This window comes from Meles meles, unplaced genomic scaffold, assembly GCF_922984935.1.
Source record: "Meles meles unplaced genomic scaffold, mMelMel3.1 paternal haplotype, whole genome shotgun sequence".
NCBI lineage: Eukaryota > Metazoa > Chordata > Mammalia > Carnivora > Mustelidae > Meles > Meles meles.
The window spans coordinates 102,570-390,927 of record NW_025721147.1 but is presented as its reverse complement, the minus strand read 5'-3'; the positions used below and the strand labels follow the sequence as shown (position 1 = coordinate 390,927).

General features: G+C 40.4%; 2 pseudogenes; both read right to left on the bottom strand.

Moving 5' to 3' along the window:
* Window positions 1–83,543: 83,543 nt before the first annotated feature.
* On the bottom strand, window positions 83,544–202,268 carry LOC123936044 (annotated as a pseudogene).
* Window positions 202,269–285,297: 83,029 nt separating this feature from the next.
* LOC123936045 lies at window positions 285,298–287,406 on the bottom strand (annotated as a pseudogene).
* Between the last annotated feature and the right edge of the window lie 952 nt (window positions 287,407–288,358).

Sequence of the window (288,358 nt, the reverse complement as noted above, 5' to 3'; positions counted from 1 at the left end):
TGTCATCATTTACATAGTGACTGCCATTACAGAAGATCTGTAGTTTAATTGCTCAGATTTGAAGTTCTGCCCTTTATTAGTATAATTTATGATATCTCAGTTTTATGTCTTCTCCAACATTCAGAGCATTGCGCAGGATATTCTATCAAAGGTAATTGTAGGGCAATGATCAATGTGCTTGGAAAGGAAGTTTATTAGTTGTTTAATCAGAGTCACTGATTCATTTCATAGAGCAGGACCAGTCACCCTCTTGGTCTGCTTTTTGGCTGATTGATAGTATTGTAATGGTAACTCTAATCTTTGGAGTCCTAATGAACTCTGTCGACAATGGAGTATCAAAAAGCATTATATCACTTGGTAATTCAGCTTTATATCCGATAGACCTGTTTGGAATAGATCTCTCAAATCTGAAAACAATTATATTCAAAGATAAGAATGAGAATTATTAATATATGAAGGTGCTGGAAAAAATAAGATCAAAATAGTTACTGCATTTTATGAAATAGAAACAGAATAGAAATTTTATACCTCTGGGGCTTTCTGCCTGGAGAAATATAATGGCACAAAACCGTTTTAACATCCATTTCCTGCTTTACATATGATTAAGTTTGTGTCTGACAGTATATTGACTTCAAGTCATGTTCTCTTACTTTATGAGTATGAGTCTAACAGAGGTTGTGATGGGAATTTTTTTTTCTTTTCTACAAGGTGATTTGGTAGATATAAATTTGTCTACTGCCTTGAGACAGAATTGATTTATAGATGGCCCTTGTTACTTAAAGATAGGTGGTTTGGAAAGAAGGCCATTGAAAGTCAATCTATGTAGAAAGGGAGCAGAATTTCCTAAGAGGGTGGGGGGGAAGCTTGATTGGGACTTCATTTCGATAAAACGAACATTTATGTTATTAGTTTTATCTAATAGATGACAGAATCTAGGTTAAAACATCAGTTAATAAATTGAATCTCAAAAAGAGTGAACCAAATGCTGAATCTTGCTGGGGGACATACATTTTATGACATTCTATGATAAAATGATGTGATATTCTACATTTCATGTTTAACTTTTCTAGTAGTTTTAAAAGATTTTTTGAAAGAATATTCAAATGCTTCATTCATTTTCTCAAGACACTCCTTTGATACTGAAATCATTCTCTTATGAGACGCCCACCTAGTTGTCATTCTTGTCAATTTTCTTTTCTTCCACAGTGAGTGGGTCTAGCTCTTGTTAGATCTTCATCTGTCAGTGCTTTGTATATGATTGGGGGAAGTTTCAGAGCCTCCTGTCATCCTTCTTCTTTGCCAAGATTATGCCTTCTCTCTGCAGTCTGCGTTTTTCCAGTATTGACATTCAACATTTAGTTGACAAGATGAATGCGGTAGACTCTGGTGTTAAGCAGGGAGTGCTGACAGTGGGGTCAGATAATTAGTGACTAGTTTCCTATTATAGTGATTTTTTGCCTCCTCATAGCTGCAAAGAATCAGTAATGAATCCTTCCATAACATATTAAGAGAACTTAACATAAAAAAGATTTAACCTTTCAAATAATCCAGATGTGATTTAGCAATAGTATTTTCATTGGGTCTTTTTCAGAGGTGGGTCTTTGTTCTATGTTGCAGTGCTTCATAAATCATTTTAATGTTTGAAGACACACTGGAAATTAGAAAATGAGCCATAAAATAAATCCACACGCTCCTGACTGTCTTTTCTGGGCGTTGTCATTTTCTGAAAGCATACTTGGACACCTAACTAGTGTCCACCTATGGAAATTCATCATATTCCACATTAAATTAAATTACATTCAATTCTGTAATGGCATTTTGAATTTACTAGTCTTTCATGTATGCTGACTATATAATTCACACCTGATTATACCTCCAATTCATAGATCCAAAATTATTCAGCTTCTTAACAAATTAGATTCTGAATTGTCACCATTTTCTGGCTGGATCTTGACAATGAGACACCCACAGTGGGAAGAGGAGCCATTGGTGAGGAGTGTTGCCAACATGGACTGCCTCTGGGTCCTGGCTTTAGTGACTGAAGTCATGGTTTGCTCCATCCATTTCAGACTGATCTTTTCACCGTATCGGAAGGTGATACTGAAATGGTGTGCTTTGTAAGTCTGACAAAGAAAATCCCTAAAGAATGATTGAAACCTGAAACCACAACATGGAATGAACAATATAGTTAATGATAAACAAATAATCATACACACACAGCTATCTCTAAGAGTGTTAATTCAGGCCAGCTCTCATTTTGTTGCTACTCTGCTACTGCAGTGATCACACTGCATTTAATTTTATGCTTTCATATCTGTTTCTTCCACTAGTATTATCGGGAACAAGGGTCATGTCCCAAGCCTTTGCACCTGCTTTGACCAAGGTGAAGGAGGAGGGATCAGATAGGTTTCCACAGACTGGACTAGAAAGAGAAGCTTTTGGAAGGAGAGTAGATTCCCACCCATGGTGCAGTTATTAATAGGAGGTTACTTCTCCCCTTGAACGGCCACTCAGCCTTCCTTTCCTGATTTAATAAAATTGGTCAGGATTAGAACCATCCATGGAATGTCCTTGCTGGGGATTTGCTATATTTAGTTCTATATATATAATTCATCACAGGTGTGATTTAACATGATAAATGTTGCTTCTTAAAGGGAAATGCATGTTAAAAAGGATAAATCATCTAGATGAAAAAAGTACATTATTTTGGTTATTTATTTTTTAAGGGATTGCTGAGACAGCAAAAGTCTGAATCATATGGGTAAACACATTATTTAAAAATATCTGTATTGGGGCGCCTGGGTGGCTCAGTGGGTTAAAGCCTCTGTCTTCAACTCAGGTCATGTTCTCAGGGTTGTGGGATTGAGCCCCCATTGGGCTCTGCTCAGCAGGGAGCCTGCTTCCCCCCCCCGCTGTTTGCCTCTCTGCCAGCTTGTGATCTCTCTCTGTCTGTGTCAAATAAATAAGTAAAATCTTTTAAAAAAAATCTGTATTGAATATGTACATATATATTACATTATGGGTAATAGCTTTAGGATAGTTCAAAATTAATGATTTATACAAGCCCTCTTACTTTTTAAAAATAACTCTTTATACGTTGCCTCTCAAATGTTCGTTTATGTCTCTATGATATATCACTGTACTGTTAAAATAGCTTATTTTCATGGGCAATATTTTTTTCACAGACACATGAAGTTCCATCTTTGTAAAAGTATTTCTATAGGTTTTTTTTTCCCCATAGTGAAATAATCTGCCTCCTTCAACATCTACTTGGTGACCCATGAAAGACTGTACAAAACTGATTGAACCAAACATCTTTCCCTTTCTTTTATCTTCCTTCCTCCTGTCCTCCCTCCATCTTTCGTTCCTTCTTCCTTCCTTCCTTCCTCCTTTTTTCCCTCCCTCCCTCCTTTTCTCCCTCCCGTCTCCCTCTCTCCCTCTCTCCCTCTTGATTCCTAAAACTTTACAGAGAAGCCAACTTGCTAGAGATTTATACCAGGAAAAAATGTTTAACACATTGTTTGGCATGTTGTAGAAATGTTAAAACCCTGACTTTAGTATTCATCTAGAGAAAAGTGTTTGTCATACATGATTATTCAATGACTAAATATCGAATGGCCAAAGGACAGATTTCTAGATTTAAAAATTAGCATCAATTTTCAAAATGAAGATAAAACACTAACTAGGTTATGTAACATTATTTAGGTGTAAGTGAATGTTCACCAGTGATGAAATATACCAGAGGTGACCATGTGGTATATTTGCGACCATGGTAACACAATCAATGCCTATCTGCCCTGGGACTAGGAAGCAGTCAGCACTACCTCAGGCAGAGACCTGTGCTCACCTCTATCTCCCTGTCAGCAGGGTTGCCATAGGATGCACTTGAGCACCTGGATTCAGGTACTCAAAGCCTCCAAGGCAATTTTACTTAGAGTGTTCCACATGCATCAGCATTTACTGGAATGACGTGGGACCTACCCCAGCTTTACTCAATTTCAGTCTCCAAAGGTAGGACCAGGGAACCTGGGAATTTCAAGAAGCATATCAGGTGTGTCTCCCAAACTATAAACATTGAGAACCATTGCCCTAGAAGCTTTGCTGTCTTCTGATGATCTGCCTGGCTTGTTTTACTGCTTTGACATTTTTTATATTCTAGTTCACTTGCCTGATGTTGTCATTTTGATAGACTTTAGTGCTCCTGACTCTTACCTAGTAATCTGATGTTCATAGCCATACTTAATTTCAATTTCTTCAGTGAATTTTGTAGCTTGACTTCTTTATTTCTAACCCCAGAAACTCTCCTGGGATTTCTAGGTAAATGAAAAAAAAACTGCATGAAATTTCAAAATATCACAAATTTAATTTACTTTAAAGATAAAGTTGTGAGGTTTTTGTTTTGTTTTCTTTTGTTTTAGCTCAGTGAAAGGTAGATTTATCATGTAAGCAAGGGGAAAATAAGCACAACATTATTTCAAAAGAGACCCTTATTAAGTGTCTACTTGTATTTGGGATGGATTTGAAGTGAGAGGCATATCATGACTATACAGAAGACTGTATATACACTTGGTCAAATTTTTAATATTTCTAACATTGTTTGTCTCTGTAGTTAAGAGATTCTTACTGATTTCTAGTTGCCATTATCCTAGTAATAATGCACAGATTCATGGTAAATCATGGGTGCAGTGGTTCTTCTTTACCATTTACGACTTATACACATGGTATAAAGAGAAATGCTATAGGCCATTCATTTAGAAGGAGTTTTTTTAGACAAATGTGTATGTTCAACACAGATTCCATTAAGTGCGTAAGCAATCCTCTGGGAATTATTTAATGGACATTTCATGTGATAATAGTAGATTACTATTATCTAATACTATTACTATTCTACTTTGGTAGAAGATGGTAAAGGTACCTACTGTACTGATTCTTAAAGGTTGCTCTTAAATATTAAAGACATATCATTATAGTGATAGAAATATCTTGGTAGGATTTAGTAAAATATAATAGGAGTGATGTTACGTTTATATTGTGAGATATACTTTAAAAGATAACAAGATTGTTGGGCTTGATGTCATTACCCCCACAAAGTTTCATTAATAGATTATTAAACGGATGCTTTGGGCTGTTTTTGAAAAGAAGTGTTTTACCTCACAGAGGTCAATTAATATTATTCTGGTTTTTGATCAGGAGCTAGGAGCTAATGGGAACTTATGGTAATGACTTAAACATAATGTAGTTTTTAAAGATTTTTAAAAATTTTTATTTATTTGAAAGAGAAAGAGAGCACAAGTGGAGGGACAGGGACAGGGACAGGGAGAGGCAGGCTCCAGGGAGCCTGACTCAGGGCTCCATTCCAGGACCTTGGGATCATGACCTGAGGCTGAAAACAGACAGTTAACTAACTGAGCCACCCAGGTGCCCCCAAACATAATGTATTTGTAATATTAGTAAGGGGTTTGAGAGTTTGCTGTGATACCAATCTAGATGAAATCAAAAGTCGAACTATTTAAGCATACAGTAGAGGAAAATGATCCAGAGTCATTGTTGACTAATGGAGCACTTGGAATTAGTTGTAAGATGGGATTGCCATAAATGTATTAATACAATCTTATAGAATCAAGATATATATATTGTAGGGGTCTGGAGAAATACTGTAATCACTATGTTATGATTTATTTGCCAGCTTGCATCTGGGTGGTAGTGTTCACTTCTAGAGATGTTCCATATTGAGGGAGACCCTCACAAACTGGAGAAGGTTCATAAGAGATATTCAGGTATCTTGCAGATCTTTCCATAGTTTGGCTATTGTGGACATTACTGCTATAGACATTTGGGTGCATGTACCCCTTCAGATTACTACATTTGTATCGTTAGAGTAAATAGCCAGGATTGAGAGTGCTGGGTTGTAGGGTAGCTCTATTTTAAACCTTTTGAGGAACCTCTATACTGTTTTCCAGAGTGGCTGCACCAACTTGCATTCCCACCAACACTGTAGGAGGGTTCCCCTTTCTCCACATCCTCGCCAACATCTATTGTTTCCTGACTTGTTAATTTTAGCCATTCTCATTGGTATGGGGTGGTATCTTACTGTGGTTTTGATTTGTATATCCCTGATGCCGAGTGATGTTGAGTTCTTTTTCATGTGTCTGATGGCCATCTGGATGTCGTCTTTGCAGAAATGTCTGTTCACGTCTTCTGCCCATTTCTTAATTGGATTATTTGTTCTTCGGGTGTTGAGTTTGGTAAGTTCTTTATAGATTTTAGGTACTAGTCCTTTATCAGATATGTCATTTTCATATCTGAAAACCAGAAGTTGTCTTCTGGTTTTGTTGACTGTTTCCTTTGCTGTGCAAAAGCTTTTGATCTTGATGAAATCCCAATAGTTCATTTTTGCTCTCACTTGCCTTGCCTTTGGTGATGTTTCTAGGAAGAAGTTGCTGTGGCTGAGGTTGAAGAGATTTTGCTGCCTGTGTTCTTCTCAAGGATTTTGATGGATTTCTCTCTCACATTGAGGTAGTCCATCCATTTTGAGTCTATTTTTGTGTGTGGTATAAGGAAATGGTCCAGCTTCGTTCCTCTGCATGTGGCTGCCCAATTTCCCCAACGCCATTTGTTGAAGAGACTGTTTTTCTTTTTTTTCCCATTAGACGTTGTTTCCTGCCTTGTCAAAGATTAGTTGACCATAGAGTTGAGGATCCATTTCTGAGCTCTCTATTCTGTTCCATTGACCTATGTGTCTGTTTTTCTGCCAGTCCCATACTGTCATGATGATTGTAGGTTTGTAATGGAGCTTGAAGTCTGGAATTGTGATTCTGCCAACTTTAGTTTTCTTTTCAACCTTCCTCTGGTTATTTGGGGTCTTTTCTGGTTCCATATAAATTTTAAGATTATTTATTCCATTTCTTTGAAAAAAATTGATGGTATTTTGATAGAAATTGCATTAAATGTGTAGATTACTTTAGGTAGCATAGACATGTTCACAATATTGTTTTTCCAATCCATGAGCATGGAACACTTTTCCATTTCTTTGTGTCTTCCTCAGTTTCTTTCATGAATACATTATAGTTTTCTGAGTACAGATTCTTTGCCTCTTTGGTCAGGTTTATTCCTAGGTGTCTTATGGTTTTGGGTGGAATTGTAAATGGGATTGACTCTTTAATTTCTCTTTCTTCTGTCCTGTTGTTGGTTTATAGAAATGCAACTGATGTCTGTGCACTGATTTTATATTCTAACACTTTACTGAATTTCTGTATGAGTTCTACCAGTTTTGGAGTGCAGTCTTTTGGATTTTCCACATAAAGTATTGCATCGACAAAGAGCGAGAGTTTGACTTCTTCTTTGCCAATTTGGATGCCTTTAATTTCTTTTTCTTGTCTGATTATTGAGGCTAGTACTTCTGGTATTCTGTTTAATAGCAGTGGTTATAGTGGACATCCCTGCTGTGTTCTTGACCTTAGGGAAAAAGTTCTGTTTTTCCCCATTGAGAATGGATATTTGCTGTGAGTTTTTCATAGATGGCTTTGATGATACTGGGGTATGTACCCTCTATCCCTACGCTGTGAAGAGTTTTGATCAAGAAAGGATGCTGGACTTTGTCAAATGCTTTTTCAGCATCTATTAAGAGTATCATATGGTTCTTGTTCTTTCTTTTATTAATGTACTGTATCGCATTGATTGATTTGCAGATGTTGAACCAACCTTGCAGCCGAAGCATAAATCCCACTTGGTTGTGGTGAATAATCTTTTTAATGTACTGTTGGATCCTATTGGCTAGTATGTTGATCAAGGATATTGGTCTGTAATTCTTTTTGATGGGGTCTCTGCCTGGTTTTGGGATCAAGGTAATGGTGGTCTCATAAAAGGAGTTTGGAAGTTTTCCTTCCATTTCTATTTTTTGGAACAGTTTCAGGAGAATAGGTGTTAATTCGTCTTTAAATGCTTGGTAGAATTCCCCTTGGAAGACATCTGGCCCTGGGCTCTTGTTTGTTGGGAGATTTTTTTTTAATGTCTGTTTCAATCTCCTTACTGGTTATGGGTCTGTTCAAGTTTTTTGTTTCTTCCTGGTTTTGTTCTGGTAGTTTATATGTCTCTAGGAATATATCCATTTCTTCCAGATTGTCAAATTTGCTGGTGTGTAGTTGCTCATAATATGTTCTTTATAATTGTTTGTATTTCTTTGGTGTTAGTTGTGATTTCTCCTCTTTCATTCATGTTTTTATTTATTTGGTCCTTTCACTTTTCTTTTTGATAAGTCTGGCCAGGAGTTTATCAATCTTATTAGTTCTTTCAAAGAACCAGCTCCTAGTTTTGTTGATTTGTTCTGCTGTTTTTTTTGGTTTCTATTTCATAGATTTCTGCTCTGATCTTTATGATTTCTCTTCTCCTGCTGGGTTTAGGCTTTCTTTGCTATTCATTCTCCAGCTCCTTTAGGTGTAGGTTTAGGTTGTGTACTTTGAGACCTTTCTTGTTTCTTGAGAAGGGTTGTCTTGCTATATACTTTCCTATCAGGACTCCCTTTGTTGTTTCCCAAAGATTTAGAACATTGTGTTTTCATTTTCATTTGTTTCCATGATTTTTTTTTAAATTCTTTATTTTCTTGGTTGACCCATTCATTCTTTAGCAGTATGCTCTTTAGCCTCTATGTATTTGAGTTTTTCCCAACTTTCCTCTTGTGATTGAGTTCTAGTTTCAAAGCATTGTTTTCTGAAAATATGTGGGGAATGATCCCAATCTTTTGGTACCAGATGAGACCTGATTTGTGATCCAGGATGTGATCTATTCTGGAGAATGTTCCATGTGCACTAGAGAAGTATGTGTAATCTGTTATTCTAGGATGAATACCCTGAATATATCTGTGATGTCCATCTGTCCAGTGTGTCATTTAAAGCCTTCATTTCCTTGTTGATCTTTTTCCTTAGATGATCTGTCCATTTCAGTGAGGGGGTTGTTAAAGTCCCCTACTATTATTATTAGTATTATTATCAATGTGTTTCTTTGATTTTGTTATTAATTGGTTTATATAATTGGCTGCTCCCATGTTAGGGGCATAGATATTTAAAATTGTTAGATCTTCTTGTTGGACAGACCTTGTTAATATGATATAGTATCCTTCCTCATCTCTTACTGTAGTCTTTGGCTTAAAATCTAAATTATCTGATCATCTTTGGCTTAAAATCTAAATTATCTGATGTAGGGATTGCTACGCCAGCTTTCTTTTGATGTACATTAACGTGGTAACTTGTTTTCCACCCCCTGACTTGAAATCTGTAGGTGTCTTTAGGTCTCAAATGAGTTTCTTGCAGACAGCATATTGATGGGTCTTTTCTTTCTTGTTCTTTTTTATTTTTTTTATTTTTTTTAAAGATTTTATTTATTTATTTGACAGAGAGAGATCACAAGTAGATAGAGAGGCAGGCAGAGAGAGAGAGGGAAGCAGGCTCCCTGCTGAGCAGAGAGCCCGATGCAGGACTCAATCCCAGGACCCTGAGATCATGACCTGAGCCAAAGGCAGCGGCTTAGCCCACTGAGCCACCCAGGCGCCCCTCTTTTTTATTTTTTAATCCATTCTGATACCCTGTGTCTTTTGACTGGGGCATTTAGCCTACTTACATTCAGAGTAACTATTGAAAGCTACACATTTAGTGCCCTACTATTGCCTGTAGGTTACTTTATGTTGTCTTTGTTCCTTTCTGGTCGTTACTTTTAGGCTCTCTCTTTGATTAGAGGACCCCTTTCAATATTTCCTGTAGGGCTGGTTTGGTGTTTGCAAATTCTTTTAGTCTTTGTTCTGGAAGCTTTTTATCTCTCCTACTATTTTCAGTGACAGCCTAGCTGGATATAGTATTCTTGGTTGCATATTTTCCTCATTATATTGCTCTGATTATATCATGACAGTCCTTTTGGCCTGCCTGATCTCTGTAGATAGGTCTGCTTCCAATCTAATATTTTTACTGTTGTAGTTTACAGACCTCTTGTCCCAGGCTGCTTTCAGGATTTTCTCTTTGTCACTGGGAAATGTAAGTTTTACTATTAGATGACAGGGTGTGGGCCTATTTTTATTGATTTTTAAAATTTTTTAAATTTATTTTTATTTTTTTATAAACATATAATATATTTTTATCCCCAGGGGTACAGGTCTGTGACTCACCAGGTTTACACACTTCACAGCACTCACCATAGCACATACCCTCCCCAATGTCCATAACCCCACCCCCCTCCCGACTCCCCTCCCCCCTATTTTTATTGTTTTTGAGGGGGGTTCTCTGTGCCTCCTGGATTTTGGTGCTTGTTCCCTTTGCCCAATTAGGGAAATTCTCTGCTATAATTTGTTCCAAAATACCTTCTGCCTCTCTCTTTATTTCTTCTTCTGGGATCCCAATTATCCTAATATTATTTCATCTTATGGGATCATTTATCTCTCAAATTCTGCCCTTGTGGTTCAGTAGTTGTTTGTCTTTTTCTCAGCTTCTTTATTCTCCATCATTTGGTCTTCTAAATCACTAATTCTCTCTTCTGCCTCATTTATCCTAGAAGTAAGAGCCTCCATTTTTTTATTACACCTCATTAATACCTGTTTCGATTTCAACTTAGATTTTGATTCTTGTATTCCTCCAGAAAGGGATTTTATTTCTCCAGAAAGGGATTCTCTAGGGTCTTCCATGCTTTTTTTCAAGTCAAGCTAGCACCTTGATAATCATCATTCTGAACTGTAGCTCTGAGATATTACTAATGTTTGTATCGATTAGATCCCTAGGCACCGGTACTGCCTCTTGTTCTTTTGTGTGTGTGTGTGTGTGTTGAGTTTTTCCACCTTGTCATTTTATCCAGATAAAAAAGATGAATGAGAGAACAAAGGGTGGCAATGATCCCAGAAAATTATATACTAACCATGTCAGAAGAGACCCAAAACTGGGAGGAAAACAAAGGAGGAAAAAAGGAAAAAAGAAAAAAGATACATATATTAGACTGGTGAAAAGAACAGGCAAAATAAGGGTAAATATGATGAAGGGATGGAATATGACTATAAAGCTGAAAATTTAAAAAAGATTCTAGGGGCGCCTGGGTGGCTCAGTGGGTTAAAGCCTCTGCCTTCGGCTCAGGTCATGATCCCGGGGTCCTGGGATTGAGCCCCACATCAGGCTCTGCTCTGCGGGGAGCCTGCTTCCTCCTCTCTCTCTGCCTGCCTCTCTGCCTAGTTGTGATTTCTCTCTGTCAAATAAATAAAATATTAAAAAGATTCTAAAAAAGGAAATGATATGTTCTTTGAAAAAGGAGATAAAAAAGAGGAAAGAATGTGATCAGGCTGGAGACTAGAACAAAGACATGTACTAGATTTAGGGTATATTTTGATCTATTAGAAGAATCTGTGTCCCAAAATTTTAAGGAAAAAAACCCTGTATGTATACAGAAAATAAAGTTAAATACAATGAAGAGATAGAATATAAGTATAACAATGAAAAATTTAAAAGATTTTTAAAAAGGTATTGATAAGATAAAATAGTTTTAAAAAAGTTAAAATAAGGTGGAGGAGAAATTTTTACAAATAGAATAAGAAAAAACCAAAATTTTAAAAATTCACTTTCAAAGACTAAAGAATCATGGGAAAAAGTCATGAATTCTATGTGTTGCTTTCCCCTAGCTCTGGAGTTCTGCAGTTCTCATTGAGTAGGGAACTTGTTCTTGGCTAGATGTTCTTGTTAATCTACTGGGAGAGGGGCCTGTTGCTGTAATTCTCATATATCCTTGCCTGAGGTGGAACTGCACCACCCTTGCCAGGGGCCAGGCTAAGTAATCTGCCCGTGTTTGCTTTCAGGAGCTTTTGTTCCCTGAACACTTTCTGTATAGCTTTGGAGGACCAGAATGAAGATGGTGGCCTCTCAGTCTCTGGCCCTGGAGGAGCTGAGCGCTTGGGGGCCCCACTGCTCAGTGCACCCTCAGAGAAAGGCAGTTAATCCCTCTGCCTCACTGGTCTCCGGCTGCACTCCAAGCTCACCCATCCTGTGACTGAGTTTTTCTATCTCTGGAGAATGGTCCCATTTGGAGTCTCCAAACCCAGTTGATTCTGGCACTGTGCTCCTACGCAGCTCCTCTTGGAGGAGGAAGAGCGGTTCTCCCCTGATCTGCCCATTGTGGGGTTTCTGCTGGGAGAGTAGTGGCCCAACTATGCCTCAGATCATGGTTTAAGGTAACCCTGAGCTTAGTTCTCCCTCCTTGACTCTGTCTCTGCAGCCGGCTTTCCCTGCTCTATACCTGGGAGCTTTGCCACACTCAGACACCCCTGGTCTTTTCTTGACCCCGTGGATCCTGAGACCATACTATCCCCATGAGTGATCTCTCCACCCCCCACTGCCCCCCTTAGCCTCTACGATGACATCCCTCAGTGGAGTAGACTTCTAAAAGTTCCTTTTTTGTGCTCCACTGCTCCCTCTCTTGCTGGGTGCTGGCCCTTCCCCCCCCCCAGTCTGTCTTCCCATATGTATACCTCGGATTCACTTCTCTGCATGTTCTACCTTTTGGAAAGTGGTCTATTTTCTCTTCTTAGAATTACTGGTCGTCTTCTCCTTGATCTCCAGTTGAATTTGTAGGTATTCAGAATTGTTTGATAACTATCTAGCTGAATTCCTGAGACCTGATCCTGATGATATTTAAGTCTTTTACTCCTCCCCCATCTTGCTCCTCCCTTGCAGCTCCCATTTGATTAGATAAAAACTTAGCTTCTTTGCTTTACTTTTTTGGGCTACCATGAGAAATAATGTAACGTGACGTATTTTGTACGTTTCGTAAAATTGTTATCAATAAAACCGCTTTCATAACATTGTATAGGTCCTTGTGCAAGAATCAATGTGATGTTTCCTTATTTCCATTTTTAATAGTATTCTATCGTAATTTTTTTCTGAGGTAGGGATAGTACTTAAGTAAGAAATCATTGCCACTGAAATTGGGATTTATATTCGAATTTGATGACAGTTTTTACTTAATTATCACATGAGGAAGGATATGAAATTGTATAAATTTTTGATAGATCTCTAGTTATATGTCCACCTTTATGATGAAAGATGAGAAAAAGGGAAATGTCTTAAATCTAAAATATTTTGTAATGGATGGTCACCAGAGGGGAGGTGAGTCCGGGGGAAGGGTGAAAGAGGTGAGGGGGATTAAGAATACACTTATGGTGGGGCAACTGGGTGGCTCAGTGGTTTAAAGCCTCTGCCTGTGGCTCAGGTCATGATCCCAGGATCCTGGGATTGAGCCCCGCATCGGGCTCTCTGCTCTGTGGGGGGCCTGTTTCCTCCTCTCTCTCTGCCTGCCTCTCTGCAGGCAGTGACTTCTCTCTGTTCAATAATAAAATAAAATATTAAAAAAAAAGAATACACTTATCGTGATGGGCACTGAAAAAGGTATGGACTTGCTGAGTCACTATATTATACACCTGAATCTAGTATAACACTGTATGGTAACTCTCCTGGAATTAAAATTAAATTTTTTTTTTAAAATTTAAGTTAAATATAATAACAAAAAATAAAATAGGTATGTAGGTATGCCTGGGTGTCTCACTCATTTAAGCACCTGCCTTTGGCTCAGGTCAAGATCCCGGGGTCCTGGGATTGAGCCTGCTTCTCCCTCTGCCTGTTGCTCCCGCTGTTTGTGCTATCTCTGTCTCTCTCTCTCTCTGACAAATAAATAAAATCTTTAAAAAAATAAAGTTAGTAAAAAATAAAAATAAATAAAATGTGTTTGTAATGCAGATACTCGCACATCACATTCTCCTAGCTTGCCATTTGGGAAATTTCTTACTGACATGTATGAGTTATCATTGTAATTTAAATTTTTATAATCAGAGAAACTGTATCAATGATTATTGTGGAAATATGAAATTTACAATTCGTGGTCTGATTTTTAAATATCAGAAACAAAAATAAAAGCATTGAGTTGAAAAAGAATCAGAAATTTATCCCTAGATTTAAAGAGACCAGACATATTGAAAACAGAGCATGCTTATCAGCTATCTACTGAAAACTTTTTTGGTCTAACTCAGTGCATTAGTTGTGATAGTTTAGGTTGTAGAAACAAATACACTGCCACTTTTATAATGGCTCAAACGAGAGACTTTTGATCAGCTCACACAACAGTCCAATGCTTGTGCTCTGCTACACTGGGCAGCTTTCCTCTGTTGATGATTCAGGCTCTTTCCATCTGTGGCTCCTCTCAGTGGTTAGTTCTTGTGTGAAGACTTAGTTTTGTCACTAGTCATCTGAGCTTAGCATGCACTCAGTGAAGGCTTATTTAAGGAACAAGTGTGCCTATGCTAACTTTTACCTTGGGTTATAGCTGTATGGAAGGTTGCTCTCTTTAAGTAGATTTTTTTTTCCTTTAATTTCTTCTTTTTTCTTTTCTCCATCCAAAGAGTGGATAAATAAGTTGAGACCCATTAATAATGTAGAGAATTTAATGTACTTTGTGATATATCCATGGAGCTCGTTTCCCATACCAGGGGAAGAGAGGAGGGGGAGAGGGAGAGGAGTGTTAGAGACATGAATTTTGTGCATCAGTTTGAAATCATCTCCTTGTAAAAGAGCATAGGTAACATGTATCATCCATGCTTATATATGCCTACATGTGTAAGAAAGCTAAAAGAAGACCCAGAGTCTCCTAACCACAGTTGTATCTGCTGAGACTGATGAGGAGGAGTCTGGGAGGAAAAGAGACCTCCATCCAGTGTATAAATATTTATGGTGTTTAAACTTTTATCTTGTCTGTATATTGTATCTTGAAATAAAAACAGACTTTTAATGAGAAAAAGAATTACACACAAAAGTTTCTGTTAAGTAATCAGACATTATCTCTCTCTCTCTTTTTCTTTTTTTTAACCTAGGGATCCAAGATCACTGACACCTGCACTGAGATGCTAATGTGCGGCATCTTGCTGAAAATTTCTTCTGGAAATATTCAAGAACAGGTGTTTTTTCTTTTTGATAATCTTCTGGTGTATTGCAAAAGGAAACACCGGTAAGGTGATAAACAGGTAGTACTTCAGAAATAACTTATTAACCTTGGAAAATATTTTTTAAGAAAAAAGAAATTGTCAGTCTCACAGTTTCAACCTTTTCCTCTGTGCTCTCAGAAACTCAGGATCTCCTCAGTAAAATTCACATACTCTTAGCCCGTTTTCTGATTCTTCTCGTTACCTTCTTGTAAAACCTGACTGAAATGTGACTGTCGTTCAATAACACTACCTTCCCAGGAAGCTTCTGGAGGAAAAAAATTTTTTCTGTTGCTAACCCACATGCCTCAGGCTCTGTAGGAAACGTGAATATGTCTTCCGTGTTTCCCAGTCATTTCCTCCCCTTCCTTGGAAATATTTTCCTTGACTGCCCCATCTAGTATAGCCTCCCGGGAATTTTATATCGATACCTAGAAAATTCTTGCTAATATTTTCTTCATTATTTATTTGTTGCCACCTTTGCTGGATTAGACTGTAAAGTCCATGAGAATACTGGTCTTGCTACTTATTCTGTGCTATTTCCCCAGAGACTGGACCTGCCATGTACCATGCAATAGACACTCAAGAGGTATTTGTTGAATAAGTGAATAAATGAATGAATAAGTGAATGAATGAAACCCAAGCAAGTTCCTGGTATAGCTTAGTTATCATTAGTTTAAGTAATTTAATGTAGCAGAGTATGTTATGTATGTATGTTACTTGTTTTGTGTTAATGATGTATGTTACTTGTTTTAAAGTAGGGATATAATTTTTTCTTCAGGAGGTACTTAATTTATAGGATGTTTCCTTGAACTTCTGGTGAAACGTTTTACAGATTGTTTAAGCAAAATAATAAAGCTGAACTTAATTGGGAAATTTCCTGAGCCTTTATATACTTCTTCCTAACTGTATCTAAGATACATTATTTTCAGTGAAAAGGTACTAAAAGGCTTCCTGAAATTTAAAGGTGAAACAGATGGGTTGAGGATGCTGGGTTTGCATGAGTGTTTATTCTAGGTTCAGAAATGAGGACAATGTAACCAAAGATTTTTGGTAACATGAGAATGAGAAACTCAAAAACTGAGTGATTTCTGAGGCAAGATTAAGGGAACGTCATTCTTCATCTCTTGAAATGGGATTTCCTAAGTCAGTGAACAAGATGTCAAGAGCAATTTCTCTGTGTTGGCAGCTATGTTGATGACATGGGAGTTCTGCCTCTTGGTTTATATTATCAGAATGCCCTAGCAGGAGACATTAGTGCAAAAATACAGTGATGCTGAGAAAGCATAGAACTACCCATGTGTCTTGCTGAAAGGGAACAGGTTAGGGTTAAAGTCAAAAGATAGTTATGGGGTGCCTGGATGGTGCAGTTGGTTAAGTGTCTAACTCTTTGTTTTGACTCAGGTTATGATCTCAGGTTTGTGAGATTGAGCCCCACATCAGGCTCTGCATCAAATGGTGTCAGCTTGAGTTTCTCTCTCTCTTTCTCTCTCTCTCTCACTCTGCCTTTTCCCAATCTCACACATGCTCTCTCTCTTTAAAATAAAGAAATAATAAATCTTTCAAAAAAACATAGTTGTTGTTAATCCCTGCCTTAATGAGCTTTTTTTTAAAAAAAGATGCTTTTTACCACATATGAAAATGAATTGTCTATTTTTTTTTTACTATGCTCTTCTAAATTCTTTGTATTTTGCAGCAAGATTGGGACTCATGGAAATACGTTTCAGGAAGATGTAGAAAAGGTTGTTAATTTTACTTGTATATAACTCATTAAAAAATTATAACGTGCTTCAAGTTGTTTACGTACAATTGTTTTTATCCAGCTTTATTGAGGACTAGTTGACAAATAACATTGTAATATATTTTAATTGTACAACATGATGATTTGATATACCTAATGAAAGGATTTTGCCTATGAAGTCAATTAACACATCCATCTAGGTGCAGTTATTAAAGGCATCCATTTGAGAATGAGTTTTTTTAAATTACAATTGATCTCATACTTATTAATATACATGCCTGCCTTCAAGTGCAAAGCTTTTGCAAGATTAGCCATGTACAATGATGATATCATTTATGGTCTTATGACTTTCTTGTTAAATTGGTAAACAACAGAAAAGATTTTGTAAAATTAAAATCCTGAAGGGTTTTTTTTAAAGATTTATTTATTTATTTTGAGAGAGAGAGAGAAGTGTGAGCAGCAGGAGGGGCAAAGGGAGAGGGAGAGAAGCAGACTCTCCCCATTGAAGTGCAGAGCCTGACATGGGGCTTAGTCCCAGGACCCTGAGATCTTGATCTGAGCCAACATCAAGAGCTGGATGCTTAACTGACTGAACCATCCAGGTGCCCCTAAAATCCTAGTTTTTGAGCAAATATCCTTAATGGGTATATAATATGGACAAAATGCATAGTGACTAGAAATGGAAATACTGCATAAAAATGATTGTCTATTCACTTCCTGAATTGAAGTAGTAAGAAGATACCATCTAGTCCCTTCATTTTAGGATACTTCATCCCCTTAACCAAGTACTATTGAAGCTCTAAAGATTGTTTAGTGAGTATGAGTAAACTGAAACTTTTCCAACTTTCCACAGTATTTTAACTGCAAAACCTGGGGACTTGATGAATTGAATTCTAGATTTACATTCACAAAAGACAAGAGTGTGATTAGGAATCTCAGCTCTGGAATTTACTAATGCTATTAATCTCAGGAGAAACTATTTTAAAAAAATGTGTTGTGTAATAGTTAATACATAAAGCATGATATGGCTTAGTTTGGCTTGTTAATGAGCTCTTTAAGTATGATAATGTATTTTGTTTTCTGAAATTTATATTTTGTATACAATATAGTTTGTAAATTATTTATCCATATGTATAGGATTAGTTTATTCATTTAACTGTTGCATAATATTCCATTGTTTGAAGATTATCACAATTAAATTGATAACAACTTAGTTATTCACTCTCCTATCAGTGGACTTTAGGTTTTTATTTGTTTGTTTTAGTTTTTCTGCCATTATGAACATTCCTGCAACGTGTATCTGATGACCACTAAAACAATTAATTAGAAGGGAAATCAGAAAATTGGGATATCACATATTCTACATTAAAACAGAGCAAAATTATTTTCAAAGCAGAAGATTTTCAGTTGATATACTTTAACAGAACCACCTTCTGAAGGAACTGAAGATCTCTCTTTTAAGCCAAGTGTTAACAATATTGATCAGACACTTAGTGGGATTTCATACTGAGTGTTACTATCTACAGGTCAAGAGAAATTTAAAAGCCTATACAGAACTCACAAGATCACAAAGTAAATTAATGCTTTGGAAAATAGGACCCAGTGATAGGTTCCACACTGTGGTTCTTTGCCTGTGAATAAAACTGTTATCTTTGCCTGTGAATAAAACTTAAAAAAAAAAATGATTGAAGTATGATGTATCAACTTAAAAGTAACTCTCTTTTGCAGGAGACTACAATAATATGTCCTACCTGGGAGAATATGCAGTTACCTACATACTAAACTTCTTGGCATTCTTCTCTATCCTGGCTTTCTATGATGCCAACTTGCATACTATACGGCCTGAATCCGTAATTGGTAGCATTTATTTAGGGTTATTAGCAAAGGACATTTAGAGGTGACTTTCATAATGAGCATAGGAGTGCATGAAGGTGAAGGCCTGGGGCTGACAAACCCTAATCAGGTTAACTAATCTATTTAATTAGTTTCTTTTAGTAGGGATGAAGAACTACTAAGTTCTGATGAGGCTTTAGACAGATAAGCTAGGAATATAGATTCTCTTTCAAGGAAGGAACTGGGACTGGGACAGCACCTTGTGGCCCCTCCCTGAACCTACTCCTCCTGCTTCAGGGCTGATATCTAACTGCAGGGGTGGGGAGGAGAGGGACACTGAAGTTGGTGAATATTTATGCCTTCACTTTTGCCAGATGTGTCTGTATAACAAATGGAACAAATGAATAATTATTTCAGTATATTAAATTATTAGGCAGACTTTTGTCAATGAGTCAAATGGAGTAGTTCAAGTTAATTGAAATCTTATGAGTGACTAGGTATTCTTGAATCCTCCTGAAACATTTCTTAGAATCTTTCCTCTTTAATTAAAAAAACCTGCTTTTAAAATAATCTCTCCTGAATGTTCAGTGATTCAACTATAAACACATTTAGCCACATAATTCATTATTATGAATATTCATATATAAAGCTGGATATTTTAACTGTGTGTTACAAACATTTTAAGATTAAAGACCAGTCTTAGACACACTATACCAAAGTTTGGAATGTTTTAGACTATTTTAAAAATAAATTAGACCCTTATAAAGCATTATTCATGTATTAAGAGACTTATTCAACAAGTATATAGGTCTCATATCAGAGAAATAATATAGGAAAATTATTTTCAGCCCTGTAACACTGAACTTAAGAATTTCCAGCACAGTTTCTTTGCAGAGGGATCATAAGTACTAACTGAATTTTATCCAAATTTGAAAAAATGGAAATTACCAGCTAGTTACTGAAAAGTGAGAATTGAAAGTGAAAGAAATAAAAGGAAATTTTTTCAATTTATTTATTTTTTTTGGCATAACAGTATTCATTGTTTTTGCACAACACCCAGTGCTCCGTGCAATACATGCCCTCCCTATTACCCATCACCTGTTCCCCCAACCTCCCACCCCTGACTCTTCAAAACCCTCAGGTTGTTTTTCAGAGTCCATAGTCTCTTATGGTTCGCCTCCCCTTCCAATTTTTTTTTTTATAAACATATAATGTATTTTTATGTACAGGTCTGTGAATCGCCAGGTTTACACACTTCACAGCACTCATGATAGCACATACCCTCCACAATGTCCATAACCCCCTCCCCCTCTCCCAACCCCACCTCCCCCCAGCAACCCCCAGTTTGTTTTGTGAGATTAAGAGTCATTTATGGTTTGTCTCCCTCCCAATCCCATCTTGTTTCATTTATTCTTCTCCTATCCCCCTAACTCCCCATGTTGCATCTCCATGTCCTCATATCAGGGAGATCATATGATAGTTGTCTTTCTCCGATTGACTTATTTCACTAAGCATGATACTCTCTAGTTCCATCCATGTCGTCGCAAATGGCAAGATTTCATTTCTTCTGATGGCTGCATAGTATTCCATTGTGTATATATACCACCTCTTCTTTATCCATTCATCTGTTGATGGACATCTAGGTTCTTTCCAGAGTTTGGCTATTGTAGACATTGCTGCTATAAACATTTGGGTACACGTGCCCCTTCGGATCACTGCGTTTGTATCTTTAGGGTAAATACCCAGTGGTGCAATTGCTGGGTCATAGGGTAGGTCTATTTTCCACACTTTGAGGAACCTCCATGCTGTTTTCCAGAGTGGTTGTACCAGCTTGCATTCCCACCAACAGTGTAGGAGGGTTCCCCTTTCTCCACTTCCTCGCCAGCATCTGTCATTTCCTGACTTGTTAATTTTAGCCATTCTGACTGGTGTGAGGTGATATCTCATTGTGGTTTTGATTTGTATTTCCCTGATGCTGAGTGACGTGGAGCACTTTTTCATGTATCTGTTGGCCATCTGGATGTCTTCTTTGCAGAAATGTCTGTTCATGTCCTCTGCCCATTTCTTGATTGGATTATTTGTTCTTTGGGTGTTGAGTTTGCTAAGTTCCTTATAGATTTTGGATACTAGCCCTTTATCTGATGTGTCGTTTGCAAATATCTTCTCCCATTCCCTTCTTCCCTTGCCTTTGCCGATGTTCCTAGGAAGATGTTGCTGCAGCTGAGGTCGAAGAGGTTGCTGCCTGCGTTTCTCCTCAAGGATTTTGATGGATTCCTTTCTCACATTGAGGTCCTTCATCCATTTTGAGTCTATTTTCGTGTATGGTGTAAGAAAGTGGTCCAATTTCATTTTTCTGCATGTGGCTGTCCAATTTTCCCAGCACCATTTATTGAAGAGTTTGTCTTTTTTCCATTGGACATTCTTTCCTGCTCTGTCGAAGATTAGTTGACCATAGAGTTGAGGGTCTATTTCTGGCCTCTCTATTCTGTTCCATTGATCTATGTGTCTGTTTTTTTTCAAAGAAATGGAACAAATAATCCTAAAATTTATATGGAACCAGAAAAGACCTCGAATAGCCAAAGGAATATTGAAAAAGAAAGCCAAAGTTGGTGGCATCACAATTCCGGACTTCAAGCTCTATTACAAAGCTGTCATCATCAAGACAGCATGGTACTGGCACAAAAAAGGAAATTTTAAAATAACCAACTTTTAATGTGCTACAGACTTTGATTTGGTACATTTTATGTTTTAAGTTGAGCAAAAGCACCTATTTACCCACCCAACTATATGTTTTTCTTAGTCCGAAGCTTCCATATGTTCACAAAAGCTAGAACATAAGCCTCATTTGGGAGGACTCAAGTGAAAAACACCAAGAGTCTCACAGTTGATATCATTGATGGCATTGGTGTCTTTTTCGTTTTTTTTTCTATGGCCAGTTTACATCACATTACTTCAACGCTGTTTTTTATTAAGTTTGTAACAATGTTTTTGTGATTTCATTCCATTGCAAGATGGCTGAAGAAGAGCAGGGCATCTACAGACGGACATCGGTACCTTTTTCATGGCTGGATCAATACGGAGGTGATGGAAGTGGAGAATGTGGATGATGGCACGGGTAGGTAATTTGTTTTTTAGAAGAAAAGATCCAACGGTAAACCCCTTCATAAGACAGACTTTTCATCTGAATAATTCATCTGTGGTGCATTTAGAGCTTAGAAGTATTTTGTTGCGTAGAACCGTTGGAGGAGAAAGGCAAGATAAAGGAGAAGACTATTGGCAAAGTAGAAAATTATATTTGGCTGAAACACAGTAGCATTCAACACAGAGATACAAAGAAATAGCTGAGTAGGAGTGATGTACACAGTCACAGTTCCTGGTATCACCAGCATGAGTGCGGAAAATAAGGGATTCATTTATTTTCTTCAAGTTACACTATGTTTTATATGTATATATGTGATATTTTTCCATATAATATGCTCACTGTAGAATATAGAAAACTCAAATTTGTTTTAACTATAAAGCCAGTATGCATATAAACATGTCTATTTGCTTGTAGAGGAAGGGTGTTTTGTGTATTTTAAGTGTACATTTTAAGTACTTTATTACTTAAAGATAGTGCATTTTTCACACTGCAGATTTGAAGGTACAGGCTTTGAAAAGTAAAGTTACCAAATCATGGTTAGTCACAAACATTAAATAAAATGAGGTTAAATAACTTATTTTCTATTTGCAAAAATAAATGGGTCATATTAAGTAATATGACAATATACTAGTCTATAATATGAATGGTTAGTAAATTGGATCATATTTTCTCCCCAGTGATTTTAATTAGAATTTCGAAGAAATTCTAGAAGAAAAGTCAAGATGAAATCAAATATATTAGTTGTTGCTAAGTGACTTTAATTCCCATATGGAGAAGTGCCTTAATAGTACCCCATTTAAACATGGGATGAGGCACAGGTCAGCTCCCCGCTACCACATACCTTTGTTGCCATCTCTAAGTCCCAGAGGGGAGAAGAATGTTTATCGTCTGTAGGCGCACAAATTTTCAGATGCTCACCTGTGTGCTGTTTCTCTGTCCCATTGTTAGCAGCCTAAACCGTGGTCTAGAACATAAATAGTGAAGCATGATTGCTGCAGGTAAGGGGAAAAGAGGTGCAATGAGCAGAACTCAGGTGTACTCTCTTGGGAAACAAGTCATCTTGTGGCGAGGTTTTTCATGGGCTAAGGGAGGGATGGAGGTGTGGAAATGTCTGACCACCTGCACAGCTGAAAATCCCTTTCTGTGCTATAGGCATCGATACAGTTGCAAATACTCACAGGCTAGCATGTGGGACCTAGTAGGCTACCTTTCCATGTCGGGATGTGCATGATATTTTTTTTATAAGGTGACATTTTAATTCATTTTAATGCTCTGAGAGGACACTAGTGACATTTAGCAATGTTGTCTGTCTACAGGTGAACAGCTGTCTTGCTTCAGTAACCTGACTCCTCAAGAGAATATCCAAAGCCCCTGTTGTTCTTGAGGTGGGGAGAAGTAAGGCAGAGGAAGGCATACTCAGACCTCCACTCTGTTCCTTCTTGGCCCTGTCTCCCCCTGGTGGAACCAACTGTCCCCTGTTGCTTTAGCCTTCTCTTTGTTTTCTCCCCTTTTGATACCTTTCGGAGAGCACACAGCTCCTGGGTCTTCCTTCTCTTCCCCCATATGGTGTGATCATGCCCATTTGTACTATTTTCATTGGTAATCTAAGTGAATTTTGGTAAATTTTGATGAATTTGACAATGATTCCTATGTTTTGGGAAATGGGGGCACTAAATTAATCTTAAGAGGCTAGGGCCTTTGGAGGCATTTGCAGAGAATACCATTTGCAGCTTATCTGTGTCTGATGTAGGGGAGTGAGAGCCTACGTGGGGTGATGGGGCTTTAACACAAATGGACTTTGGATTCAATCCCAAGAAAACGTTCTTTCAGTGCTGGTAGGATTGTGTACCTTCAGGACTTTGGTTCCTGGGGGATAGGGATGTTAGGGAAACAATCCTTCATACCCCGGTAGATATGATTTAGTGGGAAAGAGAGGACATTTCAGAATATTTAGTCATAAATTGTCTGATGACACCTCTTGGCATAAACTTCCAAGACTCATGTTTCGTTGAAATATAATGAAGAATTTAATTACACTTTGTAGTACATAGTTAAGGCCTTAATTTGCCCTTAAACATATATACGCAGCATGTTGCAGGAATGTGACTACAAATACTTGTTACAAGTTAAAGAAACTTTAGGCTGCAGCTGGATACCTCCCATTTGCTTCCTGCAAAGAAAATTTAGTTTTCTATTAAGTGTGACTACTAGGTCCTTAGGATAAGTATATATCCTCAGCCAGGACTTGGAATTCAAAAATAGAATTTCTGAAGATGAAGAGGATCTTGAATATCAACAAATATACCTTGTTAACATTTCAGATGATGGAAATGAAGCCACATTGAAGTCACGTCCAAGTTTACCTAGCTCATTATTATGAAACTGGGACTGGAGTGAGGTTTCCTTGGTGACCATAGCCATGCCTTGAGCCATGGAGCAGAGGTTCCATATGGATTTTAAATCTAGAAGGACCAACTGGAGAGCAGTGAAGAAGTAAGGCATCAGTGTAAAGATGAACTTTTGTTCTTTGTTTCTTCTAAGAAATGATCTGTGTGCTATACCAGCTTTTTCCTTTTTTGTTTTCTTGGTCACTTCCATCACAAAATCTCCATTTCTTTTGATGAGCTCAGGTTTTAAGTGTTCTTACTTTAAACTCTATGAATGGGAGCTCGGATGTTGATAGGTCTCTGCAGAGCTAACCAATGTCCATATGCCAAGTCCCTCCCAACCTTGGACCCTGGATAAGTTATATGAGGGATGGCAGACACTGTCAGGCTCATCTGCTCATTGCCAAAACCCAAAACAAACAATGACTATACCATGTTGTGCTGTAAATAATACAAATTGATTAATCAAGATATATTTTTAAGCATGCTTAAAACTTTTTTTTCCATTTTATTTTTTCAATGTAACAGTATTCATTGTTTTTGCACAACACCCAGTGCTCCATGCAAAACGTGCCCTCCCTATTACCCACCACCTGTTCCCCCAGCTCCCACCCCTGACCCTTCAAAACCCTCAGGTTGTTTTTCAGAGTCCATAGTCTCTTATGGTTTGCCTCCCCTTCCAAATTTTTTTTTTAATAAACATATAATGTATTTTTATCCCCAGGAGTACAGGTCTGTGAATCGCCAGGTTTACACACTTCACAGCACTCACGATAGCACATAGGTCTCAAGTAGGCAGAGAGGAAGCAGGCTCCCTGCTGAGCAGAGAGCCCAACGCGGGGCTCAATCCCAGGACCCTGGGATCGTGACCTGAGCTGAATGCAGAGGCTTTAACCCACTGAGCCACCCAGACACCCCCATGCTTAAAACTTTTGATGAAAAATTTAAACGTTCCCCCGTCTATTTCAATATGTTATAAAAATACTAGGTATTTTTGCATAGTCTAGGTATAAGTAAAATACTTTTCTAAGTAAAGGACTCCATCAGACACTGATCACATTGATTTAGCTCAAAACTTGCAGAAGAAATAATTGCATTTGGAATGAGACTAAGCTTTTAGCCAGTGTATAGCTATTTAAATCTTTTGAAAAATAAACTTGATTATACTTTTACTTACAATGTTTTATAAATTGAATTACAGCAGTTATATCTTAGAATACAAAAAATTAATGCAATAATGATATGACATGTAGAAATGTGAAAATTTGTTTGTTTTAATATATCCATGTTGTCCATTACTGCTTATGTTGAAGGAAGATGGTAGCCATTGAGTTTGTCTCCAAATTTCTATCCCATCTTTCTCAAGACCCAACTCTCATTTTGGTTAATTCTAATTTAATTATTCTTTGAACATTTTTTCTGAGATATTAGTTTGAACATGATGCATAAAAAGTATCCAACTTAAGACCTAAGTAGGAAAGCTGTTGAACTTTCTGCAGTTAACTTCCTTGGTAATTTTCATAGTATATGCTTAGAAATTCATTCAGGAAAGTAACAATAGGTCACTTATATTCTCTCTTAAGACCTAATTTATTTGTGTAGTTGGATAGAGGGCAAAATGGTGACCTTTAGAAAATGTGATCTGTAGTGCAGTTAGGCAAACCACAAATTTCAATAGAGTGGTCAAATTTGCATTGAATCAGATGGAAATTTTTTATTCTTTAAGGTGTTCTTTAGTGTGAATTGTTTTTTTAAGGAAATATTTCAGCTGTCATTCCCAATACAAATATTTTAGACCATTTAAAGATATTAAACACATTGTTTTTTAAATTAAATTTTGCTTATTAGAGAAAATTTGGAAATAACAGAGAAATAAATTAAAAATACTAGATAATTTCATCACCTAAAAAGAAGTAAATGAGAATTTTAAAATATTTCCATTTTCTTTTTATGCATAGATTTTTTAAATGCTTAAAAACATGAACCTCTATAGTTTTGTATCCTCTTTTCAGTTAAGTAGAATCATTTTTTGAATTGTAGTCATCTTAATCTTCATGTCTTATTATCCACATCACATATATTTATTGTTACTTAATCATCAACAAAATAGACAAACCATAATTACTTTAACAACCATACTACTGTAGTATAAGCGCTATTGAATACTTTCTTAATAAAAAAAGTAACATAACTTTACAATGTTGAAAAGACTACCAAAATATATATATATTAATTCCTTCCTGATACACTTAAATTTTCAATGTTATTAATTTAAGTTTTTTTTTTTTTTTTTTTTTTTTTTTTTTTTTTTAATTTATTTGACAGAGAGAGATCACAAGTAGACAGAGAGGCAGGCAGAGAGAGAGGGAAGCAGGCTCCCCGCCGAGCAGAGAGCCCGATGCGGGACCCGATCCCAGGACCCTGGGACCATGACCCGAGCCGAAGGCAGCGGCCCAACCCACTGAGCCACCCAGGCGCCCCTCAATGTTATTAATTTAAAGGAGTGTTCTTGGGAATTGAAAAAATGTCAGTGGAGTGACTTCTAGTTTTAAAAGGAAAAAATCTGTTACAACCTTTAAAAAAATTTTTTTTTGCCATAAATAATGTCAAATGATTTTGGATGCCAGAAAATCTTCTTATGTTATTTGATAGAATCAAAGATTTATTCCAAAAAGTAATTTTTTCAGCATTAATTACTCATACTGTGAGTAAATTGTGACTTTTAAAATTTCTCTTGGAAATTTATGGATTCACACCATTGATCATCAGGATAAGGGTTAAATACAATGTGTAGATATCAGTTTCTTGATGTTTTGAATAATATTTTTTGGCAGTTTCTTCTATTTCCTAGCTTGAGTATACAGTACTTGGCTAGCTTCCATCTCATTAAAACTCACACTATTGAAAAAATACCAGTATTTCCACTGAGAGTTATAGTAGTATCAGTTTTAGAAAAACCTCATCTCATTATGTAAAACTTTGCTGAATTAAGAGTGAGGAATTTGAAAACTGTATAGCTTCAAAGTAATTAGTGAGTTGTTCAGGGCTGCCCCTTGGATTTTTTTCTTTTTGGAAAAAAACATCGGTGCCTGGAGACTGTTCAGTTGGATATTCTACACGTAATGAATGACGATTTTAATTTCATTCCTTTTTAACACTTCCTGTGGAATTATATTTTAGATCCATTGAAGTTTACAAATTCCTGCATATGGCATTAATAAATCATTCTTTCATTAAAAAATATTTTAAAATTTCTACTAAGGAAAAGCACTGTTGGGCTTTTCCATGTTTTGTTTGTTTGTTTTAGGATTTCATTTATTAAAGAGAGAGGGATAGAGAGAGCATGGAGGAGAGGGGCAGAGGGAGACACAGACTCCCTACTGAGCGGGGAGCCTGCCATGGGCTAATGGGGCTGGATCCCAGGACTTGGATCATGACCTGAGCTGAAGGCAGATGCTTAACCAATTGAGCCACCCACACACCCCTTCCATTCTTTGTACTGTTACTATTACTGTTCTTAATAAATAAGTTGAATTCAAATTTATTTTTTAGAATGAAGTTATTAAAAAAATGTGCTGTGATTAAAATTATGAAGCCATTTTTATATCACTAATTCTTATTTGAAATAAGTGGTAATTTGGTAATAGATATCATTGTGATATTTATACATTTTGAGGCCTGTTGTATGTATATATACATTCATGTTTGCACATATGTTTAAAATTATTTATGATTTTTAAAATTAGTGATAGAAGGTGGCTAGCACATAAACTTTGAAAAGGAACCATTATCCTTTCAATTTATTTATTTAGAAAGATTTTATCTATTTATTTGAGAGAGAGAGAGAGAGAGACAGAGAGGCAAGGGAGAGAAAATGAACAGGTGAGTGGCAAAGGGAGAAGCTGACTCCCTGCTGTGCAGGGAGCCTGATGTGGGCTTGATCCCAGAATCCCGGGATCATGACCTGAGCCGAAGGCAGACAGTTAACCAATTGAGCCCCCCAGGCATCCCCTGTCTTTCCAATTTAAATTATTAGGTGATATAACCTTTTCTTTCAAAATATATTGGTGCAGCAATTAACCCATTACTTGACTTGGCAGATTAACAGTCAGTTAAGAGTCTTGCTTTCTGTTCATGAAGGAATGGCCACATGCAATCTCATACTGACTTGTCTAGTTCTTTTTTTTTTTAAAGATGTTATTTATTTATTTGACAGAGAGAGATCACAAGTAGGTAGAGAGGTAGGCAATGAGAGAGAGAGAGGGAAGCAGGCTCCCTGCAGAGCAGAGAGACTGATGCAGGTCTCAATCCCAGGACCCTGAGATCACGACCTGAACCGAAGGCAGTTTGTTAACCCACTGCTACCCAGGCACCCTGACTTGTCTAGTTCTAAGTTTAATCATTTATTTTCCAAGGGAAGTCTGAATGCACAGGTTGTAATGGTTAGGCAAGGCTTCATGAAGGATCTGGGTACATTGTAAAGGGACGAAAGAGTTGCTTGAGGCAGAGAGCAGAGCTGGGTAGCTTGATGGGAGCGTCAGCCTGCAGAACAGGTAAGTATTCACAGGACAAGGAGGGAAAACCACAAAGGGTGGCAGGGCCACAGAAGAACGCAGTGGAAAATGGCATGGTTCGATAGGGTGGGGTCAGTTTAAGGAGAAGCACAAAAGCAAGCTTCCATGTTTTCACTTGGTTCAGTGGTGAGCTACCAGAGGCTTTTGAAGTAAGGAATGGCCTGATGAAATATTGAAGGAAGAGTCATCAGGGTGTGGAGAGAGCAAGGCCAGGATCAAAGAATGCAGGGAGGAAGGGAAGGAAGGAAGACCCAGCTTACAGGGGTGACTGGCCCAGGACTTCAGTATGCAGGGTCAAGAGCATCAGCCTCGCACATGAACTTGTGTTCCTCGGTTATTTTATGGGAAGAATACATTACGTTCATTTTAAAGTAAGTCCAATGTTTTATCACTGTAGGTTGCGTGTGGTTCTTGTGGTTTTCTTTACCTGGAGTATGATTAAAAGAGGAGTAGCACTAGTGGGACTGTGGGATCTTTTAAGCGGCAGTGCTGGCTTCACTCAGCTAATCTTGGTCTGATTGTGGGAGGGGGATCCCGAGTCTGAAAAAATGATGCTCTTTGTGATACTGGCCCTGTAAGGTGACACATTTGTGGAGGAGGGTGTGTAGACATGTACAATTTGATCTTTTTTCCCCACCAATTTATCAGGATTTCTCACTTAGTGATTCTTTGTAGGAAGGAACAAGGCATTAAAGCCATTGATACCTATCTGACATGTATTACTAGATGCTGCTACTTTGTATAGGATACGAATATGAATTAAATTATGTAAGGGTAAGAAGGAAAAGGTAAAAATCCCTTTTCAAAACAGACTGTTATTTCCTGATGGGGAAAATCTTCGAATAGTTTGATTCCCTATTTTATCAGAAATTGTTATTATTAATGGGATTATGGCATATGTGTATATGTGTGTGTGTATGTATAATAGACTAACATCTAATATAAGTCTATTCTGACTCGTAGATAATTTGGAATTTTTAAAAACCCTGAACTATACAGAATCATTTGAAAATGTGTTTTTGGAATAGTTAATCTGATCAAAGATACTGTATAGTGATGTGGGAGCTAAAAAGATAATGGGGACAAGATTTTGGGAGAATGAGTGCCAACCATGCCTGCTTCTACTTAGAACTCACCTAATAAAATGGGCCATTTGAGAAAACCTAAAGAAACAAAAAATAGCACAGTGTGACAAAATCATTTCTCTAAACCACCCTTAACATTTTGTGGCTCATCTCCTATCTACCCACCATTACTGTTTAGTGACTCTCCAGGAGATGAATGAAAATTGTCACTTTAAATTGGTGCAGGTGCTGACTCGGGTCATTGTCATATGTTTTTTCATTCTGGATCTTTGCTTTGCAGGCTGTCATGCCAGTAAAGGCTGGATACAAGTAACATCACTATTCTCTACCTGTTGTTGTTATTAGGCAGAAAACTGCCATAGAGGGTTTCCTGTTGACATTTTCAAATCCAGCATGACAGTGTAGCCAAAATTACGGTGAGAACTAGTAAAAGACAATGTGATGCCAAAACAATGAACACTGTTATGCTGTAAATAAACAAATAAAAATAAATATATATATAAAAAAAGACAATGTGAATTCATACTCAAATTTTTTTATTGTTTCTATTCATGCCAGTTATATGGAATGATGTGGTTTTACAGAGTGTGTATTTTTCAACCGTGAGCAATGATAATGGATTGGCATTTGTATCTTTCCATTTATTGAAGACTAGGTAAATGTACTCTTGGTATGTTCCCTTCATTTGTTCTGATTCTTACTGTAGGGTTCATTAAACAGCTGAGAATCGTTCTGTGGCGGTATTGTTTGCTTTTGAAACCTAGAAGAATATTTCAAAGGAATATTAAAAAGACAAAATGAATGTGACACTTTGGATATTTGATTATTGAGATGAAAATTCTTTTAAAAGTTCTTTTATTACTTTAGGGACTTTAACAACATTTTTGGACATAGAGGAAAGGAATGTTAATTAGTTCATATGTTCTATTTCATGTAATATGATAATACTATGAGTTAGAATGTTCCATTCCTGAGTACTGACTGCATTTACTATAGAAACACGTAATTTTTTGGTTTCTATGTTCTTCATTTACACATATAAAGCAAAGATACTTTTAAGAATTCAGTGATCCGGGGTGCCTGGGTGGCTCAGTGGATTAAGCCGCTGCCTTCAGCTCGGGTCATGATCTCAGGGTCCTGGGATCGAGCCCCGCATCGGGCTCTCTGCTCTGCAGGGAGACTGCTTCCTCCTCTCTCTCTGCCTGCCTCTCTGCCTACTTGTTATCTCTCTCTCTGTGTCAAATAAATAAATAAAATCTTAAAAAAAAAAGAATTCAGTGATCCTGGAACTGTTATGAATTGAATGGTTACATTGATATAATATTATATTTGTTGTTCAACTTTACCCATTAATTTCCAGCTGACTTCCATAGCAGTAGACACATTGTTGTCAATGGATAGAAGATACATAACACAACGAAAACTAAATGGTTTGTGTGTATGGCAAAAACACCCGAGGAGAAACATGAATGGTTTGAAGCTATTTTGAAAGAAAGAGAACAGCAAAAAGGTGGGTGTATGAATCGGGCACTATTATACTTTATGAAGATTCTAACTTAGCAAGAAGGCAGATAATGGGCAGAAGTTACGAGAAAGGCAAAAGGCATATGATGTTCACTTAGATTTCCCATGTGATGTAAGACTCCTGATAAAATACTATTTTAAAAGATTTTATTTATTTAACACAGCAAAAAAGAGAGAGAGCACAAGCAGCAGGTACAGCAGGCAGAGGGAAGAAGAACGGCAGGGAGAGGGAGAGAAGCAGGCTTCCCACTGAGCAGGGATCCCGATGCGGGACTCGATCCCAGGATCCTGGGATCATGACCTGAGCCAAAGGCAAATGCTTAACCGACTGAGCCACCCAAGCACCCCTAAAATATATTTTGAATACTTCTAATATTCTTATTAAAAGAAAAGAAAAACATTGAATAGTTAGTAAAATAATATATTGTGGCCAGCAGTGTCTTTTAAATAGTATCTTAGTCTGTCGAGGCCACTATAACAAAATACCACAGACCGGATTGCTTATAAACAACAGAAATTTGTAGCTCACTCTTCTGGAGGCCAGGAGTCCCAGATTCAGTGAGGGGTGACAGCAATTTCCCAGTTCATAGATGGCCATTTTCTCACTGTGTCCTCATACGGTAGAGGGGCAAGAGAGCTCTCTGTGTGTTATTTATAAGGCTATTAATCCCAGTCCCATTCATGAGGACTCTAGCCTCATGACCTAATCACCTCCTACATGCCTTACCTCCTAATACCATCATGTTGAGTGTTAGGTTTCAACATATAAATCTGGGAGGCATGCAAACGTTCAGTCTACACAAATATTTCATTTGCTTTAGAATTGTTCAGTTTTCTTTGCACCTTATTCTTGCTATTTTGAAAACATCATTATGGAGTTTTCCTGTAAGACACAGATTTCAGTAGTACAATGCAGTGCTGTAGGGCCTTCAACAGTTATCTCTTTAACAGTACATTGAAAATTTCTAGACCAAATATGTTAGTATCCTAATGATAGAATAAAGTACTCTGGATATACATTAACATTTTTAAATTGTTACGATGCCATTGAATATAATGCAACCCAATAAGGAGTGTGTTCATATGAGGAGAAGCAAAAATTGCTTCACACTTTTAGCAAGATTTGCAAAAGGTATTTGATCTGGCAATATTCAGTTATGTGAAGTTTATCTGCAATTAAGTACATTTCTGCAATTCAGCTAGAAAACAGAAATGCTTGTGTTACTACTAATTTCTTTACCAAATAACTGATAAGATAAAAAGCAGTGTCTATTCCTTTTCCCCAGAGATTTAGGAGCAAAATATCTCATTGCTGATGAAATTTTAGGACCCAAACAACCCTTTCTTCCACCTTCAGAAGTTTTCCCTTGAAGAACATACAAAGCTTCTACTTCTATTAAAATATTCATAGTACACACTTGTTTGAGAATTTCCAAAGCATTTCAGATACTTAACTCCCTTAAGTGATCTGGGATGGAGACCCTGTGAGAAAAATTTAAAACAAAGATTATGAATACATAGCTGATTCTTTAAGTTTTGTTGAATCTAGCAATCAATTCAAATAGCATACCAAATCATTTCAAAGGTAAAATAAATGTTTCATCAAGTTGAACCTTTATTTTTTCAGAATAACTATGCATATAGATAAATCTGAAGTGAAAAAGGAAGGAGAGAAAGAAGGAAGGGAAAAATGAAGAAAGCAAAGCAAGCAGACAAGCATGTTCTGTTAATTTGTTTATGTTAACAGGCTCTATTCTTAATAAAAATTATTCTTTTACTGACAAATGGTAATTCCTCCTCCATTGTAAAAAATAAAAATTCTAGTAAAAAATTTTGTAGTTAGAAGACTGAAAATAAAAATCACAGAAATGTTGTGATTTATGTAGGTCCCATGATAAAGCCACCCATTAACTTCCTTTTGACCCGTTCTCTTTCCTTCGCCTGTGCTCCAAATTCAGGTATTTTTGTAAGGTTTTATTTATTTATGTATGTGTGAGAGAGAGAAAACTAATGCACATGAGGAGGGGCAGAGAGGGAGAGAGAGAAGCAGACTCCCTGCTAAGCAGGGAGCTCGATTCAGGACTCCATCCCAGGACCCTGAGATCATGACCTGAGCCGAAGGCAGGCACTTAACCGACTGAGCTACCCAAGTGCCCTGTGGTAGAGAGCTCTGTATCTGCAACCCCCTGCCCATGCTTGATGTGCAATAAATTTTGGTTTCACGCAGGCAAGAGTGAGTGAGGAGACTTTTTTAGTTACCTCTCCTTGGTTTCCTTTTCGATAGGTTTAAAATTAGGAATGGAGCAAGACACCTGGGTAATGATCTTGGAACAGGGTGAGAAACTCTACAAGATGATGTGCAAACAAGGAAATCTGACCAAAGACAGAAAAAGAAAACTGACCACATTCCCTAAATGCTTCCTTGGAAGGTAAGGTCCATAGTCTGGGTGCATGGATTTCTTTCATATTTTCACTATGTCATGTATCAACTACCATTCTTTCAATGATTTGTTTTTTTTTTTAAATATTCCTCTGGGCATTTTTGAATATCTTTTTACTGTCAACATTTCCTGGATGATAGTGAGGTGAAGGAATCGATCTAGAGCCCGAAATCATGGAAAATTTTAGACATCTATCCGTCCATCCCTGATGTCAACAATTTCAGATGTGTGGTGTTCTGAGGGTGAAGCAGACACTGGGGTCAGGCAGGGCTGGCAGGCAGTAGGTTCACTGAAGGGGGACGAAGTCTAGCAAAGATGTGAGTACAGGGCCTACAAGTCAGAGAACCAAAGAATGTGTAAGACACAGAGTCCAAACCCGAGATTCATCAGCACTTTGGACATCTGGGCTCAGGTTGAAGGACCATCGATGAGGAATCTGAAAAAGAGAGTCCTGCAAGGGGCCTGGTGCAGAGCAACAGGCAGAGAGGTTGCCTGGGTTTTGAGCATAGACCCACTGTCAGTCCTCCGGGGTCTGTGGGCAGCAGCACGTGGAAGTCCCTGCCGGGTGAAGGGTGCAGGACCAAAGGGAAGGGCAGCTGCCTTAAGCCATGCCCCGTGTTGGCTGTTTCCATATATTTCTAATCCTCAGATGCATACTCTGCATTTATAATCTTTATATTTTTTAAAGATTCAGAAACCAGCTCTCAGGGAGTTTACCAGGCCCGCCTTCATACAACCAGTGAATGCCAATGTCAACTCTGTAGAAGCAGACTGGAGTGGTAGTTCAAAGCCCACACTTCGCAGTCAGACTGTCTCCATGCAAATCTGGTCCTACCTCTGGCTAGTTGAGTGATGTGGGAAGTTTAAATGTCTTTTTCCTCTCTAAACATGATGATCATAGTGCTTACCTGTAATGCCTACCAGCATGTCTTCTCGATAAGTTATGCAGATACCATAAAATAACCATAGGCCACACCGGCTGCCAACCTAGTTAGAAAAATATAAGCCAGGAAACCCTGGCCTGCAGGGCAGCATGGGGTCCCTCCTTCAGAGGCTGGGGTCCTCACAGCAGAGCACTCAGCTGCCAGCAAGCTGCTGTTGCTGTCCTTTGTAGGCCCTCAGCCGACAGCTCTTGTAGGAGAGAGTGGAGGGGAGCCCACCTTGGCTTAGAAACCCCATGTTGCAAAGAAGACCCAATTTCTTAGAACCACCTCTGGGGCATAACTTCCGGGGTTGTCAGAGGAATATGCCTGTTTATAGGAGTCACTTCAAGCTATAGCTTCTCACCAAGAATGTATTCATATTCCATATAGCCATCAGGAGTCATTTTGGCCATGATCAATGCTGCCTGGTAACCCAGCAGATGCCCTGCCTCCATCAGGTTCCAGGGAAACAGAGCTCCAAGGCTGACCCAGGGTCAAGTTTTCCTAATTAAAGGAGCCGGAGTCTTGTTAACTAAAGAGTTAACACGTGGGTGGAGTGTGGAGAGGGTGGCTGGGTGATGGACATTGGGGAGGGTTTGTGCTATAATGAGCGCTGTGAAATGTGTAAGCCTGATGATTCACAGACTTGTACCCCTGGGGCAAATAATACATTATATGGTAATAAAAATAATAATAATACTTAAAAAAAAGAGTTAACATGATCTTACATGGCCAAAGTGCTAGTTAGTTACAATGATATGTGAGCGTTCTCCACAGTGCCTGATACACAGGAGAGACAGTAAATTGTAGTTTGTTCATTGTGGCTTTTTCCATAACAGCACACTAGCTTAGTTACTAGTTACTAATTATAGACCAAGTTTGAGATTGTTTTTGACTGGATCAGGATCCTTTCGCAGAGTGTTGATGGGATCTTGTGATTTCTGTAGGTCCCATGATAAAGCCAGCCAGTAACTTCCTTTCTTACCCATTCTCTTTCCTTCCCCTATGCTCCTAATTAGTAGCAGTACTTACAGTGTGTTCTTTTCCTCATTTTAATTTGGCATATTCCGGAATCTGCTGACATCAGAACAGAGAATGATGCTTTCGCTACATACCAACTAGCTCAACCCATTTGTCAACCACTGACGTTTCATAAGTGCTCAAAATGTGCCATTACACTGTGCTGAGCTCCTGACATACATCAGCGCATTTAATCCTGTGACAGCACTGTGGAGTTGATACACTTTTTTTTTTTCCCCAAGATTTTACTTAATTATTTGCGTGAGAGAGAAAGAGAGAGAGAAAAAGAGAGAGGGGAGCAGAGGGAAAGGGACAAGCAGACTCCATGCTGAGTGCAGAGCCTGATTTGGTGCTTGATCTCAGGACCCTGAGATCATGACCTGAGCCAAAGGGAGATGCTTAACTGACAGAGCTACTCAACATCACTGGAATTGGTATTATTATTTTTGTGCTATTGAAGAAAAAACTGAAGTTTTACTTCTTTTTAAAATTTTCTTTCTTTTGGATGGCTTTAACAACTTCTTCTGCCTTAAAATGTACTTTGTAGACTAAATATCCATTTTTAGAATTCCATGCCCCTCGGTTATTTGACTTTAGCCATAGTTGTTGCTTTTTGTTTTGAAATAAATGGAAAAGTAATTTCCTGACACCTTCTATAGCTTGGCTTCTCTAACCTCTGTGTAAAGTTGAAACCATTCTAAAATGTATCCATTACTTTATGTAAAAGTTCAAATGTTATATTTTTATAACATGAACACAATAAAATATTTTATTATAAAATGTTTCTCTATTTAGTGTTCTCTTACTGATACCACATGGCCCAAAAAAAACAGTACCAAGCTGGTGCTCTCCTGTGTTATAAAATATCATCCTACTTACCTGTGATGTGGGGCTCCTCTTCCCACCCCAAAATGGTAAAAGATGTGGTTTGTTCATCCTCCTTGGCCTTTCACAGCCACAGCAGATGGTGGTAGACAGTTCTGATGGGTGGTTTTGTGCTGGAATATTCCTTTTGGATGGAAGTTTATTCTTTTTTTAAGAGTTTATTTATTTATTTGAGAGAGAAGGAAAATCAGAGAGAGAGAGCCCAACAGGCGGGAGGGTCAAAGGGAGAAACAGATGTCTCAGTGAGCAGGGAACCCAATGTGGGGCTAGATTCCCAGACTCCAGGAACATGACCTGAGCCAAAGGCAGATGCTTAAGCGACTAAGCCACCCAGGTCCCTCCACCCACACTCCCCAGATGACATTTAAATACAAGGATGAATTTATTAAAAACCTTATTTATGTATGTAGGTATGTGTATATGTATTTTTAAAGGTTTTATTTATTATCTGAGAGGAGAGGGAGAGAGAGCGCACAAGCATTGGGAGGGGCAGAGGGAGAGGGAGCAGCAGACTCCCTGCCGAGCAGAGAGCTGGAGGTGTGACTGATCCCAGGACCCCCAGATCATGACCTGAGCCAAAATAACCAACTGAGCCACACATGTGCCCCACTAAATAACTTCAAAACTTGAAAACAGTATAGTAAAACTGTTGGTGTGTACTAATTTTATATTGCTGCAGAATAAATAACAATACTCCTAGTGCCTTGAAAGAATACCTATTCATTAGCTCATAATTCTATACGTCAGAAAGAAGTTGAGGGGAGCAATGCTGGGCTGTCTGCTTAGGGTCTCACAAGGTCAAAATCAAGGCAAAATCAACGGCTGAGGGACGCCTGGGTGGCTCAGTTGGTTGGACCACTGCCTTTGGCTCAGGTCATGATCCCGGAGTGCCGGGATCGAGTCCCGCATCGGGCTCCCAGCTCCGCAGGGAGTCTGTTTCTCTCTCTGATCTTCTTGTCGTTCATGCTCTCTCTCACTGTCTCTCGCAAATAAATAAAATATTTAAAAAAAAATCAACGGCTGAGATGCGGCTGGACCTTATCTTAAGGGTCTGAGGAAAAATTCACTTGCAAGCACATTCAGGTTGTTGACAGAATTCAGTCCCCCGTGATTGTAAGAATAAGTCCTACTTCTGTGCTGACTGTTGGCCAGGACCACTCGCAGAAGCTGCCCGTGTTCCTTGGTACACGGCCCCTCTATCTTCTAAGGCAGCAGTGGCTCACCGGATCTTTCTTGTGCTTTTAATTTTTCTCTTACTCTTATGCCACCAGCCTGAGAAAACTTTCTGCTTCAAAGTGCTCAACTGACTGGGTCAAGCTCACTTGAATAATTTACATATTTTGAGGTCAGCTGACTTGGAATTTTACTTTCCTATACAAAATCCATTCATACCACTACCTAGATTAGGATTTGGTTACAAAACCAAGGGATGGGATTCTTGATAGTGGGGTAAGAGAACATGTTTAGAATTCCATCTACCATATGGGGTGTGCAGTTTTTTTGGGTTTGCCTTCTTAGAGTTCAAACACACTGGTTTTCTGTGCCTGGAAAGCCATATTCCAGTCTATCTCTTATATTAAGTTATTATTATTGTGTCTATTTTGTCTGTTTGGTATCTTTAGGATCTTGTTGTATTCTCTTTACAGTTAAAACTACTCTAAAAATTTCCCTTGGTGTTTATCAGAGGTCCCAGTAAGTTGAATAGGTATTATATAATAGGGTTTAGGTAAGCATGAATGAATGGACATGGCTTGTCTAGGATAGAGTAAAATTTAAATAATTTGGGGCTTTGCATATGTGAAAAAATGCAAGCTTAAATGCACTGCAAATATTTCTTTATATCTGAGGCTCCTTCCAAGGTCGCTTGATGAAAGCATGGTAGAAATAGACTTCTTGGGGAGGCAGGGGTGGGAAAACTCTTTAACTAATTCACTGGATTTCTATTGCAGTGAATTTGTGTTATGGCTCTTGGAAATTGGAGAGATTCACAGGCCTGAGGAAGGTGTACATTTAGGACAATCATTATTAGAAAATGGAATCATCCACCATGGTAATTATTTTGTTAATTACTAAGTTATTCTCTTTGGCCACCAGTTGGAAGCATCTTGATTCCGTTAATCAATCTGGCTTATAGTGAATATCTACATTATAGGATTCTTATGTATTTTTAACATTTCAAGTACCTAATATATATAGAACTGCAGTTCTGGGAATTTTGTGGAGTATGGGTTTATGGTGATATATTTGCTAATTTTAATGTGAATGGCTATGAAACAGGCAAAAATTAGAAATACAGGTAAGTATTTACCTGGGATAGTGGAGGAAGACATGGCAAGTTCTAATTGGAGTATTTGGGGCTGCATTATGAGGGAAAGGGCCTCATGTAAGGCATTGTAGAATGAGTAGAACTCTGACAGGGCAGAAGGGAAGAAAGACGTCCTTCCCTGAGGCATGGAAGTGGGATTGCTCATGGTGGCCTCTTAGGAATTAGCACAGACTCTCACGAGGCAAGACAGTCTACTTCACAGATGAATATACTGGAGAGGAAGGGTTGTGTGGGAGAGGTGGGCACATCTGATCCCACAAGATCTTAACTCTCTGGCTGTAATATGTTTGGTTTATTCTGAAGGAGATGAGGAGATGATGGACACTTTTAAGTAGAAAAGTGGCCAGAACATGGCTTTCAGAATGCTTAGGTGCAACAATGTGGAATGTGGAGTGGAGACATTGGAGACACTGTGGGGGAGCCCCATCCATCAGGCAGCCCCTGCCTTTCCCTGTAGTAGGAGGATGAAGGCTGTGTTCTAGGGCGTGATGACAGTGGCCCACCTGGGAGACTTTGGTGAAGCTGAAGCAGCCTGTTTGAAAACTGTTGGATATGGGAGATGAGGAGTGAAGAGCAAGATCAGGTTACTGTGAGATTTCTGTCTGGTTGACAGGGATGACTCTTCAGGAGAAGGAGCAGGGTGGGAGAGGATAAAGCGTTTTTGTCAGGATCATTATAAGACATCCACAGGGAAACACCCAGCAAGAGGTTGAAAATGTATGTGTAAAGCTCAGTGTATACAATCATGGGAATCATTTCAAGAGGGCACCAGTTTCCTGAGAAGATCAATAACAAAGAAGAATGCAGTGATAATGGGACTGAGAAGTAAAGCTTGAAGAATTTCTAATGCAAAATGTGGGAGAGCAGAAAAAGAGGGAATTATGAATAAATATAGGTATTTGGCTAAGCTACTTCAAGTTCTTTTTTTTTTTTTTCTTCAGTTAGAGTGGGATGAAACTGAACTAGATTCTCCCAGTTTTTCCTCACCATCCTGGTTTCCCTGTGAATTCTTCCACCAAAATAGATCACTAAGCAGACCACTTCTGTCACTTCCAAGATCCCCACCTTCTTCCCAGTTACAACTTCTCCTTCCTTGCTCCTGCTTCTGTCCACCATCCCTATGACACAGCCTCCAGGAAATAGCTGGAGACCTTTTAAAACAAATGTAAGATCAAAGCATTCTTCTGCTTATAATCATCTACTGGCATCCCATTACACTCAAAGAAAAGTCTGGAATCTCTTCCTTACTATGGTCCAGATCTCTTACCATGGCCCACAAGGCCCCACATAATAGGGCCCCTGACTTCCTCTCTGAGTTGGCAAATAATGTTGTACCAAGCTCATTACACTGTGGCCCCTGTGGTTTTCTGTCTCTTCCTTAAACACTCTGGGATGACTCTGCATTTAGGATCTTTGCTCTTGCAATTCTCATTCAACTATTATTTATTAATTCCTAGTATATACCAGGGACCTTTCTAGGTGCTGGAGGGACAGCAGTGAATGAAATGACAAGAGTTGCAGTATTCATGATTCATGTCTTCAGTGACACTCTTTTAGACTCTCGTCCTGTTACCATAAACTGTGTTTTTAATTTTTGAAATTTTCTTCATGAACTTATCACTCTCTAAAATTATCATGCTATTTTATTTATTATTTCTCTCTTTACCTCCCACATTGATTCTGGTTGCCCATCAAAATAGAAGTAATGTAGGAACAGGATACCTGGAGTGCCCATCACATGTAGGTGCTCGATAAATATTTGCTCAGTGAATGAATAAAGGAGTAATTATATTGTTAGTAAATAGATGATAATAGTGATAAATTATAGGTGATTTTGTTCTTGATTCTTTAGCACTGTGAAAACACACCACATAGCATCTAGTGTGCTAAAACACATCATCCAAAAACTTGTAAGTAAAAATGAAAAATGTTGAGTTGGATAACTTTCCTCTTGGATGCTTCTCTTTCCTTTCTTCTAACCCCAAGCCCAAATGTATATGTGAGTCAAGAAGGGAATATGTTGTGTTTTGTCCTGCAGTCTACTGAAGCTCAAGTAGGTGGACTATCGAGAGATTTTACATACAATCATAGACCTTCAGAAATCAAGTGATTCCTTTCTCATTTAGACTACATACTTCCAGGAACTATGTCTTACTAGTAGAGCAAAGAAGGGAAAACCTATTTATGAACTATTCGTTTATTCCTTTCCTTACTGACTCTTTCCTTCATTCTGTGTGTAAAATATTATGCTACCTAGCATAAAATTATCATGTTATGGCCTTTATTTCTTATGGCCTAATAGTTTAAACCTATCTTTTTACCTTATTCATCAATCAATCCAGGTGTTGACATATTTCCTTTCATAAAGGTAGAAATCCACCAGGATGGGACAATTAACTTTTTTCTGAGAACACTGAGAAGGAAAACTGTATTGGTTAGCAATAATGCTCTAACAAATTTAAACCTCAGTACAGTGGCTCCCATTCTAGAAGTGACTTTTTCTCTCAGGTAAAACCAGTCACTGCTGGAGGATGTTGCAGGCACCAGGGTTTTTGTCCTGGAAGACAGGCTCACCCTCCTTCAGTGCAGGGTTCTTAACCGTCATTTGAAGGAGTGGTGGAGTTTTTGGATTGCTTGTTTTAAATGGGCCTGTACACTCCACGTTTTGTCTTACTTTTGTGTGCATGTCCTTAGATGCAACTCAGTTCCATGACCACTCCTTATTGCAAGAGAAACTTAGAAAGTAATGTAGGTTCATGCTCAGGGGAAATAAAAGCTAACCAATCTGGTAAACAGTGATCCAATGCCTGCCACTGAGGTATAGCTCTCAGGTCAATATAAAATCTAGGGAATTATATTAAAGCCAGAGTAATCATTACATAAAATTGACGATGTTATATACTGATATCAGCATATAAGAGTTATAAAAATGACCTGTCACTCCACCATTGAACTGCTTTTTACCTTTATCAAAAACCCATTGGACATATTGGTGTCGGTCTATTTCTGGGTCCTTGGTTCTGTTTTACTTACTATCTTTATTGTGTTCCATTTGTCTATCCCTTCACCAACACCACACAATTTTGATTACTGTAGCTATAAATTTTGTAATTGGGTAGAAGGATTCTTTTGGATTTCTTCTTTAGTTTTATTTTCTCTTCTTTTCTAGGTTCTGAAGCTGAGAGCTTATTATTTGGAGGCTCCTTTTGTTTTTAGACAGGGAGAGAGAGAGAGAGAGAGACAGGGAAGGGATGTAGAGAGAGAGAGAGATTATTAAGCAGCCTCCATGCCCAGCACCAGCACAATGCAGGTTCAGTCTCAGAACACCGAGTTTGATCATGACCTGAGTCTAAATCGAGAGTTGGACTGACTGAGCCACCCAGATGCTGCTGCTCCTTTCTAATGTGTGCACTGAGTGCTCTAAATTTTGCTATCCATTGATTTCGCCATGTCCCACAAATTTTAATATGTTGTATTTTCCTTTTCCTTCAGTTCAGTGCATGGAGATTGGATCTTTGATCTTTGATCATATAGAATGTTCCTTTCTAAGTGTTTGGATATTTGTTATCTTTGGCCTTTGGATAACAAGTGTGATTTTTAAATTTTTTTTTAATTTTTAAAATTTTAATTCTGATAGATTGATCTATCGGGTTGTATTTGTTTCAGGTGTACAATATAGCGATTCACCTCCCCTAAACCAACTCCTGTCAGCTCCTGTTGCCAGGCGCTGAGTTGTGTTGGAGACTCAGGTGCACCTCCCCCACCCCTCCTACCTTCAGCTCCTGTTGTCAGGTACTGGTTTGCATTGGAGACGGAACCCTCGCAGGGGTTCCAAGCAGGTCCCAGTGGCCCAGAAGACACTGGTGACCGGAGACAAAGCCACAAGGCTCTTTGGAGCCAGTTGGTGGCCATGCAAATGTCTTCCCACACAGTTCTGGAACCGCTGTGGGCTGTCCTGAAGCAGCTGTGGGCTGCTGGGTTGGTGATATATGAAGGTTTGCCACACGAGCCATGAGTCTCTGGGTTTCCCTGGCAGATCCTGGTGTGCACTGCAGTGGTGGTGTTCATAGTACAGAGTGGACACAGCTTAAGAAAAAGAAAGGGGCATCATGTCCAAAATGACGAAGTCTCTGGAAAAGGCATGGAGAAGACCGAACCGGATGCACAAGCCCGTGGGGTCGTCGCATCAACTGAGCAGAAGGCCGATCCTCTCCCATTACAGCTTCTTGCTCTGGCTGCCCTGAATCAAGATGCCGGGTATTGGTCAGTGGAAAACACTATGCAACTGCTGAAGGGAGTTCGGGAAAGGCTGTTGAAGAGCCCTCACCAGCTGACTGATGCAAATCCCATCTGTGAAGCGGCACAGGAAGATGGAGAACCCCTGGTGCGGAAAATACCAAAAGGCTTCAAGGACAGCCCTGACCTGCAGGCAAGTGCAGACCCACTGGTGGAGGCCATTGGCAGCTGTGGACAGAGAGTGCAGGAAGAGGCAGGGAAGGCAGGCAGGCAACAGCTTCCTGATGGAAGAGTGCGGCAGCAAGCCACCGGTGAGGGCTAGTGCCAACACCAGACGCTGAGCCAGATCCTCCTGAAGGGGTGCATGTGATAGAGCTGCTTCAAGATCATCTGGAAGGTGGGGGCTCAAGGAGGCAAGTGGAGATTGGCTCCTCCTCCCCTGACCACGTGCCCTGAGGTGGGAGCCCCGTAAACCAAGGAAAGCCGTCCAGGGCACTGAAGAAGGCATATCAGAGGAATGAAGAGCTCCCTAGAAACCAAACAATCCACCAAGCTGCGCAAGTATCTTTTAACCTTCCAAACCCCTTGTGGAAAGTGAGATTCACAAGTTGTGCCTGAAGATCGAGGCAGAGACGAAGCTGTGTGAGGAGGACCTCAGACACCAGGAGAGGAAGACGATGGAGGGGAAGTCACACTGCCTGCAAGTGAAGAAGGAACTTGCCAAGGTGTGCAGGAGGGCGGATGCTGCCCACTGGCCCTTGGGCCTCTACAGGGACATGGCCACTGACCTGCACCGAGAATGGCAGAAAATCTCCTCCTTGCACGACCGGCAGCGCCTCCTGGTGGAGAACAGAAGCGAGGAGGGCCAGAAGGCTGTTGTGTGGGCAGAGAGGGAGTTCCAGAGGCTTCAGGCCCAAAACCATTGCCTCAGGCAGGAGCTGGCCAAGTCTGGGCCCAAGGTCCAGCCTGTCTCCGGGGGGCCTCCTGCTCCTGCTCCTGCTGTTCCGGGCACAGCCTCCAAATACCCTCAAGGGCCAATGGCTCCCCTGAAACCCCAGAAGCCCAAGAGGGGAGCAAGGGTGCACTGGCCAGACTCCCAAGTTCTCAGGTCCCCTGCAGGTCTGATTCCCTTGGCCAGCAGCCACCCGCCACTCACAACCAGAGCACGAAAGCTCCTGTGCTTACCCCTTAAGCCATACCCATCGCTCCTTTGATTTGAGAACCACCCCATTCTTCAGCTGATGCTACATATTCCCTATAGCCGTATGAGTGCGAGAGAATAGTTGTCAATGTTAAGCATAAAACAAATAAAAATGAAAATACCAAATTGCTGATACTACTGCTCCTGAGAATTGATTTTATTGAGGGGTTCTATGCCAAGCAAGGAAGGGTTTGAAGTGTCTTTTATCGATCACTTAATCGTCCCAATAACCCAGCGTGTCATGTATGCCTGAGGTTCGGAGAGGGGAAACAACTCGCCCCAAGATCCCACCGCTAGGGAATTTCAGAGCTCCCGTTCCAAACCAGGGTTGTCGAATTATCAGCTGCTGTGCCAATAACTTCTCCTACTACGACTACTACTTCTTCTTCTTCTTTTGAGAGCCAGAAAGGGAGAAGGCACACACACATACATGCAAGCGGGGGAGGGGCAGAGAGAGAGAGATTCCTAGACAGGCTTCCCACTCAAGTGCAGAACCGGACACTGGGCTGGATTTCACAGATCACGGGATCACGACCGGAACCGAAATCAGGAGTCAGACGCTGAACTGACGGAGCCACAGAGGCACCCTTGTGCAAGGAACTTCTAGGCAAGCTGCTGTAAGGATCCCAGAAGGGCTTGATCAACTGTTCTCCTAGTTCACGTCCTAGTAAGGGTGCAAAGATTATAGTGGTAGCTAGCTGAGTTCAAGTCCCACCAAAGTACGGAGGACAGCCTTTAAGGGCCTCCCAACGATTCCCCACTTGGGTACACATCGTTTTGTGTTCCATTCTCTACCTCTTGATTCCAGTCAGGAACTACGGACTCACTTCTAAAGGACAGAATATGGCCAAAGTGATAGGATGTCACTTCGGAGGTTCGTTTACAAAGAGACTGGTCTCCTCTTGGGCTTGCCCGCCCGCCTGCCCGTCCGCGCGCCCTCCCTCATCTGTTCTCAGGGAAGCGGGCTGCTCCTTGTTGGCTGTATTATGGAGAGGCCCATGTGGCAAGGAATGACTATTTCTTGCTTCCAGCAATGGAGGACCTCTGGCTGCTCACAGCCACCTGAGTGAGCTCAAAAGCAGATTTTTCCCGCAACAAGCCCGGAGATGCCTGAAGATCCAGATGACATCTTGACTGCAGCCTTGTGAGAGATCCTGAGCCACAGGGACCTGGCTAGTTGCACCTGGATGGCTGGCCCACAGAAACCATATCGGGTTATCAATGTTGTTTTAGGCCCTTTGTTTTGGGGAAAACATTCAAGAAAGACAGAAGTGGGAAGGCAAATGTTGGGCTTCTGACCCACCCCCCTCTCCTGGGGTTGAAATTCCAGGGAACCCAAGAGATGGTAGAAACGACTGAGAGATGAGGGTAAACAGTGGAGGACAGAGGACCTCGATGCTGTTTGCCATGTATCTCTCTGAGAGGACATCCCCTCACTTGATCCTCCCGTGCCGTTATGTGGCAAAGGCAGGAGGAGACAACTGGCAGTGTGGTCTGCGTCGGCTGAGAGCACTAGACCCAGCCCCGTAGAGCCTCCTAGAAGGCAGAGTAAGAGCCCAGAAGTTCCCTGGTGCCCCTAGAGAAGGCACAGAAATTAGATGAGTTGAAAGCCTGGGACCTGGTCCTTGGACTTCCGGGCGAGAGGGGAGATGGCCTGTGGAAGGGACACTGCGTGGACCCCCTCCCGTCTGCTTTGGGAGACTGGGGTTGAATAAGAGAATGAATTAGTGTAGAAGAGATGGTGTTCTAAGGCTTGGCAGGTTTCAACTTCTTGAAATGGTTGACATTCCTTTTCTCCTTGTCCCCAGGACCACCATGAATGGGAAGGGGCCTTCAAAGAAGCAAGATGAGACCATCTCTTACAAGCCTGTCCAGTGTCAATATCCAACCACTGCAGTCACTTCTACCCCCTTGGCAGGCCCAGTGCTTCCCTAAGGACACAGATCCATTCACGTACAGGTGTTTGAGCAAACGTAAGTTTGGATTTCTCTCAGAGAAATGCCAAGAATGCAATGACTGGGTCATATGGTGGTTGCAAGTCTAGTTTTCACAGAAACTGTGTGGAAGTGTTGAGGCACTATATTGTGCACCCGAAATGCATATTCCACTGTGTGTTCACTGGAATTGAAATCGAGGCTTTGAAAAGGAAAAGGAACTGTGTGAACTGTTTTCAAGAGTTAGCTCTATCATCTTCCATGCCCAACAGCGATGCAGGCGGGATCCAGTCATTCCACATCCTGCCTTGCATTTGGCAGTGGGGTGTCTCTCTCCCTCTCCGGTGCATTTTCTTTGAATCATTGTCAGAGGTGTGCAGTGAGAGCTCATGGGAGTTTGAATTGGAATTGCTCCAGTGGCAACTTTTTATGTGATTTCCATCTGTATACTCTTTGGTAAAGTGTTCAGGTCTTTTCCCATTTTTTTTTTTTTCTCTGACTGGATGGCTTGGTTATTTGGGGGTCAACTTTTGAGTTTCTCTACTTGAGACAGGAGTCCTTTATCAGGTCTGTGGTTTGCACCTATTTTCTCTCAGTTTGTAGCTTGTCTTTTGGGTCTTCTTCACAAGGTCTTTCACACAGGACAGACTTACAATTCTGATTGTTGGATCATGTCCAATGAATCAACTTTTCCTTTATGGAAAAAGATTTGATGTCCAGTCGGAGGATTCTTTCCCTAGCTTTCCGTTCCTGAAATTTTTCCCATTTTTTTCCCTCTAAGATTTATCATTTTATGTGTAAGGCGATGATTACTCTTGAGTTCATTAAATTTTTTTTTTTTCTTTTGGAGAGAGTGAGCATGGGCATGAGCGGAACGTGGGGTGGAGGGAGAAGTTTAAAGAGCAAACTTAAGCAGACTCCCCAGTGAGTTTGGAGCCCGACTTTGTCCCGGGACCCTGAGAGCATGACAAGAGTGGAAATCAAGAGCTGGCTGCCTCACCGGCTGAGTCACCCAGGCGCCTGAGTTAAGTTTTGTACAGGGTATGAGACTTCGATTGTGGTCCTCGTCCTCCTTGTCCTCCACCTGCTCCTCCCCTCTCCCCCTCTCCTTCTTTGTCTATGGAAGTCCACTTGTTCTAACTCCAGTTATTCAAAACGCGGTCACTCCTCCATTGAACTGCTTTTTACCTTTGTCAAAACCCCATTGGACATATTGGTGTCGGTCTCCTTCTGGGTCCTTGATCCTGTTCCACTTACCTATCCTTATTCTGTTCCACTTGTTTATCCATCACCGACACCACACACTTTTGATTACTGTAGCTATAGATCTTGAAATTGGGTAGAAGGATTCTTTTGGTTTTCTTCTTTAGTTTTATTTTCTCTTCTTTTTTTGGTTCTGAAGCTGAGAGCTTATGGTTTTAAATCTCCTTTTCATTTTCGAGGATGGGAGGGGGAGAGAGAGAGAGAGGTAAGGGGTGCAGAGAGAGAGATTATTAAGCCCTCTATGCCTAGCACCAGCACAATACAGGGTCATTCTCACAACCCCGAGTTTGATCATGACCCGAGTCAAAATCAAAAGTTTGACTAACTGACTGAGCCACCCAGATGCTCCTCCTCCTTTCTACTATGCATTGATTGTTAGTTCCATTATTAAGCGAAACGCGACTGAGGCCAAGTGAAATTTATGTAAAGCTGTATTTTATGATAAGTATTCGAAATCAAATTGATTGGCCAGGGGAACGAGACTGAAATAAAGTTAAAGTTATGCAGAGCTCTGTTCTATGCCAAGCATTAGATGTCAGACTGACCGGCCAGGGCTGTCTCTGAGGAGAACGACCACCCCTAGCTTACAGGCTCAAGAATCGACTGACTGACTGGGGTCAGGGCCGCCTCTGAAGAGAGCGACTCCTCCCAATCTTACAGGCTACCTTTTATTGGGTGAAACTGCAACCCGTATCTTGGTATCTCAACCCCCTGGGTTTGTGTGTGTCTTGTTGATTGGCTAGTTTCATCCGGTCTGGTGACATGTTATTCAAGATTACCCCATACCAGGAACTGTTACAAACAGTTCATTTTGGGAATTCTTTGTCAACTAACATATTCAGTGTAAATAGTAAGATCATCGTCCTTCCCAAGATGGAGTCATTTTGGTTTGGGCAAGACCTTCTCACTGTTACAAACAGTACTTCGTACTGATGAGATGTCTCCATCTGGCCTGACTCGTCCTTGTATTCTGGGCTCTGTTATCGGGAACTAGCTGACTACATTTTACTGGTTTCTCGGACTTGTTTCTAAGTAAGTTTGTCTGGGCGGGGAGAGTCAATTTAAGTTTACTGCACAAACAACAAAGTGGCTCTTTGCCCAAGATGGAGTCCCTCTGGCTAAATAGGTCCTTCATTCCCCCCTTTTCTTTGGAGATTAGTCAAATCCTTGACTTTTAAGCTTGTTTTTGTTTTAGGGTAGCCAGGAGTGCCTGAGGGATGTTACATAAGTCACCGAGGTGGCGGGGGGGGGGGGGGGGGTGTAAGGTGTCAGCTTTTGTTTTGTCCTCAGCCAGTTTTCTGCTCCCTCGTTATTTTCTCCTGAACAACGTTGCCCTTACATCTCTAAGGTAGTTGAAGGTGGAAGGTCTCATCTTCTGCAACTTCTTCCTGCTGAATAGGGGCGTAGAGTTGTCCCTCCCTATTCGGGTCCACACTGATCAGTTGAGGAATGTAGGGGAGTTACGAAAGACGGAGGCAGCTGAATCCAGCGCTGACAGTGAAGAAGTCACTGTGCCTGGTAAGGATCATCTGTAACAATATTCTGATTACAGAGGATTACTGGCAAGTGGGAGAAAACTTGTCAAGAGATGAGGGCAGGTCCTGGTGTGCACTGCAGTGGTGTCGTTCAGAGTAAAGAGTGGACTCAGCTTAAGAAGAAGAAAAGGGGCACTGTGTCCAGAATGAAGTATCTAGAAAAGTCATGCAGAAGACCGAACTGGACGCCAAGCCTGTGGAACCGTCGCATCATCTAAGCAGAAGGCCAGTCCTCTCCCGTTATAGATTCTTGCTCTGGCTGCCCTGAATCAAGATGTCGGGGCGTTTTCCATGGAAAACGCTACACAACTGCTGAAGGGAGTTCGGGAAAGGCTGTTGAAGAGCCCTCACCAGCTGACTGATGAAAATCCCATCTGTGGAGCGGCCCAGGAAGATGGAGAACCCCTGGCGAGGAAAATACCAGAAGGCTTCAAGGACAGCCCTGATCTGCAGGCAAGAGCAGACCCGCTGGTGGAGGCCATTGGCAGCTGTGGACAGAGAGTGCAGGAAGAGGCAGGGCAGGCAGGCAGGCCAGAGCTTCCTGATGGAGGAGTGCGGTGGCAGGCCACCGGTGAGGGCCAAAGCCAACACCACACCCTCAGCCAGATCCTCCTGAAGGGGATGCACCTGCTAGAGCTTCTTTGGATTCTTCTGGAAGGTGGGGGCTCATGGAGGCAGGTGGAGACTGGCCCCTACTCCACTGACCATGTGCCCTCAGGTGGGAGCCCCGTGAACCAAGGAAAGCTGTCCAGGGCAGTGAAGAAGGCACGTCAGAGGAATGAAGAGCTCCCAAGAAACCGAACAATCCACCAAGCTGCGCAAGTATCTTTTCACCTTCCAAACCCCCTCCTGGAAAGTGAGATTCAGAAGTTGCGCCTGAAGCTCGAGGCAGAGCCTAAGCTGTGCGAAGAGCACCTCAGACATCTGGAAAGGAAGTTGATAGAGGAGAAGGCATGCTTCCTGCAAGTGAAGAAGGAACTTGCCAAGGTGCGCAGGAGGGCGGATGCTGCCCACTGGCCCTTGGGCCTCTACAGGGACATGGCCACTGACCTGCACCGAGAATGGCAGAAAATCTCCTCCTTGCATGACCGGCAGCGCCTCCTGGTGGAGAACAGAAGCGAGGAGGGCCAGAAGGCTGTTGTGTGGGCAGAGAGGGAGTTCCAGAGGCTTCAGGCCCAAAACCATTGCCTCAGGCAGGAGCTGGCCAAGTCTGGGCCCAAGGTCCAGCCTGTCTCCGGGGGGCCTCCTGCTCCTGCTCCTGCTGTTCCGGGCACAGCCTCCAAATACCCTCAAGGGCCAATGGCTCCCCTGAAACCCCAGAAGCCCAAGAGGGGAGCAAGGGTGCACTGGCCAGACTCCCAAGTTCTCAGGTCCCCTGCAGGTCTGATTCCCTTGGCCAGCAGCCACCCGCCACTCACAACCAGAGCACGAAAGCTCCTGTGCTTACCCCTTAAGCCATACCCATCGCTCCTTTGATTTGAGAACCACCCCATTCTTCAGCTGATGCTACATATTCCCTATAGCCGTATGAGTGCGAGAGAATAGTTGTCAATGTTAAGCATAAAACAAATAAAAATGAAAATACCAAATTGCTGATACTACTGCTCCTGAGAATTGATTTTATTGAGGGGTTCTATGCCAAGCAAGGAAGGGTTTGAAGTGTCTTTTATCGATCACTTAATCGTCCCAATAACCCAGCGTGTCATGTACGCCTGAGGTTCGGAGAGGGGAAACAACTCGCCCCAAGATCCCACCGCTAGGGAATTTCAGAGCTCCCGTTCCAAACCAGGGTTGTCGAATTATCAGCTGCTGTGCCAATAACTTCTCCTACTACGACTACTACTTCTTCTTCTTCTTTTGAGAGCCAGAAAGGGAGAAGGCACACACACATACATGCAAGCGGGGGAGGGGCAGAGAGAGAGAGATTCCTAGACAGGCTCCCCACTCAAGTGCAGAACCGGACACTGGGCTGGATTTCACAGATCACGGGATCACGACCGGAACCGAAATCAGGAGTCAGACGCTGAACTGACGGAGCCACAGAGGCACCCTTGTGCAAGGAACTTCTAGGCAAGCTGCTGTAAGGATCCCAGAAGGGCTTGATCAACTGTTCTCCTAGTTCACGTCCTAGTAAGGGTGCAAAGATTATAGTGGTAGCTAGCTGAGTTCAAGTCCCACCAAAGTATGGAGGACAGCCTTTAAGGGCCTCCCAACGATTCCCCACTTGGGTACACATCGTTTTGTGTTCCATTCTCTACCTCTTGATTCCAGTCAGGAACTACGGACTCACTTCTAAAGGACAGAATATGGCCAAAGTGATAGGATGTCACTTCGGAGGTTCGTTTACAAAGAGACTGGTCTCCTCTTGGGCTTGCCCGCCCGCCTGCCCGTCCACGCGCCCTCCCTCATCTGTTCCCAGGGAAGCGGGCTGCTCCTTGTTGGCTGTATTATGGAGAGGCCCATGTGGCAAGGAATGACTATTTCTTGCTTCCAGCAATGGAGGACCTCTGGCTGCTCACAGCCACCTGAGTGAGCACAAAAGCAGATTTTTCCCGCAACAAGCCTGGAGATGCCTGAAGATCCAGATGACATCTTGACTGCAGCCTTGTGAGAGATCCTGAGCCACAGGGACCTGGCTAGTTGCACCTGGATGGCTGGCCCACAGAAACCATATCGGGTTATCAATGTTGTTTTAGGCCCTTTGTTTTGGGGAAAACATTCAAGAAAGACAGAAGTGGGAAGGCAAATGTTGGGCTTCTGACCCACCCCCCTCTCCTGGGGTTGAAATTCCGGGGAACCCAAGAGATGGTAGAAACGACTGAGAGATGAGGGTAAACAGTGGAGGGCAGAGGACCTCGATGCTGTTTGCCATGTATCTCTCTGAGAGGACATCCCCTCACTTGATCCTCCCGTGCCGTTATGTGGCAAAGGCAGGAGGAGACAACTGGCAGTGTGGTCTGCGTCGGCTGAGAGCACTAGACCCAGCCCCGTAGAGCCTCCTAGAAGGCAGAGTAAGAGCCCAGAAGTTCCCTGGTGCCCCTAGAGAAGGCACAGAAATTAGATGAGTTGAAAGCCTGGGACCTGGTCCTTGGACTTCTGGGCGAGAGGGGAGATGGCCTGTGGAAGGGACACTGCGTGGACCCCCTCCCGTCTGCTTTGGGAGACTGGGGTTGAATAAGAGAATGAATTAGTGTAGAAGAGATGGTGTTCTAAGGCTTGGCAGGTTTCAACTTCTTGAAATGGTTGACATTCCTTTTCTCCTTGTCCCCAGGACCACCATGAATGGGAAGGGGCCTTCAAAGAAGCAAGATGAGACCATCTCTTACAAGCCTGTCCAGTGTCAATATCCAACCACTGCAGTCACTTCTACCCCCTTGGCAGGCCCAGTGCTTCCCTAAGGACACAGATCCATTCACGTACAGGTGTTTGAGCAAACGTAAGTTTGGATTTCTCTCAGAGAAATGCCAAGAATGCAATGACTGGGTCATATGGTGGTTGCAAGTCTAGTTTTCACAGAAACTGTGTGGAAGTGTTGAGGCACTATATTGTGCACCCGAAATGCATATTCCACTGTGTGTTCACTGGAATTGAAATCGAGGCTTTGAAAAGGAAAAGGAACTGTGTGAACTGTTTTCAAGAGTTAGCTCTATCATCTTCCATGCCCAACAGCGATGCAGGCGGGATCCAGTCATTCCACATCCTGCCTTGCATTTGGCAGTGGGGTGTCTCTCTCCCTCTCCAGTGCATTTTCTTTGAATCATTGTCAGAGGTGTGCAGTGAGAGCTCATGGGAGTTTGAATTGGAATTGCTCCAGTGGCAACTTTTTATGTGATTTCCATCTGTATACTCTTTGGTAAAGTGTTCAGGTCTTTTCCCATTTTTTTTTTTTCTCTGACTGGATGGCTTGGTTATTTGGGGGTCAACTTTTGAGTTTCTCTACTTGAGACAGGAGTCCTTTATCAGGTCTGTGGTTTGCACCTATTTTCTCTCAGTTTGTAGCTTGTCTTTTGGGTCTTCTTCACAAGGTCTTTCACACAGGACAGACTTACAATTCTGATTGTTGGATCATGTCCAATGAATCAACTTTTCCTTTATGGAAAAAGATTTGATGTCCAGTCGGAGGATTCTTTCCCTAGCTTTCCGTTCCTGAAATTTTTCCCATTTTTTTCCCTCTAAGATTTATCATTTTACGTGTAAGGCGATGATTACTCTTGAGTTCATTAATTTTTTTTTTTTTTTCTTTTGGAGAGAGTGAGCATGGGCATGAGCGGAACGTGGGGTGGAGGGAGAAGTTTAAAGAGCAAACTTAAGCAGACTCCCCAGTGAGTTTGGAGCCCGACTTTGTCCCGGGACCCTGAGAGCATGACAAGAGTGGAAATCAAGAGCTGGCTGCCTCACCGGCTGAGTCACCCAGGCGCCTGAGTTAAGTTTTGTACAGGGTATGAGACTTCGACTGTGGTCCTCGTCCTCCTTGTCCTCCACCTGCTCCTCCCCTCTCCCCCTCTCTCTTCTTCTTTGTCTATGGAAGTCCACTTGTTCTAACTCCAGTTATTCAAAACGCGGTCACTCCTCCATTGAACTGCTTTTTACCTTTGTCAAAACCCCATTGGACATATTGGTGTCGGTCTCCTTCTGGGTCCTTGATCCTGTTCCACTTACCTATCCTTATTCTGTTCCACTTGTTTATCCATCACCGACACCACACACTTTTGATTACTGTAGCTATAGATCTTGAAATTGGGTAGAAGGATTCTTTTGGTTTTCTTCTTTAGTTTTATTTTCTCTTCTTTTTTTGGTTCTGAAGCTGAGAGCTTATGGTTTTAAATCTCCTTTTCATTTTCGAGGATGGGAGGGGGAGAGAGAGAGAGAGGTAAGGGGTGCAGAGAGAGAGATTATTAAGCCCTCTATGCCTAGCACCAGCACAATACAGGGTCATTCTCACAACCCCGAGTTTGATCATGACCCGAGTCAAAATCAAAAGTTTGACTAACTGACTGAGCCACCCAGATGCTCCTCCTCCTTTCTACTATGCATTGATTGTTAGTTCCATTATTAAGCGAAACGCGACTGAGGCCAAGTGAAATTTATGTAAAGCTGTATTTTATGATAAGTATTCGAAATCAAATTGATTGGCCAGGGGAACGAGACTGAAATAAAGTTAAAGTTATGCAGAGCTCTGTTCTATGCCAAGCATTAGATGTCAGACTGACCGGCCAGGGCTGTCTCTGAGGAGAACGACCACCCCTAGCTTACAGGCTCAAGAATCGACTGACTGACTGGGGTCAGGGCCGCCTCTGAAGAGAGCGACTCCTCCCAATCTTACAGGCTACCTTTTATTGGGTGAAACTGCAACCCGTATCTTGGTATCTCAACCCCCTGGGTTTGTGTGTGTCTTGTTGATTGGCTAGTTTCATCCGGTCTGGTGACATGTTATTCAAGATTACCCCATACCAGGAACTGTTACAAACAGTTCATTTTGGGAATTCTTTGTCAACTAACATATTCAGTGTAAATAGTAAGATCATCGTCCTTCCCAAGATGGAGTCATTTTGGTTTGGGCAAGACCTTCTCACTGTTACAAACAGTACTTCGTACTGATGAGATGTCTCCATCTGGCCTGACTCGTCCTTGTATTCTGGGCTCTGTTATCGGGAACTAGCTGACTACATTTTACTGGTTTCTCGGACTTGTTTCTAAGTAAGTTTGTCTGGGCGGGGAGAGTCAATTTAAGTTTACTGCACAAACAACAAAGTGGCTCTTTGCCCAAGATGGAGTCCCTCTGGCTAAATAGGTCCTTCATTCCCCCCTTTTCTTTGGAGATTAGTCAAATCCTTGACTTTTAAGCTTGTTTTTGTTTTAGGGTAGCCAGGAGTGCCTGAGGGATGTTACATAAGTCACCGAGGTGGCGGGGGGGGGGGGGGGGGTGTAAGGTGTCAGCTTTTGTTTTGTCCTCAGCCAGTTTTCTGCTCCCTCGTTATTTTCTCCTGAACAACGTTGCCCTTACATCTCTAAGGTAGTTGAAGGTGGAAGGTCTCATCTTCTGCAACTTCTTCCTGCTGAATAGGGGCGTAGAGTTGTCCCTCCCTATTCGGGTCCACACTGATCAGTTGAGGAATGTAGGGGAGTTACGAAAGACGGAGGCAGCTGAATCCAGCGCTGACAGTGAAGAAGTCACTGTGCCTGGTAAGGATCATCTGTAACAATATTCTGATTACAGAGGATTACTGGCAAGTGGGAGAAAACTTGTCAAGAGATGAGGGCAGGTCCTGGTGTGCACTGCAGTGGTGTCGTTCAGAGTAAAGAGTGGACTCAGCTTAAGAAGAAGAAAAGGGGCACTGTGTCCAGAATGAAGTATCTAGAAAAGTCATGCAGAAGACCGAACTGGACGCCAAGCCTGTGGAACCGTCGCATCATCTAAGCAGAAGGCCAGTCCTCTCCCGTTATAGATTCTTGCTCTGGCTGCCCTGAATCAAGATGTCGGGGCGTTTTCCATGGAAAACGCTACACAACTGCTGAAGGGAGTTCGGGAAAGGCTGTTGAAGAGCCCTCACCAGCTGACTGATGAAAATCCCATCTGTGGAGCGGCCCAGGAAGATGGAGAACCCCTGGCGAGGAAAATACCAGAAGGCTTCAAGGACAGCCCTGATCTGCAGGCAAGAGCAGACCCGCTGGTGGAGGCCATTGGCAGCTGTGGACAGAGAGTGCAGGAAGAGGCAGGGCAGGCAGGCAGGCCAGAGCTTCCTGATGGAGGAGTGCGGTGGCAGGCCACCGGTGAGGGCCAAAGCCAACACCACACCCTCAGCCAGATCCTCCTGAAGGGGATGCACCTGCTAGAGCTTCTTTGGATTCTTCTGGAAGGTGGGGGCTCATGGAGGCAGGTGGAGACTGGCCCCTACTCCACTGACCATGTGCCCTCAGGTGGGAGCCCCGTGAACCAAGGAAAGCTGTCCAGGGCAGTGAAGAAGGCACGTCAGAGGAATGAAGAGCTCCCAAGAAACCGAACAATCCACCAAGCTGCGCAAGTATCTTTTCACCTTCCAAACCCCCTCCTGGAAAGTGAGATTCAGAAGTTGCGCCTGAAGCTCGAGGCAGAGCCTAAGCTGTGCGAAGAGCACCTCAGACATCTGGAAAGGAAGTTGATAGAGGAGAAGGCATGCTTCCTGCAAGTGAAGAAGGAACTTGCCAAGGTGCGCAGGAGGGCGGATGCTGCCCACTGGCCCTTGGGCCTCTACAGGGACATGGCCACTGACCTGCACCGAGAATGGCAGAAAATCTCCTCCTTGCATGACCGGCAGCGCCTCCTGGTGGAGAACAGAAGCGAGGAGGGCCAGAAGGCTGTTGTGTGGGCAGAGAGGGAGTTCCAGAGGCTTCAGGCCCAAAACCATTGCCTCAGGCAGGAGCTGGCCAAGTCTGGGCCCAAGGTCCAGCCTGTCTCCGGGGGGCCTCCTGCTCCTGCTCCTGCTGTTCCGGGCACAGCCTCCAAATACCCTCAAGGGCCAATGGCTCCCCTGAAACCCCAGAAGCCCAAGAGGGGAGCAAGGGTGCACTGGCCAGACTCCCAAGTTCTCAGGTCCCCTGCAGGTCTGATTCCCTTGGCCAGCAGCCACCCGCCACTCACAACCAGAGCACGAAAGCTCCTGTGCTTACCCCTTAAGCCATACCCATCGCTCCTTTGATTTGAGAACCACCCCATTCTTCAGCTGATGCTACATATTCCCTATAGCCGTATGAGTGCGAGAGAATAGTTGTCAATGTTAAGCATAAAACAAATAAAAATGAAAATACCAAATTGCTGATACTACTGCTCCTGAGAATTGATTTTATTGAGGGGTTCTATGCCAAGCAAGGAAGGGTTTGAAGTGTCTTTTATCGATCACTTAATCGTCCCAATAACCCAGCGTGTCATGTACGCCTGAGGTTCGGAGAGGGGAAACAACTCGCCCCAAGATCCCACCGCTAGGGAATTTCAGAGCTCCCGTTCCAAACCAGGGTTGTCGAATTATCAGCTGCTGTGCCAATAACTTCTCCTACTACGACTACTACTTCTTCTTCTTCTTTTGAGAGCCAGAAAGGGAGAAGGCACACACACATACATGCAAGCGGGGGAGGGGCAGAGAGAGAGAGATTCCTAGACAGGCTCCCCACTCAAGTGCAGAACCGGACACTGGGCTGGATTTCACAGATCACGGGATCACGACCGGAACCGAAATCAGGAGTCAGACGCTGAACTGACGGAGCCACAGAGGCACCCTTGTGCAAGGAACTTCTAGGCAAGCTGCTGTAAGGATCCCAGAAGGGCTTGATCAACTGTTCTCCTAGTTCACGTCCTAGTAAGGGTGCAAAGATTATAGTGGTAGCTAGCTGAGTTCAAGTCCCACCAAAGTATGGAGGACAGCCTTTAAGGGCCTCCCAACGATTCCCCACTTGGGTACACATCGTTTTGTGTTCCATTCTCTACCTCTTGATTCCAGTCAGGAACTACGGACTCACTTCTAAAGGACAGAATATGGCCAAAGTGATAGGATGTCACTTCGGAGGTTCGTTTACAAAGAGACTGGTCTCCTCTTGGGCTTGCCCGCCCGCCTGCCCGTCCGCGCGCCCTCCCTCATCTGTTCCCAGGGAAGCGGGCTGCTCCTTGTTGGCTGTATTATGGAGAGGCCCATGTGGCAAGGAATGACTATTTCTTGCTTCCAGCAATGGAGGACCTCTGGCTGCTCACAGCCACCTGAGTGAGCACAAAAGCAGATTTTTCCCGCAACAAGCCTGGAGATGCCTGAAGATCCAGATGACATCTTGACTGCAGCCTTGTGAGAGATCCTGAGCCACAGGGACCTGGCTAGTTGCACCTGGATGGCTGGCCCACAGAAACCATATCGGGTTATCAATGTTGTTTTAGGCCCTTTGTTTTGGGGAAAACATTCAAGAAAGACAGAAGTGGGAAGGCAAATGTTGGGCTTCTGACCCACCCCCCTCTCCTGGGGTTGAAATTCCGGGGAACCCAAGAGATGGTAGAAACGACTGAGAGATGAGGGTAAACAGTGGAGGGCAGAGGACCTCGATGCTGTTTGCCATGTATCTCTCTGAGAGGACATCCCCTCACTTGATCCTCCCGTGCCGTTATGTGGCAAAGGCAGGAGGAGACAACTGGCAGTGTGGTCTGCGTCGGCTGAGAGCACTAGACCCAGCCCCGTAGAGCCTCCTAGAAGGCAGAGTAAGAGCCCAGAAGTTCCCTGGTGCCCCTAGAGAAGGCACAGAAATTAGATGAGTTGAAAGCCTGGGACCTGGTCCTTGGACTTCTGGGCGAGAGGGGAGATGGCCTGTGGAAGGGACACTGCGTGGACCCCCTCCCGTCTGCTTTGGGAGACTGGGGTTGAATAAGAGAATGAATTAGTGTAGAAGAGATGGTGTTCTAAGGCTTGGCAGGTTTCAACTTCTTGAAATGGTTGACATTCCTTTTCTCCTTGTCCCCAGGACCACCATGAATGGGAAGGGGCCTTCAAAGAAGCAAGATGAGACCATCTCTTACAAGCCTGTCCAGTGTCAATATCCAACCACTGCAGTCACTTCTACCCCCTTGGCAGGCCCAGTGCTTCCCTAAGGACACAGATCCATTCACGTACAGGTGTTTGAGCAAACGTAAGTTTGGATTTCTCTCAGAGAAATGCCAAGAATGCAATGACTGGGTCATATGGTGGTTGCAAGTCTAGTTTTCACAGAAACTGTGTGGAAGTGTTGAGGCACTATATTGTGCACCCGAAATGCATATTCCACTGTGTGTTCACTGGAATTGAAATCGAGGCTTTGAAAAGGAAAAGGAACTGTGTGAACTGTTTTCAAGAGTTAGCTCTATCATCTTCCATGCCCAACAGCGATGCAGGCGGGATCCAGTCATTCCACATCCTGCCTTGCATTTGGCAGTGGGGTGTCTCTCTCCCTCTCCGGTGCATTTTCTTTGAATCATTGTCAGAGGTGTGCAGTGAGAGCTCATGGGAGTTTGAATTGGAATTGCTCCAGTGGCAACTTTTTATGTGATTTCCATCTGTATACTCTTTGGTAAAGTGTTCAGGTCTTTTCCCATTTTTTTTTTTTCTCTGACTGGATGGCTTGGTTATTTGGGGGTCAACTTTTGAGTTTCTCTACTTGAGACAGGAGTCCTTTATCAGGTCTGTGGTTTGCACCTATTTTCTCTCAGTTTGTAGCTTGTCTTTTGGGTCTTCTTCACAAGGTCTTTCACACAGGACAGACTTACAATTCTGATTGTTGGATCATGTCCAATGAATCAACTTTTCCTTTATGGAAAAAGATTTGATGTCCAGTCGGAGGATTCTTTCCCTAGCTTTCCGTTCCTGAAATTTTTCCCATTTTTTTCCCTCTAAGATTTATCATTTTACGTGTAAGGCGATGATTACTCTTGAGTTCATTAATTTTTTTTTTTTTCTTTTGGAGAGAGTGAGCATGGGCATGAGCGGAACGTGGGGTGGAGGGAGAAGTTTAAAGAGCAAACTTAAGCAGACTCCCCAGTGAGTTTGGAGCCCGACTTTGTCCCGGGACCCTGAGAGCATGACAAGAGTGGAAATCAAGAGCTGGCTGCCTCACCGGCTGAGTCACCCAGGCGCCTGAGTTAAGTTTTGTACAGGGTATGAGACTTCGACTGTGGTCCTCGTCCTCCTTGTCCTCCACCTGCTCCTCCCCTCTCCCCCTCTCTCTTCTTCTTTGTCTATGGAAGTCCACTTGTTCTAACTCCAGTTATTCAAAACGCGGTCACTCCTCCATTGAACTGCTTTTTACCTTTGTCAAAACCCCATTGGACATATTGGTGTCGGTCTCCTTCTGGGTCCTTGATCCTGTTCCACTTACCTATCCTTATTCTGTTCCACTTGTTTATCCATCACCGACACCACACACTTTTGATTACTGTAGCTATAGATCTTGAAATTGGGTAGAAGGATTCTTTTGGTTTTCTTCTTTAGTTTTATTTTCTCTTCTTTTTTTGGTTCTGAAGCTGAGAGCTTATGGTTTTAAATCTCCTTTTCATTTTCGAGGATGGGAGGGGGAGAGAGAGAGAGAGGTAAGGGGTGCAGAGAGAGAGATTATTAAGCCCTCTATGCCTAGCACCAGCACAATACAGGGTCATTCTCACAACCCCGAGTTTGATCATGACCCGAGTCAAAATCAAAAGTTTGACTAACTGACTGAGCCACCCAGATGCTCCTCCTCCTTTCTACTATGCATTGATTGTTAGTTCCATTATTAAGCGAAACGCGACTGAGGCCAAGTGAAATTTATGTAAAGCTGTATTTTATGATAAGTATTCGAAATCAAATTGATTGGCCAGGGGAACGAGACTGAAATAAAGTTATGCAGAGCTCTGTTCTATGCCAAGCATTAGATGTCAGACTGACCGGCCAGGGCTGTCTCTGAGGAGAACGACCACCCCTAGCTTACAGGCTCAAGAATCGACTGACTGACTGGGGTCAGGGCCGCCTCTGAAGAGAGCGACTCCTCCCAATCTTACAGGCTACCTTTTATTGGGTGAAACTGCAACCCGTATCTTGGTATCTCAACCCCCTGGGTTTGTGTGTGTCTTGTTGATTGGCTAGTTTCATCCGGTCTGGTGACATGTTATTCAAGATTACCCCATACCAGGAACTGTTACAAACAGTTCTTTTTGGGAATTCTTTGTCAACTAACATATTCAGTGTAAATAGTAAGATCATCGTCCTTCCCAAGATGGAGTCATTTTGGTTTGGGCAAGACCTTCTCACTGTTACAAACAGTACTTCGTACTGATGAGATGTCTCCATCTGGCCTGACTCGTCCTTGTATTCTGGGCTCTGTTATCGGGAACTAGCTGACTACATTTTACTGGTTTCTCGGACTTGTTTCTAAGTAAGTTTGTCTGGGCGGGGAGAGTCAATTTAAGTTTACTGCACAAACAACAAAGTGGCTCTTTGCCCAAGATGGAGTCCCTCTGGCTAAATAGGTCCTTCATTCCCCCCTTTTCTTTGGAGATTAGTCAAATCCTTGACTTTTAAGCTTGTTTTTGTTTTAGGGTAGCCAGGAGTGCCTGAGGGATGTTACATAAGTCACCGAGGTGGCGGGGGGGGGGGGGGGGGGTGTGTAAGGTGTCAGCTTTTGTTTTGTCCTCAGCCAGTTTTCTGCTCCCTCGTTATTTTCTCCTGAACAACGTTGCCCTTACATCTCTAAGGTAGTTGAAGGTGGAAGGTCTCATCTTCTGCAACTTCTTCCTGCTGAATAGGGGCGTAGAGTTGTCCCTCCCTATTCGGGTCCACACTGATCAGTTGAGGAATGTAGGGGAGTTACGAAAGACGGAGGCAGCTGAATCCAGCGCTGACAGTGAAGAAGTCACTGTGCCTGGTAAGGATCATCTGTAACAATATTCTGATTACAGAGGATTACTGGCAAGTGGGAGAAAACTTGTCAAGAGATGAGGGCAGGTCCTGGTGTGCACTGCAGTGGTGTCGTTCAGAGTAAAGAGTGGACTCAGCTTAAGAAGAAGAAAAGGGGCACTGTGTCCAGAATGAAGTATCTAGAAAAGTCATGCAGAAGACCGAACTGGACGCCAAGCCTGTGGAACCGTCGCATCATCTAAGCAGAAGGCCAGTCCTCTCCCGTTATAGATTCTTGCTCTGGCTGCCCTGAATCAAGATGTCGGGGCGTTTTCCATGGAAAACGCTACACAACTGCTGAAGGGAGTTCGGGAAAGGCTGTTGAAGAGCCCTCACCAGCTGACTGATGAAAATCCCATCTGTGGAGCGGCCCAGGAAGATGGAGAACCCCTGGCGAGGAAAATACCAGAAGGCTTCAAGGACAGCCCTGATCTGCAGGCAAGAGCAGACCCGCTGGTGGAGGCCATTGGCAGCTGTGGACAGAGAGTGCAGGAAGAGGCAGGGCAGGCAGGCAGGCCAGAGCTTCCTGATGGAGGAGTGCGGTGGCAGGCCACCGGTGAGGGCCAAAGCCAACACCACACCCTCAGCCAGATCCTCCTGAAGGGGATGCACCTGCTAGAGCTTCTTTGGATTCTTCTGGAAGGTGGGGGCTCATGGAGGCAGGTGGAGACTGGCCCCTACTCCACTGACCATGTGCCCTCAGGTGGGAGCCCCGTGAACCAAGGAAAGCTGTCCAGGGCAGTGAAGAAGGCACGTCAGAGGAATGAAGAGCTCCCAAGAAACCGAACAATCCACCAAGCTGCGCAAGTATCTTTTCACCTTCCAAACCCCCTCCTGGAAAGTGAGATTCAGAAGTTGCGCCTGAAGCTCGAGGCAGAGCCTAAGCTGTGCGAAGAGCACCTCAGACATCTGGAAAGGAAGTTGATAGAGGAGAAGGCATGCTTCCTGCAAGTGAAGAAGGAACTTGCCAAGGTGCGCAGGAGGGCGGATGCTGCCCACTGGCCCTTGGGCCTCTACAGGGACATGGCCACTGACCTGCACCGAGAATGGCAGAAAATCTCCTCCTTGCATGACCGGCAGCGCCTCCTGGTGGAGAACAGAAGCGAGGAGGGCCAGAAGGCTGTTGTGTGGGCAGAGAGGGAGTTCCAGAGGCTTCAGGCCCAAAACCATTGCCTCAGGCAGGAGCTGGCCAAGTCTGGGCCCAAGGTCCAGCCTGTCTCCGGGGGGCCTCCTGCTCCTGCTCCTGCTGTTCCGGGCACAGCCTCCAAATACCCTCAAGGGCCAATGGCTCCCCTGAAACCCCAGAAGCCCAAGAGGGGAGCAAGGGTGCACTGGCCAGACTCCCAAGTTCTCAGGTCCCCTGCAGGTCTGATTCCCTTGGCCAGCAGCCACCCGCCACTCACAACCAGAGCACGAAAGCTCCTGTGCTTACCCCTTAAGCCATACCCATCGCTCCTTTGATTTGAGAACCACCCCATTCTTCAGCTGATGCTACATATTCCCTATAGCCGTATGAGTGCGAGAGAATAGTTGTCAATGTTAAGCATAAAACAAATAAAAATGAAAATACCAAATTGCTGATACTACTGCTCCTGAGAATTGATTTTATTGAGGGGTTCTATGCCAAGCAAGGAAGGGTTTGAAGTGTCTTTTATCGATCACTTAATCGTCCCAATAACCCAGCGTGTCATGTACGCCTGAGGTTCGGAGAGGGGAAACAACTCGCCCCAAGATCCCACCGCTAGGGAATTTCAGAGCTCCCGTTCCAAACCAGGGTTGTCGAATTATCAGCTGCTGTGCCAATAACTTCTCCTACTACGACTACTACTTCTTCTTCTTCTTTTGAGAGCCAGAAAGGGAGAAGGCACACACACATACATGCAAGCGGGGGAGGGGCAGAGAGAGAGAGATTCCTAGACAGGCTCCCCACTCAAGTGCAGAACCGGACACTGGGCTGGATTTCACAGATCACGGGATCACGACCGGAACCGAAATCAGGAGTCAGACGCTGAACTGACGGAGCCACAGAGGCACCCTTGTGCAAGGAACTTCTAGGCAAGCTGCTGTAAGGATCCCAGAAGGGCTTGATCAACTGTTCTCCTAGTTCACGTCCTAGTAAGGGTGCAAAGATTATAGTGGTAGCTAGCTGAGTTCAAGTCCCACCAAAGTACGGAGGACAGCCTTTAAGGGCCTCCCAACGATTCCCCACTTGGGTACACATCGTTTTGTGTTCCATTCTCTACCTCTTGATTCCAGTCAGGAACTACGGACTCACTTCTAAAGGACAGAATATGGCCAAAGTGATAGGATGTCACTTCGGAGGTTCGTTTACAAAGAGACTGGTCTCCTCTTGGGCTTGCCCGCCCGCCTGCCCGTCCGCGCGCCCTCCCTCATCTGTTCCCAGGGAAGCGGGCTGCTCCTTGTTGGCTGTATTATGGAGAGGCCCATGTGGCAAGGAATGACTATTTCTTGCTTCCAGCAATGGAGGACCTCTGGCTGCTCACAGCCACCTGAGTGAGCTCAAAAGCAGATTTTTCCCGCAACAAGCCCGGAGATGCCTGAAGATCCAGATGACATCTTGACTGCAGCCTTGTGAGAGATCCTGAGCCACAGGGACCTGGCTAGTTGCACCTGGATGGCTGGCCCACAGAAACCATATCGGGTTATCAATGTTGTTTTAGGCCCTTTGTTTTGGGGAAAACATTCAAGAAAGACAGAAGTGGGAAGGCAAATGTTGGGCTTCTGACCCACCCCCCTCTCCTGGGGTTGAAATTCCAGGGAACCCAAGAGATGGTAGAAACGACTGAGAGATGAGGGTAAACAGTGGAGGACAGAGGACCTCGATGCTGTTTGCCATGTATCTCTCTGAGAGGACATCCCCTCACTTGATCCTCCCGTGCCGTTATGTGGCAAAGGCAGGAGGAGACAACTGGCAGTGTGGTCTGCGTCGGCTGAGAGCACTAGACCCAGCCCCGTAGAGCCTCCTAGAAGGCAGAGTAAGAGCCCAGAAGTTCCCTGGTGCCCCTAGAGAAGGCACAGAAATTAGATGAGTTGAAAGCCTGGGACCTGGTCCTTGGACTTCTGGGCGAGAGGGGAGATGGCCTGTGGAAGGGACACTGCGTGGACCCCCTCCCGTCTGCTTTGGGAGACTGGGGTTGAATAAGAGAATGAATTAGTGTAGAAGAGATGGTGTTCTAAGGCTTGGCAGGTTTCAACTTCTTGAAATGGTTGACATTCCTTTTCTCCTTGTCCCCAGGACCACCATGAATGGGAAGGGGCCTTCAAAGAAGCAAGATGAGACCATCTCTTACAAGCCTGTCCAGTGTCAATATCCAACCACTGCAGTCACTTCTACCCCCTTGGCAGGCCCAGTGCTTCCCTAAGGACACAGATCCATTCACGTACAGGTGTTTGAGCAAACGTAAGTTTGGATTTCTCTCAGAGAAATGCCAAGAATGCAATGACTGGGTCATATGGTGGTTGCAAGTCTAGTTTTCACAGAAACTGTGTGGAAGTGTTGAGGCACTATATTGTGCACCCGAAATGCATATTCCACTGTGTGTTCACTGGAATTGAAATCGAGGCTTTGAAAAGGAAAAGGAACTGTGTGAACTGTTTTCAAGAGTTAGCTCTATCATCTTCCATGCCCAACAGCGATGCAGGCGGGATCCAGTCATTCCACATCCTGCCTTGCATTTGGCAGTGGGGTGTCTCTCTCCCTCTCCGGTGCATTTTCTTTGAATCATTGTCAGAGGTGTGCAGTGAGAGCTCATGGGAGTTTGAATTGGAATTGCTCCAATGGCAACTTTTTATGTGATTTCCATCTGTATACTCTTTGGTAAAGTGTTCAGGTCTTTTCCCATTTTTTTTTTTTTTCTCTGACTGGATGGCTTGGTTATTTGGGGGTCAACTTTTGAGTTTCTCTACTTGAGACAGGAGTCCTTTATCAGGTCTGTGGTTTGCACCTATTTTCTCTCAGTTTGTAGCTTGTCTTTTGGGTCTTCTTCACAAGGTCTTTCACACAGGACAGACTTACAATTCTGATTGTTGGATCATGTCCAATGAATCAACTTTTCCTTTATGGAAAAAGATTTGATGTCCAGTCGGAGGATTCTTTCCCTAGCTTTCCGTTCCTGAAATTTTTCCCATTTTTTTCCCTCTAAGATTTATCATTTTACGTGTAAGGCGATGATTACTCTTGAGTTCATTAAATTTTTTTTTTTCTTTTGGAGAGAGTGAGCATGGGCATGAGCGGAACGTGGGGTGGAGGGAGAAGTTTAAAGAGCAAACTTAAGCAGACTCCCCAGTGAGTTTGGAGCCCGACTTTGTCCCGGGACCCTGAGAGCATGACAAGAGTGGAAATCAAGAGCTGGCTGCCTCACCGGCTGAGTCACCCAGGCGCCTGAGTTAAGTTTTGTACAGGGTATGAGACTTCGATTGTGGTCCTCGTCCTCCTTGTCCTCCACCTGCTCCTCCCCTCTCCCCCTCTCTCTTCTTCTTTGTCTATGGAAGTCCACTTGTTCTAACTCCAGTTATTCAAAACGAGGTCACTCCTCCATTGAACTGCTTTTTACCTTTGTCAAAACCCCATTGGACATATTGGTGTCGGTCTCCTTCTGGGTCCTTGATCCTGTTCCACTTACCTATCCTTATTCTGTTCCACTTGTTTATCCATCACCGACACCACACACTTTTGATTACTGTAGCTATAGATCTTGAAATTGGGTAGAAGGATTCTTTTGGTTTTCTTCTTTAGTTTTATTTTCTCTTCTTTTTTTGGTTCTGAAGCTGAGAGCTTATGGTTTTAAATCTCCTTTTCATTTTCGAGGATGGGAGGGGGGGAGAGAGAGAGAGGTAAGGGGTGCAGAGAGAGAGATTATTAAGCCCTCTATGCCTAGCACCAGCACAATACAGGGCCATTCTCACAACCCCGAGTTTGATCATGACCCGAGTCAAAATCAAAAGTTTGACTAACTGACTGAGCCACCCAGATGCTCCTCCTCCTTTCTACTATGCATTGATTGTTAGTTCCATTATTAAGCGAAACGCGACTGAGGCCAAGTGAAATTTATGTAAAGCTGTATTTTATGATAAGTATTCGAAATCAAATTGATTGGCCAGGGGAACGAGACTGAAATAAAGTTAAAGTTATGCAGAGCTCTGTTCTATGCCAAGCATTAGATGTCAGACTGACCGGCCAGGGCTGTCTCTGAGGAGAACGACCACCCCTAGCTTACAGGCTCAAGAATCGACTGACTGACTGGGGTCAGGGCCGCCTCTGAAGAGAGCGACTCCTCCCAATCTTACAGGCTACCTTTTATTGGGTGAAACTGCAACCCGTATCTTGGTATCTCAACCCCCTGGGTTTGTGTGTGTCTTGTTGATTGGCTAGTTTCATCCGGTCTGGTGACATGTTATTCAAGATTACCCCATACCAGGAACTGTTACAAACAGTTCTTTTTGGGAATTCTTTGTCAACTAACATATTCAGTGTAAATAGTAAGATCATCGTCCTTCCCAAGATGGAGTCATTTTGGTTTGGGCAAGACCTTCTCACTGTTACAAACAGTACTTCGTACTGATGAGATGTCTCCATCTGGCCTGACTCGTCCTTGTATTCTGGGCTCTGTTATCGGGAACTAGCTGACTACATTTTACTGGTTTCTCGGACTTGTTTCTAAGTAAGTTTGTCTGGGCGGGGAGAGTCAATTTAAGTTTACTGCACAAACAACAAAGTGGCTCTTTGCCCAAGATGGAGTCCCTCTGGCTAAATAGGTCCTTCATTCCCCCCTTTTCTTTGGAGATTAGTCAAATCCTTGACTTTTAAGCTTGTTTTTGTTTTAGGGTAGCCAGGAGTGCCTGAGGGATGTTACATAAGTCACCGAGGTGGCGGGGGGGGGGGGGGGTGTAAGGTGTCAGCTTTTGTTTTGTCCTCAGCCAGTTTTCTGCTCCCTCGTTATTTTCTCCTGAACAACGTTGCCCTTACATCTCTAAGGTAGTTGAAGGTGGAAGGTCTCATCTTCTGCAACTTCTTCCTGCTGAATAGGGGCGTAGAGTTGTCCCTCCCTATTCGGGTCCACACTGATCAGTTGAGGAATGTAGGGGAGTTACGAAAGACGGAGGCAGCTGAATCCAGCGCTGACAGTGAAGAAGTCACTGTGCCTGGTAAGGATCATCTGTAACAATATTCTGATTACAGAGGATTACTGGCAAGTGGGAGAAAACTTGTCAAGAGATGAGGGCAGGTCCTGGTGTGCACTGCAGTGGTGTCGTTCAGAGTAAAGAGTGGACTCAGCTTAAGAAGAAGAAAAGGGGCACTGTGTCCAGAATGAAGTATCTAGAAAAGTCATGCAGAAGACCGAACTGGACGCCAAGCCTGTGGAACCGTCGCATCATCTAAGCAGAAGGCCAGTCCTCTCCCGTTATAGATTCTTGCTCTGGCTGCCCTGAATCAAGATGTCGGGGCGTTTTCCATGGAAAACGCTACACAACTGCTGAAGGGAGTTCGGGAAAGGCTGTTGAAGAGCCCTCACCAGCTGACTGATGAAAATCCCATCTGTGGAGCGGCCCAGGAAGATGGAGAACCCCTGGCGAGGAAAATACCAGAAGGCTTCAAGGACAGCCCTGATCTGCAGGCAAGAGCAGACCCGCTGGTGGAGGCCATTGGCAGCTGTGGACAGAGAGTGCAGGAAGAGGCAGGGCAGGCAGGCAGGCCAGAGCTTCCTGATGGAGGAGTGCGGTGGCAGGCCACCGGTGAGGGCCAAAGCCAACACCACACCCTCAGCCAGATCCTCCTGAAGGGGATGCACCTGCTAGAGCTTCTTTGGATTCTTCTGGAAGGTGGGGGCTCATGGAGGCAGGTGGAGACTGGCCCCTACTCCACTGACCATGTGCCCTCAGGTGGGAGCCCCGTGAACCAAGGAAAGCTGTCCAGGGCAGTGAAGAAGGCACGTCAGAGGAATGAAGAGCTCCCAAGAAACCGAACAATCCACCAAGCTGCGCAAGTATCTTTTCACCTTCCAAACCCCCTCCTGGAAAGTGAGATTCAGAAGTTGCGCCTGAAGCTCGAGGCAGAGCCTAAGCTGTGCGAAGAGCACCTCAGACATCTGGAAAGGAAGTTGATAGAGGAGAAGGCATGCTTCCTGCAAGTGAAGAAGGAACTTGCCAAGGTGCGCAGGAGGGCGGATGCTGCCCACTGGCCCTTGGGCCTCTACAGGGACATGGCCACTGACCTGCACCGAGAATGGCAGAAAATCTCCTCCTTGCATGACCGGCAGCGCCTCCTGGTGGAGAACAGAAGCGAGGAGGGCCAGAAGGCTGTTGTGTGGGCAGAGAGGGAGTTCCAGAGGCTTCAGGCCCAAAACCATTGCCTCAGGCAGGAGCTGGCCAAGTCTGGGCCCAAGGTCCAGCCTGTCTCCGGGGGGCCTCCTGCTCCTGCTCCTGCTGTTCCGGGCACAGCCTCCAAATACCCTCAAGGGCCAATGGCTCCCCTGAAACCCCAGAAGCCCAAGAGGGGAGCAAGGGTGCACTGGCCAGACTCCCAAGTTCTCAGGTCCCCTGCAGGTCTGATTCCCTTGGCCAGCAGCCACCCGCCACTCACAACCAGAGCACGAAAGCTCCTGTGCTTACCCCTTAAGCCATACCCATCGCTCCTTTGATTTGAGAACCACCCCATTCTTCAGCTGATGCTACATATTCCCTATAGCCGTATGAGTGCGAGAGAATAGTTGTCAATGTTAAGCATAAAACAAATAAAAATGAAAATACCAAATTGCTGATACTACTGCTCCTGAGAATTGATTTTATTGAGGGGTTCTATGCCAAGCAAGGAAGGGTTTGAAGTGTCTTTTATCGATCACTTAATCGTCCCAATAACCCAGCGTGTCATGTACGCCTGAGGTTCGGAGAGGGGAAACAACTCGCCCCAAGATCCCACCGCTAGGGAATTTCAGAGCTCCCGTTCCAAACCAGGGTTGTCGAATTATCAGCTGCTGTGCCAATAACTTCTCCTACTACGACTACTACTTCTTCTTCTTCTTTTGAGAGCCAGAAAGGGAGAAGGCACACACACATACATGCAAGCGGGGGAGGGGCAGAGAGAGAGAGATTCCTAGACAGGCTCCCCACTCAAGTGCAGAACCGGACACTGGGCTGGATTTCACAGATCACGGGATCACGACCGGAACCGAAATCAGGAGTCAGACGCTGAACTGACGGAGCCACAGAGGCACCCTTGTGCAAGGAACTTCTAGGCAAGCTGCTGTAAGGATCCCAGAAGGGCTTGATCAACTGTTCTCCTAGTTCACGTCCTAGTAAGGGTGCAAAGATTATAGTGGTAGCTAGCTGAGTTCAAGTCCCACCAAAGTACGGAGGACAGCCTTTAAGGGCCTCCCAACGATTCCCCACTTGGGTACACATCGTTTTGTGTTCCATTCTCTACCTCTTGATTCCAGTCAGGAACTACGGACTCACTTCTAAAGGACAGAATATGGCCAAAGTGATAGGATGTCACTTCGGAGGTTCGTTTACAAAGAGACTGGTCTCCCCTTGGGCTTGCCCGCCCGCCTGCCCGTCCGCGCGCCCTCCCTCATCTGTTCTCAGGGAAGCGGGCTGCTCCTTGTTGGCTGTATTATGGAGAGGCCCATGTGGCAAGGAATGACTATTTCTTGCTTCCAGCAATGGAGGACCTCTGGCTGCTCACAGCCACCTGAGTGAGCTCAAAAGCAGATTTTTCCCGCAACAAGCCCGGAGATGCCTGAAGATCCAGATGACATCTTGACTGCAGCCTTGTGAGAGATCCTGAGCCACAGGGACCTGGCTAGTTGCACCTGGATGGCTGGCCCACAGAAACCATATCGGGTTATCAATGTTGTTTTAGGCCCTTTGTTTTGGGGAAAACATTCAAGAAAGACAGAAGTGGGAAGGCAAATGTTGGGCTTCTGACCCACCCCCCTCTCCTGGGGTTGAAATTCCAGGGAACCCAAGAGATGGTAGAAACGACTGAGAGATGAGGGTAAACAGTGGAGGACAGAGGACCTCGATGCTGTTTGCCATGTATCTCTCTGAGAGGACATCCCCTCACTTGATCCTCCCGTGCCGTTATGTGGCAAAGGCAGGAGGAGACAACTGGCAGTGTGGTCTGCGTCGGCTGAGAGCACTAGACCCAGCCCCGTAGAGCCTCCTAGAAGGCAGAGTAAGAGCCCAGAAGTTCCCTGGTGCCCCTAGAGAAGGCACAGAAATTAGATGAGTTGAAAGCCTGGGACCTGGTCCTTGGACTTCTGGGCGAGAGGGGAGATGGCCTGTGGAAGGGACACTGCGTGGACCCCCTCCCGTCTGCTTTGGGAGACTGGGGTTGAATAAGAGAATGAATTAGTGTAGAAGAGATGGTGTTCTAAGGCTTGGCAGGTTTCAACTTCTTGAAATGGTTGACATTCCTTTTCTCCTTGTCCCCAGGACCACCATGAATGGGAAGGGGCCTTCAAAGAAGCAAGATGAGACCATCTCTTACAAGCCTGTCCAGTGTCAATATCCAACCACTGCAGTCACTTCTACCCCCTTGGCAGGCCCAGTGCTTCCCTAAGGACACAGATCCATTCACGTACAGGTGTTTGAGCAAACGTAAGTTTGGATTTCTCTCAGAGAAATGCCAAGAATGCAATGACTGGGTCATATGGTGGTTGCAAGTCTAGTTTTCACAGAAACTGTGTGGAAGTGTTGAGGCACTATATTGTGCACCCGAAATGCATATTCCACTGTGTGTTCACTGGAATTGAAATCGAGGCTTTGAAAAGGAAAAGGAACTGTGTGAACTGTTTTCAAGAGTTAGCTCTATCATCTTCCATGCCCAACAGCGATGCAGGCGGGATCCAGTCATTCCACATCCTGCCTTGCATTTGGCAGTGGGGTGTCTCTCTCCCTCTCCGGTGCATTTTCTTTGAATCATTGTCAGAGGTGTGCAGTGAGAGCTCATGGGAGTTTGAATTGGAATTGCTCCAGTGGCAACTTTTTATGTGATTTCCATCTGTATACTCTTTGGTAAAGTGTTCAGGTCTTTTCCCATTTTTTTTTTTTCTCTGACTGGATGGCTTGGTTATTTGGGGGTCAACTTTTGAGTTTCTCTACTTGAGACAGGAGTCCTTTATCAGGTCTGTGGTTTGCACCTATTTTCTCTCAGTTTGTAGCTTGTCTTTTGGGTCTTCTTCACAAGGTCTTTCACACAGGACAGACTTACAATTCTGATTGTTGGATCATGTCCAATGAATCAACTTTTCCTTTATGGAAAAAGATTTGATGTCCAGTCGGAGGATTCTTTCCCTAGCTTTCCGTTCCTGAAATTTTTCCCATTTTTTTCCCTCTAAGATTTATCATTTTACGTGTAAGGCGATGATTACTCTTGAGTTCATTAAATTTTTTTTTTTTCTTTTGGAGAGAGTGAGCATGGGCATGAGCGGAACGTGGGGTGGAGGGAGAAGTTTAAAGAGCAAACTTAAGCAGACTCCCCAGTGAGTTTGGAGCCCGACTTTGTCCCGGGACCCTGAGAGCATGACAAGAGTGGAAATCAAGAGCTGGCTGCCTCACCGGCTGAGTCACCCAGGCGCCTGAGTTAAGTTTTGTACAGGGTATGAGACTTCGATTGTGGTCCTCATCCTCCTTGTCCTCCACCTGCTCCTCCCCTCTCCCCCTCTCTCTTCTTCTTTGTCTATGGAAGTCCACTTGTTCTAACTCCAGTTATTCAAAACGCGGTCACTCCTCCATTGAACTGCTTTTTACCTTTGTCAAAACCCCATTGGACATATTGGTGTCGGTCTCCTTCTGGGTCCTTGATCCTGTTCCACTTACCTATCCTTATTCTGTTCCACTTGTTTATCCATCACCGACACCACACACTTTTGATTACTGTAGCTATAGATCTTGAAATTGGGTAGAAGGATTCTTTTGGTTTTCTTCTTTAGTTTTATTTTCTCTTCTTTTTTTGGTTCTGAAGCTGAGAGCTTATGGTTTTAAATCTCCTTTTCATTTTCGAGGATGGGAGGGGGGGAGAGAGAGAGAGAGGTAAGGGGTGCAGAGAGAGAGATTATTAAGCCCTCTATGCCTAGCACCAGCACAATACAGGGTCATTCTCACAACCCCGAGTTTGATCATGACCCGAGTCAAAATCAAAAGTTTGACTAACTGACTGAGCCACCCAGATGCTCCTCCTCCTTTCTACTATGCATTGATTGTTAGTTCCATTATTAAGCGAAACGCGACTGAGGCAAAGTGAAATTTATGTAAAGCTGTATTTTATGATAAGTATTCGAAATCAAATTGATTGGCCAGGGGAACGAGACTGAAATAAAGTTAAAGTTATGCAGAGCTCTGTTCTATGCCAAGCATTAGATGTCAGACTGACCGGCCAGGGCTGTCTCTGAGGAGAGCGACCACCCCTAGCTTACAGGCTCAAGAATCGACTGACTGACTGGGGTCAGGGCCGCCTCTGAAGAGAGCGACTCCTCCCAATCTTACAGGCTACCTTTTATTGGGTGAAACTGCAACCCGTATCTTGGTATCTCAACCCCCTGGGTTTGTGTGTGTCTTGTTGATTGGCTAGTTTCATCCGGTCTGGTGACATGTTATTCAAGATTACCCCATACCAGGAACTGTTACAAACAGTTCTTTTTGGGAATTCTTTGTCAACTAACATATTCAGTGTAAATAGTAAGATCATCGTCCTTCCCAAGATGGAGTCATTTTGGTTTGGGCAAGACCTTCTCACTGTTACAAACAGTACTTCGTACTGATGAGATGTCTCCATCTGGCCTGACTCGTCCTTGTATTCTGGGCTCTGTTATCGGGAACTAGCTGACTACATTTTACTGGTTTCTCGGACTTGTTTCTAAGTAAGTTTGTCTGGGCGGGGAGAGTCAATTTAAGTTTACTGCACAAACAACAAAGTGGCTCTTTGCCCAAGATGGAGTCCCTCTGGCTAAATAGGTCCTTCATTCCCCCCTTTTCTTTGGAGATTAGTCAAATCCTTGACTTTTAAGCTTGTTTTTGTTTTAGGGTAGCCAGGAGTGCCTGAGGGATGTTACATAAGTCACCGAGGTGGCGGGGGGGGGGGGGGGGGGGGTGTAAGGTGTCAGCTTTTGTTTTGTCCTCAGCCAGTTTTCTGCTCCCTCGTTATTTTCTCCTGAACAACGTTGCCCTTACATCTCTAAGGTAGTTGAAGGTGGAAGGTCTCATCTTCTGCAACTTCTTCCTGCTGAATAGGGGCGTAGAGTTGTCCCTCCCTATTCGGGTCCACACTGATCAGTTGAGGAATGTAGGGGAGTTACGAAAGACGGAGGCAGCTGAATCCAGCGCTGACAGTGAAGAAGTCACTGTGCCTGGTAAGGATCATCTGTAACAATATTCTGATTACAGAGGATTACTGGCAAGTGGGAGAAAACTTGTCAAGAGATGAGGGCAGGTCCTGGTGTGCACTGCAGTGGTGTCGTTCAGAGTAAAGAGTGGACTCAGCTTAAGAAGAAGAAAAGGGGCACTGTGTCCAGAATGAAGTATCTAGAAAAGTCATGCAGAAGACCGAACTGGACGCCAAGCCTGTGGAACCGTCGCATCATCTAAGCAGAAGGCCAGTCCTCTCCCGTTATAGATTCTTGCTCTGGCTGCCCTGAATCAAGATGTCGGGGCGTTTTCCATGGAAAACGCTACACAACTGCTGAAGGGAGTTCGGGAAAGGCTGTTGAAGAGCCCTCACCAGCTGACTGATGAAAATCCCATCTGTGGAGCGGCCCAGGAAGATGGAGAACCCCTGGCGAGGAAAATACCAGAAGGCTTCAAGGACAGCCCTGATCTGCAGGCAAGAGCAGACCCGCTGGTGGAGGCCATTGGCAGCTGTGGACAGAGAGTGCAGGAAGAGGCAGGGCAGGCAGGCAGGCCAGAGCTTCCTGATGGAGGAGTGCGGTGGCAGGCCACCGGTGAGGGCCAAAGCCAACACCACACCCTCAGCCAGATCCTCCTGAAGGGGATGCACCTGCTAGAGCTTCTTTGGATTCTTCTGGAAGGTGGGGGCTCATGGAGGCAGGTGGAGACTGGCCCCTACTCCACTGACCATGTGCCCTCAGGTGGGAGCCCCGTGAACCAAGGAAAGCTGTCCAGGGCAGTGAAGAAGGCACGTCAGAGGAATGAAGAGCTCCCAAGAAACCGAACAATCCACCAAGCTGCGCAAGTATCTTTTCACCTTCCAAACCCCCTCCTGGAAAGTGAGATTCAGAAGTTGCGCCTGAAGCTCGAGGCAGAGCCTAAGCTGTGCGAAGAGCACCTCAGACATCTGGAAAGGAAGTTGATAGAGGAGAAGGCATGCTTCCTGCAAGTGAAGAAGGAACTTGCCAAGGTGCGCAGGAGGGCGGATGCTGCCCACTGGCCCTTGGGCCTCTACAGGGACATGGCCACTGACCTGCACCGAGAATGGCAGAAAATCTCCTCCTTGCATGACCGGCAGCGCCTCCTGGTGGAGAACAGAAGCGAGGAGGGCCAGAAGGCTGTTGTGTGGGCAGAGAGGGAGTTCCAGAGGCTTCAGGCCCAAAACCATTGCCTCAGGCAGGAGCTGGCCAAGTCTGGGCCCAAGGTCCAGCCTGTCTCCGGGGGGCCTCCTGCTCCTGCTCCTGCTGTTCCGGGCACAGCCTCCAAATACCCTCAAGGGCCAATGGCTCCCCTGAAACCCCAGAAGCCCAAGAGGGGAGCAAGGGTGCACTGGCCAGACTCCCAAGTTCTCAGGTCCCCTGCAGGTCTGATTCCCTTGGCCAGCAGCCACCCGCCACTCACAACCAGAGCACGAAAGCTCCTGTGCTTACCCCTTAAGCCATACCCATCGCTCCTTTGATTTGAGAACCACCCCATTCTTCAGCTGATGCTACATATTCCCTATAGCCGTATGAGTGCGAGAGAATAGTTGTCAATGTTAAGCATAAAACAAATAAAAATGAAAATACCAAATTGCTGATACTACTGCTCCTGAGAATTGATTTTATTGAGGGGTTCTATGCCAAGCAAGGAAGGGTTTGAAGTGTCTTTTATCGATCACTTAATCGTCCCAATAACCCAGCGTGTCATGTACGCCTGAGGTTCGGAGAGGGGAAACAACTCGCCCCAAGATCCCACCGCTAGGGAATTTCAGAGCTCCCGTTCCAAACCAGGGTTGTCGAATTATCAGCTGCTGTGCCAATAACTTCTCCTACTACGACTACTACTTCTTCTTCTTCTTTTGAGAGCCAGAAAGGGAGAAGGCACACACACATACATGCAAGCGGGGGAGGGGCAGAGAGAGAGAGATTCCTAGACAGGCTCCCCACTCAAGTGCAGAACCGGACACTGGGCTGGATTTCACAGATCACGGGATCACGACCGGAACCGAAATCAGGAGTCAGACGCTGAACTGACGGAGCCACAGAGGCACCCTTGTGCAAGGAACTTCTAGGCAAGCTGCTGTAAGGATCCCAGAAGGGCTTGATCAACTGTTCTCCTAGTTCACGTCCTAGTAAGGGTGCAAAGATTATAGTGGTAGCTAGCTGAGTTCAAGTCCCACCAAAGTACGGAGGACAGCCTTTAAGGGCCTCCCAACGATTCCCCACTTGGGTACACATCGTTTTGTGTTCCATTCTCTACCTCTTGATTCCAGTCAGGAACTACGGACTCACTTCTAAAGGACAGAATATGGCCAAAGTGATAGGATGTCACTTCGGAGGTTCGTTTACAAAGAGACTGGTCTCCCCTTGGGCTTGCCCGCCCGCCTGCCCGTCCGCGCGCCCTCCCTCATCTGTTCTCAGGGAAGCGGGCTGCTCCTTGTTGGCTGTATTATGGAGAGGCCCATGTGGCAAGGAATGACTATTTCTTGCTTCCAGCAATGGAGGACCTCTGGCTGCTCACAGCCACCTGAGTGAGCTCAAAAGCAGATTTTTCCCGCAACAAGCCCGGAGATGCCTGAAGATCCAGATGACATCTTGACTGCAGCCTTGTGAGAGATCCTGAGCCACAGGGACCTGGCTAGTTGCACCTGGATGGCTGGCCCACAGAAACCATATCGGGTTATCAATGTTGTTTTAGGCCCTTTGTTTTGGGGAAAACATTCAAGAAAGACAGAAGTGGGAAGGCAAATGTTGGGCTTCTGACCCACCCCCCTCTCCTGGGGTTGAAATTCCAGGGAACCCAAGAGATGGTAGAAACGACTGAGAGATGAGGGTAAACAGTGGAGGACAGAGGACCTCGATGCTGTTTGCCATGTATCTCTCTGAGAGGACATCCCCTCACTTGATCCTCCCGTGCCGTTATGTGGCAAAGGCAGGAGGAGACAACTGGCAGTGTGGTCTGCGTCGGCTGAGAGCACTAGACCCAGCCCCGTAGAGCCTCCTAGAAGGCAGAGTAAGAGCCCAGAAGTTCCCTGGTGCCCCTAGAGAAGGCACAGAAATTAGATGAGTTGAAAGCCTGGGACCTGGTCCTTGGACTTCTGGGCGAGAGGGGAGATGGCCTGTGGAAGGGACACTGCGTGGACCCCCTCCCGTCTGCTTTGGGAGACTGGGGTTGAATAAGAGAATGAATTAGTGTAGAAGAGATGGTGTTCTAAGGCTTGGCAGGTTTCAACTTCTTGAAATGGTTGACATTCCTTTTCTCCTTGTCCCCAGGACCACCATGAATGGGAAGGGGCCTTCAAAGAAGCAAGATGAGACCATCTCTTACAAGCCTGTCCAGTGTCAATATCCAACCACTGCAGTCACTTCTACCCCCTTGGCAGGCCCAGTGCTTCCCTAAGGACACAGATCCATTCACGTACAGGTGTTTGAGCAAACGTAAGTTTGGATTTCTCTCAGAGAAATGCCAAGAATGCAATGACTGGGTCATATGGTGGTTGCAAGTCTAGTTTTCACAGAAACTGTGTGGAAGTGTTGAGGCACTATATTGTGCACCCGAAATGCATATTCCACTGTGTGTTCACTGGAATTGAAATCGAGGCTTTGAAAAGGAAAAGGAACTGTGTGAACTGTTTTCAAGAGTTAGCTCTATCATCTTCCATGCCCAACAGCGATGCAGGCGGGATCCAGTCATTCCACATCCTGCCTTGCATTTGGCAGTGGGGTGTCTCTCTCCCTCTCCGGTGCATTTTCTTTGAATCATTGTCAGAGGTGTGCAGTGAGAGCTCATGGGAGTTTGAATTGGAATTGCTCCAGTGGCAACTTTTTATGTGATTTCCATCTGTATACTCTTTGGTAAAGTGTTCAGGTCTTTTCCCATTTTTTTTTTTTCTCTGACTGGATGGCTTGGTTATTTGGGGGTCAACTTTTGAGTTTCTCTACTTGAGACAGGAGTCCTTTATCAGGTCTGTGGTTTGCACCTATTTTCTCTCAGTTTGTAGCTTGTCTTTTGGGTCTTCTTCACAAGGTCTTTCACACAGGACAGACTTACAATTCTGATTGTTGGATCATGTCCAATGAATCAACTTTTCCTTTATGGAAAAAGATTTGATGTCCAGTCGGAGGATTCTTTCCCTAGCTTTCCGTTCCTGAAATTTTTCCCATTTTTTTCCCTCTAAGATTTATCATTTTACGTGTAAGGCGATGATTACTCTTGAGTTCATTAATTTTTTTTTTTTCTTTTGGAGAGAGTGAGCATGGGCATGAGCGGAACGTGGGGTGGAGGGAGAAGTTTAAAGAGCAAACTTAAGCAGACTCCCCAGTGAGTTTGGAGCCCGACTTTGTCCCGGGACCCTGAGAGCATGACAAGAGTGGAAATCAAGAGCTGGCTGCCTCACCGGCTGAGTCACCCAGGCGCCTGAGTTAAGTTTTGTACAGGGTATGAGACTTCGATTGTGGTCCTCATCCTCCTTGTCCTCCACCTGCTCCTCCCCTCTCCCCCTCTCTCTTCTTCTTTGTCTATGGAAGTCCACTTGTTCTAACTCCAGTTATTCAAAACGCGGTCACTCCTCCATTGAACTGCTTTTTACCTTTGTCAAAACCCCATTGGACATATTGGTGTCGGTCTCCTTCTGGGTCCTTGATCCTGTTCCACTTACCTATCCTTATTCTGTTCCACTTGTTTATCCATCACCGACACCACACACTTTTGATTACTGTAGCTATAGATCTTGAAATTGGGTAGAAGGATTCTTTTGGTTTTCTTCTTTAGTTTTATTTTCTCTTCTTTTTTTGGTTCTGAAGCTGAGAGCTTATGGTTTTAAATCTCCTTTTCATTTTCGAGGATGGGAGGGGGGGAGAGAGAGAGAGAGGTAAGGGGTGCAGAGAGAGAGATTATTAAGCCCTCTATGCCTAGCACCAGCACAATACAGGGTCATTCTCACAACCCCGAGTTTGATCATGACCCGAGTCAAAATCAAAAGTTTGACTAACTGACTGAGCCACCCAGATGCTCCTCCTCCTTTCTACTATGCATTGATTGTTAGTTCCATTATTAAGCGAAACGCGACTGAGGCAAAGTGAAATTTATGTAAAGCTGTATTTTATGATAAGTATTCGAAATCAAATTGATTGGCCAGGGGAACGAGACTGAAATAAAGTTAAAGTTATGCAGAGCTCTGTTCTATGCCAAGCATTAGATGTCAGACTGACCGGCCAGGGCTGTCTCTGAGGAGAGCGACCACCCCTAGCTTACAGGCTCAAGAATCGACTGACTGACTGGGGTCAGGGCCGCCTCTGAAGAGAGCGACTCCTCCCAATCTTACAGGCTACCTTTTATTGGGTGAAACTGCAACCCGTATCTTGGTATCTCAACCCCCTGGGTTTGTGTGTGTCTTGTTGATTGGCTAGTTTCATCCGGTCTGGTGACATGTTATTCAAGATTACCCCATACCAGGAACTGTTACAAACAGTTCTTTTTGGGAATTCTTTGTCAACTAACATATTCAGTGTAAATAGTAAGATCATCGTCCTTCCCAAGATGGAGTCATTTTGGTTTGGGCAAGACCTTCTCACTGTTACAAACAGTACTTCGTACTGATGAGATGTCTCCATCTGGCCTGACTCGTCCTTGTATTCTGGGCTCTGTTATCGGGAACTAGCTGACTACATTTTACTGGTTTCTCGGACTTGTTTCTAAGTAAGTTTGTCTGGGCGGGGAGAGTCAATTTAAGTTTACTGCACAAACAACAAAGTGGCTCTTTGCCCAAGATGGAGTCCCTCTGGCTAAATAGGTCCTTCATTCCCCCCTTTTCTTTGGAGATTAGTCAAATCCTTGACTTTTAAGCTTGTTTTTGTTTTAGGGTAGCCAGGAGTGCCTGAGGGATGTTACATAAGTCACCGAGGTGGCGGGGGGGGGGGGGGGGGGTGTAAGGTGTCAGCTTTTGTTTTGTCCTCAGCCAGTTTTCTGCTCCCTCGTTATTTTCTCCTGAACAACGTTGCCCTTACATCTCTAAGGTAGTTGAAGGTGGAAGGTCTCATCTTCTGCAACTTCTTCCTGCTGAATAGGGGCGTAGAGTTGTCCCTCCCTATTCGGGTCCACACTGATCAGTTGAGGAATGTAGGGGAGTTATGAAAGACGGAGGCAGCTGAATCCAGCGCTGACAGTGAAGAAGTCACTGTGCCTGGTAAGGATCATCTGTAACAATATTCTGATTACAGAGGATTACTGGCAAGTGGGAGAAAACTTGTCAAGAGATGAGGGCAGGTCCTGGTGTGCACTGCAGTGGTGTCGTTCAGAGTAAAGAGTGGACTCTGCTTAAGAAGAAGAAAAGGGGCACTGTGTCCAGAATGAAGTATCTAGAAAACTCAAGCAGAAGGCCGAACTGGACGCCAAGCCTGTGGAACCGTCGCATCATCTGAGCAGAAGGCCAGTCCTCTCCCGTTATAGATTCTTGCTCTGGCTGCCCTGAATCAAATTGCTGGGTATTGGTGCGTGGAAAACACTACGCAACTGCTGAAGGGAGTTCGGGAAAGGCTGTTGAAGAGCCCTCACCAGCTGACTGATGCAAATCCCATCTGTGGAGCGGCCCAGGAAGATGGAGAACCCCTGGTGTGGAAAATACCAGAAGTCTTCAAGGACAACCCTGATCTGCAGGCAAGTGCGGATCCGCTGGTGGAGGCCATTGGCCACTATGGACAAAGAGTGCAGGAAGAGGCAGGGAAGGCAGGCAGGCCACAGCTTCCTGATGGAGGAGTGTGGTGGCAGGCCACTGGTGAGGGCCAGTGCCAACAACAGACGCTGAGCCAGATCCTCCTGAAGGGGTGCATGCGCTAGAGCTGCTTAGGGATCATCTGGAAGGTGGGGCTCAAGGAGGCTGGTGGAGACTGGCTCCTCCTCCCCGGACCACGTTGCCCTGAGGCGGGAGCCTGTGAAGGACACTTGTGAAGGACACACGTGAAGGAACCCGTCCAGGGCACTGAAGAATGCAGGTCAGAGGAATGAAGAGCTCCCAAGAAACCGAACAATCCACCAAGCTGCCCAAGTATCTTTTCATCTTCCAAACCCCGTCTTGGAAAGTGAGATTCAGAAGTTGCGCCTGAAGCTCGAGGCAGTGCCTAAGCTGTGCAAAGAGCACCTCAGACACCTGGAGCGGAGGTTGATGGAGGAGAAGCCACGCTTCCTGCAAGTGAAGAAGGAACTTGCCAAGGTGCACAGGAGGGCGGATGCTGCCCACTGGCCCTTGGGCCTCTATAGGAACATGGCCACTGACCTGCACTGAGAATGGCGGAAAATCTCCTCTTTGCATGAGCAGGAGCGCCTCCTGGTGGATAACAGAAGCGAGGAGGGCCAGAATGCTGTTGTGTGGGCAGAGAGGGAGTTCCAGAGGCTCCAGGCCCAAAACCGTTGCCTCAGGCAGGAGCTGGCCAACTCTGGGCCCAAGGTCCAGCCTGTCACCGGAAGGCCTCCTGCTCCTGCTCTTGCTGTTCCGGGCACAGCCTCCAAATACCCTCAAGGGCCAAAGGCTCCCCTGAAACCCCAGAAGCCCAAGAGGGGAGCAAGGGTGCACTGGCCAGACTCCCAAGTTCTCGGGTCCCCTGCAGGTCTGATTCCCTTGTCCAGCAGCCACCAACACTCACAACCAGAGCACGAACGTTCCTGTGCTTACCCCTTAAGCCATACCCATTGCTGCTTTGACTTGGTATCCACCCCATTTTTTAGCTGATGCTCCATATTTCCTAGAGCCTTATGAGTGTGAGAGAATATTTTTCAGTGTTAAGCATAACACAAATAAAAATAAAAATATCAAATTGCTGAGACTACTGCTACTGAGAATGGATTTTATTAAGGGATTCTATGCCAAGCAATGAAGGGTTTTAAGTGTATATTACTTATCACTTAATTGTGCCAATAATTCAGTTTGTCCTCTGTTACTGAGGATCAGGTAGGGTAAACAACTCGCCCCAAGGTCACACAGCTAGTGAATTTCAGAGCTCCCATTCCAAACCAGGGTTGTCTAATTATCAACTGCTGTGCAAATAGCTTCTACTACTAATACTTCTTCTTTTTTTGAGAGACAGAAAGGGAGAAGGCACACACACATGCAAGCGGGGGAGGGTCAGAGAGAGAGATTCCTGGACAAGCTTCCCAATCAAGTACAGAACCGGACGATGGCCTGGATTTCACAGATCACATGATCACGATCTGAACCGAAACCAAGAGTCAGACCCTGAACCGACGGAGTCACAGAGGCACCTTTGTGCAAGGAACATCTATGCAAGGTGCTGCAAGGGTCCTAGAAGGGCTGAATAAAATTTCCTCCTAGTTCACGTCCTAGTATATATGCAAAGATTATAGTGTTGACTAGCTGAGGTAAAGTCCCACCAAAGAATGGAGGCCAGTCTTTAAGGGTCCCCAATGATTCCTATCATTGGTACACATCGTTTTGTGTTCCATACTCTACCTCTTGAATCTAGTCAGGAACTACTATCTCACTTCTCCAGGACAGAATATGGCAAAAGTGATAGGGTGTCACTTCGGAGGTTAGTTTACAAAGAGACAGGTCTCCTCTTGGGCTTGCTGTCTCTCCCTCCCTCTCTCCCTTTCTCCCTCCCCCCCTCATCTGTTCCCAGGGAAGCCGGCTGCTCCTTTTTGGCTGTGTAATGGAGAGGCCCATATGGCAAGGAATGAATATTTCTTGCTTACAGCAATGGAGGACTCTGGATGCTAACAGCCACCTGAGTGAGCTCAAAAGCAGATTTTCCCCCAACAAGCCTGGAGAGTACTGAAGATCCCGATGACATCTTGATTGCAGCCTTGTGAGGAGAGATCCTAAGCCACAGGTACCTGGCTATTTGCACCTGGATGGCTGCCCACAGAAACCATTCGTTATCAATGTTGTTTTAGGCCCTTTGGTTTGGGGAAAACATTCAAGAAAGACAGAAATGTGAAGCCAAATGTTTGACTTCTGACCCACCCCCTCTCCTGGGGTTGAAATTCCAGGGATATCAAAAGAGATGGGAGAAACAACTGAGAGATGAGGGTAAACAATGGAAGACAGAGGACCTCTATTCTGTTTGCCATGTATCTCTCTGAGAGGACATCCCCTCACCTGATCCTCCCATGCCGATATGTGGCAAATGCAGGAGGAGACAACTGGCAGTGAGGTACAAGCCGGCTGAGAGCACTAGACCCAGCCCCGCAGAACCTCCTAGAAGGCAGAGAAAGAGCCCAGAAGTTCCCTGGTGCTCCTAGAGAAAGCACAGAAATGAGATGAGTTGAAAGCCTGGGACCTGGTCCTTGGACTTCTGGGCGAGAGGGGAGATGGCCTGTGGAAGGGATACTGCCTGGAACCCCTTTTGGACCAGACGCCTCCTGTCTGCTTTGGGAGACTGGGGTTGAATAAGAGAATGAATTAGTGTAGAAGAGATGGTGTTCTAAGGCTTGGCAGGTTTCAACTTCTTGAAATCATTGACATTCCTTTTCTCCTTGTCCTCAGGACCACCATGAATGGGAAGGGGCCTTTAAAGAAGCAAGATGAGACCATCTCTTACAAGCCTGTCAAGTGTCAATATCCAACCACTCCAGTCACTTCTACCCTGTTGGCAGCCCCACTGCTTCCATAAGTTCACAGATACAAGTGACCTCTAAGGTTTCTTTTCCCAGTTTCTGGTTGCTGCCCTGTCTCAGACGTGAAATTTAAGCGATTAAGTGGAGCATCATTTGAGAGCCTGAAATAGCGAGAGTGACAGGGTGTGGAAAGAGTAGCAGAGACATGGAAATGGCTAGTGTCATGTGCATGCTTGAAGATGGCCTGGTGAGCGTGGAATGAGACCTTTCTCATCTTGGGTGAAATGGACCGTAATCTTAATTGATGCTTCTTTTTCTTGCTCTAAAGTCAACATCCCTTGATTGGCAGTCATTATATATGCCTCATCATTTTCCATGTTTATACTGTGTTATTCTATTTCTTGGAAACTTAGCTTGGGTATAGGGCTGCTATATATGGCTGTACAGATTGTGCATTGTAAAAGTCCAGGTGGTACCATTTATTTCCTATGAGATGATTGGACAAGTCTTCTCCCAGAAATCTTTCCACATCATTATTACTCGATTCTCAATATTGCCATTCATTAACTAATATTTGTAGATTGGTTAAATGCCTGGTATTGTTGTAGCTTCTGAGGATTTAACAATGAACAGGATAGTCTCTGCCCTTGGCATTGGTACAGAAAGAGACAGACAACCACATGAACCAGTAAAGTAAGTTTAGGTGTTGTAAAGAAGTTGCACATGTGAGGGTGAGGTAAAATGTTTGCGACATACATTCCAAATCTTTTAACATAAGACTACAGTTTATTAATGATGGATGTTCTATACTTATCCATTTTTCTTCCTTTTCTTTTTGAAACTTAAGAAAGCAGACAATATGTTGTATGTATAACAAGTTATTTAACACACGGTAATAGAGTAAATTTCTTTTTCTTAAAGATTTTATTTATTTTGGAGAAAGAGTGCTTGCATGAGCAGGAAGAGGGGCAGAGGGGAAGGACAGAGGGAGAGGGACAAGTAGACTCCATACAGAGCACAGAGTCTGACACAGCACTTGATTTCATGACCCTGATATCAGAACTGAGCTGAAATCAGGAGTTTCATGCTCAACTGAGCATCACCCAGATGCTCCTAGAATTGATTTCTTATTAGATTTTGCATTTGTCCTACCAGGATGGAATTTTATTTTAAGAGAATATGAATTCCTTAATGCACTGAGTGGGAATGATTTAAAAATTATTACATCGTATTTATAAAATTGAAGATATGTATGTGGGTATGGTAGTGGCAGGAGGCAGACTTTGCAAATTTAGTACATTTTTGACACTTATGAGGTATATTTTCCTAAGAGTCAAAATCACAAACCTCAGCAGGGATCCTAATTTTCCCACAAAAGGCAGTGAAATAGAACTAAAATATTTAAAGATCTTTTGTGTTCTTTTTTTTTTTTATTTGACACAGAGAGAGAGAGAGATCACAAGTAGAGCAGCAGACAGAGAGAGAGGGGGAAGCAGGCTCCCTGTGGAGCAGAGAGCCCGATGCGGGACTCGATCCCAACACCCTGAGACCATGACCCGAGCCGAAGGCAGCGGCTTAACCCACTGAGCCACCCAGGCGCCCAAAGATCTTTTGTGTTCTTAATGGTTCCCTATAAAGGACTAAAGAAATTTGTAGGGTTATTTTCTGGCTTTGAAACTTCATATCCTTAGACTTCTTTACTTTCAGAACCAGTACTAGTGGCTGATTTTAAGAATCTTCAAAAAAATACAAATAAGTTTAAAAATAACCATGGAAATCATTGCATTCTGGATGATGAATGGAAAATGTCAAAACACATTAAGATGTTGGTCCATGAGGTTAGCTCCATTGACCAATGCTTGGAATAGGGACCCACTTGATACACTAGACTTATAATTTAAATGAAACCACTGATAAGAAATCACAATGAATCTTCAACCATTAGAATTACTGAAAAACAGTAAAACTGAGAACGTAAAATCCATAGAGGCAAAGGGGCTTTGGTATTATATTACAGATCTATAGCAGGAAAGTAAAATGCAATTGTTTGCTCACCCCTTTATTGTTATAGCATATATGAGATCATTGTGATAAGTGGTACAGATTTTTCCAAGTTGGATAATGTATGAGAAGCTGCTCTGGAGCACCTAAATTAGATGTTTAGCCTTTTTCCATAAATCAGCTGTCTGGTTGGTTCCTAATTTGTCCACAAATTCATAAATGCTCTGAAACTCTAATCCTTTCTTTTAATGAGGATTGGTAACTCCAACCTCTGAGGACAGAGGCAAGGATAAACTGAGCCAGAGTAATGAGGGATCTTCAGAACCATGAAGTAACCTACCAAAATCAAGATGTTATCATTCAATCAGGTATTGCTGGCTTTAAGTTCCTAGTTTTGCTTCTTGAGCAGAATAAAAACACATGGGAAGCAACAGTTAGTTGAAATGGACATTGTATAAAGGATTTAACTTACTTCTTTTACAAACCACTGGCAAAAAACAGGACCAATCCATTCTCTTGCATGAATACCACAGTCTATCCAGACAGCTCTTTTGTAAATTTGTGATCTTCTGCCCAGCTGAAAACAAGAGCATTCATAGTAACCAACTCAGGCTTTTATTTTTAAAGTCATTGATCAGCATAATTTAATAAGATTTCAGTGCAGTTCTTCACTATAGTTTGAGTCATTAGATAGCCCACAAAAAAGATACAGAAATTTCCTATCTATTTCTGAAGCCCAGGCCTATTTATGCAGAAATAATAAATTTATTGCCTTAATTACGAATCTTACAGGAAAATAGACAAAAAAGGGCAATCCCTTAAATAAGTTTGTTTCTCTTTCTCTTTTTAAAAGATTTTATTTATTTATAGCAAGAGCACGTGTGTGAGCAGGAAGAGGGGCTGAGGGAGAGGGAGAGAGAGAGAGAATCCCAGGCAGATTCCACACTGAGCACAGAGCCCGATTTACGGCTTGATCTCATAACCCCAAGACCATGACCTAAGCTGAAATCAAGAGCTGGATGCTTAACCGGTTGAGCTACCAAGGTGCCCCAAGTTTGCTTCTCCTTCAATATCGTATGTGATTGTTAAGTAAAAAAGCTAAATTCCTCTTCCTCCTAACCCCCTCCTCCAAGAGAATCAGAATCACAAAGATTCTTAAATTATTTCTTAAAGCAATAATTATATTTTTAAAAATTTTTTAAAGGATTTTATTTATTTGATAAAGGCAGAAAGAGTGCAGGAGCAGGGAGAGGAGTAGAGTGAGAAGCAGACTCCCTAATGAGCACAATGCAGGGCTTGATCTCAGGACCCTGGAATCATGACCAGAGCTGAAAGCAGACACTTAACTGACTGAGCCACCGGGCACCCCAGCAATAATTAAGTTTTATTGCTGTACAAAGTCAAATTTTATTACAACACAAATTGGGAAAGCAAAGCAAATTGATTTATAAAATCAAGTGACAGAGTTTTCTTTATAATCTCATTATATCAATATTACTTAAATGTGGTTTTTAACTCAATAACAAATAGGTAGCTATTAAACATTATATGCATAGGGGACCTAGTTTTCATTCATTACTTCACTCAAGTAATACTTCAGGAAATCCTTTTTTTTTAATAAGATTTTTTTAAATTTATTTATTTGACAGACAGAGATCACAAGTAGGCAGAGAAGCAGGCAGAGAGAGAGGAGGAAGCGGGCTCCCCGCTGAACAGAGAGCCCGATGCGGGGCTCGATCCCACGACCCTGGGATCATGACCTGAGTTGAAGGCAGAGGCTTTAACCCACTGAGCCACCCAGGCGCCCCAGGAAATCCTTTTTTGATACTGTGCTTGACACTGGAGATTCAAAGAGTTTATATGCTAATAGGGAGGGCAGACATGGGAACAATCAATCATTGTGATATGGACATGCATATGTTGCTTAGGGAGCATAGGGTGTAATGTCCAATTTTCCCAGAGAATAAAATAAGGCTTTTCAGGGGAGGAACACTTGAATAGTTGGGTAAGACCTGAAGCTTGCCCAGCAGACAAGTTGGAAGAAGGGATCTCAAGCTTGGAAGAGAATCTGGGCACATCCTCTTTGAAGAACTGTTTTTGGGGTATGAAGAAGAAATGGCAGATGAAACGGGACACAGAGGCAGAGAACACGTGAAATCCCTGGATCTTATGTAAAAGAGAGAAGGTTTCATCGTGTATTTCATGGAAGAGGGGTATGTCTGTGAGAGAGAGAGACAAAGGCACGGGTGGACACAAGGCCATGCTGACAGTAGTGGCGGATTAGAGTATGAGAGGGGCAAGGACAGGAACTTGAAAGGAACTCCGTACCGAATGCTTTATTGCAATAGTCCATGGAGAAGAGATCCAGAGATAAGTTAGGGCGAGAGTAGAGAAGACAAGAGAAGGAACTGGAGCAGATCCAAAAGATATTTAGAAGAGAGAATTGTCAGGTCTCCGTGGCAGATTTAAAGGAAGTGGTAAAAATAAGAGGAATTTAGGATGATGTTCATGCTTCTTGACTGCAGTCACAGAATGGTGCCATTCTGCGTCCAAGGTGCTTTTGTGAAAATTGAGATAAGAAGGTCAAATAGGTAATGACATATGAATGTAAAGCTCCAGAGAGTGGACCCCAACTAAATAGAAATTTCCGGAATTATTGTTGAAACCATGGGGGTGGATGTGTCCATCTAGAGAGGATGGTAGAGGGAGAGTATAGAGCCTGAGCAGAGAGTTCTGGGATGATCAGAACCCATGGGAAGGGCATGGGGAGAGGAGCCAGTGAGTGAGACAGGAGGGTATGGTCAGAGACAAAGGAGGAGAACCAACTAGAAGTCATTGTTGGTCTCAGCAAGAGAAATTTTAGAAAAGCCATGGGGATGAAGGCCATTGAGTCGAGGTCTGAATGGGAGGTAAGGAAATAGAAACAGTGATATAAGGAAATCTTTTCAGACATTTGGCTGAGAAGAGATAGAGAGCTCTGGGTAAGTAGCTAGAAGAGAATGTAGGGCCAAAGACTGGGAAGGGCATATACTTTCTTATACATATACATTTATGTAGTTTTGCACTAGTTCACCTTAAGTAGCACCAGCTCACAATAATTTTGAATGCCATTATTTTTAAGTGCATCAACAACTCTATTTTTAAGTGCATCAACAACTCTATGTTCGAAATAGCATTCCCTGGAATACTCAATGGCAAAATTTAAATATGGCCCAAAAATCTAAGGGAAATTATCAGATGATATTAATATGAGATTATGTGAAAGACCGTTTCATTTTTTTCCCATAAGTCAAACTTGAAAAAGATGAATGTTTACTAAATAAATAAATGTTTTTATGCTTACTAAATTAAAAAAATTATTTTTACCTTTAAAACATATAGAGACCTTCCCTCATATGATTTTCCAATAGAGAACATGTGAATGAGACCTGAATGAGTTTTATTTAGATGACGCATCCAATTTTGAATCTAAAACAAATAAATGAAAACCATGTCAGAGTCTCCCAGTTATGGATATTTCAGAGAACAAAAGGTAACAAAAGGCAGCAATAAGTCTCAGGCTCAAAGAGCATACATGAGTATAAAACTGAACAAAAATCAATTTGGTGTTTTTAATTTTCCTTAAGATATTTAAAATTATATTTTCTATCTTTACAAATAGTAGCTTCATGTCTTTATATTGTCCCCTTTTTAATGCATACCTTCTACTACCATTTATCATTAGTATCTTGATGGCAGAGCTTTGTAGAAAATTAATCCATGTGTTCTGGGTTCTTTTTGAAAACAAAAATTATTTCCAGGGGCACCTGGGTGGCTCAGTGGGTTAAAGCCTCTGCCTTCGGCCCAGGTCATGATCCCAGAGTCCTGGGATCGAGCCCCACATCGGGCTTTCTGCCCAGCAGCAAGCCTGCTTCCTCCTCTCTCTCTGCCTGTCTCTCTGCCTACTTGTGATCTCTCTCTGTCAAATAAATAAATAAAATCTTAAAAAAAAAATTATTTCCATTTCCCTCCCAAGTAGTTAAGAGGAAAAGAAATCAGGTTCATGAAAACTATGCAAACTACTTGAAAGGGTCTATTAAAGTTCCATATATTGTAATTTGCCACTGAAAAGAAGATGCTAAGGAAAAGGCATTGTCTTCTACATTTAAAGGTTATTCAAGTCACACATCAGAGGGCATACTCTGAATAATTTCCCCAATAACGGTGATACATTTGCATTGATCCAGTCACACACACTTATCTGTCATCAGAAGAAGGTATATTTGAGATGGATGAATAAGGCACTTAGAAATATGAATGACATTTCTAACTTAAAAGCTTTTCAAGAAGTAAGGAAGTCACACAAAAGTGTCCCTTTAATCCATGGTGTGCAAGACAGTCTGTGCTGAAAAATTTAGATTTTGAGAAGTACCCAAGCTTTCTTTTCTTTCTATTCTTACTTAGTCTAATGAACATACATATATATATGTGTATAATATATATATATCTTATGTATATATGTATGCATATGTATGTACATATCTATAGATATATTTATAATTTTCTTTCTAGTGCATTTTATAACACTTCCATGTGCCAAGCTAGCTAAAACCTTCCCATTTTTTTCTAATTTCAAGCTTCTAAAACATATGTTGGAACATGAAATAGATGAAAATAATTTTGAAAAAAAAAGTCATTATCAAGATAACCAAATATTCTTAGAATATAACAGGATCACATTAATTTTTTTTGGATCACATTAATTTTATGCCTGACATTCCTTTGCTCAATTCAGGGGAAACTGGAAAATCTATGTACTTCTTCATTTATTTATTGTCATCTACTACCTACTTGGAGGTTCCTATTTGCTTGCCACTGGGGATATAGTGGTGAACAAGAAAGAAATGGCCTGCCCTCATTGAATTTGAAGCTTATGAGGAGAGAAAAGCATTAATCAAGTGGTCCTACAATTACATACATAAAAACAATTACATAGATATCATATCCATGTGCTGTGGGTGCATGTAATATGCTGGGGTTAGAGGTGAGGAGTTCTAATTCCATCTTCGAGAGTAGAAACAGCCATCTTTTTGCTTGGGCTGAGATTCAAAGAGTAACTAGGTATTGTCTAGGTGACCAGTAAAGGATATAGTGGTAGCCATGAGGTTGTTGTAGAATAAATAATAGGAAGAATAAATAACAACATGTTTAAAGGCCCTGAGATTCTGCAAATAAGGCTTGGCCTTTGGGAAGTCTCAACTTGTGCAGAAGCTATGTGGCAAGCATCAACGTTCACTCCACCCCCATCCCAATCACTGCCCTCAAACTCTGACTAGATCTACCTTCCATGTCTTTTTAGTTAAGGTTTTCACAACTGCAATTATAGTAGCATTACCTCACTTTTCCATTACCCTTCCCATGTATTTTGGAGGGGTGGTTTGGGTAAAGCAAATGAAATCCAACTTATAAAGGCTTAATAATGGAAGAGATGATGAACTGAGCTGGCTGGGCCATATAAGAACTTTATATATTCTTCATATGGCCCCTGCCTCTATCTTTATGCTTTGCTCCCAGCCATCAGACCTAAATGATAAAGACGTATTTATTTAAAAAAAAAAAGCTCTCTGATTACATACTTCTTCTAAGGAGTGATAAATTTCATAATTATATCCAGACAGGTATCTTCGATTTCTCTGGGTTCACAAACTGCTTGCCTTTTCCAGTGTGTTCTGAAGATCTTCTATGAGGACCCTGGATTTGAAATGATAGACATGATGCAAACTGAATGGAGATCACATAAAATTTGAAAAGAAAATTATGCATCTATGAAAAAGAAGGTATCAAATATTTACATCACTAAAAATATCAAATGTTGAGAAAATGTTCTCTTTTGGGAAATAGAAACTACTAAATTGGGTAAAGAACATAAAAGGTAAAATTATAAGTAGATGTTCTCAAATGATAATTACTACCACTGATTGAACAGCTACAAGAACTGAATGATGGGTATGAGCATTTACATTTATTGAGTACCTATTTAGATACCATGCTACGTACTTCATGTGCAGGAGCTGAGTTAAACACCCTATAAGGTAGATTTTTTTGTTACTTCTGTTTTACAGACAGGGAAAAATGAACCCCCAAAAGGTTAAGAACCTGCCAGCATCACTCTGCTAGGGAGTACAGAGCCAGAATTTGAACTCGGAATTCTAATCTTTAGATTCTTGAGTCCAGTGTGACATTATGAACCCCAAAACAAGACAACACACCCACAAAAAAGTTTTCAAAAGTTCAAAAAATGTTCACAAAATTGAGCCATGGTATATTGCCATTGCATTATTTCCAAAGTGGACAGACCTTCTAAATACAAACAAGTGCAAATTGTTCCCATTCAAGGTAAGAGCAATTCCCCACATTTATCACCAGAAAGTTATGAAGCTCTGATACTGATATATCTGTTTGTTTGGCAGCTCCTGATAGAACTACCATTGTTCCCGTTAGAAAGGCAATATTTTCCCAGACGTTTCAGTACAAAAATCTATGCCTCTTAATTGATTAGATTCTTTATCATTTATCATTATCAATTGATAAATGACATGACAAATTACCAGTCACATCATGAAATGTCCACTCAGAGAATTGTCGAAATAATTCTAATGGAGAATTGCTCCTACAATGGATTTATTTTAATATTTTCTATTCAAGTTTACTAGTGTTTTCACCAAAATAGGAAAATTATAAAGTTTTTCAGTTTCAAGTTGTATGGGATCGTTCTAGATGGATATTAACATAATTGATGAATAAACTCTTAAGCATTTCAGTTTTCTTTTAAAGTCTCCAAGTGTCCTAAGTAGAACTAGTTTTTGGATTCCTTAGTACTTGCCTATCCATTTAGGCTAGTGATTCTTAAGATGCATTTCTTTAAAGTTACCTGTGATCTTTAAAAAATATGCCACACTGGGGCACCAGACTGGCTCAGTTGGAAGAGTGTGTGACTCTGGATCTTGGAGTTGTGACCTGGGGTACCACGTTGGGTGTGGAGATTACTTAAAAATAAAAAAAAAAAAACTTAAAATATACCACACTGGGCCCTACATAGATAAGAATATTTATGAATAAGTATCAGTCCTTTTTGAAAGTTCACCAAAGTGATTTTAATATACTGTGGTGATCAAATTTAGGCTAACAATCTGGAAACCATGAATTCAGGTTCATTAAATCTAGAAAATCACTGGTATCAGTCCTCTGAAGTTCCATATTAAATGTAAATGAAGAGAATAGTAGAATATTGCTGACCCTTGTTTCCTTTTTCCTCTCCTGAGTGTCTATACTGGACATGGTCAACTGCCTACTCTCCTTATGGACTTCCTATACTGCAGGGTCTGGGAAGCCAAAACCTACTTTTTCCTGACTCTCTTGCAGCCTTGATTCTGGGTACAGATTTGTAAACGCTGGTAAGATAGGAAGTTAAGAATGAGGCAGAAGCCATTTCCTGCTGTTGCTGTGGCCATGTCAAGGTCACAGAGATGTGACTGTTGAGAGGCAGTCAGTGTTGCTGGAATCAGCACTCCAGTGGCTTAGTCATCAGGTTTATAGCGTGAGAGGCAGTTATGGTAACAACAGTGGTGGCTGGAGTAGTGCAGTCACAGCTTCTGGACCTTTGGACCATTCCATGAGGGCAAAGTAAATTCTATTTGATTGAAGCTACTGTGTTTGGGGATCTGTTATGGGTTGAATTGTGTCCCCATCTCCCCCAGTTCATATGTTGAAGTCTTAACTCCCAGCACCTCAGAATGTGACCTTATTTGGGACTAGGATTATTGCAGGTGTAATTAAACTTTGGTCACCAGGATGCACTCTCATCCAATATGACTGATGTTTTTATAGAAAGGAAATTCAGTGTGGGAAGATGAGAAAGTTCTAGAGATGCATGTGCTGATGGTTGTGTAATGTGAATGTACTTAGTGTCACTGAATTGTATATTTAAAATGGTTAAAATGGTACATTTTATGTTCCATATACTGGGGAAATCAAGACTCAAAGACACACATAGAGGGAAGATATGAAGAGGCAAAGATGGCTGTCTACAAACCACGGAAAGAAGCCTGGGACAGATCCTTCCCTCAAGGCCCTCGGAAGGAACCAACTCTGCCCACACCTTGATATAAGTCGTCTAGCCTCGAGAATCATGAGACAATAAATTTTTGCCTTTTAAACCAGCCAGTCTGTGGTATTTGTTATGACAGTCCTAGAAAAGTAATACAGTTCTCTGTTCAATAACTGGAAAGTATCTTAATACAGGCTCTAAAAGACCAATCTGAAAATTAAAATAATTGTTGTGTGACAGTTCTAGCCCCATTTTTCTTGTTAAGAAGTTATCGCCACAGATTGATGAAAAGGAGCCCAAAATAGCATTTATAAGTGTTGTATTTTCTAGGTCCTTTATGGCTGATTATTATTCCTACACTAGTTGCGTACACTCCTAGGATAGTGACCAGAGATATTGAGAACTTTTCAAATGATGTCAACACTCAGAATAAAACCCCCACCCCAAAGCTTCTATGGCGGGTGAGGGGGGCTCAAAACTTGTAATTTATAAAATGATTGAATTTTTTATAACAGAATGAGTCATCTCATCTGGCATGTCATTGAAAGGGACTGATTACCCAGGGGCCAGACTCATGGGGTCACATTATCTCTGCCTTGAAGATGACTACAGCTATATATTATGTGTAGTTGTACAGAGTTAATGATCTTTTGAAAATACCCTAGGCTACAATGATAAAAGTCAATTAAAAATTATCTCTACCTACTGCCCTGTGGAATTTAATCAACTCTTATGTATTATCTTGAGACCAACAAAATGAATAATTCTAAATGATTGTCCTCCATGAGGAGACAACTGATTTAAAACATTCATTTTTTTTAGATTCCATTCTCTGTGACAAAAAGTGTGATATTTTATTCTACATCAGTTCCACATGACCTATATTTAATGGCAAGAAATAGAGACTTGTTAAAATAACTGCTATATTCCCTTCTACTGAATTATAGTTAATGAAGCATGTGAGTTGTTGCTGAGCACCTATAGATATAATTACCAAGTTCCTTCCTGCCATTCAGAGAATCAAAGCATGCCTTTGAAGTTATAGTGATGACTAAAATGTGTTCAGTATGAACAATAGTTTTATGCACAGCTGTGACTCTACCCTGTTCTAGAAGCATGATAAAATACCTTTCTGTAAAAAGCATATCAGTACTTTAATAAGGGTGTAATTATCTTTCTGGCAGGGAAGTATTTGTATGGATGAGGTAGGAATGTCACTGCTACTTTGCACCCTGTGGCTCAGCCTTCCAGAGACTAAGGCTTTTACTATTGACTCACAGAGCCATGAGCCCATCCCAGGCCTTACCAGACACCATCAGTGATCTTCCTGCCAGTTTTTTTTTTTTAATTTATTTATTTTTATTTGTTTATTTACAGCATAACAGTGTTCATTGTTTTGGCATCACACCCAGTGCTCCATGCAGTACGTGCCCTCCTCATTACCCACCACCTGGTCCCTCAACCTCCCAACCCCCCCACCCCCCCGCCACCCCTTCATAACCCTCTAGTTGTTTTTCAGAGTCCATAGTCTCTCATGGTTCATCTCCCCTTCCAGTTTCCCTCAACTCCCTCTCCTCTCCATCTCCCCATGTCCTCCATGTTATTTGTTATGCTCCACAAATAAGTGAGACCATATGATACTTGACTCTCTCTGCTTGACTTATTTCGCTCAGCATAATTTCTTCCAGTCCCGTCCATGTTGCTACAAAAGTTGGGTATTCGTCCTTTCTGATGGAGGCATAATACTCCATTGTGTATATGGACCACATCTTCCTTATCCATTCATCCGTTGAAGGGCATCTTGGTTCTTTCCACAGTTTGGCGACCGTAGCCATTGCTGCAATAAACATTGGGGTACAGATGGCCCTTCTTTTCACTACATCTGTATCTTTGGGGTAAATACCCAGCAGTGCAATTGCAGGGTCATAGGGAAGCTCTATTTTTAATTTCTTCAGGAATCTCCACACTGTTCTCCAAAGTGGCTGCACTAACTTGCATTCCCACCAACAGTGTAAGAAGGTTCCTCTTTCTCCAAATCCTCTCCAACACACGTTGTTTCCTGTCTTGCTAATTTTGGCCATTCTAACTGGTGTCAGGTGGTATCTCAATGTGGTTTTAATTTGAATCTCCCTGATGGCTAGTGATGATGAACATTTTTCCATGTCTCTGATAGCCATTTGTATGTCTTCGTTGGAGAAGTGTCTGTTCATATCTTCTGCCCATTTTTTGATATGATTATCTGTTTTGTGTGTGTTGAGTTTGAGAAGTTCTTTATAGATCCTGGATATCAACCTTTTGTCTGTACTGTCATTTGCAAATATCTTCTCCCATTCCGTGGGTTGCCTCTTTGTTTTGTTGACTGTTTCCTTTGCTGTGCAGAAGCTTTTGATCTTGAGGAAGTCCCAAAAGTTTATTTTTGCTTTTGTTTCCTTGGCCTTTGGAGACATATCTTGAAAAAAGTTGCTGTGGCTGATATTGAAGAGGTTACTGCCTATGTTCTCCTCTAGGATTCTGATAGATTCTTGTCTCACGTTGAGGTCTTTTATCCATTTCGAGTTTATCTTTGTGTACGGTGTAAGAGAATGGTCGAGTTTCATTCTTCTACATATCGCTGTCCAGTTTTCCCAGCACCATTTATTGAAGAGACTGTCTTTTTTCCATTGAATATTTTTTCCCTGTTTTGTCGAAGATTATTTGACCATAGAGTTGAGGGTCCATATCTGGGCTCTCCACTCTGTTCCACTGGTCTATGTGTCTGTTTTTATGCCAGTACCACGCTGTCTTGGTGATCACAGCTTTGTAGTAAAGCTTGAAATCGGGGTAACGTGATGCCGCCAGTTTTGTTTTTGTTTTTCAACATTTCCTTAGCAATTCGGGGTCTCTTCTGGCTCCATACAAATTTTAGGATTATTTGCTCCAGCTCTTTGAAAAATATCGGTGGAATTTTGATCGGAATGGCATTAAAAGTATAGATTGCTCTAGGCAGTATAGACATTTTAACAATGTTTATTCTTCCAATCCAAGAGCATGGAACAGTCTTCCATCTTTTTGTGTCTTCTTCAATTTCTTTCATGAGTGTTCTGTAGTTCCTCGAGTATAGGTCCTTTACTTCTTTGGTTAGGTTTATGCCCACGTATCTTATGGTTCTTGGTGCTATAGTAAATGGAATCGATTCTCTAATTTCCCTTTCTGTATTTTCATTGTTGGTGTATAAAAAAGCCACTGATTTCTGTACATTGACTTTGTATTCTGCCACGTTACTGAATTGCTGTATGAGTTCTAGTAGTTTGGGGGTGGAGTCTTTGGGGTTTTCCATATAAAGAATCATGTCATCTGCGAAGAGAGAGAGTTTGACTTCTTCCTTGCCAATTTGGATACCTTTTATTTCTCTTTGTTGTCTGATTGCTGTTGCTAGAACTTCTAATACTATGTTGAACAAGAGTGGTGAGAGTGGGCATCCTTGTCGTGTTCCTGATCTCAACGGGAAGGCTGCAAGCTTTTTCCCATTGAGGATGATATTTGCTGTGGGTCTTTCATAGATAGATTTTATGAAGTTCAGGAATGTTCCCTCTATCCCTATACTTTGAAGCGTTTTCATCAGGAACGGATGCTGGATTTTGTCAAATGCTTTTTCTGCATCAATTGAGAGGACCATGTGGTTCTTCTCTCTTCTCTTATTGATGTGTTCTATCACACCGATTGATTTGCGAATGTTGAACCAACCTTGCAACCCAGGGATGAATCCCACCTGGTCATGGTGGATAATCTTTTTAATGTGCTGCTGGATCCTGTTTGCTAGGATCTTGTTGAGAATCTTTGCATCCATATTCATCAGTGATATTGGTCTGAAATTCTCTTTTTTGGTAGGGTCTTTGCCTGGTTTGGGGATCAGGGTAATGCTGGCTTCATAAAAAGAGTCTGGAAGTTTTCCTTCTGCTTCAATTTTTTGGAACAGCTTCAGGAGAATTGGTGTTATTTCTTCTTTGAAAGTTTGGTAGAATTCCCCAGGGAATCCGTCAGGTCCTGGGCTCTTGTTTTTTGGGAGGTTTTTGATCACTGCTTCAATCTCATTGCTAGATATCGGTCTATTCAGGTTGTCAATTTCTTCCTGGTTCAATTTTGGGAGTTTGTAGCTTTCCAGGAATGCATCCATTTCATCTAGGTTGCTTAGCTTATTGGCATATAACTGTTGGTAATAATTTCTGATGATTGTTTCTATTTCCTTGGTGTTCGTTGTGATCTCTCCCTTTTCATTCATAATTTTATTAATTTGGGCTTTCTCTCTTTTCTTTTGGATTAGTGTGGCCAATGGTTTATCGATCTTATTGATTCTTTCAAAAAACCAGCTTCTAGTTTCATTGATACGTTCTACTGTATCTCTCGTTTCTACCTCATTGATCTCTGCTCTAATCTTGATTATTTCCCTTCTTGCATGTGGAGTTGGTTTGATTTGTTGTTGATTCTCCAGTTCTTTAAGGTGTAGAGACAGCTGGTGTATTCTGGATTTTTCAATGTTTTTGAGGGAGGCTTGGATGGCTATGTATTTCCCCCTTAGAACCTCCTTTGCTGTATCCCATAGGTTTTGGACCGAGGTGTCTTCATTCTCATTGGTTTCCATGAATTGTTTAAGTTCGTCTTTGATCTCCTGGTTGATCCAAGCATTCTTAAGCAAGGTGGTCTTTAGCTTCCAGGTGTTTGAGTTCCTTCTGAACTTTTCCTTGTGATTGAGCTCCAGTTTCAAAGCATTGTGATCAGAGAATATGCAGGGAATAATGTCAGTCTTTTGGTATCAGTTGAGTCCTGCTTTGTGACCCAGTATATGGTCTATTCTGGAGAAGGTTCCATGTGCACTTGAGAAGAATGAGTATTCTGTTGTTTTAGGGTGGAATGTTCTATATACGTCGATGAGGTCCATCTGGTCCAATGTTTCATTCAATGCTCTTATTTCTTTATTAATTTTCTGCCTCGATGATCTGTCTATTTCTGAGAGAGGCGTATTAAGATCTCCTACTATTATTGTATTCATATCAATATGACTCTTTATCTTGATTAATAGTTTTCTTATGTAATTGGGTGCTCCCATATTGGGGGCATAGATATTCACAATTGTTAGATCGTCTTGTCGGATAGTCCCTTTAAGAATTATGTAGTGTCCTTCTGTATCTCTGACTACAGTCTTTAGTTTAAAATCTAATTTATCTGATATGAGAATCGCTACCCCGGCCTTCTTTTGAGGCCCATTGGCATGGAAGATGCTTCTCCATCCCTTCACTTTCAGTCTGGGTGTATCCTTAGGTTCAAAATGGGTCTCTTGTAGACAACATATGGATGGGTCCTGTCGTTGTATCCAATCTGCAACCCTGTGTCGTTTTATGGGCGCATTTAGGCCTTTCACATTGAGAGTGATTATTGAGAGATAGGTTTTTATTGACATCGTGTTGCCTTTGAAGTCTTTCTGTCTATAGATTGTTTCTATATTTCTGTTCAATGATATTCTTAGGATTTTTTCTCTTTTATAGGACCCCCCTTAATATTTCCTGCAGTGTCGGTTTGGTGGTTGCATAGTCTTTTAAGCCTTGCCGGTCTTGGAAACTCTTTATCTCTCCTTCCATTTTAAATGTCAGTCTTGCTGGATAGAGTATTCTTGGTTGCATGTTCTTCTCATTTAGTACTCTGAATATATTTTGCCAGCCCTTCCTGGCTTGCCAGGTCTCTGTGGAAAGGTCTGACGTTATTCTAATGGGCTTTCCTCTGTATGTAAGAAGCTTCTTTGTCCTAGCTGCTTTTAAGAGGGTCTCTCTTGAAACATAATTCCCCATTTTAATGATAAGGTGCCGTGAGGACTTTCGAGAATCTAAAATCTTGGGAGGAAATCTTTCTGCCTCTAGTACATGAACGTTGTTTCCATTCGTGAGGTTGGGAAAATTTTCATAGACAACTTCTTCCACTATATCTTCTAGACTTCTTTCTTTTTCTTCCCCTTCAGGGATTCCAATAATTCTGACGTTGGAACGTTTCATGGCATCGTTTATTTCCCTGATTCTGTTTTCGTGGCTTCTGAGCTGTTTGTTCCAGGCTTCCTCCTGATCCTTTCTCTCTATCTGTTTGTCGTCCAGATCACTAATTCTATCTTCTGTCTCAGTTACCCTAGCTTTTAGAGAGTTTAGATTGGATTGGAACTCATTGAGAGCATTTTGAACATCATCCCTGGTGGCTTTCAGTTCTGCCCTAACATTGTGAACATCATCCCTGGTGGCTTTCAGTTCTGCCCTAATCAATTCTGTTTGGTCATCCATGGCTTTCTCCAACCTAGCTATTGCCTGGATAATTGTTAGTCTGAATTCCTTTTCTGACATATTGTCTATGTCGATAGCCATTAGCTCTGTTGCAGAAGGCCCATCCTCTGTATTTTTCTTCTGTTGGGTATTCCTCCTCCTAGTCATTTTGGTAAGAGATGACTAAACAGATGCAGCTGGACTTATCGATTGTGGTGCAGTCAATGTGCACCCTGGAAGGCTTCTGTGCAATCAGGATTCCCCACCCAAATGAGAGAAAAAAGAAAAGAAAAAGAAATAGAGAAGAAGAAAGAAAAAAAAAGGGGAAAGAAAAGAGGGGAAAAAAGGAAAAAAAAGGAAAAAAAAGGAAAAAAAAAGAGAGAGAGAGAGATAGGAAAAAAAGGGAAGATAAAAGAGAAGGCTCAGCCCAAATGGGCCACAAGGTAAGATTTGTGGAGTATACAAACAAAAACAGACAGACAAAAAGAGTGATAAAAGTATATGACAAGAGGAAAAAATATGTATATATAAGCAAAAAAAAAAAAGGGGAAGAACCTCATCAGAAAGAACCCCAAGTATAAGGTTTATATATTATCAGGACAAACACAAATTCACAGAAACACTGACAGAAGGAAAAATTGGGAGAATGGTTATAGATTCTCAGTGTGGGTGAGGAAGGTTATTTTGATTCTTCCTGAAGGTATCTTGATGTTTTTGTTAAGGGACTCAACTTTCCTAAGTTACAGGGGGATTAGAAACTGGTTTGCCTATAGGGGTAGCCTTGATTGGGGAAAGGGGATTACCTTGAAGTTTAACTCTATATGTATAGTAGCAAATAAAAATTAAAAAAGAATAAACTAGACTAAACTAAGCTAAAATTAAAAAGAATTTAAAAAATAGAAAAACAAAAGAAAAACACGGGTATATGTATCAAAAAGTTCAGGTTAGAAGGTTTTTAAAGAATTTGATGTACTGGACATCTCAGTGTGATGGTAAATAGGTTAAAAAATTATAAAAAGTATAAAAATAGGTTAAAAAATTTAAAAAGAACCAGAATATTGGTAAAGAGTTAAAAATAAAAGTTGTATTTATGAAGTAGTGGTGATTGTTCTCTTGTAGTCTTTTTTTTTTTTTTTTTTCTTCCTTCCTGGTTGGTTTTCTGGGGGAGGGGCCTGCCACGTGGGTTTTCAGACAATGATGTTCCCTGAGTTAGGTCCTCCCGCTCCCCTCAAGGGGGTGAGCTCTTTTTTTTTTCAGGAAACTGTTTTTTTTTCAGCCTTTTGTTCTCTGGGGGTTTTTATGTTCTTTCATCTGCTTTCTCTCGCCTTGACAGCTTTTGATGGTTTTTGGAGGTTTAGAGGAGAGCAAACAGCACCCCAAACTCCCTCTCAGAGAGAAGCCTCAGACTGTTTTGCAAAAGCTGCTGGCAGAGTCGGTTCTGAGTCACTGTCCCTGGGGATGCAGGAGCTCCTCGTTGTACCCAAAACCAGGGCAGCGGTGGCTGTCTAGGCAGCTCCAGACCGCCAGAGAGGTTCCGAGCAGAGATCAGGCACTGAGATTTTCCCGCTGTCCCGGGCTGGGAATGTCTGGTTTTTCTGGCTGCCAGAGCTCCAGGCTAGCGCCTATGAGCACCTTTCCCAAGGGAGGGTGTGGGACGCGCGCGTTTCAGGATTGCCATCTGGTCAGGCTCCCAGCCCCTCACGGGAGCCAGACCCCACTCGTTCTCGGGCACGCTGGCGTTCAGGTGCAGTGGCCGCTCAGGGACGGAGACCTGATTTCTCCGCCGCACTCTCTCTGGCTCCGCGCCAGGGGAGGCTGTCCTGGGTCCGGGGACTTAGGTCCCTGACCCTAACCGCCCAGGTTCCCACTATTACCCCCCCCCCGTGATCCTTTGCTCTTTGTTTTTTGAGTGCTTTCAACCAGACTCCAAGTTAATGCTGGTCCCCAGACGCAGAGCACTCTCGTGTTGGGGTGTTACTTTCCGATATGTCACCTCTGGTGGCTCCCTCCCCCTTTTGTTTATCTTCGGACGTTCCCAGTCTGCTTTACCTGCCACTGGCGTCTTCTGCTCCTGTAGAGATCCAGACGTGTATAATTCTGATCTCAGGCTGATTTCATGGGTGGTCGGAGTTCTTTGGTAGGTAATCAGCTCACTTTAGGGTACAGGTTGAAATGGTGCCTCCTCCTACTTCCACGCCATCTTGACTCCCCCCCTTCCTGCCAGTTTTAACAGTACAACAATTTGCTGAAAAGTTGGAGCAATTCAGATTAGTCACTTAAGATCATGCCTCTCAGCCCTGAAATCCTAGGTCCCCAAATGAAAGGTATGTCACTCATTCCCATGTCATAAATTCACTCTACTGCCCTTCTCCCCCACATCCTGCATTGACTCTTCATCACTCCACCACTTCGTTTTATGTTGTGCCTGCTGGAAGCCTGCTTTCACTGTAAATAAGACTTCCTACATTCTTACCTCTTCAGAGAACTCTCTCCTCTCATATTCTTGCCCTAACAGAAATTGTACTCTCTCAAGGATAGATTCTTTTGTGGCTTTCTCTTCTGCCAATCCACCCATCATGGGACCAGAAGGGAAGGAGGTCAGCATCCTCCCAAACCCGCATTTCTCCTTCCCTATCAATCATACTTCTAGAAAAGCTAATTTGGCCTTTGGCATTGTGCCATTCCTTGTTTCTTTCCTCTAACTCCTGTGTAATCTCTGAAATTACTGTCCCAGGGGCACATTCTGTCTCTTTATCTCTAATCTTGCCAACACCCAAGGAAATTCAAAACTGCTGTATTGATTCTCTGGTGATTTAGTCCATTCATTCTCAATCACATCAGTCTTGGTGATTTACACTCCACTTTAGCCAAATCTTCCATGACTATGCCCTGACTTTTGTCACCAGCCATAAATGTTCTATATCAGGACACTCAATCTCAGCCTACATTTTGTCAAAATTTTCTTCCTTCCATTTCCTTGTTGCCCGCAGTTATGCTATATCTGTGTTCCATATAATGATCCTTATACCCTTCTTGATTCTTCCATTTGACTCCATCATTCCTCCTACACTCTTCTCCTTTCCTCTCCAGATTTGACACCATGGATGAATACTTGAGCTAGTATCTCACTAGGAACTCAACTTCCTTGCCATCCTGATCTTTCCATGGTCCTAACCCAACAAAACCTCAACTCTGTATGAGCACTACCATCTCCTTTCTTTTCAACAACCAGTTATTAGTTCTTATCCCAGTTTTTCTCTTGGTAAATTTCTTCAGCCCCCGTTTCTTCCCTTTTGGTAGATAATTTTGCTTCCTATTCCATATAGAAAATTTACCCATTAGTTATTATTTCTTTCAAATTGTTGACTCTCCTCTTTATAATCCTAACTAGACTTACATTTACCTCTTCGGTCTTACTGGATAAGGTATCCTTCCTAGTGCTCAAACCCATTCTTCCTTTGGTGCATTCTATCTTGTACCATCAATGTCTCCTTCCCTAACTCGTTCCTCCATTCAGCCTGCAAACATACAAAAATTGCTCCCTACCCCCTAAAATTCCAAATTTCAAGTGGTCATTGATGCTGCATCTCCTTATAGTCATTCCTTATTCTCTACCTCTCTCCTTATTTTAATTCCTAAGAGCAGTAGTCTGCTCTGCTTCTCCATGTTCCCACCTCCTATTCACTTCTGTCCTTCTCTGTCTTCTGCTCCTGGCAATTTAATCCCACATTCCACCACGAGAGTTACCAACACAATTTACATTGCCAAATCCAGAGGAAACTGGTCAGTCCTTTTCTTGCTGGATATTACTGCACACTTGGAACCACTAATGTTTCTCCCTCTTGAAAGTCTCTCGTTTCTTCTTTGACTCCTGTGACTATCTTCTGTTTGCTTCACTCTTATTATGTAACTATTCCTTTAAAAAAAATGCAAACAACCCAAACCAAATACCTCGAGGAACCTGATCTATTTTAATCTATCTACTCCATTGCCCAAGCTAGAAGATTTGGGGCTGTCCTTGATTTCTTCCTTCCCACATCCAACCAAGTCCAGTCCAGGGGGTTTTGCCTATTAACTATTTTTTTAAAATACTCTCCTGATCACACTACTCTGGTCCTGACTCAATGCCTCACAACCTCTTACTTGGACTATTATTGTAGTCCCCTGTTGCCTTTCCACCCCACTTCTATCTGGCTCCCTTACTTCCATCATCCCAGTGTGCAGCATCACACACATACATCCTAGCCCTGTACACATCAGACTTCCCACAACCTGGTCTTCCCTCAACATCTCCAGCATCTTTTGTTTCTACTCCCAGTTTGTACACTGATAACACTCAAACACTTCAGTTCCCTAAACAGGTAGCATACTGCTTCTTCCCTTTGCCTGGAAGTCCGGAGGCTCATCCTGTGCTTAGGTGTCATTGCTCCTGCAGAAAGCTTTATCTCCCCCTGCATTCCTACCCAGTTTCTGGGCATTGTTAGGCTGCTCTCCTTTCATCACACAGAGAAGATCTCTGTTTACACTGGCCACCTAGTGTTAAGGGTGAAATGATAGGCCAGTGTGGTTTTTCTCCCCTCCTTCATTACACTAGTAAGCACATCAAAGGTGACTATAACTGTGTTACATTTGTGTCTGTTTTTGCAGTGTGAAAAACTGCCTGAAACACTGTTGTAGGCACTCAGTAAATAACCTGAATACACCTCTCATTCAGTTCAATTTAGTACTCATGAATTAAGCAAGTGAAAAAGAATGCTTACTTGTACTGGATGTTGGCTTCCTGTAAGAACACTAACAGGGCTTGGGAACCATTTTGGGGAATATGGACATCAGTAACTGCTCCTTTTGATACATAGGAGATACTGCTGGGCTGCCACAGGTCCACCTGTAGTGCAGGAACCAACCTATAATTCATATTCCATGCAGGTGGGGAAAGATCTATGTCACAAGGTGAAACATGTCATCTTGTTTACATTCAGAGATACAAACACATTTTGGATTTAAACTCAATGCTTTCATCAACAGGGTAAAACTCTTACTTGATTTTGATTTAGGTCTCCAAATTATATCATATCCATAATAGAATTTGATCATAATTGACAAGCAACAGTTTAAAGACCAATATACATTAAAGCCATGAGGTAAAAATTAGATAAAGCAGTTTTAAGTATGACTTTGATATGCTTAAAAATTATTACACAAATACTCGAATAAGAGAGAGAAAGATAAAAATTACTTTTTATTTTACTATACAACAAACTGTGGTAGCTTGGAAACATTTGGTAACTTGAAATGGAACACTCTCCAGGTATTTCCTCCTTCCCCAACGCATACCTTTTACCAGTCCTTACTCAAGCTTCACATGGTGATAGAAGCATCCCTTTCTCAGGTTGGACTTTTTAGCGAGGCTTGTCTCTCTGTCAGAGTTCTTAGAGCAACACAAGCTTCTTTCATTCCCTAGTTTCATCTTACCAGAATGTAAGCTCCATTTGGTCACCACCCATTCCAAATGCCCAGAAGAGTTCCTTGTGTACATCAGCAACTCACCGTTGCATATGTGGAGACCCCATGTAATATTTACTCTACATTTACCACATGTTCAGTGTCTTGCAGGAAAGCAGGAGCCAGCAGTGTGTTTGTCTTACTGCAGTGTTCCCAGTGCCTTGTCTGGTGCTTCACATCCAGTAGCTAGTGCTCTGCATTCTTTGAAGGAATTACTGAACTCAGCTGGGAGGGAAGAGGGCCCTATCCTCCCTTTTGGAGTAGCCTCAGGCTACAATTTTCAATTAGACCCAATTTGCCTTTACAGTCCTGTCTCTGTCTTCTCTGTGTTTGGGATTCTCCTCTTCCTGCATTTCCAGCCTTCATCTGTCAAAGGGCCTTGATCTCTGATCTGATAAGATTTACTCACTTGATCCTCACTTAGGTGTCAGTGTCTGCATTCTGGAAGGGAACTCTAGAAGACCAAAAATGCTTTGTGGCTCAAAGAAATAACACCTCTGGTGGTATAATTTAATCTTGAACAGGGTATAGAGGCATTTGTTTTGGGGACAAAGAGTCTACCTTTTTTTTTTTTTTTTAAAGTAGCTGACTCCTCCTCAAAATTGCAAGGGCAAATCTGACTCAGCTCTCATACCAGTCCAACAATCACAGAAAAACAGAAGTGTGGGCTGAAAGGGATGCTGAGAGGTCATTTGATCCATCTGTCAGCCCTTGGGCAAGGAGGTAGGACTGAACAAACCTGTCCTCAGTAGATGTATCCAGACCACATCTTTTAAGTCTCCAAAAGAGGAGGGTTGACAACATCCTAACATAACTCATAGCCACATTAAGAAGAATGCAGATCTTTCTCCCCATCCCTCACACTGCAACACAGATTCATTTTCTCTTGTTCCATTTTTCAGTAGGGGATGTCTGGTTTCTTCCCTCCATTAGATAAAGTACATTGGTGTCTTTCACTTTTCTCTGCACGTTAGGTTTTCTGATCCTTTAATCATCTTTGAGACCTGCCTCTAAACCTGTTACAGAGAGAGTTTTTTGATATTAAGTTTTGCAGCCATCCCTTAATGCCAGTGAAGATGAGGAAATAATGCTGTATTTGGAGGGTAGAGAGCCATAAGAACCTAAAATAATATGAATAGCCACTCTGGCAAATTCCTTTATGTGTCATTTTCTAGGGTACATGCTAAAATAAGAATCCTCATCCTGCAAAAGAAAGTAGCTTCCCTGTAGAGAGTTCCGTGGAAGTGACATGCCCCACAGCCTGCCCTGGAGAGGGCTTCCTAGGAAACAGGCCATCAGACTAAGCAGTTGGTCTACAGGAAACTAACAAAAGCAATCTGCAAAATCGGGAATTGTGTTCTGTTGTGATATTAGGAAAGGAAGTTATAATGAATTATCAGCTTTTCTCCAGTAAAATTATAGGGAAAGGATACTTGGATACATAATATGGGTATTTCAATCTGGGTGGCAGCACATGCCCATATCAAGATACAGGGGACAGTAATACTCATGTGACATTTGTAAAGTGCTCCTATTTTATAGGCTCCTATTTTATTTCCGATCTTTTCAATAATGCCTTCAGGTAGGAGTTAATGGTAGAGACATTTAAAGAATGAGGGCACCTGGGTGGCTCAGTGGGTTAAGCAGCTGTCTTCAACTCAGGTCATGGTCCCAGAGTCCTAGGATCAAGTCCCGCATTGGGCTCCCTGATGGGCAGGGAGCTTGTTTCTCCCTCTCCCACTCCCCCTTCTTGTGATCTCTCTCTCTCTCTCTCTCTCAAGCTCTCTCTTTATTGCAAATAAATAAAATCTAAAAAAAAAAAGAGAGAGAGAGAGAGAACACTCAGACTCATAGAAGCAAAGTCAATTTTCCAAGGATGCAGAGTTCCAAAATGGTGACACGGGAAGTGCTTAGCTCCAGTGCCTGTATGGTAAGTGTGTTTAGGGTCTTCTGAGGAAATAAACAACTTCCAAGTTCTTGACTTAGTGTTTGAGGAGGTTTGGTTTGCAGATCTCCTACACTAATCTTTCCTGTCAGGGGTTATTTACTCTATAAATTAATATGCAGGTATTTCAAAGTTGAGATCAGTTTACTCTGGGAAGGTTACCATCATTTCCTTAGGGCCTGAACACATCCAGATGAAGTGATAAACTATCTTTGGATGGCAAAACTAGGTGAGGGTTTACGATGATGACAACAAAGGATTAGTAGTCTTCTCAGGATGGCCTCAGGTTGTGTGCTAACTACTGCAGGTCTTGGCTGTAAAGAGCCATCTGATATTCCAAGGAAAGGAGGCTCCTTTCCAGAAACTTCTTGCCCTGAAACCTGGTGGGTTTTCCCATGTTTTCCTTTCCTCAAAGGATTACTAGTCACATATGGTCAGATCTGTTTAAGAGGTAGAAGCAATTTAGGGGCACCAGGGTGGCTCAATCAGTTAACCATCTTGAATCTTGATTTCAGCTCAGGTCTTGATCTCAGGGTTGTGAGTTCAAGCCCATGTTGGGCTCCACATTAGCCGTGGAGCTTACTTTAAAAAAAAAAAGTGGGGGGTGGGGAGAGAGAAAGAGAGAGGTAGAGGCAATTTAGTGTGTGATGAAGAGTATGAGTATGGACTTTGGAATCTGAAGGTCCTGAAATGGAATGCGAGTTTTGGTAGTATTGGCTATGTAACTTTAGGGGAGCTTTTAACATTTCTGAGCCTCAAATTCCTCATCTGTACTATGAAGATAATAAAAAAAAAAAAATACCTACAGTCTTTTCTGTAGGATGAGTTGGAAAAAATAGAAGTAAAACACACAGCAGAGAATCTGGCATACAGTGGAATCCTAAAAAATATTAGCTATTTTTTTCTTTTTGAAAAATATATCTAAAAAAAGCTCAAAGTAGTAAAGATAAAGTTTTACTTCAGGTGTTTCTGAGTAAAATGAAGACTATGAGGAGATGATTCCCTTATTCAAACATTAAAACCTATAGACAATTTTAAGGAGGAGAGGAAGCAATAAATAAACCAAGAATATGAGCAAGGCTGGAATGTTTCCTAACACAAGGGCAAACAGCTGGATTTGAAGCCACAATAACCTGCTGGTTAATTCCCTGGACTCTGGAGTCTGACTTCCTACAATTATATTCAAGCTCTCTACAGTTAGCATCTATATAATGTAGGAAGAGTTCCTTCACCTCTTTGGGCCTCACTTTCTTCATCTGTAAAATGAAGATGATAATTGCACTTCTTGGTTATTACTGTTATGGGATAATAGAGACTACAGTAAATATAATCATTAAGAGCATAAATTCTGAACCTCAAGACAGGATGAGTCTGGATCCCAGTTCTGCTGCTTATTAGCTGTGTGACTCTGGGCAACTCACTTCAGCTCTCTGTACTTGTCTCCTCACTTATAAAATGGAGCTATAAATACCATATATTTTATAGATTTGTTAGGCTTAAACTAATCAATACTTACACAATGCTTTACTTTATTATTTTTTAAAGATTTTATTTATTTATTTGAAAGGGAGGGAGAGCTCACAAGCAGTGGTGAGGGGTGGGGTGGGGTGGGGTGGGTAGAGGCAGAAGCAGGATCCTTCTTGTCAGGGGGTGCGATGCAGGACTCCCAGGATTGTGAAATCATGATCTGAGCCAAACTGACTGAACCACCCAGGCAGCCCTATAAAATGCTTTAAACAGCACCTGGTGAACAGGGGTCATTTGTTAAATGGTAAATGATTCAAAATTCAAAAATAATTTATTTGCAATGAAAAACTATCATATTTTAGTCTGGCACTAATTTCATGGCTCTTCTGGTCCTTGTGCTGTGTTTACTTATTGGCTTGGTCCAGGCTTCATGGTCCACCTGTCTTTTAGGCCCATGGCTGATTACATACCCAGTGCAGGTATTTGTGGAGGTGCAGTCAGTGTCCCCCAACAGTTTCAGAGTGAGTCTTTCATGTGGATATGGGAAGTCATCTGGTGTTTCTTCAGCTTGGGAACAGATGGTCTGCCTCCCAACCACTTAAAGTAATGCAGAAGCACAAGAGAGGAGAATCCTACTCTATATTTACTCTACGATTTGTTGGTTTGGAAAAGTATTGAGCACTTATGTGTCACATAATAGGTTTCTAAATACAAAACCTCCATATCAAGTTTGTAGTCAACTAGGGTTTAATTTACATAATCATATTAATTACATATTAACACCCATACAATCTTTTTTTTTGTTTGTTGATTTACAGCATAACAGTGTTCATTGTTTTGGCATCACACCCAGTGCTCCATGCAGTAAGTGCCCTCCCTATTACCCACCACCGGGTTCCTCAACCTCCCACCCCCCGGCCCCTTCAAAACCCTCTGGTTGTTTTTCAGAGTCCATAGTCTCTCATGGTTCATCTCCCCTTCCAGTTTCCCTCAACTCCCTCTCCTCTCCATCTCCCCATGTCCTCCATGTTATTTGTTATGCTCCACAAATAAGTGAGACCATGTGATACTTGACTCTCTCTGCTTGACTTATTTCACTCAGAATAATTTCTTCCAGTCCCATCCATGTTGCTACAAAAGTTGGGTATTCATCCTTTCTGATGGAGGCATAATACTCCATTGTGTATAAGTACCACATCTTCCTTATCCATTCATCCGTTGAAGGGCATCTTGGTTCTTTCCACAGTTTGGCGACTGTAGCCATTGCTGCAATAAGCATTGGGGTACAGATGGCCCTTCTTTTCACTCCATCTGTATCTTTGGGGTAAATACCCAGCAGTGCAATTGCAGGGTCATAGGGAAGCTCTACTCTTAATTTCTTCAGGAATCTCCACACTGTTCTCCAAAGTGGCTGCACTAACTTGCATTCCCACCAACAGTGTAAGAGGGTTCCCCTTTCTCCACATCCTCTCCAACACACGTTGTTTCCTGTCTTGCTAATTTTGACCATTCTAACTGGTGTGAGGTGGAATCTCAATGTTGTTTTAATTTGAATCTCCCTGATGGCTAGTGATGATGAACATTTTTTCATGTGTCTGATAGCCATTTGTATGTCTTCGTTGGAGAAGTGTCTGTTCATATCTTCTGCCCATTTTTTGATATGATTATCTGTTTTGTGTGTGTTGAGTTTGAGAAGTTCTTTATAGATCCTGGATATCAACCTTTTGTCTGTACTGTCATTTGCAAATATCTTCTCCCATTCCGTGAACACCCATACAATCTTAATGCACAGAAAAGTATCCTCTCTTATTTACCCTTGAGATTGTGCTTTTGGCCTGAATCCATTTAACCTTGTGTCTTCTTTTAGGATTTTTGTCTCTGACCTCTTGAGAAGATTTTCTGACACCCAAGGTCAAGTCCTGTTGTTATCTGCTTTCATGGGACTTTTAATTACATCTTATTCTTATAGATATTATATTAGTTTTCTAGGGCTGCTATAATGAATTTCAACATCTCAGATGGGTTAAAACAGCAGAGATATAGTCTTATACAGTTCTGAAGGCCAGAAGTCCAAGATCTAGGTATTGACAGGCAATACTCTCTCTGAAGCATCCAGGGGAAGTCCTTCCTTGCATCTTCCAGCTTCTGGTGGTTCCAGGCATTCCTTGGTTTGTGGCCACATCTCCCCAATATCCATTTCCATCTTTACATGGTCTTCTCATCTGTGTCTGTATCTTCTCTTTCATAACTTCTAAGGATACTTATCTTTGGATTTAGGAGATATCTGGGTAATTCTGGACGTTCTTATCTGATATCCTTAAGTGCATTTAAAAATTCTTTGTTCAAATTAGGCCATGTTCACAGTTTCTAGGGGTTAGGGAATAGGCATCCATTTTGGGGGTCTACGATTCACCCCATTGCAATTGTCATATCAATATCCATTTTCCTATTATCTTCATGAGAACAGAAACTGTAAAATTCTCCCCTTCTGCCCATACCTCTAATGCTTAAAACCATGCATGCCACAGAAGGTACTAAATATTCTGTAGATGGAATAAATGAAATAACCCATTTTTATCTTTCATTTTTTCAGATATGTGCTCTCTCTAAAACTGGTCCATAGTATTTCTGGATTCTAATTCTCGTTCCTCTTACACAGAAATTTTAAGGTAGTCCACTTCAATTTTGTCCACTCATCCCACTTCTTGACTCACAAGTCTTTAGTTTTTTTTTTTTTTAAGATTTTATTTACTTATTTGAGAGAGAGAGAGAGATCACGAGGAGCAGAGGGAGAAGCAGATTCCCTGTTAAGCAGGGAGCCCAATGCAGGACTCAATCCCAGGACTCTGAGATTATGACCTGAGGTGAAGGCAGACTTTTAACTGACTGAGAAACCTAGGTACTCCCAACTCACAGGTCTTTAAATTTTAAATTTTCATTAAGTTTAATCTTAGAATATGCTGCTTCTTAGGTCACAGTACTACATACTTTTCTGATGACTGGAGTGGCCATTTTAGCAACACAGTTAAAGAAATGCTTATATTTTATGGTTATTACTGTCTTTGTTCTACTTCTTAGGACTTATTAACATTTCAGATACCAGGGGAATGCTGGAAAGGAACTTAGCCAGAGAATAGGGTCCCTTACAAACCAAAGGCACTTGGTAGGTTGTTAAAATTCTGGGACTCATTTTACCTAGCTTCATCCTCTCTCTCTTACAAAATGCTAAGTTATTACTTCCCTAAAGCACAGACTCAATAAGTACAACAAAGTCTATTTTTTTTTAGAACCCTTCCTTCAGTTCTGTTTTCCTTCCATTCCAACCCAATGATTTATGTACTTTTCTAGTTTACTCAAATTTGTGGATGGCTTCTCCCCCTTCCCTATTCTACATTAGTCCTATGTTAGCTTTATTTCTCAGAAATGATGAAATGTACATCAATCCAATAAAATAGGAAATAAGCATGCAGAAAAAAGATTTAATTTATTTGCTTGTTTCAAGAATGGGTAATCTCAGAAAGATGATATTAGAAAGAACTAATGGGATTTGGGTTTATATTAGGTGATTTTGGATAGGGTTAAGGAACTGAGATTTTTCTTTGGGTGAATATTATCAGAATGAGGGGAAATCCATTATTGGATATCCTGATAATTTTATCTATAAGGTTAAAGGAACAATTGGGGCTATAAGTGATAAAGAAGCAATAGTCATGTCAGCAACAACAACAACAACAAAAAAAAAAAGACAGGGGAGTGAGGTTTTGTCATTTTTCTGGTTTGGACAATTTTTTTCTTTTTTTTTTTTTTTGGTCTTTGTTTAGACATGATCAGAGTGGTCTTGTTTTTAATCTTATTTCATGAAGAACACAGAATGGTCTTGACTGATGTTGGTACTCTGTAAAGTAGTCTAACAGGAGAACATCAAGGTTTCGCTGTTACTGCCAGGCTGGCCCTGGCTGCCAGAGCTGCTTTTCCTCATCTCAGGATAACCACTATTTTACTGAGGTGTGATAACTAATGGAATGACAAATGAGGGATGGGCACTCCCTGCAATATCTAGCCAGAATGGCTTGAAGGTAATTTGAGTGATAGGGGTGTTGGGGTTATGGAATGAAGGAAGTAGCCTTGTGATGGTCTATCCAGGAGAAATTAGGAACTCAATGACACTGATCCTGGTACCCTGCATCCTTGTAGTACCGCATAGTACCACCTTTCTCATGTAAAAGAGTTGATACTACTTAATTCGTGCCCTCTAAGTGAACATTTGAAAACCTATAGGTACTAAAGAAAGGTTCCTTAGAAGAATGAAACTGGACCATTCTCTTATACCACACACAAAGATAAACTCTAAATGGATGAAAGACCACAATGTGAGACAGGAATCCATTGAGATCCTAGAGGAGAACATGGGCAGTAACCTCTTCAAAATCGGCCACAGCAAATTCTTTTAAGACAAATCTCCAGAGGCAAGGGAAACAAAAGCAAAAATGAACTTCTGGGACTTCATCAAGATAAAAAGATCTACATAGCAAAGGAAACAGTCAACAAAACAAACAGGCAACCGACAGAATGGAAGATGTTTGCAAGTGACACTACAAAGGGCTGATATCCAAGATCTATAAAGAACTTCCCAACTCAACACCCAAAAGACAGATAATCAAGTCAAAAAATGGGCAGAAGACATGAACAGACACTTCTCCAAAGACACACAAATGGCTAACAGACACATGAAAAAATATTCATCATCATTAGGCATCAAGGAGATTCAAATCAAAACCACACTGAGATACACCACCTTACACCAGTTAGAATGGCCAAAATCAACAAGACAGTAAACAAAATGTATTAGAGAGGATATTTAGCAAGGGGAACCCTATTACATTGTTGGTGGGAATGCAAGTTGGTACAGCTACTTTGGAAAACAATGTGGAGATTCCTTAAGAAATTAAAAATAGAGCTTCCCTATGACCCTGCAATTGCACTACTGGGCATTTACCCCAAAGACACCAATGTAATGAAAAGAAGGGCCATCTCTACCCCAGTGTTCATAGCAGGAATGGCCACAGTCACCAAACTGTGGAAAGAATCAAGATGCCCTTCAATGGATGAATGGATAAAGAAGATATGGCCCATATATACAATGGAGTATTATGCCTCCATAGGAAAGGATGAATACCAACTTTTGTATCAACATGGATGGGACTGGAGGAGATTATGCTGAGTGAAATAAGTCAAGCAGAGAGAGTCAATTATCATATGGTTTCACTTCCTTGTGGAGCATAAGGAATAACACAGAGGAAATTGGGAGATGGAGCAGAGAAGTGAGTCGGGGGAAATTGGAGGGGGAGACAAACCATAAGAGACTATGGACTCTGAGAAACAAACTGAGGGTTTTAGCGGGCAGGGGAGTAGGGGGTTGGGTGAGCCTGGTGGTGGGTATTATGGAGGGCATGTATTGCATGGAGCTCTGGGTGTGGTGCATAAACAATGAATGCTGGAACACTGAAAAGAAATAAAATAAAATAAAATAAAATGGAACAAAACCAACCAACCAACCAACCAACCAACCAACCAACCAAACAAACAAACAAACAAAAAACACATTGAGATACCACCTGACACCAGTTAGAATGGCAAAAACTGACAAGGCAAGAAACAACAAGTGTTGGAGAGGTTGTGGAGAAATGGGAACCCTCTTACACTGCTGGTGGGAATGCAAACTGGTATAGCCACTTTTGGAAAATAGTGAAGGTTCCTCAAAAAATTAAAAATACAGCTACAATCAATGCACAGAAATCAGTTGCTTTTCTATATACTAACAATGTAGATGTAGAAAGAGAAATTAGAGAATTGATTCCATTTACAATAGCACCAAAAACCATAAGATACACAAGAATAAATCTACCAAAGAGGTAAAAGTTCTATATTCTAGAAATTACAGAATACTTATGAAAGAAATTGAAGAAGAGACAAAAAGATGGAAAAATGTTCCATGCTCCATGGATTGGAAGAATAAACATTGTTAAAATGTCTACACTGCCTAGAGCAATCTACACTTTCATTGTCATCCATATTAAAATACCATTGGCATTTTTCAAAGATCTGGAACAAACAATCCTAAATTTTGTATGGAACAAGAAAAGACTCTGAATCACCAAGGGAATGTTGAAAAAGAAAAACAAAGCTAAGGGCATCACATTGCCTGACTTCATGCTATATTACAAAGCTGTGATGACAAAGAGAGCATGGTATTGGCACAAAAACAGACACATAGATCAATGGAACAGAACAGCAAACCCAGAAATGGACCCACAACTATGTGATCAACTTATATTTGACAAATCAGAAAAGACTTAAGTTCTATACTTATGGTTACTGGAGGGGAGGTGAACACAAAAGATAAGAAAGGATTTAAGCATAAAATTTAAGAAAGTCATTAAACCACAAAGGAAGAGAGCAAGAGAAGAAGATACAAAGAGGAACCAAACATCCCAAAAAACAGTTAACAAAAAAGGCAATAAGTACACACCTATTAGTAAAATTACTTTAAATGTAAATGGACAAAATTCTATAATCAAAAAATCTAGAGTGGCTAAAAGGATAAAACAGGGAGACCCATCTATATACTGTGTAAAAGAACCCCACTTCAAATGTAATGAAACACAAAGCCTGAAAGTGAAAGAATGGAATAAGATATTCCACACAAATGGAAATCAAAGGAGAGCTGATAAACTTATACCAGACAAAATAAAATTTAAAATAAAGACTGTAATAAGAGACAAATAAAAGACATTGCATGATGATAAAGAGGTCAGCTTAACAAAAGACGTAACATTTGTAAATATTTTTGCACCCAAATTTAAAACATCTAAATATATAAATCAAATATTAACAGACCTTAAGGGAGAAATTGACAACAATACAATAATAATCGGGGACTTTAATACCACATTTACATCAATGGATAGATCACCCAGACAGAAAACCAGTAAGGAACCATTGGCTATAAATGACAGTAGGCCAGAATAAATATATCACATATATAACACATGTTATGGCATTTTTATATGTTTATTTATAACATTCTCCAGGAGATAGGTCACTAAAGAACTGTAAATTTAAGAAGATTGCAATTATATCAAGCATTTTTTCCTGATCACATAGTATGAACCTAGAAAGCCACTGAAAAAAGAGAACTGGAAAAATTACAAATATTTAGAGATTAAAAAAACATGGTACCAAACAGCCAATGGGTCAATAAAGAAATCAAAGGAGAAATAAAAATCTATCTTGAGATATAAAAATGGAAACACAATTTACCAAAATTTATGGAATGCTGCAGAAGCAGTTCTAAGAAAGAAGTTCATAGCAATACTTTAATAACATCTTTAAGAAGCAAGAAATATCTCAATCTAACTTTATACCTAGAAGCACTAGAAAAAAGAACAAAGAAAGCCCAAATTTAGAAGGGAAGGAAATAACAAAGATTAGAGTGGAAATAGAGAATAAAAGGAAAATAGAAAAAAAAATCAATAAAGCTAAGAGCTGGTCCTTGAAAAGATAAAACTGACAAAACTTTAGTTAGATTCAGGAATAAAAAAAATGAAGGCTCAAATAAAGTCAGAAATGAAAAAGGAGAGATTATAACACATACCATAGAAATATAAAAGATCGTGAGACTACTACAAACAATTACACACCAAAAACCTAGAAGAAATATATAAAATTCTAGAAACAGTCTATATAATTGAATCTTGAAGAAAAATAAAATACAAATTGACTTATTACTAGTAGTGAGATTGAATCATTTATCAAAAACCTTCCAACAAACCAAAGTCTAGGACCAAACAGCTTCACATGAATTCTATCAAACATTTAAAGAAGATTTACTGCATATCCTTCTCCAGAAATTCCAAAAATCTGAAGAATAGGGAGCACTTCATAACTCACTTTAATTTATTACCAATATAGCAAAATGAGAGAAAGACATTGTAAAAAAAATTACTAGTCAATATTTCTGATATATATAAATGCCAAATTTCTCAACAAAATATTAGCAAACTGAATTCAACAATACATTTAAAAAATGACACACCACAATCAAGTGTTATTTATTTCAGGGATGCAAAGATGGTTCAACATCCTCAAATCAATCAATGTAATCAATTACATTAATAAAGAATAAAAATAATATGATCACATCAATAGATGCAGGGAAACATTTGATAAGAACTCTCAAGAGCATAGGTGGGGGCACATACTGCATGGAGCACTGTGTGTGATGCCAAAACAATGAACACTGTTATGCTGTAAATAAACAAATAAAAAAAAGAAGAACATAGGTATAGAGGGAATGTACCTCAATATAATAAAAGCCATAAATGACAAACCCACAGCTAACATAATAGTCAATGAAAAAGGCTAAAAGGTTTTCCTGTAAGATCAGGAATAAAATAAGGATGCCCACTTTCACCACTTTTATTTAACACAGTATTGGAAGTTCTAACCAGTTAGACAAGAAAGAGAAATAAAATGTATCCACATTTGCAAAGGAAGAAGCAAAACTACCATTATTTGCAGAAGACATGATTTTATATATGGAAAACCCTAAAGGCTTAAAAAAAAAAAACCTGTTGGAACTAATAAACTCAGGAAAGATACATAATACAAAATAAACACACAAAAAACTCTGGTGTTTCTATACAATAACATCAAACTATCAGAAAGAGAATTTAAGAGAACAATTTTGTTGCCAATTGCAAACAATTGAAACAATATTATGAAAACCTAGATACTAACAAATTGGACAGCTTAGAAGAAATGGAGAAATTCTTGGAAACTCACCAAAACTAAAGCAGGAAGAAAGAGAAAATTTGAACAGAATAATTACCAACAATGCAATTGAATCAGTAATAATAATATAATAATACCCAAAGTCCAGGACTAGATAGCTTCACAGGTGAATTCTATCAAAAATTTAAAGAAAAGTCAATACCTATCTTCTCAAACTATTCCAAAAAATACAAGAGGAAGGAAAACTTCAAATTCATTCTGTGAGGGTGGTATCACCCTGATACCAAAACTGGGATAAAGACATGAAAAAAAGGAAACTACAGGCCACTATCTCTCATGAATACATATGTAAAATCTTTCAACAAAATATTAGCAAACCAAGTCCAACAATACATTAAAAAAATCATTCATTACAATAAAGTGGGATTTATTCCTGGCATGCAAGTGTGGTTCAATATTCACAAAACAATTGACAATACGCATCATATCATAAAATCATATGATCATCTCAGTAGATGCAGACAAGTATTTGACAAAGCATGACATCCACTCAAGATAAAAAACCCTTTGCAGAGTATTTCTATAAAGACCTTATATGAAAAACTCACAGCCAACATCATACTCAATGGTGAAAAGCAGAGCTTTTCCCTTAGGTTAGGAATAAGACAAGGATATCCATTCTGGCCACTTTATTCAACACAATACTGGAAGTCCTAGGGACAACATAAAGAAACAAAGACATCCAAATTGGTAAGGAAGAAGTAAAACTCTCACTATTTGAGGATGACATGATATTATATATAGAAAACCTTAAAGACTCCACAAAAAAAAAAAAAAAAAAAAACTACTAGAACTGATAAATGAATGAGGTAAAGTTGTAGGATACAAAATCAACATACAGAAATCAGTTGCATTCCTATATACTAATAATGAAGCAGAAAATGAAATTAAGAAAATAACTCCACTTATATTACACCAAAAACAATAAAATATCTAGGAATAAACTTAATCAAGGAGGTAGAAGACCTGTACTCCGAAAACTATAAAACACTGATGAAATAAATTCAAGATGATACAAAGAAATGGAAAGACATTTCATGCTTATATGTTAGAAGAACAAATATTGTCTATATTACCCAAAGCAATCTACAATTTAACGCAATTGCTATCAAAATACAAACAGAATTTTTCACAGAACTAGAACAAACAATCCTAAAATATGTATGGAACCACAAGAACCTTGAATAACCAAAACACTCTTGAAAAAGAAAAACAAAACTGGAAGTAATACAATTCCAGACTTAAGGTTATATTACAAAGAAGTAATAATTAAAATAGTATGGTACTGGCATAAAAATAGACACATGGATCAATGGAAAAGAACAGAAAACCCAGAAATAAACACACAATTAGATGGTCAATTAATCTTTGACAAAGGAGGAATGAATACACAATGGGAAAAAGACTGTCTTTTCAACAAATGGTGCTGGGAAAACTAGACAACCACATGCAAATGAAACTTGGACCACTTTCTTTCACCATACACAAAAATAAACTCAAAATGGATTGAAAACATAAATGTGAGACCTGAAATGATAAAAATCCTCAAAGAGAACACAGGCAGTAATCTCTCTGATATTGGCTATAGCAACATTTTCTAGATATGTCTCTGGAGGCAAGGGAAACAAAAGTGAAAATAAATTATTGGGACTACATTGAAATAAAAAGTACACAGCAAGGAAAACAATTAACAACAACAAAAAAACCCAATCTGCTAAACAGGAGAAGATATATGCAAATGACATATCTGATAAAAGGTTAGTATCCAAAATTTATAAAGAACTGATACAACTCAATACTCAAAAGAAAAATAATCCAATAAAAATATGGGCAGATAACACAAATAGACATTTCTCCAAAGGAAACATCCAGATAGCCAACAGACACAGGAAAAGATGAACATCACTTGTCATCATGGAGATGCAAATCAAAACTACAGTGAGACATCATCCTCATACCTGTCAGAATGGCTAAAATCACAAATACAAGAAACAAATGTTGGTGAAGATGTGGAGAAAAAGGAACATTTATGCAATGTTGGTAGGAATGCAAACTTGTGCAGCCACTGAGGAAAACAGTATGGAATGTCTTCAAAAAGTTAAAAATGGGGGGGAGTCAAGATGGCGGGGAAGTAGGAGGAGGCACCGTTTCAACCTGTACTCTAAAGTGAGCTGATTACCTACCAAAGAACTCCGACCACCCATGAAATCAGCCTGAGATCAGAATTATACACATCTGGATCTCTACAGGAGTAGAAGATGCCAGTGGCAGGTAAAGTTGACGGGGAGCATCAGACTGATATCGAAAGATAAACAAAAGGGAGAGGGAGCCACCAGAGGTGACCGATTGGAAAGTAATACCCCAATATGAGAGTGCCCTGCATCTGGGGACCAGTGTTAACTTGGAGTCTGGTTGAAAGCACTCAAAAAAACAAAGAGCAAAGGATCATGGGGGGAAATAGTGGGAACCTGGGCAGTTAGGGTCAGGGACCTAAGTCCCCGGACCCAGGACAGCCTCCCCTGGCGCTGAGCCAGAGAGAGTGCGATGGAGAAATCAGGTCTCCATCCCTGAGCCACCAGTGCACCTGACCTGCCAGCGCCCTGAGAATGAGTGGGGTCTGGCTCCCGGGAGGGGCTGGGAGCCTGGCCAGACGGCAATCTTGAAAGGCGCACGTCCCACACCCTCCCTTGGGAGAGGTGCTCTTAAGCGCTAGCCTGGAGCTCTGGCATCCAGAAAAACCAGACATTCCCAGCCAAGGACAGTGGGAAAATCTCAGTGTGCGATCTCTGTTTGGAACCTCTCTGGCGGTCTGGAGTTGCCTAGACAGCCACCGCTGCCCTGGTATTGGGTACAACGAGGAGCTCCTGCATCCCCAGGGACAGTGACTCAGAACCGACTCTGCCAGCAGCTCTGCAGAACATTCTGAGGCTTCTTTCTGAGAGGGAGGTCTGGGTGCAGTTTGCTCTCCTCTAAAGCTCCAAAAAACCATCAAAAGCTGTCAAGACGAGAGAAAACAGATGAAAGAACATAAAAACCTCCAGAGAACAAAAGCCTGAAAAAAAAAAAAAAACGGTTTCCTCAGAGCCCACCCCCTTGAGGGGGACAGGAGGACCTAACTCAGGGAACATCATTGTCTGAAAACCCACGTGGCAGGCCCCTCCCCCAGAAAACCAACCAGGAAGGAATAAAAAAAAAAAAAAAGATTACAAGAGAACAACCACCACTACTTCATAAATACAACTTTTATTTTTAACTCTCTACCAATATTCTGGTTCTTTTTTTTTAATACATACAGATAATTTTTTAACCTATTAACCATCACACTGAGATGTCCAGGACAACAAATTCTTTAATAACCTTCTAACCTGAACTTTTTGATACATACACCCATTTTTTTTGCTTTTCTATTTTGTAAATTCTTTTTTAATTTTAATTTAGTCTAGTCTAGTTTATTCTTTTTTAATTTTTATTTTCTACTATACATATAAACTTCAAGGTAATCCCCTTTCCCCAATCAATGCTACCCCTATAGGCAAACCAGTTTATAATTCCCCTGTTACTTAGGAAAGTTGAGTCCCTTAACAAAAACATAAAGATACATTCAGGAAGAATCAAAATAACCTTCCTCGCCCACAATGAGAATTTTTAACCATTCTCCCAATTTTTTCTTCTGTCAGAGTTTCTGTGAATTTGTGTTTGTCTTGATAATATATAAATCTTATACTTGGGCTTCTTTCTGATGAGGCTCTTCTTTTTTTGCTTATATATATATATATTTTTTTTCTCTTGTCATATATTTTTATCAGTCTTTTTGTTTGTCTGTTTTTGTTTGTATGCTTCATAAATCTTACCTTGGGGCCCATTTGGGCTGAGCCTTCTCTTTTTTCTTCCCTTTTTTTCTTGTCTCTCTCTCTCTCTCTCTCTCTTTTTTTCCTTTTTTCTTTTCCTTTTTTTTTTCTTTATTTTTCTCTATTTCTTTTTCTTTTCTTGATTCTCTCATTTGGGTGGGGAACCCTGATTGCAAAGAAGCATTCCAGGGTGCACCTTGACTGCACCACAATATGTTCCAACTGCATATGTTCAGTCACCTCTTACCAAAATGACTAGGAGGAGGAATACCCAACAGAAGAAAAATACAGAGGATGGACCTTCTGCAACAGAGCTAATGGCTATCGACATAGACAATATGTCAGAAAAGGAAATCAGACTAACAATTATCCAGGCAATAGCTAGGTTGGAGAAAGCCATGGATGACCAAACGGAATAGATTAGGGCAGAACTGAAAGCCACCAGGGATGATGTTCACAATGTTAGGGCAGAACTGAAAGCCACCAGGGATGATGTTCAAAATGCTCTCAATGAGTTCCAATCTAATCTAAATTCTCTATAAGCTAAGGTAATTGAGACAGAAGATAGAATTAGTGATCTGGAGGACAAACAGATAGAGAGAAAGGATCAGGAGGAAGCCTGGAACAAACAGCCCAGAAGCCACAAAAACAGAATCAGGGAAATAAACGATGCCATGAAATGTTCCAACGTCAGAATTATTGGAATCCCTGAAAGGGAGGAAAAAGAAAGAAGTCTAGAAGATATAGTGGAAGAAGTTGTCTATGAAAATTTTCCCAATCTCATGAATGGAAATAACGTTCATGTACTAGAGGCAGAGAGATTTCCTCCCAAGATTTTAGATTCTCGAAAGTCCTCACGACACCTTATAGTTAAAATGAGGAATTATGTTTCACGACAGACCCTCTTAAAAGCAGCTAGGACAAAGAAGCTCCTTACATACAGAGGAAAGCCCATTAGAATAACGTCAGACCTTTCCACAGAGACCTGGAAAGCCAGGAAGGGCTGGCAAAATATATTCAGAGTACTAAATGAGAAGAACATGCAACCAAGAATACTCTATCCAGCAAGACTGACATTTAAAATGGATGGAGAGAGAAAGAGTTTCCAAGACTGGCAAGGCTTAAATGACTATGCAACCACCAAGCCGACACTGCAGGAAATATTAAGGGGGGGTCCTATAAAAGAGAAAAAATCCTAAGAATATCATTGAACAGAAATATAGAAACAATCTACAGACAGAAAGACTTCAAAGGTAACACGATGTCAATAAAAACCTATCTCTCAATAATCACTCTCAGTGTGAATGGCCTAAATGCGCCCATAAAATGACACAGGGTTGCAGATTGGATACAACGACAGGACCCATCCATATGTTGTCTACAAGAGACCCATTTTGAACCTAAGGATACACCCAGACTGAAAGTGAAGGTATGGAGAAGCATCTTTCATGCCAATGGGCCTCAAAAGAAGGCCGGGGTAGCGATTCTCATATCAGATAAATTGGATTTTAAACTAAAGACTGTAGTCAGAGATACAGAAGGACACTACATAATTCTTAAAGGGACTATCCACCAAGATGATCTAACAATTGTGAATATCTATGCCCCCAATATGGGAGCACCCAATTACATAAGAAACGATTAATCAAGATAAAGAGTCATATTGATATGAATATAATAATAGTAGGAGATCTTAATATGCCTCTCTTAAAAATAGACAGATCATCGAAGCAGAAATTAATAAAGAAATAAGAGCATTGAATGAAACATTGAACTTGAATCTCATAGACATATACAGAGCATTCCACCCTAAAACAACAGAATACTCATTCTTCTCAAGTGCACATGGAACCTTCTCCAGAATAGACCACATACTGGGTCACAAAGCAGGACTCAACCGATACCAAAAGGCTGATATTATTCCCTGCATATTCTCAGATCACAATGCTTTGAAACTGGAACTCAATCACAAGGAAAAGTTCAGAAGGACCTCAAACACCTGGAAGCTAAAGACCACCTTGCTTAAGAATGCTTGGATCAACCAGGAGATCAAAGACGAACTTAAACAATTCATGGAAACCAATGAGAATGAAGACACTTCGGTCCAAAACCTATGGGATACCGCAAAGGCAGTTCTAAGGGGGAAATACATAGCCATCCAAGCCTCCCTCAAAAAAATTGAAAAATTCAGAATACACCAGCTGTCTCTACACCTTAAAGAACTGGAGAATCAACAACAAATCAAACCAACTCCACACGCAAGAAGGGAAATAATCAAGATTAGAGCAGAGATCAATGAGGTAGACACCAGAGATACAGTAGAACGTATCAATGAAACTAGAAGCTGGTTTTTTGAAAGAATCAATAAGATCAATAAACCATTGGCCACACTAATCCAAAAGAAAAGAGAGAAAGCCCAAATTAATAAAATTATGAATGAAAAGGGAGAGATCACAACTAACACCAAGGAAATAGAAACAATCATCAGAAATTATTACTGGGGCGCCTAGGTGGCTCAGTGGGTTAAAACCTCTGCCCTCAGCTCAGGTCATGATCCCGGGGTCCTGGGATCGAGCCCCGCATCGGGCTCACTACTTAACAGGGAGCCTGCTTCTTCCTCGTCTCTCTCTCTCTCTGCCTGCCTCTCTGCCTACTTGTGATCTCTGTCTGTCACATAAATAAATAACATCTTTTAAAAAGAAAAAAAAAAGAAATTATTACCAACAGTTATATGCCAATAAGCTAAGCAACCTAGATGAAATGGATGCATTCCTGGAAAACTACAAACTCCCAAAATTGAACCAGAAAGAAATTGACAACCTGAATAGACCAATATCTAGTAACGAGATTGAAGCAGTGATCAAAAACCTCCCAAAAAACAAGAGCCCAGGACCTGACGGATTCCCTGGGGAATTCTACCAAACTTTCAAAGAAGAAATAACACCAATTCTCCTGAAGCTGTTCCAAAACATTGAAGCAGAAGGAAAACTTCCAGACTCTTTTTATGAAGCCAGCATTACACTGATCCCCAAATCAGGCAAAGACACTACCAAAAGGAGAATTTCAGACCAATATCACTGATGAATATGGATGCAAAATTCTCAACAAGATCCTGGCAAACAGGATCCAGCAGCACATTAAAAAGATTATCTGACATGATCAGGTGGGATTCATCCCTGGGTTGCAAGGTTGGTTCAACATTCGCAAATCAATCAGTGTGATAGAACAAATCAATAAGAGAAGAGAGAAGAACCACATGGTCCTCTCAATTGATGCAGAAAAAGCATTTGACAAAATCCAGCATCCGTTCCTGATGAAAACGCTTCAAAGTATAGGGATGGAGGGAACATTCCTGAACTTCATAAAATCTATCTATGAAAGACCCACAGCAAATATCATCCTCAATGGGAAAAAGCTTGCATTCTTCCCGTTGAGATCAGGAACACAACAAGGATGCCCACTCTCACCACTCTTGTTCAACATAGTATTAGAAGTTCTAGCAACAGCAATCAGACAACAAAGAGAAATAAAAGGTATCCAAATTGGCAAGGAAGAAGTCAAACTCTCTCTCTTCGCAGATGACATGATTCTTTATATGGAAAACCCCAAAGACTCCACCCACAAACTACTAGAACTCATACAGCAATTCAGTAACGTGGCAGAATACAAAGTCAATGTACAGAAATCAGTGGCTTTTTTATACACCAACAATGAAAATACAGAAAGGGAAATTAGAGAATCAATTCCATTTACTATAGCATCAAGAACCATAAGATACCTGGGAATAAACCTAACCAAAAAGGTAAAGGACCTGTACTCGAGGAACTACAGAACATTCATGACAGAAATTGAAGAAGACACAAAAAGATGGAAGACTGTTCCATGTTCTTGGATTGGAAGAATAAACATTGTTAAAATGTCTATACTGCCTAGAGCAATCTATACTTTTAATGCCATTCCGATCAAAATTCCACCGGTATTTTTCAAAGAGCTAGAGCAAATAATCCTAAAATTTGTATGGAATCAGAAGAGACCCCAAGTTGTTGAAAAACAAAAACAAAACTGGCGGCATCCCGTTACCCGATTTCAAGCTTTACTACAAATCTGTGATCACCAAGACAGCATGGTACTGGCATAAAAACAGACACATAGACCAGTGGAACAGAGTGGAGAGCTCAGATATGGACCCTCAACTCTATGGTGAAATAATCTTCGACAAAACAGGAAAAAATATACAATGGAAAAAAGACAGTCTCTTCAATAAATGGTGCTGGGAAAACTGGACAGCGATATGTAGAAGGATGAAACTCGACCATTCTCTTACACCATACACAAAGATAAACTCAAAATGGATAAAAGACCTCAACGTCAGACAGGAATCCATCAGAATCCTAGAGGAGAACATAGGCAGTAACCTCTTCGATATCAGCCACAGCAACTTCTTTCAAGATATGTCTCCAAAGGCCAAGGAAACAAAAGCAAAAATGAACTTTTGGGACTTCTGCAAGATCAAAAGCTTCTGCACAGCAAAGGAAACAGTCAACAAAACAAAAAGTCAACCCACAGAATGGGAGAAGATATTTGCAAATGACAGTACAGACAAAAGGTTGATATCCAGGGTCTATAAAGAACTTCTCAAACTCAACACACACAAAACAGATAATCATATCAAAAAATGGGCAGAAGATATGAACAGACACTTCTCCAATGAAGACATACAAATGGCTATCAGACACATGAAAAAATGTTCATCATCACTAGCCATCAGGGAGATTCAAATTAAAACAACATTGAGATACCACCTGACACCAGTTAGAATGGCCAAAATTAGCAAGACAGGAAACAACGTGTGTTGGAGAGGATGTGGAGAAAGGGGAACCCTCTTACACTGTTGGTGGGAATGCAAGTTAATGCAGCCACTTTGGAGAACAGTGTGCAGATTCCTGAAGAAATTAAGAATAGAGCTTCCTGGGCGCCTGGGTGGCTCAGTGGTTTAAGCCGCTGCCTTCAGCTCAGGTCATGATCTCAGGGTCCTGGGATCGAGTCCCACGTCGGGCTCTCTGCACTGAAGGGAGCCTGCTTCCCTCTCACTCTCTCTGCCTGCCTCTCTGCCTACTTGTGATCTCTCTCTGTCAAAATTAATAAATAAAATCTTTAAAAAAAAAAAAAAAAGAATAGAGCTTCCCTATGACCCTGCAATTGCACTGCTGGGTATTTACCCCAAAGATACAGATGGAGTGAAAAGAAGGGCCATCTGTACCCCAATGCTTATTGCAGCAATGGCTACGGTCGCCAAACTGTGGAAAGAACCAAGATGCCCTTCAACGGATGAATGGATAAGGAAGTTGTAGTCCATATACACAATGGAGTATTATGCCTCCATCAGAAAGGATGAATACCCAACTTTTGTAGCAACATGGACGGGACTGGAAGAGATTATGCTGAGCGAAATAAGTCAAGCAGAGAGAGTCAAATATCATATGGTCTCACTTATTTGTGGAGCATAACAAAGAACACGGAGGACATGGGGAGATGGAGAGGAGAGGGAGTTGAGGGAAACTGGAAGGGGAGATGAACCATGAGAGACTATGGACTCTGAAAAACCACCAGAGGGTTTTGAAGGGGTGGGGGGGGTGGGTGGTTTAGGAACCAGGTTGTGGGTAATGGGGAGGGCACGTACTGCATGGAGCACTGGGTGTGATGCCAAAACAATGAACACTGCTGTGCTGTAAACAAACAAATAAACAAATAAAAAAAAAGAATACAGGGTATAATGTGAAGCATATTTTCATTATCAAATTAATAAAGTAAGAGAGTTTTCTTTGCTGTTCAGAAGCTCTATAGTTTTAAGAAAAAAAAAACAAAAACAGACACATAGACCAGTGGAATAGAGTGGAGAGCCCAGATATGGACCCTCAACTCTATGGTGAAATAATCTTCGACAAAACAGGAAAAAATATTCAATGGAAAAAAGACAGTCTCTTCAATAAATGGTGCTGGGAAAACTGGACAGCGATATGTAGAAGAATGAAACTCGACCATTCTCTTACACCATACACAAAGATAAACTCAAAATGGATAAAAGACCTCAACGTCAGACAGGAATCCATCAGAATCCTAGAGGAGAACATAGGCAGTAACCTCTTCGATATCAGCCACAGCAACTTCTTTCAAGATATGTCTCCAAAGGCCAAGGAAACAAAAGCAAAAATGAACTTTTGGGACTTCATCAAGATCAAAAGCTTCTGCACAGCAAAGGAAACAGTCAACAAAACAAAAAGTCAACCCACAGAATGGGAGAAGATATTTGCAAATGACAGTACAGACAAAAGGTTGATATCCAGGGTCTATAAAGAACTTCTCAAACTCAACACACACAAAACAGATAATCATATCAAAAAATGGGCAGAAGGTATGAACAGACACTTCTCCAACGAAGACATACAAATGGCTATCAGACACATGAAAAAATGTTCATCATCACTAGCCATCAGGGAGGTTCAAATTAAAACAACATTGAGATTCCACCTGACACCAGTTAGAATGGCCAAAATTAGCAAGACAGGAAATAACGTGTGTTGGAGAGGATGTGGAGAAAGGGGAACCCTCTTACACTGTTGGTGGGAATGCAAGTTAGTGCAGCCACTTTGGAGAACAGGGTGGAGATTCCTGAAGAAATTAAGAGTAGAGCTTCCCTATGACCCTGCAATTGCACTGCTGGGTATTTACCCCAAAGATACAGATGGAGTGAAAAGAAGAGCCATCTCTACCCCAATGTTTATTGCACCAATGGCCACAGTCGCCAAACTGTGGAAAGAACCAAGATGCCCTTCAATGGATGAATAGATAAGGAAGATGTGGTCCATATACACAATGGAGTATTATGCCTCCATCAGAAAGGATGAATACCCAATTTTTGTAGCAATATGGACGGGACTGGTAGAGATTATGCTGAGCGAAATAAGTCAAGCAGAGAGAGTCAAGTATCATATGGTCTCACTTATTTGTGGAGCATAACAAAGAACACGGAGGACATGGGGAGATGGAGAGGAATGGGAGTTGAGGGAAACTGGAAGGGGAGATGAACAATGAGAGACTATGGACTCTGAAAAACAACCAGAGGGTTTTGAAGGGGAAGGGGGGTGGGAGGTTGAGGAACCAAGTGGTGGGTAATAGGGAGGGCACGTACTGCATGGCACTGGGTGTGGTGCAAAAACAATGAACACTGTTATGCTGAAAATAAACAAATAAAAATTAAAAAAAATAAAAAGAAATGCCTTAAATTTGAGGTAACATATATAAACCATTATCAGCCATTGCCATAGGGATCAGTCACTGTTTAGAAAGAAGAGAAGAAGACATAAAGCAACTCTCCCTTAGTTCACATTTTGCCTAGGGCTCATCCTGGGTTTGTGTCATTTAATAATTTATAGAACTTTATGTCCTATAATTAAAAAAAAAAACTTAGAGAGAATCACAATGGATGCCACAATTTGTTACCAATACTTGAATTTGGATACATTTTTGTTTGCAAAATAAAATTATACAATCACAAAAAAAAAGTTAAAATGAATCTACCCTATGATCCAGTAACCATACTACCAACTATTGAACTCCCCTCTCCCCCCAAAATACAAAAACACTAATTCAAAGGGATAAATGCACTCCTATATTTATTTTAGGATTATTTACAATAGCCAAACTATGGAAGCAACCCAAGTGCCCACTGATAGATGAATGGGTAAAGAAGATGTGATATATCAATACAATGGAATATTACAGAGCCCCCCCAAAAGAATAAAATGTTGCCATTTGCAACACCAAGGACAGAGCTAGAGAGTATCAACCTCATCAAATCAGTCAGTGAGAGAAAGATAAATATGATTCACTCATATATGGGATTTAAGAAACAAAATAAATGAGCAAAAGAAAAAGAAGACAGACTAAGAAATAGAGTCTTAACTGTCGAGAACAAACTGATGGTTACTAGGTGAGGGTGAGGTGGGAGTTTGGGGGAGATAGGGGATGGGATTAAATAAGAAGATAAAAGAAATACTTAGAATAAATTTAACCAAGGAAGTGAAATACTTCTACCCTAAAAACCATAATACAGTGATAAAAGAAACTGAAGAAGACACAAATAGATGGAAAGAAAACCCATGCTCATGGATTGGGGGTACTGATATTTTAAAATGTCCATAATACCCAAAGATCTATAGATCCAATGTACTCCCAATCAAAATCCCAATGGTATTTTCCACAGAAACAGAAAAAAACAATCCTAAAATTTGTGTGGAAACACAAAACACCCTGAATAGCCAAAGCAGTCTTGAGAAAGAACAAAGCTGGAAGTATCATACTCCCTGAATTCAATCTATATTACAAAGTTATGGTAATCAAAGTAGTATGGTATTGGCATAAAAGCCGACGCATAGATCAAATGGGATAGAATAGAAAGTCCAGAAATAAACTATGCATATATGGTCAATTAATTTATGATGAAGAAGCCAAATGTAGACAATAGGAAAAGGATAGCCTTTTTTTTTTTTTTTTTTTTTTTAGGGTTTTTCCACCTTTTTTTTATTGTGGTAAAATGTATATAACTTAAACTTTACTAACTTAACCATTTTTTTCCCTTTTTATTTATTTATTTTTTTTTCAGCGTAACAGTATTCATTCTTTTTGCACAACACCCAGTGCTCCATGCAAAACGTGCCCTCCCCATCACCCACCACCTGTTCCCCCAACCTCCCACCCCTGACCCTTCAAAACCCTCAGGTTGTTTTTCAGAGTCCATAGTCTCTTATGGTTCGCCTCCCCTCCCCAATGTCCATAGCCCGCTCCCCCTCTCCCAATCCCACCTCCCCCCAGATTGGGTTGCTGAAGGATAGCCTTTTTAATAAATGGTTTTGGGAAAGCCAGAGAGCCAGAGGCAAGAAAAAAAAACTGGATGATTGTCTTATGGCGTATAAAATGGATTAAATTCTAGGACAAAATATAGGTGTTAAACACTGACATTGGTCTTGATAATGTTATTTTGGCTCTGATTCCAAGATATTCAAGAACAAAAATAAACAAATGAACTACATAAAACTAAAAAGCCTCTGCATAGCAAAGGAAACCATCAACAAAACAAAGAGGCAATCTACTAGGTGGAAGAAACTATTTACAAATAATATATCCAATAAGGGGTTAATATACAAAATACACTGAGGACTCATACATACTCAGCTGAACAAGAAAAAATCAAACAATCCACTTTAAAAATGGGAAGAGTTGACATTTTTCCAAAGAAGAATACAGATGGCCAACAGGCAGATGAAAAGATGCTAAACCCCACTAATCATCAAGGAAATGCAAATCAAAACCACAATGAGATATCACCTCCTACCAATTAGAATGGCTATTATCAAAAAGACAAGAAATAACAAGTTTGGGTAAGGATGTGGAGAAAAGGGAGTGCCTGCACGCTGTTGGTGGGAATGTAAATTGGTAGTCACTGTGGAAAACAGTATGGAGGTTTCCCAAAACATTAAAAATAGAACTGCCATATGATCCAGTATTTTTACTTCTGGGTATTTAACTAAATAAAACAAAACACTAACTTAAAGGGATATACACACCTCTATGTTTACTGCAGCATTATTTACAACAGCTAAGATATGGAAACAACCTTAGCTTGCGTTGATGTGCGAATGGACAAAGATTTGACATGTATACACAATGGAATACTACTTTACCATTAAAAAAAAGGATGAAATCTTGCCATTTGTGACAATGTGGATGCACCTTGATCTAAGTAAAGTAAGTCAGATAAACAAAGACAAATCCCATATGATCTCAACTATATGTGGAATCTTAAAAACTAACAAACAACATAACAAAATGCATGGATATAGAGAACAGAGTGGTGGTTGCCAGGAGGAAGAGGAGCTGAGACTGGGCAAAAGAGAAGATGGGGGAATGGAAAGTACAGACTTCCAGCTGGGAAGTGAATAGCGCATGGGGACTGTGGTGTGTAGCATGGTGTCTGTAGTGAATGGTATTGTAGCATGTATTTGAAGGTTGCTAAGAGAGCAGATCTTGAAAGTTCTCATCATAAGAAAAAAAAATTTTGTAACTTTTTATGGTGATGGATGGTGAGTAGTTTTATTATGGTAATCATTTCACAACACTGTGAAGTGCTGAATCATTGGATTTTATACCTGAAATTGATATAATATGGTATGTCACTTAAGTGACAGAGAATATATATAACAGATATGATTCAGCCATGAGAAAGAAGGAAATCCTGTTGTTTGAGACAATGGATGAGTGTGGAAGATATTATGTTAGGCAAACTAAGACAGAAGAAGAAAAATGTTATATGATATCACTTACACGTGGAACCTAAAACAGCTAATTTTATAGAAACAGTGAGTAGAGTGGTGGTTATCAGGGATCTGGGGTGGGAGAAATTTAGAGATATGATCAAAGGGTACAAATTTCCAGTTATAAGATGAATAAGTTCTGGGGATCTAATGTACAGCATTTTGATTACAATTAATGATACTGTATCCTCTACTTCAAAGTTGCTAAGACACTAGATCTTAAATGTTTTCATCTCCAGAATGAAATGGTAATTATGTGATGTGATGGAGGTGTTAGCTCATGCTATAGTGGTAATCATTTTGAAGTATGTAAGTGTATCATGTCAGCATGTTGTATACCTTAAACTTGTACATGCCTGTATGTCAATAATATCTCAATAAAGCTGAAAATAAAAAGAATGGTGGGTATAGTATGATGTCATTTTTACAAAAATATGTGTAGCCTTATGTACATAAACAAATTGGGAGAACACAAAACTAAGTGGGAGGAAAAAGAGCAATAATTTAAGAAAGACCATTTGAATTCTATAAGAGAATGTTGATTACTGGTAGAGAATACTACCTTTTTCATTAACAAAGTTTTTGCCACCTCCTTATTCCTCTCAACTCTTGTATATTTTACTATATATTTATATTATTTATTTATATTTATAATATTTCATTTATATTATTTATATTTATAATGATTTTTATTATATTAATATTATTCTGGTTTGAAACGTGCCTGCCCTCCAGGGACAGGCAACTGGTAACATCATGAGAAGATGGGCTTAATCTCCTTTGTAATCAGTGAAATATATGTTAAATCAAAATAAAATGATAGCACATAGACCTGAGAGTTACAAACATTAAAGAGTCTGACGACACCAAATGGAGTCTGGAGGGTGAAGTGTTGTGAAATTTCTTACACTGCTCCGGGAGCACATTGATAGAAACGTTTTGGAGAGTACCTGACAATTTCTCATAAAAAATAAACATGTGTTTTTCAATACGTCAATTTTACTCCCAGGTATATATCCCATGCTGTATTTCCTAAACAGTTGGTGCCATGGGGCACCATGGGAGAAATGCCTTGAGAATACCACTATTAAGTTTTTCAGACCTAACTACTTAATAAGTAGAACTGTTAGGTATTTGATTTTTTTTCTCTAGGTAATGTATCAAGGACATTTTTCAAGTAAATACACATAGATCTATTCCACTGCATGTGGACACTAATCATTTATTGATGAATTTGGATCCTTAGAAAAATTTTTCAAAAAAACAGTTCATGTACTCTCTGTAATATCTGAAGACAGATTTATTTGCAGTATGTTTTTCTTATATCCCTGAAACTCTTCCAAATTTGAAGGACACAGGCTTGAAGAAATGGTGTATTTCTGGTATTCTGGTTTTTCCACAGTAGTTATTTGGGTACCGAATTAGACGTCTCTTCTATGCTGCCTTCCTTGTTAAATGACCAAGCTGTTGCTTCTATTCTGTCTTGCATCCAAGGTACTCTGCATTTGAATAAACCATATATATTCCCAGTGTATAATGGGAGGCTTTCCAAAGTGGTATGGCCCTGGTTCTGTTTTTTACTTTATTGTTGTTGACCTCCTACTCCATCTTTCCCACACTCTGGATAATCTCTAAAGTCCAGGAAAAAACAACAGTGATAAACACACATCAATATAGCCAACCAGCCTTCTAAAGCTGAAATGAATTCCATGTTCTGGTGGCCTACTCCATAATCAACAGAGGGACACTGGGCTTTGTTGGTATCAACTGACAAGTCAAAGAACCTTGTATTAAATACTCTTTGAGCTCAATGGCTTTGGGATTGTGAATGTGTCTCCTTTTCATCCCTTTAAATAAATGTATGCTCCTATCAGCTGGCCTGGGCTCCAGAGGATTGTCATTACATTCATTATTTATTGTCTTCCTTTCTATTTCTGGTGGTCAAATGGGTACCATGAAATTCTTCTTTTATTGATCTTTTTGCAAGTGTCATGACTGAGGAGAGATGGATGTTTATAGGAACAAGGCACAGGGACATTTGGAAGTTTTTGAGACTGAACACACTGGAGTTAATAGATGTTTTAGATGTGTATTGGTAAATCTAAGTGCTTGCTTTCCTGGGTACTCTTTCTAGCTAAACAATGACTTATTCTAGGTTTAATAGGAACTGGGTTTCATTCAGGTAAGATTTTCTTTAGATATTAATAGAAATGGTATCTGTCTTACTCTTATTTCTAGTTCAACTGGAACAAAAAACATCTAGTCATGTTATTTCGTGCATTCTTCATGGGACTGGAGGTATGAATGACTGCTTGCCCTTACAACCTCACTTCCACCCCTCTTAGAGTAAATCATCTACCTGGGACAAGAATGGCTGTAGCAGTGAGAAGGCAAAGAACTAGAAAGATTAGTCATACTGATGGCCAACTGTGGTTATTTCAGACTTAAGGAACTATTAATTGAATAATTAAAAATTTTGAAATGTTCAGCTGATTAAGATTTTTAAGCCAACAAGAATATTAATTCCTGAAGTGCTAGTTTTATTTGTATGACTTTAACTCTTGAGCACTATTAAAAAGTTGTATTTAGGTAAGAAAAGGAAATAAAAGTCATCCAAATCAGAAAAGCAGCAGCATAACTCTCCATTTGCATATGACATGCTATTATGCATGGAAATCCCTGAAGACTTCACCAAAAATCTGGTAAATAAATTCAGTAAAATTTCAGGATATAAAATTAATATGCAAAAAAGTTGTATTTCTATATACTAGTAACTATCAGAAAGAGAAATTAAGAAAATCTTATTTACACTTGTATCAAAAAGAATAAAATACTTAGAGATAAATTTAAGCAAAGAGGTAAAAGCCTTGCACAGTGAAAACTATGACAATGATGAAAGAAATTGAAGATGGCACAAATAAATGGAAACACATGCTGTGTTCCTGGGTTAAGGTATTGTTAAAAGGTCCATACTACACAAAGCCATCTACAGATACAGTGTAATCTTTAACATTCCAGTGACATTTTTCACAGAAAAAGAACAATCTTAAAATTGTCTGGAACCACAAAACATTTCCAAGTTAAGGCAATCTTGAGAAAGAACAACAAAACTGAAGGTAGCGCACTCCCTGATTTCAAACTATATCACAGAGCTGTAACAGTATGGTATGGGCATAAAAATAGACTGATAGATCAATGTAACAGGACAGAGAGCTCAGAAATGAACGCATGCATATATGGTCAATTAATTAATATCAAAGGGCCCAAGAATATACAATGCAGAAAAGACAGTCTCTTCAGGAAATGGTGCTGGAAAACTAGACTGCTACATACAAAAGAATGAAACTGGACCTCCATCTTAAACCATATGTAAAATATCAACTCAAAATGGATTAAAGACTTGAACAGAAGACCTCAGTGCCCTGTCAGGGGTTAGATGCACACTGAAAATCAATGTCTTAGGCGTAGTATACCCTAACAGTATCAGGTAGCATCTGCCTGTCTCTTCTTCCAATGCTTTTCCTGCCTCAGTGCCTGTCATGAGGTTGTGTCAGATTCTTAGCAGCACAGGCTTTGAAAGATACATTCTTAGACAACTATCCGCACTATGTCCACTCGTATTATGTAGCAGGAAACCATGGCATTACTCTTTTCCAAACTTTAAAGAGCATCAGACTTAACTGAATGTTTTGATGAAATAAAGGTTCTTGGGACCTACTGGCAGGAATGCTGATTTCAGGAGTTTTTGGTTGGCACAGGGGAATTTGTATTTTTAAGAAGTTCACTGGGTACTTCTGAAGTAGTTGGTCTGATGACTATGCTTTATGAAAGTCCTCTGCATTTAGGGACTGCTCTTTCAGATAGTTTTGAAGATAATGAAATTTTCTCTTACTTTGCACATCAAGAAACCCTTAGCAGTATGTAATCAAAAACTCATTTTCAGTGACTCTTAGAGAAAGTTTTAGAGGAAAACTCATCTGGCTGCAAAAAAAGTGTATACAGGTGTTGATGCAGGGATAGGAACCAAGTTCATTCCCAATTTGTCAAATCTGAATCAAACATACACATTATATAAACTTTTAGAAAATATTCAAATGCAGACAACTCTGTTCTGTGATAATGTGCATTTTGATAATTCAACATTGCTTCAGCATGATTATTGTCTTAATCTGTTAAGGCTGTTATAACAGAATACCATAGAGTAGGTGGCTTATAAACAAGAGAAATTTGTCACAATTCTGGAAGCTAGGAAGTCCAAGATCAAAGTGCCAGTAGATTAGATGTCTGGTGAGAGCCCTGCTTCCTGCTTTATAATGTCATCTTTTTGTTGTGTCCTCACATGGCAGAAGATGCAGAAGAGCTCTCTAAGGTTTCTTTTATAAGGTCACTAAGTCCCATTTATGAGACCTCTACCCTCATCACCTAACCAACATTCCCACAGCCCTACCTCTTAATACTACTATCTTAAAGATTAAGTTTTAACATACAAATTTCGGAGGGATACAAACATTCAATCTATAGTGGTCATGCAGGGTAATGTCAAAATAATACCGAATTTGCCTTGGTTTATCCAAGCTTTCCCCAGCGCATTAATCTTTGATGCTGCCAAGCATCAGGAGTTGAACATAAAGTGTAATACTGCAGAGGAGCACAGCAAGGCACAAAGGAACTCAGGAATATTCAAAAATCCCATTCATTCCATGTTTTCACTCTTGGCTCTATTTGGTCACTGGCATTTGTTGGAAATACACTTCAGTTTTTGCCGATCCTTTAAAATGTTGCCCTTCTGCTACAAAGCTCAGTGGTCTCAGCCCTCCTGTCACCCCTTTCCATCAAGCTACTGTTATTTCCTGCAACAAATGCTTATATTAATGACAGTGGTTATTCATTAGGAATTTAATATACCTTTTAAACTATGTATTAGTTTTTGTTGTTAGCATTCTGTATATAAAGTTGCATAGGTTTGCGTGGTATGTGGTAAATCCAAAGTTTCTCACAAGCCCTGTCACGTGTAGCATAAATTTGTAGAATGCAAAATGTTCTGGAATACATGTATTGCATTAGAGAAAAAAACACCTATGTTCCGAAGCAAAACAGAAATGCTCATCTACCTGCTCTTTGAAGTCATTTATGTTTTTGTTTTTCTCCATGATGAGGAACACTGAAGAATGGACAGGTACTGGCTTTGGGTTCGAAATCATTAAGTATTACTTTCTTGCACCACATCAAGGGGTTTGGTTTATGAATTACCTAACTTGGTACAGTGGCAGATACACAATTCTTTTAACTCAGCTTCAAACAGTATGCCTGTCAGTTGAATATGCATTTCTGTTTGACAAATATACAGTTAAAGACCAAGAAGAACCAAGCCCAGAAATAATACAAAAACAAGTTAGAGGGGTCTTGAAGACCTAAGGTACCCATTAGGGACCTTGAGTTTCTTGTGGCATAATATATAATGAGAATTTTTAAATGACCTTAACCATTTGTAAGTATATAGTTCAGTAGTGTTAAATATATTCACATTATTGTGAAACAGATCTCCAACACTCGTCTATACTCATTAAACAATTTTCCTCCCCTGCCTCTACTATCACTGTGTAAAATTCCTGACCATTTGCCAATTAAACATGCGGCGAAAAGTGTTAATATCTAAAATCAACTTTAGTTTGCAGAGTCATAAAAAATATGGAGACAGGGGAATTAACTTCCACCAGGCATGAGATAAATCCAGGGAAAGAGAGAAATATTCTCAGTCCTAAGTGTAGAAAAGTTGTCAGGATGTACTGTCAGAGTCCCAGGTGTATCAGCTCATAAGTCCCAACAAGGAACTCTGGTGGATATTGAGTTGGCCTGAGAACTGGCAACTCTGGGGCATCCACTGCTTCTTTCTGTTGTGGTTAGCAGTGCCATGGCCCAGCAAGCAGAGTTCTCAATGACAGGTGAGGTGCCTTGGCAACAGCTTTCCTATTAAATGGCAATGAGCAAGTCATGAAATCTAATAGCACTGCAAAGCTCATGCAACTAAAACAGATGTCCCTCGTCCTTGGAGAGTTTTCTCTTTCTGAACAATCTCGGTGAACAATCCTTTAGGGATATTTAGATGATCTTGAGACATCATGCTGCTTTATGCTTTGCTAAATGTCTAATCTGTATAATTATATCAAAGCATCAAATCTGGTTAGTGTTCTTTGATGTGGATTGCAGATATAACTCACTGCTCCTGTCATGTTTATCTCTGATATGGAACTTCAGACTTTTGTCCATGAATCCCCATGCTCCACCTGGACCCAAGCAAGAGTGTACTGTTCCTTCTTCTCCTTACCTATTCTGCTACCTTCTATTTTATAATACAGCTGGGGAGTCTTCTGACCTTTTCATCCTAGAAGCTTTTTGTGGATGTTTGAGGACAATTTTTCTAGCCAAAGATGGTGTTATTTTAGTCTGTTTGGTTCCATATTTTATCAGCAAGACAGGCTTTTAAATCCCATTTCATTTTTTTAGAAAGAAATAGTGATTTAATTAATGACTATAGAATATAATAATTTTTAGAATAATGATATTGTATACTTATAAAGTACTAGGCTGTGTATAAGTAATTTTTCTTTCACTGTGTAGCTTTTTTCAAAAAGCAGTTATTTAGAATGATATATATGTATTTCAGAACGATAGACGAATAACTGTAGTAAAACAACTTACTGAAATGGAGCACATTATTTTCTCCATAAAACCCACTGCTCCTCCATATATTTTTTGAGCTGAGAGGTTTATTATTCACATTATAATGCATCCAAAATCACCCAAAGTATAAATCCAAGTCACCTTTAATATCTCTTCCTGGTCTATCTTTCAAATGGTCCCTAAGTAGATTCTCTCGCAAGTATCTCCCTCAAATTACTCCCATTACCTGCACCTACACCTTCAACATTTCCTTCTTGGTCTATTTCATTATGTTCCTGACTGATATCCCTGGCACTAGTCTCTCCCTTCTTCAATCTGTTTGCTTCCTTAGTTCCTACAGTTACCTTTGTTAAATGCAGGTACCTACTGAGAAATCACTAACATAATTTATTGTATAGGGGATAAAGTCCAAACCCCTTGGCAGTACATCCAAGGCCTGTGGTAATGCATCTTGTCAGCATCACATCCCCCTCATTTACCCCTGCTCCAGGCATACTGACAGACTTAACACTCTGCCTCCAACCCCTGACATATGTGGTTTCCTTTGCTGGAAGGTCCTGGCTTGCTTCCTTACTATCTCCTTTGTTCCTCCAAACATAGCAAATGTGATTTTGAGGGTAGTTTTCTTTTGGGGGGGGGGGCTGTGAGACATATATGATTTGGGGGCCCACTGTAAGAAAAAGAGTCAAAATTATGCATTCTCCTAATATTGTATAATTACAAAGTAGAGATGGGGCATTGAAAGAGTCCTAGACAAGTGAGGAAGCCTGAAGCTTCTGCTTCCTGGTAAATCTGCCTCTGAGTTATTGCTCAATGACTTATTGAACTATTGTTTATTAAACTCTCTCAGTCTGGCAGAGTGACTAGGATAGTATGTACTGTACAAAAATTTATTTAATTACCAAGTAAAATCCTACTCAGCTCCAAAGTTGGCTCAGATGTTACTTTTCTACAGTTTTCCTGAATTTCCCCAGTTATTTGATGTTTCTTCTTTTTTCTAGAGTATTTTGTAGACAGATTTAATGTAATACTTTCTACACTACATAGTAGTTGATTGTTTCATATGAATCAGTGTCCTCAAATTTAGCATAGGTCAGAATCAGCTTGAAGAGTTTATTAATCTCACTCCCAGAGTTCCTGACTCTGTAGCCTGGGGGTGGGATCTAAGGATTTACATTTTTAATGAATTCCCAGGTGATGCCCATGGCCAAGTTCTACAGCAGCTACACCCCATTCATTCTAAGCACATTCCTGGTTCATGGTAGGTGCCTAAATATGTATAGTAAATAGAAAAATAGTTAAGCATATTATAAAATTTTAACTTTCTATACTTTTTGCAAGTAACAAATTATAGTCTTATATACATATCTTTAAAAATTGACTTCTCCATTAATAATTAAGGTAATTAACAATATTGAGTAATATGTGGTCTTTTTACTCTTCAATTGCATTTTAAAAAGAAAGAAAAAAAAAACAAACAGAATTTTGAAGATTCAGACTGTTCCTTAAATTACATATTTTATATAGTACTTAGAGAAATGTTTAACACCAAATTTACTAGATTCTTAAACTAGATCAGGGCATATTATTTTTAAATGCCAAGATAACAAAAGAATAAAAAAAGAAACTATAAGATGGTACTTGATTAAAATTATAGCCATGAGATTTTAATATTAAAAGATGTTCCATAAGCAACATGGGGGGGGGGGTAGGGGGATAGGAGAAGAATAAATGAAACAAGATGGGATTGGGAGGGAGACAAACCATAAATGACTCTTAATCTCACAAAACAAACTGGGGGTTGCTGGGGGGAGGTGGGATTGGGAGAGGGGGAGCGGGCTATGGACACTGGGGAGGGGAGGCGAACCATAAGAGACTATGGACTCTGAAAAACAACCTGAGGGTTTTGAAGGGTCAGGGGTGGGAGGTTGGGGGAACAGGTGGTGGGTGATGGGGAGGGCACGTTTTGCATGGAGCACTGGGTGTTGTGCAAAAAGAATGAATACTGTTACGCTGAAAAAAATAAATAAATAAAAAGGGAAAAAAAAAAAAGATGTTCCATATAGCCAATAAAATATTTAATATTAAATTCCATGGTGTTTATGATGTATACAGTGATACTGAGATTAAATTTGGAAAAGCGAAGAAAAAATACAGAGGGGAGGCAGAACAGAGCACAATGTTAAGAAAATTTTATAAGTAACAAAAGAATTTTTCAACAAGAAATTTACTCAACAAGAAAAAGCTTTTAAAAATTTAGAGCAGTACTTGGGGCACCTGGGTGGTTCAGTGGGTTAAGTCTCGGCCTTTGGCTCAAGTCATGATCTCAGGGTCCTGGGATAGAGCTCCAGCATTGGCATCGGGTTCTTTGCTCAGCAGGGAGGCTGCTTCCCTCCCCCTCTCTCTCCCTGCCTGCCTCTCTGCCTACTTGTGATCTCTCTCTCTCTGTGTCAAATAAATAAATAAAATCTTTAAAAAAACATTTATAGCAGTACTTGTACCTACAGAAAATAATCAGGAATACACTGCTTTTATTTATCTAAGGATTTAGATGTTTCCTGAGTAAAAGGGAGAAAACTGGAAAGAAGAGGGAGAGAGGGAGAAGTAAAAAAAAAAAAGACTTTGAAGAAGCCCAGGCAATTTTATAGTAACATTTTAAGAAAGAATTATCACTTACTACACCAGGAGTAAATGCTTTCTACTTGCCTGAAGACCTGAGATTACAAGGGATTAACGACCGGGACAATATGTTGTGTGTGTCTATGTGTGGAGCTGCAGTAGGTCCTGGAGGATGGGAAATGGGCACCATTGCCCAGTGCTCTGGGTGCCCCCTTGGGATGGGACTTGGCATTGGTATTAGAATTGGAAATTTACAGGTAAGATTTAGAAAGACCATAGACCCTAATTTACTGTTGGGGCCCATGATCTGGAACAGAAGTTTTAAGAAAATTGTTCTAACAATTTAATTTCAACTTTTTTTTCCATTTTATTTATTTTTTCAGTGTAACAGTATTCATTGTTTTTGCACAACACCCAGTGCTCCATGCAAAACGTGCCCTCCCCATTACCCACCACATGTTCCCCCAACCTCCCACCCCTGACCCTTCAAAACCCTCAGGTTGTTTTTCAGAGTCCATAGTCTCTTATGGTTCGCCTCCCCTTCCAAATTTTTTTTTAATAAACATATAATGTATTTTTCAACTTTAATAGTAATAGAGAGGTTGGTCACATCTGGTTTGTAAAACAGAATACCCTATGGGTAAGTTATTTCTTATTTATGTTGGTTTGGGCAAAGTCTTAGGAGAGTATAGAAATCAGTGAAAAGAATCAAAGCTTCCCTTCCCTTCTCTGTTCTGGAGCAGACTCTGGAACAGACCAGTTACAGACTGGGGTTTAATGACATTATTGCTGGGAGAGACTGATAGTAGTAAATGGTAAAGTAGTCCTGTGGCAAAGTGAATCCAAAGGACTTGGGATAAGCTCCACAAATTTGATCAAATTAAAATTTCCTTTTCTGAATTATAATTCCCTTATGGCAATCTTAAAATAGAACCAGAGCATTGACTTGTACAATTTTGCATCATGGAAAGGTGGTGACAATGACCAAAAATATTTATGGATAAGTCAGTTTAGTTGGAGAGGGGGCATGAGGCAGGCAAACTTCCTTGGGAATTCTCAGAAATATCTGCAGAGGGCTACATCTGGGAAATTTATTTTTTATCTTTTGAAAAAGATTTTATTTATTTATTGGTCAGAGAGAGAGAGAGCAAGAGAGAGAACATAAGTCCAGGCAGAGGGAGAAGCAGGCTTCCCACTAAACAAGGAGCTTCATGTGGAACTCAATCCCAGGATCCTGGGATGGTAACCTGGGCTGAAAGCAGACGCTTAACAAACTGAGCCACCCAGGCTTCCCTGGGCAGTTTACTTTTAAGTAAAAATGCAATGTTATACATTTCCATCTTGTATGACTCAAACTCTATATAGATTAAACAGCAATTCCCTTATTTCTCCTCCCAGCCTCTGGCAACCACCATTCTACTCTGTTCCCATGAAGCTGACCATTTTAAAATTCTCCTATGTAAGTGGAATCATGCAGTATTATCCTTCTGTGACTAGCCTATTTTACTTAGCATAATGTCTTCCAGAATCATCCATGTTGTTGTAAATGGCACGATATTCTTTTTATGGCTGAATGACATTCCATTGTATGCACTAACCACATTTTTTTTAATCCATTTGTCCACTGGACATTTAGGTGGTCTCCACTTCTTGGACATTTAGGTGGTCCACTTCTTGGCTATTGTGAATAATGCTGTAATGAGCATGGAAGTACAAATATCTCTTCAAGATCTTGATTTCAGTTCCTTTGGATATATACCCAGAAGTGGGAAGCTGGATGATATTAGTTCTAATGTTAGTTTTTTGAGGAAACTTCATACTGTTTTCCATGGTGCTTGCACCAATTTACATTCTCACCATTAGTGTACAAGTATTCCAATTTCTCCACATTCTCACCAAACACTTGCTATATTGTTATTTTGATAATGGTCAACCTAACAGATGTGAAGTGATGTCTCATTGTGGTGTGATGTCTCATTGTGGTTTTGATTTGTATTTACCTGATGATTAGTGTCATCTTTGGAGAAATGTCTAGTTTCTTACTCATTTTTTAATTTTTTTTTTTTGCTATTGAGTTATAGGAGTTCCTTATACTTTAGATATTAATCCCTTATCAGACATATAGTTTGCAGACATCTTCTCCCATTGTGTAGGTTGCCTTTTCACTTTGTTGATTCTTTTGCTTTGCAGATTTTTGGTTTGATATGGCTCTACCTGTCTATGCAGATTAACTTTATGAAGTTTTAATTTTCAAATACTTATAGATTCACAAGAATTTGGGGAAAAATGGACAGGTAGGTCCTATGTATCCTTTACTTATTAGTACAATATTATAATCAGGATATTTCACCAGTTTTTAGGTGGTGAGTGTGTGTGTGTGTGTGTGTGTGTGTGTGTGTGTGTGTGTTCTATGCAACTTTATCACAGATGAAGATCTGTGTAACTCCTATCACAATTAGGATATAGAACTCTTCTTTCACCACTGGGCTTTGTCTTGCTGACTCTTTATAGCCACACCCACCACCTTAACTCCATCATCCCTAACCCTTGGAAATCACAAATCTGTTCTCTGCCTCTATAATTCTGTTATTTAAAGAATATTACATAAATGGGATAATATAGTATGTAACCTTCTGGGATTGGCTTCTTTCACTCAGCACAATTCCCTTGAGATATAACCAAGTAATTACATGTATCAGTAGTTAGTTCTTTTTTATTGCTGTGTAGCTCCCCATGGCATGGATGTATTACAATTTGTTTAAGTATTCACCTACTGAAGACACTGAGCTTTTTCCAGTTTGGGGCTATTATAGATAAAGCTTCTATTAACATTTATGGACAGTCTTTTTTTAAAAATAGGTTTGAGGGAAAGGGAGAGAGAGAGAGTGCGTGTGTGTGTGTGTGTGTGTGTGTGTGTGTGTGTGTGTGTGTGTTGGGGGAGAAGTAGAGGGAGGGAATCCTCAAGCAGATTCCCTGCAGAGCATGATACTGGCCTGATCCAGGACCCTGAGATCATGAACTGAGCCAAAACCAAGAGCTAGATGCTCAACCAACAGAGCTACTCAGATGTGTCCTCCCTTTTTTTTTTTGAGAAAGAGAGAGAGCGCGCACGCGAAGAAGGTCGAGGAAGAGAAGGAGAGAGAGAATCTAAAGCAGGGGCCATACCCAGCATGGAGTACACAAGGGGCTTGATCTCATGACCCTGAGATCATGACCTGAGCTGAAAACAAGAATCAGGAGCTCAACCTACTGAGCCACCCAGACACCCCTGTACAGCCTTTTGTGTAGACATAAATTTTCATTTCCCTAGAATAAGTGTCTAAGAGTGCAATATCAAATACTCATAAAAGACCACTTGACCCTTATCTAAAAATAACTTCTATTCCCATATTTGGCATACAGCATGTACTCTTCTTTTTTTTAAGATTATTTATTTATATGAGGGACAAAGAGAGAGTGTGTGAGAGAAAGAGAGACAGAGGGAGAGGGAGAGAGGGAATCTCAAATACTGTCCCTGCTGAGCACAGAGCCCAATGCAGGGTTCAATCTCACGACTCTGAGATCATGACCTGAGCAGAATCAAGATTCTGATGCTTAACCGACAGAGCCACCCAGGTGTCCCTATAATAAACTTTCATTTAAAAAATTGGGAAAGGGTGCCTGGGTGGCTCCGTGGATTAAAGCCTCTGCCTTCGGCTCAGGTCATGATCCCAGGGTCCTGGGATTGACCCCCACATTGGGCTCTCTGCTCAGCAGGGAGCCTGCTTCCCTTCCTCTCTCTCTGCCTGCCTCTCTGCCTACCTGTAATTTCTGTCAAATAAATTAATAAATAAAATCTTTTAAAAAATTGGGAAAGAGTAGGTACATTGAAATATTCTTTTTATTTATAAGGAGTTGCCTTTATGCACATCTGCAGACCACTGGGATTATGTGAAAGTCTGTCATGCTGCAGATGATGAAATGGTCCAGTGAAGAATTTCAGTCGGCATTTCTGATCATCTGCTGTAAGAAGCAGACTGTTGCTTTAAAAATCAGACTTTATTCCTTTCATCTGCATACCTCGATCACAAAATACGAAAACAGTTTTTTAAACAAAATGCCTCTTTCCTTTTTCCAAATCCTTTCAAATTAAACAAATATGGTCCTGTGGTTTATGAAGAAATCTCCCCCCCCCTAGCTACTAAAACAACCACATTTTCAAGTGGCAAATTGGACCAAACAAGGCAGCACATATATGTAAGTAAGTTGAAATTCATAAACAGAATAGAAGCAGATTATTTACTAAGGCTTGGAAGACTGGGGTTGGTTACAAAGTAAACAAATGTTAATTGCTTAGTAGAGGTTTTGCCTATGGCTTCAGGGTCTTAGATGGCACAGGGATAGAAATATCACTCTATCTCCATGGCTTTTAGCAGAATATGTTACTATGTATACTCAGTATATAATTAGGTCAATATAAAAACAATGATTAATGTGAAACATGTCTTAACACTTCTGAGTAGATTACAAAAGAGTGAATTGGAAGGACAACAAAATCTGAAGGACTTATTTCTCAATTACATGGCAGAATAACGGTAATTAATGTGGCTAAAATGATAAATTCCATTTTTATTTGAACTTACAAGTAATAAAAGCTGATAATAAATTGAATTAAACTATATAATTTAGATTATGTATAATATATAAATATATATATAAATATAAATAAAAGCTGATAATAAATTGAATTAAACTATTATTTATATAGTTTAATTCAACTTATTTATTTATATAAAATATAATATATATTTATATATAAAATATATAATTTATACTATATAGTTTAATTCCATTTATTATCAGCTTTTATTTATTTTATTTATTTATTATATGTCTTATCTTCAACAATTTCTTTGGTCAATCCGAACTCAGAACTGGATGGAATTCTGGGAAGTATAGTCCCAGCTTAGTGACACTGACACATACAAAAGTGCCACTGCTATGAACACACTCTAGGAAAAAAAAAAATCGTGCTCTACTATAAGCTAGAGGTCTCTTCTCAGATTCTTTTTTTTTTTTTTAAGATTTTATTTATTTATTTGACAGAGAGAGATCACAAGTAGACAGAGAGGCAGACAGAGAGAGTGAGAGGGAAGCAGGCTCCCCGCCGAGCAGAGAGCCCGATGCGGGACTCGATCCCAGGACCCTGAGATCATGACCTGAGCCGAAGGCAGCAGCTTAAACCACTGAGCCACCCAGGTGCCCCTCTTCTCAGATTCTTACCTGGACTCAGACTTTGGCAAACTGAGAGGGACCATTTCTGAATGTCAAACTGCTTTTGCTTTCTTTAGCACAAGACCCAGCTGAAAACAAGGTCAATGGTATGTTGCTTAGGCTCTCTGTTGCAGGACCATATCTGATCCTGGACCTTGAGATTAGCACTTGGACCATGGAAGGAGAATAAGACCCTTTCCTGCTAAGGCCTGAAGACAAACTTTACTAAGTCACCTTTCTCCATATGTCCTTCCCCTCGTCCTGCCAGATCCTGCAAGTGTGGGGAAAGACAGGATAATTTTTTTTCAGTATTTAAATTTATTTATTTTTTCAGCATAACAGTATTCATTGTTTTTGCATAACACCCAGTGCTCCATGCAATACGTGCCCTCCCTATTACCCACCACTTGTTCCCCCAACCTCCCACCCCCGACCCTTCAAAACCCTCAGGTTGTTTTTCAGAGTCCATAGTCTCTTATGGTTCGCCTCCCCTTCCAATTTTTTTTTATAAACATATAATGTATTTTTATCCCCAGGGGTACAGGTCTGTGAATCGCCAGGTTTACACACTTCACAGCACTCACGATAACACATACCCTCCCCAATAAGACAGGATAATTTAAAGAACTTTTGCTCCTGTGAAGTCCCACCTGTGGTTCCTTATCTGCCCCTTTACATTTGTAACTCTTTGAGGGCTACATTTTATCTTTGACCCATAACAATATTCTTTGCTTTTGGAGGTAGGGATAAGTGGTGAAACTTGGGTGCAGCCAGCAGAGTATCCTAAAAGAACTTAACTGTACTGTAGTTAATCAGCTGCCAGATTAATGGGCAGTCTCCCTGTTCTCTGGAAAGGAAGGTAGTGCCCAAGACGTCTTGGGTGGTAGAAGTATATGGGTAATCCTTAAATAGTATTGGTGCATCTCTACTCCCACCAGCTGAGTTGCAGCTAACCAAGAATTGGTCATATTTATTCTTTTTTTTAAGATTTTATTTATTTATTTGACAAAGAGATCACAAGTAGGTAGAAAACAGGCAGAGAAAGAGAGGGAAGCAGGCTCCCTGATGAGCAGAGTGCCCAATGCGGGGTTCATTCCCAGGATGCTGAGATCATGACCTGAGCTGAAGGCAGAGGCTTAACCCACTGAGCCACCCAGGAGCCCCAGTCATATTTATTATGAAACCTGTTTATATCTGTTAGACTAATAGGATATGAGAGGAAGAGATAGGTGCAGCTTTCATTTACTCCTTACTAAATGGAGCTGCTGCTCCTTAGGTCTGTGACTGCATCAGTAGTTTCTAGTAGCAGCAGCTGGACTCGATCTGCAGGTTTTCCTACCCTATCAGTACTATTGTGCAACTTCAGAGTGCCCAGAACCATCTGGGAGCAAATCCCTTCATCCTCATAGGTTTGATCTCAGCTCTGTAGGGTGTCTGCTCAAAGTTCCTGGGATACCAGGATCAGCCAAAGAGGGCCCTTTCTTGGAGGTCTGAATTCTGGCTCTGGAAGAGCCTTCCTGCAAGCTTCTAAAGTCTGGGACAGTTGACCCTTGAACAACACAGGTTTGAACTGTGTTTACTCATATGCAGTTTTTTTCTTTTTTCATAAAGATTCTACAGTACTGTGAATGCATTTTCTCTTATGACTTTAACATTCTTTTTTTGTAGTTTACTTTATTGGAAGAATACAGTATCTAATACATATAAAATACAAAATAGGTGCTGATCAGCTTTTCTTTAGATCACATATCTCTTACATTTAGTGGCTTCCTACTGTCTTCAGCACAAAGCTCCAAACTTTCATCTTTTCCTCAGGGCCTTGTATGAACTTTCCCAGGGTTAGCATCTCTCAGACTCATATCTTACTGCTCTCCCTTCTGTTTACTTTATAATCTAGCCATACTAGCTTTATTCCTCTCCAAACAACTAAGCACAGCTAGGTAAATCTGCCTTTGTCCTTATGACGATCATTGCCTTGAACATTTTCTTGAGACCTTTGCATGACAGGGTATAGTCTTATTATATTTTTCAGGTGACCGTTCCTGAACTTTCAAAGAATCCCATTCTATTTAATCGTATTTATTTCTTTCACAACATTTGCTACAATCTATAACTTTTTTACTTCTTCATTTGCCTATTTTCTTCTCCACAACTGGAATGTTGAATACCCTACCTCTTTAACTATCTACTAAATAAAAAATAAATTAAGCTTTTGGTACTAAAATATGTAAATCAATGCAAATTGATTACTTTTATCCTTCAGAGGAACCTAGAAACTCAAAATACCTAAATACAAAATGTTTATTCTTCTATGCCTACTCAGAGCAAATGGCCAACTATCTTCATAGGATGGACCGATCATGTGCTAAGTCATGACAGTAAGTCATCTTGGAAAAAGATCAGCAGCAAGGAGGTTAAGAATAGTTTTGAAGCAAGACTCTGTCAGACTGAAGAGGAGCTATTGCAAATTATTCTACCAGTGTGTTTGATCCTAGCAATACATATTGCAAGTCTTGAACACTTATGGCTGTTCATCCCAAAGGTCACACTTCATCATGAGCCTAAAGGTGTCAGTAAACATACCCTGCACACTGGCTCAAAAGGAAAAAGGTACAATATTGTCAAGCAAGCAAAACTTTAAGGCAAAGTGTAAGTCAGTGAAATTGATGAAAATTTCTTTCAAACTATAGTGGCCTAAGAAGTTTTACCATATTGCCTAACATTGACACACTTTTTCTAAATGTATGTAAGGTCCCCTTGCCTCAGAGACTTGACTACTATAGTGTCATAAAAATCAATATTCAGGCCTTATTTAACACATTACACTTTTGGGGAATTGTATCCCATTAAAGGTCAGCTGAAATTTCTTTTTGCCCCCATGTTGGTATGGTCTTCTTACACCATAGCTCTACTATCAATGATACCTGTTTCTAAACCATTTAATGTTTACATACACATAACCTAAGATCAATAAGAAATTTAACTAATTATCCAGGCAGTGATTTCCCAACTGATAGATTATCCAAGTTTTATACTTCTCCTGCTGAAAGCATTTATTTCCTCTCCCCTCAAGCACACATAGGTAACTGGGTAGAAGAAATGAACTAGATAAGTCTCATCTGTAAATTCAGTCTCAGGATGATGATACCAGCCTACACACAAACCCCCACTGCTTCACGACCATAATATCCTACAATCATGCCCTTCTAAGGCAGAGGATTTAGATTTATAAATATGCAGTCTTCAGATTTCTGGTCATGTTCCATCATTATCATTTTATAGGATCAGTAGAACGGACTTTCTCCACTGTCAGTATCCCAAGTCATTCAAATTTTCCAAGTGTGGAGATACAAGCAAGCTTATGTATTCTGCTCTGTTTATATTTCTAAGGCCTAGACAAATCTTAGTATAAATCCTTCACAACCACAGACATCATGCTCTGAGTCATTTAGAGGAAGTGACAAAATGGGATATTTGTAGTCTCATAAACACAGGTTTCTACACTAGGCCTTTCTATTGCTGATGATTTGGACCAAAAAAATATCCTGGTTCCCAGATGTACTTTTGGCAATGCTCTGGTTCTAAATCATTGCACAGTGAAATGGAGAGAACACTATAATTATAAAAGAAATGATGCTTGTTTGACAGTGCTTGCTAGACTCCACCATTTATGACGTTTGGTATCATTAACCTGATTTATAGTGTCCCTCAGAGGGACAAAGCTACTATGTTCTCAAACTTGAATTTCTCAGACTTCCTAACTTCTAGTGCAGTATGTGCTAGGAAGCAATACAAAGCTTTCACAAGCTGGAGATGAATTAACAGTACTCTGCAAGGCCTCTGATCTCTCAAGGGGTACAGAGGAATGGCCCCTGTGGACAGGGACAGTCTTTGTATAATGCAATAAACTAACTTAGTAATCGGTGGAGAGAAGAGGCTCAAGGGCCAGGGGCCTTAGAGTCAATGCTCATTCATTCTCATTCTCTCTCCTTTATTCTACAAGAAGAGGCTCATACAGAGGAAAAAGGGTTGAACTGGATGAAGAAGAGTTTTGCTAGCTTTTCAGCTGTTTGCATTTTTCACTTGGGTGTTGACATCTTAAGTGACCATCTCACACCAGGTCCTTAGACCAAATGGAAATGGATTGCTAGGACACTTCTTATTTTCTTGCTAGATCCCCTTGTCCACCTGTTTTGTGACTCAGTGATTTTATGCTACTCTCTGCTCAGTACCAGTCCCCATGCCCCTGTTCACCCAGACATTACAAACAAAAACATTTCTCCACCCATGTTTAAAACAAATAGTACTTGCTGCACCAAACCCCGATTCTTTGAAACCACATTATAAACATGCAAGTGTGAAAAAAGAAAAAAAGAAATTCTGTGCTCGCTTGGGCAGCAAATATAACAAATATGCAAAGGTGGAAGATTCTATATAGTTGATCAAATAAACAATTTCTAAATCTCCACTTTCAATTCCTATTCTCATTCATCTTATACAGAACTATCCAATTAATTTTTTAACAACACTTTTGATGTCTCTACCATACCCTCAAATGTATAATTACCACAAATTGCCTACAGAACAAGACTCCCAAATTTTAATCTTGGTGATTTAAAACTCTGTTAATTTAGTGAAAAAATACATGCCAAGAAATCCACCAGGCATTGCTGAAGATAGAAAATGAGAATAAGATTCCTGCTTTCAAAAAATACAACCTATTGAGAAAATATATGTAAAAAAATAACTACAAGGCAGAAATATTATGCATATCTCCTTTGTGGCACATAACAGCGATTATACTAAGCCTTTATTGCATGCCAGGTAGTTTACCTCTCTTATCATGAATCCTCACAACAACCCTGTAACAGACACCTTGGTATCTCCATTACAGATAACAATAATAAGAGCCAAATTCCTACCAGTGACAGGTGCTTTGCATATATGATCACACTTCATCCCCACAACAACTTTTATCTTATAAATGAGTGTCAGTGATTTGTCAGAGGTCACAGAATTAGTTAGCAGCAGCTATTGTCTGAATGCTTGTGTCCCTGTCCCAAACATACATGTTGGAATCCCAACACCCATGTGATGGTATTTGGCCTGTGAGAAATGATAAAAACTAGGGAGAGTAACTCTCAGTAAGGGGATTAGTACCTTTATAAAAGAGGGCTGAGAAAGCTCTTTAGATCCTTTCCACCATGTGAGGATAAGTAAGAGGTGGGCAGTCTGCAACTTGGAAAAGGCCCTTAATGAGAATGTGACCATGATCCTGGACTCCAAGTCTCCAGAACGGTGAGATAACAAATTTCTTCTATTTACAAGTTACCCAGTCTGTGGTATTTTGGAATGCAGCCTAAATATCCTGCGAGAGTGGCAGAACCAAGTTTCAAACCCAGGTCTAACTAACCCCAAAGTCCTTTTTTTTTTTTTTTTTTGGATTATGCCATGTGGCTTCTTAGGAAAAAGAGCTCAGAGAAAGTCAGTATCTTGTCAGAGTTCATGAAGCTCTTAAGTAGCATTAAGGACTGACAGATTTATTTTGTTTCAAAGTATATATCTGCTTCCTTTTCCTCTTTCTCTTCTTCCTTTCCCTTCCTGAACCGTTCAGCCCTAAAGTAAAGAAGTTGGGTAGAGTGAGGTAGGAGTCTTTATTTGGGCATGGGGTGTGGAAATCCAGAACAAGGACAAGGCCATTGAGGGTGTCCACAAGGAGGGCTTGGCCAGGTAACTGGTATTAGAACCCATGTGCAGTGAGAAGAGTACCCTGTGGATGCGTACTCAGAGCTTGTCTTAGGTGTTAGAGCTTGAGCATATTAAGAAGTCTTTCAACATGGGGTCATAGTGGCTTGGCACAAGGTTTTAGAGCCTATATAGGGTGAGGAGATCCTTTGATGTGTGTGTGTGTGTGTGTGTGTGTGTGTGTGTGCACGCACAAAAGCAGGATTTTATGGGAATGAGTTCCATACTAGAGATTAGTCAAATAAGAACATGTATTTCGAATAATGGGAGGCTGGTTTCTCAGTGCCAAAGAAGGGACTTATAAACAAGGAAAAGGACAAAAATAAAACCAAATTAAAATAGGCATTAATATAAAACTGTGGTTTTCAAAGTGAAAGTAGATACAAAAATATTCATCTAAATATCAGAATGTATACATATATGTATATGCATGCATATATTTCCTAGCTCTGCTACTAGTGAGCTCACCTAGTACCTATACCTTGGCTTCTAAATGCTATTTTCCACTAAGAGGAACCAGGACTTTTTGGAAAAATAGCTAATTCCAGGGCTGGGAAAAGGGAAATACAAGATGAGTTGATAAATTCCTCTTGTGAGAGAAAGTAGTTCAAAAAAATGAATGGGGGGTCCCTGGGTGGCTCGGTTGGTTAAGCATCTGTCTTCAGCTCAGTTCATGATCCCAGGGTCCTGGGATCACGTCTCACATCAGGCTCCCTGCTCCTAGGGGCTTCTGCTTCTCCCTCTGCTTCTGTCTCTCTCTCTCTCTCTTTGTCTCTCATGAATAAATAAATATATATATTTTTTTAATGAATGGAACATGTCAAAAAGCAAGAAGTCAACTTAAAGGAGCCTCCATTGGCCGAATATAGGACAAAGTTAGCATTGACATAAACATAATAGTCAATCTATTGAATAAAAATGGGAAACCATGAATCTATATTAATATAAATAAGTAGCTATACAAATAAAAGTTTTTTGAGGAATGGGATATAATCAAGTTTCAAAGTGCCTCCCCTACAAAGCACTTGAAGAGAAAACAGTGAAGATGCCTGGCAGACACCTTCTCAATCAGGTAATCATAGTGAACATCATCAGCCACAGGACATATTGAAAATAGTGCCCCTTGTGAGAGGAAACACTGAGAACGCAGTAGCTTTCTCTGATGCTCCTTGCCCAAGCAGCACACCCAGATTCTAATCATGAGAAAATATCAGACAAACCCAAACTGAGAACATTTCTACATAATAATGGGCATAAAATCTTCAAAAGTATCAGATCATGAAAGTCAAGGAAAGGCTTATTTCAAACTGAGGAAACTAAAGAGAAATCCACGATTAATCCAGTCCTGTGATTCTGTCCCAGTTGCTTTTACTATGCTCAGTGTTATTGGGGGAAACCAAGTTGAATGGGGTCTGAAGATTTAATGGTGGTATCAACATTAATTTCTAACCAGGAGGGTCCTATTGTGGTTTTTAGGGCAATGCCCCTGTTTAGAGGAAATATACTGTAAAGCTGAGGATAACGGACTTACTTTCAAATGGTTCAGGGAAAAAAACCTTTGTGCTATACTTCCAAGTTTTCTGCAAATTTAAGATTGTTTCAAAATAAAAAAAAGCAATTAGAAAAACATACTCTCCCTTGTACTATTCTGTTTCTCTTCTTGGAGCAGATGTTACCACCATCTGGTTGGGCACAGAGGTATTAAGCATATTTCATGCATAGAAAAGTCTTCATGGAAGAAATGGAATTTGGGGAGAATTTAGATAGGTAGAGAGGTCTAAAAGGAAAGCTTTTCATGTAAAAAGGAGCAGTGAGTATTTCCCTATTGTCTTACAAACTAAGTTTTTGAACAGGGAAGCAGGAAGTAGAAAAGTGGCTAAGGTGGGCACTGGAGTTAAACCAGGATTCAAATGCTGGTTTTGTCTTTAACACACTATGTGACTTTTTTTCTTAAGACTTTATTTTATTTATTTGAAGACAGAGATCACAAGTAGGCAAGAGAGGCAGGCAGAGAGAGAGAGGAGGAAGCAGGCTCCCCACCCAGCAGAGAGCCCGATGCGGGACTCTATCCCAGGACCCTGGGATCATGACCCAAGCCGAAGGCAGAGGCTTTAACCCACTGAGCCACCCAGGCACCCCAAGCTATATGACTTTTGACTATGCGAGTCTCAGTTTCATCATCTATAAAATAAGAATAAAGCTGATGTATATGTGTTTGAAAATTAATGAAATGATGCACATAAAGGACTTGGCATAGTGCAAACACACAGTAGTGCTTGCAAGGATGATGTTGGAGGTGTCCTAACAGTGATGATGCGTTAGAGATCTATGCGTTAGAGAAGGTGGTCTGTTTGTGTTGTGTAGAAGGGACTGGGATTGGTTTGGAGTGACCCTGAAAAGAGGTGGATCAGTTAGAAAGCTATTAACAATAGCCCAGATGAAAGTAAAGGGATGGCTGTTGGAAGAGAAGGATGTGGGCAAATGAGAGTTTGTTAGGGAAAATTCTACAGGTTTAAAACAATAAATTAGATGCCAGAGTGATCCCTAGAAGGTTAAAGACTGCTTTAAGATGTCTTATTTGACAGAGAGACAGGAACGGTGTCAGTAGATTAGGAAAACTGAAAGTCGCTATGGTTCCGTGAAGGAGAGCCATAAGTTTCAGTTCCCTCCACCTTGGCCTTTCTAACCTTATCAGTAGAAACAAGTAGATAGACTCTGGCTTTTTTTTTTTTTTTTTTTTTTTTTTTGCTTCTTATGGCTTCTTTTCTCCTGTGCACCTCTATTCTTTCTTCTCCGGGTCTCTGTCCCTTCCTCTTTGCACATTCTGCTCAAGCACTCAAAGCTCTTTACTTTGTTCAGGACTTGTTCAAGATTTGTGCCTTTTCCAGGCCTAAGAGAATGTCTCATCCAAGCACCATTCCAAGTGCCGATGGCTGAGAGTAGAAAGACTTCTCAATAAGTTGTCCTTAGATCAACACTACTTTTCAATGCAGCTCCTTACTCTGTGTGTGTTCTTGAGTTCTACATGCAGCTGGTATTATGTCTTCTTGTATTTGCTGATGTAATATAGTGCAAGTGTTTAACTGTCTGTTTCCTCTCTATACATTGTGTTTTACCCACAATGTTTTTGCTCATCTGGGGCAGATGCTGTGTTCTCAGAGCAATGATAACTGTGATGAACACAGAGTAGTTGCTCAATGGATGTTTATAGAACTGAACTGAGTCAAAAATTAAATGACAACAAACTAAAAACCCAGTGTTGAACAGGGTGTGAAATAATGTTTTCCTTAGTTTAAAACAGGAGCTGTAGAAATAGATGCTTTGGTGTTAGCTAAAGCACTAAGCAACTGTCCCCGTGGAAATTAACCCTGGTGTCTGAAAACATAGGCCTGGGCCCAGCTGCCTGGGTTGCATTTGGATCATTGTTCTGCTGGTTCCCAGCTTTGTAATCCTGGAATTATTAGTCGCATTTGACACCAAACATTTTTGCATTATTGAGATCATATATGTAAAAAAAAAAAAAAAACCCACAAAAAACAGAGTGCCAGGCAAATAAGAACAACTCAAGGGAGGCTACTATTATGATTAATTTTTCCTAAAAATTTTGGATAGAAAATGGAATGCATAGCTCTAAAATTCTTTCAGGGAGGTCATTCTTAGTCTTTAAGATGCTTCAGCTGGGGAACCTACTGGACCAGCCCATTCAGGCTTCAGATAAGGAGAAGAAATCATTTTGTTTATCAGTTCCTTTTCCTGATTACCGTTATACAAGGTAGGCTGTGGAGCTCAGAGTGAGTGAGTGGGTACAAAAAGATCTGAGACTCAGCCTTAAAATTTCACTTCTGTTCGATAGGTGTAAAGCCGTTTTTTTTCCATCTTCTGTTTCCATACCTTCTCTCTAAAGCTGTAATTCTGTTTGTTTAACACATGTCTTTCAGGACTATCTTTGGTGTTAATTTTAACTGATTTCCACCGCATTCTCTGAGGCACAATTAGAATGATTTATCTACTTCTCCTTCCATGAACGAAGCAGTCATCTTGGGGTGAAAAGCTATTCCATATTTTGCTGGTTGGGGACCTCAATGGTGAGCCACTCCGATACTCTCAGTATGGAAGTACATTTTATAGTGTTTTACTGGCTCAGATTACTTATGTTGAATGTAAGTTAGGAGGTCCCAGGGAAGGGGCATTGCATAAACTGTTCACAGCTGCAACTCCAATACTCAGAAGAGCACCTGCTACACCTTTCAGGTGCTTAATGTTGAAAAAATGACATGACTGACCCAGAAGAGTTTATCTGGCTGACAAGACAAAATGTTCATGTAGAAAACAGAAAGAACCATGCAACTGGTCTCTGACTCAGGAGTAAAGCCTGTTGAAACCTATAGTGGTTAAAACCAGATTTCTCTATTTTTAGCCTATTAGTCTCCCATTACTCCCAAAGATTTTGTTGGGATTCAAGATGAATAGTGGCTATTAAAAATATTTTGATGCCTTTAGAGATAAAGGACTGCATTTGAGGTATTAGTTTATTTATTGAGGGTTCCCACTTGTGCCTCAAGCATATATCTTTTTACAAAACTGAATTCTTTTCTTACATGAGTGAGTTCTCAAGGTCAGAAGAAGAGCTCACAGAGCTGAATCAAATGCATAGAAAGTTCTTGTAGTCATCGTACCAGTAAAACAATTATACACATAATATGTTAGAAGAGATATGTCTGTTTCCAACCACTAGTCTTCCATGAAATGAATTTTCAAATTTAAGGCTTAATTCAGCTCATTTTACACATTAGGTATGATGTCAATGTATTTTAATTGGCAATTAAAATGGCCATTTCTGTTATTTAATGTAAAAAGATCCATAATGTGGCAATATGCCCATCCTAATTAAACAATGATCAAAACAATCACCACAAACAACAAGGTAATGCTGTCCTTTAAAAGAATTTCATAAGGATTATTTGACTCGATGTCAAAAAACATTTACTGAGAAATGAATTGAGAATCACACTGTGGTCTTCTAAACCATCTAGTATATAACATTTGATCAGATCAGCCACTATATGAATTAAAGCTAGAGATGGATAGCTAAATCAGCATGACCCTAATATATATTAAATATATTGGATAATGGAGAGCAGGTGAAAGAAAATTAGAAGATCTGGGACAATGCCTTTTTTTTTTTTTAAGGATCTTGCTCTCTTAGGTATACTGTAAACTACTACAAAATCCCACCTCTAAACCCAGATGTAGTGATCATGTGTAAACACTTCGAAAGGGGAAAGACTGGAAGAATAATGGGACACAGAAAAACAAAAATGATGAGGAATGTTCTGTCAGCATGTGATTAGAAAAAACCCCATACAGATCTGGTGGAGTGTGCTTATTTCTGAAAACTACACTCACTTTAAAGTCTGTCTTTTTAGTCAGACCTCTGTTCAGCTAAGGGCCTCCCTTACTGCTGGCTTGATAGATCAAAGGAAGCACCTTGCACTGCATATGAGGGACACGGCTAGGGTAACACACTAGAAACAAAGCAACAGAGCAACTAATGGGTAAGAAACCACAGTCCTATACAAAAATATGACTCTTTTTTGTTTCAAAGGAGGAACTGCTTTGAAAAAGACATTTAGAGCTGCACATTCAATGGTGGTTACTTGCCAAATTGCTATCAGTGTTTTCCAGCGGAAAACAGGAGGACCACATCATTCGTGAGTATTGGTCAAACTACCTGGGAGTTCACTCTACAATTGTGGTTTGATTTCTAATGCAGGCTTGTCTCAGGTAACTGGACTCTCAGGGAGATAATGTCTCTAAAGTATCATCTTCATTTTTGCAGAGTTTTCAGAGAAAATCAGCCTCCTCCTCTGCCACTTTGGAGAATGCCTTCTGCAAATACTTGGATAACAAGGGTCACCATGACAAGTGAACCTTTCCTTTGTTGCTGCCAAGACAAAATTAAATTTTCAGATAGACTTTCAATTATGTATGGTTAAAATTGATTCATGATTTTCATTTCTTTGCCAGACACCCAAATGGATTTTGAAGAGCCTTCCAGGGCAAAAGCAAATTCTCACCTCTGGATTAAGAGCTCACATCTCAAGGGAGAGAAGAACCAATCTTGCACAGTTCTCCTGCTTGGCATTCTCCCTACTCCTCACTGTTGCTTCAATACTACTACTCTAGTTTTCCTGTGGAAGGAGAGCATCTTCCTCCAAAGGTAATACTATTTGGATATATCACCATTTTCCCTGATTTACTGTGCCCTGTACTGAACTTGCAGTCACTTTCCCTCATGCACTGAGATGGGACACCTCTTCTAGTCTGCAGTCAACACCTCACCTGCAGGCAACACCCTGTCAATGTCCATATCTGACCACAAAGCCTCTACCTTCTCAAATCTCATGATCCAAGTCTCCACTCATGGCAGACATCCACTTTAAGGATCACACCTTCTAACATCTCCAAAATCTTTTTTTTTAATTTATTTTTTATTTTTTAATTCTTTTTTAAAGATTTTATTTATTTCACAGAGATGACAAATAGGCAGAGAGGCAGAGAGAGAGAGAGAGGAGGAAGCAGGCTTCCTGCTGAGCAGAGAGCCGATGTGGGGCTCGATCCCAGGACCCTGGGAATCATGATCTGAGCTGAAGGCAGAGGCTTTAAGCCAATGATCCACCCAGGCACCCCTAACACCTCCAAAATCTTAAATTTCAATATCTCACCATTGCACCACAGATTCTTAGCCATACTTTCACCAGTCTGAGTTTTAATTTAATTCAGATATCTAGTCCCTATCTCCACACCCTCTCCAACACACGTTGTTTCCTGTCTTGCTAATTTTGGCCATTCTAACTGGTGTCAGGTGGTATCTCAATGTGGTTTTAATTTGAATCTCCCTGATGGCTAGTGATGATGAACATTTTTCCATGTCTCTGATAGCCATTTGTATGTCTTCATTGGAGAAGTGTCTGTTCATATCTTCTGCCCTTTTTCAATATGATTATCTGTTTTGTGTGTGTTGAGTTTGAGAAGTTCTTTATAGATCCTGGATATCAACCTTTTGTCTGTACTGTCATTTGCAAATATCTTCTCCCATTCCGTGGGTTGCCTCTTTGTTTTGTTGACTGTTTCCTTTGCTGTGCAGAAGCTTTTGATCTTGATGAAGTCCCAAAAGTTCATTTTCACGTTTGTTTCCTTGGCCTTTGGAGACATCTCTTGAAAGAACTTGCTGTGGCTGATATCGAAGAGGTTACTGCCTATGTTCTCCTCTAGGATTCTGATGGATTCCTGTCTGACGTTGAGGTCTTTTATCCATTTTGAGTTTATCTTTGTGTATGGCATAAGAGAATGGTCGAGTTTCATTCTTCTACATATCGCTGTCCAGTTTTCCCAGCACCATTTATTGAAGAGACTGTCTTTTTTCCATTGAATATTTTTTCCCTGTTTTGTCGAAGATTATTTGACCATAGAGTTGAGGGTCCATATCAGGGCTCTCCACTCTGTTCCACTGGTCTATGTGTCTGTTTTTATGCCAGTACCACGCTGTCTTGGTGATCACAGCTTTGTAGTAAAGCTTGAAATCGGGTAATGGGATGCCGCCAGTTTTGTTGTTGTTTTTCAGCATTTCCTTAGCAATTCAGGGTCTCTTCTGACTCCATACAAATTTTAGGATTATTTGCTCCAGCTCTTTGAAAAATATCGGTGGAATTTTGATCGGAATGGCATTAAAAGTATAGATTGCTCTAGGCAGTATAGACATTTTAACAATGTTTATTCTTCCAATCCAAGAGCATGGAACAGTCTTGCATCTTTTTGTGTCTTCTTCAATTTCTTTCATGAGTGTTCTGTAGTTCCTCGAGTACAGGTCCTTTACCTCTTTGTTAGGTTTATTCCCAGGTATCTTATGGTTCTTGGTGCTATAGTAAATGGAATCGATTCTCTAATTTCCCTTTCTGTATTTTCATTGTTAGTGTATAAGAAAGCCACTGATTTCTGTACATTGACTTTGTATCCTGCCACGTTACTGAATTGCTGTATGAGTTCTAGTAGTTTGGGGGTGGAGTCTTTGGGGTTTTCCATATAAAGAATCATGTCATCTGCGAAGAGAGAGAGTTTGACTTCTTCCTTGCCAATTTGGATACCTTTTATTTCTCTTTGTTGTCTGATTGCTGTTGCTAGAACTTCTAATACTATGTTGAACAAGAGTGGTGAGAGTGGGCATCCTTGTCGTGTTCCTGATCTCAACGGGAAGAGTGCAAGCTTTTTCCCATTGAGGATGATATTTGCTGTGGGTCTTTCATAGATAGATTTTATGAAGTTCAGGAATGTTCCCTCCATCCCTATACTTTGAAGCGTTTTCATCAGGAACAGATGCTGGATTTTGTCAAATGCTTTTTCTGCATCAATTGAGAAGACCATGTGGTTCTTCTCTCTTATTGATTTGTTCTATCACATTGATTTGCGAATGTTGAACCAACCTTGCAACCCAGGGATGAATCCCACCTGGTCATGGTGGATAATCTTTTGAATGTGCTGCTGGATCCTGTTTGCTAGGATCTTGTTGAGAATCTTTGCATCCATATTCATCAGTGATATTGGTCTGAAATTCTCCTTTTTGGTAGGGTCTTTGCTTGGTTTGGGGATCAGGGTAATGCTGGCTTCATAAAAAGAGTCTGGAAGTTTTCCTTCTGCTTCCATTTTTTGGAACAGCTTCAGGAGAATTGGTGTTATTTCTTCTTTGAAAGTTTGGTAGAATTCCCCAGGGAATCCGTCAGGTCCTGGGCTCTTGTTTTTTGGGAGGTTTTTGATCACTGCTTCAATCTCGTTACGAGATATCGGTCTATTCAGGTTGTCAATTTCTTTCTGGTTCAATTTTGGGAGTTTGTAGTTTTCCAGGAATGCATCCATTTCATCTAGGTTGCTTAGCTTATTGGCATATAACTGTTGGTAATAATTTCTGATGATTGTTTCTATTTCCTTGGTGTTAGTTGTGGTCTCTCCCTTTTCATTCATAATTTTATTAATTTGGGCTTTCTCTCTTTTCTTTTGGATTAGTGTGGCCAATGGTTTATCGATCTTATTGACTCTTTCAAAAAACCAGCTTCTAGTTTCATTGATACGTTCTACTGTATCTCTGGTTTCTACCTCATTGATCTCTGCTCTAATCTTGATTATTTCCCTTCTTGCGTGTGGAGTTGATTTGTTGTTGATTCTCCAGTTCTTTAAGGTGTAGAGACAGCTGGTGTATTCTGGACCCTCTTACACTGTTGGTGGGAATGCAAGTTAGTGCAGCCACTTTGGAGAACAGTGTGGAGATTCCTCAAGAAATTAAGAATAGAGCTTCCCTATGACCCTGCAATTGCACTGCTGGGTATTTACCTCAAGATACAGATGGAGTGAAAATAAGGGCCATCTGTACCCCAATGTTTATTGCAACAATGGCTACGGTCGCCAAACTGTGGAAAGAACCAAGATGCCCTTCAACGGATAAATGGATAAGGAAGGTGTGGTACATATACACAATGAGTATTATGCCTCCATCAGAAAGGATGAATACCCAACTTTTGTAGCAACATGGACGGGACTGGAAGAGATTATGCTGAGCGAAATAAGTCAAGCAGAGAAAGTCAAGTATCATATGGTCTCACTTATTTGTGGAGCATAACAAATAACATGGAGGACATGGGGAGATGGAGAGGAGAGGGAGTTGAAGGAAACTGGAAGGGGAGATGAACCATGAGAGACTATGGACTCTGAAAAACAACCAGAGGGTTTTGAAGGGGCGGGGGGGGTGGGAGGTTGAGGAACCAGGTGTTGGGTAATAGGGAGGGCAGGTACTGCATGGAGCACTGGGTGTGATGCCAAAACAATGAACACTGTTATGCTGTAAATAAACAAACAAACAAAAAATAAATAAATATTTAAAAAATAAATAAAAAAATAATAAAAAATAAAGGCTAGTCTCAAACTAGATTGTTTAAACACTAAAACTGGAAAGTCATACAAACAAAAGAAACATAGTCAACCCAAAAATACTATGGCATTGGCCCATGGTCATATTGTTTACCTAGTTGAGTAAGTAAAGAATCATTAAGGTAATCAATCATCATGATAATGCCATAGGTTTTTGTTTGTTTGTTTTTTACTTTTGAAGGAATGTTTTTAATGTATTCCTGTTTTTTCCACATATTGCATTGTTTCTCTTAATGTTTTGTTATTGAGTTTACTAATTACCAATAGTCACACAGAGAAAACTATATGCCACATCTGAAATTTATGTTCCTGAAATTTAATCCAGAACTGCATTTGGACATCTGCCTGGATTATGAGAAACATTTTCTCTCCTTCAAAAATCATGCTAGAGAAAGCAAAAGGAATGTTGCTTTATTATTTTACAAAGACTTCAACAAAAAAGATGGAAATGCTATTTCCTATCCCAAACATACTGACAGATTTAAATTTTGGTTTCTTCACTTTTATCTTTCAGTATAATTTATAAGCTCCTCTGTGTTCAGGTAACTCACCAACTCACTGGCTGTTGAAGCCCATCTCATTAGATTTTATTGCTTAATTGCTACAAATTTAGCCTCTCTGTTTTATTATTTCACCATTTCCCTGGGAGTATTTTGTTGTTGTTGTTCAGTGTGCCAAAGGGCAGAAATCAAGATGTCAGCTCAGACTGTGGTCTCATTAGGAACTCAGAATTTTTTACATTCTCCCCAGTGCTGGTGAAATTTGTTTCTTTGAGGCTATAGACTGAGGTCTGTCCCTGCTTTCCCTCTAGTCAACCGGGAACAGCTCTCAGCAACTAGAGCCCTCTGCAATTTCTTGCTACATGGCAGTTCTCAGCAGGGATGTTTCATTTCCTCCCAGGGAAGCAAGAGTACATTTCTCTGACTTCCTCTTTTGCAACCAGCTAGAGAAAACATTATTTCTCCATGATTAGGTCAGGCCCACCCAGGCAATCTCCCTGTTGAAATGTCAAATGATTTGGGACCTTCCTTACTTCCTTACATCCCCAAAATGCTTTTACAACAGTACCTAGATTAATGCTTGATAGGATCCCTGGGAGAAGGTGTGTATATACCAGGGTCAAGAACCCTGAGGGCCATCTCATAATTCTGCCTACCATAACCATGATTAAGAGATATAATGGTACCATCAGTTCCTAATGAAAATGGGGACAAATGACTCTAATAGCATGAATTCTTTCACCCATCTTCTTTCTCACAAGTTTCCCAATCAATAAACTGTCCAGTTGGATGTTAGACCTTTTAAAGGTACAAGGACGCCAAGTATTCCAAAGCTCCTATAGATTCAAGTGTATGATCTGTGTGAGTACCAAAGATTAGAGAACTTCCAACTTCACCACAGTACTGAGGAGGGAGGGTCACACATGGGAAAGGCAGCTGTGAATATCACATACAAGAGAAAGAGAAGGGATGGTGCAGTTTTTCCCCATGGAATTTCATACTTCTTGACATCCCACTCAGTAGTACTTGACAAACCCAACTAATTTTTGAGGTTGTGTTTTAGTTCGAAAAATGTCAGACTTTTGGCTACAGGACAGTTTTTAATCTGATAGCTCTCTGAATGAGAAAACTAGAAACAGAAACATCATTAATTTTTCTTTTAACAGAATCTGTAAATTCTACATAGAATTTTCTGATCCTACATAAAGCATCTGTATTACTTCAGAGCACAAAAAAATTATGAAGAAATGTAGGCAGAGCACGGTGTTCAGACCCTAATTTTACTCACCTGCAAACTGTCTCCCTTCCATCATAACTTTATTTAAATCATGGCTATGCTTTTAATTAACAATTTAATTGGTTGGTGCTTTCTCAACCCATTTCTCTGGAGGCATGGTTTTCTGTTTAACTTTCTGGTTTTAATTCTTTAGCAAAACCATAAAATTTAATTAGGAAAGTAACCAGCTTTGTAACAGTGGTTCTAGGTCTAATTAGCTATGCTGTGACTGTACCTTCTCAGATTTCACTCAACAATGCATAGATATTTTACATTTGTTCCTGTTTCAGAGAGGACATTGTGAATTTAGAGCCAAAGCATGTATCCCACTCACTTTTTGCTTTTCCAAAGATGCTTAGTTATAGCCAAACAAGTCAGAAAAATTAACTTAAAGTATCTGTATATGCTATTAAACTAAGAGTCATTAAAAGACCAGGATGAAGGGTTGTTACCATGTGTATGATTTTACTATTGCTTTTCTATTTCTGTCATATTTCTGTTGCTTTTCTATCGCTACAGAGAAAATTACCACAAACTGAGCAGACATTTACCATCTCATAGTTCTGATGGGTACAAGTCCAGGCACAGTTGCCTTTTCTCTTCAGGGTCTCACTGAGCTAAAAACAAGACACTAGCTGGGCTATGATTTCATTTGGACCTCAGAGTCATTTTTCAAGCTCAGATGGTTGTGGCAGAATTCAATTCCTTATAGTTGTAGAGCTGACATCTCCATATCCTTGAGGCTTATCAGCTGAGGGTGGCTCTCACCTCCTCAAGCCCAACAGCATTTCTTTTCTTTTCTTTTTTTTTTTTTTCCAACAGCATTTCTTATCACATGGCTCCTATGGACAGTTCACAACATGGCAGTTTGATTCTTCTTTGACTGCCAGGAGGAGCACTTCTTTGACTCCTTTCTCTGTCAACAGCTGGAGGAAATATATATATATTTTTTTAAGATTTATTTACTTCAGAGAGAGAGAGAGAAGGATCGAAGGGAGTGAGAATCCCAAGCAGAGTCCCTGCTGAGTGTGGAGCCCAGTGCAGGGTTAGATCTCATGACCCTGGAGATCATGACCTGAACCAAAATCAAGAATCAGACGCTTGACTGACTAGGCCACTCAGGCAACCCAGAAATGCTCTGCCTTTTTTTTTTAGGATTTTATTTATTCATTTGATAGAGATCACAAGTAGTCAGAGAGGCAGGCAGCAAGAAAGAGGGGGAATCAGGCTCCCTCTGAGCAGAGAGCCTGATGTGGGGCTCAATCCCAGGACCCTGAGATCCTGACCTGAGCCGAAGGCAGAGGCTTTAACCCACTGACCTACCCAGGCAACCCAATGCTCTGCTTTTAAATGGCTCATCTGATCAGGTGAGGCCCACCCCAGGTTATCTCCTTTCTGTCACATAATGTAATCTATCAAGGAAATGACGATTCTATCATATTCATAGGCCCTGGCCAGACTCAGAAGACAGATTATGCAGGGTGTATACACCAGGGGGCAGAAATTTTGGCGCCATCTTAGAATTCTGTCTACCACACTGTGCTTTAAGGAAAGGGGGCAACTAAAAGCTCCCTTTCTCTTGCAGGCAGTGCATGGGGTTGCAAAGGAGCTGTTAACAACAGTGCCAATTCTATCTCATCAGCACCACGTGGCTTAAGATGATAGACATTCATCTTCTTTCTTCTCTGCAGGCTGCTTTCTCTGCCTGGCCAGAATTGCTGCTTTCAGTTGTGCATGTGGATTGCTTGATGAAATCATTTGAATTCAAAATGACATCCAGTTAACATGATGCTTTTAGACAGAAATGTATTTAAGCTCAGTGCTTCAAATTTCAACCAATAACACTATTTCTTTGGTAAAAAGAAATGAAGAAACATGCAGAAAAATCAACACAGCAGGCCTGAAACTCCTGTTCTTAGAAAGCCCTACTTGCAAGTGTGGCCATTAGCTGGCATCTGGAAACTTAGTGTGAGAGGATCCTTCCTGAAATCTGAGAAGGGTGATTCCCTGCACACCTCAACTGTGCAAACAAGATAGCTCATGCTGAAAACCTGCTTTCCCCTGGAGAATCTGGAATTTTAGTATGTGCTTGGCAGAGGGGGCCTACATGACTAGGCCCCAATAAAAACCCTGGGCACTAAGTCTATAATGAGCTTCCCTGGTGTTACCATGACTCCTTGTTGGGACCATCCTGTGGTAATTCCACAGAAAAACAATTCTTGGAAGCCTGTGCCTGGGTTTCTCCTGGACTTCATGCCATTGGTTTTTCTCATTGCTGGTTTTGCTTTGTATCAGCTTGCTATTATAAATCAAAACTGTGAGTAGGATTTTCGGCTGAACTGTGAGTCTTGCAAATCTCGGAACCTGCAGGTGGTATTGGTGACTCAAGGAATAAAGTAAATGAGAACATGACAATGTACACATGGAGTCTAGGCTCCACCACCCAGCAAACTTGGCCTTAGTCCTCTCCATTGGGAGAATGATCAGAATAAACAGACTGGAGGCAGAAGGCAGACTTCATGTGGCTTCTAGAGGTTTTGGAGCTGTGTTCAATGTGTGCTCCAATGCCACACTGTGACCCAGGGCAAATTACTTAAATTCTGTTTCTCCTAATTTCTTCAGCTGTGAAATAGCAATAACTGTACCCACCTCATAGAGTTGTTAAAAGGAAACAATTTATAGGAAGCACTCAGAGTGGTTTGAAACCACTAGAACATTGTCAACATTCTGATACTAACCCCCTTGCTTGCCTTCACTCTTCTCCCCTCTTCCTCATCAGTCCCCTTTCCTTGTCTTCTCGTAGTTGTCCTCTAAACTCCTTCACATCCAAACCATTCCTCCCCTCAGATTACTAACTTTCCTCAACAACTAAATGAAAATATGCAGGATTTTTAAGTGTATACAGAAGTGTGTACAGAAAAGGGCACAATATAATGTGTTCTCCTCAGTGTCCACAGTCCTTTCTATGCTCAATGTCATTTTTGTTCCATCTACTATGATTTAGAAGAGTTTTTTAGTAACCCTCCCAGTCTTCACTGATGAAGTTTTATTACTTTTGCTAATGATGAGTACTTATCACATATAGAACTATGCTATTTTATTTTTATGACTTTGTAAGACCTACCATGTAAATATGTTTACAAATGGTGTGTGTGTTTTAGGGGGGGCATTCTTTCACAAGTATTTTTTCCCCAATACTTGGTTAAGCATATTTGTTTCCTGAGATACTGGACCTCATGGTATAAAGTAGCTATTTTATTTTTTCCAACGCTGTATCTAAAAAAACAATTTTAATGAAGATGGGAGCTTCTACCTGAAAACTGCTTTGTTTCTTTGCAAATGTTGAGTCCCTGATGGGCTGTATACATAGTTGCAGATATTGCTGCTGAAAAGACTATGCTGGGGTAAATGATCAAAGGAAAGTTCATGTCAGTATCCTGAAGCAGAGATTCCTTTGATAAGGAGAGGTTTAGGAAATGTCTGGTGAGCAGCCTCTCTGGTACCAGATACAATCAGGATTTGGGGTGAGGTCCTCCTGCATTTTCACTTTGGGCCCTTGTATAGAGACCCAAGCTTAAATTGGACAATGTGTATGGCATGTGTAAAAGCTAGGAATGAGGAGAAAGAAAGGAAATGAATACATTCATTTATAAGGACATTCAATATTTGAAGGAAAGATATCAAAAAGAAAAATCAAGCCAACAATAAAAGACCAAAAATCTGATAATTACAAATATCTCCAGAAGCCACTGAGACTATCCCTCCTCTCTTTTCCTTCTAACATCTTCTCTAGGTAGGACTGTCCTAGAGACATTTAGGACACATGTTTTTCTATCCCATTTTGGAGTTTAAGGAGGCCTTCTTGGTAATCTGTTTTGCTAACCATTAAAAAAAAAAGCTAAACCACCCATATTTTATGGCCCTGCCTCTGTTCTTTGTAGGCCTAGAAAAGAGCCCATCACTACACCTTTCATCATAAGTTTCTAACTAAAGCTAACACTCAACTATATGCAGTATTAGGGAGATAAGAAATTCTCTATCTCTAAAATCCACAAAATTCACCCAAGATTGAATAATCAGAGTCCTTCAACCTCTGCCAACAGAATTTTCTTATCAGACCTACTGAAACATACAAAAATTAATTAACTTGAATTTCTTTTCTTTTCCTCAATTCACTTCTGCTTGAATTTAATTAGAATGGAAGTATAGATGATCATCAGGAAATTTTTAAGAAGGAAAAGCGAACTCTGGAAAATTGTAAACAAAATTCACTCATTCATTAAAAACAGCAAAAAAACATTTACTGAACTTGTAGACTATTCCTGACACTGCCATCACAGCAATGAGAGAAGTATACGAAAAGCTCTCTCATGAAGCTTACATGCTACTAAGGGAGATGGAAAAATAAATGAAGTCATAAATAGATAATGGGTAAGATACATCATCTTTTGAGTAACTTTAACTTGTCTTTTAAAAGCTCTTTCAAGTTATCGCTTAGCATTTTTCCCCCTTGGCTAATTAATTCCACTTATTCAACTCCCATCAGCAAAGCCTTGTAAACAGGCTATAGGCGTAAGGGATAAGTGAGTGGAGGCTCCCTTACCTTAAGTTGGTGGTATAGTTTCTTCAGTGCATTTGCTTCTTCTTCTGTATTAGGAGTAAGTCTAATCCCCTTATCACTGTAAGATGGTGGGGGGGGGGGATGGTGTTATTTACCTTTCAAAAGGAAGAATTTAGTCAGCTTTATATGCTTACCTTTTAAAAATCTAACTTTGCAGTTAGAAAGAGTAATAGCATAACAATGGACTGAACCAATACCAGCAATACTTAGAGGACCAGGTATTTTAACCAGTTATTTTTATTCTCAGCTCACATTTTTGTTGTTGTTTTATAAGATTCATTTATTTATTTGAGAGAGAGCGGGGAAAGGGGGAAGGGAGTAGGGAGAGGGAGAGTATCTCAAGCAGACTTCCTATTGATCATGGAGCCTGATCTCATGATCCCGAGATCAAGACCTGAGCTGAAATCAAGAGTCGGAGGCTTAACTGACTGAGCCACCCAGGAGCTCCACATTGGTCTTTTTTCCCCCTGCCTTAAGATTATTGGTTTTTCCATCGGTTTTTAAAGATTAAATATTCAAACTTAAGCAGAGAAAAGCCAAAAAACACAGGAACAATGGTAACAGGGACAAGGACTTTTATGAATAGCTCAGAGCAGATACCAAATAAGAAATTTCTGATGATAGGAGTTAACACACTCTTTTTAAAAACTTAATGAAGAGGTGCCTGGGTGGCTCATTTGGTTGGGCGACTGCCTTCAGCTCAGGTCATGATCCCAGAGTCCTGGGATCAAGTCCCACATTGGGTTCCCAGGTCCATGGGGAGTCTGCTTCTCCCTCTGATCATCTCCCCTCTCATGTTCTCTCTCTCAAATAAATGAATAAAATCTTTTAAGAAAACAAAAAAAAAATGCTGAAAAGGAATGTGACTTTCAATAAGAAACCATATGAAATTTATATACTATGGAAAAGTGCTTGTTCCGATTCTTCCTACACTGAGAACAGTAAAGATAAGCTCATCTCTATTGGCCATCTTATTTCTGTAGTACAGAGCTTCCCAAGTGCATATGGGGCCAAACTGGAGGACCACCAACAGTTTCATGTGTCCCACAAGATATCAATGGCTATAAAAATTTTTAAGTGATAAAAATTTAATTTTTTTTTACTGCTTAAAATTGTACCACAACTGAAATTATATCTGAACACTCTAAAATTTATTTCAGTAAAGATCTTGGATTGTTTAAGAAGACTGGATGAGTCGTGTTATCTGCCAGAGAGTTCTCTATAGTGGTGACTTCCCCCAAAGGTGTGTTAGACAGCAGTTATTTTTTGTAGTTATGTCATGCTGAGGACAGTTTGGAAAGCAAGCTCTAGTACATAATAAGCAAAACTGGTTCAATGTGTTTTGCATAGAGTGTAGGATTAATATCCTAATATGTTTTGCATAGAGTATAGTTATTAAGTATTTATTAATAGATTGGTATAAAGGAGATCATTGAGGATAATTGGTTTCTAGAGGAAATGTAAAAGTTCCCTGTACTAAATAGAGTGGAACAGGGATATATTTGTAAAATGCTGTAGAGGGTTATAAATGACTGAAGATAAAATAGATTATTAATACTACACACAGAAACACACACACACAGAGCACCCACAAAAACTCTAGAAGTTCACCCACAACTTAACTCTTCAACCTCAGGGCACCTGGGTGGCTCAGTGGGTTAAGCCTCTGCCTTCAGCTCAGGTCATGATCTCAGGGTCCTGGGATCGAGCCCCACATTGGGCTCTCTGCTCAGCAGGGAGCCTGCTTCCTCCTCTCTCTCTGCCTGCCTCTCTGCTTACTCCTGATCTCTCTCTGTCAAATAAATAAATCTTTAAAAAAAAAACAACTCTTCAACCTCAAAGATATACTGGAGTAAGGATGGAATATGCATACTTTTCCATGGTTTTACTACTTAGATGAATACCCGTGTCCAAGGCTAGGTAAGATTAATATGAAAGTCATTGAATCCCAAGGGAGACTTCCAGATTTGTTGTAAATTATTGGTTAAGGCTGTGCATTCATTTCCAATCACTTTAGCTTTGCTATTTCAAATGATCCTGTTTTATCTTTTTTTTTTAAAGATTTTTTAATTTATTTATTTGACAGAGAGAGAGCACAAGTAGACAGAGAGGCAGGCAGAGAGAGAGAGAGGGAAGCAGGCTCGCAGCCGAGCAGAGAGCCCGATTCGGGACTCGATCCCAGGACCCTGAGATCATGACCTGAGCCGAAGGCAGCGGCTTAATCCACTGAGCCACCCAGGCACCCCTGTTGTTTTATCTTTTTTACCTATGCATTTAAAGGCTCTTGGCTTGTTGATAATTTAGTATGCTTCGGGCACTACTATCCTAATAGGTCATTTTAGTTTCCTCAAAATCACACAAAAGCACCCTTCAGTGTCAATGCCATGAAGTCTATTTTTCCAGAAAGAATAAAAGAAAGTAGTGGTAAGGAACAATATCATCAAATCACTGTGAAAGAACTCCAAATATGACCTTTAGAATCTAAATGTAACTTACACCTTTTTTCTTTCTCATTCCTGGTACACAGTTCTCTGTCCTTTATTTTTCCTGGGTTCATCATATCCCGGCCTCTCCCACCTGACCCAATATAATTCTTGTCAGAGAAAGGCAACTCCACTGGGTGATACGGTTGTTTCTGAGGGATGGATCACTTGACAGTTTGCTGAAAAAACCTCCATCTGGGACCCTATCAGCTCCTCAAGAGTGCAAAGAATGCAATCTGTAGCTGTTTCAGTCATAGGAAGATCTTTTTTTTTTTTTTTTAATGATGGATAATTCAACCTGGCAATTAGTTCCTCTTCTGTGAGTATACGATAAAAGGTGACCATACCTAGGATAATTTACCTCTGAAAGGGATTACTCAAGCCCACGTTTATCACTTTTATCACAAAAAGTTCACTTCATCACAACTTGTAGAAATTCTCAGGTGTGACTTGAGAAATGTGTTTATTAATGTTTGATTCCTTATCAAAGAGCAGAGAATAAGGAAAGTTATTTAGGAAAACCCATGTAATGTATTTTGTAAACCCATAAATTTTATTAGACTAACCAGTAACCAAAACCAACAAGAGTACCCTATTCAGCATGCAATACCAAATACCCTCTAAATGCCCCATTTGTTCTATCAGACAGAAAGCTTGCTCTCCCTAGACCTGATAGCTTTTTTTTTTTTTTTTTGAAGTGGTGAACAGTAATTCAGTACTATGAACAGGAAGGTTTCAGCAAGTATAGCAGCTCCTGGAACTCAGAGATAAACTGGCTATGCACATCAAAGTTGAATGGAGAGGCGTTCCTAATAAATGATGCATTTTTTTCAACCGCTAGGTGGCAACATCAATTTAAGGCCCTTTGGCTACCCTTTGGGATTAAGTTGAGAGAATCAAAGATCTGCATAGGGACTGCTCGGTATTTACCCCAAAGATACAGATGTAGTGAAAAGAAGGGCCATTTGTACCCCAATGTTTATTGCAGCAATGGCTACGGTCCCCAAACTGTGGAAAGAACCAAGATGCCCTTCAACGGATGAATGGATAAGGAAGATGTGGTCCATATACACAATGGAGTATTATGCCTCCATCAGAAAGGACGCATACCCAACTTTTGTAGCAACATGGACAGGACTGGAAGAAATTATGCTGAGCGAAATAAGTCAAGCAGAGAGAGTCAAGTATCATATGGTCTCACTTATTTGTGGAGCATAACAAATAACATGGAGGACATGGGGAGATGGAGAGGAGAGGGAGTTGAGGGAAACTGGAAGGGGAGATGAACCATGAGAGACTATGGACTCTGAAAAACAACCAGAGGGTTATGAAGGGGCGGCAGGAGGGGGGGGTGGGAGGTTGAGGAACCAGGTGGTGGGTAATAGGGAGGACACGTACTGCATGGAGCACTGGGTGTGATGCCAAAACAATGAACACTGTTATGCTGTAAATAAGCAAATAAAAATAAATAAATAAATAAATAAATAAATAAAAAGATCTGCATAGGGGTTAAGTTTAGGGAGCCAACGGCAAGCAGCTGCTCATATGTGTATGTTTTTGTAAATCAGATATTTCTATGGGAACCTATGTAACATTTTCATAGGGAGCATAGATATTTTAAATCACCATTTAAGGATGTTATAAAAATGAAGAATATTCCAGATAACTAATCATCCAGTAATTCTGTATTCACTCATGATACACTTAAATTTTATCCTCTTGCCTTACAGGACAAATAAGGTTATGTTGCTATAATGCTAGCACCAGGTTGCAAGTTGATTACTGATCCCAATGCATAATAGCAACCACATGAATGCCCTATTAAACACGTTTAATCAATTTCAAGAGTATTGTTAAGTGCATAAGGAGAACATATGCACCCAGAGAAGAGTATTTGGCAAGAGAGTGCCTTCTCTAACCTTTTACAATCTGTCTGGGCTTCAGTTTCCTCATCAAAGGAGTGGGCAATAAACTAACTCTGTTGCCTTCGCGTTTTAAAGTTCTAAGACTATGCTGTTCAAAGCTGATGCCTGCCGTATTTATTACTATGTCTTGACTGCAACACCTACGGAAGAATGTGTTTTATGGGCAACTGGAGAGTCCTCAGACTTCTTTGGAAAGACAAAGATCTGAACCTCTAGATTTTGCCTTCTGGGTCTTGGCATGAACTTTCACTATTTGATTCCATTATTAAACTCTAAATTTCTTTGTAAATTACAGAACCAGTTTATAAATCTATGCTTGTAAAAATGAAAATATTACTGCAGATACAAAATAAAGTTCCCCTCCCAGTTCTCTTTCACACCAAACCTCCCATTGTCCTCTAGTGGCCATTGTTTATTTTTTGTGACCCATTCCTGACTCTTTTGCATTTACACATGTGCACACTCACAGGATGGTTTCACAGAAGTTTGTAATACTAATTTGCTTTTATTTTTTACTTAACATGTTAACTTTTAAAACACCATTTAAAATAAATGGCTGGATTTCCATTTGTCAATGTCTTATTTTGGAGTTTATGCCTATATTCATAAGAGACACATTTTAAAAAATAAACTTCTTATAAACCAAAAAGTTTTTTGAATCACCCTTGTTTGATTTTGATATCTGCATTAAGTTATCTTCGTGGAATTTGAAATTTCCCACCTTTGTAATATGCCTTGAAAAATTGAATGACACAGAAACTATGTCCCTGATTGTTTTGTAGACTACATCCATAAAATTATTCAAGGTGGGATGAACTCTTCACTTTTTTTTTGCAGTTGGGGGTTAGATATCTACTTTCTAAATTACTTTGTGGTCTATTCAGTTTTCTTCCAGGCTTTTGGAGTTAATTTTGGTAATTTACACTTCCTGGAAACCCATCCATTTTTTATATAAATTATAATAAATTGAAATGTCTTATAATTTAAAACATCTTACCTTTATCTGTATCTTTGCCCCCCTTTTATGCCCTAATGTTATTTGTGATTTTAAATACAAATTCTTTATTCAGACTTTCCAATGACTTTGATTTTTAAAACTCATTGCTTTTAGCAATGGCCATGGTCGCCAAACTGTGGAAAGAACCAAGATGCCCTTCAACGGATGAATGGATAAGGAAGATGTGGTCCATATACACTATGGAGTATTATGCCTCCATCAGAAAGTATGAATACCTAACTTTTGTATCCACATGGACAGGACTGGAAGAGATTAGGCTGAGTGAAATAAGTCAAGCAGAGTGAGTCAATTATCATATGGTTTCATTTATTTGTAGAACATAAGAAATAACACAGAGGACATGGGGAGATGGAGAGAAGGGAGTTGGGGGAAATTGGAGGGAAAGATGAACCATGAGAGACTATGGACTCTGAAAAACAATCTGAGGGTTTTGAAGGGTGGGGGGGGAGTTGGGTGAGCCTGGTGGTGGGTATTATGGAAGGCACGTATTGCATGGAGCACTGGGTGTGATGCATAAACAATGAATTCTGGTACACTGAAAAATTAAGAAAATAAAAAATTTTTAAAAACCTCATTGCTTTTATTGATGTTATATTTGTGTATGTGTGTGTGTGTATCATAATTTCTAATTCTATCTTTATGAATTATGTACTTCTTTATTTAGATCTACTTTGTTACTCATGTTTTGATAGGGAATATTTTTATTGATATTCAGATCTAGTGATTTGAAATCAGGTGATTTCAGGGTTTTGTAATTCAACTTACTTAAATTTTAAAAAGTCACCCATTTCTCCCACGCCCCATCCCTTGTCTCTGATAGCCACCAATCTGTTCTCAGTTTTTTGTTGTTTTTTTTTTAGGCTTTATATATAAGTAAGATTAAAGTGTTTGTCTTTCTATGACTAATTTCACTTAATACAAAGCCCTCAGGCTTCATTCTCATCACAAACAGCAAGATCATCCATTCATTCATTGATGGTCCCTGGGTTGTTTCAATATCTTGGTTATTGCATATAAATAATGCTGTAATAAACATGGCATGCAGATATCTTTTTGAGTTAGTGTTTTTTCTCTTGATAAACACTCAGAAGTGGAATTGCTGGATCATATGGTAGCTATACTTTTTATAAGAACCTCCATACTATTTCCCATAGCGCTTGTATCAGTTTATACTCCCCAAACAGCACACAAGGGCTTCCTTTTTTCCACATCCTTGCCAACACTTTTTGGTAAAAGTCATTCTAACAGAAAGGGGGTAAAATATCATTTTAATTTTGATTTGCACTACCCTGATGATTAATGATGTTAAGCACTTTTTATGTGCTTGTTGGCTATCTGTGTATCTTCTTTGGAAAACGTATCTAGATTTTCTGCCCATTTTTAGTGTTTGGCCACTGAAATGTATGAATTTTTTATGGTTTGCATACTAGCTGCTCATGGGACAGGTTGGTTTGCAAATATATTTCTTCCACTTGGTAGGTTGACTTTTCATTTTGTTGATGATTTTCTTTACTGTGCAGAAGCTCCATTTGATGTAACCTCCCTTTGTTTTTGCTATTGGGATCAGACTTAAAAAATCATCAGCAAGACCTATGTCAAAAGTCTTACTGTCTATGTTTCCTTTCAGGACTCTTATGATTTCAGGACCTACATTTACATCTTTAATTCATTTGAGTTAATTTTCATGTGGGTAATGGTCCAGTTTTATTCTTTTGCATATGGCTGTCCAATTTTCCCTACACTATTTATGGAAGAGATGGCCCTTTCCTCATAGTATATTCTTGGTTATTTTCTCATTATTGATTGACATATATGTGTAGGTTATTTCTGGGTGCTCTATTTTTGTCCCTTTGATGTAGGTATCTGTTTTTATGCCAATACTATGCTGTTTTGATTACTACAGCTTTGTGGTACACTTTGAAATCAGGGAGTCTGATGCCTCCAGCTTTGTTCTTATTTCTTGAAATTACTTTAGCTCTTTGAGGTCTCAGTTCATATAACGTTTCGATTTTTTAAATTCTATTTCTGTGAAAAATGCCATTGGTATTTTGATAGGGATTGCACTGAATCTGTAGCTGGCTTTGGGAAGTATGGACTTTTTGACCATATTAAACCTTCCAATCCATCAACATGGAATGTCTTTCCACTTATTTGTGTCTTATTCAAAGTTTTTCATTAATGTCTTATAGTTTTCTATATATACCTTTCACCTCCTTGTTTAACTTGATTTATAGGCATTTTATTATTTTTGATGCAATTGCAAATGGGATAATTGTAACTTTTAGTTTCTCCATAGTGAAGAGTTATTTTGAGGAATGTTAAATTCTACATATTCCTTTTAGTATGTTTAATTATGCTATTTAGATCTTCCATCCTTATTGTCAAATTTGACAATATTTTATTTTTTTATTTTTTAAAGATTTTATTTATTTGACAGAGAGGTCACAAGTAGGCAGAGACAGAGAGGGGAAGAAGGCTCCCTACTGAGCAGAGAGCCCGATGTGGGCCTTGATCCCAGGACCGAGATCATGACCTGAGCCAAAGGCAGAGGCCCAATGAGCCACCCAGACACCCAAATTTGACAATTTTTTTATAGAATTTTAATATACCTTTTGTGATTTGGGATTTGTCAGTTTAATTTAAAAACTCTTAATTCACATATTCTGATGATTTGTAGATATATATAAGTTCATGACTAGTGTATCTTCTAGATGGACTAAAGCTTTTATCCTAAAATGTCTCTAGAAAAATACTTCTATAGCTCATTTAATTCTGTTTAAATTCATTTTTGCCAAATGATTGGCTGGGACAGTTTTGCTTAGGTCTTCGTTATGTTTTTTTTCTTTTCTTTCTTTCTTTTTTTAACAGATGAGTTTCTTGGAAACATCATAAGGCTAGATTAAATTTTTTTTTAAAGATTTTTTATTTATTTATTTGACAGACAGAGATCACAAGTAGGCAGAGAGGCAGGCAGAGAGAGAGGAGGAAGCAGGCTGCCAGCTGAGCAGGGAGCCCGATGCGGGGCTCGATCCCAGGACCCTGGGATCATGACCTAGCGGAAGGCAGAGGCTTAAACCACTAAGCCACCCAGGCGCCCCTAGATTAAATTTTTTTAATTTAATAAGATTTTTCTCACTTTTTACTAGAGAATTTTACTTATTCACATTAGTTATATTACTTAATATGTGTGGGTTTTGTTTATGGTGGGTTTTTTTTTTTTTTGAACTAGCACAAGCAGGGTGGAGTGGGGGACCCAGAGGGTGGCAGACAGAGAATCTCCAGCAGGCTCCACCGTCATCATAGAGCCCCACTCGGGGTTCAGTCTCATGACCCTGAGATCGTGACCCAGGCCAAAATCAAGAGTTGGGTGCTCAACCAAATGAGTCACCCAGGTGTCCCTCTTTTTTATGTAAACTTAATATGCATAAAAATGTAAGGTGCATACATTATCAGTATTAGAACATGTATACATGTGTGGTTTTTATTTTTTATTTGTTATGGGTTCTTGCCTTTTCTCCTTTCCTTCTTTTTTGGAGTCAATTCTCTGCCAATTTTTACCTAGTAGTGTGCAAGCTATGCATCTTACATCTATTTTTTTAGTGAATTCTTACAAGTTTTGCAAACTTAATGTACTTCATGTCTAGAATTAAGTCTTTGTATTTCCCCCCTTGAAAAGATATATTTTTTCAGCCCTCCTCCCATGTTTTTCATTTTTGCTCCATGTTTTCTTAAAATCACCTAGATTTTTTGTTGTACATTATATCTAAGTGGTTATCTGAATTGGGTTCCTTCAAAATTCATATGTTGTATGTGCTATGGTGAGTGCTGTGAATTGTGTAAGACTGAAGAATCACAGACCTGTACCCCTGAAATAAATAATACATTATATGTTAATAAAAAATCATATGTTGAAGTCCTAAACTTCAGTAACTCTGAATGTGAATGTATTTGGAGATACGGTCTTTAAAGAGGTAATTAGTTAAAATGAGGTCATTGGGTTGACCCCTAATCCTACTGGACTTGTATCCTTACAAAAGGAGGGAATTGGGGCACAAAACTGCACAAAGGGAAAACACCATGAAGATACAAGAAGACGGCCATCTACAAACTAAGAAGAAAGGCCTCAGAAGAAATCAACTGTGCTGAACCATGCTCTCAGACTTCCAGTGCCAGAACTGTGAGAAAATAAGTTCCTATGGCTTAAATCACCCAGTCTGCAATACTTTGTTACCATAGCCCTAGCAAACTAATATATACACTGAAGATGATAGCTTAATGGCTATGTCCTCAGTCATTCCTTGATATTTGAATGACTTTAGTCACTTTGTTTCTAAATTCTCCCATCACTACATACATTAACTATCACAACATTCATTGCACTCACTGTAATTTTTTAGTGACTTATTTCTTAGTAAGCTCTAAATTCTGTATTAACAAGAACTCAATACATTTTGGTTTATTCTGTGGGAGTCATGTGAAAGTGTCTCTATAGAGTGATCTGAAGCTTAGCTTGTCTTGAGGAGTCTACAGATAGGTTAAATTTTTCTTTTTATATTGTTTTTATTAACATATAATGTATTATTTGCCCCAGGGGTACAGGTTTGTGAATCGTCAGGCTTTTACACATTTCACAGCACTCACCCTCCCCAATGTCCATAACCCAACCACCTTCTCCACATACCCCCTCCCCCCAGCAACCCTCAGTTTGTTTTGTGAGATTAAGAGTCTCTTATGGTTTGTCTCCCTCTCAATCCCATCTTGTTTCATTTTTTTCCTTCCCCATCCCCCAAACTCCCAACTCTGCGTCTCAAATTCCTCATCTCAAATTCCTCAGGGAGATCATGTGATAAGTGACTTTCTCTGACTTATTTCGCTCAGCGTAATACTGTGTAGTTGATCCACATCATTGCAAATGGCAAGATTTCATTTCTTCCGATGGCTGCATAGTATTCCATTTTATATATATAGATAGATAGATAGATCTATCTATCTATATATATATATATATATATCTCACATCTTCTTTATCAATTCATCCGTTAGACATATCTAGGTTCTTTCCTTAGTTTGGCTATAGCAGACATTGCTGCTATAAACATTTGGGTGCATGTGTCCCTTCAGATAACTACATTTGCATCTTTAAGGTAAATACCCAATAGTGAGACTGCTGGGTTATAGGGTAGCTCTTAATTGCAATTTATCTATCACACAGAGTGTAAAGTAGGAGACCACACCCATACATGGTAGAGACCTGGGGTGTCTACTTTTCAGTGATCTCCCATCACCCAAATCTCAAGTAGACTAAAACCTCCCTCCATTTCTCCAGCTATAGGGAGTTTTCCACCACACTTTGAAGTTCCCTTTCTTTTTATAAACTTGCTTGTAGGCTTTCTATATCTTCCTGTTATAGGCATTGGAATCCCAGCCTCAGACTTGGTAGTCCCTTTTCATAGTCCTGACCCCAGAACTACAGAGTATCAGCTTTTTCTTTGCATGTTAGCTGATGCTTTTTGCCTCAAAATATTTGGCATTTGGAAATTTCCCTCTTTCCCTACAAAGTTCAATTACCTAATAAAACAAATGGTAGGGCGGTGAAAGTCCGTACTCTGGAGACAAGTTGCCGGCACTAGCTGGGGGCACTTCAGGCAATGCTTTTCACCTCTCTGTGCCTCAGCCACTCTATCTATAGACTGGGGTTCCTGGTACTTAGTTCATGGGTTATTGTGAGGATTAAAGGGGGACACATGTTCAGTGCTTAGAATAACACCTAATACAGACTAAAGGCTATATAGAGGTTTGATCCTATGAAGGTTTTGAATTTTTGTGTATTTTCACTTTATCCAATATTTATACCTTAGGGTTCCTGACTATAACAACTCCGTCTTCTATGTTCTATTAGACTCTAATACATTGAATAAAATGTGTAAGATTCTTTTAAGAGGAAACTACTTGTAGCAGACATCCTGGATATCTTAAGAATGTCGGACTTGTCCAGTCTTCCTTTGAGGTATCATTTGCCTGGTATCTTGTAACTCCTTCCCCTGTAACCACACTTAATTTGACATCGAACTTAAAGGCAGCCAGTGGATGGTCATGGGGGATGACAAGTGAGTCCTGCCCAGTTGGGCTCACCCCACTTGACGGCGACTAACTGCTGATCTAGTCAGATCTTAGGGAGTTTACATTCGCAACAACAAAATAAATCATTTTTCAGTATCATGATTACCACCATGGCAAGGTTCTCAAGCAGGGATCATAGGCACTGGACACACTGCCCTTTGCAAATGATCTTTTAGGCTCCAGAGGCAGGTTTGGAAATAGTCTCCATTCTTCCTGTGTTTCCTATAATAAACTGCTATCATCTGATGTATCTGGAGCATGTCTTTTTTTAAAACCTAACAAATGTACTAGTGCTAAGAATATTTAAACAACAACAACAACAACAAAATATCTGATCTCCAAGTCACTGGATTTATCTTCTCCCATCTATTTCCTCTTCAGGTAGGGGGAAAAAAGAGTAAGGCTGGATTTTAATCCATGCTCTATCACTTGACCACATTGCTTAAACATTTAGAGCCAATGATTCCTAATCCGTAAATTGAGGAAACAATGTATTGATTTTTGCATAAGATTTTTGTGAGATTTATTTCATTTGGACACATTTGTTAAAATTACATTTATGCCTGGTATGGCAGTAGGTGCTAGGGATAGAGCAGTTTCTGCCAGTGATAGGCTTACGCTCATGGTACCAACAAGATATTGCCTGGTAAATGCTTAACTTGTTATAGACTCTCAATGAATAGTAACTTCTGTTATTATGTCTACAGGAAAACTATATTCTCCTCCTGTAGAATTTCAAGAGCTGAGAGCAGATGCTTCTCCAAGTATGTTCCACTGTGAACATTAGAAACAATAAAACACTATTTTATTATGGATCTATTTATCCTTTTTTTTGTTGTTTTTCCTGGTGTTTTTGTTTCTTGACCTTTCCATGGGTATTTGAATCTAATCATTGATCCATTTCTTAATTTGGAACTATTTCCTCTCTTCTCAGGCTGGCATCTCTTTATCACACACATTAGATGGTATTTTCTATAACAGCTACTGACAAATAGGACACTTTATATAAAATAAAAATGGAAAATTTCAGAATAAGTTCTGTATAGACATTTTCTCTATTGGTACAAGCTACAGAGTTTTGATACTTCTAAAGGCACAATTTCCCCAGCTGTAGAAAAAGATATCTAATGCCCTTCTTCAGAGGTATAAGACTAGATGACTGTTGTGGATACTGTTGGCTGCTCCTCCAAATCTATTTTCCCCTTCTTAAGCCCTAGCAGAAAGGGTTTGCTCTGATATTTTCACTCCATACCTTCATCAGGAATGGGTCTTTATCAGCCAATCAGAGCAATCAGTGCCCAGGAAACTTTGTTAGTGTGGAGATTAACATGTGTTATGAATTGGCCAAATCAAATTTAAGAGGAGGATTATTATTTCATGGTGGGGGGGGCAGTCATTTTCCTGTCAAATGTAAACAAGGAAATGAATAACTGTTTGCCACTGGAAGCCTGTAATTAGGAAGGGAATGAGCTGTAGAGTGAAGCAGATTTTATGGACTGTTGAGTGGGGAGAAAGAACGAACCTGGGTCTTCAGTAGTCTTGTTGAATCAAGCAATTAAGCTAGTCCTACCTCTAGACCTCCTGTTTTGTAATATAAAAATTTTACTGTATAGACCAGTTTGAATCAGTTTGAGTCAGCCGTCCTACTTGTAACCAAAAGGACCCTGAACAATAATGGTGATTTTACTTAGTTATTTTTAAGGAATGAGATAAGGAAACTATGGAATAACTAAATTCACTGTTAAATCAGTCCTCACAGGTGGAAAAACACATCCATGTTCTCTCCTCCCTGGACACCTTTCTCTAAAATACCCCTTTGATTTTGATGGCCACTCCGTGTGTGCTTTCAGAAGGGAATATAGACTTCTCTTGATTTAGATCTTGATTTTTCCAATGGATTTACTGATGGACTTCCAGTTCTCAGTGTAAATCCTCCATCAATGCTGTAATCAATATTCTAATGCACACTGTTAGGGTCCGTGATCAAAGGAAGAAGACTGATGCAAAGTGAAAGTCGAGCAAGACTTTATTTTGCACCAAGCATCAAAAATCAAACCGACCAGTCGGGGCGTCTCTTACAAAGAGGCAACAACGACCAGGACACAGACCTCGACGACGCAGCTCCCGACGACGCCGCTCCCAACTCCGCTACCCCAGGACCACCCTACCTGAGGACCACCCTACCCCACGACTACCCTACCCGACCACAACGCCTCCAGCGGCGCTGCTCCAGGGCAAGGCCGCTACCTCACCCCATGACTCCGCTACCCCAGTACTCCGTTACCCCACCACAACGCCCTTAGCGGCACCACTCCCCGGGGACACCGCTCCCGGCGACTACCCTACCCGACACCCACCCTACCTGACCACAACGCCCGCGGTGTCGCGGCTCCCCGGCGGCGCCCACCCTGCCCCCGGACTACCCTGCCCAACCACAACGCCCCCAGCGGCGCTGCTCCCTGGCAAGGCCACTTCCCGAGGACTCCGCTACCCCACGACTCTGCTAACCGACCACAACGCCCCCAGCGATGCCGCTACCCGACGCCCACCCTACCCGACGCCCACCCTACCCGACCACAACGCCCCACAGCGGCGCCGCTTCCCGACGACTCTGCTTCCCGTCGACCACCCTACCCAACGACCACCCTAATGGACCACGAAGCCCCCGGCAGCCGCTCCCTGGCGACTACCCTGCCCAACCACAACACCCCCAGTGGCGCTGCTCCCCAGCAAGGCAGCTTCCCGACGACTCCGCTACCCCAAGACTCCCCTACCCGTCCACACCACCCCCCCCTCCGCGAGGCGAGGCTGCTCCCCGGCGAGGCCCCTCTCCAATGATCACCCTACCCCACGCCTACCCTACCCGACCACAACACCCCCCGCGGCGCTGCTCCCCAGCGAGGCCGCTACCTGAGCACTACCTACATGACAAAGACGATGATGCTCCCCGGAGACCCGCTCGCCAACAACCAGGAACCAAGCTCGCAAGGACCACAACGCTCCCAACCACTAAGCCTAGGACTACTACCACCCGCACCTACTGCCAGCACCTCACAGACTAACCTTTATAGAGGTGGTTGAGCCCGGCCCACACACAGGTGGCCAATGAGATTGCAACAAACAGGTAAGCTGCCACAGTCATTGGTCAGCAATATGGGTGGCCAATTGAATTCCAATTCACCATAGCAAATATACGTGCACCTCACTGATTGGATGTCTCCACACGGCCTGGCCCGTCCCTATATCTGGGGTTTGCAAGTAAGTTCCTCCGGGAGGGGCAGGGTCAATTCAAGCTTACAATGAAATGGCTCTTTCTGGCTAACCAGGCCCTTACACACGCTAACTTTTGGACAGATGATTTCTATGAATAAGATTGATTTGTGCAAAGGTGCAAGAATCAGAACTCTTACTAGATTCTGCAGGATTATTTTCTGAGGAGTTAGTAGCAATTTCACATTTCCATCAGCACTGTGAGTTGGTTTTTTCCACAGCCTCATCAACATTAGTGAAACTCCAAAAAATTGAAAAAATGTTCAATTTTCTACTTGAAAAATGGCTTTTTTTGCTTTAATTTGCGCTTCTCTGGGAGTGAACTATACCTTTTTGTCTATGTTGGCTCTTTGTATGCCCTTTTCTGTAAATGGCCCTCGAGGATAAAATAACGTTCTTCCTCACACCATGTACAAAGAAAATTCCATGTAAGGTCCAAAGACAGTGGGGGGGGGCGACATTGTCTAACTGACATTTTAAGATAAATCTAAAACTGCAACAAAGCAGGAAGAATTAAGGTAAAGTTGAATTTATAGCCATTAAAATTGTTTATATTGTCTTTTGCCTGACAGAAAAGTCAAAACACAAATAAATTATATCATATACATGACAGACTTTAACAAAGGATTAATATCCCTGAATACGGTTCTCTCAAAAAATGTACACAAAATAGACAAAAGGAAAAAAAAAGCAGTGATATTTTTTCCACCCCATTTTGAAGATTCTTGTGTTTGAAGCATAAACAAAGTACATGTTTACATCAGACTATTGAATAGGAGGTGTATTTCCTCCTATACAAGTTTCTCCCATAGCCATCTGTTCTCTGCCTATAGAGTCTCTTGGCATTTGGGTCTGATTTCCTCAGGTGGGAGTTCCTCTGTGTTGCCTTTGGTAAGCCTCACATGCTGATCACATCTTGTTTACTTTTGTCTTCCTTCCAGCCTTCCCTCTGTAGCACTGTAGCAAACTCACAGCAGTTCAGCTGCCTTTTTTTTAAAAAAAGATTTTATTTATTTATTTGACACAGAGAGAGAGATCACAAGTAGGCAGAGAGGCAGGCAGAGAGAGAGGAAGGGAAGCAGGCTCCCTGCCAAGCAGAAAGCCCGATACGGGGCTCGATCCCAGGCCTTGAGATCATGACCTGAGCCGAAAGCAGAGGCTTAACCCACTGAGCCACCCAGGCGCCCCTGCCTTTTAAAGTCAATAGCTAATATTCAGAAAATTTTGTGTACCAGGCAAAGAGCTCTACTGAGTACCATTCACAATTTCAGGGGTACCCTATAATGGGAGAATCACATCCAGTTCTATAGTTTAGAAACCAAGTTTAGGAAAGGCACATGTCTTGCTTTATTTACAGCAGAATTTAAAGCACTTTCTTGTAAGTTACTGTAGGTAAGGAACGCCTGAGAGATTTCAAGAGAAAGTACTTTGTAAAGTCTCAGGTACTCAATAGTAACCTATCGGACTAGATTTTCCTTTAAAACTGTGGTTAAAAATAATCTGTGATCAGTGGAAGCATCACATACCCCTTGTTCCTTACCCCCTACTTGGAGACAGCACGTTTCTCACCAGCTGCCATTTGCTAGAATAGCTGCTTCTAGGAAATCGGCATCATTCAAAGCCCTGCCTTGAACAACATCCTCAGAAAGACCTCTCTGCCTTAATAGTTTTTCCTGAGTAGGTAGCACTCTGGGCTACTTCTCCTTTATAACAATTACAGTTCTAATTAATGTCTGCCACCTGGACTTCAGCGCAAACTCACTGAAAGCACGAACCACATTTCTTGTGGTATACTTAGCACTATGCTAGGTGCATAGACTAACATTCGAAATGAAAGTCACAGCATTTTATATCATACCCACTGTACGAATCTAATTGTTACTGTTTGTTCACTTATACATTATCTATCTCCCTTATGAAAATATGGGCTTCACAAGAATAAGTGCTTTGCCTTCCTTATTTCTAGTCCTTTATATTCTTAACATCTGGAACTTGAGACATGTAGGTGCTCAATGAGAATTTGATAAATGAATATTGGTCTCTGTATAGACTGTTGTTGGCTGACTTAATGGAACTTTGAGGTCACCACCTTCCATTTTCAAGGCTCCATGATTAACTGCTGTGAGCACTCCTGGTTTCTACACACAGTAGCCCTCCCCCATCCCCTCTGGCCTGCCCCCACCCTTCTCCATGATTCCAGTTACCTGCAGTCAACTGGTCTGGAAGCAGATAATCCTCCCACCAAATCATCAGATAAGTCAATAATATTCTAATGCTGCCTTCACAATGCCTAGGTCATTGACCCCACTTCAAGGTATCACATAGGGATGTCATCTCACATCAAAAGAAGAGGGAGTACAGTACACAACATTTTGAGAGACCACACTCACCTAACTTGTCATAATATACTATATCTATAATTGTTCTGTTATTGTTCACCTCTTATTGTGCCTAACATATATCCAAATTTATCACGGTATGCATATATATAATGGGTTCAGTGCTATCTGTAGTTTCAGACCTCACTGGGGGCCTTGGAATATACCCCAACAAGTAAGGTGGACTCCAGCATTTGAGTTATCTACAGTTCTATTTATTATCCTATATTATATTACAAAACATACACAAAATTAAAGGATGAGAAAATGTTTGAGATCTGTTATATCTTTTTTTTTTTTTTTCTGGGTGACAGTTATCCAGAGTTACAGGACAATCAGCCACAAAGTTAGCTGCAAAGCTAATCTTTTGCAATATTCTTTAAGCAAAAGCCTGTGTTTAAAGGCAGAGGTCTCTTTAGTCAAGGTTCTAGAATGTATGAGAGAGGGGCAAAGAAAAATGATTTGCAGGTGATTGAAAAGTGGTTTTATTCAGACGATCTTTTTCTAGTTTCCAGGTTGAAGGTCCTGGTGAGGGAGATAATCAAGCATTCATAGATCAGAGGTGAAGTCTACTCAAAAAGTGAGAAATTCAAAGTACTGAGAAGTCAAATAAAAATTAGGGATGTGAAATTTTATCAGACAGTGGAGTAGCAGCAGAAAATTTATGCAGACAAACTTTCCTTTCAACCCATGCCCCACAGAGACAAGATGAAATAACCCTTAATGTTCTACCTGGACTAGGTTCTGATTATCATTACTACGGCAGCTTTAAAAAGAAATTGATGGTGTAGGAAACTGCTAGCAAATATTTTTCTGGAATTTCTTCAAGACATAATGGGTTAGCTCAGTCTTGGAAAAATATATGTAATAGAGGAACAGACTAAAAGCATAATGGAGTCTCCCTCTAGTCATTTCAAATGCATGTCCTGACTCATTGTATTAACTTTTGAATGAAAAAAGATCGAAATACAAATTTATTTGTAGTGTGGTATGGCAACCACAGAATTTCTATTTGAAAATCTACTTAAACAACACAACAGCATGATGCTGGTTGTGCCTGGTATTTTGCCAACCTGCAAAGTCATAAACCCTGATCCTGTGTTTTCTAGTTTCCTTGGTATCTATGGGACACACAGCAAGGCAGCCGCTTTGGCCATTTAATGCTTCGTTAGAATACTCAATCTCAAATTTTGCTCAGAACTAAAAAATTGATGGGGCGCCTGGGTGGCTCAGTGGTTTAAGCCTCTGCCTTCGGCTCAGGTCATGATCTCAGGGTCCTGGGATCGAGCCCCGCATCGGGCTCTCGGCTCGGTGAGGAGCCTGTTTCTCCCTCTCTCTCTGCCTGCCTCTCTGACTGCTTGTGACTTCTCTCTCTCTGTGTCAAATAAATAAATAAAATATTAAAAAAAAGAACTAAAAAATTGAGCGCATTTGTTTCTCTTTTCAGTCATTAGTTTGGTATTGAGTGCTGTATAATTAAATTTACTGGCTTCTGATTCATATTTGCAATGCTTCTGGAACACTTTGGGCATAACAGAAGCTGAAATCCTTGCCATAGTGTTGTCTTTTGGAGGGGGAGATACCATGCGGTTTACACAGGTTAAAAATTTCTCTGAATACAAAAGTTGTTCACCCCTCATGTAGAATTAGTAAATAATGTAGGAAGAAAACAGGACCCCCTAATGCTGTCTCTCGGTCATAATAATCACTTAATATTTTAGAACCTTTCCCCCCACCAGATAGCTAACTGTATCATTTGTAAGGAATCATGAACATAAGCTGTTAATACAGTTTGGTGTGTGGTTTTCTTAACATTTCATATTGTATCTTGAGCACTAAATATATTAGGCATTTATAATGGGCACAGATTTCATAATATATAAGTAACCCTTCTTGTTAAACCTAGATGTAGTGTTCCACATTTTTATAAAATTGGTGATAAACATCTTTCCATCTACTTTAAGTCTTTGCCCACACTTCAGATAATTCCCTTAGGAACGCTTCTTAGAAATTAAACTGCAGAGAATATTAGTGTTGAAAATAGCTTATGTTGGAGTTTCTGTGTCTGTCTCAGGGTCTGTCCTCAGCACTTTACGTATATACATTTAGTATTAGTTCAATTTTACAGATGGGGGAAACTGAAGCACAGAGAGATTAATTCTCAAAGGTCATAGGGTAAGTGGAAAAGCTGGGATGCTACCCCAGGGGATTTGAGGCTGGAGCTGGTGCTCCTGACCCCTGTGCTGTATGGACTCTCTAATCACTTAGGTAAACATGACCTTCGCAGGTCATCCACATTAGACTTGGAAGTAATAGACGACCTACTTGAACCCCTGGACCCTACAGAAAGTAAGGCCTAGAAAGATTAAGCTACAAAGTCAAATCGCTGGTGGCAGATCTAGGTTTTACATCTTGACTCCTCATCCTGTAGTCCAAACTCTTGTTATTCCAAGGGTGGCCCATGAACCACAGCATCAGCCCCACCTGGGAACTTGTTAGAAATGCAGAATGTCAGGTCCTACCCCAACCCTCCTGAAGCAGAATCTGCATGTTAACAAGATCCCCTGGTAATTCCTTTGCACATTAAAGCTGGAGAAGCTCTGGCAATACACTATAAACTAGATAGATCTTGGTACTTCAATGGAAAATCTGCATGTAAACAACTAGTATTTACACAGCATTAAAAAAATCATTTTTCAGTTAGTTAAAGCTTTTATGAGGTTGAAGCATATGAAACTGCTGTTATTTTAGAGAAAACATTTAATATTGGCAACTTAGTGTGGCTCAACTTCTGTGGGTGGAAGGATAACAATAATAAAACAGGTATTAGTTTGAGTACAGATTGGACTTGAAGTGGAAGAGGTTCTTTATTCCCAGTGAATATACATGTTAGTCAGGAAGAAAACACAATTAAACAATTACATTGCAAATTGGTAAGTGCTACAGGAGAGCATTCTGAGAGCTTTGGAAGAAGGCAAGTGATGTTCTGGAAAATAAACATGGGAAATCATTTGCTTCTGTTAGTGGCAAAAAAGGCTGGCATACAAGCCTTAGTCAAAATATTATATGGGCATCCTCAGAAGCTTCACGGAATCGGATTTAAAACAATTGGTTAAGTATATAAGGTGCTCCACAAAGTTTGGGAGCTATGACTTGCCACGTGAACTAAGAAAACTAAGGACCATGTTGTCCTTTAATGGTCATAGTAGTTAATGAGAGTTTACAGGTCTCACCATTTAGGGTGTACGATTTTCATGGGCCCCACTTTGGCCGTTTCTCTTTTTCTGAAGTTAACAGTTTCAGGTTGGGTGAAGTGAAGAACTGGCTTCCATTACACTATGAATGAAGAGAACAATCTTAGGAGTAATATTTAAAGATGCACTTTTTTTTTTTATTTTAACCGGAAGCTGTGAATAACCTATAAGCAAGCAGTATGTGTAAATATAAAAATCTTGGTTAAATAGTTTCCATTCTCAAGTCCTTTTAGGTATCTTGCTGTTCTAGAAAAATCTGCTATACAGATTTTGCATCTTTACAGTAGTTGCTTTAGAAGTACTTAATTTGGGGGGAGATGGTTGAATTGGTAATAATTCCACTTTACCATCCATCTTTTTCTTACAATGTTCCCTTTAGAAAGAACTGACCTGGGGTGGGAGGTTGGGGGAACAGGTGGTGGGTAATGGGGAGGGCACGTTTTGCATGGAGCACTGGGTGTTGTGCAAAAACAATGAATATTGTTACGCTGAAAAAATAAATAAAATGGAAAAAAATGCTAAAAAAAAAAAGAACTGACCTACCAGTTATTGGGCCCATAATGAGGTACAATACTGTTCAAAGCAGTCCTAAGAGCATGAGAAGGAAAGTATCTGAGACCAAAATTGGGTAATCATTGGAGTGATACATGAATTGCATTGAGCATGGAGAAAGTGACACGAGGATGGGATAGATCGCACATAGGTACATACAGGTGATAGCTTTCAATATTCCCCACATCCTCCCTGCAGGCCTGAGGGGCAAATGGCTTCTAGTTTTCACTACCATTTTTATTTTTATGAAATCTAGTCTGGTGAAACTGCCTGCAAATGTCAGAAGTTTGATTCCTAATGTATTCGTTTCCTCCTTTGCCTGCCTTCTCCTTCCCTTCCCTCACATCCTTCTAAACTTTTACCAAATCGCCCAAATACTATCTGGGCACTGGGAGAATATAAAAGAAGAGTAAAATCTAGCACCTTACTCTCAACTTGCTTGTAAAACAACTTTCTTCCTGAAATAGCAAAGATAGGACAGACACAAAAAGCTATTAATACCCAGCAGTCGGTTGTGATTGTAAAAAAGGACAGATAGAGTACTATGGGATCACAGAGTGGGGAGAAATCACAGCTGTTGGTGGGATCAGGTAACTCCAGCCTGAGGAGTAATGTTTGAACTAGCCCATGAAAGGCAGGAAGGCTCCAGAGAGGAAGAAGGAGGGATTCCCCAGAAATGCATGCCAGAGGGGCACCTGGGTGGCTCAGTGGATTAAGCCCCTGCTGGCACCTGGGTGGCTCAGTGGATTAAGCCTCTGCCTTTGGCTCAGGTCATGATCTCAGGGTCCTGGGATTGAGCCCAGCATAGGGCTCTCTGCTCCACAGGGAGCCTGCTTCCTCCTCTCTCTCTGCCTGCCTCTCTGCCTACTTGTGATCTCTCTCTGTCAAATAAATAAATAAAATCTTAAAAAAAAAAATGCATGCCAGAGAGACAAAGGCCCAGAGGAGGAGGTGGAGGGGAGTTGGAGGATATTTCGCACTGTAAAGAAAAAGGAAATAAAGGATTTTTTTTTTTTCAGCAGGGGAGGAGCAGAAAAAGAGAGTAACTATTCCCTTCAATGGCTCTGCTCCAGCCATGTCACGAGAACCACCGGGTTCTCAAACTTTAAGCTCACATTACCTGAAAGGCTTGTTAAAGCCTTTCTTGCTAGGTCCACCCCTGGAGTTCCTTATGCAGAGGGGGTTGGGGGGAGGAACATGTGTATCCCGAGAGTCCCCATTTCTGTGATGTTCCCAGGTGATGCTGGTGCTTCTGGTCTGAGAACCCCTGTCCAGATATATGGCCAACAAGCTCCCATCCCACTTGCTATTTCTTCTGCATGGAAATTTCTACCCCCAGATAGTCACATGGCTCCTGGCCTCAGTTTATTCTTCTCATTTTTTCTCCTGACACTCTTTATTCCTGGTCTATGCTGTACCTTCATAACCCCTATCATATCTTAACACTATGGTGATATTTTTTTTTTTATCACCCATTAAGATATAAATCCCATGAGGGACAGTTTTGTTGCTTTAAGCAGTGCTATAATTCCTAGCACCTAAATTTCTGTGTTTCTAGACTTTAAAATACCATTGGGCACATGGTAGGCACTCAAATAGTGTTGACTTGCACCGAAGAATCAAATGCCTAGGAACAAGTTTAATTGAGGTGAAAGACCTATACTCTGAAAACTGTAAGACACTGAAGAAACCAAAGACAACATGAACAAATGGAAAAATACTGTTAAAGTGTCTATATTACCCAAAGCAATCTACAGATTCAGTACAATCCCTGTCAACATGCCAACAACATTTTTCATAGAACTTGCATACTAAAGCTTGTAGAACCACAAAAGACCCCAAAAAGCCAATGCAATCTTGAACAAAACTAGAGATACTACAATCTCAGATTTCAAGATATGATACAGAACTATAGTGATCAAAACAGTATGGCAGTGGCATAAAAACAGACATGAGATCAATGGAACTAAACCAAACACAGAAATAAACCCACACTTATATGGTCAATTAGTCTAGGACAAAGGAGAAAAGCAAATGCAATGGGAAACAGACAATGTCTTCAAGCGGTACTGGAAAAACTGGTCCTCTACGTGTGAAAGAATGAAATGAGCCACCTTCTTATACACAGAAATAAACTTAAATGGAGTGAAGACCTAAATGTGAGACCTGCAGCCGTAAAAATCCTAGAAGAAAATATAGGCAGTAAGTTCTTTGATATCAGCCTTAGCAATATTTTTCTAAAATATTAAGGGATAAATAAAAGCAAAATAAACTATCAGGACTACACCAAAATAAAGAGCTTAGCACAGCAAAGGAAACACTAAATGAAAAGGCATTTCATTTATGAAATGGGAAGAGAAACTTGTACAGGATAACTTCAATTACATAGTTTAAATAGTAACCCACTAAGAATACAACTTATCAAAACAAACAAACAAACAGAAACCCCAAAAATCCAATGATCTGATTAGAAATAGGCAGAGAACCCGAATATACATTTTCCAAAGATGACAGCAGGTGGCCAATAGACACATGAAAAGATGTTCAACATCACTAATCAGGGAAATGCAAATCAAAACCACAGTGAGATACCCCCTAATATGTGTCACATTGTCTAAAATCAAAAAGGTAAAATAAGTGTCGGTGAGAATGTGGAGGAAAGGGAACCCTCTTGCACTGTTGGTGGGAATGTAGACTGGTGCAGCCACAATCGAGGTTTCTCAAAAAGTTAATAAAAATTAAGTTAATTAACTTAATTAAACATAAGATCTAGTAATTCTACTAGAGATCTTTTCAAAGAAAACAAACACACTAATTTGAAAATATATAGGCATCCCTATGTTATTACAGCATTATTTACAAAAGGCAAAATATGGAAACAAGTGTCTACCAATAGATGAATAAAGATATTGTACACACACACACACACACACACACACACACACACACACACCCCGATATTATTCAATTGTAAAAAAGGGAGGAGATCCTGCCATTTACAACAACTTGGATAGACCTAAAGGTTATTATGCTAAGTGAATTAAGTTAGAGAAAGACCATATGATTTCATTTATATGTGGAATCTAAAAAATAAAACCAACAGAAACAGACTCAAATACAGACAACACACTGATGGTTGCCAGAGCAGAGATGGGAAAGGGCGTAAGGAGTGAAAGGGAGTGGGAGATATGGACTTCCGGTTACGGAATGAGTAAGTCACGGGGATGACAGGAACAGCATAGGGTAATAGTCAATGATATTGTAATAGGTTCTGTGATGACAGATGGCAGCTACACTTGTGGTGAACTTAGCATAAGGTATAAACTTGTCAAATTGCTATGTTGTACACCTGAAACTAATGTAACCATCAACTATACTTTGGGGGAAAAAATTAGTGTTGACTTGATAAAGGAAATTGTCTTGGAAAGAGAGGTGAGCCTGGGACTCATATAGATTGAGCCAGAGAGGATGGAAGACAAGAGAACTCAGGCCATACACCACATTGACTCCATCTTAAAGACACACATCTTTGGTTTTATTAGTAAAAAGTTTGGGGTCAGGGGTAGTAGGGAGGGAGAGCGAGGTAGAGTAAGAGCTTTAAGTAACTGCAGAGTTTCAGAACAGCTGCTGTGAAGGCCAACTATATTCTAAGGGAATAAACACCCTCATTTAGGGCAGAGGAAAAACCAGTCAGACTATACTTCTCTCTGAAATGCTGAAGTAGTCTTTCTATCTGGTATTATATATTAAGAGGATTTCCTACTTGTCACTTGCAGTCATTCCCTTTTCCTGACACACAGAGGCCTTAAAACTCCTATGGGGGAGCCCAGTTCTTCCTGTGTCCTCCTTTTCTGCCCTGTAAGTCAAGGGCATAGAATATATTTTCCAGCAGCAAGTTTTTACTCCAAACAGCCTGCTATACAGGGTTGTCCCAAATCCCTCTAACCTTCCATATGTTTAGCAATTTTTATGCCAAATCTATTGCTACTACATCATACACACATTATATACCTTCCATGGAAACATGATTGATATGGTCAGTCCTATTATAGTCTCTTACTAGAAACCTTGTGTCTTCATTATGTCCACAAAAATCACAAATAGGAACTTAGACATTTAGAGGATTCATAAATTAGTCCCATTAAGACAGAAACCTAAAAGATAGAGGAGGGATGTGAAAATATGGTAAATGAGGTCACCTGTATAGGTTGTCACAGATTCTTTAAGTACAAAAATAAGCTCATCTGGGGTTAAAATGTGATACCCTAGTTGTAACATTTAGCAACGTTCAATCTAAGACTGAAATGCTATACAAATACACAGTGTGTGTGTCAAAAGTCAAGAGTAGGAAGAGGGTTGTTGATCTAATGTAGTTGCATTTTCATTCTCCCCCCTTCTCCCCTGCCCCAGTTTAGATCACTGGATTAAGATCAAAGCCCTCAAGGTTGCTGGAGGGAAAGGATAATTGGATGATGGGTATTAAACAGAGCCCTTGATGTGAAGAGCACTGGGTGTTAAGTGCAATTGATGAATCATAAGATTCTATCCCTGAAACTAATATAGTATGTTAACTAAATTGAATTTTAAAGATTAAAAGAAAAAAGCCCTCAAGAGGCAGAGACTCTTCTGCTCTCTGCTTTGGAGATTCCTAACCCTGCCTGGAACATAGGATTGGTGGTAAGGCATACGTTGGTTCTGCTGGTACTTTGTAAGTGTGGTACGATGAGGGAAGATGGGACTGGAAAGATGGAGAGGATGGTGTTACCTCCAGTCCTGAGGGAATTGACAGGAGGAGGGAAAAGGGAAGCCCATTCATTTGGTTCAGACAACATGAAGACATTTTAACAGAACTTTTAATTTCCCAGGAAGATGAAAGGTAATCAGTTTTGAAATAGGTTATCTACCTGAGAGACTTTCCAACTAATATTACACATAATAATATACTTAACACCTATATTATATTCCAATTTATAAATTTTGTAAGAAATTTGTTAACAGAGGAAGCAAGGTGTAGGAATCAGGTACAGTAACTCTAAAATTTATGTTTAAGAAAACAAAACTGAGGGGCACCTGGGTGGCTTAGTGGGTTAAAGCCTCTGCCTTCTGCACAGGTCATGATCCCAGGGTCCTGGCATCGAACCCTGCATTGGGCTCTCTGCTCAGCAGGGAACCTGCTTCCCTTCCTCTCTGACTACTTGTGATTTCTGTCAAATAAATAAATAAAATCTTTAAAAAAAATACTGATAAATCATCTCTTTTATCAGGTCCTCTATCTGCTATGTCTTCATAGGGCTAGGTTTTTTTGTTTTGTTTTGTTTTTTGTTTGTTTTTTAGGAAAGAGGCCAGGTAGCTTCCTATCTCTTCAGACACCTAACTCCATTTCTTACCTATAGTCTTGTTCTTATTCCTACCACCTGGCATAAAACATGGTCATACTCCCCTATCTTAAGTAGTAAAAACAAGAACAAAACCCTTTCAACTATTTATCAACTCTCCACTCTGACTTCATGGATAAGCTTCTTTAAATTATGGTCTACACTCACTGCTAATGTCCTCACATCCCATTTGTTCTTCAACCGACCGTGCTCTGGATTTCCCTCACCATTTCACTAAAAGCATCTCTGATGATAATACAACTGAGATCTTGAATGGCCAAGCCAATGGATATCACTTTGTCATATTTAATGTGACTGGCCTCACCTTTCTTGGATCTTACTCTCCTGGGTTTCTTTCTAGTACTTTCTACTAGTTTCTCTGGCTCTCCCTTCCCCCATTGTTCTATCTTGGTTTGAGTTCTTTATTTTTAATGTAATCAGTGCTTCCTAGATGCCCCATCATATATTCGATGGTTTTAAGAAGGCATACATCAGTTCCTGGAATCAATTCCACAGTCTAGATATCTTGAGCTTCAGAGCCATCTATCCAGTTGGGTACATTACAAATCCCTCAAACTACACAGAGCTGAAGTAGTACTTACCCTCTCTGCAAAGAGCTCAGTTCTATTAATCCTAAGAATCATTTTACACTATTTCCTCCTTCATCTCCTCTTCAGTTACCCAATTGTGAAAATTCTACCTGTTAAGTATTTCTTTAATTGGTTCCGTCCTTTCCCTTTGATTGTTACTGCCAGAAACCAGGCTCTACCATGTTATTACCATGATCACTATAATATCCTAGTCTTTTGTCCCCAATTATTAGCCTTCAAGTCTTCCCTTCTCAATGATGGAAAAGGGAATTTTCCTTGGGGTCAGGGAATAAAAGTAATCTAGATTTTGATTTTTTTTTTTTTTACAAAATTCTTGACTAGCATCTAATCACCCCATGCACATGGACTGCTCTTTTATCTGTAGTCCCAGACTAGCAGAGGGCCAGATATGCTACAAATATTTATAGAAATGAAATTAAATCCTCCCTCATTAAACACTTCTCAGACTTGCCAAGGCTGAGAAGTCATTTTACTTCATCCCCAATAACCCTAAGGAATAAGACAGAGTAAGATTTCTGGATTCACCAAACAGTGTTGTTAACTATAAGGACTACTTCAAACTCACCTGACCTGGGTTTTAGTCCCACTCCACCAGCTCTGCAAATTTTTTTTTTTTGAGTTCTGCTTCCTCGTGTATTAAAGAAAGGGACTGAGCTCTAATTTTGTGGTCTTTTTTTCTGATTCTATGACTTAAATACCACTTACAGAATAAAAATGCATATTTTGAATCTGTGTCAAGTACACAATTCTAAAAGCCCATTTGGATGGATTGCTTCTATAGGAGAATGAAATAGAAGGGAAAGTAGATTGGTAATCATTATATGTCATAGTGACCACTGAGAGAAGCTGCTAGTTATTTCCTTTTATGTTTCCCCCAAGCCATACTTACCATTCCCAGCCATTCTTTCATAGCCTCCCATACAGCTAAATCTATTTAAGTAACTCTGGCCAGTAGGGAGTGATGGTGAAGGATTTTTCTCTTAAAGGAGAGGGACCAACACTTTCCATGGTCCTGCTGGTCAGAACTCAAGAGCTAGACTTATTGAACCACATTTGGGAGTTGAGTGTTGAGCATAGACACAGGACAGAGTCCATTTCTCTGGCACTACCAACTATACCTGCTTGTATTTCTACATGAGAAAGAAATTTCTTGTTCAAACCATTGAGATTTGGGGTTGTTATAGAAAAAGAACAAACAAAAACAAACCAGCAAACCCACAACTCAACAGTATTCTTAGTAAAAAATACAAATATTTTATTATTTTTCAAAGTACACCGGGAAGATGGTAATTTTATTGAAGTCATTTTAAAGTTTGCTTGAACCTTCAATAAAATAATTTATGAAATTTACTATACTACCCAGAACAAGCTACTTGAAAACTTCATATTCTACATTCCACTTTATTATGAAGAAACTAACACCCAGAGGCAGACTGGAAAAGGTATTTGTTTGGCAAAGCAAATTCTAATCCTATGAACCAGTTATCTACTGAGGGATCGAAGTGAAGACTAGAACAGTTCACAAGATAACTTCATTTTCTGATCAGCAGTTCCATTTACACAGACTAAAAGACTTATGCTTTTGTAGCTTTCACAATATAAAATTATGGAATAGTAACATCCTTCACTACTTTTCAGGAAGTGGAAGTGACCATGCTTAACGGTATTACCCAGAATGTATCCTGGTGCCATAAAATAAAGTCTTCATTATAAGACTGGGCTCCAAGAAGTGGCCCAGAAGCACATAAAACACTCCTCTTTCTACTAGCTCAGTGGCAGAGGGAATGCTGATCCCTATGCCTGCCTGGGAGTTCAGGTCAGAGGAAATGGAGACCTACAGCATTGTATTCTTTTACCAAGCAAAGCAGGAGGCCTCAACACACAGAACAGACCGTGGGGAATAAAGCTTTTGGAATAAACACCTCATAATCAGCACTTAGGAGTTGCCCTTTGAGCTAGTGCATAAGGAAAACTTAAGTTATTCTCCCATTAATAAGGGCCAAGAGCTCAAAGGAACTTTCCAGAGAACACTGAAGAACTATTCTATAAACCACACTGAATTGTGAAGAATAGGTTCAAAAACCAAACTTAAAACCTACTGTACATCTTTCATAATTCCCTAATGCCCCTCTAGCTCACACATTCCAATCTATCATTCATGATCTGAGATGGCTCATTCTTGCTTTAGGCCCTTATGATGAATGGGGCCTGCCTTCTTTTGTTAAAGATGGATCAAGGCTGAAGCGCTCCCTTTCTCTGGACTACAGCGCAGTCTCAAGGCTGAAGAAGAGTGAAATAGAGACAGAAGAACCAGAGAGTCTGATTATAGAGGCCTTGAAAGCCAAGCAAAGGATTCTGGATTTGATGTAGTTAGCAATAGGAAGCCAAAATAGATTTTTGAGCAAGGGAGTAACACAGGCAAAGGCTTATTTTAGTAAGATCATTAGAATGAGAATGGAGTAGAGAGGTAGAGCAGTTTGGAGAAAGCCACCTTAATTTGGGCTATGATAAGGAAATACTGAATATGAATGGTGGTTTTGGCAAGGGAGAAGAGAGAGAGGACAAGGAGGAGACTTTTTATAGGAAGATAGTTAGGAACTGAATTTGCAGTCTTGAAATAAGAAGGTAGCTGAATACTTGAAACAATGCTTATTAAAGAAGGAAACACAGTGAATAAGGCTGAATCCATGATTTACCATCTAAATCAGGACTCTGCTCAGACTGAAATGGGGTATTGCCAATTACTAGGCCAGAAGAGCAGGTGAGAACAGCACCAGTCTGAGGCAAACAGGGATTTCGAGCCATCTTACCTGAAAGGAGTTTTAACTACCACCATAGAACACAACTCAGATTCCAATGACCACCCTGTGCTCTTGAACTCTAGCTCTGGGTTTCTAAAAGTTAGACATTAAAAGGAAACTACCATTGGAGGATGAAAATAAAAAGCTGCTGTTGAGAGACTGAGGAAGAGCCAGAGTAGTAAGTTGGAAAACAAATATGATGTCCCTGAAGTTCAAGCTGTTCTGAGTCACTGTATTTCTCATAGTTGTCTGCTTTTCAATAGGTCACATCCTGATTTGGGGTCTCTTTGTTTAACGGTTTCAAGGACCAAACTGCCTTCTTCAAAAACAAACCCTGTTCCCTTCCATTCCTAATTCTCCATATCCTGTTCCCATGAAGGACTAGTAAACCAAGGTGAGGGTATGGGGTGTTGGGGGCAACAGGGTTAAGGATGGGGGTGTGGATACTGCATGGACACTGACTGTTCAGCATGCACCAGCCATCTAATGGGCCATAACCAGCCTTGCACATACATACCTATGGTCATGGGACAAAGGCAGTCCTTAGAGTTGCTCCCCTGAAAGGAGAAATGACCACACAGTGATAGGAAAGGAGTCTTCAGCATGTGTAGGGCTGAGTGAGGAAGGAGTGTTCCAGTCCTCAGCAGGCACATCCAATACCAGTGGGCTCAAGTCCAACAAGGAACCCTAGTGTCAGGAAGCACGTTCACATTCCTCCCCAGCTGAGCTATAGCAGGGCTGAGTGATCAGAACAGGCCAAGCCTAGAATAGATTTCCACTCCTCCCTTCTTGGTTCAGAGCTCACTAATCAATCCTCATGGTCTCTTCATTCCACCCAATATTTATACATTGTCTACTAATGTTATGTGTGGGGTTATTTACTAAACCAAGCTATCAGACGGCATGGACTCTGTTGGTTAATGTTCTTGGCACAGAGTAATATTACTTGTTGAATGAATGAAGGCACACACCCACGGCCAGTTCCTGTGCTACTTTGTTTTTATTCATCTTCCACTTTCCATCCCTTGTGTTTGCCTGCTTTTCTTTTTTTTTTTAATATTTTATTCATTTATTTGACAGAGAGAGAGGTCACAAGTAGGCAGAGAAGCAGGCAGAGAGAGAGGGAGAAACAGGCTCCCCACCAAGCAGAGAGCCCGATGCAGGGCTCGATCCCAGGACCCTGAGATCATGACCTGAGCCGAAGGCAGAGGCTTAAACCACTGAGCCACCCAGGTGCCCCTTGCCTGCTTTTCTAATGAAGATTCACCATCAGTGACTCATCACCTGAGAAGGGAACCTCAATTAGACTTCCAGTTTTAGCTACATAATCCACTTCTTTATTACCCTGAAACTATCAGTTCCCCAAACAAGATTAAACCTTCAGTTTTCCTTAAGACCAATTATCTTCTGTATCTTAAGCGAGTGATGGAATAGGAAGTAGTTTGTCCAGTCAAGCAGAGCCAGGTTAGAATCCCAACTGTGCCCTTACAATGACCTTGGGTTAGTTAGCTCTGAAGTTGGATTACCCAGTTGTACTTCATTTAGCTTAACTGTAAAATGGGGATACCCAAAACTGCATTATATTGTTGATAAAGACCTACAAAATTGTTTTTACCAAAATGCAAGAAACGGGGCCGCTCCATAATTAACAAAGCCTAAACCTATTAAAGGAGAAAAAGTGAGGTGGTCTAGAATTTTAACCTTGAATTGGCAACAAAGATCACACAAAGTAACTATGCCACCATGTCATGCCATCAGGTTCTTACTCACTCTAGAATGAGACAGGCAGAAAGTAGTTCCTGGGGGAAGCAAGCGAAGGAATCCCAAACATAAGCAGCATTTCTGTCTTTCCTGATGAGAGAATGACCTATTTAGTAAGAGGAAGTTAAAATCCCCCATTTCTGGTGGGAATGTGCTCAGACACTTCCAGTTTTAAAGAAGCTCTAGGCTTCTACAGTGATGGACAGGTAAGGCGGTCTTCAGTTTCTCAAATGTTTCAGCTTTTTTCTCCAACTTTCACACATCCGGTAATTTATACATTTGGGACTGACTTATTATGTCGCAGGCAAAGGGAAAACAGCAATTAATGCTTTCATTGCAGAACAGAAAAATAGTGCGGCTTGCTCCAGAAAAGTTCCAGCTGCAGCAAATTCTAGAAGGAAAAATTTACTGCCATTGGCTGTGTTTCCTCTACGTGGTGCTTAGCTAAGTGCCTGCACCTGCTCCACTGAAGCAGGTCTGCTAACTTGGTCATCATCAAGCACCACACACTGAAATAATTAAGAACAGGACCCCAGCTGAGTGGAGCAGTGTGGTCCTAGGTCGTACGGGTGTGTCTAAACCTAGGTCATACGGGTGTGTTTAAACCTGTGATCTGTGATTATCACATGGCCTGACACCAGACAAGAGAGTCTAGAAAGTCCACAGTGGGGCCAATACCAGTCATAAAACATGGCTCCCTTGTCCAGATCTCCAAAGGCATGACGAAAGACAGGATGTGAAGCCTGAACCCTGTGTGTTTAGGAGACTGATAAGCAATGCTTCTGATGTTCGCCCCTTTCTCTTTCTCCCTGGAACAAGGGGTGGAAAAATCAGGATTGTATTACCATCTATAGCCCTTAACTCCACCAATGCCTCCTCCCCCATCTTATTGTCCCCAAAACTGAGGACAGGTTTTTTTGTATTGTTTTAAGTTTTCTCTGTAAGCACCATATTCGGGAGAAACAGTAAAGGCAGGGCCTAGATTGTTTATTATTTTTTAAAATTTTATTTATTGGACAGAGAGATCACAAGTAGGCAGAGGGGCAGGCAAAGGGGGTGGGGGAAGAATGACCCTGAGATCATGATCTGAGCAGAAGGCAGAGGCCCAACCCACTGAGCCACCCAGGCACCCCAGCACTTGATTCTTTAGAACACAAAAGGGAAGTATTTCTCTTTCCAGGGTCATACTTACAAGTTCTTCTTTACATTATTCCTAGTAAGAACAACTGTGCCTTAACACACTGGACACACCTAGGGGAAAGTTTTCCTCAATTGATAGTTACAGAATGATAAAGATTTAAGACCCTGGTTTTCCTCCTCTATAAAAAGCAACTGAATTAGATGAGCTATTTAAGGTTCTTCCTGATTTAAAATGCAGTAATGCCATAATTTCCAGATTCAAAGAACAACCCCCTGCAAATCTGAGTAAAACAAATGTTGTAGAGTCCACAGCAAGCCTTTGGGAGAAGAGGTGCAGAGTCGCACACTACTTCATACACAGTCCTGTGCCTCCTTAAGAAAGGCAAACACAAGGTACCCTAAGCTACAGACACAGGGCAGGGGGGGAACTAATTGTTTTTTCCCATTCTACATTCTTCCCTTCCGAAAAAAACATCCAATTTTACTGTTGACTACTTTTATTCAGCTTATTTTGAGCTGGCTCATTTGCGTGGCTCAGATTTTAAAATCTTTCTAATAACTACTATGCAGGCTAACAAGCACATACACACACACACATGCATGCATGCACACACACACACACACACACACACACACCCCACACACACTCTGGTCTTAATCACTGGTGAATTTCAACCCTTTCTGTCTATAATCCTGAAGGAGAAGCTCTAGTTTTCAGGTCATAATTCACGTGGCGCAACAGCATCCTTCTTATGCGGATACTGTAAATACTGGCCACGCCAAGGACAGAATCCCATTCAACACTGGTCCACAGTGGAGGGTGGCACACTATAAAAAGTGTGAAAAGCTAGACTTGCGACCACCACGTTCTCTCAGTGAGCTCGACCCAAGAGCTGGGAAATGCACACACACTTTACTTTAGGTGAGGGCGAAGTGTACAGATTCACACAAAAATCACAGATGAGAAAAAAAAAAATTCAGAGGCAGACTCAAGAGCAAACCAGCATCCTTATCCAACTAAAAGTCACAGGAAACGAAAGTCACTCTACTCACCCAGCATAGCTGTTGTTATAAAGGTGGCCATACCCTGCTTGCAGAATCTTCAAAAAAAGCAGGCAATGAGGCAGAAAAGCAGCTGTCTGAGTCCTGGGCTTCCTGAGGCACGTCATAGTGTTGCAAGGAGAGGCGCTGAAAGTTCCCTTACAACAGTCACCCTAGGCTGGAGGTGGCTCACAGGGCCCCCTCTACATGCCCAAACCTTCTCTGGGAGGGGCTGGGGACAAAGGCTGGGGAGCAAGTAAAGTGTGACACTTCTTTCCAGCCACGGGGGGGGGGGGGGGTTGGGGGGGTGGGGGGGTGGAGTTTTATCAGCCTAAGAAGGGAAGTTGCTATTAAAACTTGGTCTTGGGTGTGATGCCAAAACAATGAACACTGTTATGCTGTAAATAAACAAATAAACGAATAAAAAAAATAATTAAAATGCAAAAAAAACAAAAAACAAAAAAACTTGGTCTTGGGACTAGAAGCAGCAGCACACCAGCCCAGCCCAGCAGCTGCGCCTGATCCTTAATCAGGCTCCCCTAGAAGGGGCTGGGCCTCCCCCTGTGCTGACTCATAGCTGGGGTTCACTGGATGCTGCTTCCTTTGGATAACTTTTTTTGGGTTTTTTTTGTTTGTTTGTTTCTTGCTTTACGACTTTAGGCCCCTAACTTTCCTGGACAACCTTTCTCCTTTTATTACATTCTATGGCACAGGACCCTATCCTGAACACAAATGATTTGCTGTGGATGAGCAAAACACTTAGGCATACATTCAACATTCTGGGCTTAAAGTTCTGAGCTACCATAACGAATTTCTACATGGATTCCACATACTGAGATGCATGGTGAGTAGCCTTCGTGAGTATAGGAGCAAGGATAAGGTCAGGCCGTGAATCCGAAGAGCCAGGCTTGGTCCCAGCTCCTACCTGTATAGAGAAGGGGCAGCAGGTTCGCCGGATTTCCAGCAGCTCTCCGTATCCATTCCATGTCAGCAACACACAGACCCGCTGCAATTTCAGAGGTTCTTATAGGGAACAAGAGGCTCCCATGTGCTTTACTACCGTCACTCACATTTGGAATCACTTAGGAAGCCAGACCATTTAAATCAGAATTCCTGGGGGTGGGATCAGTGCTTTAAAAGGAGATTGAGCTTTCAGTTTTTCTCCATTGAGAATGATATTTGCGGTGGGTTTTTCATAGATGGCTTTGATAATATTGAGGTATGTGCCCTCTATCCCTACACTTTGAAGAGTTTTGATCAGGAAGGGATGCTGTACTTTGTCAAATGCTTTTTCAGCATCTATTGAGAGTATCATATGGTTCTTGTTCTTTCTTTTATTAATGTGTTCTATCACATTGATTGATTTGCGGATGTTGAACCAACCCTGCAGCCCTGGAATAAATCCCACTTGATCGTGGTGAATAATCCTTTTAATGTACTGTTGAATCCTATTGGCTAGTATTTTGGCGAGAATTTTTGCGTCTGTGTTCATCAAGGATATTGGTCTGTAGTTCTCTTTTTTGGTGGGATCCTTGTCTGGTTTTGGGATCAAGGTGATGCTGGCCTCGTAGAATGAGTTTGGAAGTTTTCCTTCCATTTCTATTTTTTGGAACAGTTTCAGGAGAATAGGAATGAGTTCTTCTTTAAATGTTCGGTAGAATTCCCCTGGGAAGCCATCTGGCCCTGGGCTTTTGTTTGTTTGGAGATTTTTGATGACTGTTTCAATCTCCTTACTGGTTATGGGCCTGTTCAGGTTTTCTATTTCTTCCTGGTTCAGTTGTGGTAGTTTATATGTCTCTAGGAATGCATCCATTTCTTCCAGATTGTCCAATTTGTTGGTGTAGAGTTGCTCATAGTATGTTCTTATAATTGTCTGTATTTCTTTGGTGTTAGTTGTGATCTCTCCTCTTTCATTCATGATTTTATTGATTTGGGTCCTTTCTCTTTTCTTTTTGATGAGTCTGGCCAGGGGTTTATCAATCCTATTGATTCTTTCAAAGAACCAGCTCCTAGTTTCATTGATTTTTTCTATTGTTTTTTTGGTTTCTATTTCATTGATTTCTGCTCTGATCTTTATGATTTCTCTTCTCCTGCTGGGTTTAGGGTTTCTTTCTTGTTCTTTCTCCAGCTCCTTTACGCGTAGGGTTAGGTTGTGTACTTGAGACCTTTCTTGTTTCTTGAGAAAGGCTTGTACCGCTATATATTTTCCTCTCAGGACTGCCTTTGCTGTGTCCCACAGATTTTGAACTGTTGTGTTTTCATTATCATTTGTTTCCATGAATTTTTTCAATTCTTCTTTAATTTCCTGGTTAGCCCATTCATTCTTTAGAAGGATGCTGTTTAGTCTCCATGTATTTGGGTTCTTTCCAGCTTTCGTCTTGTGATTGAGTTCTAGCATCAGAGCATTGTGGTCTGAAAATATGCAGGGAATAATCCTAATCTTTTGATACCGGTTGAGACCTGATTTGTGACCCAGGATGTGATCTATTCTGGAGAAGGTTCCATGTGCACTAGAGAAGAATGTGTATTCTGTTGCTTTGGGATGAAATGTTCTGAATATATCTGTGATGTCCATCTGGTCCAGTGTGTCATTTAAGGCCTTTATTTCCTTGTTGATCTTTTGCTTGGATGATCTGTCCATTTCAGTGAGGGGAGTGTTAAAGTCCCCTACTATTATTGTATTATTATTGATGTGTTTCTTTGATTTTGTTATTAATTGGTTGATATAGTTGGCTGCTCCCACGTTAGGGGCATAGATATTTAAAATTGTTAGATCTTCTTGTTGGACAGACCCTTTGAGTAGGATATAGTGTCCTTCCTCATCTCTTATTATAGTCTTTGGCTTAAAATCTAATTGATCTGATATAAGGATTGCCACCCCAAAGAAGACATCCAGATGGCCAACAGACACATGAAAAAGTGCTCCACGTCACTCGGCATCAGGGAAATACAAATCAAAACCACAATGAGATATCACCTCACACCAGTCAGAATGGCTAAAATTAACAAGTCAGGAAATGACAGATGCTGGAGAGGATGTGGAGAAAGGGGAACCCTCCTCCACTGTTGGTGGGAATGCAAGCTGGTGCAACCACTCTGGAAAACAGCATGGAGGTTCCTCAAAATGTTGAAAATAGAACTACCCTATGACCCAGCAATTGCACTACTGGGTATTTACCCTAAAGATACAAACATAGTGATCCGAAGGGGCACGTGTACCCGAATGTTTATAGCAGCAATGTCTACAATAGCCAGACTATGGAAAGAACCTAGATGTCCATCAACAGATGAATGGATAAAGAAGATGTGGTATATATACACAATGGAATACTATGCAGCCATCAAAAGAAATGAAATCTTGCCATTTGCGACGACGTGGATGGAACTAGAGCGTATCATGCTTAGTGAAATAAGTCAATCGGAGAAAGACAACTATCATATGATCTCCCTGATATGAGGACATGGAGAAGCAACATGGGGGGGTAGGGGGATAGGAGAAGAATAAATGAAACAAGATGGGATTGGGAGGGAGACAAACCATAAATGACTCTTAATCTCACAAAACAAACTGGGGGTTGCTGGGGGGAGGTGGGATTGGGAGAGGGGGAGCGGGCTATGGACATTGGGGAGGGGAGGCGAACCATAAGAGACTATGGACTCTGAAAAACAACCTGAGGGTTTTGAAGGGTCAGGGGTGGGAGGTTGGGGGAACAGGTGGTGGGTAATGGGGAGGGCACGTTTTGCATGGAGCACTGGGTGTTGTGCAAAAAGAATGAATACTGTTACGCTGAAAAAATAAATAAAATGGAAAAAAAAAAAAAAAAAAAAAAAGGAGATTGAGGTGATTCCAATGTTCAGTCACCATGCTGGTCTAGAGTGGGGCTTCTCAAACTTTAACATGCGCACAAATCTAATCACCTGTGCATCCTGTTAAGCTGCCCCTTCTGATGAAGTCATTTGGGGCTGGGACCCAAGATTCTGCATTTCTTTTTCTTTCTTTTCTTTTTCTCCCTCCCTTCCCTCCTTCCTTCCTTCTTTCCTTCCTTTCTTTTTTGAAGATTTTATTTATTTGACAGAGAGAGGCACCGCGAGAGAGGGAACACAAGCAGGGGCAGAGGGAAGAAGCAGGCTTCCTGCCTAGCAGGGAGCCCGATGTGGTGCTGGATCCCAGGATGCTAGGATCATGACCCAAGATGAAGGCAGATGTTTAACAACTGAGCCACCCAGATGTCCCAAGATTCTGCATTTCTAACGAGCTTCCAGGTGATGCTCATGTTGCTGGTGCATCAGTCACAGTTTGAGTAATGAGGCTTTACTTTAGAACGAGGTCTGCTTTTTCTCCTTTCTCTCAAAACTGGAGGGGGAGTGGGTAAAAACCTTGGAGCAAACCATCTCCTCATTTTCTCCATGTTGGTGATGAAGAAGGTGTTTTTTTCATCTACGTGCTCCTATCCAGATATACAAGAAAACCCATCTGGAAGGATACACTTTGCTCTAATAAATAAGAATGGCGTTATCTAGGGTGACTCCCATTTCACCCCATGCCAAGGCCTGGTCCTATTCTGGAAGAGTGTGGGAGCCAGCATCTCTCTATATGCTCACACACTTTTCAAATTTCCCAAAGATTCATAGCCAAGGATTCTGTGCCCTCCAATATTATGTCCAGAACACTGGTTAGAAGAGAAAGTACCATATCTTTCCTTATCTTCTCTACTGAAGTCATAAGTTTGGTGTAAGAGAGCCGTAATGATTTTCAGTTAGAATGATTCTCTAAAGCTTTCTTGACTACCCTAAGGTTAGTTTAATCTCTTCTCTGTGTCCCCCTCTCTAATAACCAGTGTGTTGTCTACTAAAGGGCATAGCACATTGAATTTAAGTATTTGTGTGGTTCCCTCCCAAGGCTGCCTTCTCCTTGAGTGCAGAACAGCACCCCCTTTCACCTTTATGTCACTTCCTTATATCTCCTAGAGGGAACACAATGTTTCCTGAAGCAATTATCAGCCATGTTTGTTGAGTGAATGACGAACCTGAAAAGGGGTTCATTCAACATTTATTCTGTGACTTTTGTATCCAAACAGAGGAAGATGGAAGCCCTAGAGCAGTGGATGGTCCCAGGTCTCCTGGTTTTGTTTCTTGTTTGTTTATGTTGTCGTTTTTTTCCTTCATGACTTTATGGCCTGGATCTCCTGTCTTTGAAGGGGTGAGGCTGCTCTGCAAGTCATGGCCATGCGTCTTGAAGCCATTTCTGACAAGGCCAAGAAAGCCTATGTAACCATGACTGAACTGTTGAAATAAGAGGTTACTGTGTAAATAAAACACTTCATCTCTTTGCATTTTATTATGTCAGAATAATGTATAAATCTGTCTATTCTATCACAACATTAGACTAGGAATGTTCAGTCTCTGGCTGGGGATTAAGCTCATCCTCAAATCATTCTGAAGAATGGGATCCAGTGAGCATGTTCATCAAAGGCTCTCCAGACTCTGAGACCAGGGTAATCATTTCCTGGACTATCAAAAACACAAGAGACCCAGGGGACATCCTATAGTCTCCCTCAATATTTCAGATCAAAGAGAAGTTCTCAAACAATAGAAGTCATTCCTAACAATCTTCCTCTGGTTTTCTAAGGGCCAGGTTATCTGATCAAACTTCTCCTGGAGTAGATAAGCTCCCATAAAATGAGTGATAAATGGAGTCCATTTAGTAAGTGGGAGGAGAAGAGAATGGCTTTACAGATGGATTCGAAGATAAAAGTCCCGTTTTTAAGGCACTGAGAAGGAGTGAATTATTAAACCAGTGGAAGATTTAGAGATGGAAAGATGAGAATTTCTATTTATCAACTATGCCTTTGTCATATTTTAGTTGAAGAGTGAACTTTTTAAAAAGAAATTATTATTACCCTGCAGAGAAACAAAAGGAAACTATAATTGGGAAAGGAAAATGTCATCTTGATTTGGGTCCATTGTTGTCCATGAATAGATAAATTTTTATTAAAGTATAGTTGACTACAATATTGTATTAGTTTCCTATGTACATTATAGTGATTCAACATTCATATATGTTATGAAATGATCACCACAATTAGTCTAGTTACCATCTGTCACCATACAAAGCTAATATGATATTATTGACAATATTCCATCTGTTGTACCTTATATAACCATGGCTTATTTATTTTATAACTACAAGATTGTACCTCTTGATCCCCTTCACCTATTTCACTCCCCCTCCCTCCAGCACCAAATCCTCCTCTCCTCTGGAAACCATCAGTCTGTTCTCTTTATCTGAGTCTGGTTTTGTTTGTTTGTTTTGTTTTGTTTTTTAGAATCCACATATAAGTGAAGTCATACAGCATTTGTCTTTCTCTGTCTGACTTATTTCACTGAGCATAATACCATCTAGGTTCATTAATGTCACAAATGGCAAGATTTCATTTTTTAAAAAGATTGTATTTATCCATTTGAGGAGAGAGTGAGAGAAAGCATGAGAGGGGAGAAGGTCAGAGGGAGAAGCAGACTCCCCAGGGAGCTGGGAGCCTGATGTGGGACTGGATCCTGGGATTCCGGGATCATGACCTGAGCTGAAGGCAGTTGTTTAACCAACTGAGCCACCCAGGTGCCCAGATTTCATTATTTTTTATGCTCAAGTTATTACTGTTGGATATATATCCACATATTCTTTATTCATTCATCTATCAATGGACACTTCGGTTGCTTCTGTATCACAGCTATTGTAAATAATGCTACAATGAACATAGAGGTATACATACCTTTTCGACTTAGTGTTTTCATTTTCTTTTCTTATATTATGTTTTTGATTTTAGTTCCAGTATAGCTAACATACAGTGTTATGTTAGTTTCAGGTGTACAATATAGTGATTCAATAATTCTATACAATTATTTAGTGCTCATCAAAGTACACACTTTAATCCCCATCCCCTACTTCCCTTGTCCCCCGGTCCACCTCCCTCTGTTTCTTGGTCTGTCTCTCTTTTTCCTTTGCTTGTTTGTTTTGTTTCTTAGATTCCACGTATGAATGAGATCATATGGTATCTGTCTTTCTCTGACTGACTTATTTCACTTAGCATAATGCTCTCTAGCTCCATCCACGTTGTTGCAAATGGCAAGATTTCATTCCTTTTATGGTTCACATCTTCTTTATCCTTTCATCTATTGATGGGCCCTTGGACAGCTTCCATCGTTTGGTTGTTGTAAATAATGCTGCAATAAACATAGTGGTGCATGTATCCCTCTGAATTTGTGTTTTTGTATTTGGGGGCTATATACCTAGCAGTGCAATAACTGGGTCATAGAGTAGTTCTATTTTTAATTTTTTGAAGAACCTCCATACTCTTTTCCACAGTGGCTGTATCAATTTACATTCCCACCAACACTATGAGCATTCCCTTTTTGCCACAGGCTTGCCAACCCTTGTCATTTCTTGTGTTTTTGATAATAGCCATTCTGACTGGTGTAAGGTGACACCTCATTGTGGTTTGGATGTGCATTTTCCTCATGGTTAATGATGGTGAGTATCTTTTCATGTGTCTGTTGGTCATCTATATGTCTTCTTTGAAGAAATGTCTATTGAGATCTTCTGCCCATTTTTAAATTGGATTTTTCTGGGTTTTTGTTATTGAATTGTAGACTAGATATTTTTAATGTACCTTTCATATCTGAAATTATATGATGTTATAGGGAAAGATTGTGCAAAACCTTTTCTTATGTATGTGAATGAGAGCCATGTAGATTTATTTTTGTAAAGATACCTGGAGGAGAAGATGAATGGGTACGGCTGGGCTTTGTGATACAGAAAACCCTCCCATTCTTTCATGCTCATTCTTCAATGTCTTATTAACATAGACCTATTGCTCGTCAGGTCTCTTTTATGGCCTTTTGCTATTGTTCCAACATGTGAGGAATTAGCAAATGTGATTTCAGGTTGCTGCCTTATGCAGTCTTGGCAATTCTGGGAGGAATGTTCTGAAGCTTCCTTTAACAATGCATTGCTAATGATTCCCGCAACTGTCTTTTTCAGCACCATCAGCCATCTCTTCTTGACCCTATGTTTTTAATCTTTCTCTTGTTAACTCTCCATATTTCTGCCTTCCTCAAATGCAAGCTTACCCCTTTCTTTTTTCAGCCTTCTCAAAAGCACACTCTTAACCCTGACAAAATGTTTTCCATCCCTACCACCCCAATGAAACTGTCTCTTAAAGATCCATGGTTATTTCTAAGTGAGAGGCCCTCTGTTGTCACTCTATATTTGTAAGTTTTCTAAGGCTATTTATCACCTCCTGTTTGAAACTCTTCTTTCTGTGACTGGGACATTGTTTCTCCTATTCCTTTCTTTCCTAGGGTTACTTCCTATTTTTTGACTGCTTACAAAGTTGATGTTTCATGGCAGTGTTGGCCTTCTCTTCTTGATGTACTGTGGACAGAAATGGGCTGGAACAATTTTGTGGATGAGAATGGCTTGAGCTGGGTCTGGAAGGGAAGGAAATATTTGGCTGGACTGAGATAAGAAGGGCTGGAGAAAGGTGGCCCTTATTATCAAGAAAACATTGTAAGCGGGTGCCTGGGTGGCTCAGTGGGTTAAAGCCTCTGCCTTCGGCTCAGGTCATGATCCCAGGGTTCTGGGATTGAGCCCCGCATCGGGCTCTCTGCTCTGTGGACAGCCTGCTTCCTCCTCTCTCTCTCTCTCTGCCTGCCTCTCTGCTTACTTGTGATCTCTGTCAAATAAATAAATAAAATCTTTTAAAAAAAAGAAAAGAAAACATTGTAAGCAAATACAGAGGATGTGGACCTTGAGTTTGTGACACTTGGTACTACTGCCAGAGGGGCTGGGCAGATAAATAAACATAGAGTTGCTCTTGGTGGTTGAATTAATTATATGCAAACAAGTCAGAGATGCTATGATAGAATATTAAAGGGGAGTAGATTACATGTACAAGGTGTTATGAGGAAGTGGACATTTAAAGCAAATACACGAAGGAAACAGCTGTAGCAAGAAAAGGGTGGTGGGGGGAGTATGGGTAGGAACAAGACCATTGCAGCTCAGGCTGGATCTTAGACAAAGAAGTCCTGTTCAGAAATTACTGTCCTTCTTTATGTTGAGACAGGATAAAAAGAGGGACATTCAGCATCCTCAGTCTGGCATTCAAGGCCCTTGAGAATGTTTCCACTTTTGTCTTCTTCAATATTTCCTTAATACTCTGTATTATCTTTTCCTTCCTCTGGGTTGGTTTATATTTCTTTGATAATAATGACCACCTCTCTCCTTCTTGTCCTCAATCCAGCCAATCCTTCCATCCCTTCCAGACACAGTTCAAGTCAGTCTCATTTATGAAACTGTTCCAATCCCACTTCTGTCCACAGTCCTCACCTTCCCGGCACTGATACATTCATTCTTGTGTACCCTTATGTTCTAGTGTGTATTGACGCTTAATTCAGTAGCACCATTTACTATAAACTGCTCAAGGGCAGGTACTCTATTGTGTACATCTTCATGGTCCATAGTGCCTAGAGTTCTGTTGGGTCTACAATTAACATCCATTAACAACAAAGCTGTTGGCTTGCTTTTCAGCCCAGTACTCATGGGACCTTTCAGCTGTCAGGAGAGCCCTTTTCTAGAACTCCAGACTTCACCTTTGTCCTTGGCTAGGTCTCTCACAAAAAGAATCTTTCTCACTCAGATGAAAGAACAATTTGAGGAGCAAGCTTTATTGATGGACAAACCTATTATTACATTTTTAAGCTCTTGTAATTATGTCACAAAGATGTTTTACAAAATGTATGGAGCAAAGTCAAAGTATTTTAATGCAGGAAGGTGGGAACAAGGAGTTTGGTCTGCTGATTCCAAACAGCAGAAGAGACTTCCCTTCTTTTTCCTTCTCTTTGTCTTTTTGTTCTTTTCTCTCCCTCCTTCCCTTCTCTTCTCCCTCCTGGCTCCCCTTCCTTCCTGATACCTGTCTCCAAGACTCTCATGAAGAAAGAAGGTAGGGAAAAATAGTAAATAAAAAATACTTTAAATATTATTTCAAATGACAGAGAATGGATGTTTGTATTATACCATTTGTAACATTAAGTGTTTCAATGAAAATTAAGAGAAATTTGAGACAGATGAGGCATGAAAGTGAGATTAAGAAAGTTTGATTAGAATAAAGTCTAAAGCAATATTTAAGCAAATGATTGAAGTACTGCCCTTCCATCCATTTGCCTATGGTAGTGGGAGGTGAAAAAAGACAAAAACAAGTAAGCATGGAAACAAAGTAATGACAGAAAAGGCTCAGATATAAACAACACTTAACAAAAAAAGAAGACTAGGTAGAGGGGAAGTTTCTGATACAACAAAGATCAGGAAAATAGGGGATGGAACCTGTCCTAAGGAAGAAAAGCTGTGAGGAATGAGGAAAGTCAGGCAGGCAGCAATGTTTCATGGTCAGACTACTCATAAAGGCAGAAGGAGGAGAATGTGCTCCTGATGCTAAAAGACAGAGAGAAAGAGTAAACAGAAAAATAAAGGAGCTCTATTCCAATGAACTTAGAGAGAGAAATGTGTACTTTGGATATTCCCCAAATTCCAAGAATATACAGAACTTGAATAATACTTCCAATGTGCTATAATTTTTTAAGATGCTCATACAGAAACTAAGAAACATTTTAAGAATCCAAGTTCATATAATTAAGGTAAAATTTTGGCAAATATGACTAGTTGAGTAATTTTGGTATGATAACAGCGATATTTACTTTAATTTACCAATGTTAAATATAATATAAAAGTGCTTTCTCAATTCTATTGGGTATGCTTTCTGTAAACCTATACAGATTGGTTATAAAAATGTGATTCTATGTATTTAAAATTCATTAACATTCAACACACTATCTTGAAACACCTTATTTCCATAGGAATCGTGTTTTCTAGTATGCCAGCTTGAATTTCTAAGATCTTTAGGGAACTTAACAATAAAAAGACAAATAATGAATTGAGAAATGGGCAAGGGATGTGAATAGACATTTAATAAATATATACAAATGACCAGTAAGTACATGAAAAAGATGCTTAACATCATTAATCACTAGGGGATTGCAATTAAAAACTACAATGAAATACCACTTCACAAACATTGAGATGGCTATAATCAAAAGCACATAATAATGACCATTTGTGAGAATGTAGAAAAATAAGAACTCTCAGACATTGCTAATATGAATGCAAAATAATGCAGCTGCTGTGGAAAATAGTTTTGTTTTTCTTCAACAATTAAATGCAGAGCTATCATATGATCTAGAAACTCCAACTCCCACGTTCCATTCCAGAAAATCCAATCATATGTTCATATCAAGACTTGTACACATACATTCATAGCAGTGTTATTAATAGCCTAATGTAGAAAAAAACCATATATCCATCAACTGATAGAGGTATACATAATGTGGTATATTCATACAATGGAATATTATTTGGCCATAAAAAGGAAGGAAATACTGATATATATGGTACCATGGATGAACCTTGAAAACATCATGCTGATTGAAAGGAGCCAGAAACAAAAGGTCATATGAAATGTACAGAATAGGTAAAACATATAGACATACAATAAGCATATTAGTGATCGCTGAGAGTGGGGGAAAGGGGATGGGGTTTTCTTTGGGAATGATGAAAATATTCTGGAATTGGTTAATGGTGATGGTTGTACAATCTTGCAAATATACCAAAACCGACTGAATTGTACATGTTAAATGGGGAATTCTATGGTATATAAATTTTGTCTCAATTATTAAAAAAAAAAGATCTTGGGAACTTGAAAAAGTTCAAGGGAACTTGAAACCTTAGATTAATTAAACGGAGCTAATCAGTGAATAATCCTGGATACCTAAATCATTTCTAAGTAAGAACATAGAAACACTGATGAAAAAAGTGATGAAAGCACACTTTCATGTTTATATGCTTTTGCTTTTAATATGCTAGAGATAGGCTTTATCTTTGGTTAAGTTCTGCCACATTTAGAATGTGTATTAGGCTGTAGCAAGCATGTGTCTATAGAAAGTTGTGTTATGTATACTTATGAGTTCTGCTTGTGGCTAAAATGCTGATTTGTGGCAGACTGTTCTCCATTATCCACAACCAAATTTTCTCTGTGAAATAGAAGTCAGTTAGTTAGGTTAAAAGTTATCATTATCAGGGGCACCTGGGTGGCTCAGTGGGTTAAAACCTCTGCCTTGGGGGAGTCAAGATGGCGGGGAAGTAGGAGGAGGCACCATTTCAACCTGTACCCTAAAGTGAGCTGATTACCTACCAAAGAACTCCGACCACTCATGAAATCAGCCTGAGATCAGAATTATACACGTCTGGATCTCTACAGGAGCAGAAGACGCCAGTGGCAGGTAAAGCAGACTGGGAACGTCCAACTGATAGCAGAAGATAAACAAAAGGGGGAGGGAGCCACCAGAGGTGACCGATCGCAAAGTAACACCCCAATACCAGAGTGCTCTGCGTCTGGGGACCAGCATTAACTTGGAGTCTGGTTGAAAGCACTCAAAAAACAAACAGCAAAGGATCACAGGGGGGTAATAGTGGGAACCTGGGCGGTTAGGGTCAGGGACCTAAGTCCCCGGACCCAGGACAGCCTCCCCTGGCGCGGAGTCAGAGAGAGTGCGGCGGAGAAATCAGGTCCCCGTCCCTGAGCCGCCAGTGCGCTTGAATGCCAGCGCGCCCAAGAACGAGTGGGGTCTGGCTCCCGTGAGGGGCTGGGAGCCTGGCAAGAAGGCAATCCTGAAATGCGCGCGTCCCACACCCTCCCTTGGGATAGGTGCTCATAGGCGCTAGCCTGGAGCTCTGGCAGCCGGAAAAACCAGACATCCCCAGCCCGGGACAGCGGGAAAATCTCAGTGTGCGATCTCTGCTCGGAACCTCTCTGGCGGTCTGGAGCTGCCTAGACAGCCACCGCGGCCCTGGTTTTGGGTACAACGAGGAGCTCCTTCATCCCCAGGGACAGTGACTCAGAACCGACTCTGCCAGCAGCTTTTGCAAAACAGTCTGAGGCTTCTCTCTGAGAGGGAGGTTGGGGTGCTGTTTGCTCTCCTCTAAACCTCCAAAAACCATCAAAAGCTGTCAAGGCGAGAGAAAGCAGATGAAAGAACATAAAAACCCCCAGAGAACAAAAGGCTGAAAAAAAAAAGTTTCCTGAAAAAAAAAGAGCTCACCCCCTTGAGGGGAGCGGGAGGACCTAACTCAGGGAACATCATTGTCTGAAAACCCACGTGGCAGGCCCCTCCCCCAGAAAACCAACCAGGAAGGAAGAAAAAAAAAAAAAAAAGACTACAAGAGAACAATCACCACTACTTCATAAATACAACTTTTATTTTTAACTCTTTACCAATATTCTGGTTCTTTTTTTTTTTATACATACAGATAATTTTTAACCTATTTACCATCACACTGAGATGTCCAGTACATCAAATTCTTTAATAACCTTCTAACCTGAACTTTTTGATACATATACCCGTGTTTTTCTTTTGTTTTTCTATTTTTTTAATTCTTTTTAATTTTAACTTAGTTTAGTCTAGTTTATTCTTTTTTAATTTTTATTTTCTACTATACATATAGAGTTAAACTTCAAGGTAATCCCCTTTCCCCAATCAATGCTACCCCTATAGGCAAACCAGTTTCTAATCCCCCTGTAACTTAGGAAAGTTGAGTCCCTTAACAAAAACATCAAGATACCTTCAGGAAGAATCAAAATAACCTTCCTCACCCACACTGAGAATCTATAACCATTCTCCCAATTTTTCCTTCTGTCAGTGTTTCTGTGAATTTGTGTTTGTCCTGATAATATATAAACCTTATACTTGGGGTTCTTTCTGATGAGGTTCTTCCCCTTTTTTTTTTGCTTATATATACATATTTTTTCCTCTTGTCATATACTTTTATCACTCTTTTTGTCTGTCTGTTTTTGTTTGTATACTCCACAAATCTTACCTTGTGGCCCATTTGAGCTTAGCCTTCTCTTTTATCTTCCCTTTTTTTTCCCTATCTCTCTCTCTCTTTTTTTTTCCTTTTTTCTTTCCCCCCCTTTTTTTTCTTTCTTCTTCTCTATTTCTTTTTCTTTTCTTTTTTCTCTCATTTGGGTGGGGAATCCTGATTGCACAGAAGCGTTCCAGGGTGCACATTGACTGCACCACAATCGATAAGTCCAGCTGCATCTGTTTAGTCATCTCTTACCAAAATGACTAGGAGGAGGAATACCCAACAGAAGAAAAATACAGAGGATGGGCCTTCTGCAACAGAGCTAATGGCTATCGACATAGACAATATGTCAGAAAAGGAATTCAGACTAACAATTATCCAGGCAATAGCTAGGTTGGAGAAAGCCATGGATGACCAAACAGAATTGATTAGGGCAGAACTGAAAGCCACCAGGGATGATGTTCACAATGTTAGGGCAGAACTGAAAGCCACCAGGGATGATGTTCAAAATGCTCTCAATGAGTTCCAATCCAATCTAAATTCTCTAAAAGCTAGGGTAACTGAGACAGAAGATAGAATTAGTGATCTGGACGACAAACAGATAGAGAGAAAGGATCAGGAGGAAGCCTGGAACAAACAGCTCAGAAGCCACGAAAACAGAATCAGGGAAATAAACGATGCCATGAAATGTTCCAACATCAGAATTATTGGAATCCCTGAAGGGGAAGAAAAAGAAAGAAGTCTAGAAGATATAGTGGAAGAAGTCGTCTATGAAAATTTTCCCAGTCTCACGAATGGAAACAATGTTCATGTACTAGAGGCAGAAAGATTTCCTCCCAAGATTTTAGATTCTCGAAAGTCCTCATGGCACCTTATCGTTAAAATGGGGAATTATGTTTCAAGAGAGACCCTCTTAAAAGCAGCTAGGACAAAGAAGCTCCTTACATACAGAGGAAAGCCCATTAGAATAACGTCAGACCTTTCCACAGAGACCTGGCAAGCCAGGAAGGGCTGGCAAAATATATTCAGAGTACTAAATGAGAAGAACATGCAACCAAGAATACTCTATCCAGCAAGACTGACATTTAAAATGGAAGGAGAGATAAAGAGTTTCCAAGACCGGCAAGGCTTAAAAGACTATGCAACCACCAAACCGACACTGCAGGAAATATTAAGGGGGGTCCTATAAAAGAGAAAAAATCCTAAGAATATCATTGAACAGAAATATAGAAACAATCTATAGACAGAAAGACTTCAAAGGCAACACGATGTCAATAAAAACCTATCTCTCAATAATCACTCTCAATGTGAATGGCCTAAATGCGCCCATAAAACGACACAGGGTTGCAGATTGGATACAACGACAGGACCCATCCATATGTTGTCTACAAGAGACCCATTTTGAACCTAAGGATACACCCAGACTGAAAGTGAAGGGATGGAGAAGCATCTTCCATGCCAATGGGCCTCAAAAGAAGGCCGGGGTAGCGATTCTCATATCAGATAAATTAGATTTTAAACTAAAGACTGTAGTCAGAGATACAGAAGGACACTACATAATTCTTAAAGGGACTATCCGACAAGACGATCTAACAATTGTGAATATCTATGCCCCCAATATGGGAGCACCCAATTACATAAGAAAACTATTAATCAAGATAAAGAGTCATATTGATATGAATACAATAATAGTAGGAGATCTTAATACACCTCTCTCAGAAATAGACAGATCATCGAAGCAGAAAATTAATAAAGAAATAAGAGCATTGAATGAAACATTGGACCAGATGGACCTCATCGACGTATACAGAACATTCCACCCTAAAACAACAGAATACTCATTCTTCTCAAGTGCACATGGAACCTTCTCCAGAATAGACCACATACTGGGTCACAAAGCAGGACTCAACCGATACCAAAAGACTGACATTATTCCCTGCATATTCTCCGATCACAATGCTTTGAAACTGGAGCTCAATCACAAGGAAAAGTTCAGAAGGAACTCAAACACCTGGAAGCTAAAGACCACCTTGCTTAAGAATGCTTGGATCAACCAGGAGATCAAAGACGAACTTAAACAATTCATGGAAACCAATGAGAATGAAGACACCTCCGTCCAAAACCTATGGGATACAGCAAAGGCGGTTCTAAGGGGGAAATACATAGCCATCCAAGCCTCCCTCAAAACATTGAAAAATCCAGAATACACCAGCTATCTCTACACCTTAAAGAACTGGAGAATCAACAACAAATCAAACCAACTCCACACGCAAGAAGGGAAATAATCAAGATTAGAGCAGAGATCAATGAGGTAGAAACGAGAGATACAGTAGAACGGATCAATGAAACTAGAAGCTGGTTTTTTGAAAGAATCAATAAGATCGATAAACCACTGGCCACACTAATCCAAAAGAAAAGAGAGAAAGCCCAAATTAATAAAATTATGAATGAAAAGGGAGAGATCACAACTAATACCAAGGAAATAGAAACAATCATCAGAAATTATTACCAACAGTTATATGCCAATAAGCTAAGCAACCTAGATGAAATGGATGCATTCCTGGAAAGCTACAAACTCCCAAAATTGAACCAGGAAGAAATTGACAACCTGAATAGACCGATATCTAGTAATGAGATTGAAGCAGTGATCAAAAACCTCCCAAAAAACAAGACCCCAGGACCTGACGGATTCCCTGGGGAATTCTACCAAACTTTCAAAGAAGAAATAACACCAATTCTCCTGAAGCTGTTCCAAAAAATTGAAGCAGAAGGAAAACTTCCAGACTCTTTTTATGAAGCCAGCATTACCCTGATCCCCAAACCAGGCAAAGACCCTACCAAAAAAGAGAATTTCAGACCAATATCACTGATGAATATGGATGCAAAGATTCTCAACAAGATCCTAGCAAACAGGATCCAGCAGCACATTAAAAAGATTATCCACCATGACCAGGTGGGATTCATCCCTGGGTTGCAAGGTTGGCTCAACATTCGCAAATCAATCAGTGTGATAGAACACATCAATAAGAGAAGAGAGAAGAACCACATGGTCCTCTCAATTGATGCAGAAAAAATTTGACAAAATCCAGCATCCGTTCCTGATGAAAACGCTTCAAAGTATAGGGATAGAGGGAGCATTCCTGAACTTCATAAAATCTATCTATGAAAGACCCACAGCAAATATCATCCTCAATGGGAAAAAGCTTGCAGCCTTCCCGTTGAGATCAGGAACACGACAAGGATGCCCACTCTCACCACTCTTGTTCAACATAGTATTAGAAGTCCTAGCAACAGCAATCAGACAACAAAGAGAAATAAAAGGTATCCAAATTGGCAAGGAAGAAGTCAAACTCTCTCTCTTCGCAGATGACATGATTCTTTATATGGAAAACCCCAAAGACTCCACCCCCAAACTACTAGAACTCATACAGCAATTCAGTAACGTGGCAGGATACAAAGTCAATGTACAGAAATCAGTGGCTTTCTTATACACCAACAATGAAAATACAGAAAGGGAAATTAGAGAATCGATTCCATTTACTATAGCACCAAGAACCATAAGATACCTGAGCATAAACCTAACCAAAGAAGTAAAGGACCTATACTCGAGGAACTACAAAACACTCATGAAAGAAATTGAAGAAGACACAAAAAGATGGAAGACTGTTCCATGCTCTTGGATTGGAAGAATAAACATTGTTAAAATGTCTATACTGCCTAGAGCAATCTATACTTTTAATGCCATTCCGATCAAAATTCCACCGATATTTTTCAAAGAGCTGGAGCAAATAATCCTAAAATTTGTATGGAGCCAGAAGAGACCCCGAATTGCTAAGGAAATGTTGAAAAACAAAAACAAAACTGGCGGCATCACGTTACCCGATTTCAAGCTTTACTACAAAGCTGTGATCACCAAGACAGTGTGGTACTGGCATAAAAACAGACACATAGACCAGTGGAACAGAGTGGAGAGCCCTGATATGGACCCTCAACTCTATGGTCAAATAATCTTCGACAAAACAGGAAAAAATATTCAATGGAAAAAAGACAGTCTCTTCAATAAGTGGTGCTGGGAAAACTGGACAGCGATATGTAGAAGAATGAAACTCGACCATTCTCTTATGCCATACACAAAGATAAACTCGAAATGGATAAAAGACCTCAACGTGAGACAGGAATCTATCAGAATCCTAGAGGAGAACATAGGCAGTAACCTCTTCGATATCAGCCACAGCAACTTTTTTCAAGATATGTCTCCAAAGGCCAAGGAAACAAAAGCAAAAATGAACTTTTGGGACTTCTGCAAGATCAAAAGCTTCTGCACAGCAAAGGAAACAGTCAACAAAACAAAGAGGCAACCCACGGAATGGGAGAAGATATTTGCAAATGACAGTACAGACAAAAGGTTGATATCCAGGATCTATAAAGAACTTCTCAAACTCAACACACACAAAACAGATAATCATATCAAAAAATGGGCAGAAGATATGAACAGACACTTCTCCAACGAAGACATACAAATGGCTATCAGACACATGAAAAAATGTTCATCATCACTAGCCATCAGGGAGATTCAAATTAAAACAACATTGAGATACCACCTAACACCAGTTAGAATGGCCAAAATTAGCAAGACCGGAAACAACGTGTGTTGGAGAGGATGTGGAGAAAGGGGAACCCTCTTACACTGTTGGTGGGAATGCAAGTTAGTGCAGCCACTTTGGAGAACAGTGTGGAGATTCCTGAAGAAATTAAAAATAGAGCTTCCCTATGACCCTGCAATTGCACTGCTGGGTATTTACCCCAAAGATACAGATGTAGTGAAAAGAAGGGCCATTTGTACCCCAATGTTTATTGCAGCAATGGCTACGGTTGCCAAACTGTGGAAAGAACCAAGATGCCCTTCAACGGATGAATGGATAAGGAAGATGTGGTCCATATACACAATGGAGTATTATGCCTCCATCAGAAAGGATGAATACCCAACTTTTGTAGCAACATGGACGGGACTGGAAGAAATTATGCTGAGCAAAATAAGTCAAGCAGAGAGAGTCAAGTATCATATGGTCTCACTTATTTGTGGAGCATAACAAATAACATGGAGGACATGGGGAGATGGAGAGGAGAGGGAGTTGAGGGAAACTGGAAGGGGAGATGAACCATGAGAGACTATGGACTCTGAAAAACAACTAGAGGGTTATGAAGGGGCGGCGGGGGGGGTGGGGGGGTTGGGAGGTTGAGGAACCAGGTGGTGGGTAATAGGGAGGGCACGTACTGCATGGAGCACTGGGTGTGATGCCAAAACAATGAACACTGTTATGGTGTAAATAAACAAATAAAAATAAAAATTTAAAAAAAAAAAAAAAAAAAAACAAACACCTCTGCCTTCAGCTCAGGTCATGATCCCAGGGTCCTGGGATCAAGCCCCGCATCAGGCTCTCTGCTTAGCTGGGAGCCTGCTTCCTCCTCTCTCTTTCTCTCCGCCTGCCACTCTGCCTACTTGTAATCTCTATCTGTCAAATAAATAAATCTTTAAAAAAAAAAGTTATCATTATCAGCCACAGCAACTTCTTTCAAGACATGTCCCCAAAGGCAAAGGAAACAGAAGCGAAAGTGAACTTTGGGACTTCATCAAAATCAAAAGCTTCTACGCAGCAAAGGAAACAGTCAACAAAACAAAGAGGCAACCCACGGAATGGGAAAAGAGAACCGCAAATGACACTACAGACAAAGGGCTGATATCCAAGGTCTGTAAAGAACTCCTGAAACTCAGCAGAAGACATGAACAGACAATAATCCAAAGAAGACATACAAATGGCTAACAGACACATGAAAAAATGTTCATCATCATTGGCAGGGAGATTCAAAGCAAAGCCGCATTGAGATACACCGCCTTACACCAGTTAGAATGGCCAAAATCAACAAGACAATAAACAACAAGTGTTGGAGAGGATGTGGAGAAAGGGGAACCCTCTTACACTGTTGGTGGGAATGCAAGTGGGTGCAGCCCCTTTGAAAAACAGTGTGGAGATTCCTTAAGAAATTAAACATGGAGCTTCCCTATGACCCTGCAATTGCACTACTGGGTATTTATCCCAAAGATACTGATGTGGTGAAAAGAAGGGCCATCTGTATCCCAATGTTCGTAGCAGCAATGGCCACAGTTGCCAAACTGGAAAGAACTAAGATGCCCTTCAACAGACAAATGGTTGAAGAAGTTATGGTCCATATATACAATGGGGCGTTATGCCTCCATCAGAAAGGATGAATACCCAACTTTTGTACCCAACTTTTGGACGGACTGGAAGAGATTATGCTGAGTGAAATAAGTCAAGCAGAGAGAGTCAAGTACCATATGGCTTCAATTACTTGCGGAGAAAAAGGAATAACACGGAGGATGTTGGGACACGGAGAGGAGAGATGAGCTGGGGGAAATTGTAGGGGGATACAAACCATGAGAGACTGTGGACTCTGAGAAAAAAAAACTGGGGTTTTGGAGGGGAGGGGGTGGGAGGTTGGGTGAACCTGGTGGTGGGTATTATGGAGGGCATGTATTGCATAGAGCACTGGGTGTGGTGCATAAACAATGAATTTTCGAACACTGAAAAAAATTAAATTAAAGGCTTCTTTTGCAAAAAAAATGTTATTAGTTCTTTCCACAGTTTGGCAATTGAGGCCATTGCTGCTATGATTATTGGGGTACATATGGCCCTTCTTCTCACTACATCTGTATCTTTGGGGTAAATACCCAGTAGTGTAATTGCAGGGTCATAGGATAGCTCTATTTTTAATTTTTTGAGGACTCTCCACACTGTTTTCCAAAGTGGCTGCACCAACTTGCATTCCTACCCACAGTGAAGATGCTTCCCCTTTCTCCAAAGATGCCCTTCAACAGACAAATGGATAAAGAAGATAAGGTACATATATACAATGAAATATTATGCAGCCATCAGAAAGATTGAGTACCCAAGTTTTGTATCAACATGTACGGGACTGGAAGATTTTATGCTGAGTGAAATAAGACAAGCAGAGAGAGAGAGTCAATTATCATATGGTTTCACTTACTTGTGGAGCATAAGGAATAACATGGAGGACATTGGGAGATGGAGAGAAGAAATGAGTTGGGGGAAATCAGAGGGGGAGACAAACCATGAGAGACTGTGGACTCTGAGAAACAAACTGAGGGTTTTGGAGGGGAGAGGGATGGGGGGACGGGTGAGCCTGGTGGTGGGTATTAAGGAGGGCACATGTTGCATGGAAGACAGGGTGTGGTGCATAAACAATGAATCTTGGAACACTGAAAAAAAATTATCATTAGTATTGTTGATTGAGACTACTAGGAGCAATAGTAACAGAGAAAATAGAACAATATATGTACTTCTATTTTCAAGGGAAATAATAATTTTTTCCCTAATACAGTACTTCTTTGTTCCTTTTCCTCTTTTTGGGGGGGGGGTTCTTCAGACCCATTTACACCCTGAAGATTTATCAAGGACACCAAAGAGTTTGCTCATGTGTGTTATGTCTACTGGTATTTAACTGTATTGGCAACTAAAATGGAGAACTTTAAAAAATGCCTGTTTATTGGTTCATTTGAGGGTAGTAATGGTGAAAGCCTTGTATTCTGTTTCTTATAAAATTAGTTCTCATGGTCTTGCAAGATTTGCCCTAAAGTCCCAGTATGTTGTAGAATACTGAAAAGCACAATGAGGGGCACCTGGGTGGCTCAGTGGGTTAAAGCCTCTGCCTTTGGCTCAGGTCATGATCCCAGGGTCCTGGGATGGAGCTCTGCATTTGGCTCTCTGCTCAGTAGGGAGCCTGTTTCCCCCTCTCTCTCAGCCTGCCTCTCTGCTGTCAAATAATCTGATCTCTCACTGTCAAATAAATAAAATACCTGATCTCTCCCTGCCAGATAAATAAAATCTTTAAAAAAAAAAAGAAAGAAATCTGTATTCCTATCAATGTGTTACATGAGAAGAGTTGTTGAATCAAAAGAGATGTTTATTCTCCCTGAGGTAAAACTTTTTATAAACAAAATATTATTAATATAAATAATTCAGAAATTGCATCCTGTATATGAAGTTCCTAGGGAATTGTCAATGCTTTTTCTATCCATGACATGTTTCTGCTTGGTGCTATTTTGTCTGATGATATTGAGACATGAAACTAAATGCTAAAGTGTTATTACTCATAGATTTCAGTTATCATTTAAAATTCTTATTGGCTATAAGCATGCTTCATTTGGATCTAATATCTTCTAGGCCAGTGACTCTCAGTGAGGATGTACATCAGATTCATGCTTTAAATTTTATGATGTACTCCAGACTTACTAGATCTCTTTACTCGATGATCTTAGGATATTCTTAACATACTATTTGCATACTGTTGGTATGTGTGTTATGTCTCAGGATTATTCTATCTCAAAAGTATTTCTTCCGTATCTTCATTTAATTTTACAAATCAGATACAACATCCACCGACTTCTTTGCAAATAGGCTTATGTGTGGTCCTTATAGACATTTACTGAAGCGTCTTGAAAGGACGTTGTTATCTTGTTTTTCATGCCACATATAAGTCAAATTTGCTTGTCAATTACACCACTCTTGTTATGAACTTTCACCAGACCTTTCACATTTGAAAATGATCAGTAATAAGTCAGCCACAACTGTTTCAATTTCTGTCATCTACAGATGGTTTTGTTTTACTCTGATGCTTTTTTTGCTGTAGAGATAACAGTTTCAAAAGTCATCAGCAATGACAGAAAATAGGGAGTTTGACCTTTTTCCTCCTTCAAAACAGGATATGAGTGGCTTTCTCCCAGCTGCTGGCATAACCACTGTCCCTTTTGGTTCCAGGCACACTCCTTTTCCTTTCCCTGCCCCAAAGTTTGCCATATTAATGGACCTTCTTATGCCTCTTCTCTCTTGTTTGGGGACTCTCTTTTTTGACTGTTTCTTTCATTTCTTGTCTCTCCTATTCCTAATCATTAGTTCTTTTTTCTTTTATCTACCTGTTCTGTCTGATCAGGGATCTCTCTCATTCCTTTTTCCTTTTTCTTTTAAATTGCCACCCCAACTTTTAATCTTTGACTCCCTCGAGTAACTTTGGAATCCTCCTTCTGGGGGGCTTGCATCGATTTCCTTCCTGATTGCATGCATGTTTCTTTCTGTGTGAACATCTTACTGTATCATAAGCAAACTTTTGTCTTTCCAGAATGCATTTTAACTCCATTTTACCTGCTTGCTAGAGCAGAAAACTTACTCACAAAATTTTATTGAACTATTTCTGAGTTGCTCTGCAGACATGGAATTCCCAAATTGAAAATCAATCCAGTGCTTCCCTAAGTGCTTTAAGTGCTTTTCTGAATTAAAGGAAAGCATCAAATATCCAACGAGCATTTCAACACAAAAGTTAACAGCTGGTATATAAAGAATCTCAGAGAGTCTCTTGTTATCTGAATTAGGCCTTCTTTATTGAACTTTATTTGAAACATGCGACTTGGCCTAAAACTCACAGCTGCAAGATTTCTAGGAGGGAGAAAAATAGTTTGAATAGGGTTACATCAGCTAAAGAAGAAATAAAACCTATCTGTGATCTTAATTCTTCAGGCAGTCTGAAGTGGTGGTATAAACTGTTTTCAGAGCTGCTTAGAAAGTTTCACTGCAAATTGTCACTGGGGATGAAGGTGACTCTCATTGCCTCTTATTTAGTCTTTGCATTCTGGCTTTGCCCACTATTTGGAGGTATAGTCTCACTCTTAGATACATTTTCTTTGCCTTTGTCCAACGTTTGCTGAGCAGAGCTAAGTATCTACTCAATTTTTGTATAAGAACCAAAAGTTTTGGTGCGCTGAATGAGGAAAACATGATGTAAATATACTTGCCAAGGAAACCCTTAGATAATGAGCAATAAATTTACAATTTGTCAATTGCACAATAATTTCCACTCTCTTTCCCCCACAAACCCTGTCCCTTCCCACCAAGCTTCCTCAACTTAATCATACCAAAAAAGTTTTCTAGATGCTGGCATTGTTCTAAACTAGTGTGTATCAAGCTTTCCTGCCCATTAGATTCAGCTGGAGAGCTTACAAAATGCTAATCAGAGTGGTGTGGGGTTTTTTTTTGGGGGGGGTGTGCCTAGGTATCACCATTTTAAGTAGATTCTCAAGTGATTGATTCCAAAAATGCAGCGATTGTTCTAAGTGATTTATCGATATATCTGTTCAGAGTCTTGGCCATTACCACTCTGAGTTATCATATTATCCCAGATCACGTGGGCTGGTCAATCCAGTACTCACGGTTCAGCTCACAGGTCACATTTAATAATTCATCATCCTTAAAATACGTATTCTTTTACTTGTCTTCCAGGAAACTGTATTTGCACTGTCATTTTCTCTTAGCCCCTGTTTATGGCTTCCCTTCTTCTCATCCTCCTTATGAGGATGTGCTCCAGAATGTATCCTTGATCATTTCCTATTTATCTTACACTTACCCCCTTGATGATCTCATCTAGTCTTATGGCTGAAAACATTACCTACGAGCTGACAATTCCTATATGCCCATATTGATATTTGTAACTCTGAATTTTTTTCTAACTTGCAGATTCCTAAATACAATTCTCCATTCAATATCTTGACTGAGATGTCTAATAGTCATGATAATACTGACTAAAAAGCAGAATGTGTGGCTCTATTCCAACCACCCCTCCAACACTAGTCCTTTTACAGAAGTTTCCATTTGAGTTGATGGCAATTCAAGCTGCTCAGACTTAAACGAAATAATCCTTGGTTGACTCTTTCTCTGAGCACATAGAATCTGTCATGTTGGATCTATTCTTCAAAGTTATCTCCAGAATCCAACCACTTCTGACCACTTTCAGTGTTACCAGCCTGGTATGAGTTGCCACCTCTGTCTCCCAGACCACCGCAAGCACCTTCTCACAGTTCTTGTATCATGTGTCCCTGTATCTCTTCTCGATACAGCCACTGCAGTGATCCTCTAAAGACACAAGTTCAGCTGTGTCACTGCTCTGCATAGCTCTCCATTTAATATATGGTAAAACCCAAGATTCTTATGACGGCTTTCAAGGCCCATGTAATTTAGTTCTTAGTCACCTCCAACCACTCCTCACCTTGCTCACTATGCACAGTTTGGTTAGGCTGAACAATAGTCCTCAAATGTGTCCATGTCTGGATCTCTGGAAGCTGTGAATGTTCCTTTATACATATGTAAAGAGACTCTGCAGATAGGATTAAATTAGAGATTTTGAGATGAGGAGATCATCCTGGATTACCTGGGTAGGCCCAATGTAATCACAAGATTCCTGGAAGAGGAAGTCAGACTGAATAAATGGAGATGTGACAATGGAAGAAACTGTAATATAACTTGGGAAAATTACTAATTCAGCAAACCTTGGTTGTATCATCTACAACATGACCAATATAATACCTACCTCACAGGGTCGTTCTAAAGATAAGGTTAGAAATGCTTTACATATTTGCCTTCTGAATTGGTAGGTAAAATTCTCTGTTTATATTTCATAAATTTCACCTTACTTATTTTGGACCCAATTTTTCACCAGTCTTGGAAAAAAGGCAAAGATCTATTTGCCTCTACAGAAGTATTTATTCTATAATTTAAAAAGGTCTTTTTATTCTCTAATTCAATGAAATAATCATGCAATTGTGATTTATGTGCCTTCTTGGTGTCCTTTCACCATCATTACAGAAAAGAACTAGACCAGATCAAAACTCCTTAAGCCTCTAAGTAGATTCTCATTCATCTTTAACATTATTCATCCACCTATGAATTTACCTACATTAAGCATGTGAATATGTCCTTGGTTCATGAGGGTTTTTGAGAAGCTTTTAAACTGCATTGCTAAAATCCTGGTATTTGGTATCTGTGAAATTCCTTAACTGCTGCTTAGTTGAGCAATTCTTTCTTTTAGTGAACCCATCTGGTCTCTGTCAGTCATTGTGACCACTTTTTTGTGTCCGAAGTATTGGCAAGTCATAGATAATTTTAGGATTTTGTTAGATATAGGTACAAAGTTTATTTGTCGGTAGTTTCTTGGGCTAACCTTTTTGGAAGAGAGAGGTGTCTTTTTTTCTCAAGTCTTAAGATGCTTTATCTCTCTATGATTTCTCACTAATAATCTATCTGGGTCCTTGACTACACCTGCACATTCCTTTTGTATCCTGTGATATATCTTGGTCTGAAAGTATGGTAGTCTTTATTGTGACCGATAAACCGTGGTCTTTCACTCTTCTCCATATCTTGGAATTCAGTTCCCTCTTAACTATATTTGACTTGTTTGCATGCTTTGAAGACCTTTTGTCTCAATGGACAAGACAGAAATTGTTAACATTGTCAGATAATTTTGTACCCCCAGTATGTATGTATGTATGTATGTATGTACGTTTTTAATTTTCAAGTAGGTTCCAGGCTGGGAATGGATTCCAGTGCAGAGCTTGAAGTCACAACCCTGAGATCAAGACCTGAGCTGAGATTAAGAGTTGGACGATCAACCAACTGAGCCACCCCATGTACTCTCAATTTTTTTTTAAGGCATCAGTTTCATTACAGTACTGGGAGTATTGTTTTCCAAAATGAATATAAGATTGAGTTTCACATAGATGAATTTTATGTTTTTCCCTATAAATTATATTTTTATTCTTTAGAATTCTACTTCTGAAGGAGGCAGGCATCATTTCCCTCCTTGGCTTTATTTTTCTCTTTATTAAAAAAACAGAAAGCTTCATTTCACTTAACTTTTGGGTTTACAGGATAAGAGTAATTTAGGATTGTTAATATATAGCACTGGAACTGAATTAGTTCCTATATTTTAAGATATTTAGCTTCCTAATATGAGAAAATGTAAAATGTGTACCTGGCACAATTTCCCAAGGGGAAAAACTGAAATGTGTTGATGTTCCCTTTTTCAGCTCCAGAAATAGCTGCTGTGTGCTCCTTTACCCTGTTTGTGAAACATCAGCCCTTCCCCTGCAAGAATCTCTGAGGATGCCAACTTCATTTATGGAACTAACTTCATTAACTGGACCACTTGGTTTTTACTAAACAAAGAAACTATGAAAATAAGAACAGAAATAGAAAATTATCGTCAGTTAGTTCACTCCAAAGTTAATGTTGAGACATAGTTGGCATTTTATTTTGCATTTCCAGTAAACTGAAAGCAATTTCTCAATAACCTATAACTTCCCCCATTTTTTGCTTCAAAAATAGATATTTAGTCATTAAAAAGACTAATTACATAGGTATCCTTCACTCCATGGGAGGGAAACATCTAGAAAACTAACTCTTTTAAAAAGATAACTGATTTACCTTATAAATATGAAAATGTTACCACTGATCTCCCCATTTCTGTATGTCTCGTTCTTCTGACTGTACTAATGGTTGTAGTGACTAACCTTACTTACCTTGTGTTAGGGACTATGCAAAGAACAGGGGTGTTCTTATTATTAGTTGCCATGGAAGCATCATGTAGCAGATATTATTATAATCTTCATTTTATAGAAAAAGTAGTAGAGGCTCAGAAAGCTTAACAAAAGTTCAGATAGTTATTAGCTGGTAGAGCAAATTTTAAAGCAAGTATGCTTGACTTAGAGGGCTGCTTTTATCCAGTACACAATGCATTTTTCTGCCTTTAGCCACTGTTAGAGACACCCCTGGAAATTCGTTTCCCCTCAGGTGACTACTATAGTTATTCTGGGAATCTCTAAGCTGTGTCCCATGAGCACTCATTAATAAAATTCTAAAGTTAACCTGAGGAATCTTCCATTTCCCCACCCATAGTCTTCTCTTGGTGATAACTACACCATTCCTGAGGTTTACGCTGTCTTCCAAATCTTCTGAAAGACCCTCTCCACTGCTTTGCCTTCTGGAGTGGGACCCAGGAACTTCATAGGGGCTGTCTCCCACTGCCTCCAAAGGCATTAGGCTGTCTGCTTTGCCTGAGAGGGCTGCTCTTCCCATCTGGGGTGGTTGGGATTCTGGGCTCCACCACCATTTATGGGCAAAGGGAATGGCTACTGTCAAGGTAGGAGTGGGTGTGCTGGAGTAACATGGGTCCCTTGAGTGCCAGGGCCTCTCAGTCCCTTCCTTTGTGCCTCTATGCATCCCAGCAAATATTTCAATAACACCTCATATGTTCTTTTCTACTCAGAATGCCCTTCCTCCCTCCAATTCTCCTTCACCTGGCAAAATCTTCTTTACTGTCTTAAGTAAAGGAGCCACAATGTCTCAGAACTCCTCCCTGTTTGCCACAACCAATAGGTTGCCCTCCCCTGTGCTTCCATAATGCCTTTGACTTGTCTCCAGTGCTGCCCTGATATGTTGTATTATGAATATTGCATATGTATCTGTTTATCTCACTAGACAATTGAGTGCATTATGCAGTTGAAGATAGCGGTTATTATTCATCTTTGTGCCCCAGCACAGTGCCTGGCATTTAGTACCAGGTCAATAAATGTTAAATAATAAATAACTCCTATGAGTCTAGCTAGAATAACTGGGGGGATGGATGACTCAGTAAATCTTCCTTATTACATTTCCCCTGACCCTTCCCCAGATGATGCCTTTATCATCTGTTACCTGGACTCCTAAAACAGCTTCTTAATTTTTATTGTGGAAAAATATATGTAATATTAAGTTTACCACTTCAATCATTTTTAAGTGTAGAAACCCTTAACTCTTAACCCATGTCCCTGACTTCACTGAGTCCTTCTCAATTCCAGCTTTCAGTTGGTTGCTCAAATGAACTAAAACCACATTTACATGCTGTTTATGATGCTTCACTGACTCCCTTTTGCCAACAGAATATAAAGTCAATACCTTTAAAAATGTCCTATAAAATCCGTGTTTGCAACTCCTTAAACCTAGACAAATCGGTTACAGTAGACTTTCAGTAGGTCTATGCAGGCTTGCTATGAATATTTATGGAGATGTCCAGTCACGTCATCAAGGCTTATTTGTCCCCAACAACCATAACATCTCTTAGCAAACTGACTTCTTACCCTGACTTCTTCAGTTTTCTCTTTTCCTGGGTGAGAAACCTAAAGGCCTTTGCCTCTCCCATCCCATTATATCTTTTTTTTAAAAATAAATTTATTTATTTTTTTTCAGCATAACAGTATTCATTGTTTTTGCACAACACCCAGTGCTCCATGCAATACGTGCCCTCCCTATTACCCACCACCTGGTTCCCCCAACCTCCCACCCCCGCCCTTCAAAACCCTCAGGTTGTTTTTCAGAGTCCATAGTCTCTTATGGTTCACCTCCCCTTCCAATTTTTTTTTAATAAACATATAATGTATTTTTATCCCCAGAGGTACAGGTTTGTGAATCGCCAGGTTTACATACTTCACAGCACTCATGATAGCAAATGCCCTCCCCAATGTCCATAACCCCCTCCCCCTTTCCCAACCCTACCTCCCCCCAGCAACCCCCAGTTTGTTTTGTGAGATTAAGAGTCATTTATGGTTTGTCTCCCTCCCAATCCCATCTTGTTTCATTTATTCTTCCCATCCCATTATATCTTGACTTTTATCAAGCTGTGTTTCTTTTCCCCTTTGAAATATCTCATAGTTTTCCTTTAATCTCTGTCACTTCCTAGCTTTATGACCTTGGATAAGTTACCCAATCTCTCTTTATTTCAGCTTCCTTATGTGTGAAATGGGATAAAAATAATGTGTGTTTTACATATATCCTTTTTAATCCCTTAGTCTGGGGTTCTTGTGAGAATAAGTTAATATATATGAAACACTTAAAACAGTGCCTGGCACTTTTGGTTATGGAATGAATAAGTCATGGAGATAAAAGATATCTTTTATCTTAGGGAATATAGTCAAAGTGGTGTATGGTGTCAGATGGTAACTGTACTTGTGGTGAGCATAGCATAATGTATAAACTTGTGGAATCACTATGTTGTACACTTTAAGCTTAAGGTAACATAGGGAATATAGTCAAAGTGGTGTATGGTGACAGATGGTAGCTGTACCTGTGGTGAGCATAGCATAATGTATAAACTTGTGGAATCACTATGTTGTACACTTTAAGCTTTAGGTAACACTGTGTGTCAACTATCCTTCAATTAAAAAAACCAAAAAACTGAAAATGAAACAAAACAAAAAAACCATGGCCTGGCATATAGGATTGAATAAATGTTAGATATAATTGTTACCATTACTATTTCTAGTATCATTACATTACTATAGGATTATTATGATACTCTCCTAGGTGGTTTCCTGACCCATCCTCAAGCCTTCTTGAATAAACCTTCCCAATCATCCTTCTAAAACCACTTGAATCATATTTTTTAAAGATTATTTTTTTAATTTAACAGACAGAGATTACAAGTAGACAGAGAGGCAGGCAGAAAGAGAGAGAGGAGGAAGCAGGCTCCCTGCTGAGCAGAGAGCCTGATGCAGGGCTCCATCCCAGGACCCTGGGATCATGACCTGAGCCAAAGGCAGAGACTTTAACCCACTGAGCCACCCAGGCACCCCTTGAATCATATTTTTATGATGAAAGGCTTTTAAGGCCTTCACACTACTTATTTAATCTAGCCTAAATTTTTTGCTTCATTTTTTCGCATAATATGGACTTGCCTTACTTAACATTCATCATTCGTTCATTAATTCATTTATTCACACATGCCTGCGTGCAACAAGCATGTGCTAGCCACTATGCTAAGCATTAGGGACATGATGATGGATAAGGATAAGGCATATTTTCTCCCTGAAGGAATTCACAGTCCTGCATTATTTAACTATATTTCATTTCCAGTGGAGGCACAGAGACCCCCATTGGAGCCTACCCTAGAAAACATGGCCCAGCCTGAGCCTCAAGAGGAAAAAGGAATTATCAAAACAAAGATAAGAGGTAGAAGGGGTGGAAGATGAGGGTGTTAGGGAGTGGCTCAGAGAGGGGCATACCGGGTAGAGGGAACAGCTTTGGGTCCAAAGGCATTGGGTTATGTGGGAAAATATGGTGTGCTCAGGGAATAGCAACCATATGGATTCAAAATTGTGTTCCTTCCCTTATTCACATATTGAATAAGGCCCTATCTCCAGATACTCCAATGTTGTAGTATCTGGAGATAGGACCTTTGGGAAGTAATTAAGGATAGATTAAGTCATAAGGGTAGAGCCCAGATGCAATAGGATTACTGTCCTTACAAGAAGATACATAAGAAAGCTTACTCATCTCTTTCTCACTCTCTATGCATGTGTGCCAAGGTAAGGCCATGTGAAGTCATAGTAAGAAGTCCACCATCTACAACCCAAGGAGAGCTCTCACCAGACACTGATCCTGTTAGCACCTTGATCTCGGATTTCTAGTCCCTAGAAGTGTATTTCTGTTGTTTCAGCCACCCAGCCTATGGTATTTTGTTGTGGCAACCTGACTCCACTGAGACAAGTAATTTAATAGCTGGGGAGAAGGATGGAAGCGGGGAAAAGGCAAGAGATAAGGCTGAAGACTAAGTGATAACTATACTATAAAAGGTCTTGTATCCCATGGTTGGGCTTCTTCCTGGAGGTAGCAGGTGAGGCACTGAATGATTTTAAGCAGAGGAGTTAGTATCTGGTCAGTTTAATATGGAGAGGGTCATTCTGTGGAGGATGGATTCAAGAAAGGCAATAGTGGAGGCTGGGAGAGCGATTTGCTAGCTGTAGCAGAAATAGGGGTGAGCGCTGATGAGGTTCTGGGTTAAGGTGGAGGTGGGTAGGGATGCAGAGAAGTAGGTGGATTTGAAGTTCCTCCTGATGAGAGCTGTAGCTCTGAGTACATTCGCAGGAATGTAGGAAGACTCTTGAAGACACCAGGAGCAGCAATCAGTCAGTCTCACTTTGGAGAAGACTCCTCTCTCTGATATGCTTGTCTCTATGACTTTCACCTGTCAAAACCTCCTCAACACTGTACTGCCCCACTTCTACAACATGTTTCAAGACTGATATGAAGTCATTCCTCCCTGGGTCCTGCTCTCCCCCAGGTCCATTGTCTAAACTCCATAATTTAGCTCTTAATTATATCTTATCCATATGGTTATTTGATAGATACTGCTAATTACAAGCTCCTTAAGGCCAGGAGCCATGTCTTAACTTTCTTGTAACTATCAAAGTCAACACATCATTGCATGTACCAGGGCAGCTGTTCTCAGTGTCCTCTTTCTCTCTGTGAAATGTAATGTTTGCATATCCTTCGTGTAAAATCTGAGTGTCACTGTAACTCTACCCATTTCTATCTCACTCAAGAAAGCAAATCGGGATAATCCACATATAACTATAGGGATGACTTTAAATGTGGTCTAATTTATAAAAAGAAAGGAAATTATCCACTCTCTTTAGTAGGTCAGTAATGGTACCATTGATGGTAAGAAATTACTTTATAACTTATGTGTGATGATGCCAGTATTAAAACCCGTACCAAGATCGTAAATTCTTAGAGGGCAAGGACTTTGTCTCACTCATCCTCGTATGGCCTGCTCTAACTTCAAACACACCTGCTGTAGAGGTAAATGCCGTGGCACTGGGGATAGGAGTCCAGTGATAAACTATAGTGGAAATGTGGATGTGGGAACAGGTGTTTTTGCTCCATGACATAAAAGTTGCTCTGGTGTATTCCAAGTTTTGAGACAAGAATATTTCTGACTTTAAATGACATTTCTAGGAAATGTGTAGTTTCTGGGAGTTGGATGTAGCTAGCAGAATTTCTTTCCTGTGAACTGATGTCAAATAGGAGAGAATTTTCCTCACTCTGAATAAGACAGTGGTGACGACTGTAGAAAGGCTGTCACATGTCTTTGAGGGCTAATAACAGGGCTTCTCTTGTATTTCAGAGAGAGAAAGAAAAAAAAATTTCTTGTGCTCCCTCTTCACTCCTCAAAAGAATTTTGATATGGTGAACACAGGAAAAAGAGCCAGAGGTCCTTTCTAATATTAGCAGGGTTTAGAATTCAGTGACAAAGTTGGTATGTGTTTGGCAGCTTTAGAGGAAGAAGAAGTCCTTTCTTCTGGAAAGTCCATTGTGACTTTCCTTTTACATGTGAGTGTAGCTTGTAACCCATCCATGACATGAAGATGAAGTAGGGAGGCAATTTGAAAGGATGACTCAGAAGGAAAACCCTAACACCAGTCCTATAGAGCAAGTGCAGATAGATTGTTCCAGAAGTTCTGATAAGGAAATCTGTAAAACCAAAAAAGAAAGCTGTAAAAAACAAAACAAAACAAAACAAAAAACACCTAGAAACCTGTTAAAAAAAAAAAAACTATCGCTGTTATTTACATATTTTACACATGAGGAAATTGAACCCCAGAGGGTTAGGTGATTTGTCCGGGGTTGCTTGGGAGATGAAACTGAATTGCAAAACAAGTTTTCTGACTCCAGACTTACAGTAGAGCAGGGCGTGGGTCTTTGTGTAGAATTTGAAACATAGTAAGTGCTTGGTGTGTATAAGGCAGGCTACAATTAGGGGATTCCATCTCTAGGCTGTCTCACTATACTGCATTGCTTCTTACTAGTTCTCACCTTTGTATTATTACTCAGGAGGATACTGAGGCTTCCTCATTATCCCTCTAAATCTCAAGGACTTGGAGATGGAAGAAATGGTGGATTTTGTCAGCCATGTGTTGAGCCGTGTGCTGACATGACCAGGAAATGGTGTGTGATTGTGCAGCACGAGAACAAAAGAGTTGGAAATTTACCAAACTCTAACTAAGGCAATCGAAGCAATAATTAAGAGGTCAGGCAGAAATAGGAATTTACTTTAACAAGGGGAAATCTAGTCAAATTTATTATGCCAGATTTGGAGACAGACTATATGAATTAGTCAGGTTGCAGGGGATCTTAACCTGAGTGGACTGAACTATGTTTCATTATAATGGTTTCATTTATAATCCTATGTGTTGTTGTAAGCATTTAAAATTACTATTCTAAGAAGGGATTCATGGGCTTTGTCGAACAGCCAAAGGAGTTGGTGGCCAACAAAGTTAATAATTTCAGACCAGTAACATAAAAAAGGGACGCGGAAGGCGAGAACTAGGTGACGGTGATCATCCTAACCCTGTTTAGAAGACAGTGTGTCCTGTCAGGCCAGTGAAAGGGACCATATCGAGGCAGAAACCTGCCCATGCTAGAGATGGATGTCGTGAGGTAACACAGCCTGATGCCACGAATTTAAAAATGGATATTTTGGGGGTGCCTGGGTGGCTCAGCGGGTAAAAGCCTCTGCCTTCAGCTCAGGTCATGACCTCAGGGTCCTGGGATAGAGCTGCGCATCGGGCTCTCTGCCTGCCTCTGCCTGCTTGTGATTCTGTCAAATAAAAAAATAAAATCTTTTTTTAAAAAATGGGCACTTTACCCCTTTTCCTTTGATCTGTTCAAATGAAGAACCCTTTGGAATATGGCCTTTCATGCACCCTTCCTCTTGGGAGATTTCACTCCAGCAGATGTGAATTGAGTGCCACCTGGTGGTGACATTGTTAATGTAAATTATTAGAAGCCAGCATTCTACCTCAGAAGTTCATCTATGTGAGTCTGCAAATCTGAGGCCCAACCTTGCCCTTTTAGGGAATTCACCACTCGCTGCCATTTTGTGAGTGACTGGTCTACTAGCTGGCCTTCTCCTGGGCAGTGAGAATTGCTTCCATTGCAAACTACAGGGTGTTTCTACCTAGGAATTGGTAGAGTTATCTTTTGCTTGTTCTTCATAATGAGGTATTTGTTAACAATTATAGTCAAAAGAGATTACTTTTGGTTAGTTCACTGATTTACAGGTGGGGAAATCACACAAGACCATAAATCTAAGACAATGCAGTTCCAAGTGTGCATCTACATAAAGGCCAGACCAGGCCCCTTGACAACCTAGACTTAAGAAGTGGTGATCAGCGTCACAGAGTCCAATAAGCTTGTAAGGCCCTACATAAGTACAAAGATCACTAATGCATTTCTGGTGCTCAAGGTTGTGTTGATGCAAATATTGTAGTGCTATGATCAGCAGGAATTAAAATCTATAAGCATTCCTGTTTCTTAAAAGTTACTTGCAATGATTTTCCCAAATTGTGACCAATTTTGTCTTAGCACAATTCTGACACATAGTCCCTATTCAGTTGGTTTGGCAGAGCTGAAATGGAATGCTGCTTTGGTGTCTGAGTTACTGCCAGGCCCTATATCCCTCTCTCATCATCCTATTCGTGCAAAAAGAACGTCCCTGATGGGGATGACCTTCCTTTGTACCAATGCGGTCTCAACACAGAACCTGTGTTTTGTTTTGTCTTGTTTTGTTTTCAAGTTGCAAGGCACAGAGACACACTCAGAGACAGCACCTGCTCAGTGATTTCACAAAAACATCATCAGGGATAGGAATTTTTATAGGGATACATAAGGAAATGACACCTGCAATTTCACAGCCAGGCACCTAAGGAAGTGAAGTGTCACTCCTGGCTGTTCGGGCCACTGCAGGAGCTGTACCAACACCAGGCCTCCATTCCCCTCCCTTCCCCATTCTCTATTTTAATTACACCAATATTCTGGACCCTCAGTTTCTATTGCTTTGTTTTATGCCAAGCTACAGCTTCTCTGTCACCTCCTACTGCCTTCTTCACTGTTTTCTTGCATTCTATAGCACATTTTTGTCTGCTCCTGGATGCTTCTGCTGCCTGGCTTCTGCTTCCATTGAGACTTCTGGAGAGAATATGTTATTGGACTACGTTGACACTCTTCAGTGCAGCGTGCCTCTGTGGGGTTCTCAGGCTAAACTGGACCATTGGCTGCTGATCACGGGTGTTGGCTCAGACCCCAGGCCCTGATCCCATTTGCTTGTGGCCAAGATGATGGATCACACAATATAAGATATGAAACATGTGAGTGAGAAAGTTCTGCTGGTTGCTTGGAGGCTGGGGGGGGGGAGGTGAGGAAGGCATTTATAATTCAGGGACTGTTCATTACACTCGAAAAGCATCAGTGTTTCCTCAGACCAAAGCTTGACCATATCTGACTCCATTTCAGAAGGTAATGTGCAGCTGAGTACATGCACATTTAGGCATTATTATTGAGAAACTGTGTCCCTAATTATAGACTGCCTGCTGATAACTTACCGCACCATATGTTCCAAAGCCAGAACTAAAGCTGTTGGTTTCCACTTTGATTCACATGTGGCGCACAATAAATGTTTCCCATAGGACCTGCTGCCCAGTGCGTAGGTGGTGATGGCTCCCTCCAAACCTTTGGATTGTATGAAGGGTTTCATTTGCTTCTGTAATTACCTATTTTGGGACTGACAGAGGAACTAAAAAGCTGGAAAATACTGTTCAGCTGTAAAGTCCATATGCGATGATTTGTTTATTCCAGCAAAAATGATAATAATGACACTCAAAATAATACTCCAGTCTTGACATTTCTCATTTAGAAAGTATGGAATCCTTTAGCAAGAGTGTTTCCTGTTCAAAGCTTTTATGTCACCTTCTAGGGATATCCCTTTGGGGGTCAAGTCCTACAGGAATCGTTTCCTGCCCTGAGGGAAGAGCATGCTCCTCCCAGCTACTGTATTTAAGGCTCACTTTAAGCCCCGCTCAATATTGAGTTTCCCCTACATGGGGCTATGCAAATGAGAAATAAGGTCCATTCTCTTCCTCTCTTAGGTGAAGTTAAAACAGTGGCTTAGGGCCTGAGTAAGGTTCTGTATTTCGTACCGCGTTGATGACAAGATGGAACAGTCCATGCTTCAGGCTACTCTAATCTTCAGTCTGTGTCAAGCCCATCAGAGCTCTGAGAAATGGAAGGCTGCTTAGAGGCACCTTAGTTCCTGTGTTTGCCTGAAATTGAGGATACACTCAATCTTTCAAAAGCGATCTCCAAAAATAATTATCTTTATTCTGGATTGTGGCCAACTCTTACACCTCAGGGCACGATCTTACATGCTGTGACTAGTGGGAGAAGGGGTAGAGTTGCTTACACTTTAGTTCTTGAAGTTTCCCAGTCTTACCAAAGTATATGATGTTGTCTAGTGTGATGATTATTCTTTGTCTCCCAAGGCCTTGGCCAGGTCTGGTCTAGGAAAGCCTTCCTCTTCTTCCCCTTCAGGCCTGTGGGTGGTAATGGTTTTCAGCTGCTGCTAGTCCTCAAGCATGCTTCAACACCTCCTGTTGGTTTCCTTAACCCTGTCTACACCACTGCAAACAATTCCTCACCAAAGAGGCTTCCACAAACATACCAACTAATGGTGTTGTCTGTCCAATTCCAGGACCTTGATGGAAACATGTAGTATGCAAACATCTTCATAGTAATATCTTACCATGGGTTTCCAAAGTAGATAACTCCCACTTCCATTCTGGAGATTTATCAGTATGGTAACATCTTTTTTTTTAAGGTTTTATTTATTTATTTGACAGACAGAGATCACAAGTAGGCAGAGAGGCAGGCAGAGAGAGAGGTGGAAGCAGGCTCCTTGCTGAGCAGAGAGCCCAACGTGGGACTCGATCCCAGGATCCTGGGATCATGACCTGAGCTGGGATCATGACACTGAGCCACCCAGGCGCCCCCAATATGGTAACATCTTATGCTTATCAGCTTAAAATAATTTCTTTAGATTTTTAATTGTGTATTTATAAAAAGCCACTATTTTATTTCCAGTTTTCATTCTGGCCCAGATGACATGAATGCCTTATGAAAGATCATTGTCATTCAATCCCCAAAGGTTTGATCTCTTTTAGCAATACTTTTTCACTAATAAACATTCCTTAATACAACTTAATTACTTTTTGATTATTACACATTGTATACTTATGTTGCATAGAACAATATAAAAAGAAGATAAAAATCCAAATTTTGCAGAAAACTGTAATAGAGCAAAAGATGAGCTACTGATGTTGTAAAATTTCAGGAACTAGTTATTTTACATTCAGAATTTCTGATCATTATGACAGAGGCTGAACCAACCTCTCCTTTGTAAATCCATTCATCATTGCATCCAAGTTTTCAGGACTTCATTCAGCTTAGGGCTCCTCTCCTTTCCATGTAACTCAGCTGCAACGAGGGGCTCTGCACTTGGTCCTTATAACTGACTCATGCCCTAGTATTAGCTCTTCCTCACTGATTTTTCCTCTCATACTCCATGTCTTCAGCCAGGGTGATCCTAAGTGATGGCAGTGTCTACTCCAGTATACCTGCATGCTGGTCTCATCCACCATTCCATGAAAAGAATACATCTTTTGTAAGTAAATCACACACTTTGCCCACATGAACTGTAGTGGGCATCTCACTAATCTCTTGGTCAAATGGTGTTTTAGTATCTCTCTCCTTCCTTCCTCCCTCCTATCCTTCCTTCCTTCAACACCACAGGGGTGGATAGAGGGATTGGCATATTCTCCATATCCCACTGCCAATTCCAGACCAATCTTCCAATTGAATGATTATATTTTTGTCACCATTCAGTCACTTGAGGACAAGAATGAAAAAGAGGCCAAAGGATTTGGGATTGTTTTCCTAAACGATGTTGTTCTAGGCTGGATAGTGGCCTCCAAAGATATCCAAGTCTTAATCTCTAGAACCTGTGAGTGTTACCTCTTAAGGCAAAAAAGGATATCACAGATGTGATTAAACTAAATGTTCTAGGAGAAGATGATCCTGGATTATCCAGGTGGGTCCTAAATGCAATCGCAAGTATTCTTAAAAGAAGGAGGCATAACATCTTAGGGAGATTTAACACCAAGAAAGAGGGCAATGTGACCACTGAAGCAAGATGCTACACTATTGGCTTTGAAGATGGTAGCGGCCACAAGTCAAATAATGTGAGAAATGCAGCACTAGAAACTGGAAAAAGCAAGGAAACAGATTCTCCCCTAGGGTTTCTAGAGGGGGCATGGCCTTGTTAACACTTTCAGGCCAGTGGAACCCATTTTGGATTTATGGCCTCCAGAAGTACAAAAGAATGGATGTATGTTGTTTAAGCCAAGTTTTGTACTTTGTTATCACAGCCATAAAAGAATAATGCAAATTCTTGGATAGCTTCTAAGACAATTCGGGGAGGTTCATGGGATTAAAAAGAGATGATATTTTAGCTCTCCCTAAGCACTGCTACTGAATTAATCCCTCTAAAAATATAATACCAATCATATTCCTAACCTTTTTCAAAATCATCTGTAGATGATGATGAAGATGATGATGATTTTTGGTGGAAGGATGATTTTTAAAAAGCCTAATTAGCTTCCTCTACATTCCGGCCACACTTCCTTTTTAGCTATACTGCTCCTTTTTGTCTTTTTACACCAAACCAGACACACCTCTGTACTGTGCATCCCACAGGCAACCCATCTCCACCTCCGGACCTTTGATCACCTACCTTCTTTAGCTTAGTTGCCCTTGTTGTCATCACACCATGCCTCATGTGTCCATTAAGGCTTACCCAAATGCCCACATCCTCATGGACTTCTTCCTGGTTCTAAACAGAAGTTACTCTCTTCTGAACCCCTGAAGTGCTTCCTGCTTCCTCTCTTCCTGACTCTTATTTTATTCAACATTTCCTCATAGTTGCGGTCCATAATAGTTAAGTAAACACATTCTGAAGCCTTATCTCCCAGAGTTGAATTCTTATGTGAATATTCACTAAGTGAGTGACCTTGGGCAAGTTACATAATTTTTCTGTGCTTCAGTTTCTTCACCTGAAAAACAACAACAACAAAAAAACCCAAAACAAAAACCAAGGGTCATAATCATGACCAATTAATGGTTATAAAGATTAAAAGAGTTTGTAAAATTAATGCCTAGCACATTGAAAATGTTCAATAAAGACCAATTATTGTTTTTATTATGCATTATTTTGTATTTTAATTATAAGTTCTTTAAGAGAAACCCTACATCTTCATGTTATCTTTGTCTTCTCCATAGATCCCTTTACCATAGTATTGCATTAAGCAGATGCTCAGTAAACTTTAGTTTTGTTTTTTTTTTAATTAATTTATTTATTTTTATTTGCTTATTTACAGCATAACAGTGTTCATTGTTTTGGCATCACACCCAGTGCTCCATGCAGTACGTGCCCTCCCTATTACCCACCACCTGGTTCCTCAACCTCCCACCCTACCCCACCCCCTCCCGCCGCCCCTTCATAACCCTCTGGTTGTTTTTCAGAGTCCATAGTCTCTCATGGTTCATCTCCCCTTCCAGTTTCCCTCAACTCCCTCTCCTCTCCATCTCCCCATGTCCTCCATGTTATTTGTTATGCTCCACAAATAAGTGAGACCATATGATACTTGACTCTCTCTGCTTGACTTATTTCGCTCAGCATAATTTCTTCCAGTCCTGTCCATGTTGCTACAAAAGTTGGGTATTCATCCTTTCTGATGGAGGCATAATACTCCATTGTGTATATGGACCACATCTTCCTTATCCATTCATCCGTTGAAGGGCATCTTGGTTCTTTCCACAGTTTGGTGACCGTAGCCATTGCTGCAATAAACATTGGGGTACAAATGGCCCTTCTTTTCACTACATCTGTATCTTTGGGGTAAATACCCAGCAGTGCAATTGCAGGGTCATAGGGAAGCTCTACTCTTAATTTCTTCAGGAATCTCCACACTGTTCTCCAAAGTGGCTGCACTAACTTGCATTCCCACCAACAGTGTAAGAGGGTTCCCCTTTCTCCACATCCTCTCCAGCACACGTTGTTTCCTGTCTTGCTAATTTTGGCCATTCTAACTGGTGTCAGGTGGAATCTCAATGTTGTTTTAATTTGAACCTCCCTGATGGCTAGTGATGATGAACATTTTTTCATGTGTCTGATAGCCATTTGTATGTCTTTGTTGGAGAAGTGTCTATTCATATCTTCTGCCCATTTTTTGATATGATTATCTGTTTTGTGTGTGTTGAGTTTGAGAAGTTCTTTGTAGATCCTGGATATCAACCTTTTGTCTGTACTGTCATTAATGAAACAGGCAAGACACCATTTCCTGGTAAGACATGAAAATGTTATCTTCGTCTGAAGGAAGAAATATCTCTCTTTATTTCATCATGTACTATATACTCCTCATTTCTCTGTAACTTGCCTCAACTTCACCTGTGCTACGGGGAGTGCCATCACCAATGGCTTCCTAAATGCTGGACTCGAGGACATGTTGTAGGTCTCACCTTACTGCTAGCCATTTCCTTTTTCTGGAATCTCTCTTCTCTCTTTGCTTTGGTTACTCCACACTCTACCCCTGACTTTCCTTTTCTGGTCTCTTTGTGGGTTCTTTTTTCTCTCCATGGCTCTAATACTGTGTGCTCAAAGGTTTAACCTGAGATTCTTATTTCTTTTTATTCTACATAGTCTTTCTGGGAATCACTGCCACTCATGATTTTTACAACTCCCTAGCTGCCATATATTGATAACTTCCATATTCATACTTTTAAAATAAACATCTCCCTTGAATTTTAGACTCAAAAATCCAGCTGAGTGCTAGATAGCTTATCCGTGACATATGAAAGACATCTCCAATTCCATAACATTTGCCAAAAAGAGCATATTACCTTCTTTTCCACTAAACACCCCCTCCTTTTGTATATTTTCATCTCTGTTGGAGACACTACCATTTACTCAGGCTCTGGGAGTTAGACATGGCCCTACCTCTCACTCAAAGCCCATATAAAATCAGTCACTAAGTTTTGCTGATTTCATGAGCTAAGTATCTGTTGGATTCATTTTCAAACAGCCATCCTTCCTACCAATGTCTTATGTCATGATTGTTTCTTACCTGGGCTTCTGTATGAATATTCTAATATTTCATTTCCCATGCATCTTTTTTCCTAATAGCTATAAGAATAGTCCCCAATGAAGCACAAACTTAAACTTTGCCTAAACTCTACCTAACAGTTTATGAATGGCTTCCACCTGGATCAACTCCCTTTTCTTTTGGCTAACTTTTCCTACAAGACTTAGGCACCATCTCCTGCAGAAAGACTTAGTGGAATTGTGGGTGAGCTGAAAAACTTGGGGTATGTTCTAGAATCTGAGAGCACCATGCAAACTAAGGAAGGCATTGAATGGGACCTGGAAGAGACAACTCTCCCATCCCATCTGCAGTGGCCTGAGGCATCCTAGGGCTGTCCTAACAAATTCCTACAAATGTAGCAGCTAAATGACACAAATAAATTACCTCACAGTTCTGTAGATCAGAAGCCCAAAACAGGTTTCACAGAGCTAAACGAAAAGTTTCTTAAGGCTGTGTGCCTTTCTGGAGGCTCTAAGGGAGAATCTATTTCCCTGTTCATTTCAGGTGGTTGGCAGAATTCTGTTCCATGGTCTTTATTTTCTTATAGCTCTCAGTTGAGGAGCACTGAGGTTCTGCTGGCCTGTGGTCCTGTCTCTTCTACAAAGCCAGCAATGGTCAGTCCCCTCTCACACTTCTTATCTCCCCTCTGTCTTCCATCTCATGTTTTGGGGCCCCCTCCCTCTGCCTCCCTCTTCTGAATTTGAGTTCTTGGGACGAGACTGGTCCACCTGGATAATCCAAAACAGCTCTCCATTTTAAGATTTTTAATCTTAATAATCTCTGCTAGTCTCTTCACAATGGAAGGTAATATACTCATAGGTTCTGAGAGATAATTTTTCGGCCTACCATACTAGGTTTGAGACAAATGATCAGTGAAAGCCTTAGATCACCTGATTTGAGTTCTCTGTCCACAGGACTCATGATCTGATCATTTTCCTTTGTTTTGTTTTGCTATTTGAATTTCTAACTTTAGCTTTGTGTTTTGAATCCAAGAGATATAGGGAGGGACTGAGCTCTGTCTGGCTCATTTAGTGGGTACTTCTGGAAATGATAGGTGTACAAACATCTCTCCGGGCACTTGGGTAGAGGTCTCGTGCAAAAAGGCATTAACAGGTGTGCTAGTAATGGAAGAGCACCCAGAAGGCTGTTCAGAAGATGACTGGAAATCAATGAACAGAGTTTCATCATTTGAAATTTAAGTCATAAACTGAACATTTAACAAGAGTTCTTTTCCAAATTTTCTGCATTTTATTAAGTTGAACTAGCTGGAAATTAAAATTTTAAATTATTATAAAATAAACCTAGGATTATCCATTACAAAAAAAACCCCAGTCATTTAAAGTAATAAACAATCAAGTAAATTCATGGAAAGGGCCATTATGAAAAATAATTTTTTTCATAATTAACATTCTAGTTGCAACTAAAATTATTAAGCTAAAACAATTGAGTTTTATTTTAATTAGGTTAAATATTTATTTACAATTATGTTTGATTATAACATAAATATTCTTAATGGGTCTGTTCTTTCAAACGAATTAAACTCTTATTGGCTTCAGGCCAAATTTTCAAAAGAATCTGAATTAGCTGATGCTACATCTATGTGTATATATTCTTTTTTAAAATTAAATTAAATTAAATTGTGTGTGTGTGTGTTCCAAAATTCATTGTTTATGCACCACACTCAGTGCTCCATGCAATACGTGCCCTCCATAATACCCATCACCAGGCTCACCCAACCCCCCACTCCCCTCCCCTCCAAAACCCTCAGTTTGTTTCTCAGAATCTACAGACTCTCAGAAGTGAGTTGGGGGAAATCGGAGGGAGAGACAAACTGTGAACATTTAACAAGATTAAATGGCAGACAGTGTTAGTGAAGGGGATAAGAATTAATATTTTGGGATTTTTGTATCTTTGTAAATGTTAACTTTACCACAAGGATCTTTGATGTAGATTTTTATCTCAAGTTTTCAAAAGAAGAAACTAAAAGTAAATTGCCCAATGCCACATAACTACCAAATGGAAAAACCAGATATGAATCCAAATCATCCTGACTCCATACTGCCAAGGATTGAGGGTGTAAGTGTGTGGGTTCCCTCACTGTCCTCTGGCCAGTACTCTTGCCAGAGTCAACAATCAACTATGAGACTCTTGCTCTGGAGCTGGGATCTCCCTGGAATCCTTCTCTTTCTGCCAGCCCCTATTTGCCACTTTTCAGGCAGCCCTCATTGATCATTAGAGTTTGCATTGAGCCAAACCTTCTGCGAATGCCATTTGCATTGAGCCAAACCTTCCCTGTCATGCCTTTCCTCACCTGCTGCCTAATTATCCAAGTTCGCCCTGGATGCAAAGACACGTGGTCCTGAGTAAGGATATTCATGACCAGAATAGGGCAGTGGAAAATGTACCTGCTCCAAAAGACAAAGATCTCCCTTGAAGGGAGCACTGAATGTTTAGAGAAACTGTGCTAAAGATTCAAGGAAAGAGAAGACGAGAGACATAAGCCATAGACAGCTTTTCTTAAATCGATTCAAAACTGGCACAGGAGCAAGAATTGATGGCAGCAGGGACTTCTGCTATATGGACATTTCCCAGGGCTCTTTTTCTGCGAAGAATAGAACATCTGAAAAGTTATTGATTTTTTTTCTTAATGACAATTTGAGCTCCCAAAAGCCAGAACAAGCAATTAGAGGAACTGCTGCTACCAATGTAATTCTGGCCAGTGAGGAAGCTTGTAAGTGGCAAATCTCAAGAGTGACAAATGTGTCTTTCTATCACTGCCTCCCATTCTGTTGAACTCTTGACATGAAGACTGTGGGGTAGGGTTGGGGCAGAGGTAGGGAAGATACCTTTGGAGCTTGGAGCATTTCACTAGCAGGGATAGGAGGGCTGAAGTGGTATTTAAAGGGGGAGGAGAGAGAATAGCCAAGACACTTTTAACCTATTTAAGGTATAATAATAGTAGTGGTAAGTAAAAGGGGGGTAAACCTCACTGTATTGCCTTTACTCCTACTCTTCCCAAAAGATCCTGTTGTCTGGACCCAGATTTTAGGTTGTGCTGTTGGAAATGATGGCTTAGGTATCTCATGGCCTGGCTTGGGTCAGTTCAGGAAATTATCCACCATTTATTTCCACAAGAAGATACATTCTGAGTTCCAATTAGTCAAACTTTCCGATAAATTTTTGGAATGCAATCAAGTTTTAAATTGGGAAATGCCTGTAGCTCCTCATTAGCATTCCTCTGTGCCAATGTCTGTAATCCTGTTTAGGACGTAGTTTGAGAAATCATTCAGCAGAAATGAGAAATTCATGTATACTAAAGAAAGTAATGATCTTTATCAAATTTTAGGGGTACGGGGAGATGCACTGGTTGGGGCTGGTATTTCTGGATTAATAGAGGAGACTAATTCCATGTAAAATAATGCTAGAAGGCCAATTATAATTTCAGAACACTGAATAGCATGTCTATTTTAGTTAAGAGTTTCTTTATGTAGCTATGGGACTGACTTTAGTTCTGTGCTTTTGGAAAGTCCTGAATTTTTTTCTTTGTAAGCTTTCCATACATCAATCTCATGCTCCCTCCTTTCACTCACTGGCTCCAATTCCTGTGTTTTTTGGCTTCGACTTTCCCATAGTACATAGCTGTGGTTGTTAAAATCATGTGTTGTGGTTTTAAAAATTCACAAGGAGATGGATAATGTTAAATACTATGTTTAATAAATGTTTAATAAATGTTTATAATGTTTATATGTTTATAAATGTTTATAAATGACATTTGAAAGCTATTTTCAGTTTGAAGAAGGTAATTGTTTCATGTCTGAACAGAGGAAGGGACAAAGCAAGAGATCTGCTCAACAGAGTATGTAGAAGGCAAGTTCTATTTTTAATGCTTACTAAACAGAAGAAACGGTCAATTAAGTGAATAAAATTAAGCAATAAAAACCACAATTTTTTACTATTATAGATTGTTATAATATGCCTTCATTTTATCCTACTGGTGTATTTATTTTATTCTTTTGTAAAGATGTCATGCAAACTTTGGTTTTTGTTTTGTTTTGTTTTAAAGATTTTTTTTTAAATTTATTTGACAGACAGAGATCACAAGTAGGCAGAGAGGTAGGCAGAGAGAGAAGAGGAAGCAGGCTCCCTGCTGAGCAGAGAGCCCGACTCGGGATTTGATCCCAGGACCCTGGGATCATGACCTGAGCAGAAGGCAGAGGCTTTAACCCACTGAGCCACCTAGGTGCCCCACAAACTTTGGAAATAAAAAGTTATTTTCAAGGAGTGTTTTTTTCTCTAAACTTTTGTATAGGTGACTTATAAAAGATCACAGTGTTAGTCAGAGTGTTCCCAGAAGTAGAGTTTAAAAGATCAAAATATGTTCAACTAATCCATAAGACAAAGGTAAAGCCTTTGGGTCAAAAGCTGTTTCTGTCATAGATGAAGTGAAAAAAATCTAAATTAGTTAAATAATCCAAGTAAATATTAAAGTCCCATCTATTAGGAAAAACATAAAAGTAGAGTATGAGTAATGGTAGTGGTTACTACCTGTTTCAGTTGCCTATTTCTGTAAGAGAGCTACCCCAAAATTAGCGTCCTGTAGCAAGTATCATTTATTGTTATGATCTGTTGTAGATCTGAGGATAGACGGGACTCAGTCAAGTATTTTTCACTGAGGATGTCTCCTGTAGTATAGGCAGAGAGTGGCCGGACTAGAGACATCCTGATGGCTTCATAGCTCAAATGTCTGATGCATGGCCTGGGCACAGTCAAAAAGCACAGCCATAGGCATGGGTTTCAACCTCTATTTCCTCCCTCCCTGTCCTGCCAAGTAATATTGTAACCAATATTGGCAAGTGCTTGTTTTGCAAACCTCCAGAGTGGTCATCCTATTTTAAGCCAATAAGTATATACATATATAGGACACTGGGTAGGTGGTGGAATAGAAGGAACCTAAGCTTGCCTTGTCTCACAGACATAACCAGCTAACACTCACATCAGGTTAATGACCCAGAAAACTACCCAAAGACTGGCAAGGAGAGGTCACCTTGAAGAAGGTAGGAAAGGTGGAGAGGTGTTTCGAAGCCTAAATAGACCATGGCTACTTGTGGAGAGGAAGGAGCCAGGGGTGCTGAGAAGGGTGAGAAACAGACTGTCACACAGAGGAAACTGCAAGGGTAAGACAAACCCATAACATTTGGCTTTGAAGGTGAGAGGGGACACATTTCACTAGTTCTTAACAACAAGCAGCCTTAAAGGTTGGCCTGGCTATTACCTGGATAGAATTCTAAATGTCAGTAAGCTCAGCTCTAGGAGAACCCTGAGAATGTTAGAAAGTTGAGTCCCTAGCCTTTAAGAGATAGTATGCCAAGAAACCTTAGCAGACAGAACATAGAACCAGCAATTTGAAAAACCACCAGGGAAAGACTGGAGGGAGAGTGATTTACTCATCACAGGGCATATCCTAGAGATACATGGATCTCACAGAGACTCCTCCAGGATCAAAGGAACTGATGGGCACCATTCCCCTCTCCTTCCCCTCCTCCCTGCCCCCAGCTCTTAGCATAAACACACTGCCATCTGCAGAAACCAGATCAGTGCCCACACTCCCTAATTAACATGTTTGGACCAAGCCCTGCCCCCCTCACTTCAGCAGATACACCTTTACTAGTTACACTTGCCTCAGTCCTGGTGCTGCCAGTTCATGCCCCTAGAAGACCAGTGCAAATTTTCACAGCAAGACAACCCCTGCCTTTTGTGAGATCCTCTTTCCTGGAAGTGACAGCCCATGCACTCTCTGCACTTCTGCTAGGTCAGCCCAGTCCTGAAGCAGGGGCTCCAAGTCTCACTTAGCAAGTAGATTAAAGCCTGAAGCAGGGGCTCCAAGTCTCACTTAGTAAGTAGATTAAAACCCACTCTAGCAAGTTGTAAAATGCACTCTATGTCAGCGATGGACCAAACACTGCTCACTACAGGCAAGAAAGCCACTGCAGCCAAAAGGACTGAAGGAAAAAGTGTCCAGAACAAAACAGGACACACACAACACACACAGGAGTCACTCCTTGAAGTGCCAGGTCCTAAGGAACAGGAGACATGGCACTGCAGGATATTACAAGACCTCTTTGTCATAAGGCCACTACTTGCAAGAGCAAAGGATGTAGCTGATGTAGTTAGACAAGACGCAGGTAGTTAGAAAAAAATGAGACAGAAAAATATATCCCAAATGAAAGAACAGGACAAAATCACAGTAAGAAAGTTAAATAAAATAAAGAAACATAATATGCTTGAGAGAGCACTTTAAGTGATGGTCAAAAAGATACTTGACTTAAGAGTGGAGGACCTCAGTGAGACCTTTAATAGATAGAAAACATAAAAAGGAACCAATCAAAGATGAAGAAATATCCAGTAATGGATATTAAAAATAAACTAGGGGAAATAAATAGTAGACAAGAGAAAGCAGAACAGATCAGCGACCTGGAGAACAGAGTAGTGGAAAACAATGAAGTGGGGTGACAGAGAGAAAAAAATAACAAAACAAAACAAAAAAAACCAAACAAACAAAAAAGAAAATAGACTAAGGGAATTTAGTGATACATTCAGCATAATAATTGAAATCAACCCAAGGAGGTCTACACCAAGACATATATTAATTAAAATGGCAAGAGGAGAATTTTAAAAGCAGCAAGAGAAAAGAAAACAGTTACATACAACAAAATCCCATAAGGTTATCAGCTAATTTTTCAACAGAAACTTTGCAGGCCAAATGGGAGTGTCACGATATATTAAATGTGCTAACAAAAAACTCTGCAAACAAGAATACTCTATACATCAGGGCTATCCTTCAGAATAAAAGGGGAGATAAAAAGTTTCACAGACAAAAAAGAAATTAGAGGAATTCATCACCACCAAAGAAATCCTACAAAAAAATGATATCAGGGACTCTGAATGAAAAGTAAAGACCATAAGAAGGAGCAAAAAAGGAGAAAGCAGAAAGTGGTAAAATTAAGTATAATTACAAAAACCAGTCAAGGAATTCACAAAATAAAAAGATGTAAAGTAAGACACCATATGCATAAAACTTGGGAAGGAGAGGAGAAAAAATGGGTTCAAACATAAGCAACTATTAACTAATTATGGACTGCTATATGCAGATGTTATATACAAATCTAACAATAACCACAAATAAAAAACTGGTGATAGATACGCAAAAAAGAGAGTAAGGAATTTCAATTGGGGTGGAGTTTTTTGGATTTTCCCACATAAAGGATCATGTCATCTGTGAAGAGTGAGAGTTTCACCTCTTCCTTGCTAATTTGAATTATTTTTATTTCCTTTTGTTGTCTGACGGCTGAGGCTAGGACTTCTAGTACTATGTTGAACAACAGTGGTTGAGAGTGGGCATCCATTGTTGTGTCCCTGACCTTAAGGGAAAAGTTCTCAGTATTTTCCCATTGAGAATAATATTTGGTGTGGGCTTTTTGTAGATAGCTTTTATGATATTGAGGTATGTTACCTCTATCCCTACACTGTGGAGAGGTTTTTTTTTTAATTGTTTTTATTTACAGTATAACAGTGTTCATTTTTTTGGCATCACACAGAGTGCTCCATGCAGTACGTGCCCTCCCTATTACCCACCACCTGGTTGGTTCCTCAACCTCTCACACCCCCGCCCCTTCAAAACCCTCTGGTTGTTTTTCAGAGTCCATAGTCTCTGTGGTTCATCTCCCCTTCCAGTTTCCCTCAACTCCCTCTCCTCTCCATCTCCCCATGTCCTCCATGTCATTTGTTATGCTCCACAAATAAGTGAGACCATATGATACTTGACTCTCTCTGCTTGACTTATTTCGCTCAGCATAATCTCTTCCATTCCCGTCCATGTTGCTTCAAAAGTTGGGTATTCATTCTTTCTGATGGAGGCATAATACTCCATTGTGTATATGTACCACATCTTCCTTATCCATTCATCCGTTGAAGGGCATCTTGGTTCTTTCCACAGTTTGGCGATCATAGCCATTGCTGCAATAAACATTGGGGTACAGATGGCCCTTCTTTTCACTACATCTGTGTCTTTGGGGTAAATACCCAGCAGTGCAATTGCAGGGTCATAGGGAAGCTCTATTCTTAATTTCTTCAGGAATCTCCACACTGTTCTCCAAAGAGGCTGCACTAACTTGCATTCCCACCAACATGTAAGAGGGTTCCCCTTTCTCCACATCCTCTCCAACACACGTTGTTTCCTGTCTTGCTAATTTTGGCCATTCTAACTGGTGTCAGGTGGTATCTCAATGTTGTTTTAATTTGAATCTCCCTGATGGCTAGTGATAAAGAACATTTTTTCATGGGTCTGATAGCCATTTGTATGTCTTCATTGGAGAAGTGTCTGTTCATATCTTCTGCCTATTTTTTGATATGATTATCTGTTTTGTGTGTGTTGAGTTTGAGGAGTTCTTTATAGATCCTGGATATCAACCTTTTGCCTGTACTGTCATTTGCAAATATCTTCTCCCGTTCCATGGGTTGCCTTTTTGCTTTGTTGACTGTTTCCTTTGCTGTGCAGAAGCTTTTGATCTTGATGAAGTCCCAAAAGTTCATTTTCGCTTTTGTTTCCTTGGCCTTTGGAGACATATCTTGAAAGAAGTTGCTGTGGCTGATATCGAAGAGGTTACTGCCTATGTTCTCCTCTAGGATTCTGATGGATTCCTGTCTCACGTTGAGGTCTTTTATCCATTTCGAGTTTATCTTTGTGTAGGGTGTAAGAGAATGGTCGAGTTTCATTCTTCTACATATCGCTGTCCAGTTTTCCCAGCACCATTTATTGAAGAGACTGTCTTTTTTCCATTGTATATTTTTTCCTGTTTTGTCGAAGATTATTTGACCATAGAGTTGAGGGTCCATATGTGGGCTCTCCACTCTGTTCCACTGGTCTATGTGTCTGTTTTTATGCCAGTACCATGCTGTCTTGGTGATCACAGCTTTGTAGTAAAGCTTGAAATCGGGTAACGTGATGCCACCAGTTTTGTTTTTGTTTTTCAACATTTCCTTAGGAATTCAGGGTCTCTTATGATTCCATACAAATTTTAGGATTATTTGCTCCAGCTCTTTGAAAAATACCAGTGGAATTTTGATCAGAATGGCATTAAAAGTATAGATTGCTCTAGGCAGTATAGACATTTTAACAATGTTTATTTTTCCAATCCAAGCACATGGAACAGTCTTCCATCTTTTTGTGTCTTCTTCAATTTCTTTCATGAGTGTTCTGTAGTTCCTCGAGTACAGGTCCTTTACCTCTTTGGTTAGGTTTATTCCCAGGTATCTTATGGTTCTTGGTGCTATAGTAAATGGAATCGATTCTCAAATTTCCCTTTCTGTATTTTCATTGTTAGTGTATAAGAAAGTCACTGATTTCTGTACATTGACTTTGTATCCTGCCACGTTACTGAATTGCTGTATGAGTTCTAGTAGTTTGGGGGTGGAGTCTTTGGGGTTTTCCATATAAAGAATCATGTCATCTGCGAAGAGAGAGAGTTTGACTTCTTCCTTGCCAATTTGGATACCTTTTATTTCTCTTTGTTGTCTGATTGCTGTTGCTAGAACTTCTAATACTATGTTGAACAAGAGTGGTGAGAGTGGGCATCCTTGTCGTGTTCCTGATCTCAGCGGGAAGGCTGCAAGCTTTTTCCCATTGAGGATGATATTTGCTGTGGGTCTTTCATAGATAGATTTTATGAAGTTCAGGAATGTTCCCTCTATCCCTATACTTTGAAGCGTTTTCATCAGGAACGGATGCTGGATTTTGTCAAATGCTTTTTCTGCATCAATTGAGAGGACCATGTGGTTCTTCTCTCTTCTCTTATTGATTTGTTCTATCACATTGATTGATTTGCGAATGTTGAACCAACCTTGCAACCCAGGGATGAATCCCACCTGGTCATGGTGGATAATCATTTTAATGTGCTGCTGGATCCTGTTTGGTAGGATCTTGTTGAGAATCTTTGAATCCATATTCATCAGTGATATTGGTCTGAAATTCTCTTTTTTGGTAGGGTCATTGCCTGGTTTGGGGATCAGGGTAATGCTGGCTTCATAAAAAGAGTCTGGAAGTTTTCCTTCTGCTTCAATTATTTGGGACAGCTTCAGGAGAATTGGTGTTATTTCTTCTTTGAAAGTTTGGTAGAATTCCCCAGGGAATCCATCAGGTCCTGGGCTCTTGTTTTTGGGGAGGTTTTTGATCACTGCTTCAATCTCATTACTAGATATCGGTCTATTCAGGTTGTCAGTTTCTTCCTGGTTCAATTTTGGGAGTTTGCAGTTTTCCAGGAATGTATCCATTTCATCTAGGTTGCTTAGCTTATTGGCATATAACTGTTGGTAATAATTTCTGATGATTGTTTCTATTTCCTTGGTGTTCGTTGTGATCTCTCCCTTTTCATTCATAATTTTATTAATTTGGGCTTTCTCTCTTTTCTTTTGGATTAGTGTGGCCAATGGTTTATCGATCTTATTGATTCTTTCAAAAAACCAGCTTCTAGTTTCATTGATACGTTCTACTGTATCTCTGGTTTCTACCTCATTGATCTCTGCTCTAATCTTGATTATTTCCCTTCTTGCGTGTGGAGTTGGTTTGATTTGTTGTTGATTCTCCAGTTCTTTAAGGTGTAGAGACAGCTGGTGTATTCTGATTTTTCAATGTTTTTGAGGGAGGCTTGGATGGCTATGTATTTCCCCCTTAGAACCACCTTTGCTGTATCCCATAGGTTTTGGACCAAAATGTCTTCATTCTCATTGTTTTCCATGAATTGTTTAAGTTCATCTTTGATCTCCTGGTTGATCCAAGCATTCTTAAGCAAGGTGGTCTTTAGCTTCCAGGTGTTTGAGTTCCTTCCGAACTTTTCCTTGTGATTGAGTTCCAGTTTCAAAGCATTGTGATCTGAGAATATGCAGGGAATAATGTCAGTCTTTTGGTATCGGTTGAGTCCTGCTTTGTGACCCAGTATGTGGTCTATTCTGGAGAAGGTTCCATGTGCACTTGAGAAGAAGGAGTATTCTGTTGTTTTAGGTTGGAATGTTCTGTATATGTCTATGAGGTCCATCTGGCCCAATGTTTCATTCAATGCTCTTATTTCTTTATTAATTTCTGCTTTGATGATCTGTCTATTTCTGAGAGAGGTGTATTAAGACCTCCTACTATTATTGTATTCATATCAATATGACTCTTTATCTTGATTAATAGTTTTCTTATGTAATTGGGTGCTCCCATATTGGGGGCATAGATATTCACAATTGTTAGATCATCTTAGCAGATAGTCCCTTTAAGAATTATGTAGTGTCCTTCTGTATCTCTGACTACAGTCTTTCGTTTAAAATCTAATTTATCTGATATGAGAATAGCTACCCCGGCCTTCTTTTGAGGCCCATTGGCATGAAAAATGCTTCTCCATCCCTTCATTTTCAGTCTGGGTGTATCTTTAAGTTCAAATGGGTCTCTTGTAGACAACATATAGATGGGTCCTGTCGTTTTATCCAATATGCAACCCTGTGTCATTTTATGGGCGCATTTAAGCCATTCACATTGAGAGTGATTATTGATAGATACATTTTTATTGACATCGTGTTGCCTTTGAAGTCTTTCTGTCTGTAGATTGTTTCTATATTTCTGTTCAATGATATTCTTAGGATTTTTTCTCTTTTATAGGGCCCCCCTTAATATTTCCTGCAGTGTCAGCTTGGTGGTTGCATAGTCTTTTAAGCCTTGCCGGTCTTGAAAACTCTTTATCTCTCCATCCATTTTAAATGTCAGTCTTGCTGGATAGAGTATTCTTGCTTGCATGTTCTTCTCATTTAGTACTCTGAATATATTTTGCCAGCCCTTCCTGGCTTGCCAGGTCTCTGTGGAAAGGTCTGACGTTATTCTAGTGGGCTTTCCTCTGTATGTAAGGAGCTTCTTTGTCCTAGCTGCTTTTAAGAGGGACTGTCATGAAACATAATTCCTCATTTTAACTATAAGGTGTCGTGAGGACTTTCGAGAATCTAAAATCTTGGGAGGAAATCTCTCTGCCTCTAGTACATGAACATTGTTTCCATTCGTGAGATTGGGAAAATTTTCATAGACAACTTGTTCCACTATATCTTCTAGACTTCTTTCTTTTTCCTCCCCTTCAGGGATTCCAATAATTCTGACGTTGGAACGTTTCATGGCATCGTTTATTTCCCTGATTCTGTTTTCGTGGCTTCTGAGCTGTTTGTTCCAGGCTTCCTCCTGATCCTTTCTCTCTATCTCTTTGTCCTCCAGATCACTAATTCTATCTTCTGTCTCAGTTACCCTAGCTTTTAGAGAATTTATTTTAGATTGGAACTCATTGAGAGCATTTTGAACATCATCCCTGGTGGCTTTCAGTTCTGCCCTAACATTGTGAACATCATCCCTGGTGGCTTTCAGTTCTGCCCTAATCAATTGTTTGGTCATCCATGGCTTTCTCCAACCTAGCTATTGCCTGGATAATTGTTAGTCTGAATTCCTTTTCTGACATATTGTCTATGTCGATAGCCATTAGCTCTGTTGCAGAAGGTCCATCCTCTGTATTTTTCTTCTGTTGGGTATTCCTCCTCCTAGTCATTTTGGTAAGAGATGACTGAACAGATGCAGCTGGATTTATCGATTGTGGTGCAGTCAAGGTGCACCCTGGAATGCCTCTGTGCAATCAGGATTCCCCACCCAAATGAGAGAAAAAAGAAAAGAAAAAGAAATAGAGAAGAAGAAAGAAAAAAAAGGGGAAAAGAAAAAAGGAAAAAAAAAGAGAGAGAGAGAGAGATAGGAAAAAAAGGGAAGATAAAAGAGAAGGCTCAGCCCAAATGGGCCACAAGGTAAAATTTGTGGAGTATACAAACAAAAACAGACAAACAAAAAGACTGATAAAAGTATATGACAAGAGAAAAAAAAATATATATATAAGCAAAAAAAGGGAAGAACCTCATCAGAAAGAACCCCAAGTATAAGATTTATATATTATCAGGACAAACACAAATTCACAGAAACACTGACAGAAGGAAAAATTGGGAGAGTGGTTATAAATTCTCAGTGTATTTGAGGAAGGTTATTTTGATTCTTCCTGAATGTATCCTGATGTTTTTGTTAAGGGACTCAACTTTCCTAAGTTACAGGGGGATTAGAAACTGGTTTGCCTATAGGGGTAGCATTGACTGGGGAAAGGGGATTACCTTGAAGTTTAACTCTATATGTATAGTAGAAAATAAAAATTAAAAAAGAATAAACTAGACTAAACTAAGTTAAAATAAAAAAAGAATTAAAGAAATAGAAAAGCAAAAGAAAAACATGGGTGTATGTATCAAAAAGTTCAGGTTAGAAGGTTATTAAAGAATTTGATGTACTGGACATCTCAGTGTGATGGTAAATAGGTTAAAAAATTATCTGTATGTATAAAAATAAAAGAACCAGAATATTGGTAAAGAGTTAAAAATAAAAGTTGTATTTATGAAGTAGTGGTGGTTGTTCTCTTGTAGTTTTCTTCTTTTTTTTTTTTCTTCCTTCCTGGTTGGTTTTCTGGGGGAGGGACCTGCCACGTGGGTTTTCAGACAATGATGTTCCCTGAGTTAGGTCCTCCTGCTCTCCTCAAGTGGGTGGGCTCTGAGGAAACTATTTTTTTCAGGCTTTTGTTCTCTGGTGGTTTTTATGTTCTTTTATCTGTTTTCTCTCGCCTTGACAGCATTTGATGGTTTTTGGAGTTTTAGAGGAGACCAAAGTGCACCCTGACCTCCCTCTTAGAGAGAAGCCTCAGAATGTTCTGCAGAGCTGAGTCACTGTCCCTGGGGATGCAGGAGCTCCTCGTTGTACCCAATACCAGGGAAGCAGTGGCTGTCTAGGCAGCTCCAGACCGCCAGAGAGGTTCCGAGCAGAGATCGCACACTGAGATTTTCCCGCTGTCCCGGGCTGGGAATGTCTGGTTTTTCTGGATGCCAGAGCTCCAGGCTAGCACCTATGAGCTCCTCTCCCAAGGGAGGGTGTGGGACGTGCGCGTTTTAGGATTGCCGTCTGGCCAGGCTCCCAGCCCCTCACGGGAGCCAGTCCCCACTCATTTTCGGGCACGCTGGCGGGTCAGGTGCACTGGCAGCTCAGGGATTGAGACCTGATTTCTCCGCCACACTCTCTCTTGCTCAGCGCCAGGGGAGGCTGTCCTGGGTCCTGGGACTTAGGTCCCTGACCCTAACCGCCCAGATTCCCACTATCCCCCACCCCCCCCGCGATCGTTTGCTCTTTTTTTTTTTTTTTTTTTGAGTGCTTTCAACCAGACTCCAAGTTAATGCTGGTCCTCAGACGCAGGGCACTCTCGTATTGGGGTATTACTTTCCAATCAGTCACCTCTGGTGGCTCCCTCCCCTTTTGTTTATCTTCCGATATCAGTGCAATGCTCCCAGTCTGCTTTACCTGCCACTGGTGTCTTCTGCTCCTGTAGAGATCCAGCCGTGTATAATTCTGATCTCAGGCTGATTTCATGGGTGGTCGGAGTTCTTTGGTAGGTAATCAGCTCACTTTAGGGTACAGTTTGAAACGGTGCCTCCTCTTCCTACTTCCCTGCCATCTTGACCTAAATCCTTTGGAGAGTTTTAATTAAGAAAGAATGGTGTATTTAGTCAAGTGCTTTTTCTGCATCATTTGAGAGGATCATATGTTTCTTGTCTTTAGTTTTATTAAAGTGATATGTCATGTTTGATTTGCAAATGTTGAAACACCCTTGCAGCCCAGGAATAAACTCCACTTGGTCATGGTGAATAATCCTTTTAATGTATCTGTTGGACCTTACTAATATCTTGGTGAGAATTTTGGCACCCATGCTCATCAGGGATGTTGGTCTGTAATTCTTCTTTTTGGTGAGTTCTTTGGATTTGAGATCAAGATAATGCTGGCCTCATAGAAAGAGTTTGGAAGTTTTCTTTCTATTTCTATTTTTTGGAACAGGTTCAGAAGAGTGGGTATTAGTTCTTTTTTAAATGTTTGGCAAAATATCCCTGGAAATCCATTCAGACCTGGACTCAGGTGTTGGGAGATTTTTTTATCACTGCTTCAATTTCCTTGCTGGTGAAGGTTTGTTCATGTTTTCTGTTTCTTCCTCTTAGAGTTCTGGTAGTTTATAAGTCTCCAGGAATGTATCCATTTCTCCCAGGTTGCTTAATTTGTTGGCATATAGTAACTCAAAATATGTTCTTATAATTGTTTGTATTTCCTTGATGTTGATCATGATCTCTCCTCTTTCATTTTTCAATTTATTAATTTTCAATTCATTAATTTGGGTCCTTTCTCTTCTCTTTTAAATAAATCTGGTTAGGGGTTTATCGATCCTATTAAGTCTTTCAAGGAACCGGCTTCTAGTTTTATTGATATGTTCTACTCTTCTTTTGTTTCTGTTTCATAGATTTCTGCTCTAATCTTTATTATTTCTTTTCTGCTTGGTTTAAGCTTTATTTGTTGTTTTTCTCCAGTTTCTTTAGGTATAAGGTTAGACTGTGTATTTGAGACTTATCTAATTTTTTTGAGAAAGGCTTGGATGGTTACATATTTCCCCCTTAGGACCACTTATCCTGTGTCCCAAAGGTTTTGAAGAGTTGTGTTTTCATTTTCATTTGTTTCCATGAATTTTTAAAAATTTTCTTTAATTTCCTGGTTGACCCATTCATTCTTTAGTAAGATGCTCTTTAACCTCCAAGTGTTTAAGTTTCTTCCAAATTTCCTCTTGTGATTGAGTTCAAGTTCTAAAGGATTGTAGTATGAAAATTACTGGGAATAATCCCAACCTTTTGGTACCCATTGAGACCTTAGTTGTGACCCAGTATGTGGTCTGTTCTGAAAAATGTTCCATGTGCACTCAAGAAGAATGTGTTTTCTGTTGTTTTAGGATTGAATGCTCTGTATATATCCATGAAGTCCACCTGGTCCAGTGTGTCATTGTCATTCAAAGCCCTTGTTTCCTCGTTGATCTTCTGCTTAGATGATTGTCCATTGCTGTGAGTGGGGTGTTGAAGTCCCCTATTACTATTGTATAATTATCAATCTGTTGCTTTAATTTGGTTATTAATTGGTTTATGTAACTGGCTGTTTCCAAATTAGGAGCATAAATATTTATAATTGTTAGATCTTCTTGTTGGATAGACCCTTTAAGTAAGATATACTGTCCTTCCTCACCTTCTATTATCATCTTTGGTTTAAAACCTAATCTGTCTGATATAAGGATTCCTACTTCAGCTTTCTTTTAACATTCATTAGCATGATTAATGGTTCTCCACCTCCTCACTTTCAATCTGGTGGTGTTTTAGGTCTAAAATGAGTCTCTTGTACACAGCATATGGATGGTTCTTGCTTTTTTATTCAATCTAATATCCTCTGTCTTTTGGGTCCCTGCTTGGAGAGTGGTTTCCTGATTGTGCTGGGGTTCACAGTTTATTGCAACACGTAGCTGAGAGGTCACTCTGGCTGGAGCTCTCTAATTATAGCTGGCTTCTCTGCTCCAACACTTGGGCACTCTGCTGCACTCAGACATCCCCCTTCTTTCTGTGACCCTGGGGATCCTGAGACCATGCTGCTTAAGAGTCTGCTCTGCTTCACTGCCTGAGCATATTTCAGCCAGCGATGTCCCTCATGGAAGCAGACTTCTAAAAGTTCCGGTTTTATGTACTGCTGCTATATCACTTTCCAGTGGCCTGCTTACAGAGGCTCCTCCCCACTGTGGTTTATATATCCCCTCAAATTCATGTATCTGCACCTTCTTCCTTTGCAAAAAGTGGTCTCTTTTCTATTTGTAGAATTGTATCAATTCTTTCCTTAGATCTCAGGTTGAATTTATAGATATTCTGAATGATCTGTTAGATATCTAGGTAAATTCAAGGGAACAGATGAAACACTACTTTTCCATCATCTACAGGATTCTTCCAGACAAAATAGACTTTGAAAACAAAGACTATAACAAGTTACAAAGAAGGACACTATATAACCATAAAGGAAACAATTCAACAAGAAGATATAAGAATTATAAATATTTATGCACCAACCAATGGAGCCTTCAAATACATAAAGCAACTACTAACAAACATAAAGGAAGTAATCAATACTAATACAAAATAATATGGGACTTTAACACCCTACTTACATCAGTGGATAGATCATTCAAACAGAAAATCAATGAGGAAACAATGGCTTTGAATCACACATTTGACCAGATGTATCTAATTGGTATATTCAGAACATTCCATTCTAATATAGCAGAATATACATTCTTTTCAAGTACACATCGAATATTCTCCAGAATAGATCATGTGTTAGACCATAAAAAAAGTCTCCACAAATTAAAAAGGACTGAAATCATACCATGCATCTTTTCTGGCCACAGTGCTATAAACCTAGAAAACAACTATAAGAAAAACTCTGGAAAGCACACACATACAACTAGGTTAAATAACATGCAACTAAACAAGGAAATGTCAACTAAGAAATCAAAGAGAAAGTTTAAAAATACATGAATATGAATGAAAATGAAACACAATAGCCTGGAATCTTTTGGAAGCAGCAAAAGCTATTCTAAAAGGGAATTTTACGAGACCAGTGCTCTAACCCCTGAGCTACGGAGCCTAAAAGGGAATTTTAAAGCAAGTTTAGAGGCCTACCTCAAGAAGTGAGAAAATTTTCAAATAATTAACCTAACCTTAAACCTAAAGGAGCTAGAGAGGAAAAAAAAAAAACAAACCCAAAACCAGCAGAAGGAAGGATATAAAAAAAGATTGAAAGCAGAGATTGAAAAAAAGATTGAAGCAGAGATAAATGAAATGGAAGTTCAAAACAAACAAACAAAACATTGGAAGAGATAAATGAAATCAGTAGCTGGTTCTTGGAGAACATGAAAAATAAAAAACTGATAAACTACTAGTCAAACCCATTGGAATGAGAGAAAGAGAAAGAGAGAGAGAAATGGGATTCAAAATCAGAAATGAAAGAGGAGAAATAACAATCATCACCACAGAAAAACAAAGGCATGACAATATTATGAAAAATTATATGCCAACAAATTGGACAACCTAGAAGAAATGGATAAATTCTTAGAAAAATATTACCTCCCGGGGCACCTGGATGGCTCAGTGGGTTAAAGCCTCTGCCTTCGGCCCAGGTCATGGTCCCAGGGTCCTGGGATCGAGCCCCGCATCAGGCTCTCTGTTCAGCAGGGAGCCTGCTTCCCCTCCTCTCTCTCTGGCTGCCTCTCTGCCTACCTATGATCTCTGTCTGTCAAATAAATAAATAAAATCTTTGAAAAAAAAAAAAGAAAAATATTACCCCCCATAACTGAATCAAGAAGAATTAAAAATAATTAGCAGACTTATTATGAACAATGAAATTGAATAAGTAATGAGGAAAATAAAAATTAAAAAAAAGACCTCCCCCAACCAAAAGTCTAGGACCAGATGACATCATAGGTGAATTTCACCAAACACTTAAAGAAAAGTTAATACCTATTCTTTTCAAACTATTACAAAAAAATAGAAGAGAATGAAAATTGTCCAAATTCATTCTATGAGGCCAATATTACCCTGATACAGGGTAAAAACCAGGTGAAGACACTACAAAAGAAAAGAACTACAGGCCAAAATCTCTGATGAACATAGATGCAAAAATCCTCAACAAAACACTAGCAAACCAAATCCAACCACTCATTAAGGAAAAATTCATCCACTATTATCATGTCAGATTTATTTCTGGGATGCAAGAGTTGCCCAATATAAGGGGTCCCTGGGTGGCTCAGTCGTTAAGCACATTAAGGTGCTCTTCCTGCTTATGTTCCTGCTCTCACTGTCTCTCTCTCTGTCAAATAAATAAAATCTTAAAAAAAAAGGTTGTCCAATATTTGCAAATCAATCAACATGATACATCACATCAATTAGAGAAGAGTAAGAACCATATAGTCATTTTGACAAATGATAAAAATACATTTGACCCAGTACTACACTAATTCATGATAAAAACCCTCAACAAAGTAGGTTTAGAGGGAGCATCCCTCAACATAATAAAAGCTTTATATAAAAAACCCACAACTAATGTCATACTCAGTGGTGAGAAAAATGAGAGCTTTTCCCTTAAGGTCAAGAATAAGACAAAGATATTCATTCTGTGCACTTTTATTCAACATGGTACTGGAAATCCTAGCCATAGCAACCACACAACAAAAAGAAATAAAAGTGATCCAAACTGGTAAGAGAGAAATAAAACTTTCATCATTTGCAGATGATATGATAATATGCTGAAAACCCTGGAGACCGCCAAAAAGCTACTACAACCAATAAATGGATTCATTAAGGTTGCAGGATACAAAATCAATGTACAGAAATCTGTTGCCTTTCTATTCACTTATAATGAAGTAGCAGGAAAAGAAATTAAGAAAACAATTCCATTTACAATTATAGCAAAAATAATAAAACACTAACAAATAAACTTCCCCAAGAGGTGAAAGACCTGTACTCTGAGAACTATGAAACATCACTGAAAGAAATTAAAGATGACACAAACAATGGAGAGATATTCCATGCTCATGGATTGCAAGACAAATTTTGTTAAAATGTCCATACTATCCAAAGCAATCTACACATTTAATGCAATCACTATCAAAATACCAACAGCATTTTTCACAGAACTAGAACAAATCATCTTAAAATTTGTATGGAATCACAAAAGACCCTGAAAAGCCAGAGATGTCTTGAATGAGAAGTACAAAACTGAAGGTATCATAATTCCAGATATCAAGATACAGTACAAAGATGCAGTTATCAAAACAATATAGTACTGGCACAAAAATAGACACATAGATCTATAGAACAGAACAGATGCCCCAGAAATAAACCCATGATTATGTGGTCAATCAAACTTTGATAAAGGAGACAACGATACACAATGGAAAAAAGATAGCCTCTTCTATAAATGGTGTTTAAAAAATGGGACAACTATTTGCAAAAGAATGGAACTGGATTATTCTCTCACATCATACAAAAAAAAAAAAAACCACTAAAAATACATAAATAAATAATCTCAAAATGGAGTGAAGACCTAAATCTGAGACCTAAAACCATAAAAATCCTTGAAGAGAGCACAGTCAGTAATTTCCCTGACACTGTCCATGGCAACATTTTCCTAGGTAAGTCTCCTAAGGCAAGAGAAACAAAAGCAAAAATAAACTATTGGCACTATATCAAAATAAAACGTTTCTGCATAGCAAAAGAAAGAATCAACAAAACAGAGACAATCTACTGAATGGGAAAAGATATTCACAAGTGATATATCCAATAAAGGAATAGTATCCAAAATACATAAAAAACTTATACAACTCAATGCCAAACCTCCCAAAATAAAACAAAACAAAAAAACCTAATAATCTAATTAAATGGATTAAAAATGGGCAGAATCCATGAGCAGACATTTCTCCAAAGAAGACATACAGATGGATTACTCATAGGAAGAAGATGGAAGGCTCATCAAGTCATCCTGGAATTTGACTTTCTTAAAAATATTTTTACAACATGTACAGTATATCATTCACATAGAAGGTCACAAATATGTAATTTATATATGGTTATGCATGTTGAAACAATTTGAAGGATGGAGTGAGTTATTTAAAAAGCAAGGCATGGGGCACCTGTTTGGCTCAGTCAGTTAAGTGGCTGACTCTTGATTTTTGGCTCAGGTCATGATGTCATGGTCCTGGGATCCATCCCCACATCAGCCTCCATACTCAGCAAGTGCCTTTTTCTGCCCTTCCCCTCCACCTCACTAGAGCACACTCTCTCTTTCTAAAATAAATAAATAAATCTTAAAAAAAAAAAAAACAACTAAGCAAAAAGCAAGATCCCTATTCCTTTGGTGTCATATAAGAATTCTTTTATGTTTATTTAAATTAATAATCTTAGGGCTCAGGGCACATGATATGCTCTGGGCTTATTAAATGAATGAATAAATAAATGAATAATATTTGGTTACTGAATATACCAGAAATCTTGGGTCACCATAACAACACAGTCTTTCCCTGTAAGTAGATATTTATAGGCAAGTCATATTCTAATTCGAAGCTTGCATGGGGAGCACATAATTATGACAGGAAAACGCCGTTATTGGTGTTAATATCCCTAGGGTACAACAGCCAAATCTAGTAATTTTCAGAGTGACATACTTGCCACAGGAGAGAGAAAAATTAGATCTATGGGCTGGTGGACCCAGTCAACCACTGACTTGGCTTCTAGTCCTTTGGTTATTCCATCCCTTCACTATGTGAATTGGACAAATTATAAACTACTGGATTAAGATTTTTGCTTCCCAACTTTTATATTCCAGCCAGTCCTGCCTCATTCAGATTTTTTACAGGCTTTCCATTTCTTTTGTTTTTGCTTTTTTTTTCTTGACCCCATGTTTTGTTTTTCATAATTTCTACTTTCTACTTAGACATTTCTCAATGCAAGAATATTTATTTTCTTACAATGTCTTTATAATTTCATTTTGTTATTAAGTCTTTCAGTTATTGACAATCAATTTTGTATGGTATGAGGAAGGATGTACACTTTTTCCTAAATTGTCTTAAATGAATAATTATTGATTTCTGCTACATATTCTTAACCTTTTGTACATTCAACCATCTCCACAAAGGATGGGGGGAAAAAAAAAGGCTGAGAGATAACTTATTTTTATGAGCTAAGGATAACATTGTATGGAAGTGATTGCATCTATTATTGTGTTATTGAGATGTTGAGAAAGTTGGTTGACACCTCCTCTGGCTCTAATTTGTCTATATAAAGTTGCATAATTAACTCTGTATTGCTGACTTTTTTTTTTTACTAATTAACTATTTCTATATCTAACTCATGTTCAATGCAAATATTCAAGGAAGTCTAAATGTTTTAATGCCCAGTCAGGTTGCATGAGTAAGAGTTAACTTTCTGTTACTCAGTTTTCTGTCTTAGGTCATATTGTGAAATCCCAAGAATAAAAACCTTATTATAAGGTTTCCTAACTTGAGTTTGGTTGATTAGAAGTGACACTGGAAATTGGTCTGTGTGGGAGTATAGAAAAATCTTTCACAGAATAAAAATAGCAATGGTGAAGGAACAAAAAAATCAAACCACAGACCATCATCAGGATTTCAACATCATTAGTTATATAGTATGGGTTTAGAATGAGATTTTGGTTCAATTTCAGGATATTTTGATACTGAAGTGAAGCCAATTCACTTTGAATTGGCTTCTTTTTCTGATGTCTTAAGAGAGGATTATCATTCAATATTTCAATAATAGTTTTGTGTGCTAATGAGAGTTTTCTACTATATTAGAAAGAAAATAATTCCATTCTGAATCTAGCAGGAAGAAGCAAGTTGAGATTGACTTTTCCTTTTTCAGTGTATTTGTGAAGACTGAACATCAGCAAATAGAGCAAATAAAGACTTTACAGAGTTGCAAAGGTATTTAGATATATGCTCTTCAAATATTTTGCAGCTGATGATGGGAAGGGAAGTAAATATCTCTTTATATATCTTAATCTGTTAGCCTATCTCATATAATATGTGGAATAGATTGATTATAATTTATGGGAAATTTAATGCTGTGTAAATGTTTACTATTTTTAAAATTTGGAATTTTTGAAAAAGAAAGCCAAAATATGAAATGTTTATCTTTTTAAACAAGGTAACAGAATATTCTAAAATATAATTTTGGGATTCATAACTTTACTTTTCTTTCTTCATGTAGCAGACAGCATTATATAGTATTAACAACAGACCATGTATGCATGTAAATTCTCATCAACAATGTTCTCAGTGTATATGGATAATTGTGTGTGTATTTTTTATTTTGTAGATATACGTGTGTGTGTGTATACAAAATAAAAAATACACAAATATAGATATACACACACACACACATATATCTACAAAATAAAAAATACATGGGGTGCCTGGGTGGCTCAGTGCGTTAAGGCCTCTGCTTTCAGCTCAGGTCATGGTCCCAGGGTTCTGGGATCGAGCCCCACATTGGGCTCTCTGCTCTGCAGGGAGTCTGCTTCCCTTCCTCTCTCTCTCTCTGCCTGCCTCTCTGCCTCCTTGTGATCTCTGTCAGATAAATAAATAAAATCACTAAAAAAATGCACAAATACATACACACACACATATATCTACAAAATAAAAGATACACATGCGTGCGCGCATGCACACACACACACACACACACACACACACACACACATATATATATATACATATATATAGTGCAACCATCACCACCATTATCTCAAGAACTTTTCCATCTTCTAAAGTGAAACTCTCTAACCATTAAACAGTAACTCCTCATTCATCCCCAGCCCTGGTAAGCACTATTCTACTTTCTGTCTCTAAGAATTTGACTATTCTAGGTACTGCACATAAGTAGGATCATATAATATTTGTCCTTTTGTGTCTGGTTTATTTTACACAGCATAATGGCCTCAAGTTTCATCCACATTGTAGCATGTTTCCCCACTGAATGGATTTGGTATCCAGACTGAAGATCGTTTGACCATATATGCATGGGTTTCTCTCTGGGATTTCTATTCCATTGAACTACCATTGGTTCTTAGGTCATTATGATGCTCATTTGATCACTGCAGATTTGTAATAAGTTTGAAATCAGGAAGCATGAGACCTCCAACTTTGTTCATTTTTTAAGATTGTTTTAGCTAGTGATATAGAATTCTTTGAGATTCTATATGAATTTAGGATAGATTTTTCTAATTTGGGGGGGGGTTGATAGGGATTACATTATACCTGTGGATCACTTTGGGTGGTATTGACGTCTTAAAAATGTTAAGCCTTCCAATCCATGTACAAGCCGTGTCTTTCCAGTTGTTTATGTCTTTGAATTCTTTCAGCAACATTTTATAGACTTCAAAATATAAGCCTTTCAGCTTCTTGGTTATATTTATATTCTGAGTATTTTATTCTTTATGATGCGATTGTAAATGAGACTTCTTTCTTTTTAAGATCTACTTATTTATTTGAGAGAATGGGGAAGGGGCAGAGGGAGAGAATCTTTCAAGCAGACTTCCCACTGAGTGTGGAGCTGAACATGGGGCTCAATCTCAGGACCCTGAGAGCATGACTTGAGCCAAAAACAACAGTGAGATGCTCAACTGACTGACCCACCTAGGCACCCTTCATCAATGAGTTTTCTTAAAATCTTTTTTAGATTATTCATTGTTAATATATAGAAACTCTGTTGATATCTGTGTGCTGATTTTGTATCTTACAACTTTGTTGAATTCACTTATTCTAACAGTTTCTTTGTGGAATTTCCAAGGTTTTCTATGTGTATAAGGTCATTTCAACTGCAGACAGAAAAAAAATTTACTTCTTCCTTTACAATTTTGTTGCCATTATTATTATTATTATTATTATTATTATTATTATTATTATTATTTTCTTATTTAGTTGCTCTGGCTAGGACTTCAAGCACCTATGTTGAACAGAATACTATTTTTTTTTCTTTTTTTATAAAGGCCTGAGTCAGTATGGCCAAAGGAATCTGGAGGCTACAGAAGAATTTTAGATACCTGACAAGTGTTATACAAGAAAAGTGTTATGTGTAAGGACAGACTTTCAACACTGATGAGACCAGCTTGTTTCACAAGGATCCTGACAAACAAATCTGTGTAACGCATATTGTGTTTCAGTTGATGAAATGTTTTGACCAGAGACTCACAGAAACTTAACCTGTGACCCACACCACAGAGTAATAGTTCAGTGTTCCCTAATTCAGTGCTCACAAGTTTAAAGTATATAACTACCATGAATAGTGAAAATTGATTATGTTCTCCAATATTATTGCCATATGGTCTCCATTTCCACTGCACTATTTGTGGTTGCCTATAAATGCTTTTCCTAGTGTTCTTTCCCTCTCCTCTTCATCTAGATACCTAGATTCAACCATTAAACCTTGACCAACATGTGAAATAATAGAAAATATATATATTGGCCTCTGGCCCTGGTTCCTGGCAGAGAGTTCCTGAAACCGTTGTAATTTCCCAAGTGGTAAGAGCACTAGGAACATTTGTTCTAATATTTGGTCTTTGACACTGGTTCCTTACACAGAGCTCCTAAGTCCTTTGGAATTTTCTGGCTCCTGGATGAGGACTGGTTTCCAGGAAGATGCTTGGAACTTTTAGCCTAAGCCACAACCCCAAGGAACAGAAGAGGTGCTGGAAATTGAGTTAACAATTGATCATACCTATGTGATGAAGTCTCCATAAAAATCCCAAAGGTATGGGATTCAGGGAGCTTCCAGGTTGATGTACACAACCACATGTTGGGAGAGTACTCAACTCCACAGGGATAGATGCTCCTGTGCTTAGAACACTTCCAGACCTTGTCTTACGGAGCTCTTCATCTGGCTGCTAATCTATATCCTTAATCATATACTGTATTTATAATAAGCACAATAAATGCAAGTAAGAGTTTTCTTGAGTTTAGTGAGTTTTTCTAGGAAATAATTGAATTCAAGGCGGGAGGGGAAATCATGAGAACCTCTGATTTGTAGCTAAGTTATGGGTAACCTAGGGACCTATTACTTGCAATTGAAAAGTTGAAGTGGGGTGCAGTCTTGTGGAACTGAGCCCTTAACTTGTGGAGTCTGCATTAATTCCAGCTAATATTAAAATTGAATTAAACTTTAGGATACCCAACAGGCATTGCAGAGAATTGCTTGGTTTGGGAAACAGACACACACACACACATCTGGTATCAGAAGTGCTGTCAGTACGGTAGTAGAGTAATGAGAGAGAAGCAGGACACAGAAGGAGTGTTGTTTTATCCTCCACACTCTGTAATTGCCAGAGAGTCTCTCTCTCTGTCTGGACCCCCAACCCTAGTGTACCTGAGGTATTCTTCTTCTTGTTAACACACCGTGTGTACACCTCTCTCTCAGCATTTATCACAACAATCTATTTGTTGATTTGTCTGTTTTCCCCATCCATTTTTAAGCTGTTTAGATGCAAGTTCCATGTATATATATGTATATATCATGTATATATATGTATATATATACATATTCCATGTATATATATGTATATGTATATATATCAGATAAAACAGTTTTAACATATTAAATTAAGTTTGTCTCCTTAAATATTTTAATAATTCCTCTACCTCCCTTTCTTTTTAATTTGAGCTATCTATAATAAAATTTTGCTGAACAAAAATAAACTGCAGCTTCGTCCAAATGGAATAATAATTAGAAATTTGGAACAAGCTATCTGAATTAATGTGTTTCTACTGTGCTCAGAATAATTATAGAATATTAGAACCAGAAGAAATACTAACTTATTTACACACGTGCTTATTAGGCTCTTCCAGGTTAGCTAAGAAGATAGGAAGGATAAAGATCTGAAATCGCTATCTGGGGCTGGAAAGGAAGGTCATGTGAGGAGAGTGCCATGTCCAGCCTCTGACAGCAGCTCTGTGATTAAACAACTCCTAGCTGTCTTCTCATGAACAGGCATACACTACTGCCAGAGCTGGAACTACTGTTATAGAGCCACTGCTCTAATGGCTACCTATTCCCAGCTTGTCGTGAGCCATTATTTCTATCACTACTCTCTCCTGCCTAGGATAGCAAGTACTGATGTTCTCTACAAGCCTAAAACTCAAACCAAACCAAAATTCACAGGTTCAGGTTTCTTCAGATAGCTACTCTCCTTCCTGCTGCATGGACATCTTGTGCATGCCCACCTACTAAGATGCTGGTCACCCTGTAAATTAGTTGCCTTTTGCACAAGCACTTCCTTGATGAGTTAGAATGGTAAGGTATGTTCCAGCTTCTTAGAGGTCCTAAGAGTGTGGAATGAGCTTAAGTTACACCACTGGGAGCTCCTCCTTCACTGAACAGAGGCAGAAAGTGAAACCTAAAAAGTTAGATGATCACTGCAAGAAGGGTTCCATTCAAAGCCTACCCTGAAGCACATCATCTCCCCATAATAAGAAAATGACTCTTCATCTCAGTCTTTTTGACCTATCCAAATGTTTGGAGTAAGCCCGCAAGGGCTGAATTAACAGATATATCAGGTTTATGGAATGTGTAAACATATTGCCAACGTATGTTTTATTAGAATTATTTGGCTTAAAAATTAAGGATGGTTATGGTTTCTGGATTGGTATGTAAGGACATTAGAGGGTCACCACTTTATCTTAACAACAGACACAAAGCTGAACAAACTGAAAAATCAACACTTTTTTTGGATCTTTAAGAGGATTAAGGTCAAGGGACAAACTGTTTCCAACAAAATTGGACAGATAGAGAATTACAATATACTGGAGTAGAAACCTTCCCAGGAACCAGTAATAGAGTCAGAAAATCTGAGCTGTATTGATAAATTTCTGGAGGCTAGGCCTGTACAAATCTGAGAATTAAAGGCTTTAAGGGAAACCAGTCATAGGGGACTGTCACACTTCTGTGACCTTACCATCAGGAGCTTGACTGGTGCTCACAGGAAATATCACAGTAAATTCCCTTCATGTTTCTGGCAGAGATAGCGGAAAGGAGTCATTTGGAAATATGCCAGAGCACTCTATTCTTCTTAACATGGTCTATCTTTGAGAAAAACTTAGTTAACCTGCTAGAAAACCTGCTGGGATTTTCTCTGAACCTATTTGACCTAAGGAGGAAAATACCCAACTTCAGCCTTTGTGGAGTTAAAAAAAAAAAAAACCAACAAAACAAAAACCAGAAATAGTTGGGAAGTTCACAATCTAGAGGCATAGGCACACTAAAAGACTGAGACCTAACCATAGCACTGTAGAATGCTTCCGTCTCACTAGAACTACGACTACATTACCAAAGGCCTACTTACTGTTGTTCATTTCCCCTGGAACATCATATCCAGTAACCAGAGAAAATTACAAAGCATATTAAAAGGCAGTAAACACAGTTTGAAGAGAAAAAGCAAGTACCAGAACTGACCATGACAGGGATGTTGGAATTTTCAGACAGGGAATTTAAAACAGTGAAGATTGGACATCAGGAGAAGACAGCAGAGTAGGAAGTTCCTAACTTCACTCTTCAGCCCCTGGATACAGCTAGAAAACACCAACATCAGTGTAAATAATCCAGAAAATGACCTGAAGACTAGCACAAGAGACTCCCCACAGCTAAATGTAGAGACAAGCCCACATTCAAGACAATAGGAAGGCCAGAGATATAGTTGGGAGTAAAATAGACCTGTGAGACTGTCTGCAGGAGGAAGGGATGCTGTGGGCTCAGGGAGGGGAGAGGAACAGACCCCACACCAGGCATCCCAGGCATGGGAGATCCAAACTGGGAAAACAATTCAGCAATTATTTGGCTTTGAAAACCAGAGTGGGCAAACAATCAGTTCCACCTGGAACTTTAAAAACCAGGAGCTTGGTTCTAGGAGAGCCGGAGATAGTACAACAAACACCCCTCCTGAGATATAGCACAGAAGTAGCAGTTTGAGAAATGCCTAGAGTACACAGGAAGATTGATTGATTGATTTCTTAATCTCAGAGTATGTGCTGGAGGGCAAGGATTTTTGGGAGACTTCACCCAGAACAAAACAGCTGGCAGGTACCATTTTGCTCCCCTGCACCCCAGCCTAAATACAGGGACACCTGAGGGAACTAGCATAGCATCAATACTCTAGAACTAGCTTGCAAACAGTATGCCTTGTTCCCACACAGTTCTCTGAAACCATACCTTCCATCCCAACCTGACTCCCTAGGAGTTTTCCAGGCAGCTACAGGTCCTGTTCAGCTGCAGGCCAGCTCTAATATTGCTGGCACCATGTGTCCTGCCCCCCACATTCTGCAGACCTGCTCCCACCAATGCACCCTTGGGGCAGAGCCCATCAAATGCACTGTTTCAAGCCTAGCACTGTGCAAGCAGTCCAATAGCAGCCAGCACTACTCCAAAGTGATTCCTTTCTGGGAAGAGGAGAAGATAACCACACACACCGGTTCCACTGTGGACCCAGCAATGAGCTAGGGGCAGATATCTGGTATGACTGCAGGCCCCATCCACCAATGAAAACTTCTCAAGGGAAAACACAGGCAAAGCACCCTGCAGTTTCGTGTTACTGCATGTTTAGCAAATGCCTGGTCTGACAACACGATTTTCAGGTGGTTCCACACTAACGCACTAACAACACAGAGACCAAACCCTGCATACAACAGGCAAAGAGAACCATTACAGATGACTGGACTGAAGGCAAACATGGCTCAGCCACATCAAAAGGGTACATACAACACATATAGGAGAAAACCCTAAAGTGCCAGTTTTTGTTGAACAAAGGACAGAGCACTACTTATGAAGGACCTCTCCTTCATAAGACTACTACTTTCAAGAGCAGGAGATGTAGGTGACTTTTGTAATACATGGAAACAGACACAGAGAGTTAGACAAAATGAAGAAACAGGAAAAAAAGAAGGTTACAAATGAAAGAACACGACAAAATCACAGCAAGAGAGCTAAACGAAGTGGAGATTAGTAATATACCTGATACAGAATTTAAAGTAATGGTCATAAAAAGAGAAAAGAATGGAGGATCTAAAGGAGGTCCTGGAAAAGAGATAGAACACATAAAAAAGAACAAGTCAGAGATGAACATCTTAAGTAAAATTAAAAATATGCTAGGGAATAAATAGTAGACTAGAGGAAGTAGAGGAATGGATCAGTGATCTGGAGGGTAGAATAATAGAAAGGAATGAAGCTGAACAGCAGAGAGAAAAAAGAATTATAATAAATGAAAATAGACGAATGGAAATAAGTGACACCATCAAGTGCAATAGCATTAGCATTACAGAGGTCCCAGAAGGAGAAGAGAGAGAAAAGAGAGCAGAAAGTTTATCTGAAGAAATAATAGCTGAAAGCTTCCTGAGTATGGGGAAGGAAATAGATATCCAGATCATGGAGGAACAGAGGGCCACCAACAAAATCAACAAAAGGAGGTCCACACCAAGACACATAGTAATTGAAATAACAAAAAGTACTGATAAAGAGAGAATATTTAAAGCTGCAAGAGAAACCAGTTACAGACAAGAAAATCCCATAAGGCTATCAGCTGATTTTTCAGCAGAAATTTTATAAACCAGAAGAAAGTGGCATCATATATTCAGGGAATGACAGGGAAAGAACCTGCAATCAAAAATACTTTATCCAGCAAGGCTATCATTCAGAATAAAAGGAGAAATAAAGAGTTAAAGGAACTCATCACCACTAAGGCCACTCTATAAGGAATGTTAAAGGGGACCCTTAGAGTAAAAAGGAAAGACCAAAAGTAAGAATAAGAAAAGTAGGAAGGAAAAAAAAATAAAATAAAATTAAGTGAATCTGTAATTATCAGTGAAAGGATTTATCAATTAAAAGGATGTAAAATATGACACCATATACCTAAAATTTGGGGGGTGGGGAAAAAAGTAAAGAATGGGTTCAATCTTAAGAGACCATCAACTTAATATAGACTGCTGTATGCATGAGATGTTAGGTACAAACCTAATGGTAATTGAGAATCAAAATTAGTAATATATATGCAAAAAATAATGTGAAAAGAACTAAATAAATCACAAAACAAAGCCAGAAAACTGTGAGAGAAGAGAGCAAGAGAAGAATGGAAGAGAGAACTACACAAACAACCATAAAACAAGTAACAAAATGGCAGTAAGTACATACCTAGCAATAATTACTTTGAATTTAATAAACTAAATGATCCAATCAAAAGACATAGGGTGATGGCATGGATAAGAAAGGAAAAAACCATTGATATACTGCCCACAAGAGTCCCATTTCTGAGCACATGCAGATTGACAGTGAGAGAAGGAAAAGTATTTGTTATGCAAATAGAAATGAAATAAAAGCCAGGATAGCAAAACTTACATCAGGCAAAACAGACTTTAAAACAAAGATTGTAACAAGAGACAAAGAAGGACACTATATAATCATAAAGGGAACAAATCCAACGAGGAGCTCTAACAATTGTAAATATTTACGTAGCCAACATGTGAGAACCCAAATACATAAAGCAGCTAATAACACACTTAAAGGAAGTAATCCACACCAATACAATACTAGGGGAGTTTAACAATCCACTTACATCAATGGATAGATCACCTAAATAGAAAATCAACAAGGAAACATAGCTTTGAATGACACATAGAACTAGAGGATTTAACATATATATTCAAGACATTCCATCTTAAAAACAGCAGAATACACATTCTTTCAGGTGCGCATATTATACTCCCTAGAAGAGATGACATGTTAGGCCATAAAACAAGTCTCAACAAATTATAAAAGACTAGAATTTAAACATGCATCTTTTGACCACACCATTATGACACTAGAAATCAAGCACAAGTAAAAATCTGGAAAGAATGCAAATATACAGAGGCTTAATAACATGCTACTAAACAATGAATGGGTCAACCAAGACATCAAAGAGGAAATTTAAAAAAATACATGGAGACAGATGAAAATAAAAGCACAATGATCCAAATTCTTTGATGTTACAAAAGATGTTCTGAGAGGGAAGATGATAGCAGTACAGGCATACCTCCAGAAGCAAGAAAAATTAAATAAACAAACAAACAAACAAAAAACTCACCTTACACCTAAAGGATCTAGAAAAAGGACAAACAAAATCCAAATCAGTAGAAAGAAGGAAATAATAAAGATTAAAGCAGAAATAAACAATATAGAAACTTCAAAAACCAATAGAAGAGATCGATGATACCAGTAGATAAACAAATTTGAAATGAACAATGAGAAATAACAGCTAATGCCATGGAAACACAAAGGATTATATGGGATTACTATGAAAAATTATATTCAATAAATTGGGAAACCTAAAGAAAAGGATAAATCTTTGGAAGCATATAACCTCCTGAACTGGAACCAGAAGGAAGTGGAAAATTTGAACAGACCGATTTCCAGCAATGAAATTGAATAAAGAGAAATCAACAAAAAATCCAATTTATAATTGCCCCCTGAACTATAAAATATCTAGGAATAAACTTAAGCAAGGAGGTAAAAGACCTGTACTCTGAAAACTATAAACAGTGATGAAAAAAATTGAAAACACCAAGGAAAAATCATTCTGTGTTCATGGATTGGGAGAAATCCAATATTGTTAAAATGTCCACACTACCCAAAGTAATCTACAGATTTAATACAGTTTCTACCAAAATACCAACAACATTCTTTTAAAAGATTTTATTTATTTGAGAGAGAGAGATAGAGAGAAAGCACAAGTGGTAGGGGAGGGTAGAGGGACAAAAAGACTCCCTGCTGAGCAGGGAGCACAATACAGAATAGATCCCAGGACCCTGGGATCATGACTGAGCCGAAGGCAGACATTTAGCCAACTGAGCCATCCAGGCCCCCCAACAACATTGTTTACAGAATTAGAAAAAACAATCCTAAAATTTGTTGGGAACCACAACAGACCTGGAACAGCCAAAGAAATTATGAAAAAGTCAAATAAAACTGGAGGTATCATGATTGCAGATGTCAAGCTATATTACAAAGCTATAGTCATCAAGACAGTATGGCACTGACACAAAAATAGACCTATGGAACAGATTAGAAATCCCCCAAATAAATACTTGGTTATATGCTCAATTAATCTTCAACAAAGGAGGCAAGACATTGCCATGGGGAAAAGTTTCAACAAATGGTTTTGAGAAAACTGGGCAGCTACATGCAAAAGAATAAAAGTGGACCCCTTTCTTACACCATATACAAAAATACTTTTAAAAATAGATTAAAGACCTAAATGCAAAACTTGAAACCATAAAAATCCTATAGTAAACATGGGCAGCAACCTTTTCAACATTGGCCATAACAACTTTTTTCCAGATATGTCTCCTGGGGAAAGGGACACAAAAGCAAAAATAAACTATTGGGACTATATCAAAATAAAAAGCTTCTGCACAGTGAAGTAAACAATCAATAAAACTAAAAGGCAACCTAGTGAATGGGAGCAGGTATTTGGAAATGACCTATTTGATAAAGGATTAGTATTCAAAATATATAAAGAACTTATAAGGCTCAATGCTCAAAAACCAAATATTCCAATTTATAAATGGGCTGAAGACATGAACAGGCATTTCTCCACAGAAGACACTCATAAGGCCAACAGACACATGAAAAAAATGTTCATTATCATCTACTCTCAAGGAAATGCAAATTAAAACTACAATGAGATATCAACTCATACTTGTCAGAATGGCTAACATCAAAAACATAAAAAATAAGTGTTGGTGAAGATGGGGAGAAAAAGGAAACCTCGTGCACCCTTGGTGAGAATGTAAACTGGTACAGTCACTGGGGAAAACAGAATGAAGTTTTCTCAAAAAAAATAAAAATAGAACTATTATATAATCCAGTAATCCCACTCCTGGGTATTTTCCCCAAAGAATATGAAAATATGGAAAAATGTTCCATGCTCCTGGATTGGAAGAATAAATATTGTGAAAATGTCTATGCTACCTAAAGCAATCTACACATTTAATGCAATCCCTATCAAAATACCATCCATTTTTTTCAAAGAAATGGAACAAATAATCCTAAAATTTATATGGAACCAGAAAAGACCTCGAATAGCCAAAGGAATATTGAAGAACAAAGCCAAAGTTGGTGGCATCACAATTCCGGACTTCAAGCTCTATTACAAAGCTGTCATCATCAAGACAGCATGGTACTGGCACAAAAACAGACACATAGATCGGTGGAACAGAATAGAGAGCCCAGAAATCGACCCTCAACTCTAAGGTCAACTAATCTTCGACAAAGCAGGAAAGAATGTCCAATGGAAAAAAGACAGCCTCTTCAATAAATGGTGCTGGGAAAATTGGACAGCCACATGCAGAAAAATGAAATTGGACCACTTCCTTCGGCTCGGGTTGTGGTCTCAGGGTCCTGGGATTGAGTCCCGCATCGGGCTCTCCGCTTGGCGGGGAGCCTGCTTCCCTCTCTCTCTCTCTGCCTGCCTCTCTGTCTACTTGTGATCTCTCTCTGTCAAATAAATAAAATAAAAAAAAATCTTTAAAAAAAAATAGACTCCAAATGGATGAAGGACCTCAATGTGAGAAAGAAATCCATCAAAATCCTTGAGGAGAATGCAGGCAGCAACCTCTTTGACCTCAGCCGTAGCAACATCTTCCTAGGAACAACGGCAAAGGCAAGGGAAGCAAGGGCGAAAATGAACTATTAGGATTTCATCAAGATCAAAAGCTTTTGCACAGCAAAGGAAACAGTTAACAAAACCAAAAGACAACTGACAGAATGGGAGAAGATATTTGCAAACGACATATCAGATAAAGGGCTAGTATCCAAAATCTATAAGGAACTTAGCAAACTCAACACCCAAAGAACAAACAATCCAATCAAGAAATGGGCAGAGGACATGAACAGACATTTCTTCAAGGAAGACATCCAGATGGCCAACAGACACATGAAAAAGTGCTCCACGTCACTCGGCATCAGGGAAATACAAATCAAAACCACAATGAGATATCACCTCACACCAGTCAGAATGGCTAAAATTAACAAGTCAGGAAATGACAGATGCTGGAGAGGATGTGGAGAAAGGGGAACCCTCCTCCACTGTTGGTGGGAATGCAAGCTGGTGCAACCACTCTGGAAAACAGCATGGAGGTTCCTCAAAATGTTGAAAATAGAACTACCCTATGACCCAGCAATTTGCATTACTGGGTATTTACCCTAAAGATACAAACATAGTGATCCGAAAGGGCACGTGTACCCGAATGTTTATAGCAACAATGTTTACAATAGCCAGACTATGGAAAGAACCTAGATGTCCATCAACAGATGAATGGATAAAGAAGAGGTGGTATATATACACAATGGAATACTATGCAGCCATCAAAAGAAATGAAATCTTGCCATTTGCGACGACATGGATGGAACTAGAGCATATCATGCTTAGTGAAATAAGTCAATCGGAGAAAGACAACTATCCTCTGATCTCCCTGATATGAGGACATGGAGAAGCAACATGGGGGGGTAGGGAGATAGGAGAAGAATAAATGAAACAAGATGGGATTGGGAGGGAGACAAACCATAAATGACTCAATCTCACAAAACAAACTGGGGATTGCTGGGGGGAGGTGGGATTGGGAGAGGGGGAGCGGGCTATGGACATTGGGGAGGGGAGGCGAACCATAAGAGACTATGGACTCTGAAAAACAACCTGAGGGTTTTGAAGGGTCAGGGGTGGGAGGGTGGGGCAACCTGAGGGTTTTGAAGGGGCAGGGGTGGGAGGGTGGGGGAACAGGTGGTGGGTAATGGGGAGGGCACGTTTTGCATGGAGCACTGGGTGTTGTGCAAAAAGAATGAATACTGTTATGCTGAAAAAATAAATAAAATGGAAAAAAAAAAAGAATACCAAGTAGTCCAGAAAGGGTAAAATTATGTAAAATGTATATTTTATGAAAAAATAACATCATGTTCTAAGAAAAAAAAAAGAATATGAAAATACTAATTGGCTAAGATATGTGTACCCTATGTTTATGGCAGCATTATTTATTATATCTAAATTATGGAAGCAATCCAAGTATTCATCAATAGATGAACGGCTAAAGAAGTGGGAGAATATATATGTGTGTGTGTATATATATATAGATAGATATAGATATAGATATAGATTACATTATGTATCTATATCTATATATTACATTATATATCTATATATATAATATAATACTCAGCCATAAAAAGAATGAAATCTTGCCACTTACAACAACATGAAGGAATCTAAAAAGTAAAATGTTAAGTGAAATAAGTCAGAGAAAGACAAATACATGAATTCATTTGTATGTAGAGTTTAAGAAATGAAACAAATGATCAAAGAAAATGAGACAAACCAAAAAAAATGACTTTTAATATAGAACAAACTGAAGGTTACCAGAAGGAAGGTGGGTGGAGGATGGGTGGAATTGGTGACCAGGACTAAGAGTACAGTTATCACGATGAGCACTGAGTAATGTATATAATTGTTAAGTCATTTTATTATACACCTGAAACTAATATAACACTGTATGTTAAATATACTGGAATTCTTTAAAATGTAATTTTAAAAACCAACTATGATTAATATGCTAAGGGCTCCAGTACATAAATTAGACAGCATACAAGAACAGAGAGGCAGAGAGATGGAAATCCTAAGGAAAAAAACAATGCCAAAGATAGTAACAGTGCCAGAAACAAAGAGTGACTTTTTGGGCTCATTAACAGACTGGACATGCAAAAGATCTTGGAGCTTGAGGATGTATAAATAAAAACCTCTAAGAGTAAAAAATATGGGAATAAAGAATGAAAAACTGAACAGAATATCCAAGAATGTGGGACAACTATAAAAGATGTAACATATGTGCAATGGGAATACCAAAGGATAAGAGAGAAAGGAGCAGAAATGAAACTGAAGCAATAATGACTGAGAACTTCTCCAAATTAATGTCACACATCAAACTGCATATCCAGGAAGCTTAGAAAACAAGCAGGATAAATACAAACCCAAACCAAAACAAACCAAACAAAAAAACCTCATACACATGGCAACCACTAAAAATAGTTAAAAGAAAATATAGTTAATATGTTAAGAAAAGAGATAACTTGGAACAAAAGAAAAATGCTTAATTAAAAACAACATGACAGAAAAAGAGGGGAAGACAAAAATAGAAAAAATTGGGGTGACAGATAGAAAATAGTAACATGATAAATATTAATCCAATTATGTCAGTAATCACCTTGAATGTCAATCATCTAAATATGACAGTAAAAAAATCGTCGGAATGGATTAAAAAAAACCCAACTCTATGTAGTCTGTAAGAAAACAACTTTATTTATTTACTTATTTATCTTAAAAAATTTTTATGTATTTATTTGACAGAGAGAGACACAGCGAGAGAGGGAACACAAGCAGGGGGAGTGGGAGAGGGAGAAGCAGGCCTCCTGCTGAGCAGAGAGCCCCATGAGGGGCTGGATCCCAAGACCCCAGGACCACGACCTGAACAGAAGGCAGATACCCAACCACTGAGCCACCCAGGGCCTGTGGCTCAGTGGATTAAGCCGCTGCCTTCGGCTCGGGTCATGATCTCAGGGTCCTGGCATCAAGCCCCGCATTGGGCTCTCTGCTCCGCAGGGAGCCTGCTTCCTCCTCTCTCTCTGCCTGCCTCTCTGCCTACTTGTGATCTTTCTCTCTGTCAAATAAATAAATAAAATCTTAAAAAAAAAGAAAACAACTTTAAAACATAAAGACATACATAAATTAAAAGTAAGTTAATAAAGAAATATATTTAATGCTAATATTGATCAGAAGGAAATGAAGATTATAATACTAATATTAGACTGAACAAACATGGAAACAAGGGAAGTCAGTCTCCAAGGAAACATAACAGTTCTTAGTGTGTGTGAACTTAATAAACAATCATCAAAATATATGAGGCCAAAATTTATGAGGCAAAAACTGGTAGAAGTACTAAGAGAAATAGATGAATACATTATTTATATTTGGAGACTTCAGCACCCCTTTATCAGAAATGGATAGATCTAGCAGGCAGAAAATCAGTAAGGACACAAATGAAATCAACATTGCTATTAATCACCTGGCTATAATGGACATCCATAGACTATTTCATCTAACAGCAGACAGACATTCTTCTCAAGCTCATATGGAACATTAATCGAGATAGACCACATGCTGGACCAAATACAAACCATGAACAAATGGGATTTATTACAGGTATGCAAGATTGGTTTACCATCTGAAAATCAATTAATGTAATACTTCACAGCAACAGGCTAAATAAAATCACATGATCATATCAAATCATATCAATAGATGCAAAAAAAAAGTATTTGACAAAGTCCAATACCCATTCATGATAAAAACTCCCTGTAAACTAGGAATAGAGGGGAATTTCCTCAACCTGGTAAAGAATATCTATTAAAAAAACTCTACAGCTAACATTATACTTAATGATGAGAAAATAGAAGCTTTCCCATTAAGATCAGGAATAAAGCAGGGATGTCTCTCTCACCATTCTTTTTCAATACTGCACTAGAAGTATTAGCTAATGCAGTATAATAATGAAAGGAAATTAAAAGTATATAGACAGGGAAGGAAGAAATAAAAATGTCTTGTTTGGCATTATTATCTATGTAAAAAATCCAAATGAATCCATAAAAATATTCTGGAACTAATAAATGATTATTGTAAGGTTTTAAGATATAATATTGATGTACATAAGTCAATAGCTTTCCTATATACCAGCAGCAATTAACAGGTGAAATTTGAAACTGAAAATGTAACATCATTTACATTAGAAATGTCAAAAATGAAATATTTAGATATAAATGTATGAAAAGTACAAATTCTACATGAAGAAACAAAAAAATCTGATGAATCAAAGATGAAATAAAATTAATTTCTGGTCTATCTATGAAAGATATTTTTGAGAGAATGAAGAAAGAAACTATAGATTTAGAGAAAATATTTATAAAAGATATACCTGATAAAGAGCTATTATTCAAAATATATAAAGAACTCTTTTTTAAAAAATCTTAAAACTCAAGAGGATAATAACCAAAAAAAAAAAAAAAAAAAAAAAAAAAGGGCACCTGGGTGGCTCAGTGGATTAAGTCTGCCTTCGGCTCAGGTCATGATCTCCGGGTCCTGGGATTGGGATTGAGTTCCATATCTGGCTCTCTGCTCAGCAGGGAGCCTGCTTCCTCCTCTCTCTCTCTCTGCCTGCCTTTCTGCCTACTTGTGATCTCTCTCTGTCAAATAAATAAATAAAATCTTTAAAAAGAAAAAAAAAAAGGAGAGAGACTGAAAATAAACCAATGATCTTAACAGACACCTCACCAAAGAAAAGATATAAATGGCAAATAAACATGAAAAAAAATGCTGCACATCATATGTCATCAGAAAATGTGAATTATAACAATAAGATACCACTATACACCTATTAGAAAGGCCAACATCTGGAACATTGACAACAGCAAAGGCTGGCAAGGCTGTGGAGCAACAGGAATTCTCATTTATTCTGGTGGGAATACAAAACAGTGGATTCACTTTGAATGACTATTTGGTGTGTTTTTTTTTTCTTTCAAGCTGAACATACTCTTCCCACACAACCTAGTCATTACATTACTTGATATTTACTCAAAGCATTCGGAAACTTATACCCCCACAACCCTGTTCTTAAATGTTTAGAGCAACATTATTCATAATTACCAAAACTTAGAAGCAACTAAGATGTTCTTTAGTGGGTGAATGGAGAAACTATGATACATCTAAACCATGGAATATTGTTCAGCACTATAAAGAAATGACTTATCAAGCTATGAAAAGTCACAGAGGAAAGTTAAACACATATTACTAAGTGAAAAAAGCCAATATGAAAAAACTATACACTGTATGATTGTAAAGATATTCTGGATAAAGCAAAATTATGGAGACAGTAAAAAAAGATCAGTGGTTGCCAGGAGTTGGGGGACAGATGAATAGGTGAATTACCAGGATTTTAGGGTAGTGAAACAATGCTGTATGATACTACAGTAGTAAATATATATCATTATACATTTGTCCAAACCCCCAGAACATACACCAAGAGTGAACCCTATTGTAAACTGTGGACTTTGGGTGGTAATGATCTGGGGTCCTCAGTTATAACCAATGTACTAATCTGGATGGGGGGATGTTGATAATGTGGGGAGGGCAAGGAGTAGAAAGGAAATCTCTGTACCTTTCTCTCATATTTGCTTTAAACCTAAAACTGCTCTAAAAATAGTCTTTAAAAAAATTAAGAATGGCTCATATAATTGAAACACTGACTAAATGGGTCCACAACACGTTATTTTCTTTTTTGTTTGTTTTTTTTTTGTTTTTGTTTTGGGTTTTTTTTCCCAAAAATTTTATTGGGGGGAAACTACAAAACATTTACAATACAATGTTTACAGTCACAATTTGTAGTGAACTGATTCCCCAAAATATATTACAACTCAAGTTGACGTATCTTGTTACATTCAAAAACCTACTTCTGTCAAAGCAGTCCTGAGTACATACATACATACTGCTCCAACCGTACCTATGTACAAACTAAAGTTACTGCTCATTCATCCACTGTCCAGGAAAGCATTCCTGCCTTTCTACACACGGAAAAAAAAAATATACAAGTTTTGGAATTTTATGTAATGAAAACAAGGCATATTCATGTACTACACCATTCTTAGTACTAAGAGGTGGCCTCTTTAGATCTATATAAGAAAGTGGTAAATATCTTCTCCTTTTGTGCAGTTGAACCCATCCTACATTCAAATTCTCTCAAGCACTGATAGAAAAATACTTTTTTGGTTGAGGAAGATTTAAGGCAAGTTCTGGCCCTTTCCAAAGGCACTGAGACTAACCCCCCCACCTCATTATTGCTACATGTCTTTAAACGCAGAGTATGTCACAGTAGAATTGCTGGGATAAACAAAAAACAAAATTTTGCTTCTTGCTAATTTAAAAAGCTGGAATGACAAAAAGCATGCCACATTTAAGCCTGCTTGCAAAGTATGTGGTCAACTTTTTTTTCTTTAAAGTTGAATAGGCTACACCCATTATACATTCTAAGAAAACTCATAAGATATTCCTCAAACTACTTCCACAGCATCAGGATAGATTTCTGTAAAGAAATCATGCAATCTTTCAAAACAAGGAAAGAAATTAATGAAATAAATATTACATACAATCTCTTAAATTAAGATTTTTTTACTCATTTACAATAAAATAACCAAGTGAAGTTACAAAAGGCATATATTATTGTGAAAAGAACATACACTCCACATTTTGGCGATTAATAATGGCAATCATAATTTAACATAATAAAAGAATATATATCTATTGCTTTTCATCATACTTGATAAATACAGTATGAACAAAAATTTCAGTGTATACTTTTCACAAAATAATAAATAGGTTAAATAGTTTTTTTCATATTGAGTTGGGGTGCAGTGGTGTGAATCAACTCAAAACAGCTAAAAATTCAGCAGTTATTCCCCCAAATGATTAGGAACTAAGCTCTGCCCAAGGCTTCCAGAAAGAGCAGAGAAAATGGTTCTAAAATTAAACATCCACTAAGTGATGGCAAAAAAACAGTAACCAGTAGGAAACTTTGGAATGCACGTTTGTTTTTGTTTTTTTTTTTCCAGACATAAAGAATTTTGTGTCAAACAAAAACCTGTGGAGCGGAGGACTACAATAAAGGCATATTCCTGATAGAATATTGGATTCCAGAAGCTTAGAGGTTTAGCAAGGTGGTGGCTGGCTGTTTGTTTACATTGGTCTGAAGACAAACGACAATTAAGAACTTCTCTCACATAAGAGTTCCCACATCTGGACTGTAACTAATGCTTTTCAAGTGAAGATACGGAATGGTGGTTGGTAGCTGCTGGTGCTGGGTTGATTTTTTTTCCCCCCAAAGTCCCAAACTCTTAGGAGACCTAAAAAAGTTTTAAGTGTTTGGTATCTTGTTCTGTTCGCATCACATCTACCCTGTTGTGAGTATTTTGTTCATCAATACAAAAGTTCATTGCCTTTTTTTTTTTTTTTTTTGCTCAACAAGAATGAAACTTCATAATAATAATAAAAATAATAAATAAAAAAAAAGAGAGAAAACCGAAAGGGGAGGGGTGGGGCCCCTCCCGGCACACAAGTTCGAGTCCAAGTGCTCGGTGCGGCCCGCAGACTCTGCTCATGGCCTGTCACCCCCCAGTCCAGCGCCCCTCCCTGCCCTTAACAAGGACTCCAGGTGGCAGGGGCGCCCTCCAACAACCGACAGAACAGCCTTCCCCCTTCCTCCTCCTCCTCGCTGGCGCCCTCTTGCCTCAATCGTCAGAGATGGGCAGGCGGCGGCCAGGGTCGAGGCTGGGGGACTCGGAGCCGCTGAGACTGCCCGAGCTGAGTGAGCCGCTCAAGTATCTGTCAGGGTCCGACAGCGAGTCCGGGGTGCTAGGGGACGCGTCGAAGACGGGCAAATCGGACAGGCGGTGCGGCAGCTGGAAGTTGAAGGGCGGCGAGGGCGGCGCGGTGGCACTGGCAGGGAGGGGCGCGCTGGGCGGCGCCGGGGGCTGCACGGGGGTACCAGGCCCTGCTGCTGCTGCTGCTGCTGGCTGGCTGCGATAATAGGCAGCGGCCACGGAGGCGAAGTTGTGGGTCTGGATGCCAAGCGGCGTGATGAAGCTGCTCAGTTACGGGCCAAACGCAAAGGCGTTGTTAGCGCACGAGGCGGACCGGCAGGCTGCGCACCGAGCGCCGGGTGCCAGCAGGTCCTCCGCGCCCCCTGTGCGGTACAGCAACGCCGCCGAGGGCCGCAGCCGCCGCCGAGGCACAGCAAGTCCTAGCGCCTGAGGGCGTGGAGGCTGCGGAGGCGCATGAGCAGGACAGAGCGGAAGAGGAGCAGGACGAAGCGGCAGAGGAGCAGGAGGAGGCTGAGGAGCAAGAGGGTGGCGGCGGCGGTGCGCGACGTGGGCTGTTGAGCAGCAGCGGCGACTCGAGGCCCCCCGGGTGCTGGTAGTGGCCCGACGGAAAGCCTGAGAAGCTGAGGCTGTGATGCAGCTTGGGCAGCGGCTTCCGGGGGAAGCCGAGGTGCAGCGCGTCCCGCACGCTTAAGGCGCGCAGGTCCCCAGAGGCGCCCCCAGACGGCGCTGGCCGCCGCTTGTCTGCGTTGTGGATGAAGTGGCAGCGCGGCCAGTAGAGGCAGAAGCTGATGGTGTAGAAGGTGTGGCACAACTCTGTCTTGTACTTGCAGTGCCGGGTCAGGCTGGGTAGCTCCTGGAAGCAGTGCGCGAACTGGCACTTCTCGCTGTAGTTGCACGTGCAGCTCTCCTGGAAGGGCCGGCACAGCTCAGTCTTGTGGAGCATCGAGTTAATCTGGGAGCCGCCACCCCCGTGCTGCTGCTGCTGCTGGTGCTGCTGCGCTGGTGCTGCTGCTGGTGCTGGTGCTGGTGCTGGTGCTGGTGCTGGTGCTGCTGCTGGTGCTGGTGCTGCTGCTGCTGCTGCTGCTGCTGCTGCTGCTGCTGCTGCTGCTAGTGCAAGAGGTGCTGGTGCAAGAGGTGCTGGCTGCGCTTGCCCTTGCTGAAGGAGCGGTACTGAAATTTGTTCTCCTTGTTAAGCAGGGCCGTGCCTCTGCCCCCTGACAACTCCTTGAGGGTCCTGTAGGAGGCGGGGCCGCCCGCCGCCCAGCTGCCATCCTTGCTGCGGTTAGCCCCGCCCAGGAACTTGGGCGAGCAGCTGCTGGGCCTAGGCGCGGGGTGGGTGGAGAAAGCAGGTCGTGAAGCCCGAGCTAGGGGCAGCGGCCACGGGGGTCCCCACCGGCTTCTTGTCCAGCATGTTCAGATTGAGATTGGCCACGGATTTCTCCGTCTTGCACAGGAAGTCGATATCCTAGAAGGCAGACAGAAGTGTCATCGACATGTTTCTGGATCTTGTAATGGTCGGAGTTGCAGGCACGGAGGTCCGGAGGAGCCCTCGGGGCTGCAAGGCCGGCTGGAGCTACGACGAAGAACGGGTGACCGGCGGGGGAGGGACCGAAAGTTTGCTGGGGGACGAGACAAGAGGGAAAGGGAAGCAGCGCGGCCTGGTTGAGGGTGCCCGGGGGTGCGGAGTGGGGGGAAAGAGGAGAGAGAAAAAAGAGCGCTCCTCCACTCCCCGGGGATGCTCGGCACGCCCCCCACCACCAACCCGTGCGCGGAGCCGGCGACAGTTTGCAGACTGCTGGACCACAGCACGTTATTTTCATTTGTCATTTCATTTGTTTTCATTAACTTTAATCTAAATAAATGAGTTGGTGCCTAAAAATAAATGTCACACCACAAGGAAAACTGGTGTGAATCTTACCAGAGCTGCCGTTATGTGAAGCTCTTAGTATTTGGTTTAGAAGTTGGAAGCAAGGTAATATGGAAGGTAGAAATTCATTTAATTGATATTTATTGAGAACTAAGTTTGTGTTGGACACTGTACTAAGCTTTGAAATCAGCAGTAAATAAGGAAGATGTAGTTCCTGCTCTCATGGATCATAAGTAATATATATTCAGTAGACCTATTTTCCCTTTTCTTAGAATGAAGAGTAGGGCAAATGATGGAATGAGGGCTTTAAACTAAGTCATAGAGAGTATTCTACCACAGTTTTCTAATTAAAGTATAAATGAATAACCTTAAGCAACCAAAATAGGAATCTGAACTTTAAAAATGATGATTTGACTCCAATTTTAACCAAAATTGTGAGTCAGAATAATCCCATAGGATATTTTCAATAATTAATGGCTCTGATGCTCATTAGGGTATCTTCCTTTTCCTTCTCCCCCTACTATCATTTCCCCTGATTAAAAAGAAAGTAAAACGAAACCAAAAATCTCTCAACAAATAT